Source organism: Phaenicophaeus curvirostris, chromosome 6 (genome assembly GCF_032191515.1).
Source record: "Phaenicophaeus curvirostris isolate KB17595 chromosome 6, BPBGC_Pcur_1.0, whole genome shotgun sequence".
Classification (NCBI taxonomy): domain Eukaryota; kingdom Metazoa; phylum Chordata; class Aves; order Cuculiformes; family Cuculidae; genus Phaenicophaeus; species Phaenicophaeus curvirostris.
The window spans coordinates 41,587,001-41,823,306 of record NC_091397.1 but is presented as its reverse complement, the minus strand read 5'-3'; the positions used below and the strand labels follow the sequence as shown (position 1 = coordinate 41,823,306).

At 39.3% G+C, this 236,306-nt stretch overlaps 2 protein-coding genes across 43 annotated transcripts; both read right to left on the bottom strand.

Moving 5' to 3' along the window:
• Nucleotides 1–1,563: 1,563 nt before the first annotated feature.
• UBP1 (upstream binding protein 1) lies at nt 1,564–46,929 on the bottom strand. 3 transcript variants are annotated; one of them, XM_069859943.1, is made up of 16 exons: nt 46,800–46,929; nt 28,791–28,942; nt 24,214–24,290; nt 21,558–21,663; nt 20,882–20,988; nt 19,331–19,483; nt 19,067–19,177; nt 18,439–18,546; nt 11,199–11,302; nt 10,317–10,371; nt 10,032–10,125; nt 8,329–8,419; nt 7,540–7,649; nt 6,085–6,227; nt 5,215–5,266; nt 1,564–3,399 (listed from the first exon to the last, which is right to left on the bottom strand). In XM_069859943.1, exons 1-16 carry the CDS (start codon nt 46,871–46,873, stop codon nt 3,362–3,364), a joined length of 1,575 nt encoding a protein of 524 aa, XP_069716044.1. In that variant the 5' UTR covers nt 46,874–46,929; the 3' UTR covers nt 1,564–3,361. The 3 variants fall into 3 exon arrangements, with proteins under 3 accessions (XP_069716044.1, XP_069716043.1, XP_069716045.1); XM_069859942.1 differs by lacking the exon at nt 46,800–46,929 and adding an exon at nt 39,382–40,172; XM_069859944.1 differs by lacking the exons at nt 18,439–18,546; nt 46,800–46,929 and adding an exon at nt 39,382–40,168.
• An 11,180-nt stretch (nt 46,930–58,109) lies between these two features.
• CLASP2 (cytoplasmic linker associated protein 2) lies at nt 58,110–212,105 on the bottom strand. Of its 40 annotated transcripts, XM_069859899.1 has the most exons (43): nt 211,860–212,105; nt 196,502–196,580; nt 182,410–182,513; nt 178,152–178,243; nt 177,738–177,813; nt 176,188–176,285; nt 167,890–167,960; nt 146,214–146,360; nt 129,413–129,492; nt 125,134–125,226; nt 124,336–124,481; nt 123,043–123,178; nt 119,828–119,898; nt 117,769–117,828; nt 116,505–116,582; nt 115,735–115,902; nt 112,783–112,838; nt 111,484–111,651; nt 108,434–108,457; nt 105,572–105,589; nt 103,553–103,654; nt 103,394–103,420; nt 100,410–100,436; nt 98,293–98,463; nt 97,244–97,351; nt 92,976–93,038; nt 92,200–92,306; nt 89,837–89,860; nt 89,127–89,371; nt 88,443–88,506; nt 83,371–83,534; nt 82,673–82,751; nt 82,467–82,517; nt 77,231–77,374; nt 72,883–73,026; nt 72,339–72,445; nt 71,525–71,678; nt 69,942–70,170; nt 66,292–66,485; nt 65,393–65,521; nt 63,476–63,682; nt 62,263–62,379; nt 58,110–61,203 (listed from the first exon to the last, which is right to left on the bottom strand). In XM_069859899.1, exons 1-43 carry the CDS (start codon nt 212,052–212,054, stop codon nt 61,117–61,119), a joined length of 4,704 nt encoding a protein of 1,567 aa, XP_069716000.1. In that variant the 5' UTR covers nt 212,055–212,105; the 3' UTR covers nt 58,110–61,116. The 40 variants fall into 40 exon arrangements, with proteins under 40 accessions (XP_069716000.1, XP_069716006.1, XP_069716002.1 ...); XM_069859905.1 differs by lacking the exon at nt 82,467–82,517 and having other exon boundaries at nt 211,860–212,104; XM_069859901.1 differs by lacking the exon at nt 89,837–89,860 and having other exon boundaries at nt 211,860–212,104.
• Between the last annotated feature and the right edge of the window lie 24,201 nt (nt 212,106–236,306).

Below are 236,306 nucleotides of genomic sequence, written 5' to 3'. Positions count from 1 at the left end.
GTAATATATGCGACAGATTAAATACCAGGTTTAAGGACAAATCAGCTTTAGCAGATGTTGACCAAAAATACGCAAGGTACTCATGAGCTCTTATAGCAAAAATGGCTTATACTTTTTCATGATTCAGCTTCATCTTTAATTACGTAAGAGGAATCAATAGGTAATGTTAAAAGGTAAGGTAGTACCTCAAGATAACTATAGGAATACAATACTTTCCAAGTTTTTGAACCGGGTTCAGTCGAGCTACGTGTCAGCATGAGGCTTGCCCGTCACTGAAGCACGTTTCATGCCTGATGCCATCAGCCTTTAAACGGGGTAAGAAATCCACTGTGGTCGAGCTTGTGCGCTCCCCTGTACCCGGCTGCCACACTCCTCCTGTGTGTCCAAGGTCACCTCCGCAGCTGGGAAGGAAGGGATGGGGCCTGTCTAGGAAGAGGGGTGCATTGTTCCTGCTTTTCTGCAGATGAAGAATGGAATCCAGATTCAGTTACAGGAATGACGCTGGAGCAAGGAACTCAATTCAAGCCCTTTGTCTCACCCTTCTTAGGGACGCAGCGAGTACATGGGCAAATAAATCTGCAGGCGGGAGTTGAACCAAACCAATCCTGTGGTTTTCAGATGTAGAAAGCCTGACTCTGCATTTGGGTTATTTAAGAAGCTGTCAACTTCTGAATGATAACAATAAAATCTATGTATTAACTCTTCAGGCCATGCTTTCATCCTTAGTTTTTCAGTGCTAGAGGGTTAGATAAGCTTTTTTCTATTAAGCAACTTAATTATCTGAGATAAACTACTCAACAGTTCAGAAGGCTTTTTTGTGTAAGATTGGTTGTGTGTGTGGGTGTGTATTCTAAGAGTTCAGGGTCTGTGTGTTTACTGAAAATGGAAATACTGGCTTAAAAAGCTACTGCTGGAGAGGACTCTGCTGTTCCCCCCGCCAACGGTTAACCTACTTTTTAAAAGGCGTGTGAACACTGCAAGACTTCCCTGGACAACAGCAGCTGTGTTGCATTTGTGCTTCACAGTCACAGGCACTGGGGACAGTAAATGAAGATCTCAACCTAGAGTGTAAGTGAAAGTAACTTGAGAGATGAGAGCGCAGTCCCTGGCTTCCTTTACTATTACAAACAAGCCAGGCAGGGCTTGTTTAGTACAGCAGTGGAGGAGCACAGCTGCAATCAGAGTTCCACTCAGACACTGCTGCAAAGGAGAGTTTCAACCAGATTTCAAGCAGTCCCTGGTCCTGCTGTGCCAAGACATGTTGCCTTTTGTTGGCTCTTTTTTTTTTTTTAGAACATAATGAACCCTGTAAGTCGATTGCATTAAAAATGTATAAACCCAGGTGAACTCACACTGGTGTAGGACACTTAAATAAACAATCAGATGACGTCAAATGGGAATTTGTTTCTTCAATTATTTCAAATTTAACCAAGTTTTCTATCAAAAGCAGAAGATTTGTGTGTGCGGTGAGTGCAGGGTAACCCGCAGAACTGGCAGTTACTCTGGAGCAGAAAAGCAGGAGGATCGCCAAGAGGAAGCAAAAAGAAAAGCACATTTACAAAATTATTGAAAAACATTTATTATACTTAAATTGAAATGTGTACATCTTATTAAAAAACAAAAGCAATTTGCTGGTGCCATAATTTAATTCCAATTTCAAGTGAGCTGGACAAACTACTGTACAACTTTCAATATTCTTTAAAATTAGGTATTTGGATACTTCCCAATCAAGGATTTTTTCCACTTTTTATAAAACATCTGGATTTGAATACGGTGTGAGCTGTTCAAGAAAATACTAGGACCAAACAATACCCAAAGATGAAAAAACTTATAGGCAGAAATGCTTAAGTACATAAAATTTTACTTTCAGTGCAGAAAAAAAAAATAGGAAAGAAACTCTACCTTTGATGAATTTAAGTTTTCAAACTGCTACAGCTTTAAGAAGCTTTTCTCTAAGCACTCGAACCAGTTATGAAAGAGGGAAAGAAAAAAATCCAAGTTGCTTTCGTACATGCTGTAACAGTTGTTTACATTGAACCCTGCAGCATAAAAAGCAAACCAGTCCCAAGCTTTTAAGCCAAGAGATTAAGGTGAAACTTTTCAAAGGCACAAAATGACAGCTCTGCAACTGTCACTTAATACCCTTTGAACTATTCCCCTCCAAGTACCTAAACCAGCTGAAACATGTTAACATAGGAAATGCCGTGCCCTGTCTTAACAAGAAATACTCAAACTATCAAAAAAGCAGATTGCCCACTTCAAAGAAAAGTAAGTATTTGGTCATATGGAAGAGGCACTGTAACAGCCGTACAGCACAGAGCGGAGGGCGAGGAAGGGTCAACAGAAAAGGTAAGATACTTGTCCACAACAGCAACTACAGCGAGGCATTTACCTGCTGGGAAGGAGACTTAAACAGTGCATATTTAGTGTTTCTCAAGCAATTAATTCGCTGTTGCTGAAAGCTACGGCAGCCCTGTGGGGCCAGTGGGTCTTCCCTCATCAGCGCAATCCCACTAAGTCTTCTAAAAACCCACCTCTCGTTGCTAGTATTTTTAAACCCACAACTTTACAAGCAAAGAGTTAAACTGCAGCAGTGCTCCGCAGAGAACCTAGGAAACTAAACATAAAGGATGCATAGGCAATTCTTTTCATTAGATTTGTTAAAGCAAAACACAATTACTTGGTACCCCATAGGATTTATATTAATCCCTCCAGTAAGGTACTATTGATAATGCAGTTTGCTGCATGCATATATTGCATCTGTCTAGGGCTTCTCATGAGCCCTTCCGGCATTTACACTTCTTACATACACTCTTATACACAATTTACACGGGAAGCTGTTTCGACAGCTTCACTCTCGAAGACCTGACAACCTCATCACGATCAGCTGAACTACTCGTCTCCACACGGATTAGTCTGTGCTCTGCTAACATCAAAAAATAAAACCAGCATAAGGTACAAGCAAGTAACAGACAAACTGGCACAGAAAGGTAAATGCCCCAAAGTGAGTTTTACATTCATCTCCAACTGGATACAGGTGATAGAAAAGCAACAGCGCTTCACACTGTACCTACTGGCCATAATTCGCCTTGTTTCAGTGAAGGGCAAGCACCTTTGCTCACACTGTGTTCCGTGCCTGTACGAAAGCTGTCATGGCATTTATACCTCTCATGAGGACACTTGGCTATGGCAGTGATAAGAAAGTTCACCTATCAAACAGCTCATTAGAAAGGTCATCTTGTGTTTTCAATATGAAACATCTTATATGGTGAAGTTAGATCCTAAGGTTCTGGATGATCTTCATAATCTTTAGGCAGGACTTCATTCTGTGTTGCAGTATCCGTCTAGCAATTCTGGGACGTCACTTCAAAATTATATGGAAGCCTTCACCATTTTCAGCTGAAAGAGGAAAACGGTGTCAGTTGCTGTGTCAGTTCATCAACTGAACTGTAAATACACAAGCCAGTGCACTGAAAGAACGGAGCACCGACTTGGGTTTTACTGGGTAGAAGTGGTTCTTTACCACTATGAAAGATTAAATCTTCTAACCTGTGAAATAGCAGTAACCTGGTAACGCTTGAAGAATAACGAGCTGCTTAAAATCTATTTGTATGCCACTATTTCTGACTTCTCCCAATTATGAATTAAAGCCCCCTCATTTGGCACTGACAGGCAATATCATAGAACAGACATTAACTTTGGCACAATCAATAAATATCCTTGGCATATGCTTTTAATCACGTTTTGTGATGCTCAGCCTTAACACTAAAAAGCCAAATGGAAACACTGTTAGAAAAAAAAAACAGTCGATTTTATGTTTAGAAGCCAGGAGTCCCACCAAAAGGCTTGAGAGACACAAACAGGTCTGTAACAATCTGGGGAGGGACTGTTTACAAAGGCTTGTAGTGACAGGGCTAAGGGCAACGGGTATAAAATGGAGAGGGGCAGATTTAGACTAGACATAAGGAGGAATTTCTTCACTATGAGTGGTGAGGCACTGGAACAGGTTGCCTAGGGATGTTGTTGATGCCCCGTCCCTGGAGGTGTTCAAGGCCAGGCTGGATGGGGCCTTGGAGAGCCTGGCCTGGTGGGAGGTGTCCCTGCCCATGGCAGGGGGGTTGGAACTGGATGATCATTTAGGTCCCTTCCAACCAAAACTATTCTGTGATTTTGTGAATGGAGTTTATCCTCACCAGAACAGTCAGTTTCAAGTTGAGATGCTGATAAAGTGAAGCAGGCTTCAAAACTACATCTTGTCTACAGCCACACTACAGCTTTTAACAACTTCCCGCTTGTGCTCAACAAAAATGTTTGTGCAATTTGAAATTAGATCTTCAAAGCCAGGACAGTTTCTGTAGGTAAAATTTGCACAGAGTCACTGATGCTAGCCAGTTCCTGGCACCTTCTCCTAGAAATAAACTGGACCCCTAAGAAAGCGTTGGATTCATCTGAAGCTCCCAGATTTAAAAGGGAGACTTGCAAAACACATTGAGGAAACCTGAACGGCAGTGATCGTGGGCCAAGGCCGGCCCTGCCCCGGTTTAGCTGCATGCACACAAGTAAAATGGTTCCTGTGACTCGACAGCGCCGGGGAGGGGGGCAGCTTGTTCTGTGAATGTTCCCAGTCAAGTCCACTAGCTGACACTAAACAGCAGAGCTACAAGGTGCTGGCAGCAGAGGAAACGCACTGGAACATTCCCAGCTAAACGGCCACGTCCCGTCCACAGCCAACAGCCTTCTCAAGGTGATTATTTACCTTGAAGAAGGTGAGCAATGGAAGAACAGGATTATATACTCAGTTCTGCCAGCCAGCAGGGCTTGGCCAACATTTGGTTTCTGAACTTCAGAGGGACTAGTGCCAGGATAGGATAGGATTTCCTTTCATTTCCATTTTAAAATCACCATTCTCAGCAATTATTAACAGCGAGCACAGTTCAGTGATGATGCTTGACTGAATTTTTAGTGAGGTTTGTTAGCGAGTGCTGCACTGGTTCGGAACAGAAAGCTTGGAGAACAGACTGAGGTGCCACACAGGCTGAACAGTCTTACTAAGAAAAGAGGAACTCGTGGATCTTTTCTGCCGCTGCTGTATGCTGATGGTTTTCTTTTGCAAGTCCGCCTTTACAGGCTCTGCTGTTACACTTTGCTTGGGAAAATTTTACTAGAACAATATTCTGCCTTAAAGAAGGCTTCCTGGTAGAAAGGGCACTGTACCTTTAATTGTGGTGAATAAGAAACAACTCTCATCCTGAAAGTTTTGAACCATCTACAAAGGAAGAAAAAAACAAAGTTTTAAAACCCTCCTGAGTATGACCAGTGCAAAAAATAAATACATCATATATTAAACACAGCCTTCTACAAGCAATTGTGTATTTTGGGTTTAATCAGCAAGTGACAAGCACACACCACACTGCATTAAAATACAGCCCTGTGTTTTTAGGACTATTTTTTTACATTTTATTGTACATTTAGGACATGGGGAAACGGCCTCGAGTTCCGCCAGGGGAGGTTCAGATCTGCTATCAGGAAAAACTTCACCATCCGTGGAGATATTTAAAAGACAGGTAAAAAAGGTGCTCAGGGATATGGTTTAGTAGTGTACAGGTAAGGTTGGACTCCAGGATCTCAAAGGTCTTTTCCAACCCAACAACTCTATGATTCTGTCAATGTACTGTTTGTTAATGAGGGAGAACCAGTTGGGAGCCCATTTACTGGAGCCAGTGGTTTTGGAACTCTATATACATCTAGCAGATGCTTGAATAAGCAGAGTTCAGCAGTGTTTAAATGCTCCCTGCCTTTGGGCGTGTTCAAAATAAAGACACACTAAGCAATTAGTGCAGCATCCCAGAATTACATAGACCAGTTGTCCTTTTCTTATACTTTGAGTTTATTCAGGTAGGGGACAAGTGACATTTAAAGGATCCTTCTGCTGCTTCTGACATAAAGGAAGAAATACTCTAAATGTCAGACAACACTAGGCTGCATTATCAATCAGGAAAAAACAGTAATAAAGAAGCACGCATAAGAAAATCATCTGCTTAACGCATAAATAAAATTTTTCAAGAAAATAAAAGTTTCCATTACCTGATCACTAACAAGAATGTGGATACCTGTGGGACCCTGTCTGTAAACCTGGTTGATCTGATGCAAAGGAATATTAAATGCCAAAGCAAGCTTGCGTGTGACTTCTGAGGCTGCCATTTCTTCTAAGTAGATTGCATGATAAACTACAAGAAAAACAATTACAAATAAGCATATGGTACTGTAACGGTATGGAACAAATAAATCATAATTTGTTTGTAACCTGGCTTTGAAAATTTTAAAAGCTGGAAGCCTTTACTTTACTCTCCCCTTGTTGTCACTAAGAAGCAGGAACTGCCATGACTTTACTTGCAAGATCAAGTCATAAATGCATTTCTCTGACAAGGAGGCGGCTTCTACTTTTTTTGATGCTGAAAGCAAAATTCCCCATTTTTCCTGTATCCTGCACAAAACGGCACAGTCCTGTCAAACTGGATCTTCAGAGTCACATAAAAATGACTTTGGAAGTACTGTTGGACCATCTCAGAAGAAGCAGGCAATACATCTGACTTGCACTACTCCACTGTTGCCTTAAATAGGGATGTGGAATTTTGATTTTGGTAAAGAAAGCCTTTTTCAACTGTCTGAACATTTCCTATGGATCATCTCAGAGCTGAAGGGGCGGGGGGGGCGGTGTGTGAAATACAAGACAGCAAACAAACAAAACAGTAAGACAAAGTAGCTATTGAGTTTGACGCCGCATTTGCGGCACCATGTTTGTATGTCCCCTGTCCCAAACCAAAGACTGAAGATACTCAGAGGGAAAATAGGGATTTGATAGACAGTATCCTATTTACAGATCCTCCTCCACCTCAGTTCTTGCATGGATAGCACACAACTACTATTGCAGCAGCAGCCTCAGCAGATTTCAGTTAGCTAGGGAAGGAGGTCTCTTCACTCAAAGCCAAGAGCAAGAAAAGAATAATTTCACATAGGTCTATTCTCTTAATTCTAAGGCTGACTGAATTTACAATTAAATATTAAGTTCCTACCTGTGCTGAAACAACAGCTCTCTCTCAGGAAAATAATACTAAAATCATGAGGCCCATATGCTGCTTGGCTGCTTTTCCTTGTCTCTACCTGTTTTAGCTGAGCTGCACAGAAAATGACAGCTAAGCCTAACTGAAAATGGGAAAGAATCTACATGTTTTATGCGCATGTAGCTTTTCTTTCATTTATCTGGTTAATGCCTTGCCTGAAACAACACAGCACAGCTAATGTGAGCTTCTTAATTAATTACGACGTGACTACAGTTAGTTTTTATCAACGGTCTGAAATAAACACTCTAACCCTGAGAAGTTTTAAGGTTGTTTATCATGTGTAGTGTCAAAACAACAGTGTTGTTCTGAATACAACTTCCTCCACTTTCTCTGTAAACCAGAAACAGAAATTCAGCCTCTTCACTACTCTTTTTAAGACTGAGAACTGGTGTGCTAAGAGACCCTCTATGCACCGTACCGTATATTGCACCATTGCTGCTGTCACCGTTGCCTGCATCTTGTCTTTCCAGTTGTACGCTCCTCAATGGCTCCTGACAGACGTAGATTGTTAAACGGGGCCTAACAGACCTGTGATTCGAACAAATCACACATCAGACAAAAGGGTATTTGTGCCCTGGAAATCAGGAAACTGATATGCCACAAATGTAGATTTGTTGTGCTTAATAGTGGACTTGAAACATTTTCTGTCACTGACCAAACAAAATAAAAATTAGTATAATGGTAAGGGGTCTTCAGATGCTACTGCATTTTAACAGAATATCTATCAATTCCGAGTTCACCAACACGCTGTTTGTTGGAATCCTGGAACACAACTGCCAAGTAACACCAACAATTCTTATAAAGGTCAACAGTAACAGATGCCTGTTTCAGTCAGGATCAAAACCATCAGCTGGGATGCTGTCTATGTTAGCACGCAACACTCATAACCTCAAAACGCCTCAGGTCATTCTTAGTTCCCCTGAATGAGAAGTTTTGTGTCTTGGCAACAAATCTCACCTGTTTTCAAGGCACCACAGGCACCAAGGGTCATCCTGACACTGACTGCCCAGACTGTGGGTGCCCCGTCCCTGCAAGTGTTCCAAGGCCAGGCTGGATGAGGCTTTGAGCCCATGGTAGGGGGGTTGAAACCGGATGATCTTTAAGGTCCCTTCCAACCCAAACCATTGTATGATTTCCCAATTCTAAGGACAGGGATTCTTGTGAATGACAGAACAAAACCCACTCAGCCTCACGTTCAACGTGTTACCTGGATTTCAGTGCATTATATAGCCGAATTCCATCGGCTGGACCACAGATTTGTACCAGATCTTCTCTTGTCAGCTTTAATAAATCAGCACCTGGAAAACACAAGAGGATTTTACGAACATTATTTTAGAACACTTACGCATTCTAAAACACATTGTATGCTCATTTAAACCAGGAATAACAAACTCCACCGTTATAAAAACCAAATCCTGCAGACATGAACAAGCCAGTAAAACATAGAATAGGCACGAGCTAGCTCTAAGGAAAAATGACCAGTTTTTCCAGAGGCTTCCACTTGGTGGTGTTCACATCTTTGAAAAAGCACAAGGCCTGCAAGGCACAGTTTCTGTAGAGATAAACAACTGTTCTATATCCAGACAATGGCTTAAATGACTCTTAGGTGTTAACTGACACCCAGGTCAGTGTATTTTAAACACACGCAAAATTAAGAGCAAAGCTATTTGATGGTTTCTCACTCCCAGGCATTCAGCTGATACATCATATCCTCTGCGCACTGAAGTTATTACAATGCACACTGCTAAAGGCTGGCACAACTAAATCCGAGTGCTCAGATCAGTACGTCAGCAGCCTATGAGGTGAATGCAGACTGTGGGATGCTCCCATTCAAAAGCAGTTCGGTTGGTTCTTTGGTTGGTTTGGTTTTTTTTAAAAATGATCCTGGGAATAAGCAATCTGTGAAGACAACTGCTTCCCAAAACATTTTCTTTAGAAAAAGAGGCTTCAATAAAAGATACTAAGCAGGTCTAAACATGAAATGGAAGGAACCATATTTCTTAGAAGCAGCTTGAGTGTCAGCAAAGAAAACAACAGTCTGAAAAATCAGTCGCTGCAAGAGATCAGTGGGAGAACAGGAAAATACTTAATATGTGGAAATCACAGATAATCTAGGAATGTATTGGGAAAAGCTGGCAAAAACAATTTCTGATCATAACCTTTAAGTACTATAACAAAAAAATAGCCCACTGCACCTGAAGAAGTACAATAAAAGCTACACTACACCTCTTGCTTCAAAGAAAAGCTATCATCCAGTTAGAATTTGACTTCTATAATCATATAAAAATAGTATTTAAAAGGAACAACTGCTTTAAGTTTTCCAAGGATCTTTGTCAGAAATTTGATACTAAAGTTTACTGAGAAAGCTTAGCAATTGCAATATAAGAAATGTGGCAAAAACCACCCAGCAGCAGCAGAAGAAATGGTCACATTCCAACACTGCAAGGGCAGACTATGAAATACTGTACTTGCTGACCATTAGGTCCATGGTATTTAAAATAAAAGCATCATCTCACTAATTAACTAAGGACACTTTATGTGTTAGTCTTGATGAGCTGGGAGATGCTGTTGGTTCAAGGGAAGCTTGTGGCAGTCGTAACAGCACAGCTAATGAGACGGCCTGCTGGTCTGACTGAGCGAAGTCATTCACTTTTCTCAAAGGAATCATGACTGTTAAAAAGATTTCGTGAACTATCATCAGGAAAAACGAATCTAGCTTCACTTTTGGGTGTTGGGGTGAATTTGTTCAAAACAAAACTAGAAAAAAATGCCTTCCAACACAAACTGAAAAATTAATAAGCACATTAGTTAATTTACAATAAATACCAATGCATATTGTGTGAACTATTTTCCCACACAAAACTTGCTCGCTAAAACAGACTTGAAATAAAAGAAGTAAACTACGGATACCTGAGAAATTTGAAAAAAGCCTTGTATAGGTAGAGAACCTATTCTTGAGCAACCACTGCTGCGTTTCCTGGATTGTGGATGAAGGATGAAGTTGCTGTAAGAAACAAGAGGGAATATGGTAATTCGGCTATTATAAATAAAAAAAAACCCAAACCATTAAAAAACCTCCCTCAGTTAAACACTTTCCTCTGTACCTATTAATATAAAGGTATGTATAATAAATCAAATGTTCTGACACAAATATACAATTAAAGCTGTTATCAATACCAGAAAGCAAGCACTCACATCTCCAGACCCTTGAGAGGTTCCATCTCCTTGATGATTTGGGGAGGAAGAATTGCTACAAATTTTTAAAAAAAGGGAAAAAGAAGTATTACTAGACATTTATTAAGCAAAATTTTTAAGCACTGCTGAAATATAACTTGAAATTCCCAAAACCATAAATATCACTGTCAAATTAAACACTGCACAGACAGAAACTTAAGTTAAACTCAAGACAAAGTTCATCACACTTCTACATGCAAGTTGTCTGGTTCCTATTTTGTGTATTCTGTATCAGCTGGAGAAGTAGCTTTACCAATGCTCACAGGATGTTACAGGGCCACTGATCTGTCTTAAAGGGCAACTGAGGAAGAGGTAAATTACAAGGCAGATAAAACAAAAGTATAAGGACCAGATAATACCACTGTATTGCGGGTCATCATGCCGTGATCACCTAAGTTTGATTGCAATAGTTTAATTAATGCCTCGGTAAAACATGTTTTCACCAATATGATGCCTGTTGAAAAGCTTGTAAAGATTATTGTTGGGTTTTTTCCTTGAAAATTACATTAACTGTGTATGAGGGGAACAAAGACTGTTCTTACTGAAAAAAAGGTAAATCATTGCCATAGGCAAAGAATAAATGAGAACAGTTAAAAGTATTTGCTAAATGACAAAAGAAAAGAAGTTTCCAACAACGTATAGTAAAAAAGAAAAATGCTGAAGCAAAAGTAATTCCATTATAATTGAATCACATGATCCAAACTCTAAAGCAAATATATAGGTCAAAACAGTCTCTCCTTCGGTAGTGGAACCAGAAACAGTTGGATTTACTCAGAAAACATTTTTTTAATAAAAGTGATTTTGAAATGTTATCTTTAATTAGAGTACAGAAAAGAAACCTACCTGTCTGGGACACTGTAGGTATTATGTTGAGCAGAGGTAAAAGTTGGAGCAGGAGTAGGACTGTTGTTTACAAATGTTGTAGGAGTATCAGGCCATGGTGAACACTGAAGATCAAGAGTTAAAACTTAAATTCCTCTTGACAATACCTTTTTTAATCTAATGCACAGTTCATTTATTTAAAGCCAGGTTTTTTTTCCACAGAGAATTTTGTTCCTAAGTCCACATAAAGATTCCCTCCATCCCACACATTACACACAGCTACTCCAGGTAAAAATCAGTTTTCTTTTATCTTGTTCTTTGAAGAAGACTCCTATATATACTGTCCGCTGTTAACAAAGTGAAGGTATTAGTGGTGGAACTGACAGAAGACCTGTACAGATTCCTCAGTTTAAAATCAACCAACCAATCCACCCCATCTGCTGTAAAAGCCTCTTTCACCTACAGGGGATGAAGGGGCTGTTTAAACTGCAGGTTTCATGACTTGAAAATAGGTGTTCAGCAATAGTAAGTAAAACCATGAAGCTAGATTTCTCCTTGTGTAGAACTCTAATGTATCTGCCCTGACAGCAATTAAATATAACTGGAATTTTCAGTAGAAATTTTGTAAAGTGAAAATTTTTACTGATTTACTTCAGGACTAAAATGGTTCTTACATGTACTGCTTTTTCTCTGAACTGCCTGCTCGAATACTTATATGCAAATATAAGTCATCACAAGGCTATTATGAGCCAGCTCTCCAATTTAGTCAGTCTTTTTTGGATAGGTTTTAAACCACCATAACAGAAGCCCTTCAAAATAAGACCACCTTTTAGTGTTTCCAATACCATTGCGAATTCAGTATTTTAAAGAAAAATAAAAACCAAACATTTTGCTACGTTTAAAGACAGACAGGTTTAAAACAAACAAGGTGTCAGAGAGAAAGTTAGCTAAGACCATGCCTGTTAAAATGACAAAGGTTTCCAACATACTTATCATGTACCAGCCAAATACCCCATAAGGAAATTTCCAGAGCTATATCATAGACTCATGGCGGGGAGGAGGAGGAAGGAGAGCAATTACAACCTAATATTAACAGAAACGCATTTCAACAATTTTGTGTTGAGAGACCCTTTCACTATCCAGGGGAAACAGAACATGAGCACAAAACCAGCCACAATCTTCTGTAAAACAGCTAACAAAATTTCTGTACTGGACTGCAGTCTTCATTCGCCAGAGCAAGACTGTAAGTTTCCCAGGATGACGCACACATTTAAAAGAAATTAATCTTGCTTCCCAGGAGCTTAAAAACTAGGAAATTCTCCATCTCTCCAAGATCTGATTCAAATCAGTACTTTTGCCAGCCACTGCATACATGCTGCCTTTGATTACAGAGTCAAAGACACCCTTCAGACTACAAACAGTGCCATCTACACAAAGTATGCTCTTCTGTGCCCTTCTAGTGTTACGCACTCTTCCTCCTATTCTGTGTGTTCCCACTTGTTGCTTCTCTTCTCAAGCTCATTTTAACATTAATCTCAAAGATGTCATAATAGAACAGGGAGTTAAAATAGTCCTTCATAGCCTAATTATGTGGTCAAAAGCCATATTTTTAATATAAAAGCTCAACATATTAACGTTAGCTTTGTTCTTTTCAAATATTTTGGAAGTGCAATTAAATTTCTTTAATTGTCTGACATTCTCTCCCCAAATTTTAATGCAAGACACTTATTCGGACACAGAAACACAAGCTGTATATCCTTAGCCACTACCCCTTCACAAGATTCTGTCCCAGCATACACTTAAATTCAGGGGTAGGGAAGGATGCACTGGTGTCACAGACCAGCTTTTGAGCCATTCCCAAGGCCCATAATGCAGTTAATGTTTGTTTCCTTCGAAGCCAGTTGAAGTTGTTTACAACAAAACTCTGAGTTAAAACACAGGGAGATGCACAACTGAAATATTTAGAAAAAGAAAATCCCAACCCAAACCAATCAGCCTCTCTTCTGCTATAACACATTTTTTCTTCCAGCAAATATCTTACTAACAACCACTGAGAGTGAATCAACTGGTTAAGAAAAGCAGTAGTAATTGTAATACTACTGTGACATGCCCATTAGCTCAATTCTCCTTTCTTCTGTCTGGTAGGCTGTGGAAGGAAAACGAGTATCTGCGCACTGAGATACTAAATTCTGAAAGTTTCAAGGAATAAAGCAGCCTAGCATACAAAAATAAATGGCTACAGTGTACATTCTTCAATCTTCTTCTAGCAATTAACTGAATCTGCTTATGCTCTCAGTATCACTCATGCACAACTGCCCCATACTGCACAAACTGATCATGTTCAGAACCAGAATCAGACAAATTCCTGGGCAGAGTCATTAACATAAAAAAGACTGAGAAGGGATGTGCTTTCTAACATCCTGCATGATAATTCCAAACACTGTGGGGTAATGCAAGGAAGGAATCACAGAAAGAGGCAAGTTTCCCAGCTGCAGCCTTCCTTGAAACGGCATCTGCAGTCGCCACTGGCAGGGACAGAGCACTGGACGCTACAGACTCATGGTCTCACCAGTCAGGTTATTTCTTATATTCTTAAGCTCAAAACTGAGGTAACCAAAGGACATTCAGCAAGCTCATGATACTAGAACAGAAGTCCCTCACCACTGGATGTAAACTTAAAAGAAAAATATCACTCTGTCACAAGAAAGAATCCACCTCTGCAAAAAGCCATCACAGAACATAAAGATTGGCATTATATCTTTACCTGTAATGAAACTGAACATGTACTGGTAAATATTCAAATAAATTGTTTTTGATGTCTCAAGACTAACTGCCCTCTATTACTAGCACCCTGATACAAAGCTACTCATGGAACTGTAGTCTGAAAATTATGCCTTTATTTCCAGACACCGATTAATTCTTGAAAAGGAGAAAATAATTTCAGTTTCAAATCTTTTAACATTCTTCTGTAGAGGACATGAATGAAATTATAGTGTTGACCAATAGCTTAGCTGAGTTATAAAGGAAGACAGGAAATCTTTCTAAGTATGATTTTCAAGCTCAGGATATGTAGCATTTAAACTCAGAATGTTCCCGGTGTGTAAAGAATTGCAAAAACTCCAGTTATTCTAAGGCACTGTTTAAATGTCTTCTCCCTTTCTAGTTCCAATCTACCTGGATCTGCCCAAATTCGTGCTTTACAGGAGGGTAGAACTGTACTTTGGCAAAGAACTCCACACTATTTTAAAATACCAAATCAACACAAAAACTAGAAGTTTGCTCTCCAAATTAGGCTTATTATGCTTGGGCACAGGAATAATTTTATTATACATGGGACACAGCTTTTTCAAGGAACCTGTAAAACAGAGGGTTCTTACCCCTAAAACCCACAACTGTTGTTGGCAAAAGCAAAGAATGTCTGTTCATATAGGCTTAATCACTCTGAATGCAAAGTTATTCCCAAAACATGATGTCACACAACATCACGTATCCTTTATGCTATTGATAGTGTTATAAGAACAGACAGATGTAAAGAGAAACAAATGGAAGAAATAATATATTCTTCGGCTACTAAATTAGTTTTACTCTGGCTCCACTTTCTGACTCTCATAGCCCCTAGAAAGTTTGATATTCTAAATTTCAGTCACTTCCAGAGAGTATTTCCCTTCTTCACCAACCTTGCACATCCAAAACTTAACGTTCCAATTTATTTCAAGGTCTACACCTGGTAATCTTCTACCTCCCACTTGCCCTGTAATAAGCTCTATCTGCAAAAAAAGAACACTCAACCAAGTTTATTCAACTTATAGCTTTATATATCCTAGCTTGTGACACATAGCATAGTATGTACTAACATAAAAAACAACTAAGACACTGCAGACAGAAAAAAAGTGCCAAGATCTAACCATCACAGCACAAATTTGCCTGCTTTTTGAAATTCAAAGCAGGGATAAGAATCCAGAGTGGGAGTTTTTTTTTTTTTCTTCTGCCTGAGACGAGCTCTAGCTTCTATATATTTGGAAGATGGGAAAAAAATTAACTGCCTTCTTCATAAAATGGCCCCTGGATGTAGGTCAGCTGTGCATAAACATCAACTGTGAGTTCCAGAAGGCAGGGTTAAGTTTGTGGCCTTTTAAATCTACAGGAAAAAAAAAAAAAAAAAAAAATCAATGTTCCATACCTCGAGAGAGCATTTTAACAAGTAGCTAACTCCACAACTGTCTGTTTGGAAAATACTGAGATAAACGCTGCAGAAATTGCAGTAAATGCACTGAATTCTGAAACATCAGATGACTAAAAAGGAGCAATGGAAAAGCGTATCTAGATGGCATTCTTACAAAAATGGATGAGAAGGAAAAGATGGGTGACAGTAATCAGGGAAAAAAAAATCCCCATTTTTTAGGAAAACACAGAAGAGCAGAGCAGAATAACCATTCAGAAAGGAAGCTTCACCAAATTCTTTGTACTGTGTTAGAATCCCATGCAGATTAAATTGGAAAGAAAAGATATTATATTCAATGCTTCCTGAAGGAAGCACTGTAAGAAACCATTCTGTCCAAATCAGATAATCAGATTGTGGTTGAGCTGGAAGAAATATTACAAGACAAGATAAAAAACAAAAAAAAGAAAAGAGAGAAAGAAAAAGGAATAAGATTAGGAATATCCAGCAAACAGAACAGCAAAATCTTGAAGGGGCAAACTAAAAAAGCCAACATACAAAATGAGATGCAAAAAAGAAAGGAACAAAAAAAGATAGCCTATATAATGAGTTAGGTGTAGGAGGAAGATAATAATACCCAACTTTAAAAAGGACAAGAACTATAGATTGGATCAACCTAAACTTCTAGAACTCAAGAAAAGATGACAAAAACTATTTCTGGGCATTTAGGAATCAGTATTGGCGGAGTAACAGCCAACACTCTCAGCTTCCTCAAGAAAAATACACTCTAAACAATCCTCTTTTCCTTTTGTAATGCAACCACAGTTCCTAGAACACATGAAGATCCATCACACATACAGATATAAGCAATATAGTGTCAATTCTCATACTTAAAAGTAGGTCTTCAGGTTTTGCGTCTAAGCCCCTCTGGGATGGCTGTGCTGCACCTGTGGTATGTTTGATGTGCACACATGAAGTAAGTCTGGTACCAGCCAAACTTTCTGATTGCTGTACTTGGGGAGACAGACTCACATGGACAGAATTTGCCTAAGTAGAAACATGCATCACCCCCTGTCCATATTTACAAGACCCACGTGAATAAGCCTGTCTGATGGCAAGAGAAAAAGGCTGATGAGTTTGCCTTCAAGCTGTAGGTCAGACATTCCTCTTGTAGATCAAGCAAAAAGGTTGTACACTCAATGTATCTAGCTAAAAACAGTACTTAATGTGTATATAGCGATTACCAAGGTTTCACTACAAATACATCAAAAAAGTGTTTCATAGTATTTCTATGGGCTTGATTTCTAATAATTTTGCTGATAGTTAAAAACCACTGTCATGATGGAACAGGTTATGTATTCAATCTGCTAATTATGCCAAGTTAGCAAGACTGAAAACATTTCATCCTAGAGGGATAAAATTCAAAATGGTCTCAACAAACGGACCAAACGATCCCAAGACAGAATTGTATTAAGGGCAAATGCAAACCAGGAATAGTCAGCTGCACAATTAAGAGAACTGAAAAGCTGCACACAGCTGTTAGTCCAAAACAGCCTGTGGGTCATTCTTCATCTCAAGCAAAAACTGAAGAAATAAACAGACACACACACTATCTTTTGTGGGTTTTAGAAAAAGGATTAGAAGTCCAGTACTACCTACCCTACCTCAATTTTTCTTTACTATAATTAAGGTAACACTCCCATTTATAGGAGCCTAGCATTCCAAGAGATGTTAAGAACAGGTTAGACAACTTCCAGGTATTATTTGGCTACAGTTTGTCCCTTTCTGGACAAGGGATCTGTTATATATTTTAAAAATAACTTTTTCTATTATTATCCTTCCCATGAGCAACAGTCATTCAACGAAGTATTAAAAACAACAGAAAGAGAAGAGTACATGGGGAAAAAAAAAAAAAAGAACTACTCCTCCACGGAACAACTTCCAAAGATGCTTCAGAGGTGCTTCTACAAGTAAGAGAGATAAAATCCCATTTTCTCCTGCCTTTCCTTGCTCCTGGCCATTTGGAACAAATAAAAGATCGCCTGCATTGCCAAAGAATGCTAAGGGTGCATCTTAAAATAAAGAAAAAAAAACAACCCAACCACCAAGAAAAGTAAAAGGTAAATTTAGACAGCTCAGTGCTTGCAATACTGTCAGGGTCCAAAAAACTCAACAAAGAACACATCTTATTTAACATTGCTTGTTCCCTTCCACCCAGTTACACAATTTATAAACAAGAAGAGGCACATGCTTAAGTATTTTATAACCTAAACTTTATGTATCACTTTCACAGATCATAGAGACAAACTAAGCAATGTCTGAAGGACAACAGTCCAGATAGTCACTGCCTAAGCACTACTGGGAAAGCACTGTCAACACAAACGTGACTGTTTTTTGAACAGGCATGAATTGTCTTCCACGGTCACGTTATTAACTGACATTTAAACATGCCAAATGGTTGTTTCGTATCTGAAAAATGTACAGTCTCCATTGACATTCACTGTAAGAAACAGCATTTAAGAAATCTAAAACACTAACCTATGACAGGAAGAGGGCACAGGATGTATATAAAACTAATTTTGGGGGTCACATACAGGGTTAGCATACACGTGTCATGAAGACATGCTGGCTCTTCTGAACTGCATTAAACCTGCTTGGAGCACAATATGTAGTTGGCTAAAGGAAAAATCAGTAACTAACGATCAACTATCTGCAACACTACATGGCGTTTTAAAAATACTCATGTACATGGAAAGTTATATTGAATACAAGTACAAATACAGAACAAAACACTAAATTTCTCTGTTCTTACTTCCACTAATAACACACATAATTAAAAAAAAAAGCTATTTCATTTCAAGTCGCATAAACGGAAAAGCTCTTGACTTTTGGAAGTTACACACTCCCTCTGCAACAGTTTAAGTGTTAGATTTAGGAAGGATTCCTTTGCTGAAAACAAACATGGAGCAATTGGTATGCATAGAAGTGAATAAAATTAAGACACAGCAATCAAAATATTTTTACTTTATATATTGGAAGTTTCTCCTATATCTAACACTGCACAAGGTATCTTGCACAATGAAAAGGTAAGAAGTCCCTTACACTGCCTCGCTTTGCCAGAGAATCACCGTAGTCTGCTGGCAAAGTCCGCTTGCTGGACTTTTTCTGCTCATGTTCAACTGCATCTTCAATTATAGGCTCAAGCCTCATCTGGACAAACACCAAAGATTTGGATCAATTTCTTTTCATTATACAGTGAGGAAAGATCTAAAAGGCTTCTAAAAACTTCTGAGAACTTTAGAAAATTACATAGAACTCACTGATGTTTACATCAAAGAAAATGCAAAAACCCACTGAGGCTCTGGCCTTAAATTCAGCAATCTCCAAAAAATACACTTTGAAGCTCAAATTTGGCAGACAATTAAATTCTAGATTCCCCCCTTTTACTTTTTTTTTATCTGTACCAAAAGACTGTTCTAGGGTTCAGTACAGCCAAACACTGTTTGATCTTAGTGTGTTCAATACAAGCATCTATAGAGTATCTAAATGAAAGTTTACTAAACAAAATCTTAAAATTTAATGTTGCTGTTCACTGGACAAGTTTGTCAAATAAAAATTTTATCTTTGTGTAGAACTAATTGTTCCCCAACCCTTCCAAGACTGCAGCTAAGTTATGTACTGTATCTATGTCTTTTCTCCTCAGTAAGCAAATGAAATCTTATTTTGTTACCTCTGTAAGAACTGTGGTGTCATATGAAGGCTGATACTTTTCTTTTTCATGTGCGGTTCTCTTTTCCATCTTTTCTCTGTCGGTTTTCTGTTTCCTGTCTGCTCCTTTTGGCTAAAAAAGAACAGTTACATGAACAAGAAAGCAGGTGTAAAACAGTTTTATAACTGAAATCTGATCTCAAAAGTGAGGCAGTAATATAAAGACGTCCCCCATCTTTATAAGTGTTTCTGAGAGACTTATTAAGGACATGTTCTTTAACGTTACCTTAAAAACTTTGATTTGACAGCTGGCTGAATGCAGATGATCTGTATATTCTCCATTTTCAGTCTGTTTAAAAGTGTCAACCTGAATCCTAAAAGGAACTCCTTTCTCTCCTCCATGTTTACGAGGGGTAAATTCAGTGCTAATACAATGCACCTGGAAAAAAAATAAAATTCATGTCTAGAATACTTCTGAGGGTCCCTTTTATTTGGTGGGGTTTTTTATGTTACAAACATAAGATACATTTCCTAAGGACATGTACCAAATTACCCAGCCTATCTGAGGACCAAGCTGCGTAACTAGCATTTCGTTCCTTTTCTTGCCCACATGCAAATGAAAAAACCCGTTATATTTGAGCTGACAGGGAAGAGGGGAAACAAACAAGTGTGTCACTAAAATCTCTCCAAAAAGCAGAAGTCATTGTAGTTTCTTAATAAATGAGAACTTGCTGGATCTGAAGAAAAATATATGTGGATGACAACTATATCTATAATGAATATAACAACAACTTTTTCAATGTATTATTGCCGAATGCACCATAGCTAGAATAAACTTCAGAGTCACTCGTAATAAATATTACCAAGGCCACTGACTGGAAGAGTTTTTCATCTCATGTGAAATCAGTGTATTTTCAAATGCACACAATTTCCTGTAGAAGTCAGCAGACTTTTTAATCAGTATGTAATTGCTTCAAGTGCTGTATCAGCCTGAAGACTGAGTTTATAAGCTAGAAATACCCCTAAAAGATAACTAAGGAGAACAGCAATGTAACAGAAAGAATTGTGATTAATCTCACTGGTCAGCTACGTTTTAGCAATCCTTGCTAGAAAAGATGTCTTCAACTGTACCAGATCAAAGTCAATTTACTGACAATGTAGAATTTAACCTATTTTGGTAGCCCCAGTAAGAAACACTGCTTCTTCAAATGTTATACTTTCTCTCCGTAATAAAAATGGATCTGAGAAAAGAAGTTATCTAAGAATTCCAATGCAAAACTGAACTTTCTATGTAAATAATTTCCAGAGAAAGCATGTCCAATTGCCTTGGATATCAAATATACAACTAATAAAAATCATACAAGGAAGCTTACTGACACAGTAAGAAACTACTTTGAATGTCCGATTTAAAACTCTTTGTAGCACACTGATTGTCGGCTGGTGTCCTCAAGCCAAGCCTCTGCTAAAGCTCACCACCTGGCAAGTGGGCCTTTCAACTAAAAACAAATAGTAGTGAGAGTATTTAGAGTGGTATAAATTAATGCTAATACTCCATATAAGTAAATACTTTACCCACAGCAGCTTTCTGCAAAGAAATTTTTGAAAGCCTTTTACTGAAACTGTTTTAGAAGATGCTTTTATAAACTCAAATCAAATTGAAAAACCCACTAGGAAACTTTATGGAACTATCAGTTTCTATGAACTGGTTCTTTACAAAGCCAGTATTTGCTAACTGTCCCACATATAAGAAACCGAGAAGCTTCACAGTGCAAATACACTATTGTGTGTGACCTGATAGGCATGAAACACAAACAACCAGTCAAGTGAAGTCTCAAACCTGAATAAAAGCAGATGTACATTTTGTTGGATCCCACAAAAATTCAACTGCATTGAGCTGGCTTGGATTTGTCTTGATATCAATGACTCCAACAGACATTGGAATATCTATATTAAAACAAGTAGCATATGTTTTAAAATAATCATATTCCAAGAAAACACTATGAATACAGTTTAACATAGGCTTCCCATCAGCAAACACGGGTAGGGTTAAAAAAGATAGGGTTTGGTGGCTTGACCATAAGTCCATAAACATTTTCTCAGGAATCCCAAAACTGTATTGATTCAACATAGAAAAGTGCTCTGGGTTTGGGGGTGTTTTCTCCCACTCCCCCAGCATATGCAACAATTAAGTGTTATTTCTACAATCTACTGAAGTTACTTCTGAATGTGTTCTCCCAATCATTGTAAGCTTTAGTAATCAAAATTAGAAAGATGATTAACAGTATAAGGTTACAGAGTTGCTATTTTACTTGTGCGATGCTTAAAAGGTTTGAAAGGAATGTGAAAGTGGTAAGAATGCTTATATTCAAAATACACGCTACACACTATGAAAAAGCAGCACACAGAAAACTGGTCTGTGTTCTTTTCACCAGCTCTACCATAAATGTGGCCATGATCAATTTAAAATTGGAAATCTAATTTCATACAATAGCAAGAGATACAAACAATTATACCTAAGTCGAGAAGTCTGTCTCCAGGGCGGTTCCACTTCCAGCCTTCTAGCTGCTGGTGTTCTGTATATTGCAACCTCCTGTCATGGAACACAACTCTTATAATACTCTAAAAAAGAAGAAAACAAGTATCTGATGAGCCACAAAGTTACTATATCTTTAGAAACAGCCTGAAGATAAAGTAACAGAACATTCCAAAATAGCTACAGAGCTGATAAAAACATATTTACAGCAAAAAATCTGGCAACCACCAGTCTCCCAAAATATTCCAGAACACAGAAATAGAACTGAGCAGCAGGAGATATATGAAAATGTGGTAAAAATGCAAAAGAGAATTATATCTGATTGCATATTCTAAAGGTCACCATAAATTATATGCAGTGAACTGAGCAACACTGACAGCAAAGTATCAACGCTGTGTAGGCAACACAAGCTTGGTTTAGAAAACAAACACAAAAGACCATTTATTCTGAAAAGCGGTGAATATAGTTTGTCCTTTTTGTCATTGGGAATTCTGGGAATTTTTGTAGAAGATTTTAAGACATAAAACTAATAGAAAAATCCCTTCCTTATAAGCATACTTACAACAGATTTATTACTTTAATTAACAGTAATGCACAACTAGCTGAAAAAATTAACCTAAAAATCCTACAATATAATTAACTTTATTCAGCTAGAAGCAATTAGCCAGTAATACCTATTTTTGTGACCAGTTCTGCTACAACTGTGCTCTCAGTTGTAAGGAAAGGTCTCTATTCTGCTGCATGAATGCACATACAAAGCGATTTGTTACACAGAGGGAGGGGAACTACGCACACGCATTGCTACTGAACAAGCAAAACAGACAAACGTTTAAACTCCCATTTTTCCCACTAGCCTGCAGTCTTACTTGTATTAATAGTGGATACAAGTGTATGAAGTGCCTCCTCCAGATACATTGCATTTGCTTGGATTTAGTTCACAGATAACAGAAATTGCATGCGCGTACGTATCACATCGCTCATACAGACGTATCACTCCTTTTTAACTGCAAACTGGCAAGTTTGAAACTCGGAAATAGCTGCAGCCACCTTCACTAATATGAAACATCTTCTTTGTTCAAGTCCTGAGATTCCAGTATTTAAGTGTCAGATTTTGATATATACCTTGCTAGGGTAAAATTTACTGTTTTAGACTTTTAGACTGCTTTTTAGACTGCTTTTTCTATTTCACCTACCAAATGTCCACCAATATAGACACTGATAAAATTACAGGAGAGAGAGCCCCCAAAGCTACAAGGAAATAGCACCTAATGGCACAAAAGAGTCAACGTGCTTATTAAAGCAGGTCTATATGCCAGGTTGTAAAAGGTCTGATTACAGAACTCACAAATCCTGGTTTTACACTTGGGCTTAACACCTCCTGAATTTCTCTCCTGAAATTATCATCCAACAGACAAATAAGAACAAGGATGTAGGACTATACAAGCCAGCCAAAGCTCACAAACTATACAGCCCAAGGCTGACAGGTAAAGACTTTGCCTCCCACAGGCACGCTATTCTGGTGTACTTATCACTACCAGTGACAGAGTGACTTCTTCTTCCCAACACAAGTAAGATTTTTCAGAAAATTTAGTAAAACTGACAGGCGCTTGTAAAAAAAGTCCACCTCCCCAGCCTCCAGCAGTTCTTTTAATAATTTGTACCATGAACTGGACATTTTTCAGGCCACCTCATTCTTATTCTCCATGTATTGCCTCAGATAAACAGTACCTTCTGCTAATATTGAAGTGTAAGGAGACAAACCTGGAATTAGGAACAGAAGCTCAGCTATGGAACAACCTGCTCAAGAAGCAGCACTATTACAGATCTGTTGTCCTATAGATACATCTCCTATGTGCCAATATTCAACTGTTGCATAAAAACAAGCTGGCACAACAGGTCTTCCATAACTGTTAAGAAATACACTCATAACGCCTCTCCGCTTCTTTCTAAATGATCCTCTGGCTTCCTTCCACATCTCCTTATCACTTGAATAGGAAAATGAAATGGCTCAGAAAATGCAGAATCCAAATCTATCGACAATCAGGTATCTTAAGCTTTGCCTAAAATAACTGAATCTTCACTACACACAAGGACTCTATGTATCGGGTATTCCTAGTCTTCATATTCATACTTTTTTGTTTTTTAAGTATCATTGGTGAACAGTCATTCTAGTGAGAGCAGAAAAAAAAACACACATCAAATCTTCAGCCTCCAGATGGTATTTCTCTCAACTAACTCTAGATATCTGAATTTGAGACCACTGTTACCACAGCTTCCTTTTACTCAGCAGAAAGACATGCACATTTAGAGGGGATTCATTTAACCCCGAAACAGATCTAGATCAGACCCCAGACCTCATAAAGGGTACATGAAGTGATTAGCTCACCTTTAGTTATCTAAAATTACGTGAAAACAACATAAGCAGGGAAATGCATACATGTATATTCTTTTAATTTGTAGTAAACCTGAAATAAAACAACAAAATTAGGTTCCACTGTGCCTCTTTTCTTCATTAGTCAGATCAGCAGGTCCACCTCCCTCTGTGAATCAGAGTACAATAAAAGGTTAAAACCTACTCTTTTCATATGCAACCAGCAGAGGTTTGTCAATAAGCTATCTAGAGAACTTCAGCTCACCTTCACCAGTTTTCCATTGATCTCTGGTATGTCTCCAGCTTTCCGATTATCTAGCATCCGTATTTCATAGGACTGACCTTTAAAGAGAAAAGGTTTGTATCAGCAGAACAACCAGAGTAGAAAGCTATTTTGCATTCAGTGTACCTGAATCAGCTTTTGGTCCGTAATAGTACACAAGAATCAGTACCTGAAACTTCTGCTTAGGTAATTTTTACAAGGTTCACTTCACAACACAGGAATTAGTGGAACAAAATGAAACTTTTTGGTCTCTTTAGAACTACAGAAACTTTCAGAGTTTAAGTTTTTCATGTTATGTGTGCTATAAGTACTTATTTCTCTTTTTTTCCTTAAAGAAAAGCTTTTCAAAGCTGAATTCCTGCTTTGTTTTTAAACTGATGAAAGCCAACACATTGAGAACGACAGACTGGTCTTCCAAAACAACCTCTTGAAAAGAATTTACATATTCTTCATACAACATACATACTACTCCTCCATATTTAATTCTACCCAGGTACCTGCTTTTGTACGCTCTGCAGTATTTCAGACATAACCCTTTAAAAGAGCTGGTTGCTGGTTATTTCAAGTAGGTATGAGTGAACCTATCTTTCTAGGGAATTTGATGAACTGTTATGCTTCAAAGGAGAGAAAGTTAGAAGTAATTTATTTCAACTACAGAGATTTTTTTTCTTCCAAAGTTATCAGCACATATTCATCTGCAAAAGTGAATTTTTAAAATACAGGACAAAATAGATTTCAAGACATTCACTAAGATCAACTACAGTAAATTCATTATCTTCTACGTTACCCTTTAAACTACCTTCACAATCTAGTGTTTACTACATTTAAAAGACATTCATTGGCTTGTGGTACAAGGTAAAGGTTCAGCTGTCATACCCTTGTGAACAGGGCAACGATTTCTTCAACTACTGTCACTGCTCCACAGACTGACATTACCACCAACTATGAACTGGTTTGGGTTTTTTTGCTCTAACACAATTAGCACATTATTTACATACTCTACATGTGTACAGGCTTTCTTTACCACAGCAGCATTTTATCAGTGATGACATCAATCTATACAAAAATTAAATGTACCTGGAGCAACTGAGGAAAGCAACATATCTCTCCTCCCTACCTCCTAGGAGGGAACCTTTTTTCCTGTTAATGAGATCTGTTGAACTACCAGTGTTATTTTGCTCATACAGAGATATAACACACTTACGTCCATCTGAGTTAACAGAGAACATCAAGGTGGGTTTTCTTTAATCTAGTACTATCAATGAAAATGTTGCAAATATTTCTGTTTTCTTTCACTGTTATTTGGAAAGGCAGGGGAGGAGAACAAAACATTTTGATTGCTTGCTCAACAAGTGTTGCTAACCTTTTACAGATACAAAGTAATACTAAGACTGAAGATCTCACAGAAGTAAAAAAATCAAGGAATGCCAGACTCCAAAATGTAAAAATAGCATAGGAAGTCTTTGAAACAAAGCGATAGGTAAGTTTTATACTGGATTTCTGGACAAGAGGCTGCTCTGAAAGTCTAAGAAGCATCACAGCATTGACTGTAGTCACACTTCCAAGAAGTACCCCACTGTGCCGATTTCCCATAAAGGGGTTTGCAGTTTCACCATAATGGTGTTTTCTAGACACTTCCTTGCTTAAATCCAAATGTTGGAGATGACCCTGTTTAAGACCCCTTTTGTTGATTCTGTGTTCCCCTTCAGGCACTTCACCCCAGGCCCTTTGCTCTCTCAGTGCTACTGGTAACTCCCACCCCTTCCTACTTCAAGACACTCCTTATCAGGTCAGTCATCCTGCTGGCAAGGCTACCTCTGCCCCCCACCCCATGACTGCAGTGGAATCCATCACTCCCAAGCAGTTCTTTGCATTCACAGAACTACAAGCCTAGCTGCATTGTGTAAATCCGACTAAAGAATGCTTTCCTTCAAAAGCAATTCCTGTCCATTCCACTTCTGCTATTCCACATACATCCAGATGAATAGCAGCCAACTCAAAACACCGTCCTACAACTCGGACACACATTCTCAATCACCAACCATCACCACTCCAAGATCTGAACTTCTAGAATCAACTTCAGCTGAAAATCTAATCACTTCAAATACACCATGAGCTCACAGAATTATAAAAGATGCCAAATTGGAAGGGACACATAAAGACCAAGTCCAATTCCCTGCTTGCAGGAATACCTAAAACTAAATTGTATGACTAATAGCATCATCCAGATGCTCCTTGAACACTGAACAATGCTTTTAGCTATTCCAGTTAAAGTACTTACTGACAGAGGGTAAAGTCAGGGCTTGTTTAAGTATTGCCTTAGGAAACGTCACCATAGCTTAACAGACAGGGCAAATATTCCTGTTGCTTCTGGTATTCCCAACGCTGTAAACTAAGACAACTGTTAATGAAATTAAAGAGGGTATTTGCTCCCTATGGTTCTCCCTACAAACAATCCTCTTGAAAATTATTTAAGGCAAGACACTGCCTGGTAACCAGGCCAAACTAGAAACTAAATAGCTGAAGTGACCAGGATTAAAATTACTCTTTTTCTAGAGGAATTAATCCAACTCATTACACAAACATATGTATCAGTAAAACACAGTGTTGCAAACTAGATTCTTATTTTAAGCTGGCTCCAGTATAAAAGATACAATCTCTCAAAACTAACCCAAGATTTTTTTTTCCTATGTGTACACATGTATACTAACATATAATAGAGAAATTTTTAAGAAAAAGTCTTAACCTAGGCAGCAGGTGTATTGCCTTACACTGTGAAGTATTAGCACAGAAGGGAAGTTGGCCAATTGTTTTAAGTTTATAAACATTTGAAGGTTTTCAAATAGTGCAAAACATCTTGCTAGTCCAGCACACTGCTGTAACTGTATCACTTTCTGCTGAAGAGATACCCAGGGTACAAAAAGTGATAACAAATAAAGTAAACCTGACAGAGCAAATGGCTGAACTATGTGATCATGTGTTTATAAGAAACTACAAATCACCTAAAAAACTTCCATTGTTCTCCTTAGTGGAAGAGTGAAATAATGTTTAAAGCATATTTAGAAAGACTGGATACTGCAAAATGAAACACTTAGCAACTTTATTCACACAGAAAACTGAAAATTATGCTTTGTCATCATGTCAGTATCAAATTAGATACAACCTGCTCTCACAGATTTGAGGGCCTGAGTACAGTTAAACACTTCCAGGTGTGATGTGCCACCAGGAATTCACACTACCAGAACCATTTCAACTTGAGCAAAAAGGATATTTGACCAAGAAAACACACATGTAAAACAGACCAATAACCTAGTAAAGCAATTACTAAGTTAAATAGCTCACACAGACTAAGGAAGATTCACCCACATGTATTTCAAATTGTGTCCTCTTAAATGCACACTAAAGTGGAACACTGCTCAGAGAAGGACAGGAGCAGACAAGACTAATTGTACCAAAACATGGTAGGATATGGAAAATGAATGGTGAACGTATTTTTTAAATTGTTTTTGTTTTTCATACAAGCTGTGCTGCAGGACTGTGTCTTCTAGTTACAGTGCTGTCTATTGAGAGATTTTGAGTTGAAGTCCACTGAAGAAAAGAAAAAGCAAATTTAAATCCGGGAACAGCAATCCTAGAGCTTTAGAGTCAGGAAGGGCAGGAGTGTACAAAGCCATTGATACAGCCCAAAGCAAATGATAAATGGTTTGATTTGAGTTCAGAATACTAGCTGACTAAACTTAGGATACCAAGGTATCAGAGGTGAGGGAGGTCTTATCACATGACAATTAATTCATTCAGATTATTTTACACAGCAGTCAGTACCTTCTGTGGAAGGAAAACCAAAGTTTCATGCAAAGCAACCAGTTTATGAAGTATGTATTTAATTCATTTCTGATAAATGCAGACAAACAATAGCGAAATACACACAAACTCCAAAGGTAACTAGAAAGGTAGCTGCACTTGTGTTTGTTTCAAACATAATTATTGTCAAACTATCTATATGTATCTGCCCAGAACATAAGTGTCCTCTGTTGTGCAAGACTTTTTGTTCAGGGATTGACATTTTAACATTTATTATGACTTTTGGGGGGTGTTTTTGTGTACCTTATGCAAATATCATCCAATTAACTTGCTATTACTCATGGATTGTAAACAGGAATGCAAAAATAATCTTGTATTTTAAGCTACTACTACCTGAAGTTTGTCTCCTAAAAGTCTGATTTTATTGGGGGTGAGGTGAGGGGTGGAGTTGGGACACAGAGGAGAAAAGAACACAGAGCAGAAAAGAAAGAACACAGAGCAAGGGAAAAAAAAAACCAAAACAAAAAAAACACCCAGAAAAAAAACCCCAAACCAAACAAACCACCCAGACTATAAAGGGGAAGTAATGACAATTTATAGTTAGGAGTCTGTGAATTGGACAAATCAAGACTACCTCAGTTTTGACATGCATTTCTTTTGGCTGCATCCACACAGATCAAAAGATGAAATACAATTCCAGTTTCAGACAGGACAAGGAGCATTCACTATAATCATGCCTGCAACATATGTATACCAACCTTGATTCAGGTACGTAAGAGTTTCATCATATAATTTTACTGCTGGAGATGTTGCAGCACACATAACATACTGGAAGGGTGGATGTTTGGCCTCATTTTCCTGTGGAAGGCTGGAATCTTCCTGTTTGAAAATAGGCAGTGCCAAAACATCACTGAAAAGAAGAAACAAATAACATTGTGAGAATGTTGGCCTCCACCTGCCTGAAGTTAAAGGAAAAAAAAAAAAAAAGTTACTCACGACTTAAAAAAACCCACAGTGGAATACACACAGAATTGTGTCATACTCAGTTTATTAGTGAAACCAATGTGAGCAGGTTCCAAAACATTCTCCAGTAAAATTTTAGGCTAGAATACATAAGCAATGTCCTGAAACCTAAGCAGATACTAAAGTTGTGTTGATCCTCTGAAAGTTTAATCTTCAGTTCTTGTCTCCACTGAAAAATATCAGTTTACTCTTAATTATTCACCTGTCAACATAGGCAAGCCACCTAATACACATGCAGCTGAGAGCAATACACTTACTTTCCTCTTCAAAATAACATATTCCCCACAGTAAGTTACTTACCTGGTGAAAGTCTTTCTCCCCTTTTAGTATAATTACACCTAATCTATTTTTTTCCGTCTTTTTTTTATGTTTTAGCACACTGAATAGCACAAAACTCATTATGCAGATTCACAAAACATATGTTAACAAAGCACAGCCAAGACACACTTTGCTTGTAGACATAAGACTACCAGAAAAAAATTTGAAACTGCCAAGTTTGAGGAGCCAAGAGTAATCCATGCTGTCCACAGGTAGCGGTAAGAGACAGATTCACCACAACTGACAAACAAATCTGCTTAAACTAAGAGAATTCAGAACTAAATAATCTGTGTTAGCAACATATTAGTTTTCCTTATATACTGTAATACTTCATAAATAAAACTTCAAAGTGATTAATGAGTTCTGTTCTAAGACAGCGTTTTTCTGGTGCTGAATTTCACAATGAAATTCTTACCAGCAGATCTATGAAGCTTTCTTTTTGAAAGCTATTTTCTAAACTGAAGTAGGATTTCTCATACTACTTCCACCTGTTGATTCAGTTTTTAATCTACATGTATCTTAGTTCTCTTGCACTGATCATAATCATAGATTTAGTATATTTTGTAAAGATTTATAAATACCTTATCTGTTGTACTGCACTATTACTTATACTTTCCACCCAAAAATTTGTTAAGAGAAATTAGGTTTTGCTATTCGTCATTTCTGGAGAGCCTGCTTTATTTAAAGAGAGCTATGCAATTCCTCCTGAATTCCAGCTCATATCCGGGGTATTAGAAAGTATCAGTGCCACAATCAATTTAAAAAGTGAAATTACAGCAAATATTTTTGTGTCATGGAAGGTTACAGTATAGACTTGCTCTATTTATGTGTTGGGTATGAGGAGTGCAGCTGGGGTACCCCAACTTTTCTTTCAGAGCATTCAGAACATACAGTAAGTTAAAGGCCAGCCACATCATATTCTGTTTCCCTGGCTACCTGGAAGAAGCCACCTGAGAAAGTAAATACACATGAACAATGAACAAGTCTAAGACGCCTGTCTATACCTTGCAGAGATGGTACAGTCTCTCCCAAAAATAAGAATTAGAATTAGAAAAAGACCAAGAAGAGACACCCACACAGGTTCATTCCCACCAGAAAAATGCTACAAATAGGCATGAAAACAGAACAAGGCAGGAAACTGTCTGAAAAAACAGTACAAGTCTGCTGAACCATATCTTAGCTACTTCTGATGTCAGCTCCTCAAACCAAAGTCCAGAGGAAGGGCTATTTCCTTAACTAGTTACAAAGGAAGACAAGTTTCTTGTCTTACAAAGGAAGGAAGTTTCAGAGAAGCAGATGCTCTCAAAACACTTGATGTGCAAAAGGAGCATCATATCTAGACGGGCCAGAAAACGCCATAGATCTGTGGACTGCTGCTTGAGGATGACTCAGAAGAAAGACCTAAATGCCTCATGTCATCAGTCAAGAGGGCAGCATGAGTAGAGGGCTGCCCAACACAAGAGGGAGCACTGCGACAAGCAGAGAGAAGCATTGTCCCAAGACAGAACATCCACGCTAGGAACCCCTGGAAGCCATGCTCATCACACACTTTGGCACATAGAGCACGAGCCAGTGTATTTATGAACAGGAACTTTAAACCAGAAAGAACACAGAAACAATGACAATATTCCAAATACGCACATAAGTGTCAAGGCACAACAAAGAAAGCACACAAATTATCTCACCAAACAAATAACCTGTAATTCACAATAAGTTCTACAGCACTTGCTTTCACATAACACATAAGGTTAAATATAGAAGTCTTTTGTGTATTTATGAAAAATATCTTTCAAGCCGTCGTTTTCCACCCACACTTTAAAGAGAAAAATGTATCTGGTCTGGCTTAAGAATACGTGCTGCGGTTAATGAACAATTTACATTAACAAGGCACTGCAAGCCAACCAATACAAACGGAAGACAAATTTAGCCAGCTTTAAACTCACTTTTGTTAATACTTACAAAGTGCTAATGACTAACTGCCACTGCGGAAGCAAGGGGCGAAAAGACATCCAACTCCTCAAATATACAATTTAATTGTAAGGAAAGCATAATGCGCATTCTTAAATGCCACCATGCCAGAGAAAACACCCCAGCAAACGGCACAAGGCAAATAAGAATCTTCACTTATTTTCCCAGATAAAAACATACATTTCCCATAAAAGAAAGTCTTCTGAGTACTGGTACCTTTCAAAGGAAAAGTGAAGCCAATGCAATTTATAACTCCTTCCTAGACCATGCTTAAACAAAAACTATTTAAATAACACTTTGTTTATTCATGAAGAATGAAATATCAGTGCTTTCATGTCTAAACATACACCTGTGCCCATCTAAAAACAGGTAAAAGCTGCAGGCAACTAATAATAATCAATAAGGTATGATTAAAGTATTTCCCATTAAGATTTTAATGTCTTGGGGAGCCCACTATGAAGCGACTGGTCTATCCTCCAGCATAGCAACAGAGGTTGACCAGTTTTGATACCCATGCACTTATGGTTCAGTAACACAAAAGGTCTCACTGGGATAAAGAATTTCTGCCACGTGATCCCTACCATCTCCCTCTACATAATATTGTTCGGGGCTATGCTGGGATCTCTATCAGTTCACAGCAGAGCCCAACCCACATCTACAGAACTGCAGGTGGTAACAGCAGGTGATAAAAAGCTCACCATACAGAAACGCCTATCCTACCAACCACAACCTGAAGTCAGGCATAAGGAGGTAAGCCCATTCCCCTCCTCATGACTCGTGGTAGCAAGGATATAGGGGAGAAATTTCTAATGTCTATGTTTACCTAGGAAATCATTAGGAACATGCAGCTTTGGGAAACATAAGAATACAAAAAGTATTCCCCCGAGTTCTGAAGCCAGACTCGGGACTCCCCTGATGTTTATCCTTATAATAGCTCAAACAGGGATCATCTGAATTTCACAGTGACAAGCATCATCTGCAAAATAAAACTCGCTGGTCACACAGCAAAGGTGAAGAGAATGTGCCACCAGGTGTACGCAAGAGCAGAAAACCAACAGGAAATGGACGTTTCGTATTTTTAATAGTCCTCTTACACCAAAGAACAGTATCTCATAAGTAAGCGATAAACCACACAACATATGCTATTATCTAGTTCATGTTCATTAAAACTACGGAGATCCTCAGTTATAGTCTTTTTACTACCTCTGTAATTTTATACTGATTCTATTATAAGAGCCAATAAAAAAAAAAACACAGGAGAGCAGGTCAGCCTTCTCAGTTCTTTCCTTCCTCAGACCCCAGATACAATTTCTGCATTTATAATAGGACGATGACCTAACAGCACCAATTATCTGCCTGCCAGTAAATCACTGGCAGTCTCCGTGCTTACACATACTTCAGCATCCTCCAGTCCTCTTCCTACTCACCTAGTGAAATTTGATTTGTGCTGGCTCAATGCAGAATCGTGACATGCACTTTTACTGCCAGCTTTGCTCTGTGCTGTGCTATTTAACACAGCAAAGAACCTCTTCCCTAAACTGAAGCACTCACTGGCAGAGATGTCCACATGGAGGAAAAATAAGTTTTAGCTGTTTTAAAATTATTTCAGGCTACTGAAGAAAAAAAAAGGAGCTTTTAAAGGTGGATCCTGTCCTTTTTCTGCCACTGATAACTTCTGGTTTTGTGAAGTAAAAGGCTAATTTACTTCACTTCCCTTATCTAAGTGAATTTTTTACTATTAGAAGCAAGCTGAGGTTTAAAAAAATAGCAGTGTTTCAAAGGAGAAGCTGCATGTTTTGTCAGACTTCTTGATATCATATGAAAAAGTGTATCCATTGAGGTTTACTCTCCTGACGGAGGGAACTCAGACATTAAATTTTTGAAGTTATTAGCTCCTGTAAGAAAAGTCTTATCTCAGTGCATCACAATTTGTTATCTAAAGCACACACACACTGAAAGCATTCTTTCTTCCTAAAGGGAGGAGAATATTTTCCCAGAAAAACAAACAGAAACAGTCTTTGTGACACACCAAAAGCAGGCTCTAAACACATCCCCAATACCAGATCTTCGCTAGCGATGCTACAGAAGTGCACAAACTAAACTTCACCATAAAAAAAGAATGCTAGAAGAGGAAGCAAAGTGCATGTTAACACTTGAACCAAAGCACCCAGTGGGATGGATCACATGTGATAAGCTATCCTGTTTTATGTAGCTTACATGAGCAGGGTACAAAAAGACCAAGAAAAATTTAAGTTTGCGTTCTCCATGCTTGTGAAATGGGTTTGATAGCCACAAAAACACCTTCGCTTCCAAATTTAAAACCCTCTTTTCAATACACCCTCTGAAGCATTAAAAAAAAAAAAAAGAACACGCCTCATAATAATAGGGTCACAAAATAAATTAAGATCTTCTGACCTTGACCTTACAAGAACAGGAACTAGCATGTCATCAAAAGCCACATCAACCATCCGCCTTATCTGTCTTCTGGATTGTAGACTTTTGGGTGTGAGTACTGAAGCATCCAAGAACATGCAGTTTAAAACACGGTTTATGAGGACAAATACCTTGAGAAAAATGTTCCTCAAGCAGTATTTGAATTACAGTTATGATCTCAAAGCCAAGTTCTGCACTGTTAAAGAGGCCTGAACAAGCCATAGGAAAATGTAAGGAAATGGGAGAGCTGACACTCCCTAACACCTTCCCAGTGGCCACAACAGCAAGTCTGATTTGAGACAAGTCCTTTGGAAGGTGTTGCTGGGAAACAACTTTCTCTGAAGCAGTTGTCAAGAAACGCAACATGAACGAGAAACGTGCAAATGTAATGCTGTTCCTGGGAATCCTACAATCCAACACACAGAAATTCAACTGGTTAAAGGCATCTGCTTACAGGGAGTATGGCACAAACCCCAAAAAAGAACAAACACTAAGAAAGAACAAAAATCCCACTGACAAAACCAGTGTCTTCCTCAGCTCTTGAAGGCACCAAGGAAAAGCTGTAAGAACAGAATTTGTTCACAGTTCCAAATCTCTAGTTCTCCACACACCCCTCCAACTCAAGGGGGCCAGGCAGCTGCTCTAATACACAGCAGCTGTAATATGGACTGCTGCTAAGCAGGAGTAATGCAAAAAGGATAAATGAGGTAAATCTGCTGCCCTGCTCTCAATCCTGCACATCCATTCACCATCAGAGGTGACAAGGGACACAGAAGTTACATCACTCAACCAGAAGAGTCTTTTACCTTAAGAATTAAATTGGTCCCCTTGACATTTTGAAATGTATTCATGCATTCAACAAGGAAGAAAATAGAACAAAACAGAAAAAACAACGTCAGTGATCTGGAATATGAGGTTTACATTTTCAACATGTTTTATGTGCGGTTACACAAAGCCAGCAGGTTTAGATTTGTGGGTTTGGGTTTCCCCCCTCCAAATGTCTTATTTCCTGATAAGAATTTACATATTTGTGTGCCTGCATAGCAAATCAAGCTCCAGTTCTAAGCGGTACATAAAAAGTTATTTTACAGAGTCTACATATCAGTGGAAACCATTTTTACTACAGTGCAACACAAACATAGAAAAAACCACTGCAACAACTTTTTAATTTATTCTCTAGAAAATACCATGTACATCTTAAGAACAAAACAACAACAAAAACGAACTCCAAAAGAACTCTTCCAAACTTTTCAGGATATCTTGAGTAACCACTCCTCTTAAAAAAAAAAACAAAAAAACCCCAATCATAACCTGCAGGAAAGTCTCAAAAAGTAGGAGGCGTTAGGGGAAGCACTAACAGTCACTATGTCTGTCAGAAACTAACAGCAGCCACCACAAGGAAAATGGGGCCTGAATTGTGTTTTTTCCTTTTTGCACAGTGAATATAAAAGTTAAGACAGAAACTGTCATAACGCAATCATGTTAATCAGAGGCCAAAAAAGGCCATCAGGGTCCCAAAAGCAGAAGGAAGGCAACACTTTCCCTCTGTTTTGGAAACAAAGCTGTAAGTTGAAGGAGAAATCCTAACAGACTACCCTAATGACTACTTTAGCCTAAGCCTTGGAGGACAGTCGATACACAAAGTTCCCTCGACATCCAAGGTTCTCCACAGCACAGTAAGGAAACAACACTGACTGCAGAAGTTTTCTGCTCTTTCCATCAAGGCAGCAGCCAGCTCCCTTCTCCAAAGACACTCCAAGTGTGCAGAAGATGCAGAGTCAAAATGACTTGATGCTCTAAAAATGGAAGCCTGTCTGGATGTATTTTTGGTACAGTCTTTTGTACAGACTTCCCTGTTTCAGAACTAAAAATCATCGTTTTCAAATAATTTTTTAAAAACTCCAGGTTTTAACCTAGAAATATATACCAAAATAGCTACTCCCAAAATAACTGTGAAGCTTCAATTTCAGCACTACAAATACCATTGGAACTGCAGGCATTTAAATAAATCCATATACAAAGCTTCCAAATTACACAGAAAAAATCGGTCATTAATACTAATGTACTTGTCCTTATATTAATGCTCATTTAAGTTAATTTAAATCAATTCATTGATTAAATAATTCATTACATGAAAAATGGGAATTCTGCTAAACAAATAGCAGGCAGTTCCTCAAACTTATCTTCTCAGTGAAAGAGAATATGCTATGATAGATCATAGCAATATCAGTGGTTCCCAAAATTAAACAATTCTTGCTGTGCTACAATGCATACTGTGACTGTAAGAAATCATTATGAGAGTCTTAGCTTTACACAACAGCATCATTATCAACTGAAGTTAACAGCAATACTCAAAACTATGTTTTAGATGAGTTTCCAAAAGGAAGGGGGTGGTGGGTTTTATTTGACACATCTGACAATAACTGTTAGCAAGTAAATTGAATTTAGTGTTTATAGGCAGTTTCTCATTGCATAAGATGTTAGAACAGGAATCAGAAAAACTGGGTTTCAAGATCTTAAGAAAATTTTCAGAACTATTTAAAACCATGTGGATCTGCAGAGAAAGTCTTTCCAGTTAGCGTCCTTTTAAAAAACAGTCACTGGTCAATGGACATGCGCAGTTTTTATAATACAAATAATCAGAGAAGCGATGTCAAATACTCTGCTCCAGGACACTGATTGATTGTCAGCTCAAGGAAGCATCAACTAAACTACCTACAACCCTAATACAGGTGAAGGGCCCGCATGCAGGTGGTCGTTACAAAATGGAGGGGCATATAGCTTGGGGAGCTCTCCCAGCATCTTCTCCAGACATTTCCTCCTCTTCCATCATCTTTTTTGCAAGGAAGTGACAAATAATTAGCTTCTACTGGCGCACAGAACAGCAACAGAGTAATAACTTCACTCTTCACACTGTGCCATTTCTCTTCGTTTTCCACTTACATGTTACCATCAACCTAGCAGGCAAAGATTTCCTAGAAGTAAAAATCTAAGTAATAACCTCGCTGAAATCACTCTTAAGCCAGCAAATAATAATTGCCATTAGATGATCCCTTTAACTACACATTCAGGGATTAAAGCTACAAACTGTGTTAGTACACGCTCCAAAAAATGCTTGGGACTCATCAAAAGCGTGCAGCACCAAATGTAAGGGTAGCGTACAAGACAGCTTGCACAGCATTACTTTTAAGAGCTGGTTTTAACTGCTACAGCTTTTTCTGTGGTAATTCAAAATATCCTAACAGGCAGATACAGACAACTGTAAATAGCTTAGGATTGCTGTCCACTAGGAAAGAACAACAGGAGCAGAACAAACAGCCTACGTGCCGGCAGTAAAGGTGAAAATTGCTGAAGTTTCAAAAAACAAACCAGTGTGCATTACTTGAAGGACAAATGAAGCCTACAAAAAGATAGGGAAATCTTTAAGAAACCACTGCAGTCAAAACTAACTTCTAATCATACCTCTAATCCTAGAAAGGACTGGATCGTGACAAAGAAGAACAACTCTTTAACAGGAGCCTATGCATTATCAATTGGCGCTTACACAAGCAGAAGATAAACCAGAAACCTAACGCTGAGAAGCCACCCAGGCAACTGTCACACAGGCGTCCACAAAAATGGGCACATCACTTCGTGGGATTAATGTTCGCTTGACAAAGACAGAAATGGGACAGAAGGGAAATTAAATCCAGGTGAAATTAAATCAGGCGTATTTTCATTAAGAGAGAGGTGAATCATCTTTTTCTCTGACCCGGCAAGTTTTAGAAGTTATTTTTAATTTTAAAAACAACACGAAACAAAAATACCATCAAATACGTAACTGACCTCAAACCTGCTGAGCCCACAATCACAAATGCTACCAAAAGGGTCCTCATTTCTACTCAGCTGAAACCTTTATTCATAACTTTGAAAGACGACAATGCAGTTCAAACACTTCGCCTCAGGAGTGCCGCTTAAAATACACAGAACAGCTGAAACTTGTGATGGCCAAGTTTCAGGTGACCCCAAGACAGAGCGTGTCTTCCATACAAACTAGTCTATGAAGAATATCAAAAGTGCAAGTATTTTACTTCCCTAGACTCTCAATTATTGACTAATCCTGACAAAAAACTTGGACTAAAATCACTTTCAGCATCCTCAAAGCATTTTCCCTTTTTCAGGCTAATAAATCACTCTGGAATCATTAAGGTTGGGAAGGAACTCTAAGATTGTCTAGTCCAATTATCAGTCCAACACCACCGTGCCTACTAAACCATGTCCACACACTCTTCTCATAACTGAAATAAAACATGGTTATTTCAAAAAAGCACAGTTTTATCTTAACTTTGACAAAGTACACCCAAACACTATTTAAATAGAATTACTGTGGAACCTGGAAAACAATCAAAAGGTAAAGAAACTGCCAAATTAATTAAGAAATGAAAGAGTTATGTGACAAGAGAAAAAAAATAAAAGGAAAGCATCATGGAAAACATACTATAGAGGAATATGAAAAAAATAAAGGGACTAAGTAAAGCACAGCCATAATGCTACCATATTAACTACCCCAATGTTTACTTGTGTGGGAATCACCATCTATTAAATTTTAAAGAAAAGAACTATTGTTTGTTATGAACCAGAATCATGCAATGGCTTGGGTTGGAAAGGACCTTAAAGACCACCCAGTTCCAAACCCCCTCCACAGGGAGGGACACTTTCCCCTACGTCAGGTTGCTCATAGCCTCATCCAGGATGACACTGGACAAGAAGTAGTGGATAATCCTGCTAGATGGGACCCAGTTCCACAGCCTAGGGACAGATCCATGCTGTATTTCAGCAGAGCTCACACACACCAGGCAAGATCCCACCAGCCCAGGTGCCAGCACCAGCCTGTCCTTTGGGAACAGGGTGGGGGGAGCAGGGGAGCGGCACCAAATGGGGGACACTGGGGAGGGTCAGGTCTCCTCTACGTCCTCAGTCCTCAGAAAGAGCCGCAAAGACAGGGAAAAGAAAGCGGTGGTGATACAAAAACTAGTTACTATTACAACAAATGGAATACTTTGACTTAAACTAAAGTGAATTTCATCCAAATAGATGTATTTTTCGAAAGTTAGACAGAAAGTCCCTCCGACAGCATCGGGCTTTTAAAGCACGTTTTTTCAAACCATCCATTTCCAGGCATTGTTACATCTTTTGTCGAGCATAATCTGTGCTAAACTGTTGTCTTTTTCTATAAACACCTCTGTTTGCAGTCTCTCCCAATCTCAAATACCAAGTCACACAGAGCTGGAATCAATTCCAAATTTGCAAGAGATTTCACTGTTGTGAAGTTCATAACAGCATTAAAATCAGTCCTTGGAAAGTAAAAGAATATGCGCAAGATGCTCAGAAATTTTATACGCATCCACGTAAGTGGGAAACACATTCTGCCCCACCTCTCCTCTCGCTGCACGTGACAGAGGGAGATCGCTCCCTCGTGTTGCTCAGGCCTGATAAAGAGCATTTGCTTTCTAGAACTCCAAAACGAGTCTTAAAGAGAGTTTTTTCATCGGTGTTTTCGGCCTCAGTGGCAGCACAAGGCAGCTGGTTGGCCACAGCACCCACCGCTCCCCCAAGCCCCGGAGTTACCTCATGCTGTAGGCACCGGCTCCCAGCTCCTGCCCGATGCCGGAGAGGCTGGAGTCGAAGTCGTGCACCAGCCCCGACTCGATCACTTCATCCATCTTCAGCACCCACGCCATCTTCTGCAGCGATCCCACGGGAAGAGCCCGGGCGGGGAGGGATCACTCGGACCCGCACGCCGGGAGGGAGCGGGAGGCAGAAGGAAGCGGGAACGACGCCAGGAAGGAGCGACGGGCAGGAGGATGCGGGAAGGAGCGAGGGACGGGAGCAGGGGAGCAAGAGGAAGCGGGGAGGCCGCCGGGAAGGAGGGGTGAACAGGAGGAAGCGGGAATGAGCGAGGGACAGAAGGATGCGGGAAAGGGGCTGGGAAGGAGCGAGGGGCAGGAAGATGCTAGGAAGGAGCTCGGAAGGAGCGAGGGGAGGGAGCAGGAGGCGAAAGGAAGCGGGAGAGGCACTGGGACAGAGTGAAGGACAGGAGGAAACGGATAAGGAAGGGGAAGAAGGAAGGGGGAGAAGGAAGCGGGAAGCGCAGAGGGAAGAAGTAAGGAGCGGGAGGAGATGGGAAAGGCGCTAGGAAGGACCGAGGGGCAAGAGGAAACGGGAAGGACACGAGGAGGGAGCAGGGGGCAAAGGGAAACAGGAAAAGCGCTGTAAAGGAGCAAAGGGCAGGGAGAAGCGGGAAGGGCGCCGGGAAGGTGCGAGGGGCAGGAGGAAGCGGGGCGGGAGGCGCGACCCCGCGGCTCAGCCCCGGGGGGGCCCTTTCCCTGCAGCGAGAGGAAGGCGCGGGGCCGCTCTCAGCATCCTGCGCTGCCCCGGCCGCCGCGCGGGGCTGGGGACCGGGGGGAGGCGGCCGCCGCCACCACCACCACCACCACCTCCTCCTCCTCCGCCGCTTCCTCCTCCTCCCGGACCCGGCCCAGCGGCGCCTCCCGCCGCATCATTCGCGGGGAGGGACCGGAGGAGGCGGGGAGGGGTGGAAGGCGCCGCCGCCGCGCGCGGAGGGGGAGGAGCTTCCGGCTGCCTCGCGCCCGCCCCGGGGGAAGGAGGGGGGTAGAGGGGTAGTTCCGGTCGCCGCCTCGCGCCGCCCCCGCGGGAGCCGCGCGCCGCCCCGGCGTGGCCCCGCTCGCCCGCCGCGCCGCTGCTCACGCCAACATGGCGGCCACTTCCCCCCCCGCCTCCAGTGCACACACGGCGAGGAGGGGGCGGGGCGGGGCCCGGGCGCGGCCGCCCATTGGCTGGGCGCGGCCAAGGGGACCAATCAGAAGGAAGAAGGGCGGGAGAGACGGGGAGGCGACTAATCAGCAGGTACTTCCGCACTCCCGTCGGGCACCGCGGCAGTCCGGAAGCGGATGACAGAAAGTGACGTCACCGTCCTCCACCCCCTCGCCCGCTTGAGCGGGGAGGTGCTCGGACGGGGTGAGGCTGTCGCGGTAGGGAGGGAACCGACACGGGCGTCCAGCGCCGAGCACAGCCCCAGCGTCCACACCGTGTGTGTGAGCAGCATCTCCCTGTGCTGCGTGTCGGGGTTGGCACCATCACTGCTCCCCTAGGGAGCTCAGGCCGTTGTTCCTACACCCTCCGCGTGAATCGTAGAGTAACAGAATAGTTTGGGTTGGAAGGGAATTTAAAGATCATCTAATCCAACCCCCGCTGCCACGGGCAGGGATACATCCCGCTAGGTTAGGCTGCCCAATGTCCCATCTAACCTGGCCTTGAACACCTCCAGGGATGGAGCATCCACATTTTCCCTCGGCAACCTGTGCCAGTGCCTCACAGCCCTCACAGTCAAAAATGTGTTCTAAATAATTAATCCAAGTCTTCCCTCTTTCAGCTTCAAACCGTTCCCTCTTGTGTTATTGCTGTGCTCCCTGATGAAGAACCACTCCCCACCTTTCCTGTATAAGTGCTGGCAGGCTGCAAAAAGGTTTTTCTCACAGCTGAAAAACCCCAACTCTTGTCATCTTCACCTTAAATTATGTGCACCTGTGCTAAGGTGGAGAGTGCACTACCATAAATAATTTTATTTGCTTAGCATTAATCTCTGTTTCTTTTTGGCCTTTCACTTGTTTCTTGGCCCATCGTATAGCAACTTAAGCCCATTTTGTAGGTTTTGAGATTAATTAAGACTGCCTTTCTCTCCTTTAACAGGCCAAACCAAGTTAAATCCAGATGTATTCAAGTAACATCAAATTTGTCTTTCAGGAATATGAGTTTGTATTATGCAAAAAATCATTGAAGTAGCTTGATTTTGTGCTGTAATTAAAATACATTATGTTTTCCAATGACAGGATTCAGGAGGCAGCTAAGCTTTTAAGAAATAATTCACACCTAATATAATGGTCTGGCAGTTGGAGAAGCCTAGGAGGGGTGCAAGGAAGTACAGGAGCTGCCAGTGGTTTAAATGTTAATCCCCTCCCCTCTCGTCATAAAATATCTAGTCCAATGAGGGGGTGCTCACAGGGACAGGGCAAGTAGCCCATGGCTTCATGTAAAGAAGGGTTCCCAAAAAAACTCAAGTGTTAATAATTCAGAGGATTGTCAGGTAATTTTATGAAAAAGAGTCATTAAAATGGTACACCCAGTTACAGGCATGGAGTGAGTGATAGGACTACGGGGGATGACTGTAAACTGGAAAGGGGCACATTTAGACTGGACATAAGGAGGAATTTCTTCACAATGAGAGTGGTGAGGCACTGGCACAGGTTGCCCAGGGAAGCTGTGGCTGCCCCATGCCTGGAGGTGTTCAGAGCCAGGTTGGATGGGGCCTTGCACCGCCTGGTCTGGTGGGAGATGTCCCTGCCCATGGCAGGGGGGTTGGAGCTGGATGATCTTTTAAGGTCCCTTCCAACCCAAACTATCCCATGATTCTATAAAAGTGTTGAGACTGTGGAATGCTATTTTGATAGTATAATTACATGCTTTAAGTACTATTTAAGTAGAAAACAAAAGATACAAGATACAAGAAGGCTCTAAGTTCATTAATGATGAACAAAATACTAGTTGTCATTCAAAGTGTACATACAACATCCTCAAAACTGAAGAGAGGCACATGGACTTACTTATGATTTTTAAAAGCAACTTGTAAGTTAAGATTTGACTGCCAGCTTCTCCAGAAAACTGTACTGGTATCTTTGCTGCTGTAGTTGATGTAAGAGTTCTCTGTCCGTCTGTGGACAGATGAACAATCCATTTGCATGGTTGAGGAAGCTTAAAAAAGGGAACTTTATGAAGAGAGCATGGACTTACGGGCAAGTTACAAGCACAGGCACTAGTTACCAAGTTAGAGCTTTCAGTGAGAAGAACTTAAATTACCACAGGCAAAATACCTCTTTTAAGCCTGACAAGATGACAACAATACCCTAAATTCATTAGTTTATTATTATGAAGGAAATATTTGTTAGCACTTCTGAAGATTGAGAACAACCCCGATAATGGCATTTATTTCAGTGACTGTTATGGGATGCATATAGTCCAGTTAATAAATTAGCAGGCATTATTCCACAGACAACAGTAATGGCTAAAAAGTCAGCTTAAACTCCTGTCATTGTAGAATTAAAGAGTTTTAACTGAGAACTCAAACCTTACCCTAAACGGACATTTTTAGACTTCAAGTGGACTTCGTACAAACAAAGGAGAATAAGGAACACTAACCTCCCACCCCAACTTTTGTAAGTGACACAAAAGGAAGTGATGGTTTGAGGAAAACTAAAATGCGTGCACTTTCTGCTTCTGACAGAGATGAGACAGGATCCAAGACCAGAGAAGCCAGATGCAGTTTGTTTTATGCATAGCAAAACTGGTTTATCTGCTTATTCTATTTACATTAACATAGCTACATAGCAGTTTACAAGATCATAAATTGGTGGTTTTTATACTGGGAAGCGTTCTGACATAAATTCCAACCTCTGCTGAGGGCATCTTGAGTGGATACAGTACAACAAATCCTCTTGCAGTTCAATCTTTAAAAGCTGGGTAAAGCTTGTTCGTGATAAGCAAACTGACTGTTAGCATTTCTGAAGATGTTATCTTTAGCTATTTTAGGACAAGAAGTGTATTTTTCTATTAAATTACAAAGATAATCATTAAATCATTAAGATAGGGAAAGATCTCTGAGATAATCCAGTCCAACGGTCAGCCCAACACCACCATGCCTACTAAACCATGTCCCTAAGTGCCACGTCTGCATGTTTTTTGAACATCTCCAAGGATGGTGACTCCACCACTTCCCTGGGCAACCTGCTCCAATGCTTCACCACTTCCAGTAAAGAATGTTTTCCTAATATCTAATCTGAGCCTCCCCTGACACAACTTGAGGCTATTCCCTCTTGTCCTATCACTTGTCACCTGGGAAATGAGACCAATACTCACCTTGCTACAGCCTCCCTTCAGGTACTTGTAGAGCAATAAGGTCTCCCCTCAGCCTCCTCCAAACGAAGAAACCCCAATTCCCTCAGCCACTCCCCATAAGACTTGTGCTCCAGCCCCTTCACCAGCTTCATTGCTCTTCTCTGGACTCACTCCAGCAGCTCAATAACTTTCTTCTACAGAAGGACCCAAAACTGAATATAGTATTCAAGGTGCAGCCTCACCAGTGCTGAGTACAGGTGCACAAGCACTTCCCTGGACCTGCTGGTCATGCTGTTTCCTATACAAGCCAAGATGCCATTGGCCTTCTTGGCCACCTGGGCACACTGCTGGCTCATGTTCAGTCGCTGTCAACCAACACACCCAGGTCCCTCTCCTCCAGGCAGCTTTCCAGCCAGACTTCTCCTAGTCTGTAGCACTGCTTGTTCTTAGACTGATATTTTCTTTTACTGATGAGTCTAAATATTTCCAAGCATGAGGCTGGATTTACAGGCCAGTAGTATTCCAGGTTATCTCTTCGGTGTTGCTGGAGTCTAAAAGTTACAGTGGCTTTTGTGAGTACCTTCCTGTTGCATTGAAAATTAAAAGTTTGGAACATGGTATAGACCTTATTGCTCTCTACAAATACCTGAAAGGAGGTTGTGGAGAGCAGGGTGCTGGCCTCTTCTCCCATGTGACAAGGGACAGGATGAGAGGAAATGGCCTCAAGCTCCGCCAGGGGAGGTTCAGGCTGGACATCAGGAAAAAAATTTTCACAGAAAGGGTCATTGGGCACTGGAACAGGCTGCCCAGGGAGGGGGTTGAGTCACCTTCCCTGGAGGGGTTTAAGGGAGGGGTGGACAAGGCGCTGAGGGACATAGGAATGGTTGGACTTGATGATCCGGTGGGTCTTTTCCAACCTAGTGATTCTATGATTCTATGATTCTAAGTGCAGGACCCGGCACTTGGCCTTGTTAAACCTCATGCCATTGGACTCTGCCCAGTGGTCCAGCCTGTTCAGATCCCTTTGCAGAGCCTCCCTCCCCTCCAGCAGATCGACACTTCCACCCAGCCTAGTGTCATCCGCAAACTTGCTCAGGGTGCGCTCGATGCCTTCATCCAGGTCATTGATAAAGACACTGAACAGGGCTGGACCCAGCACTGAGCCCTGGGGAACCCCGCTTGTTACTGGAATCCAGCTGGAGTCAACTCCATCTACCACCACTCTCTGGGCCCGGCCATCCAACCAGTTTTCCACCCAGGAGAGTGTTCCCAGGATGAAAGCACTGGGGACAGAGCCAGCAGTTTGCTGATTATGCCAGGACTGAAACCTAGTTAGATTAGACATTAGGAAGGAATTCTGCACAATGATGCTGGTGAGGCACTGGCACGTGTTGCCCAGGGAAGCTGTGGCTGCCCCATCCCTGGAGGTGTTCAAGACCAGTTTGGATGGAGCCTTGGGCAGCCTGGTCTGGTGGGATGTGTCCCTGCCCATGGCAGGGGGTGTGGAATTATATGATCTTTAAGGTCCCTTCCTACCCAAACTCTTCTATGATTCTAGTACCTGCACTGGTTTGTGTGCTTTCTGCTTGTGGTAATCAGCCTTAAGGGCTGATCTTGTCAGTTCCTGTACATAGCCCTGTATTTATCAAAGTGTCTCCCCTACATTGTATTTCAAAGCCAAAACACAGCTGCACGCTGCCATCCAGACCTAAAGACAGGTGCTCAAGTGTGTGTTGGAAGAGTAACTTCAGAGGGACTCAAATGGCAGATTTGTGGATAAGGGTGGGGAAACAGAAGCAAATACAGAGAGGTAACGACGAAAGACAAGTAGATGGTGAGAACAGGTCCTTAGAAAAGCCGGGAGGGGACACACCTCCTCAAGGTTGAACGGAGGCTGAAGAAGGATGGACATCCTCGCTTTGCCGTGCTGTTTGGTTCCTTTTGCCTTGGAAACTGAGCACATCACCTGTAAACAGTATTGCATCGGGGTACTCCAAAACCTGTTCTTTATTTCTGATTTACTGCACCAGTGGACAGAAATAGGGCTGTGCTTGCTACAAGCTTGCTTTAGCCAATCTGGATTTCAAATCACTCTGACCTCTGTATTGAAATAGATTGATTTTATAAAACTCCACTGCAGTTTCATACTTTGGAACTCAAATATAGCCTCAGTTCCTTTGCTTTTTTTAAATGTAAAACTTAACACATGGCTACTAAAAACATGCTACTCAACAAGTCTACAAGAGCAGAAGTAAGGTTGTGATACACTAACTGGTGTGAGACTAGCAACATACAGAAAAGCCATATCAAGGTAGGTCATTAAACGCTATCATGTTTAAATACACTGTATTTTGCCAAAATGTCATAAGCTAAAGTTTAATGCAGAGGGTGAACCACATTATGAATTGGAACTCAGTTCTAACATCAAGATTATCTGGAATCTGTGAGCTTAGCTCTTGCCAAAGCATAAGGATTTTTAATTATGGGAAAAAATTGAACACTGTGTACAAATAATGCATTACTAATAAAGAGGTAAAGCCAGTTTGTAGCTCACAGGCATGTGCTGTTGCAAAAAGCTACATATTGCATCAGAATTCCAATACAAAGTGTTTAGCCAGGGTACTCGGACTGATACAACAAGCAGCCCACAGTTCTGATCCTGCAGGTCAGCAGAGCTTCAGCAGCCAATCAAAGCAAACGTGAAACATCAAGATATTTATAAGGCTGTACTGCTTCATATAAGCAGAGTTTTATCTACAGACCGCGAATGTCATTTGAAAAAGAAACAAAAAATTAACACATCTGTGAATATCATCTTAGGCAGTAAAACATTCCCAGCAGCCGCCGTTCCTGGCACACCCCCACGGTGGCACAGTTTGCAAAAATCGCAGAGCTATCGTAAAGTAAATCTCCACTGTGTGGACTGTGCTGAGCAAACTGTCAAAGGGTCTGCAATCACCAGCTCTTTTTGACAGCTTGAACTTGTGGATTAGCAAAGGCTCTGCAGTCTATGTTCTTGCGTGTCATTGCCTTATAATTATTATTACTATTTAAACCTGCCCCCATTGTTTTCTTACCGCAGGTAGCTGCTGTTGCTGGTGGGATACTGGTGATGGTGATAATGTTCAGGCTGACTGTGCCAGAAGAGCATTTTGGAATGAGTTGAAGCGTTGTGCTCAGCTAAGAGATGGTCACTGCAGTGATGGGAGAGAGGAAAGAGAAAACAAATACACACATTGAGAATAAAGTTGCAGTTGGGTTCCTCTCACACCTTTATATTTAGCTGCTGCCAGCAAGTTTGTTGGTGTCACTCCCTCCAGGAGAGGCAGGTAACTGAAGTCTTGGCTGGTCCCCACCTCCTTTCCTGCTCCCCAGCGTGGCTGCGCTGTCAGCTGCTGACCAGCTGCAAGGATTTATTCCCAGCTGATGTGGCATCAAGTGCAGCCCAGACCTCATCATCACCCCCTCGTCAATCTCCTCCCCTCCCTCCGCGCTGTCGGAGCGTCACTGAGCAGAGATGCCTGTTACAGAGCCAGGGGAAGAGCAATTTCATAGCCCTTCTGCCTCAGAGAGGCATACAGCTCCCTCTTTATGTCGCACGCTCAGTACCTGAACACTATAACCTGCATAGAGGTGGCTGACTGAAGAGGAAAAAGGAGAAAGGTGGAATCTACAATGCTGTCTTTAAGGCAAGCAAGGTCCTTCCCGGTAGTGTTTGGGCTGTATCCCTTTTGCCTGTTCCTCCTGTACAAGTTCAAGTAGCAGGCTACAACAGAGTAGAGCTTTATAGTTACCTTCTTGCCATTAACAAAGATATTACACCTCCTGCCCTCTCCAATGAAAATACTGTCAAATTGCAGGGAAAATATTTATTGCAACAACTTCTCCCCCCCCCATCACATACGCAGTTTGGAGAAAAAAAATCATATTGGGATGCAAACGAGGTGCTTGGTGCACCCATGTCTCAATGCTGTTTGCTTGGTTTGTAGACAGGGTTGTAATACTGAGTTTAAAACACCTAAAATAGTACCGGTCAATCCCAGTAACACCTTGACTCTGAAAAATAAAAGGGGGCACACGTCCAAAAAACTCATCGGAAAATATTTACCTGCAGAGGGCATCCATTCTGCTTGAAAAAGGGGAGGACTACTGACAGGCAGCAGCAGTTTGCTGGGTTATATCGGGTTTGCTTTGGTTTTGTTTTTAAAATACCACCTCCCCCCAAGCAGGCATTGCTTGTTCCTTACAGTTATTCTATAAAAAGACACTTTTAAAAGGCATTGTAATATTGTGACTCAGGCTATGCAAAACACAATATCAAAGTGCAAGCTTCTGGCAAACAAAAAGGAATGATGTCTTATTAGAGTGATAGTAATAGGCAGCAGTCAAAAATAATTAAAATTAACAACGTTGTTGGTTGGTTTTTTTTTCACGGCATGCAGTAGTTTGCCTTTAGCTTACCATTCTTGCTGAACATCAAACAGCATAAACAAAAAGAAAAGGCCAGAATAACAATGGAAGAGGAACTGTAAATGTGGGAAGATAAAGAAACATCCACATGTGACGCCATCCAGAAAAGCAGACGAGAACTGGGACTGCTGGCTGAGTGATTCTAAGAGGTTATTCTCTTCCAAGAGGCACCTGTGTGCCTCAAGGAGGGCTGCCACCACAAAGACCTGCTTGCATACACAACTTGATCTTTGCCTCAGCAAGGATGAGAGCTGGAGGAGCCTTTTCAAGGTTATTTTTTCCACTTATAGCTCTGTATCGTAGAATTATAGAAACAACATGTTGGAAAAGATCTCTGAAATCATTGAGTCTGACTGTACCCATCTACCACTAAACCATAATCCTTAAGTACCTCATCTACCCGTCTTTTAAATACTTTCAGGGATGGTGACTCAATCACCTCCCTGGGCAGCCTCTGCCAGTGCTGGATGACCCTTTGAGTGATTTTTTATTTCCTAATGTTCAATCTGAACCACCCCAGATGCAGCTTGAGGCCATTGCCCCTTTCCTGTCCCCTGTCACTTGGGAGAAGAAGCCAGCACCCTCCTCTCCACAACTTCCTTTTAGGTAGATGTAGAGAGCAATGAGGTCTCCCCTCAGCCTCCTCTTCTCCAGGCTAAACAACCCCAGCTCTCTCAGCCGTTCCTCATAAGGCCTGTTCTCCAGCCCCCTCACCAGCTTTGTTGCTCTTCTCTGGACTCGCTCCAGAGCCTCAACATCCTTCTTGTGGTGAGGGGCCCAGAACTGAACACAGGATTTGAGGAGGGGTCTCACCAGTGCTGAGTACAGAGGGAGAATAACCTCCCTGGTCCTGCTGGTCACGCCGTTTCTGATACAAGCCAAGATGCCATTGGCCTTCTTGGCCACCTGGGCACACTGCTACTAAGCACCCTCCTAGCAGATGTGACGGGCTGCATCATTCCCATTGATCACTTCTGCAGGTTTTTAACAATGTGATTTCAGTAACTGTAGAAAAAGAACATCTATTCCACTATCCAGTTTGCTCCATCTACTGGCAAATTGTAAAACAAAATCATCATCTCCAGACTTAGACTTAGGCAAAGGTGTTAAATGTGTGCAGCGCATTGCATTTGGAAGCCCCATTTCCCTTTGCCCTGACTGATCTCAAGAAAATGACTACACATCCCACAAACCACTTCCACAACCTTTCCTTGAGGCTGACAGGACCTTCCCCCAAACAGATTAGGGATCCGTTTTGTTCTGTGACATGCGTTTCTATTTCATTACAAAGAGTAAAACCACAGATTCCCCTTCACTTGAAGAGCTTTCAGTCCCTAGCGCAGAATGGCTCCCACCTCTGTGCATATCCCACAGAGCTCAGGGGGCTTCACATTATCTGGCACTTCTCCCTTCCTGCTAAGTAGCCCCTTGCTTCTGACAACTCCTGAGTTGTCAAAATGCAGGTGGGAAAGCTGCAGTTCTGATCAGTCTCTCTATTCGTAAGTCCAGGAGAGAATATGTGAGCAAAAGCAATGAAGATTCCCTGACTAATCAGTAACCTATTGCATTTTTATATTTGCATGTATGTATGGGACACAACAACCCCGTATAGCACAACAGGCTTGGGGAAAAGTGGCTGGAAAGCTGCCTGGCATAACAGGACCTGGAGGTGTTGGTGGACAGGCGGCTGAACATGAGCCAGCAGTGTGCCCAGGTGGCCAAGAAAGTCAACAGCATCTGGGCTTGTATCAGAAACAGTGGCCAGCAGGACTAGGACTAGGGAGTGATTCTGCCCCTGTACTCGGCCCTGGTGAGGCTGCACCTTGAATACCGTGTTCAGTTCTGGGCCTCTCACCACAAGAAGGATGTTGAGGTCCTGGAGCACAACCACAGAGGAGCAACGAAGCTGGTAAAGGGGCTGGAGAACAAGTCTTACGAGGAGTGGCTGAGAGAGCTGGGGATGTTTAGCCTGGAGAAGAGGAAGCTGAGGGGAGACCTTATCACTGTCTACAACTGCCTGAAAGGAGGTTGTGGAGAGGAAGGTGTTGGTCTCTTCTCCCAAGTGATGGGTGATTGGAGAAGAGGGAATGGTCTCAAGTTGTGCCAGGGGAGGTTCAGATTGGACTTTATGAAAAATATCTTGACCAAAAGGGTTGTCAAGCACCGGAACAGGTTGCCTAGGGAGGTGGTTGAGTCACCATCCTTGGAGGTGTTTAAAAGGCAGGTAGATGAAGCACTTAGGGACATGATTTAGTAGGGGAAAGGTATGGTTGAACTTGATCTCAAAGGTCTTTTCCAACCTAATGATTCTATGTATATACAAACGTACATCTGTTTATATATACTAAAAACCTGCATGCCTATTTTTAACCTTTAGCACAGTAGTCTTTCTTACCAGCCCTTTTAGAATTCATTTTGATATATTTAATAGCACAAACACAAAATATCCAAAGTCCCAGATTTGTTCTTAGGTCAAGACAGGCAACTTGCAGTCATTAAATACAAGCCCTCCAGGGGATCCCAGGCAAGCAGCTGCAGCTCAGGTTACTGCTCTGGCTTTCCCCTGTATGTTTTGAATGTGAGGAGTGAGGCAGAGCCATCAGGCCCAGGCACTTCAGGGCTCTGATTGCAGTCCCATTACTAGCTTGCCCAGCTGTTAACAAACCTTTGACTCTACTGGCTACACGAGTGGACCATGATAAAACACAGGAGCATCCCAACACATGTGCTCATTCCATCTCTTGCCTTCACTTGATTTTTCAAGTATCATGCCAAAGCAGATTAAAAATACTCGAGTCATTGGTTATGTCCAAAAAGCTACTGCCTCGAGAAGATGAGGTGTTTATTAGTAGAGGAGGGTGAAACGATGAAGGTTATTCTGATCCCAGTTTCTAACTTCCACACAAAGTCACAGTGGAAGAGGAAAATTTGCCTCTCCTTTCATCCCTCCAAGGATTGACAAGATGCTTGACTTACAGCTCATAGAAGCTTTGAGTTCCTTGTACAGGAAGCACTAGAACATGTAAGGACGATGTTATTAGCAACCTTCTGGTACCTGAAGGGGCTACAAGAAAGCTGGGGAGCGACTGTTTACAAAGGCTTGTAGTGACAGGACTAGGGGCAATGGGTATAAAATGGAGAGGGGCAGATTTAGACTAGACATAAGGAGGAATTTCTTCACTACAAGAGTGGTGAGGCACTGGCACAGGTTGCCCAAGGAAGCTGTGGCTGCCCCATCCCTGGAGGTGTTCAAGGCAAGGCTGGATGGGGCCTTGGGCAGCCTGATCTAGTGGGATGTCCCTGCCCATGGCAGGGGGGTTGGAACTGGATGATCTTTTAAGGTCCTTTCTAACCCAAACTATTCCATGATTTACACTGAAATGAAACACCACAAAAAAAGAAAATCAGTATTTTTCTTTCTCTTTACAGTCTCATGTTTCGACCAATCTTTGTTGCAAAGAACATATGGGTAAACCTTCCAAGTACAGGATAGCTTGAGTTGGTAAATCAGGAGAAACTTCCCAGATTATATTTAATTCTGGTATTTTGGCTGGCGAAGGAGTGCTGTATAATCCCCACACCCACCCCTGCTGCCCTTGACTAACCTCTAGACATAAAGGTATGCGGTTACACCGTCTTGCAAGTTTGGGGACAAATAAGGTGAGATTTTTACCTTGTACTGTTTATTGTTAAGGGTCTGTTTCTGTTTCTTGCTTTAGAACCTGCCCAGTAAGCACTAAACCAGATCTCAGCAAAGGAGCATTGTATACACAAACAACAAGACATTATTTATTTATAACATCTCTTGCTTCAGGGCTTGCGTATGGCACGCAGAGTCCAACCTGACATTTAAGGTGGAGAGGCTAATGTTTTGCTCACAGGTGGATCTGCACTGAAGTGAAGTGCCTGAGCATATGGTGCCTTGAAATTTGAATTACTGGATATTTCCATAAGCAGCATCCAAATGATGAGGTCTTCTAAGGCATCAATTTGCTAATCTTTTTTATAGCGATCAGAATCCTTGCTTAATTTTCTGATTGTCTTTCTGAGAACTACAGCAAGTTGCATTAAATATTGGTGTTATAACTAGTTTTATACACAGACTGTCATCATTGCTCTTTGTTTTTAGCAATTAAAAATTATTCTACAGACAACGCCACATAGAAAAACTTAATCAGGTACCGAATAAGACATTGTAAATTCAGTATATAGTCCAAGAAACTTATTTAAAGCAATTTTTTTGCAGTCCAGTGATGATTTTTAGTTGTGATTAAAATGCTAGGTCAGTTAAAAATCAGAAGATAGGTTTACATGTGTGCAGGAGCAATCCCTACATATTTCAGCCTCCAAACAGAGTATAGAGGAGGACCTACTTCTAGTTTGGTATGTCCTGTTTGGTCTTTGGACCCTTCTTTGTTTTGTTACAGTTACTGCCAAAGGCAGGGTAACTTGGGAATAAAAATATCCATCAAACCAGAGATGGGTGATGGTTCACCTACATCACTACATAACAGTGAGATATGCACATCAGCATTGTGTTCCCTGCTTGGATGGGCTGTGAATCCACCATACATACATATGAAAGGGGCTGAGACATATTTCTAGCCCTTCCTTGCATGCACTTCCAAATACAGAACCTCTCTGTCTTTCCTACCTATGTTGGTAGTGGGACTGTATTCGTACCATTAATTTAATGAACTTAAGCACTGACAGGTTAACAATCAGAACCAAGAAAACCCTCTGCTTGTTATCCATCGCTGCACTGAGTTGCAGTTCTCACCACACATCTCCTGATGCATTAAGACTTGACCCAACCCAGTCCTATTGCTATGTCTGATCATCTGAAGGTGGTAAGTATGTAATCCCTGCTAACAGGCAGTGTGCAAACAGCAATGTACTGTGTCTGTTCAGCGCAATAAACTGTAAGCAGCAATACCCACATATTCTCCATGTCCACCTGCCACCTTTTTTCAGTATTGTTGGGTGTTTTAGACCTCCCAGTTTGGACCTGCTTAATGCTGAAGCGCTGCAAGAACTGCTGCGTTTACCAGTCCTTTCTCTGTGATACAGAATCATGACTGGGAAAGACCGTTGAGATCATCAACTCCAAACGTACCAGCCCACTACTAAATCATATCCCTAAGCACCTCATCTATCCATCTTTTAAACACCTCCAAGAATGGGGATGGTGATTAAATCACCTCCCTGGGCAGCCTGTGCCAGTGCTTGATAACCTTTCCAGTGAAGAAATTTTTCTTAATGTCCAATCTGAACCATTCCCTCTCACCCTATCACTTATCACCTGGGAGAAGAGACCAACACCCACCTCTCTACAACCTCGTTTCAGGTAGTTACAGATGGTGATAAGGTCTCCCCTCAGCCTCTTCTCCTGGCTAAACAGCCTCAGTTCCCTCAGCTGCTCCTCACAGGACTTGTTCTCCAGACCCTTCACCAGATTGGTCACTCTTCTCTGGACGCACTCCAGAACCTCAATGTCCTTCTTGTAGTGAGGGGCCCCAAAGTGAATGAAGTGCCGCCTCACCAGTGCTGAGCATAGTGGCGGAATTACTTCCCTGCTTCTGCTGGCCACACTGTTTCTTATACAAGCCAAGATGTTATTGTTCTTCTTGGCCACCTGGGCACGCTGCTGGCTTACTTTCAGTTAGATGTCGACCAAGACCCCCAGGTCTTTCTCTGCAAAGCAGCTTTCCAGCCTTGGAAAGCAGAGCTGCCACCAAAAAGAAATGGAAAATGGGAAACCCCATGAATAACATTTTTCGTAGGCCCTCTAAATTCTAGTAGAAACCTTAGGATACCAGGAGCACAGAGACAAGGCAGCAGAGCACAGAGCATCTGACCAGAATAGCATGCACGATAGCGCTGAGCATGCTAAATATTTCAGCAGCTCCTTCTGATCATTTTGGTGAGGTACACCAGATGGGCCGCAGCCTGTGCTTGAACTTCCTTCAGTCTCTCCTTGGTATGAGGCACTTGGTGAACCAACTTCAGATGTAAAAGAGAAGTATAGGTTGCTTCCAGTGCCTTGAGTGCCAGTTTACAGAAAACACAGGCTTGGCTTTTGCTGAAGAACGCAGGGTATGATCTCTCCTTCATGGAATCTGTCCCGTTTTTAAAAACAGTCTGAAAGGCTCCCTCACAGGGCATTGCTGCTCTGAAATTTATTTCTCTGTGGTCATTTTCCTCACATAGCCTACTCTGAATCTAAGAGAATGTGATTAAGCTGCTGAGGAATAAATAACTTACTGGCTTCCCATCTTATGAGAGGGAGGCATGGCAGGTTTTATCTTTGCTTTCTTCTGTTTCTTCTGCTGCCTGTTAGGAAGACATCAAGGCCTGCAGAGGAACTTGTCACATGGAGATAATTTGTTGGCATAGAAAGATACAGATAGCAACATGGCCCAAAGGAAACTGTGATTTAACCCCTCACATCATACCCCAATCAAAACCTAAGCAAGGAAGCTTTTATGGCTGTGAAAAAGGATGGCGTTGGTTTTTTTTGTAGAAGATTCATGTCTGTAAAGGTGGACAAGTTCAAATGTTTGTTATTCTGCTACTCTATGCTTGCTGTGTGCCTAACTTTGTAGCCTAAAAATCTCCCAGTATTTGGACTTGCAAACTGCTGCAGCAATGCAGGATTCCTGCATGTTCTGGTACAGAAAAGACAGCTCAGTTCTCATTCCTGATGGATAAAACTCCTTTTTCCTGAGGGCCTAAGGCTGCTTTGGTACTCTGCCAGGTCTAACATTTTCTAGCATTGTGCTGTCTTGGCTTTGTGGACAAGATCCTCCAACATCAGTGTTTCCCTCTCAATTCTGAATGCAGAAGGCAAGATGTTCTGTACTCCAAGAAACTACCCTTCCTACAAATATTACAAACCTCACGGGGTGTTTAAGGCCTTAAGAACAAGAGCTGCAACTTATGGAGGGTTAAATAAAATATCTATACCACATCTTTCTCCCCATATTCTGCAACAACCCTGTGGCTTTCCACTTCCTAACAGGGCAGGGACCTCCCTTCTTACACGGTTAGAGAAGTGATGGCTCATTACCAGCCTTCTGAGAAAGGGCAGCCTCTGAGAACACCAGCAGTTGCTCCTGAGTAAGATTTTTAAGTTTCATCTGACAATTTCGAAACAATCAGAAAATAACAAATTAAGATTTCTCTTCCCAAGCAACTACAGGCTACACAAATGGCGATACCCACAAACTCCTTAGGGAAAACAGCCGATTTCACCTGGGTAAAACAGTTGACTGGTTGGCCAACACGGCCACAGCTGGCATCTGGAAGATCAAAAACCTAATCAAACACCTCAGGATTTCTTTATGTAAAATACAACCACCTACAATGACATTTAGTATGACATAAAAATGTTTTATCCATGTCATTTGAAATCCTGCTGGAAGGACAAAACAGAACAGGCCAGAAATTACTATTTTACCAAATTTTAGGCTTTTTGCACTTGTATACCATTAATTACATTTCCAGCATATCATTTCAGATTAGCAGATATAATTAAGCATTTTAAAACATGTCGATTTGCAATTTTAACTGAAACAGACACATCCAACTCCCCTAACAGGCTTGCACTTCTACTGAAATTGAAATCAGTTTCCTCATCTTCCCTGGCATTTCAACAGCAACTACAAACAATTCAGGCTGAACAAACTGGGCTAATGAATGTTTTTTGTTATTCTATTTCCCCTAATCTAGGCAGACCCTTGAAGCCCAGAGTGGATGTTTCCCTTCGCCAGCATCTCTGGCAGAAATTTCTGATCCCAGAGTGGTGCAGGAGGACCCATCTGAGACTGCTCCCCAATAGCATTTGCCAGGAACAGATTAAGGGAACTCCCACAAGCTACTCCCTTGGCTCTGCCACAGGCAAAGATGAACTGATGGTGAGGGAATAACTAACAAGTCCAGCTGAATTTTAAGCATGTCTAACTTAAATCTCCATGTTTGTTCCTACTGGCACAAATCTTCCCTGCACAGACAAGCACTGCCTTTGAATCTAGCCTGACACATAGGTAACAGAACTGACTCTGCAACTGATATCAGGACAAGCTTATAGAGGTTAACAGAGTTATATGCAGGTATACTGTTTTTTTCCACTGCAGAAATACATTTTGTGTTTTGCTACCCATAGTCTTTTCCAAAATTACTCCCTCAAAATATGCCTAATTATGATCACTTGCATCTACCTAAAATACATCAAGAGATAGAGAAATTTTGATAGAAATCATACAGCATTCAAAATCGTTTGCAGAATAAGAGCAAGGGCTGATCTCTTCTCTCTGGTGACCAATGATCAGGCCCAAGAGAATAGCAAGATGTGCCCGGGAAGGTTTAGGTTGGCTCTTAGTGAAAGGTTCTCCATGCAGAGGGTCAAGGGACACTGGACCAGGCTCCTTAGGGAAGCAGCAATAGCACCAAGCCTGACAATATTCCAGCAGCATTTGGGTAACGCCCTCAGACACATGGAGTGAATGCTGGGGTTGTCCTATGCAGGCAGGGGCATCTGACTCTTAGGATCCCTGTAGGTCCCTTCCAACTCAGAACGTTCTATGATTCTACCATTTCAAAGTTTCTGAGTTACTGTTAAACAGCTGTGATTCTGTCCTGGCAGAAATTACCTATCAGCAAATAAAGAAACTTCTTTAACTGGGATAATCCAAGCTGCAGAGCTTGGGAGCCCCAAGGTCTTAAAAAATACTTCAACATAAAAACATATACATCACACAGAAAAAGAATAAATGAAGTTTGATTTTTTTTTTCCCCCCACTAGCTGGACTAGCACAATTAGTCCCTCGAAGTTCCTGTGTTACTGAAAGGAGCCAGGAAACTTAACTACAAACTGAAGGGGGAAAATATAAGAAGTTTTCTTTAGAAAATGTAATATAAATACTGACTTTTATCATACCTGGAAGTAGACTGCAACTGTAAAACTGATCTGTTTACTCTTTTAATTGGGAGAAAACATGAGTTTTCTTCCTCCAGATAATCCTCCAATTCTCAAACTGCCCATTTATCCCCACCATATTTATGTTTATCATGTTCTATATGTTTGTGTTTGCCCAGCCTGGCACAGTGGAAGTTACCACAACCGGCTGGACCATTCTCACTGGAATGTAATTCAACATATTTATTGTGATTGTTCTCAGAGGGACAATGGTCATATTCAGAATTTGAATTCTTTCACTGAAAGCTGAACTGTGAGCAGTTCATGCCTGCAATAGCAACAGGCTTTTTTTACATGGGTAGGTTTTTGAATGTACTCACATTTCATAGAAACTACTAAGAATATGGAATTGTTTCAGGGTACAAATGTTCTTATTGCTCTGAGAGTCAGACCGCAAATAATAAAGACAACTCAGTCTGTTCCAACCTTTATCTTCAAACACAAACAAGCAACCCAACTCAGGAAAATTTACACGATCAGCTCTCCTTTCGATTTACATTTACTATCCCAACTTCTGGAAAGAAGCTGAGACTCCAGCTGCACAAAATATGTTACTGAAAATTCTTTAAAGCAAGCAACATCCAAGTTTGAGACATCCAAGACATGCATTTCCTCTCCTCATTCTGCATGTAGCTCTTTCCTTCTTCCTCTTTTTTAAGCCCAAACCCAACCTTTACGGATTGCATTTCAGTATTCAAACCATTGCAATGACCTATCTTTAGAGAATATTAGAAAGAACGTAAAGAAATCCTTTCTGAAAGAACAGCGACTTATAATTGTCCTAATTTTTTTCCCAGATCTTTCTGTTAATCCATTAGAGAAATCACATCCAGCAGGAACATAAGGCATGACTAATCATTGCTCAAATTTAACTGAGCTAATATCCATTTATAATACAGGAAAGAAGGCAAGAAGCAATGCAGTGAATCTGACAACCGGCTGCAGGGGAAATAATTATCTTGCAAATACTTATATTCTAATGGCTCCATATTACATAAACAGATTCTATCACTAAAGCAGCTCCATCTTTGTAGGAAACAGAACTAAAATATTCACTGAAATACATTGCATTTAGATTTTTAATACATGGGATATCCACACTTAGAACATTTAAGGATGGCTTAGAGCAAAACTGATAGATAAACTCTGTGTAAATATCTTCCCCCCCCTACTTGGAGCAAAATTTTTCAGTCATGTAGACAATAATAACCATTTCTTTCTTACCAACTTTTGTTTACACATAAAAAAATTTGGTTCATCCAGAATATATACTGCATCTTTCAATAACTTATTTTTTCAGTATGAAATAGCATCTTCAAAAAGATGACAAACCGTTGTCATCTTGAAACGATCCTCTGAAAATAAATATTACCTGTATAAAAAGCAGGGATAACATATGGGACTAGGAAGCTTAGACTTTGTGCAATTTTACTTTAAGTGACCTTTTGCATAATCAAAATGTAAACAAGATTGTAGACGGAAAAACATTTTTTAAATACTAAAAAAAAAGCTAACTATGTATAATGTACAAATAAATGAAACAGTAAACAAGAAACCTGCCTAGATGAAGGAAACTGCATGTTCATAAGAATTCTACTCCATTTCCAAAACACATTTTTGTCTAGCATGTTCACAGCATGTTCTCAAATGCCAAGTCAGACCTAGTAACAAAAAGTATATAAAGAAACATCATTTGGACACACAAAACGAAGATTTTTTTTTTTAAACCAATGTTGTATCAATCACATTTATAATTTTTCTCATAGCATGTGATCAAATAAAACAGAAAACCAGAATGTATACATTGCAAATTTTTAAGTAATGTTATGTACATTTTATTGCCAGTATATGCACAATGGTAAGCATAGAACTATAAATACACAATGTAATTAAACAGTAGAAAACAACAAGGATGTTACACGGAACAAAAGGAAAGAAAAAGGATACTATTTTCTTGATGTAGCTGCTAAAAAGGGCGAACGATGAGTTATGACAGTCTTGGGTTTAAATCTTTACATATATTTCTACAACTTCTCCTTCCAATAAATCTCTGCAATGGCATTGCTTCTTTAATAACCACATCTTCACACTTTCTATTGCATTCACTTCAAACCGAAGTGAAAACAACCTTTCATGTAACTACAAGCATCTGACATTTTTACCCAGTTTTGCTTTTCAGGGTTCCTAGCAAGCGTGTAAGTAGTTTCTTATGATATTTGGTTGCAACTATGAAGAGTGGAGTTTTGAACACACATTAAGTGATAATCAGGGGAAAAAAAACCAAGTTAAGATTTCTGTAGATGGTTCTTCCATCGGGTGCTATTGGCAGCAGCTCAGTCAAAAATTAGTCACCCTGAAGAGGTAGAGAGAATTTTCGCCTAGCACAGATCATCATCCTTGGCACTGCTATTTTCTCTCTTATCAGGACACACTTCCTACAACTAGACAACATCACAGTCAAAGGGAAAAAAAGTCAGGGGGAAAAAGAAACAAAGGTCCACCATTCCTGGGAAGGGCACTGTTTCATCCCAGTTCTCAGTTAATCAGCTGGCTGCTTATATCCAAGACCAAAGAAAAAGAGAAAAGAAAAAAAAAAAGAAAAAGACAACATTCAGGGACACATTTACTTGATCTTTGTTCTCTTTCCATTATCAAGTTTATAAATACAAAGAACCATTATTCACAATAAACTAATTTTTTTTTCAAAAATGGAAAAAAAAAAACCTCTGGAAACATTTCCACACCTTAAATCCAGATGGGTCTTGAGGATGCTATTCAAGAAAACCATGCAAATAATTTGGTGCAGCTTTCCCAACTCATCCAAAATATATATTTCTTTTAAATTAAAAGGTGGCAAGATCCATAGCATTTGTGTCTCTTTCCCCACAACCCCCGGCACCCCCCTTTAAATTCAATGCAGAAAATCTTGGTGCTTTTAGGAAGGTAACGAATAAATATTTTTCTGCACTGTTGTCATAAAATCCCATGTGAGTTACAATACAAGTCTACTTGTTCCAGCAATTAGGTTGAGAGGAAACATTCTAGTGATAAAGATAAATACATACTGAGCATGCTTGGGCAGAGCACTCCATTCTGAAGCATCCTGCTTGAAGAACGGAAGGTGATAAGGATGGTTCACGTCCATCAAGTGACCATTAACTCTGCTGCTAAAAAGCAGACTGCCACACTATCACCAGGTTGGCAATGCTACCCTGAAAGGGCTGTCTTCCACATTAAAAGGTACTGGTTGCACCAGTCCTCTACTGCGCACACTAAATTCTTATTTATGCAACAAACATACAACCAATGAACAATATCACTTTTACAGAACTGGATCAATCCAGCTTTTTTTATAGGCGTATTTCTCAATCTCCAGAATACCCCAAACAAGCTGTAAATAAGATGATGAACCACCAACAGTGAAGGAGGCTCACTGCAGTTCAGACTAGTTCAACCTTGCTTCACATCACTTCTTGTTTCTAGCGAAGGACATGATACTCAAACAAAATAGCAATAAAAAAGTAATGTTACCTGCAGCTGAATAAAAGCAACAGAATTTATATTTTAACTTCTGAAGCTTAAAGCATACCTTTTTAATTAGCATTTAAAAAAAACATCTTTTTTTCATACAGTAACACTGGCAAAAGTTAATGGGAAGACATAGAGGACTGTGAACAGGATAACTGATGGATTAGATTACTTTTAGATTTTATTCTGCTTTGATCAACTGATGTTAATACTGTTTTTCCTTGGATTTGGAATAATTCTATTGCAACAGTCACATGCAGGCTGAGGACAGCCATTGGTTAAAGGGGAAAAAAAAAAAACAACAACAAAAGAAAAGGGGAAAAAAAAAAGGTTCCAGAAATTGTATGTAAGAATTTTCCTTTCACTGAAGAGGGCCTTGCCCTTGCTTTAGGAGACCTGGTTAACTCTTGTCAGCTTCATTAGCTTTGTCCAGACAAATCTGCTGTTGAGTCCCCTCCTCCAGAGCCTGTTTGTGCACGTTTGATGTAAAGGTTCAATAATTTCATCTGCAGATTTAAGCCAGAAATTCACTTGATTTAGTAATCTGCAAACAGTATGGGCTACAGGAATGGTACAACAGAGACACTGAACAATTTTCTTTTCCCCAAAAGCAAATTTATATTTTACATAGTTAATTCAAAGGTAACAGACTTGCTAGTGAAAACAGAAAAATTTGTCACAACCTTCTTTTATGAGTGTAAAGAAGACAATGATCTAAGGTAGCGAGATTAAGATAGATAGAACATTCTCTTCAAATTACAATACTGTTCTAAATAAGGTAGGTCAGGTGTTTTAAGTTAACATTGAGGTTTTAAGCCTCCAGTTGGAGCTGTTGATGCTGGTACTTACTAAAGCTGCCAATATCATACAGAATCACATTCAACATAAAAACTGCCAGACAGTATTTTTAAAATACAGCTATCTTATCCAAAGATATACGAAATTAATTGTCCTGCTTTACTTCCAGGGACAAAGAGATTTGCAATTGACATTCAGCTGTTTGCATGCAAAAATTGTATGTAAAAGTTGTCAATAAAATCATAAATATCCTGAGCCAGAAAGGATGACCGACTGATTACTATTATTATTATTTCAAATCAGAAGTACAGAAAGGGATGAAAGCAAAATAACAAGGAGGGAGAATAAGTAGAACTGCTAAATGAAACATTTAGCAGTAATACATTTATTAATAAATTATTACTAAATACTATATTTAGTCAGAACTTGCATGAAAAAACAGACAAGAAACTGACCAGAAAAGCCATGCTGAATAAAGACAGCCATTATCACTACCTCAGGGGCAACACCCAGTAACTACATTGATTAAGCAGCAGCAAGAAACATAATTTAGTATTTATCTTAATGCTCAAGTTCAAACACTTGCATAAATAAAGATCTACAGATTTTCACGATGAAGTTGTCTTAAACCCCAGAGGGTTTCAGTAGCCCCAACGTTCTCATTCAAGTGTATACTTTTATGAAACCTTCTGCAATTCCAACCAAAACGCCAATGCAAATATGCAAACTACAAAACAAGATTTCTTTAAATGGTATCTTTTACTTACTTTACTGCCAGTGAGTTGACTGAGATGTGGTTTTAGTTCATCACCAATTACTGCATGAATGGCTACAAGGCAGAAAACACATGCCTTACGAACACTGCTCTCTGAATTATCATAACCCTGGAAAGCAATAAAATTAACATTAATACCTTATCAGTTAATGATTAAAAACCTCAGAAAGCTATTTACTTATTTACTACAATAAATACATTGAAGTCTACAGCAAATTAATGCTAGTGTTGACCAATGAAGCATTCCAACAAAAGAAACAAACATGCAAATACAAAACATGCACTCAAGAAGCAGGCTGCTTATTAATCACCACTGATGATAATTTTCCAGACCAAAATGAAAGCCCACACAATCCTGTTCATAAGTTACACTGAAAACAGAGCTCCTGTCATGCAGCAGGGGAGTACATAGAAAAAGTGTTCTTATTTTACAGGCATTTATTTAAAGCAGAGGACCACTCAGTTTAGAGCTTCCTTCCTCTGAAAGGAGTATTCTCTTAACATCTGAAGATTCTTTTGCTAACTCCCATCTCATTCCTTCATGATTTTTCTTTTGTCACTTTGCTAGTACCCCATGCCTGCCTGTCCCACTTCTCAGAGGGCCACTTCTCTGCCTCTGCCATCCTGCAGATGCACTATTGGGCCACTCCCACTAAAGACAGCAACCTGCAGAACGCAGCTGTCAGACTCTGAGAAGTCTTTATTCATCACATGCAAATTAACATATCTTGGCTTTTGATAAGGTGGGGAAGAATTTACTTCTAAAGGCAAAAGGAAGAGAAACCTCTAATATCCTTCTCATTTTATTAAACTTTCCCCAACCAACTGCTTCTTTCCCCTGTCTCCCCCAAGCAATAAAAACCTACAATTAAACAAAAAAACAACATAGACAATCTCAGATCAAATCACTCCGAGTTTGAAAAAGATACAAACAACAAAAAACTATCTTATAAATAAGCTTATCTACCATGCTAAACTGTAACTGGTACTTAATATACTACCAAGATTTCCTTTGAGTACTAAACCATGGTTAGAATTTTGCTACCTGCCAATCAAAGAGTTTGTTCCCACTACCTGAATTCTTTTGGGTCAAAGCAGCCAACAGCTATCACACAAATTCCTTCAAGAGAGCTAAGGGGTACTCTTTTTCAAAAGTCTTTGCAATACATACAGATTTCTTGCTTGGTTGGTTTTTCTTTCCTTACCTGTATTAGACCTGGCACAATCTCTGGTAAAAGCTGGGTAAGGGTTTCTTTAGATACTCTTTCTATGACTTTCGTTTGCATTTTGATCGCAGCGAGATTAATGGGGTAATCTGCAGTTTGAATAATTGGACAAAGAACTTTGATGCACTGATCTGGGCTAATGGAAGTGGCCAGCATGGAAGCAGCTTCTTCAGCAGATCTCACCACCTATCAAAAGCATAAGGAAAAGACATGGAAAAATTATTTACAAGAGGCTGCTACTGTAGTCTGTTACCTGGCAGTAATGATCTGGAGCACAAAAAGTTCCTACTAAGATCTCTACAATACTGTAGCAATGCATGAATTAAAAGGCCATTGAAAACCTGTTTACAAGGTTCCCAACTGTTGGACTTACTTTTCTATATCTAGGACTCTTCCCAGTATTCTGTGGCTAATCTGTGTTCTCAGCAATATACACACCAGATTTTCAAACCTGCCTTTTGAACTGGATCTGAAATTTCTCTCTTCTGCAATATGCTCCAACTATGTATTGAAATTATTTTTCTAAATCTGTAATTCCTTGTGTGGTCATTTGTTATTGCTTGTGAGGTCAACAATCACCGCAAGACATTTTCACACTGATCTCAAAAACCTCTTCAATGATGTGCCTGAATTGCTACTTCTAGAAGTCAATCTGGCTGGTTTTCTTCCTCCCTAGAGTTAGAAAGAAACTATGGGAAGAAAGTACTTTAAGCCTGAATACACAGCAGAACAAGAGTAATTATGTAGGAAGTCAATAAGTACAGAAGTTTGGATACAACATCGGCACAATACAGAAAATTCACTTCTGATCTTTGTATTAGAGCAGCCCTGGTGCTTCCATCTAACAAGACAAAGTGCTGCACAAAACATCAGTGTTTTGTACATCAATCAAAGATGTACAAAACTCCCCATAACTGGTTCTCTTCTTCCTTGTCCCCTCTACTCTCTCACTCATATACCTGAAACCAAGAAAGAAAGAAAGCACAGTAAGAGAGAAGGAAAGAAGGGGACAAGGTGCTGTAACAAAGAAAGTATATTAAACAAATCAAGAGGGTGCAGGGAAAAGAAAAATAAGCATCAGATGATTGACAACAGTTTTTGTTATGGGAGGAGCTTCAGTCATACTTCAAAATCTGGAACTCCACAGCAAGTTCCATATAGAGTAAGTGCCCTTGAATGGGGAGAGCAGGGAGATGTACTAGTCAAATAACAAACCTGGATTCTTTCCACAGCATCAGTGACGCTGATGTGAACTATTTAATATTGTCGTGGTTACTGTATTTGTGTTTATCTGCATGCATTATCCCTCAACGCGTATGCATGCACTACAAACGCTTCTGAGCAAGATCACAGTTATCTTTCAACATCTGAAGTCCCTCACTGTGCTCAGCCTTGACCAGCTTCTCCCTTTGATGTGTTCCTGTGCGTTCTGCCCTAACAACATTGACAGCCATGCCCTCGAATGGAGCAGAGCTGGCTAAAAATGGAAAGAGCTGACAATTCCTTGCCACGTTCAACCCCATCTCTCAACCAGAAACCTTAATGAAAACCAAAAGCTTGTTGCAGAGATCCAAGACACCTTTAACTTGGCTTAAGATGTCATACAAGGAAAAAAACGCCCTCAGTTACTCCTTGAAAAGCTATAATTACACATTGACTACTCTTGGACAGGAGACAAGGACATTGTTATCACGGCTGGTACTAAGCATCAGAGCACATAAAACTGCGGGTGTTTTTTTTCTGGCATATCCATGTTAACTCATAACAGCTGAATGATTATTAAGCACTTTACTTCCTCAGTAAGATCCGACTAATTTCTCAAACAACTGTTTGACAGCTATTTCATTTCACAATTATTTGTCATAACCTCAAACACCAGAATAAATGATTACTAACCTCCTTATGAGGATCCTTATGTGCTTCTAATGTCTTCATGATTGTGAGCTCTGCGTAATTCTTAAACCTTGCTGGCTGGTTTCTTAAAATTTCTCTTAGAACTTTCAATGCCAAAGCTCTAATTGCATGCTAAAGATTCAATATTAAAATAAAGGAGTTAAGTATCTTTAAACAGACGTGTTAACATTTGTTCAGCAGCTGGAAGAGTCTTTAACAGTGAAAAAATACCAATATGCAACTATACAGTACGAACCCTAGTGTTAACAAATACAGCTGGGGAAAAAAACCTTCAGTTCCTCACTCTTCTCCATCTCTCTTTTTGCAGATAATTCAGGTGGCACATCACAAATACATCGCTCACCTGAATTATCTGCTCTACCCAGAAGTTAAGTCGCAAACAATTTTACTCTTTACAAGTGCCGATAAAACTTTTAGTGTCACAGAATGCAAATATGTTTTTGGAATTCCTTTTACAAATCATTATTTTCTTTAAATCCAAAGCAAGTACTGGTGTCTAAAAACATGGCCCTTGCATAGAATAATTACAGTAATGAGCGAAGAGACTGAATTATGTGTATTTTAGAAATACATTTTTAAATCCTTTGCCACACATGATGTTTTGACACTCAATTCCACCAAGGGCTGTTAACAGATGAGTTTTGGATAGCAGTGAAAAACGTTTCATTTAATCTACTGTGTGAGAAGCAACAAAAAACAATACTGGAGAAGATAAGAATTACCAATGCCCTTTTCACCATCAGAGCATTCAGACTCCATGACATTTTTTATTTCCACAAGTTTCTGTTTTTCAAGACTATCAGCGCCCTTCCTACGACCCAAAGTTCAAAGATACTGAAAGCAAACCATGTGATTTGTTGACATTCTTAATCTGAATTCACCTCTTTATCTCCAAGTGTTTCAAGCAGCAGAAGTAGTATTGTTTTGAAGTGTTCATCCCAAACACCAAAAGACTCTTCTTGAGTTAACTTCATAAGCTCATACAGGGCAGCTTTTCTTTCCTCCACTCTCTCATTATGGTTGGATAACTCTTTCAGTAACTCCGCAACCAGATCAGAATGGTCCATAGGAGGCTCTGTCAAAAAGTAATAGAAACACAGTTCTCAGATGATTGCAAACAAATATCAGTACCTGCTGTACAAGTGCAGGCTGTTTTCTAGGACAGCTACCTGGCTTTTTAGCATGCTTGTATTTTTGCCCAACACTGCTGAACAACTTTACAGCCACTAAGAAAACCCTACAATGATACTGCGAACGGCCCTCCTTGCCCCCAACAGCCAGTTTACTGCAAGAGTTTTTATGCTTGCAATACCCAAAGTGATAACCACTCTGAATCCTTTTCAATCTGATCTACACACAGAGTGCTATCTTTACCATAAGACCCTTCCATCCATGATGGTAAATCACAACAATGCTTAGACTTTTGTAAGCCCTGGTTCCAAAGCAATAGCTGGGCTGATAACATGATCAGGAAACAAAGAAAGAATCATGCTTCGTACAAAATAACTGATAACAGAAGCAAACCAAGGCTGTTAGTTCCACAGATATTCCCAACAGTAGTCACTAAGAGATTGTTCTGGATTTTAATTTTGATTAGAGAGGATGATTGCTTCACTAGCAACCTCTCTTCCCTGACTTCTTAAGGGGATGGGTTGCAAGACACGGACTGGCAGAGCCTGGAACACCTTCCCTATGAAGAAAGGTTGACAGAGTTGGGGTTGTTCAGCTTGGAGAAGAGAAGGCTCCAAGGAGACCTTATTGCTGCCTTTCCATACTTAAAGGGACTTAGAGAAATTTTTCACGCTGAGGGTGGTGAAACACAGGAACAGGTTGCCCAAAGAAGTGGTCAATACCACACCCCTGGAAACATTTAAGGTCAGGCTGCACAGGGCTCTGAGAAACCTGTTCTAGCGGAAAGTGTCCCTGTCCACGGCAGGGGGGATGAAGTAGATGACCTTCATGGTCCCTTCCAACCCAAACCATTCTATGATTCTATGATGGAAAAGCACATCATTTAACACAACCCATATTTGTAAACACTAGAGTGCAAATGGAGAGATTTGCAAATGGTCAAAAAACTTAAAAATGGTCTTAATGAAAATTAAATATTGTTATTGCCTCTATTTCATCATCAAGACCCACCTGACCTTCCAGAAAGAAAAGCATACAGCCTCCATCTTTGCACTGAGACTTTCAGATAAATTAAGAAAAATACACATTTTTTTCTGGAATAAAGTTGAAAGTACTAGCATAAAATGCAAACACTCCCACACTGCATCCTTCCTAAATTTATTCCATTTATTAAGACATTAAATACATTCTCTGTAACTATTTTATTAGGTCATATGTTGAGAAACCACAGCCCTCGAACACCTCATATTGCTGTATTGACTATTGTAACTTACAAACGCTGTACAAAGCAACACCAGTACAGAGAAACAAGTAAAATCCAAAAATTACATACCAAGTATCTTAAGATCACACATCAGTTAGCTTAAAAATCACAGGTTTTGTACCCAATGCTCCTATTTGCATTCTGTTTTGCACAAATAAACAGGTACATGAGCACCTGAAAGCAAAATCTTTTTTTTCTGCAAGCATGTCTACTACCTCTGTATTAATGCATGCTTTGCAGGCTCTCTAAATGGATCATTAATGTTTGCCCACAGGACAGGCTGAAATTGCATTAGGCAGGTTATTAATCAGTACAGATGCGCAGAGTGGACAATCACTTTTACAGAAACAAGATCAAGACTTTTATTACCAGCACCATTACACTTGTTCTACGAAACCACGAGGATTACAGTAAATCCTATGGAGAACGCATATTGACACAATCAACAAAACTACTCATATTTGTTAGAAGTGGCAAATGGAACATATGGAGGGAAGGGGTAAAGAGAGGAGAAGGTAGGAGCCACGTCCACACAGGAAATAAGGGGAGGAAAAAAGCTCCATTAGTGGAGGAAATAGCTGGAAATTAATGAAAACACCAAAACAACCAAGAGGGATGTGCCTTTACAGCTGGCATTTTCCATTCCTCTCTATGACTTAGCACCCAGTGTTTCCTTCCAAACATCTACCAGATAAGAATGGAAAAGTGTAAAAGAAGTCATGTCCAAAGTCTACTCTCAAAATTTATTTTTCAGAAAGAAAAGAGAAAAGCATGAACAAGGAGGAGCATATGCAACTCCCTCACCTAAATGAAGTAAAATATGCACTACACGTAAGTATTTGATTAGGAACAGCTCTTCTCTAACCAATCAAATAATATCCTTTTGATAGAGAAGAGCATCACCAGCAGAGATAAAGAAGTCATTATTCCACCCTACTCAGCGCTTCTCAAGCTGCACTTGGGAGTACTGTGTCTAGTTTTGGTGCCTGCTATACAAAAAAGATGCAGACAGGCTGGAGATGGTCCAGAGAAGGGCCGCTAAGATGATCACAGGACTGGGAAACTTTCCATATGAAGTAAGGCTGAGAGAAATGGGTTTGCTCAGTCCTGAGAAAAGAAAGCTTAAGGGAGACCTTATTACCATGCACCAGTACATAAAGGGTGTCTACCAAGAGAACGGAGCCTCCCTTTTTACGAGGTGTCACATGAAAAACACAAGAGGTAATGCATATAAGTTGCTTCTGGGGCGATTCTGATTGGATTCCAGAAGAAAATTTTTCACCATAAGAACAGTTAAACACTGGAATTGTCTCCCCAGGGAAGTGGTGGATTCCTCTACACTGGACACTTTCAAGGCTCAGCTTGACAGGGTGCTGGACCTCCTCATTTAAACTACAGATTACCTATACAGTTGGACCAGATGATCCCTCAGGTCCCTTCCAACCTGGCATTCTGTGATTCTGTGAAAATCACCACCTAGTTTTTAAAATACTGATACAGTGACACTCTGGAGCCATCCCAACCTTTAGATACAAAGAAATTATACAAAGATACACTGAGAAATAATGAAAAGACACTCTAGAAGCCTATGAAACAACAGCCCAAGTTCCTAGATTCACACAGGCCAAATAAACTGACTACCTTCCTGGCAAAGCTTTTTGGTTTTTTTTTTTTTTAAACTGTTTAGTCAACAGAAAATGCCAATGCAATGTTTAAAATACAAATATATTACTAACAAAACACTTATCTTTCACCTAATTCCCTATTTGGTTTAATCCAGTTTTCCTTCCTTGTTGTAAATCCCTCCCACCAACCCTTTAAATTTCAATCATAAAGCAATCTGATAAGTAAATTCATACTGATAATACCACTACAGGATGGGCTACCAGAATTACATGATATAGTGCAATATTTATCTCATTTTTACCCTTAATCTCTACAAATACCAAGTAATCCAACAAAAGGATTACTAAAAATAAACTAAATCTAAATACAACATTTGCAAATACCTCTCAAGGAAGCGGCACTGATGATAAATATATATAGACACACATTGGTGGTAAATTCAGAAACTGAACTAAAAGATTGAAAACTTGACCATTTTACCACTAGCACATAATGCAATCTGACACTTACCATCAGGAAACTGCTCTGCATCATCATCAAACATGGCTTCTTTCAAAGCAGATTTATTAAATGAGCTGATACCATCAGAATAATTGTATGGGTTATAATCCCGTGAACGTGGTGAAGAGTGGGGAGGCATTGTGTTGAGTAATGACGTTTTGTTATCAAGAGCTGTTCGGCCTGTATCACTCACACCACTTCCTGCTCGTAGATCCACTATTCCAGAAGCACTGCAAATCTGCAGGAAACATCAGATGGACATATATTAAATATACACTTACACTTCGTAATTAACTACATTACTAATTCATCTATGTAGTAAAAACTTTCAAATGGCAAAACATTCAAATTAGTCTTTCAAATAAAGAAGTCTTAGAAACTTGCTTTCCTTCAAGAACGCCTACATAGCCCATAAAAATGTTGTGAACTAGAAAGAGCTGTCAGGAAGGTGGATTCTCTCCCTCTACTCTGCTCCCATGAGACCCCACCTCGAGTGTTGTGTCCAGTTCTGGAATTCCCAGCGTAAGAAGGATATGGAGCTGTTGGAACAGGTCCAGAGGGCCATGAAGACGATTCAAGGGCTGAAGCATCTCCTATATGAGGACAGGCTGAGAGAGTTGGGGTTGTTCAGCCTGGAGAAGGCTCCAAGGAGACCTTAGAGCAGCCCTCCTGAAGGGGGCCTATAAGAAAGCTGGGAAGGGACTTTTTACAAGGGCCTGTAGTGATAGGGCAAGGGAGCACAGCTTTAAATTGGAAGGGGAAAGATTTAGATTAGACACTAGGAAGACAGACAGACAGACAGATAGAAATGGTTGGACTCGATGATACTGGGGGACCTTTCCAACCTATTGATTTTGTGAAATTCTTCACCATGAGAGTGGTGAGGCACTGGAGCAGGTTGCCCAGGGAAGGTGGGGCTGCCTCATCCCTGGAGGTGTTCCAAGGCCAGGCTGGATTGGGCCTTGAGCCACCTCATAAGGCGGGAGGTGTCCCTGTCCATGGCAGGGGGGGTGGAACTGGATAATTTTTAAGGTCCCTTCCAACCCAAATCATTCTATGATTCTATGACCTCACAAGTTTGATGCTAAGGAGTTAAAAACATACTTAAACATGTAGGTATTTTAAAAGCTCTGATCTGAAAGCCAAAGTTTCATAGGAAAACAAGTTTCAAACAGTGCACGTAGCACTGGGAAACCCCCAGTTTTGTATGGAATAAAATAAATCCTTTGGAAAATCAACTATTATGGTGCAGACGTCTCAAAAACTGAACTCCAGCTGTTCTGCAAGACAATCCGTTTTTACGATTGGACTCGATGATCCCAAAGGTCTTTTCCAACCAAACGATTCTATGATTCTAAATGGCTAACATTTTAAGACAAACAGCTACCATTCAGACTTAGCACTTACATTTCCAACATGTGATTCAAGACCAGGAATGTTTATTTCTAAAGCTCTGAAGTGATTTAGGAGAAACAGCCCACTTCAGAAGTCCTAACATACAAATCTATTGAAAAAGTTGCTTTATCATCTGTAATATATCAGTCATTGGCTTGGTTTGCTGATACCAAGATGCAGTAAGTTTAAATACTCACCGAATCGCCATCTTCTTTTTTGGAATCTCGTTTTACAGGCTCATTCATATCTTCCTGGCTACGAAAACTGAAATTCTGAATGGCTTCAGTGACTCCACGGAGAGAGCTGTAAATATCTTCAGAATTCATGTTTTCAGTGTCATAGTCAAATGCACTGTGGACCACAGAGAAAGACATAGGAATTAAGACAGATTTATTTTGTGACCTTATATTTTTAAATACCTTCAGCAGCTGGCTAAGGGAAGGGCTATGTTTTGCAGCTGGAACAAACTTCTGCTCTGTTTTATGAGTATGAAACTGCTACGATTTTTACAACATTCTTCCCTCTCTCTGAAAGAGTTCCAAAGTGAGGAAGACTTACAACACTCAACAGCTTTCACAGTAAACTCGCTGCTAAAAGCAAAATGACAAAATTCACTTTGTTGGCAACACTGGTACCAGAAACTTAAAGACCAGAATATTTATCAACTACTATTATTTTAGCCTCCCCAGTATTAACCCTAGTGTGATGACCTAGGTGCCCTACTCTAACATTGGCCAGGTGAACACTTCTGTTCCATCTCTTGCTAATCCATTTGCACTCCATGGTGCGCAGCCCCTTCCCACCTCATGGCAGCCCTGGCACATGTCAGCCCCTTGCGGGAGGCTGAGCACTTTGCTGTACTGCTAAGCTGTAGAGGGAAGAGGGATGACTTCTCAGCATATGTTACTTGGTATAAAATTTGCTCCATGCTTTCACTATTGTGGCTGCAATTTTGGATAGACTGTAATGAAGTCTTAGATGCAGAACTGTAGCAACACCATCCTATGTTACCTTGGTGACAAAGTGTTCTGTGATGTATTGGTGGGGGAAGTGAGAGGACTTGACCAACTTGCTGGGGAGCGTGGAGTAGGTCTTGTTAAAGGACTTCCCATGGATCCCTGGAAGAGGAGAGATGAGAAGAGATACTCCAGCAGGACTTCAGCTTTCTTTTTAACTTACAGTTGTATTTATTTTCTAACGCCCAAAAGCATTTAAAGAGCTTCTACTTAAGTTCTTAGACTGGCTAACCTATTACCAGTAACTTTAATTAGGTATAACTTTGAGTAAAGTAGAAGATAAACTACTCTTAAAAACCACATTCAAACTTAAGCCACTTGGAGGCAATATAGACTTGGCAAGTATCATTCTTTTGAGGAAAAAGAAACGGCATTTTCTATTAAGCATTATCTGCTACTAAGACAGAATTCTACATTGGATTTGGGTTGCCTCCCCTCCTCTGCCAACCTTCTTGCTCTTACAAGTAACTCTGCTAAAAACAGTCTTATGTTCAAAACATCAGTAACTCCAGAAAGAATAATAAGAGAGGTGTGGATACCTGACCACTGTTGCCTGTATTCCGGAGATGGTTATGGAGCAGCTTTGTGGCTCCATCCTGAAATGTTTTTGGTAAAGCACCCAACAGCATTGTAAACTCTGGAGTGTTGAGTTCAAAAAGGGAAATCAGCACGGACTGTGCAGCCTAGAAAAAGAAAATAGGTTGAAGACACTAGAACTTCTAAAGCAACTTTATCGGTAAGAGATGCTACGATGAGTGGTAATCACAAAATGCAACTTAAGCCTCCACCAGGTTTGAATAAAAACATTAACTTATGTGAGCAAAGCAATTCATACTTGCTGGTAAGCTGGACGTTCAGATATTGATAAATGCAGATACACAATCATGAGCTCACACTTTGTACAATCATTCTAACAAGCAGTCTTTCAGAAACATGCTTCTCAACCCCTCCCCAGTCCCCGATCCCTAAATATTGAAAGAATTACTGAAAATATATAAATATTGAAAGAATTCGCAAAATGGCTTTTAAAAGGTTTGGCAAGTTGAACAAATTCAAAGAGAAGAATGGAATACAGCACTCAGGAACAAGCCTGCAATTCCTTCTCCTGAGTTCTGCAAGTGGTAATTAAAGATGACTGATAATCAACAAGCTAGCGTGAAAAGGAACAGTTATCACTTTAATTTAAATTTTAAATATTAAAAAAACTCACCCAGATACCCTAGTTTGAACTGCGCTTACAGCACTTTATGTTGTTTATAAATTACCCTACAGCCGAACTAGTATCCTTTCGTTCCTCCTGCCCTTCAACCCTCACCCTTTTTCTTTTTGAAAGACAAGTAAACATCAAGAGGAATAATTTAGCTGACAACATATTCTAAAGGTGAAAACTGTTATGTATCAGAGTGTAGTCTACTTGATGTCACCTCCCACACCCTCAATTTTAATAGTTCATCTTTAATGTCATCTTCATCCTACACTATGGTTTACTACATATTTTTTTTCACCTGAATCAGAAGTCAGAGCTCTTTACTGAAAACGCCACACAGCAAGTCACACAACGGTTGGGTTCCCTCTAGTACAGGAATATTCACTGCATGACTCGGTAATATTTGTGCAGTTTGATGTTCACTAGATCTGCTAAACAAACCTGTCAACATTGCAACTAAACAAACACATGGAATAAAGAGCTAGACATTAAGTACTCCAGAACTGTTTAATAGTTTCTTTATAGTACGGAACTCTGATCCTAAGATTAACCAACTCTAACTACTTTATACAGCTCACCATCAAGGTCTGCCATACGCTGGAGAGAACCAGTGCCTCGCGCCACACAGAATGATAGGCAGGTTGCTTAAGCAGCAGTATACTTCAAGCAAGTAGTTTAGAAAATTCTTTTAGATATTTATTTTCCTCCCTTTGCTTCCAGAGCAATGAACTGTAGCGTTTCTTAATTAAAAGTGGAAAGCCAAGGTATGAGCACACATACCAACACACATCTTAGTATTAAGTTTAATGACAAAAATATTAACATGTTTGATGGCCACAAATTATTTTTGCACACTCGTGACTGGCTCTTTTCTTTAACTTTTATTCCCTTCTCTCTCTGACAGCCTTCCGTTCAGGTGAACACCCTGAATGCCCTCTACAATCTCTCTTTAATGTTTCTCTTTTCCTCGTAATTTCATATGTCTTTTAATAGAAACTGATACAAAGCAAACCCAAAATCCAGCAACTGAACAAAGGCTTGGGAATTACCACTTTTCTTTATCTGTCCTGTTATCCATGTCTCTACTCCCTAACACCATGTCTATTAAAGTTGCCAAGAATATAACACAATAGACAGTCCAGGTCATAATAGGAAAGAAAGTGGTATCATCAAGTCTCCCCAAAATGAAGCTCAAAATAAAGTATAAACATTGATACAGACTCACAGAAGGCTTTCAACCATACAACTCTCTGTTTTCTCTCTCTCTTCCTTGAGAAAAAAAAGCATTTTAGATTCTTTGGAGGTTTTTCTTCTCCTCACCATAAGCTCTCTCTCTCTCTTCAGTCCCATCATACAGACAATATTTTTAGATGTCTGCAGTAAGGGTTAGAAATACTTTTTAATTTTTCTTATATTCTTAGAAGAAAAGTAACAAGATTCTAATTCTTTCCAGAAGAACTCTAATCTTATAAAATTTTATGTTTCGGAAAGAAGCCCCGTGTTACTGAAATGCATTAAGAGAGCCCAACGTCAGACTAACAAAATAAAAAAGGATTTCTGATAATGTCGACTGGAAATGTTTTTACCAAGGAAAAAAACCACCCCAAACTTCTCAATTACACTTAGTAAAAATTTTTACTTTGAAGAAATCATACTAAATGCTACAAGCTTATCAAAATGAATCAAATGAAAAAGCCTGTGATAGCAGCCTCTGAACCTGTTAAAGGAACGAAACATTTCATACCAGCAGAATAACTCTTTTGAGTGGTGAAATTTTATTTTCAAGAGTTACTGAAGGCTTTTGGCAGTCAGTTGCCTATAACAGCTGTGTTATGGAAAGAAAAAATAAAATGAGAAAACTTCATACAATTAAGGTGTTCCAGATGATTAAACTCACTGGCAATTCTTTCCACGATTCGGTTACTTATTGACATAAAAATGCTTATTAGAGATATGAACCATCAGATAAGACAACTCGCCACGTGTCTTAGTACTAAAACTTTACTGATATAGAAGATAGCGCTGCTTCAATTCTCCTCCGGTTTTATGGTCTTACATGTGTCACTAGAACATGGTACTAGGCAAGAAATGTCACAGAATCACCAGGTTGGAAAAGACCTCTTGGATCATCGAGTCCAACCATTCCTATCTGCCACTAAATCATGTCCTTGAGTACCTCATCCACTCGTCTTTTAAACACGTCCAGGAATGGTGACTCAACCACCTCCCTGGGCAGCCTATGCCAGTGCCTGATGACCCCTTCTATGAAAATTTTTTTTCTGATATCCAGTCTGAACCTCCCCTGGCGCAGCTTGAGACCTTTCCCACTTGTCCTGTCCCCTGTCACTTGGGAGAAGAGGCCAGCTCCCTCCTCTCCACAACCTCCTTTCAGGTAGCTGTAGAGAGCAATAAGATCTCCCCTCAGCCTCCTCTTCTCCAGGCTAAACAACCCCAGCTCCCTCAGGCGCTCCTTGTAAGACTCGCTCTCCAGCTTCATTGCTCTCCCTCTGGACTCGCTCCAGAGCCTCAACATCCTTCTTGTGGTGAGGGGCCCAGAAATGAATACAGGATTCAAGGAGCAGTCTCACCAGTGTCAAGTACAGAGGGAGAATAACCTCCCTAGACCTGCTGGTCACACCATTTCTGATACAAGCCAAGATGCCATTGGCCTTCTTGGCCACCTGGGCACACTGCTGGCTCATGTTCAGTCTCTGTCAATCAACACCCCCAGGTCCTTCTCCTCCAGGCAGCTTTTTAGCCACTCTTCTCCTAGTCTGTAGCACTGCATAGGGTTGTTGTGTCCCAAGTGCAGGACGCGGCATTTATTGAAACACATGCCATTGGTCTCAGCCCAGCAGTCCAGCCTGTTCAGATCCCTATTCAATCTCTATTCAATAAAACTGCAAACAAAATTAAAAGACTTTTGTTTCCTTTAATTGGAAGAACTATTTGGAAATCCTTTCCCAAGACTGCATTAGTAAGTTTCTGATGGTTATTCTCTATTCCTGATCTATCTACATAGCTCACGAACATTAATTTTCACCTCATGACAGTTATGTGCAAAACGGAGTTTTGCACTGGGACCGCAGCATGACAAGAACAAACCTCTGATACTACCTTATTAAAACACAAACTTTCTTTTGTCAATGGGTCACCAGATATTTAACGACCTTTTGTTATATACAAAGGATTTGAGAAAATCCACGAGTTGAACCGCGTTTGTCACCAATTACCATTCCTGTTATGGAACGTGCCGTTGGTATCACAGAGGGCAGTCTCTGAAGTAATATTAGAACTGTATAGAAAATGCCCACTGAAGAGATTTTAATACCGGACAGTGCTTGAAACAAAGTTATTCCTTGTACTATGAAATACAATCTCAACATATTGACATCCATACAAGTACAACCTTAATGGAGAGTTTCAAGATTTATTACTTCTAAATTTTTATTTACATATTCTTAAACATAATTTTTGGCAAATTTTTGCTTTGTCACTTCTGACACTTTATACAGAAAAATTACATACTAACACAGATACTAGAAGTATCTTTTCTCTATGAAAGAGTAAGTTCATTTATAAAGAAAAATAATTTTTTTGTTTAGGCAAGTATTAGATTCTCTTATTTACCAAGATACCTGGAATACACTACAATTCTAAGCTCATGTTAACAAACATACCTTCCTAACATCTGAGCTTTTAGGTTCTGTGGTCCAGGTGATGATTCGAGACACTGCTAACCTAGTTTCACTTGAATTTACAAAATCTCCTGGATCCATCTGTTGCGCGAGAGTCTCTATGTATTTAAGGATTGCAACTTTGACCTGCAAAGAGAAAGAGAGTCAGGTGGACAATACAAATGGTGCGCTGCGAGAGCAAGTGTCCTCACAGAGTAATGTTCATTTCCTAAAATAAAGATGATTTTCTTTGCCGACTAAACTAAACATCTTTTCAGTACTGATACAAAAGTCTATACAATAAATCAATTTACAAATGGATACAACACTTCAAGAAGGAAGTTATTCTTCAGAAATTAAAATATTAACAGAAATCTTAGATTTCATTGGTAGCAACTAAATGATACACAAATCATTTCATATGCAGAAGCTTATGTTTAACAAAGAGAAAAGTACTCAGAATATTTAAGAATAACCAGGATTTTAAAGAATTATTAAGAACTTTTTTCAAGTACTAAAATGAAAAATGAACATTATCTGATGAACCAATAACCAGCTCCTATTAGATCTTACTACGTAGTTAACACTCAGCACTCTTATCAGAATTGAGTAGTCCCTACACCTTTGAGAATGAGCCACACCAACCTTTCCATTGAATACTAAAAAGGTATGGAAAAAGTGTGGTTTGAGCTAAACCATGACAGGAATAAAATTTCTACAAAAGACTTAATAGGACATCATGTGCACTCTTTTCCTTTAAAGATATTTAGAGAACAGAGAGGTGGTTTTACCAGGAGGACAGAAAAGCTGCTTTACTCCCTCATTTATCTGAGCATTGTTTTCCTACTCTATTCTCTCTACTCCTTAGGCAGAATCTGCTTTATACATCCCAGGCTGCAGCCTCTCTCTAGTTTTGTCAAAATTGCACCATCACACAGCTCTGGGCTCAGGGCTGTTATGCCTGTATGTCCCTTAAATATTTATCACCTCAACTCCTGCTGCCCCAGACATTTGGCACACAACCAATCAACAAAAGCGGTGAACATTTAGGCTACCTGCTTGAGTTAGCTGCTTTCATTTCCACTAATTATTATAGGGAAGCAGAAATACCTACCGGGGACACACACCTATGCTCATCACTATCAGAAAGAAATAGTTCTGGGTGTATTTTCAGTTTTTCATTGCTCATAGCACAACTGTTCTGATCACAGCCATTTAGAAATTTCTCTTGGTCATGAAAACTTGTAAGCTATTAAAAACTCAAGATACGCTAAGTGATAACACATTAGTAATAGCTGATCTGTGTAGATTAATAATGAATACATTTTCACAGCAGCTGTTAAAGCTCAACTTCTTCAAAGTTATACAACAAGCAACAGCTGGAGGCTTTCATCTTATGCAGATCAATATCAACAAATGCAGTACAAACCACACTGCTAGATTATCTCCAAGGAAACACACCCCACAACTGTCTTCAGAGCAAAAAAACTTAGGCTACATCTATTCAAAAATAAAAAGTAATAGTTAAAATTTCTAGATCACTAAGTGAAACAATCGTGACAGCACCATGTGACACTGTTCACTGTTTAAACGTATATATTAATACACCTTAAAAAACAAAATTATTGTTAGGAACTGTAACACCCAAAACATCCAGAGAAATTTCTCCAAATGAAAAAATTTCTGGAGCACTGTACATAAGAACACAGTATTAGAGTTTAAACCACTCTCACAAGAGTAAATCACACAGACTTCTGGAAAGATAGAGGCTCTTGTAATTCAGAGTTCAGGGTTCACACTAATAGAGCTTTTTCCAGTGAGATACATATCCAAAGCCAGGTTTGACAGCTACTTTCAAAGAAAGTGTTTTTCACTAATTGCTTTTGAGGGAAGGAATTCTGGAAGGGGAACCTCTCTATGCTCGAATACATGACAGTACTATTATGGATGAAAAAACCACCCTGAAGTAAACTCTAACAGCAGCAAATCTACTTATGATGCATTTTTGTCACTACTTCCAGTAAGTATGTACAGAGTTGAGATTTAGAAAGGAAACGTCTAACATAGCCCTCTTCAACAAGTCACTTAATCTCTCCGAGAGAGGAGATAAAGAATTTTTGACTGCAATGAAAGCAGCTCCAGGAATTCTTATAATTAATATTTGCCATAAATCTGAAAACACTTGTCTATGAATTTATTGTGCTATAAAGACTGAGACATTTTTCCTGTAGAGAATGTAACAGAAACAGGCATTTTGTTTAAGAATAGCACTGCTCTAGTAAGTGAGCTGAAATATAGATCAAACCACAATTAACACTATTACACTCAAACACACAAAAATTATTAGACATAAACGGAATTAAAGTGCTTCATAGAAATCTTAAGCAGATAATTAAATGACAAGTTCTGGCACAAAAATACGTGCAACTACCTCAGGTGATTCAGGAAATACTGTAAGGATGCTACATAGTCAGTGCCAGAAGGAAAACTGCTTCCCTGCCTGTGAAAAATTAGGGATTTACAGTTTACTTTGTTGCATAAGGGCAAGACAGAAGAAATATTTCATGGAAAAAAAGAAAAAAAGGAGAGAGGGATGTAGAGAAGCTGTTTTACTTAAAGCAGAAGAAAGTCCACCTCTTATAGTGCTTTCCCGGGACACAAGAGACTCGACTCCGCCTAACTCCGACTGAATACAAGCAATCACGCAAAGTGACTTCCAAACTGCCACATCCCAGGCGTCTGTCCCTAAATTATTGGATACTTGGGAGTGACTACCTCTGCCATTATTAAATCAAATGACTAAAATATAAAACTAAAGCTTAATTTTGAAGGGTGGTCTCTGTGCATGTGTCACTGGTTAGATGACAGGTTGCTTTATTTTTTTTTTTTAAATCCAGAACGTTTAATACAGATTTGGAAAAAAAAAATCTTGTGATCAACTGTGTCAAAAACCTTTGTCAGCAAATCAGTATTTTAAAAGGAAAGAGGGTTCAGGAACTTGTAATGAGCTGCAGTCACAAATGCTTAAGTCAATTCCTCACTGAAAGTGAGCCATTTGATATTCAACATGAGAAAAATCAAAGTGATAAACTGAAGTATATTTCAGGACAATAACCTTCCTTTTGAAAACCTATGCTCAAGCCTATGAAAATAAGCTTAATAGATTATATCCTGTCTAGGAAATTTATGCCCATCCATACATTTGATCAAAATAAATACATGCATCTGGCACCTCAAAACTTCGGAAGTTCACCACATCTACCTGTAAAACGATAGCAGAAGAAAGTAAGATAGATACTGCACAACACATTGTGCTGCATCCTCCATGGATTAAGCCAATATAATTGTATCTTCTCTATGTTTAGCCCTCTTACTGGCCAGCTATCCCAAGCCACTTCTGTTGCCACTCTGAAAGTCTGACTTTTGTTTTCCAAGTCTTAACTGTGTTCTTAGGCATAAGGACAACAAAGACAGTTTACTCTGAAGGATCATGATTATTTACTACTACCACGTGAAAACCAGGGAGGAAAGTAATTTGTAGAAGGGAATCCTTCCATGGAGCAAATTTCTGATCTATTATCCCTTCTTATCTCTGACCATCTTTAAGGATGCTGAAAATTCATTCTTGGACTTTTCTTGTTGCAGTGAAGTTTCTCAGTATATCTAGCTCAAAGGCACTTTCTGCAACAACACAATTTATCAGGGTAAGAATAAAAGCTGAAGATTTCAAGAAATGGAGCAGTGCCCTATGATTATCGATTCATCTGTTAGACACCTGGGCGCAATGAGAATGGGATTTAGACAAAATGTTCAAGAACGTGGCTATTAAACAGATACTTCTACAGTTTATGTTCAATAACTTTACTGTCTGGTTCCTGAAGCGGTAGTTACCATCATAAAGATGAGGTAACTTTCTCTGAAATAAAGCTTACCTTCTCTTAGACAGTTACATACTGTACTGTCCCAAAAAACCATTTTAAATACTCTAGATTTTATTTCAAACTAACTGGTGTCCTTCAATGGAGGTAATTTTTACTAATATCTTCAATTCACAAGACTCTCTTCAATACTGGAAATTATTTCCACAATGTCTTCCCGCTAAGTGATTCAGAATTCTTAATTCCTTCTAGGTCACACAGTTGAATATTCTTGAACTCAGCCCCACCTGAGCCTAGTCTATGTCTCATTCCAAATTTACACTTTCATATACACCTTTATACTTGTTTACCAGCTATACTATTGCATGGAAAAAAAGAACATCTCAACCATCAAATTCACCTTCCTGGGGAGGAAAATCAAGTAAAACAAAACCAAGCCCAATTTGTTCCAAGGATTTATTTAAACAACAAACCGATTTTTACTACCTCATTTGCTGTCTTCAATAAATGACAGCTGTCCCTTTTTAACACAGCTCTACGAAGCAACAGTGGTCAACGTAATCAACTGTCCTCAAAAGCTTAAAAATGTAAGCTTTACTGTATTGTAGACAAAAAAAGGCATATTCACATGACTAAGTTCAACATCACTTGGGAAAAGTCATATTCTTGTGCAGTATCAAACTATGCAAAAATATTTCGTGCAGGATAGAGCAGAAAATGCCAGTTGTTATATGCTTGTTATTTCCCCGTTTACATCACTTGTAAACCTTCTTATGGTTTGATACATTTATCCTAAAATAAACTCTCTTTGGAACCGTAAACATACTACAGAAAACATTTTTACTTTCCAGTTATACTGATATGGCCACGCACCACAGTCTTATGGAAAAATGTGTGTAACTATAAAGCTACACACTGCTTTCAGAAAAGTAAGCGTACCTGAAAGGGAGCTGCTTTTCAATAGAGTAACCCAAGTTCACATTGATATTAAAATAATTTAAATTTATTCAAGACCTATCAGGCTGAACACAGAAAGAAAATATATATGATCTAGGAAAACACGATTGGGAAATTACAAACATAAAATTAGAAAAGACTTGATAGAGTGAGTTTGCATAACCAGCTTGATGTTAGGCGGCCACATTATTGTTGCTCATTTTTACCATACTGTGGTTTTATTAGATCTCTCTTGTAGCAAACATTTTCATACTAGTGTAACTTTTAAAACTGAACATCTGCATGCTTCAAGTTTCTTGCAAAGGTTAGTAGCAGCATAGGAATGCATTCAAATAAAAATTGTTTGAAACACTGTAAGAGTTTAACATAGTGTTAAGAATAAAGACAATAATTCAGACAAAAACCTTTGAGCTCCAAAAAGAGCGAAGCTGGTCCTGTAGTGCTGGCTTGACTGTCTGAAAGTTTACAAAAACAAAATCCACTAATTGAAAACCTTTACTTTTTTCTTTTTTTAAACAAAACAAAAGTAACAATCCAAATTCAAATATTAAGACAAGTAAATGTCTATCAACATATATTTTATTTGCAATGCAAGCCTGAAAATTCTTACCTTCAGACTAGGTGTCTGGGTCTGGTCAACAGTAAATCTCATTAAAATACTGAACTGGAGGTCATTTGGAAAAGATTCCCTGTAAAACAAACAAATCAAATCTTGTTAAATTATATCAAATTTTCTTTTAATACCTGCTGAGAGGCAATAAATAAGCCCTCATTCTTTCCAGTAAAGAAAAGCTTTAGTACTTCTAAAAGAAAAAAAACATCTACCAGTTTTGCTGGTATTTTATCTGACTTCAGACACATCTGCCTAGAATGTGAACGACAAAATTTAAGACATCTATGCTTTGAAGCAACTGCAACTAGCAAAGATAATGCAAGTAATAAGGAACGATATAATAACGATATGCCAATATTCTGATTCTAAATCTACGCAATCCTGAAGCGAACGTGCAGCAGAACAATATTTTTGTATCAAAATAAAGAAGTTCAAACACAAGCACTGCATCGCTGAACACAAGGCAAGACAACAAACACACATGGCTCAGATGCACATTTTGGAATCAGATGACCAAAATGCTTAAGCAGGTCCAGAATCTATTATTAGCTCTGTATTTTTCCAATAATCTCATCACACATGTAAAAAAAAACACCAAAAAAACCCCAACAACAAAAACTAGAAGCGGCATGAGGGTCTAGATTTTCTTTTTTTAGTGTTGGGTTGTTTTTATTACTTTTGAAAGAACTCATTACCTTGTGACATCAAGTGCCTTCTGAACTTTTGCTTGTACTGACCCAAGCAAATCAGCACCCATTTTTTTCAACAGCTGTGTCAGCAGTACAAACAGCCAGTCCTGCAAATCTTCTTTATGGACCTGGATGAAGTCCACCAGTGTCTCCAAAAACATACTGAACACCTAGAAGGCAGAAGAAGATGGAAAGAGGGTAGGATGGGGCAAAAGAGGAAACGACACTGACGTATGCTGAACTTACAAACAAAGAAGAAAGCAGTAAGGGAATCAAAGGCAGAGAAAGGCAGTGTTTTGCAGCCAAGCAGGAAAAAAAATAAAAGAAAAAAAAGAAATCTATCTTGCTTTTTCATTGGATTTTGATACAAGAGTACATTGGAAATGTTAGCCGACTCCTGTAGAAGTTTTACAATTAGGTATTCCATGCAGTTTCGTCAAGAAAAGAAATGCTTACTGTGATGGCTGGCGCAACCTCAATTTTTTCAGTAAAACTTATTTGTTTATACCCTTTCAAGCTTTATCATTAGGTTGATTTGACATATTCCTCGCAGACTACAAAAACTACTTTCTCTCTAAAACCAAATAAGCTGCTATAATTTCTTAGCAAAATGTTCATTGTAAATATCTGCATTACTCAACACTGCAAAATCATGAAAGCTGGCCAATTCCTTTATATAAAATCTTTGTGGATCAAGAGCAAGATTCTCCTGCTACTGCATGTAACCAAACATTATTCGCCCAAGCAGAGAAAAAAGCCAGGATAAATTTCAGATATGCAGGTGTTTAAAATACAGATGTACTTCTGTCTTTTCAAAAAAAGTCATCGATTGTGTTCTTTTAAATAAATAAAGTTGGATATAATACGTACAAATAATGTCGAAAATACTATGTTCAGTAAAAACAAAAAATAATATACAAAAGTATATTATTGTAGTTATAGTAGCCTCAGCACCCAGACCAGGAAGAAGGGCTTTTAAGAGAGAAGAGGTAAAGCAGGGCATGACAAATAGGTAACTTTGTTTAAACACCCTTTTTAGTATTGCATCAATTTTATGTTTTTGAAGACTTAAAGCATAATTAGCATGTATGTGCTCTATACCAGTGTGGCCCACGGGTTTCCCATTTCTCTGACAAGCAGATAGGCCTTTGGCTGAAAATGCTGCCTTCACAACCGTTAGGCGCTCCAGTTCCAGTGCACAGCTGCCTGCAGAAGCAGAAGAACTACTATGGTGCAAAGAGAGCTGGAGGGAGATTGCCTCCAGCTGATTGTTTATCACATGGGTACGGGGTTAGGAATAGCTGCTGCAGAGGAAGGGCTGGAACCCCACATCCTCCTTTGGCTGACCTGTCTTGCCATAAGGCCAAATTAAACCTCCTGCTGTCAATGAGACCAGGTGAAAAAATCCATACAGGTATCTTTAAAAGAAGTGCTTCAAAATTTGCATTAGAAATAAAAGATAAATTCAGAATCTTCCAAGATCTAAGAGTGACCAGGGAGAATATCTTATTAGACATCTTAAATACTGAAAAGTTGTGTTAGAAACACAACAATATAAATCCAACTCAACATAAAGTCCATCGGGATGAGCTACTTCAATTAACTTTCCTTTTGGGGCAAATGACATTGAAAACTAAAAAGAAAAAAAAAAAGAAAATTGCTAATTCCTCTGCTATCTGCCTATATTTTTATTCAAGTCTGAGGTTTAATAATTACCTTCCCAGCAGTGGGAAGAAATTTTTATGCCTGGAATTGGAAATACCTTTTGTATTTGGCTGAACTGAAACAATATACCCCTCTGTATATTACCACAACTACAAGACCTAAGCAAACCCAAACCCGAAAGTACTTTCTATATTGTAATATGACCATCACAGGATTTCACAGCTATAAAATAAGTAGAAAATATATTTGACTTAGGCAAAACCCCAAATATCTGCTGCTACAAAGATTACAGTGCAGGAGTGGGGTGTTTACAATTGGATTACAACTCCTTCATATTAAACCATACAGCTTAGCAGAATTTAACACCCAAACCTGTTTCTTGGAGTTTTCAGACACTGACATGCACATTTATTCATTAAAATGAGCAAGCTGAACAAACTGGTTACAACCTCTGATTTGATGCAGTAATGTGGACTTCTCATGATACTTTAAACATGTGATGTGGTTTAAATTTAAATAATTCTGAAGTGAATTATGAATCACTATGGCAAAAGTACTCTAAAGATCCTGTGCCAGTGTTTCAGCTGTTAAAAATACACATAACTGAGGACTGAAATTTGTTTTCAAGCTCTGTCTGATTTTTAGGTTTACCACAGTGAACGTCTCGAGAAAACTCAAATGAGCTGAGTCACTCTGTTGTACTTAAAAAAACAACAACAACAAACAAACCATACATTTTGTCTTAGGCCAAAGCATAAAGAATTTAAGAAGGCTGTAAGGGTGTTTAAGGTAACAGATGAATTTGGAATGGAAAATGGAACTTGACCACATTGAACAATGTATGTGGGTAATGTGATTTTTGCAGTTTCCACTTCTATGACGTAAATTAAAATTCTGAATTCAAGCATCTAAAGTTGAAGTTTTTAAGAATTTGACAGTGGAAAAAATAAACATGAAGATAATTACGAGTGATCTACCTCTAAAATGAATTATCTCAGATGTGCCAACCACCACAATATAAAGCAGGAATGCATAACCAAACAATGTCAGGTAATTAGTAGATAAAGCACATCTCGAAACTTTACCACACAGTTTACATAATTGTATATAGCATTTTATGATTGCAAAAGGCTTGACACTGCATGAACTCTTTCGGGAAGAAAAATAGAGAACAAGGGTTAATTGCACATTCATGCAAGTAAGGTTAGGCTTCCGACAAATATTGAACCAACTTACTCTCTAAAGAGAGTTCCAACACAGGGGACAGCATGCAAAATGAAACGGAAAAACAAAACAAAACAAAAAACAAAAGAACAAAAAAGGGAAAAAGATAAAAACACACAAATTAGTGGCCATCAATACAAAGTTCCTGTATGGAATATAAATCAAAAGAAAACAAAAAAGGTATTTCAAAACTTTTATGATAAATGTAATAAATTTATTGGGATATCCAATGTATTTTAAAAGTAAGCACTTGGCATGTCCTTCAAGTTATTCTGCCATTTTCTCCTCCAAATATTACTCTCTTTTTCTAAGCAATTCTCCTTAAAAAACAAAAGCGATGACAAGACAATTCCTACAGACAATTTAAGACTCTAACATGAGATTTATGTAGCCGTAAGTGTGTGATAAAGTCACAGTTCATAAACTCTTATACTTAAAGGAACCTCCTGGTAATACAGTGATAACAATTAATACTTTTGCAACACCGAAAAGCAGGCAAGGTTTCAGTGACTGGAACAGATGTACCACGTGCTGGAACACAGGCCACATATTCAAAATCACAGCAACAGTATTTTATGTCAGAATGCCCAGTAAACCAAACAATAAAATCAACTGGAATAATTCAAGGTAACATTCCTAAAGGCATGATAAAAAGATAAAATGCTCTTCTAACACATACAACTAAATTTTGCGACATTTTCATTTTCCCTCCCTGATTCTCCCAGTACAAAACATTCTCCAGTGTAGTTCCAATACGTACATGGCTGCCATATTAATTACCACAAGAACAAGCAAAATTTCAGCAAGCTGCTATTCATAATTTTGCTATTACTTCATTCAGAAACCAGAAGACTTTCAACATTTACTTTTCTTCACTGTCCCCTGACTTAACTGTTCTTTTTTTTGGAATGCTTTCTTCAGTTTCTCTTTAACTGCTTTGCTTTACTCTTTTCTTCTGGATTTCTGCAGTGTGTGAGCAATTTTAATGTGATGCTGCTGTGTGCAATGCAAATTTCTTCCAAAATACATAATGCCATGGAGAGCAGCTAAGTCACTTTTTCCAGCGGGAAAAATAAGGACAGATGAACACTAACTTAACCCATCTAGACTTCTCATCACTTCGGGTTTAATTTTTCATTGCAACAAAGAGAAAGACTTAAAATTATGTAAAATGCATTGCAAAATCGAAGTAGATTTTCAGATTTCTGCTGGGAAAAGCCAATAGTTCTGAAATAACTGCTCTGTTCTGATTTTTTCTAGGTTATCATTTTATCAAATCTGAAGCATGGACAGAGTGAGACATATTACACTCAACATAAAAGGTGGGGTTTTTTTCCAACCAAGCCTATAGTTCAAACAAAATATGAAGTTATGTGTTTTTAACACGATACCGATATAACTTCATTCAGCTCCTTATCTACCTGCAGACCTTCTGCTATGGGAAATTTCTGCATAGATGAAGCAGTACCAGTAACTCAGCTCCCACAAGAATTGTGAAAATATTATCAAGAGTAGCTCAGTTAAAAAGATTATTCTGTTGGTTGTACCATCCATGTCTTTACCTATGTAAAAGTGAAGAAAACACTTTTTTTTTTTCCTACTAATTTACAGTCTCCACCTTACTTACTGAATACTAACGATGTTGTAAGAATTATTCAACAGTCTGAGCTGCCAGCCCTACCCTTCCTCAAATTTCATTGAGGAAGACATCATAAACTACAGTAACACAAAATACACTGGAAAAGTACACACTTGGTATAGTTCATCTATGAGCAAATAGACTCATCTGGTACAATATAGTCAGATCACTTCCTTTAGGACTTGAATTACTGCACCAAAACCTGTTGTTTCTAATTGAGAGAAAAAACACTACTCATGTTGAAGCAGCCTCTATAAACAACCTGACTTCTTAAAAATACTTTAATTTTTTTTTCGCAAACTGTTAGAAGTACTGCAATGCATTTTAGACAAAACTAACCTTTACTTCAGCTAAGTAAAAAAAGTGGAAAATTATCTTGTTCAAAATTGCAAATTGAATGGCTTGAAATCTGATACCATTAACTCCTTACACAATTCAGTTTGTGAAATTTTTACCTGTGCAAATACCACTGACGTGTTTTATGGCAACTGACTTTCTATTAATGTATGCTTTCAAAAGTTTACTGCAAGTAAGAAAAACCTAAACATACCTTACTGTGAGGGTCAGCAAACATTCTTGTGAAGATTTCACACAACCTTTTCAACTCAACACGACTGTCAAAGTGACAACAATACATTAGTCAACTTCCCTGCTGGTACTACCAGAACACTAATGCATCACGATTAGTGAAACCAACTGTAAAAACTGAATCAATTAGCCTAATAAACAAAATAGAAAAAAGCATTTTCTTTTAAGACATGGGAAAAAATGTAATGGATTTTGTCTAAAACAAGACTTAAAAGCAAGGAATGTCTTTTTAAACTAACATATGTGAAACCATTACTATTTTAACAGAGCAAGTAATCAAGAAGGTAATGGATAGTAAAAGGTTTCTCCTGAATAAATGCCCAATAAATAAAAACTGTAATAATAAATTATAAGATACATAAATAACAATAAAGGCCTTCCATGAATACTAGATACTTTTGTATTGCAAGAATTCTCTTGATTTTAAATTCAGTTTCTTCAACTAAGCTTTTTAAATAGATCTTATACATGAACTGCCAGAAGTGAGACTAAGCTCCCTCATTCCATCCCCATCTTACTCTCGCAGACACATACCCGCTTTCCCTCTCCCCAGCTTTCTATATCCTTTAGAACATTATCCTCCTACTTCCCTTGCCTCATTTCAAAGCCAGAAATAAAGTGTTTTTCTGCTAACGTATCTTCTTACCTTAAAGTTCTCTGGTTCTTCAATAAGTTCTGCAGGCCTAGAAGGCCTTCTTTTCTCTCTGACCAGTTGGTGCTGGCACAGCGATTTAGGACTTCAGCCACATCTTCTGTCTGCCTCATATAAGTTGGTATGCTCCCATTCCTAGAACTATAAGACCTTTCTGAACAGGCACTTGATGCATCACTGTTGGCATCATCATCTGAGTACATCCCATAGGACTCATATCTTCTTCGCACAGGCTTCTTCTGTTGCACAGAAACACCCACATTAGCACTAATTTTCAAACAGACAGTGCACATAACCATAATCACTAGAAAGGCCAACAGTTCAAATAATCGGTGTGATCCCTAGTCCCTGCAGTGACAAATGGCTCCAACTGTTGCAACAGGTCAAACTGAGTTAATAAAAACACCTTAAAGTAGTATTGGCTTGCACAGTATTCCAAATATAAAAGCAATGCAAACGCAGAGAAGACATACGTTTGATGAAACGTTCACCTTAAAGTTTACTTGTAAAAATCCATTAAATTGCATTAGGTGGTCGTATAAAGACTATATTGAAAGTTAGTTATTTCATTTAAAAACTTTATATAAGTTACACACATAAGAATCAGGTCTAAACCCATATATTCTGTCATTTTAACTTACTTTGTACCAAACATGTTAATAGAAAAACATTAAACTATTGAAGAAGTAAAATAGTTTCTATACCTTAGTCCGTATGTCTCCTAAGAGCTGTTAGCAGTGAATTATTGAAAAGAAACAGAAATTGAGAACAGGAGGGTAAGGCATTAGCGGCATCGTGACTATTAAACTACCTGCCACTGGAAAACACACACTCTTATAAATTTTGCTCTTAGCTCTCTGTATCATATCAGCATATCATGCACTGCTGAGAAGTAGTTGGCTAAGCTTTCACTTCCAGGGAAATATTACATTTCATCTGTTGGTTGTCACAATGTGTCAAAATCTGTGTGTCTTATGCAGGAATATTTGAGCATGGAAACTTAACACTTGCTGTCAATTGCTATCTAAGTATGAAACATTCATTTAAACTTTATTTTTCCATCAACTTCTCCATCTCTTTGTTTGACTTATTTCAATATTGAAATTTCACCATTGCAACCACTACTACAGCAATGTCCTACAAAAAAATTACATACTGCAAAATCTGAGACCCTGTAAAAACAAACACAAGCCAACAAAACTCAATATGCAAATGGCCAGAGAAAAAAACCCCTGCTATTTAACCTAAAAGGAAAACCACGCATCTGCAAAATAACTCCGTCATTCAAATTTGGAGGTGAATACTTAAGGAAGCAGTAGAGTCAGTGATTGTTTTCCCCTTATTTACTGTCATCAGTTGCACAGGGTTTTTATTTTTGACTGCAGAATAACTTAAAGAATATCTACTCAATACTACTCAATACACCACGTGATAAGCAAGCTTAATGCCAGCAAAACAAGCAAACACACACGTATAAAACAATAAAAGAAGTGGAAAAAACACAAAGACACAAGCATTTTGAAAAGGGTCACCGTAAGCATAAATGTTTTTTTTTTAAAAGAAAAGAGAATCTGAAATGCCAAGGACTGCGCTAAAGTAGAAGGTATAAAAAGATGTAAAGATCACCATATCACTGCATTTCATGTGTCTTCTATTCAAACCAGATCTCAGCCAGAAAGCTGGCGTCCCTTTGGCTTGAGCAGTATTATAACTGGCTCATTATTTTTCATACCATAAACCCAGTAAAACAATCCAGAATAATTTTGGTATTACATCTGTCAGGACTCTACATACTGCTGAAAAAGTACTGCTAAAAGTACTAAAGATACCTTTTCAAGTAGTGCCGGTGTGGATAAATCTATACCTCAGCCTTTCAAACTAGAGCCAGAAACTTTTCATGTTCCACAGACTGTTTTTCTATTGCTCCCTATTCCAAAATCCAGACTGACTTCCAGTTAACAAACTAGTGTTCCCCATCAATGTTGAAAACTTCTGTGCAAGTTTTTCCCTTTCTGATGTTGTAAACCACACGAGCTCATCATGAACTCTTGGGCAAGACTTCACAGATACCCTGAATCTCTATGCCAGCGAGGTCACACGAATTTTAAAGTAATGTGCCAAGAATAGAGTATTAACCAAGAAATTGATAGATTGCCAGACTAAGAATATGACAAGAGTTCTTCAGATTTTTCTCCTTTGGAACTTTGTTTTTCTCTATCCAATCATATCTGACTGTAAGACTTTTTTCAGAGCCTAATTTGTAGGTTTTTACTAAGTTACCAAATAGTCTCTTTGTTAAAACAGAATGCTATCTGAATGCTTTAAAGAATTAGTTAAACTAGGTAACAGGTACCCATAAGCATTTAATTATATGCAAATAATATGCAATATCTAAAAGCATAAATAAAAATTTATCTGACTCAGTGTCAGTATTTTAAATTAACTGAAGATTTCAGAGAGTGAAACGCAGGATGAGTTCAGTTTGGCTAACTGGGGCACAAGGGCTAGAGGAGTCAAGCCCACCCTTCTAGAAAACAGTAAAGGTTAAGAAAAAGAATGGCAGAACTAGTTTTAAATTTAAAGTAACATTTTGAAAACACCCAACCCCCTCCAAAAAAAACTTAACCTTATGAAATGCTGCCTGTCAAGTCACTGGTTTGTCTCTTCAGCACTGATCTCTCAGACAGAACAACTTTAAATGGAACCCAGCCTTATGCTAAGCAGAGTGCTAAATTAGTTATCATCATTCCCAGCTTTGACAAGCCTTCAGCATATCCTGAAGTTTGTCTGGCTGTTGTGGGCAGCTGTTGGTTAGTGTTTGGGCCATTCCAAGAGAACAGTCTGGGAGTATTTCCTGTCTGCCATGAAAAAATGTATATTTCTCAAAATCTAAGACTTGTGCGGGGAATAAAAATTCCAGTACTTTGCAGCCCTAGCAATTCAGTTTCTCTTTTTATCCCTCCTACAATGCAATAATGAATGACAAATTCTTTTTCATACTTTAACGTATAGATACCAAACATTTCAAGAGTGTCTACCCTACAAAAATTAAGTGTGAGATTCTTACCAAAGCATCTGCTACTGCCTCTTCCACGTCAGAACCTGTGTTCAAAACTCGCATAGCACTAACTGATGACGACAATCTACTTGACTGACTAATGCCAAAGCTGGTACCTGTTTTAACAAGAACAAAAATGTATACAAAGAATTCAGTCAGCATAGCAATGGGGGACATCAATAGTGTGCTCATTTGAAAAAAAACCCAAGCAGAAGAAAAGCATTTGCCTAACATTTCTCATAAATTGGCTTAAATAATGGTTATTTTCATACTCTTTAGTGGTACAGCAAAAAAAGAAATGAAATAAGAAACCAGAATCGTACAGACGTTCTAGTCCAGTATCACAGAGGGAAAAACCCAGAAAACAATGGCTTTAACGGAAAGAACTTTTTCTTTTTCAAAATTAATGTCTTCTTCAATTTGGGTTTTTGTTTTAATTTAGAAAGAAAGCAAATACAATAGGAAGACTATTGAGAGCGCTGATTAGAAAACTACATGCACAAATAATGGTCTACAAATACTGAAAAAGGGAAAACTAAAAAAGGTCTTCTGCAAGTAAAAACAAAATTATTTTTGTTAAGGAAGAACAGAATTAACACTGGAGGGTGGGGATGGAGACAAAAATCTAGCAACATAAACACATCTATCTGGACTATTAAAACCACAAAACTCAAATTAACATAAATAATGCTTTTTAAAACTGAACTATGAAAATAGCCAAGTGGGTGGAAAAAAAAAATCCAGGATGACTGCACAGATGACAGCAAAGTGTACTCATCCTTCACCTGTAACCCCATAAACATCAGGAGTGTAGAGGGCACCAGTGGATCTGGAGTGATGTCTGGAAGCTGTAATAACAGGATCATACAAACCCTATCTATTACCATGGAATTGAAGTGCTGCAATAGTTGCTTAGATGAATGAAAGAATATTTATCAAAAGGTTCAGCTTTAGCACAAGAAACTGAGTATTACACAGGTGTAAAAAGCTTAAGAGAACTTCTTCAACTACACAGAATATGATTATATAGAATTATATAGGTTTATGTACACTGGACATTTCATGCATATTTTTTTTAATTTAAAAGTTAAGAGCAGATTAAAAGTAAGGATGTTTAAGTTCAAAGAAGAAATAAAGCGCGGAACACATGCACGCACACACACAAACAGAATCCTCAGAAATATATTAACAAGTTCCACTGGTACCAGTCTTCCCTTGCAGAGTCAACTCAACTCTACATGCTCAAGTTAAAGTCAGAGCTCACTTACCAAACATGATCTGCAAACCATGACTACTGCATTGAACTTACTGTGTCAACAGCTGACAATGTGTATAAACTTGAGTTCCTGCCTATGCGCAGATAAATCAGCCACACCTAAAACTCACCACTACGTAGATGAAAATTTTAATTGCAATTATTTTCAATTTTAAATAATTTAAAGCAACTAACATTCACATCAGTATTGTTTTCTTTAAAGAAACAAAATGGGAAATTGTAACATTTATGTTAGTTACTACAGCTCATCAAGATTCTTTAAAGTTAAGGAAAGTGGGAACCAAAGATCTTTAAGGACTTCTGAATAAAACTGAGTACACTTCTCCTTCTGGCACTCGTATAAAACTGGTCTTCTAGAGATTCTGAAGAAGCTGACTCACCGTTCCCAATATTTTCTTTCTTAGACCAAGAAATTTTAAATTTAATGTGTTTTTAAACAATTAATCATCTTGTTTTCAGTTAATTTAAGTTAGAATTTCATAGGCACATAAACCCCAGATGTAATCTTATAATTTAATAAGTAACTGTAGATATAAATATTTTACATCTTTTGAATACATCAAGTAGTACAAATCAAAACAAAGAATCCAACGAATCATCTTCTATTTGGATTAACACAGTCAATCTAAGAATCTGATCAGTATCAAAATACCTCACAGGGACCAAATCCCATCTGGTGAATTACACCTCTTTTAACCTAAGTGAACTCCAAAATGATCCTAAGTCCTGGAAACAACATTGTGCTTATTCCATGTAAAGCTCCTTACATAAGGTACAGCAAGGTAGTTTGTTTCAACCTAAACCTGCATGAAGCTGTTTCGCTAGGGAATTTTATTTTGCAAACAGTGCTTTGGTTCTTCAGAAAGTTAAGTCTCATCACGGAAACAGAGACAGGACAGAGGAAGTGAAAACACAGGCATCAAGGCTGATACAGCTTTAAGTACAAGCAGTAAATGGGATAAACCCTCTATTGCTTTCCATCAACAAGCCCAGAAAAAGAGGTACACTTAAAAATTAAAACTTTAGACATAAAACTCTAAATGATCCTGTCCTCAAATACTTTTGAAATATGCTGGACAATCTTTTAGGAAAGTGAAAGGAATATATATATTTCACTATACTGGATCAAACATACCTCAATGCCAAATGATATTTTCAAGAATATTCTTTGTACCCTTCAATTGCAGAAACTGTGCAAGTATTCCCTTTCGTTGTTTCATATTTTTAGAAGTATGAATCAAAATAAGAATTATTTTAAACAGACAGAAAATTAACGTAATTTCTTGACTAAAAAATGGACATTATATTAGTCTGGTATTTGATATTAACTATATGTAATAGAAAAGTAGGCTCTTCCATATAAATTACAAATCACTTGCTTTTCATCATGGCTGTTGTCTCGCAGCTTATAATCTTATACCGAGATGCGAGATTACATAAATTCATACCAATACATACAGAGAAGCAATTATGTAGTATTAGCATTAGTTTATGCCTCAAAGAGCTTTACATTTGTAAGCAGAAATTTCTGTGCTGAGTATCAGATGCAATACAAATTACATTCCCCCCTCCAGCTCCATGTAAAACTGTCTCTAGCTGCATACCCTGAGTTGAATTTGCCTTATGTAATCTTTCACCTTTGAAAATGATTAAATTTAGTATTTTTGATAAAAGTTCACAGCATCTCATAAAAAGAGACTGGTCCAACTAACACTGAATGACATTCAAAATCATTCAAATAAGCAGTCAAACTAGAAGGAATTCTAGGAACCCTCATTTACTCCAGGTATAGCTGCCTTTTAACACTGGATTCTTACACACGCTTCTTTTGAATTATTCAAATACAAAAATTAAACCCCATCAACAAAAATAAAATCTCAGGTAGCATCTGCCCCAATAATCCATCTTACGGTACCAGTTTAAAACAGGATTTCTTCAGATTGCAAGCATTTGACCAAATCTAAAATGTAAATAAGATCTTGCATGCATGCAATTGAAATCGAACTGTAAGGCTGCAAAAGAACAACTGGAAAATACCCTTGTTTGAAGGTAGGTCTGTACCAGAACACAGCCTGCCAGATGGGTTTTAATAAAAGATACAAGTTTACTAATGGATCCTGTATTATGTCTACTTTCAATTTAATTTCCCAATGAACAGCATCCGGGCAAATTAGCACCAGTTACTGAAACAGGTTTCAGTTAATTAGTCTGTACTTTCCCAATAAAACCATGGCCAATGGCAAGCATGCTGCCTTAACAGATGCCAACAGGCTTCCAGTGCTAATTGGCAGCACAGTCAGGTGCCTCCATTTGAGATAGTTTGAAAGTAGTAAATCTCTAGTTCCTATGTTTAACAGCTACTATTGCAAAGTCCTTAACTGTAAGCTACTCTTGAACAAACAGAAGAGGGACACATACTGAAGACTTAGACAAAAGAGAACACTGAGGAAGATCACAGAATCATAGAATCGTTTGGTTGGAAAAGGTCTTCAAGATCATTGAGTCTCACCATACCTGTTCACTACTAATCCATATACCCATAGCACTTAATCTACCTGTCTTTTCTATACCTCCAGGGATGGTGACTTGATCACCACACTGGGCAGCCTCTTCCAGTGCCTGAGAAACTTTTCAGTGAAGAAATTTTTCCTCACGTCCAATCTGAGGCTCCCCTGGTGCAAGTTGAGGCCATTCCCTCTCATACTACCACCTGTTGCTTGGGAGAAGAAACCAACACCACCTCACAGGTTGTAACCTCCCTTCACGTAGTTGTAGACAGTGATAAAGTCTCCTCCTCAGCCTCCTTTTATCCAGGCTAAATAGCCCCACTTCCCTCAGCCACTCCTCGTAAGATTTGTTCTCCAGGTCCTTCACCAGCTTCTTTTCCGTCCTCTGAACACGCTCCAGTGCCTCAATGTCCTTCTTGCAGTGAGGGCCCAAAGCTGAATAGTACTCCAGGTGCTGCCTCACCAATGCCAAGAACAGAGGCACAATCAGTTTCAGATACAACCTTACAGATGCTTCCACATGACCAAACAAGGAAAAAAATCCCCAACATCAACCTTTACTAGTAACTTTGTAGTAACTTTGGCAAGCATATAGGGAGATGAGAAGCTTACCAAAAAATGGAAAGCTGTCTCAGAATCCATTTCTGCTTCTGTAAATTGGTCTCTTATCTACCCCATCATGTTTACTTGCTTTAATAGCAAGAAGTTAAAACTGTTATTATTGCTTCACGTAATACAGTGGTGATAGTATAGCAAAGGAAACAAAATGAAGTGTATTTTCTTCTTACACACTAAAATGATTCCTTGACTAGGGAGCAATTTTGACTACTGGCAGGGTCTAGCTGTTGACACTGAGAAAGGCAGAAGATGAAAGCCAGACAGTAATTTTTGCTCTAGCTGGTCACTGGGAAATGGATACTTTAACTGCATCCAAGCAACGAGTGCTGTAATAAAAAGAGAATACAACTTCAAAAAACTTTCCAAAAGCAGAATTGCCCTTTCAAAAAAAGTATCTACGCACTGTGTATCATGCACCTTTCCAGCCTTGGTTATTAAAGATAAGACTAACTCTAGCAAAGAGTTCATTTTTCAGCTGTGCAACTCATTCACACACTGGTCAAATCTCCATTGAAGTAAGTGGTAAGCAAGCCAGAGGAAGGGAAAATAACAGTGGCCAGCTACAAGCTAAATGAGGGAGGCACGGATTCGTTAGGTGCAAATTATGAAGAGCACAGACAGCCATGCACAACAAAAGGCTCCAAGTACTTACCAAGGGGCTGAAAAGAACGGACAGGGCTTGTGTCCCTGCTACTTTCACGGCTGGCCTCCCGACTGCACCCCTGACTCACACTAGGCCGAGGAATGCGGCTGCCTCGTGCTAGTATGATTCAGGGTACAGGCAAACAGCAGCACAGAAGGGAGAAGACATAAGAAAAGTTGCAGTTTTAATGCAATTCTGTTTTGCAGTAAGAGCAAAGATGTATTTCTAAGAAAAAACACTGATGATCACGTTGTATCAAAAGCCATAACTGCTTCCACACACCATCTTGATCGTGCTGGCTTACACTACCCTGTAGCCAGTTCTGTGATATTATTTCTTTGCCCAGCTAAAAATGGAGATTTACCAACTCTTGACAGAATTTACCAACTCTTGAAAAAGATGAAGAGGAAACAAGCAACAAAAAATTGGAAGAGAATTGATTCTGAATTTGTGCTCAAGATCATGTTAATCAACAGTAACGCAAATGAAAAATCCTGTAGGTTTCTCAAGGAGGGAAACAAAGGTAACACAGCTGAAGTAAATATCATAATACAAAACAAAGAACACCAGCAACACCATTAAAATCAACTGATATTTTTCATTCATTGTTCGTAAAGAAGTGTAATCAGCTTACATTGTGAGGTTTAAGAAGCAGGACATTCATTTTTGTATCACAGAAGTATACACATGCACACATACGCAGAAGAAAGTAATGAAAAAAATCTTTTCAGAATGGTATCACAGTTTCATTCAATGGATATGGGCATTTTGAGGGTGGGGATAAGAAGCGAAGAAAAGCGAAAGAGAAAGAAGAAAAAGAGATGAGGAAAAGAACAAGTACTGCATTCTGACAGGAAAAAAAACCCAACTTTCAGCTTCATGGTCTCATATATCAAAGACCAGCCTCAGAAAAAAGGCCCATAAGGCCCGTTTTTAGATTTTTATCAATATGTATCCTAATTTTATTATCCACCTGCAACTAAGTGCAAGCAGCACACATCTAACACTTAAAGAAAGAAGAGCTATAAAGAAACCAAGAGTTACTCAGTGGTGCTTACCTACTGACAGTCTAGAAGGACTGGCTTCTCTACTGCATCCCTGACTTCGTGGGATTTTGCTTCGTTTCTGTGCAGTTGCAGGATTGACTAACACTCTCTGAACTCCTGTGTTCATAGTGGAAAGTGTGGTTGTTGTCAAAACTCTTCCAGGAGACCCAGATCTACTGCCAGCTGAATGCAAAATGAATAAATGTAAGTAACATCACAGAAGATAAACGACCATGGTTAAAAAGAAAAAAATGCTCAAAGTTAGTAGGAACATGGTGGTAGTTTGAAATGGTCCAGAAAAAATTACAAGGTAAAACATGAAACAGAAAACCCTGGTACAGGTTCTCATAGTGCTACGTAGAGGGACATAAAATTATCAATGCAAGGAAGCACTTGTCATGGTGTTTAGTACTAGATATGTGCAAGGAACCATAATTAATGTTTCTAGTCTTCATCAACAGTTCCAATGTCCCTGACATGAATATTTGTGTTCATATTTTAAGCTACACAGTCTCACTAATTGCATTTTCAATTAAAAAAGAAAAGAACTGCTGGAAAGCTAAAAGAGACAACTTTAAAGTACTGATTTCATAATTATACCAGCTCTCCCAAAGCAACAAACATTATAATAGAATACAATTTTCCTAACTTTTAAACTCTTCTCCTTTGCTTCTGAAAGCATGGGGTCTCAAAGTGCTACTGTATGAGAAGTTACATAAAATGTCTCTGAAGACACTTAAAATATTCACATTCATTTCTGTGGATGTTAGCCCACAAGTTCTAGAAAAATCTTCAACTTGTTTAGAACAAGCCAGAAAATTGACCAAGACATGGTATGGATCAATGAAGAACACTTATATTTAAGTTACATACTGCTGTAACTGTTAAAATTAACACACTATACCCATTACCAGAAACTGGTCAGTGATCCCTAATTGTTATTTAACTTACAAAAAACTTAAGTTCTAAGCTTTAACAAAGAATCCACTCTTCTCTAGTTATAAATAATTAAGACCATCAGTTGACATATTGCTTCCAGCTGCAGAATTCAAGAAGTCTGACGAAATAAAAAGCAAACCACAATTTTAACCAAAGATTGATTACATACCAATACAAACCTTTTGTTAATCTTTCAAAAATAATCAGGTAAACAGTATGACCACAGCTATGCTGACAGATCTATAGACTTAACATGCAACATGTGAGTTTCATGGATTAGTTCTTATGAGACATTTTACAGAGATACAAGTTGATTAAAGCTTGATCATATGCGAAAAGAAAGAAAATCCCAAATGAAATAAAATATATGCTGAGTTGAAAAAATATATGCTGGGAGAAAACTAGAACAAAGTACCATGCATATACTTCCAGATTCATTGTTTGAATTCAAACTTGAAATGATTATTTAGCAAAATCCCTTTTCCAAACTATGGACCTATTCAGCAGAAATGATAAAGAAAATGGTACACAGCCAGGAAAAAACAAGCATAATTTCTATAGCAAAAAAAAAGAATAGGCAAATCTATAAAACTAATGTGGTCTGCAAAAATTAGGGGTTTGGCAGTTCCCTCATATCATGGCATTTCAGCTCAGACTTGATATAACCATGGCTTCTTCCTAGCCTCCAGTATTTAATCTCATTTTAAAACAATGCAACTATTGCCAAAACTTTTGCTGCGCAGGAGACTTCTAGGAGATTTGCTTTAACAGGTCAGAAACCTGAAAAAACATACCCTTCTCAGAATATGCAGAAGAAAGGCAACCACTCATTCTAACACTTTATTTATCATTCCACTGCCTGACCTGCAAAGCTTACCACTATAGCGTAAATAAATAAACCAAGTGAAGCTCAATACCCTGAAATATCATGCTAATAACAGCACTGGTAGACTGTTGTCAGTGCTACCAGCAGAAGCAAACAGAATGATGATGGGATCACTAAAACAGTATTCCAAAATGACAAAACCTCCCATCTCTACTACCTCGGAGTAAGAACTACATCCAATTAGGTAACTGCAGCACATGGAAAAAAAGCAAGCCAGAATTTCTGCTGAATAGGGTCCTTAAATGAGATATGTCAAAACAGGTGATCAAACAATGATGTATACACAAATTCTGTAGACTCTTACCACCAATGGGGTTAGCAGACTGTGATCCTGAACAAGTGTAAAGGCAGGATTAGGGTAGGGGTTTATAATCCATGAAGAGGGAGTGAGCAGAGCAGATTAAAAAATGGATGGCAAATGGAAATAAGAAAGCTTTAGTCATTTCATACAGGAAAAAAAAGCCACAAAGGGGTTATACTAAAGCAGTGCTTTTAAGTAGCTTCCACAGTTGAAGAATTAAACTTAGATGCTATGCACAAAGCAGATGAAGCAAAGCTGCACAAGCAAGTTACAATTCTTCAGCTTTCTAATCAATAACTGGATAATGCTGAAGAATTACATTTCAATTAAATATGAAACTGTAGCCTTCATATTACTTCAAAAGAATATTACATTGCCAAAAAAAGTTCAAGAAGTTCAACAGCTGAACAAAAATTACACACAAGGCCAAAACTTTTTTTTTTGACAGACAGCAAAGGAACTGAGCTGCAGGTGCAGTGGATGGCAAACAAAAAAAAAAAAAAACGAACTCACAATGGCACAACTGAAAAGACTTGCATAGAATTTCAGGTTTTCCTCTTTAAAATCAATCTAAAGTATAAAAGTAAGAATTTGTTTCCATTCAGAAATTGAATTCTTTTTGTCTGAATGAAGATTGCAATGTGATTTCAGCACACCTTGCGGAATTAGCTGACAACCAAACAAGAAGGGAGAGGATAAAAGCAGAACAACTTTTTCCCATAGACAGGAATAAAATAACGAGCAATAGATTGGATATGAATTTATGTCACAATTTAAAAATATAAGAGGAAGAGTAAAGGGCTAAAAAAGCGTTTTTTGTAAAAGCATTCAAATTTGCAAGTCTTTCATAAAATGATCTTTGAACAAAAGTGCTAAATAGTTGTAACCCTAAATTTACAAAGCGTCTGTGTTACTGTGGTTTTTAAAAAATAAAAGCTTATGTCTAATATGAAGCTATTCTCCCACTGTAGGCTGGAGAACTAAAACAGCTCCCAGTAAATATCATGCACTTTGCTTCCCACAATTCTGTGAACACTTTCATTCAAACAAAAGAAACCTTGTCCAAACAGCTGGCATACGGTGTCTGACAATTCTCCTTTGCCCTCTTTATCTTCCTTAAAACATCTCAGAATTCTTGTTCTCCCCCACTGACAGGTTTTAACAAGCTATATGAGCCATAAGTTCTGAGCTGAGGTAGTAATAAAAGGCTGTGAAGATTCATTCATGCATTTAATTTTCACACATCATCACACGCAGACAAATCTAGTTATCTCAATATCTACTCGACTTATTTCTTCAAATATTAATATTGTGCAAAAATGAATTCTCTTGGAAAAAACCCTGTCATTATTAGTAAAAAGAAACTGAAAAGGCTTCAGTTTGTCATACAATATTAATCAAACTGCCACTATATTCAGGGAAACGCTGTTCATCCAGAAGCCTTATAATGCTACCTAACCCCTCCTCTAAATAGTTTATCAATTACCTTAACTTATTAAGAATTCAACAAATCTATTCAAAGTGCAAAGGTATTTTCAAAAAGCTTATACCAGAACTTTCCTAATACTAACGAAGAGTCTTACAGATACTGCTTAACACTTTCATAATGGGAAAAAATGATGTGATGGGACTCTTGTCTCCCCTTTAAATAATTTACCCAAATATTCTTAGCTTATGGTATAGTATAGTCAACTTAACACTGAGAACATAGAAGGAGTTTTGCAAAACTTTTGTCACAGCCAATAACTAGACTTGATTTTCAAGCTCTTACCCCTCAAACACTTGTGGGATTAGAGCACTATCAAAGTAAAAAATTACTGAAGAGAATTTCTGTTGCTGGACTTTGTATTTAGCTGTTCAGATTTTTTAAAAGTTCTATTTCTCAAAACTTGCAAGCATTGGATCAGGTTTGTTTGCTGGAAAATGAAGTAATGCAAAACTGTACTCTAACAGGAAAAAAAACCAAAACCCAAACTGTTCTATCTGCTTTTGTAAGTCTGTCATGCTATTTATGATAACTGCAGTCACTGCAACGAAAATAAATGTTTCTGCCAGGAGAAAAATTAGGACTTTTATTAAGATGAAGTGGGTATAGTTACAGAAAGCAAAATTGTACTGGAAAATTCAAAACCTGGATGATTTACTGGCTTGAAAATATTAGAGCTGACAAACTATAGACAGGTTAGTTTACTTCAATTTTATTGTCAAGCTGTCTTCCTTTCATTAATTTCACTGAACTTCACTTAATTGACTAAGATAAGAATCTGAAAGCACTACAGAGCTTAGTCAAAAGATGACTGTTGCAGATGTGATATGCAAACAAACTCCTGTAGGACAGCCAACGCAAAAGCATGTGTGGAAATCAGGTCTTTTTAATTAACAACAGAGTGCTCACCTAGATCAGGAATTTTGCACTAGATTTGGTTTCTAAACACACACAGAAAATTACTGTGGATTAGCTGATATAAATAAATTACTTCGTTTAGCCCTGTGATTCACTATAAGCTAACTGATTATAAAGCTAAGGTTTAGTGGTTTTACTCCAAAGAAGAGTAACCTGTACAAAACAGCTGCAATACAGAAAAAGGAGTATATACCCAAGGGTTACAGCTGTGCCTTGCTTAAAATGAAAACAGGCATTTATGGCAGTAAAAAGAAAACTTTTTGAAAAATGAAAAATTAGGTTTTGCAGGTAACATGTAGGACACCATCCGGTCTACCCACTCTTCTGTATTACTGGTCCATGAGTCACACGGAACTGACAGAGAAGTCTACCGGTGTTTTGTGTTGGGGAGGTCAGGAAGGGGGGGAAAAGAATGTTGAGAAGTTATAATTGAAGACAGGATTTAAGGGTAGATTTCATTTTCTGTTATAATATCTAATTTAATTGGCAAACTAAGTCCTAACCTAGTGTTTTGTCCAGAGAAAAACAACATGAATTAGAAAAGCATGCAAATACCACTGACCCAAAACACTGAAAAAAATACCTTCATTGCTGTCTGGCGATGATGAACCTAAGGCACAGAACAACAACTCAGTATGTAGAGGTCTTTTAAAATTAACTTTGACTGTAGCCGTTGGTCAATGAACATATGCTTAAGCATTTCGCCTCTGTATCAGGTATAACCGACAAACAGAATACATACGCTGAGACTGTGACACCACTTTGGTTCTACTCCGTCCTCTGGAATCTGTTTTAGAATTTCCAATACCAACAGAAGGCGTTGAAAGCTTTGTTCGTACACGACCTACAAAAGAAAAGTGGCATTAAATCAGTTTTTGACAGCAAAATAGAGAGCAAATCATCAGTATAATTTAATAATATTTTCCTAAGTTTCTGTAGACAAAAAGCAGCATAACAAAACTCAATCGATGAAAATTCACTTGGGATAATTAGTAGAAATTTGGACACCTTGAGGATTTAATAGTTGAAGAATCAAAATACTTCCCTAATGCTACATTTTTCAGCAAACAATTTACACATCACAATTTAAACAACCTGAACTAGTTAGCTAGTTCTTGTTTCCTACATAAATAGGTTGATTATATTAAAAATGGGGAAGCCATTAGATATAATAGGCAAAGCATATGCTAATATTGCTGTACCAGGTACACTCTTGTCATGATTACTTCTGGCAGTAATTCTAGTTCTGCTGTCACAAAACTACGAAAATTATGTTGATGATTTTTTGCACAGGGTTCTGAGTTTTCTTCTTAAGTTCAGTTCTCTTTTTAGAAGTCTAAATACTAGCCTCTCTGTTACTGAGGATCATATAGTTTTCCTGGCCACAATGATGCAGACTTCAACAGGATTTCCCAAGCCTATTACAGCACTCTGCAATGACTACATGCACTTCTGTACTTCAGTGACAACGTGATATAAGGGAATACTACGCTCCTCAAGAGACAGAATAAACTGAGTATCTACAACTAAAATCAGTCACTTCTCTCTAGAACGCCAAACTGCCTTAATTTTGGCTTAAAACTTCGTTAGCCATGTTCCTCGTAACATCCAGAGTATACAACAGAATTACAAAAGAAAGACAGACCCCAAACTGGATGAATTATACATAATAGAGATTATTTGTAAAAGGAAAGAGTAGAGTTGTGTACTACATTTCCTAAGCCAACCTCCCAATTAACAGAAAAATAAAACAAAAAGCCAAACATGCTAACCATGATTCTTTTAAGTTGCAAGAACAAAACCCCAAAAGTTTGCTCAGGATGGATCTAACTCAACACTTTTAAAAACAGCACAATTAAAATATTTTCTAGACACATAGAGTCAATAGTTGACTCAGAAAAATTAAATGCACAGACTGTTATTTAGTTCTAGCCTCTTTAGGCTTTCCACAGCAGAATGTGGTGACCAGCCAAGTTAATATTATTCATCCAAGTAGAAGGAATAGCCATAGATGAGAGTCTACAAGAAGAGAATCAGGATAAAGGAGGTTATTCACTGAACGATTAGAAAACAATATGCTGGCAAGAACGGTTAGATTAACTAGTCCAAACTCTACTAGTTATCCCCGTGCAATGGCAATGTTTTCCCACTGAGAAACATTGTGAGACTGCAAGGCATGTCGCTGCGCTCAGAGTTTGGCCCAACAAGGGAGGAATACAGAGTGCCACTATTTTGATCCTATGTTAAATTATCACTTGAAACCTGGTTCAAAATTATCAAAGTAAAAAAATCCAGTTTGTATTTGTGAGACAAATGAACTTGTTAACTCCTCGGAGTCTCCACATCCACTCACTGATACCAGGTTTAAATGTCAATAGTGTGTTGAAAATGAATTCTCAGGTCTCAGAGTGATGAGTAATAGCAGCACCTGCTTCCCACAGCATGAACATATTTGATGAAATATTCTGTGATGAGATTAATTTAAAAAGCAAATGCAAAAATCATAAAGCTCCTATATTTTCGCACTAAGAATGTTAAGCAATGAAACTTCTACTGCAGATGAGCAATTGAGAATTAAAATAAAAGCAAAAGAACTTAAAAAATACTACATGACAACCAAGTATTAGATGCATAAGCTATCTGGAGTTACGAACCTCCACAAAGCCCCAGAAAGACCATAATCTTAGCTTTAAAGCTTAATTTGTATCAATGAAAATATGAAGCTGAACATATTAGCTATTCTGACAAAATATTTTCTTACCATCTTCAGAAGCTGTTCCTAAACAGGAAAAACAATAAAATACATGATATTCCAAACAATACTGCGTGTCTCCAATTCCTTTTTGAGATTAAACTTATGAATGGTGACAGATTTTATCAAGTCAAGGGGTCTAAAGCTTTTGTGTTGCAATTCCATTACAGAACTGAAGCGAAATTGCCAAGAAGCATCCATACTACACTGTTAGTGATTTACAAGGAAACAACGAATAGCACTGCCTTCCAAAGTTGTTACAAAACCAATAAACACATCAGTAGAAAAAAAAAAAAATCTGAGATAAGTCAACCAAATGACATGTATAGATCAAAACGGACATTAAAAATATTTTTGAAAGCTCTTCTGAAAATATAAAATATTATGCTTAAATATAAAATATAAAAAGTGTCTCAGAGAATAACACAAGGATGTTGTTTCCCACACTGGACAGCAATAACCAGATAGAACTGCCAGCAAGGAGGACTTCCCTGAATTAAGTCCGTGATTACCCTGAAGATCTACACATGTAAGGATCAAGTTTTATTCAGAGAACTGGGAGTAATATCAGCTTGCTGAAACCACATCACACTTGAGCAAGTATGCCAAGCTTAACAGGACTTGATTATGAAAAAATGAGAGTTGGACAAATCTTTTAACTGACATCAGTACCTAGGAATCGATGGGGAGCTACCTAAACTGCAATCCTTTCACTCTTTAAGTTCATTTGAAACAAATTTGGTTACTGAAAAAAATTATATATTAGTAGCTATATAAATGCCTCAAAATACCAAAGAGTATTTCTATTTTGGTTTTACTCCATGCTGTTCCTGCCTTGTAAAAGAAATACAATGACTAAAATATCTGTAAAGTGTCTTTGGATAATCTGAACTTAACTTCCTCAGCCAATGTGGCTTCAGCTTTCTCATATTATACTATATTCAAGCCACTATTATTAAAAACTCCTTCTAAAAATGAATTCAGTGTAAATGCCAATGCTTCTTCACAAATTCAGTTACAGTAATATGTATGTAGGAGCACCTCACATTTCTCCTGATCAGATTTGCCAGTTTGTATAAAGCCCTCAAACCTTTAACTACCTTCTGAAATCCAACAATATTCCAGACCTAGATCTTGGAAAGCAGGTTCTTTGCAACACCTAAGCCAGGCTAACAGCTAACTGCTCCTCAAAAAGGTGGCTCTACTTCTCCTTCTTCCCCCTCCTTGTGCTGCCACATGGTTTGGATTGAAAAAGGCTCATATCTGCTCCAAAAGCTAGACAACAGGCTACTACTCACTTTTGGTTTATGAAATCAGTTTTCCAAAGTTTGTTAACCTACAGTGATTGATAATAGAGTGCTACACGTAAAAGAAGTGGTGGCCAAGATTAGTGGGAAAAGGAAAAATAATTAGTTCCTCCTTGTGGCAGCTAGATCAGAGCAACTATATCATAAACTATAGCTGGAGAGCTAAGCTGTTTTCATTCTGTCTTACATGTTATCCCTACAGATATCCTCTAGAAAAAACATCCTGTTATTCTGATCAATTATATAGCACTTCCCCTACTGTTTTTAAACAGATGTGTGAGATACAGTTAGTTGTGACTACTGGTCTGAATAGAAGAAAAAGCCTTGTATGCATGGTGATAACGCTGGTGACAATGTGCAAAAGCTCAAAATCAAGTGTTTAGAACAGACAGCTATGAATAAACCTAATGATGTGCAACAGAAGGAAATCTGATACACAGATAAGAGAGACAGACACTCCTATCCTATATAAACACCCCTCATTTTATTAAAGCAGGCTTGCCATCTGCAACACCCAAAAATGTCTCCACTTCTTCCAAAAATGTACCTCTCAGGAAACTGATTATCTGTGCTTTAAAATAATTCAGTGTTCCAAGTTTTAGAGATCCACCTTCTTACTGTCTTAATTTCGATGAAAAATATCACCTGCCTCGCTTCCAGTTAACTAGTCATCCTTCAAAACATGCACTGTTAATAAACACATATGACCATATGACGAGAATTATTAAGTAAGCAGTAAACGTAAGCGATTTGTAAAATGCTCCTCGGCAATAAATTAGACACAGAATCACCAGGCACCAAGCTAGGACTCTGTCACTTTATCATATGGAAAGCACTATTTACACACACCTGAAACAGACAATTGCTATGAAAAGCCCGAGTCTCAACTGTCTTGCAGATAGGATAAAAGCATATGATAGCTCCTTCCATGTGTTTTATACCGTGAATTAAAAAAAAAAAAAGCAAGCACTAAAACTTAGCTGGAATACTTCATAAGTAGTTTTAACAGGTATGTCTTCCTAACAAACTATTCTTCAATAGATGTACATCTTATTACAGCGTTTACAGGCACCTAAAATTACGTAGCCAGACTAGAATTTGACAGAGTACCTTTGAAGAGAAGATTTTAGGTTTATTTTTTTAAGAATCCTTAATCATGTGGTCATGCATCTTCTGCTCTCTCATCGCTGTTCTGGCAAGAAGTCAAAAAATTTGACTTTACAGCTAAAACTAGGAAAACGCGACGGAATCAGAGCTACCTAAAAAAGAGCATGTACTGCTTACAGAATTACTCTGTAATTAATACATCTTTTTAAATGAACAGGAGTAACACCCAATTTCTGATAAAGTTTCTGTCGTTGATACAGACCAATCATCAAAAACATTGACAAATACAACAATAACATAACACACACATTAAGACATCAAGGTTACGTAGAAGTTAATGAAAATAACATAGTATTTTGTTAATGAACATACAAATATATTAAACATCAATAATTTTACATAAAAGACTTGATTAAATATTTAATAGAATTACAGGATAGATGAAACAATTTCTTACCATCCATCTTGTCAGAAGTATCCTCTTTGTTGAAAAAGCAGGCAAAGAAACATGGAAAACTTAGTGTGTTAGAATAAGGGTGTTCACAGCAGAGTCATAAAACATTCATTAAGGAAAATACATTAATATTAAATACAGCAGACATGTTTATCTAATTCATGCATGTATAAGCTACCTTAAGTAAAGTTGGTTTCTCTCAGCCAAAGGTACAAAATTACAGAACAGGGTACAAATGCCCTGCATGGAGATATTCAATTTCTCCCCATTACTTAGATTTTGACAAACTCTTGCAGTGAAGTATTTAAAAACTGTTTCATGCTTGGTGTCAAAAGTTACTGAAGCATCAGTGCACATTAATATCATTACTGAACTGCAATATTTCCATTTCTTATGAAATTTGCTACTAAGCACAAAGACCCAGCTGGTGTAAGGGACAGAGGGCAAAAAAAACATAACAATGAAGACAGAGGACAAATGGGAAAAAGTTCTACTCTGGTTTAAAAGCATAAAAGATTTACCAGTTCTGCTGGAAGGTACTGCATACTTATTCTGACAGTAATGATCAAAATATTTAGAACGAGACCTATATAATTACAGCTCATGTATCCTCATAAAGGACATTAATACTTAAAGATGTTAAAAATAGTCAACAATTAGAATAACTAAAGTAGAAAACATCCTCCTGTCTCTCGAACAGTCTTTAAAAAAATTATAAATAAGCAAGGGATTTTATAATAACAAAAAAGGAAGAGACAGGTGGAGACAACTATAGATTACTATGCTTGTGAATTTGGGGCCCTTTGAGGCTCTACATTTGGCAGCTGTTTAAGCAAAAAGTAAATGTTTTTCTTTAAGCAAGGGTTAAAATTAATTCAAGCTCCAAGAGACAATGTTATTTATTTTGATACCGACTGCGACACCTAAGATGATGTGAAAACCATTCTGAAACTTACTAGCATTTTCTAAGCATTTTAGTACCCTGGTCAGCTTTATCTTAAGTACTCTGTCATTTAAGTTGTAATATTTTTATTAAGTATTACCGACCCCCTTACTATGGACAGACGGAAGACGTTTACAAAGTAGCCCATTTTGTGAGAGATGGCACTTGCTTGTATTCACACTCCAGTAATTTTAAGGTTACCTTTTGAAAACCAAGAGCCAACAATATTTTGAGGCAGATTCCATGGTTAATCCATGGCCAAACACAAGTCACGCTCTCTACACAGATACGAGCAGACAGGTTATGTGTCACTTAAATTATCTTGCCACTGTTCAAAAACTGCTAGGAGAATGAGTTAAGATCAATCAAGTGCTACTTCTTTCCTGTTACTGTAAACAAAGTTGGTCTCCTTGACTGTGACCACTGCCCTTGTAGCATATGTAATAGGATCTGATTGTCTTATTGTTAATATTGCATCATTTTGCCATGTCCAACCACCACTGTATTCTTCTCCACATGTGATTGCACCTGCTAGCCAGGCAAAGCTGTCTAGCTATTCAAATCCTTCAAAAGAACATGACCTGGACTTACTGCCTAGTTATTCCTCTTCCCGCCTCACTCATCAAATCTATAAGAATAAGCTATTTCTTTATTTCTGTTATTTTCCTGCACAAAGTCACCAATATTTGCTTCTCTAAAATCCTCTGTGCCCTTCTCAACCCTTGCTTAGAAAATTCTGGACATGAATCATATATGGCTTACAATGTTCTGAAAGGAAGTCTATACTACAATCAAGAGCTAATTTTCTGTGAGTAGCACAGACATAATTCAATCTTTGTTTTCCATGCAGCCTTTTTTCCCTTCCGCCACCACTTCTACTTCTCACAAAAGCTGAACTCCAGCTTATCTGAGATGCAGATTGCACACAAAAACAGACCAAGCAATATTCTGATATTGGAGAATAATCCTACCTACTTCAGGCTTTTAGGCATGAAGTTCAGAGGAACTGACAATTCCTCAAGTCATAACCACAAGCAAATCTACTTACACCGAACAAACTGAGCAGCTGAACTTCAGTGTGGTCCTGCCACCCAGCAGGTTCTTGGATTCCCTTGCTGTGGGCGCTAGGGGGAGCCCACATCCAAAATTAAGGTAATATTTCTAGTAGCATTCAGTATTTAGTCAGCACTGGTCACACTCATAAACTTAATCCTAAAAACCAACGGTGTTCAAGCCATTTCAAGCAGGCCCCGATGACAAAAGAATCACCTCAAAGTAAACCAGAAGAACTATACAGTCTCTCTCCCTGTCTTGTTATCACCTTCAGCAATACTGATGTTAGGACCAGCCTCCCTGCTCATCCAACCGGCACACAAGCAAAGAAGAAATAACTCTTGTGAACACTGAACCTCACTTCCCCATTGCTACTCCTACAGTATGAATAATGTAAAAGGAACAAAAGCGTGCCTGTATTTCTTTACCCTTCCCAACTAGTGGAGGTTCTAGCATCTACTACCACCACCATCAAATAATTCTCTGCACTCTTCTCATTTGCAGCAGTTACGTCTAACAACAATGAAGACTCCCTTACATAAAAACATTCACATAGTTACACCAACATGCTTAGGAAGAAATCTATGAAATCAATGTTGCTACTATTGTGTAAAACACTTCTGTGTTATGTGAAGAAGCCACCAGTTACTGCTAGAATGTCTTGTTAGCGTTGTTGTAAAATAGTCTGCTAAAAAGCTCAGGAAAAAGGAAAACAGAGTCCTAACACTCACTTCCCTATCAGTTCTAGATACAAAACAGCTGTGATCACCATCTGCTGTAAAGAGAAGGTACAGCTCTTTCCAATATTTAACTCCAGATTAAAACCTTTCGAAGAGCATAGTATTGATACATTCTTTGCATTGGCATTCTTCCAGCACAAGAAAACTAAACATCTAGTAAAGTTTGTATGTTACTTCAGAACACCTGTTCTTTTACAGTACTTCAATACTACTAAATATTATGAGAATTTTTCAAATGTAGAAGCGTTTTCCTGTAAAGTTTTTGATCAAAAACCTCAAAGAAATATTTCACAGTATTGTAAAGATGTTTTCCTTACCTAGCGAAGCATAAGATCCCGGAGGCAGACCGGCTGCTGACAAGCGCCCAGCTCCAGCTGACTGTCCAGCAGCATGGCGGGCCTTGGCGCCTGCGGCAGCATTGACATCGATGTCACTGCGAGACCTTTGCAGAGTTCCTGGGCTTGGAGCACTCTTGCTGCCTGGAACTAGCAATAAGAAAAAAAAAAAAATAAAAAAATTAATGATATTTGAAAGGTTAACATTTTCTACTACTGCAGCATACCTGCAAAAATACAGAAAGCAATATAAAATAGTGCTAAGTCAAGTTAATGTTAGACAAATTATTACTGAGGTCAAGAAGCAAACCAGACCTGGTGTTGTCATGCAATTCAGATAAAGAACATTTTACCTTACAGTAGTATTTATCTTCATTCAGCATGAAATTTTACCATTATTTAATACCAGCTATGCGCTCCCACCCTAGTGCAAATTACACAACGTGTGATCTATCACATTACTGAATGCTTCACAAAAGTAAGGAAATTCACAGCATCCCTTGTGATACCAAGACAAAATATTCACACGCTTCAGCTAAGAGAAAGCCACAGGCAAGCTGAATGAATACCTTGAATTGCTTTAGGGTCTAATCTTCTAAAAAGTATTTTTATATTCATCTCCTATTATGTACTGAGTATTAACTCAGTAAATCATTTGATTTTAACAACAGGTTTAAGTTGAAACTTGACTCCAGCTTAACAGTTTCAGTATCCAGAAAGAAGCACTCTCAATCATTGGTCATTTGTAAAAACGACTTCAATGATTTACTCCACAAGAGTTACGAATATAGTATTTGAAAAGAGAATGAAGACATTAAATTCTGAAAACTCAAGACAAAACTAAACTCTTTAATTACAAGTCTGTGGTTTTGGGTTTTTTTTTTTTCATAAAGAGCAGCAGCTACATGGGAAAAAATGAAAAGTACAAGTCCTTTATTTCTACCTGCTGTAAGCCTAATAATCACGAATAGATCATAGAACTATGTTTTCCTTCTTTGAGAGTAACTATTCTACGATAAAACTGCATGAGAGATGATCAATTAATAGTACCAATGCACAGTAAATCAGGTTTTAACTCTTTCAACAACCGAAAATACATAAAACGTGAAGCAAGTATGAGGTTATGTCAGCTCCAGATGCGGTTAGTAGTGACACCATTATTCAACCTGAAAAAAGGGTAAATGCTTAAGATGGGAAGATTTTAAGCTGCATTTGAAAGTTCGAATTCAAAGAAGATAAAGAGCAGTTCTTGTTCACAGCACTACATAGCAACCACCTTACCTCTGCCTGCAAAGCTTGCTGGGCTGGCTGCAGACCATTTAGAAGATAGAGGCCGACTGAAAAAAAAAAGAGTGAGGAAAGGCAGAATAAGTCTCACGTATCAGATTCGAAAAACAACCACAAAGGACAGGGAAAAAAAAACCTTTTATTATTTTCTCCCCTTCAGTTTTCTCAGTGTATTTTAGATAAATACATTAAATACAGAATGATAAGAAAAACACAATCATCTAATTTTTTGTATTTTATAAAATTACATCTTCATCATGAAGCATTAACCATTAGGTTACCAACAGGCACGCCTTGCTAACACAAAGTTCAGAAGTTTCAGAAGCGGTCACCGAAACACTGAAGGCAGTCAGTATGAGGATTTTAACCACAGGGCTGGTCTTCTAAATCAGCAGTTGAACAAAAGCAGCAGGAGCTACACAAAAAGCCTGACTTATCATAGAAATTATGTGAAGCGGTGTCTGCAGTAACAAGTAAAGCAGGTGCACAATTCATACGCCTCCTCCACTCCTTATCTCCCAAGAACCGAGTTACAAATCAGAAAGGAAAATGCAAGAACTTCCAAGCAGATTGCATTTTCCATTTCAGTGTTAGAGGGTCCCACAATTTATAAAAGAAGAAAACCCCCTTTTCCTCTGTTTCCTCTCCATTTCCTTTTACTCTTACTGCAAAAACGAGTAGTTGCTGAAGCAGATTCTTTTATCTACTCTAGTTTAACTGTGATGCCTTCCTCCTGCCTGGTTCAGAAAGGTAAAATGCATTCAGAGGTGCCAGGAAAAGCAAAAAACTAGTACAAGAAAGCATGATACTTGATTCCTTGATTCATATCTAGCATCTAAATATTTATCTGACTGGGACATTTTGTATTTACTGAAATAGTTGACTCATCAATATTTAAATTACAGCCTGAGTCTAGAGTCTCAGCTTCAGTAAAAACAATTCCTCTCTAAATTTAAACCTTAAAGTGGAGAGAAAAGAGATGAATGATAGTGTATTTATCCAGGTTACTAACTCAGGTGCTCAGTGATAATATAGAGGGCAGCACAGTTACCTAACTCCTCAGAGAAGATCATGTATTTGCAACTTATTATGAATAATACCTGCTTTTCTGACATTACTAATTGGTGACTTGGAGGTATTTTACTCTAAGTGAGTCAAGAAGACCCAGGCAGGGCTCCTTGGGCACATCCTTACAAGTTGCTCCAAGCAGAAAGCCCAGACTGTTCACAAAAGCTTGTAACGATATGACAAGGGGGAACGGCTATAAACTGGAAAGGGGCAGATTTAGGCTTGACACAAAGAAGAATTTCTTCAGCGTGGGAGTAGTGAGGCACTGGAACACGTTGCCCAGAGAAGCTGTGGATGCCCCATCCCTGGAGGTGTTCAAGGTCAGGTTGGATGGGGCCTTGGGCAGCCTGATCTAGTGGGAGGTGTCCCTGCCCATGGCAGGGGGCTGGAGCTGGATGATCTTTAAGGTCCCTTCCAACCCAAACTGTTCTATGACAACTATCACAGTTTCAGCACTCGCATCATCTATTGCTATTGACATTTCCTTTAAGCTGTTTCATACAGGTAGGCACAAGTCACCACAGTCCTCTCATTCCCCATCCTCTTTAAAACCATCTTTGATCAGTGATCTGTAAGAGTCGTAAGTTTAGAGTGTCAAAAATCACAGAGGATCAGACATCTAGGAAAACCGTACCCAAATTTTTAAGTTAGTCTCTACAGGGAGAACTCAGCATCCATACTGGAAGCGAGAAATATTATTTTGGGTAGCACAGGGAAAACAACATGGATCCAAGAGGAAAATTACTGAAAAATCAAATAACTTCTGTCTGTCTTTTATTTTACTCTTACCTTTCTATACTGCAGTACTTACATATCTTACAATAGAGGAAGTAAGACTTACTTGAGAATTTAAGACTATTTTAAGATTCTAATTTCTCTGTAATTTAGTTTTTAACATTTTATTACTAGCAACTCATTAACAGCACTTTGGTTTTCAGGCAGGCAATATAGATTAATTTAAATAGAGTAATTAATCTTTAAATAAACATCTGTGGAAAATGAAGTGCTAGCAATAGCTTACGTTACAGACAATTATTTTTAAAATGTCTTTTATAACTACAACTCTCACAGGAAAGATAAGATTGGACAGAGAAGGAGGAAAGCCTCTCATACTTAAGACAGCAGCCAAAAAAGGAGAAAAACATTAACTTCCAATATGCTGGAAGCAGTCTTTGCTTTCAAACCAAAAGTTTGAAAGCAGACAAGTTCCCTGGCTCTGGAAACGAAGCATGTGAATTGAAATCTTTACAGGTTTAAACATTTTGAAGAAGCTTTCTAGAAATTAAAGGTAAAGGTTACCACAAGTTACTATTTTACATTGCTAAAAAGCCAGTAGATTTCTTCTGCTACTGGTACCCAAGCCAGCTTATCTAATCAGCTCAAGACTGCCTATACATTTTAATACACACCTGACTGCAGCACAGATTCACCGTCTAGTAATTGGCATAGCTGCAAAATACTGCTAATACATATTGAATATGGTGAAGACAGGAAAAGAAACTCTCTCTCCTCTGAGTGAATCTCACTGTCAACATCTGTTTTTCATACTTACCGCTGAAGAGGGATGAAAAAGGAGTAACGCCATTATTTCTTTCCTACACTTATTCATTGTATCACAATGCTGGACATCAATATGTGAACTGTGATATTTTGGTGTAAAAGAGGCTGCTAAAATCCAGCTAATGACTGCCTTAATTTTTAACTGCCATACAGCAAAACATGATAAAATGCTTTTATATTAAAAAAGAAATTAAAAGTGACAGGACACAACTGCAGCTTTTTTTGTACACCACAGACGCCTGGCTCATTTGCTTCTAGGAGACAGTTTTTATTTTATTTTTAACTGTTTTGACTCACAAACAGTTAAGAGACCCTTACTTGAGGCTCTCCTGGGAGCTGGAGGATGACCTGTCAGACTGTGGGAGAGATGCTATACTGCCAGAATTCTTCAAGTAGGTCTGGAGGCTTCTTTGATAGGGTGGCTCAAGAGAATTGTACAGCGTCTCAGCTTCACTAGGAAAGTGATTTCTAAGCCCCAGATAAGCCCTGCAAAACAAGAGAATAACCACATGTAATCGCTCTTTTTCTTCTTCAATGAGTGGAGTCAGGAAGTAAACACTACAGAATGAACTAGGGGTGGGAGGGAAAGGAACTCAGACTGAAAGTATGTAACACATACAATCCTACACTCATTAAGTCATAAAAGAAACCAGCTACAATAACTGAATTTATCTTCTCAAAAATTGAAGTTCATCCTCTGAAATTCTGACATTTGCTTACATTTCTGTGGGGAAGCAAGAAAAGTTCTTTTCTGGCCTACCCACTACTGAAAGTGCTGCAGCTGTTTTAATTACTTACTTAGTAGGGGGAGCAGAAGGGGAGGACAATTATGCAGCAATATCAACCTTTAGAATATTCTACCGAAATAGGAATCCAAATGCTTCATGACAGTTTTAACTGCCTCAATTTTACACTGTCTTTTGCAAAAGAAACTAGGTATTAATTTACGACTCCGAGAATAAAAACATCAATCTTCAACCTAAGTTTTGTACTCTTCCTCAGCCACATCAGCCGCTCACCACCAATTAGAGCCTTCAATCACTCATATAAAATAGAATTTTTCAGATCAAAACGTAGTCAAAACTCACTTTCTTGCCTCCACTCTTGCTTCTGCATCAGCATCATGAATGCCCTTCTTGATTGTTTCAACCAAGACTGCTGCATGCCTAGAAGAAAGACATTTTTCATTCTATTTTCCTCCAAATTATATCTTAAGTAGTAAATTTTTACACTTCAATTCACATTATTTTAAGTAAAAAAACAGCTGAGATAGTAGTTTTTTCTAAGATATGAAGAAATAAACATAAACTAATGCTTAAGTACTCTGATGACAGAACTGCACCTTCTGTAAAGCTTTAGGTAAGCTTCCTCATTCAATCTACAAGAATTATAATCACCCACCTATCATACTTTAAGTTAATTAAAAATACTTTTTTAAAGATACCTACTTTCCTGAAATGGAAAATCTATTTCACCTTCTACACTGATAGTAAGAAAATAGAGAAAGTTGAGATTAGTAAGTTCTGAAAACTTTTGGCGTATGAGTTCTAAACCTCAACACAGGCTCAAAGAGCAGCAAAGTGCCCACTGCCCATCAGAACAACCAAAAACTGTTATGATAAACAGATTTGTATTCAAGGTATGTTTGGATTTTTGGGGGATGCTGTAGGGTTTTTTTGGGTTGGATTTTTGAGGCGGTGGGTACACACTCTGACATAAAGAAAGTAATCTTCCAATTGATCCCTTTCTCAGGAGCATCAGTAGGCATTGAAAGGTAGCTATAGATCTGAATGAATTCTTCAGAGCCTTCTCTGGAGTTCCTGCAGCTCTTTTGCTCTCAGTTCATACTCACAGTAGAGCTGCACGCTGTATATATCTATTGCATGCAGAGCTGAAGCACATACTATTTTCCTATCTACCCGAAGAAACTACAGTGTGCTCTTAATCATGACCAGAACAAGTCCACCTGCCTAATCTCATCTGCCCTCTTTTATGATGAACACACAGCTTTCCTCTGCTCAGGAGAAAGGACAGATGCTTACACGTGCACCTTTGCTGTACAGGATACATGATATTATGTGAAACACTGATATAGCACAGTATGCACTGGTCACATGCAGTACAGGACAAGAGCAGGAAGACAAGGAGAAGAGGTAACACAAAGTCAAGTCTGGCACACACAGACCTCCTTCTCTAATGAGCCACATGACCTGCTGTGCTAGAAAGGCTGTCCATGCTAGAAAGGTTGGCCAACACTGAATGACATAATCCAATAAAAGGATTCAATTAAAAGATTTCTGTCTTAAAATTCATTAGCAGCTTACTCTGAGGAAAAAGTATACTGGTCCATACCTTTCCAATGAGTGCGTTTGCCACTCTTGTAACAACAGGTCTAAAAATTCAAAGGAGCGCCTAAAGAAAGAGAACAGAAAGTTTTAATTAATACTCATTTCTCTAATATGCTTGTGGAACAAATAACTTTAATTTTTCCCCCTGAGGGAAACAAATACATAAGACTGAAGTGAGTTTACCTTCAAATGATGACACTGGTCACCTTATTGCAAAGTTAAAATGTTTTGTATACAAAGCAAACATGCAGGCTAACTAATCCAAAATCCCTCCAGAAACAGATGTGGTTCAATTAACCATCTGCTGCTCAAGTCACTTCATTGCAGATACACTATGTTAGTTTTATTAGCTCCAAAATAACAGACAAAAATCAATGAAGTTGAAAAACTGTACAATGATAAGATCTTAAAATTAAAAAAAAAAAATCAATACTTTAACAATTCAGCTATTAAGTCACAACATAATGTTTCTACAGCAGTATACTTCTGTCCCAAACACTACTCCTATCCTTTCACCTGTCATTACTGAGGATGTAGCATAAAGGAAAATGCAAGACCAGTAACACAGGGCCCTGAATACAGAAAGAACTCCTAAAGATTTGCTACCATTATACAAACTGAGTTATGTAACCTTATTCATTATTAATTCAGAATTCTTGACAATTTAGCAGACAGCCATTAGCAAAAAGCATACTTCAAAATATGTCTGAAGCTAGATCCTGGTGAAGAAATCAAAGTGAAACTGATTAGGAAGGTGCAGATGAGAAGTCTTCAAAATGGTAGTGGGTTCTACTGTCTGGAACTATTATTTTTTCTGGTTATGTTGCATCTTTGACCTGTTCTAGAGAAGCAGATTTCATTTCTATTCTGACTAAATCCATAGGACACCTACGAGACGTGGCAAGAAACCCTGAAAGGCTTTTCACTACTATAACCAGCCTAGTTTTCCTTTTTTGGCCACCTCCACTGATGCTCACTGGATTTTGAACTGCAGTACTAAAGCCACCAATAGTCTAATGTTCCTCAGCCAAGTCACAGTAAGTGGAGGCACTGAAGTCCTCTGAATTGTTTTGCAGTCAAACCAGAAGTTATGACAGGTCAGTATAACCCGGGCTGAGATAATACTTGCTTTGGATGCAACAACAACTTTGACTTAGAGCAAATACTTTAGATGCTCAAGCTATTTCTTGCATACACATAGCTATATCGCTTTCAGGGCTAGCATGGACCCAGAAACAGCTTTAAGTGCTTTCATAAGAATCTTGTGCAGAAAATTACACACTGTCAGAAATGAACTAATTTTGTCAAGAGCCAATCCAAATGTTCAAGTATCATGTTCCTGGAAAAAGCAACATACTGAAGATGCACCCCTGTTGTTAAACCTGCTAACACACCAACCTACCACAACCTAAGGCAGCTGTCTCCATCCCACAGTCCCCAGTACAGTGGGTTTATTATTTCTGGGTGCAGTATCAGACACCAGACACCCTAGCTCCATGTGTTCACACCACACGCAACAAAAGTTTTTAAGTCCTCCTGGCATCAGGAGAGCAAGATGCTGGCAAACATTGCATGCAGTGCACTGCAGTTGTTCAACAAGAGCTAACCTTGCTACACCTGTCAGGTCTGGCCTTAACTATAAGCAAAAGGCTCAGGCTGGTTCTTCGCTAAGACATGTGTACCTGTTTCATACTCTCCCAATACTTCTCAATACCTGTGTTGTTTATTCTCACTAAAGGGAGCTACATAGACTCAACTACAGCTCTTTTTTCCTTCTGGTTTCAAATCAGATGGTACTTTTTTCAACAAAAGTTAAGAACATTTTAAATTAGAATAAATCGTGCAGAATGTACAGTGTACGTCCTCCAATATGGCAAAGCGTACCATTCCTCAACATCACCTGATGTAAATTCACTGAAATTCATTTTAGTTTCCTTGATAACATAGCCTTGCGCATTCACAGTTAACAGCCACAAACCTTTAAATCTGTTTATTTTCAACATATGATCATTGTATTTTAAAAAGCAACATCTTTAGTGATTTGCAACTTATAAGGCACTCACCTCCTAACTGCAACTGATTTTGAGGTACAGTTGCTTGTTATTAAAGGTATGAGTCGTGGCACATGGGTATGCTGACAGATAAAAAAAAAGCAATTAATGACAAAAGCATTTCTGAATTTGCACTGCAGTAATTAAGTCAAACAGTATCAGAAACATAATAAAAACTGCAATCGTTTAAAATGCATAGTGAAACTAAATGTAGAATACTACTAAATAAGAGACCGCTACTACTATGTGAATCGATTAAACCTATTTTCTTCCAAAAGGTCAAGCAGAAACCATGTCCAATGCCATCAGCAATCACATCATTACATGCAATATTCAGCTGCCAGAAATCATATTAAGGCACAAATATAAGCGTCTTCTCAAAGTAGCTGATGTTATTTTAATTTTGCCAAGGGAAAAAAGCAACAGACATAGCAGTCTTAAAAATCAGAGTTATGGACCAAAAGGCAAATCAATCAATATGAAACTATGGGCACCCTTTCAAGGATCAATCAACAAAATCAGTGCTAAAAAGATCAAGTTCCTTATAACACAAAATACGTGAACAAAACAACAAAAGCATAACACGTCATATAAGCAAGCTTATGTATATAATCTATATGGAAATACCTATCATCCTCATGGGAAAAGTAACCCCTGAACTCACATTTAAAGCAGCCAAGATAAAACTACAGTAAATCCAAACGCAATACTTAAAATAAGAATTAAAGCAGTCTGGTTTCAGCTTATCTTAATTGTAGACAAAGTATTAACATTTTAATTCCAAGTAAGAGTAACATGGTTCAACAATTCAATTTTCATTTCATTATTGTATTCCTTTCTTCATTAAACACAACTTCTATAGCAGCCCCCAATACAGTGTGAAAAAGTAGCCTGTAAAAAAACTGCTTAAAAAATACAGTATTGAAAAACTTAGCATGTCACAAATCATAATCTCTCCTTAGGTTATTGTTGCATGATCTAAACAGGTTAATCACTCAGAAAGTAGAGAGATAATTACCAGGTCTCAGAGTGCTGACTTTAGAATTAGGAGGGAATGAATCAAAAAATCCAGAAGAGCCTTGCAGTTGCATTTGTTCATACTGATATAAACAGTGTTTTAGGGGATTTATTTGTGTTTTGCATCATTATCAAACTGAAAAGTGGCACAACACTGCCAGAAAGGGAACAATAACCAGTATCAGGGGAAAGAATAAAGCATTTTTACAGATGGAGAAACCTGTATGTTCCAAGCCTTTGGAGCTATTGACATGGTAGTTTTTTCTAGAAAGTGCTCTGCAAAGGAATCAAAGCCTCAGGCTTGCTTTCATTCAGCTTTAAGATTGCACATTTCATCTTTACCCTTCTGAAGCTGTAATGATGCATGCTTCCTCCCAAACCACTTTATAGCTCAACTGCCCAAACTGAAATCCACCTCCCCTTGGAAAAGATTCTCTGCCATCACTCCCATCTCATCATGACGCGTCCTCCCCTGACTCATATTGGTTTTTTTACACTGGTTTCCTGATTTACTAGCAGTGAAGAAAGAGAAATCACACTACAGTGTTAAGAACTATCTGAAGAATAAATATGAAATCAGAGAAACCAAAGATAAGATGAAGCTCTTCAAGAACACTGGCTCCCTCTCTTTATGTACACTCACTCCCATAGCACTTAGTCAAGCACCAGGATCTCAGCTGGCTGGCAGTGGCTTCTGGTAGGAGTTTCTGAGCAAAACACTGACTCTAAAAGCTGTAATGGCTTGGGCTCTATGGATTCAACTGATCACACACTCCCTGACCAACTCTCATTTAGTTCAAAGCACAGAAGTCCCAAGCAGAGTGTGGGGCTGCGTTTTGTTTGACTTGATATTTCCTTCTTTGTTTTTCCACTGAAACCTGAATTGTCAGAACACCTTGCATAAGCCATTTATTGCGTAGGATTTTCTTGCACCTGTGCCTCCAAACTACTACGTTAAATTACAGCTGAGAATAACAGACATAAACAAATCAGGGCAGCTGACATGTAGGCTTCTCTCCAATTGAACTGAAGCAATGAAGCCAGTTTAATATAATCAGTGAATCTTTATTTCATGTTGCTTTTCTGGTGCTTGATTTGGCTCCTGCAATCAACACGACAGGGTTGCCTTCTTAAACGCCCAAGCTTGTCTAATACTACTGCAAATTGTACTCTTCTCTCACAACTTCAATATCCTGCGTAAGGTGTATTCCTTCTCCACTCTCAACTCCATGCCATTATTCATCTCACAGTACACTGTAAGAGTTTGTGGAAAAAATGCCAGTGGTTCTTAACCCTAGTGCTAAGGCAAAGGTAATGCAGAATTCTCAGAACGCATTCTCAGAGGTAGGGTTAGACAGAGTAAGTACAGATTCCAAAACATTTTGAGGACAGCAATAATAAATGTCAGTGATTATGCCGCTTAGGTTTCCAACAACTTACAATATTAAAACCACAGGTGAAATCATTGCAGTGAGTGCCTAGCACTAAGAACACCACAGATTTAATGCTGAAACTACAGGCAACTCCCACTTCTATCTGAAACACAGAAGTATCAGTAGACATCCCCAAAATCTATCTAGGCTATATTACACCTTAGACACCAGTGAGTGGCAGATGCTTAAGGAAAATTGAAAAAAAACTAGTATACAGCATTCCTCTCTTCTATGCACTACAGTTTTAAGGACTGAGCATACAAAGCTCTTAAACTGAAGGATTAAAATCTCTAGTAGGCCTTTCTTCCATGAACATGACCTTCCTGAACTGATCCATGAACGTCTTGCCTCTTCAATTTTTTATCAGAAACTCCACGGTTCCAATTTTTTTTTATTTTTTATTTTTCCTGTAAAATGAAATGTTTTGTTGTTTGTTTGGTTTGGTTTTTTTTTAAAAAAAAACTTAATAGCTTCTTAACTAGTAGCTTCACTTTGTCCTTTTCAAAACAGCAGTTAAAAACAGCTACCTCTGAAATACACGTGCCTTTTCACAATTAGCACATGACAAAAACCACCACGAAAACAGACATGCTCCATCTTTACTACAGTGACTTGGCCAGCTGGTTTCAATGATAAATAACATTTGTCCATCTGTGAGAAAAATTACTTCTCCTTTAAAGAAAAATTTATAATCCTGTGTTTCAGAATTGTTATTAACTCTGCTGAGAGCCACTACCTGAATATTCCTGGCAAGCAAAGTGAGAGAGGTACACCTACCCGAATAATGAATCTAATGGCTGCACACCCCGAAGTTGCCATCACTTTGGCGCTATTGGGAACCAGGTTAAAAAGAGTAGGCACAATAGCTTCAGCGCCATGATCAAACTTGTTTCCCAGAACAGTTGAAAGATGGCTATTTAGGAAAAAGAAATAAAACTTGTTACAAAAAGTAATTTCTTTGTCTTTAAATAGAGAAGTTCACTGTACATGTAAAAGATTTATCTTTCCCAACATAACGTAATATAATGCAGGATTCATGGAATGTTTTTGTTACCTAGCAGACTAGATTAAGAGGCTGAATACTAATAACATTTATTTTGTAATGAAAAATACCAATATCACAATTGGAAAAACTAACATTCTCATGTTCACCTAAAATATCGTAGTATTTCTACTTTTTAACAAAGAACTTGCAGTCAGCAGAACATGACACATCAAATACATCTAACTTTTAGGTAATGAAGACAGATTCCAGGCTTTCAGGCACTTTTATATAGCACTTCCACACTGCTCTTGACTTCATGTTCAGAAAGGTTAGCATTATTTTCTCAAAGCTTCAACTTCCCTGGCAAGGACAGCTGCATGCTTCAACAGGTCCCCATGGTTTGTTCAGCAAGGAGATCAGAAGAGTAAGGGTCTGGGCTGTGCCTGTTGCAGACAGCCACTGAAAATCAGTGGTTACATTAATGACTTTCACAAGGAAAAAAGCCATGCAAAACACGGAAGTGAAAAAGACTGCTGTGGTGTAAAAATAAGGCTTTTCCCCTTGCACTTGAAAGTAATTAAAGTCCCCAAGATGGTAAGGGCGAAGTTCTTATTTCTGTTCAGCCACAGATTCTAAAATTATCATGGACACGAAAGGTACTACCTCACTAAAATGCCCAGTGCTCAAAACACTACAAGGCAGCTCACTTTGTTATCACAAGTAGACACAGTGAAGTGCCATGCCAGTTACCCAAGCATAAGCACTCCCAAAACTAGCCACAACAGTACAGTAGTACTCCCAGCAGTTCATATTAACTTATACTAAATACTGAGTGTAACAATGGTTACTTGTTCTTCAAATACAATCTGTTATAACATTAGTGACCACGTATATACCGCCTAAAAGAACAAACTCCTCTAAATGTTTCTTTATCTCTATGGCTTCAGAAGCTGACTTGACTCTTTATCAGTCAGTGTACAGCAGTCCAATAAGATAATCTTTCCTGTAACACTCAAAAAGCACCTTTAAGTCAAATTCATGCTAAGAACTAACAATGTACACAAATGCACATAAATCGTACTTACGCTACAGTAATGCAAGCCTCTCTAACCACCTGGGATCTGAGATCCTTGGCCGACAGCTTGAAAGCACCATCCAACAACCGTAAATGCTGGAAGAATCCATCATACTGTGCAGCTCCAGCAACAAGCAAGGACCGAACTTTTTTCAGCTGAAAAAAATTAAGACATTTAGTTTAGGACATTACTAAAATGCATTTCAAAATAAAAAAAAGTAACAACTTCATTGCAAAAATGTACATAGGCATATCTTTAAAGCAAAGCAGGTTTTGGAAATATATGGCAGTAATTAAAAAAACTGTAAAAAAAATCAATCACTTAAATTCTATATCTAAAAAGTCTTATAAATAAATATATAAATCTTCTATATAAACACATAATTCAGTTCACATACCTGTTTCCAAACAATAACATGCCATAAATATGACCAAAAAAAATGCTATATACACAAAAACATTTTAATCCTTTGAGTGAAACTTATCATAGACACACATAAGAGGGTTGCTAACAATTTACCTGCAGAATATGTGATTTTGCATAAATGCCAACTGAAACATACATGATGGCTTTTGGAAAAGCTTCCACTTAATTGTCAGCAAAAATGTATTTCGGCCTTTTTAAAACACTTGCCCAAACTTAACTGGTGTACAGAAATTCAATGTCTAAAAATTAAAATGAGAATTTCTTTGATTATCTGAAATGTAATTACTTAAAAAAACCCAAAACATAAACATTTAAAAATATCCAGCTGCTGTGCTTTATGAAATACACCCACCCACACATGAAACCAGATAAAAAGTTTACCGCATTAGTTCGTTGATCCCAATCATGTTTGTCATCTGAGAGAATTTCCCTGATTTTGTTCAACGTTTCTTCAAGTTCTCGACTAGAATAGATCTGGAATATTTAAAAAAAGAAAGAAGATTTATATTGTTAATATCTCGGGTAACCTGATAAAGGAAAAAGAGCTTAAGATGACTAACAATACAATGATACCTCTAAAAATCTTGCCCCAAAAGTTCCAGACATCTGAATAGGAGGTATAAAAGGGCGTTTTAAGGTAAATCTTCAAGAATATCACTGAGAAATGGATATTCAGTAAAACAAATAAAAAACCTGAAGAATCAACATTTTCCTCAAGATTTCACCTCTGTGATGATGTAATTATGTCTAGAATTTCATTAACTCAATTTAAGAAATATTACTCAATACATGCAGAGGTTTTAGATGATCTGCTCAAAGAATACTGCAATTCAGTTTCATTTTAACACTCGCTGTGCAGTTTCCTGAGCACATCAAATGAACTTAACTTACAGTAAATATGGGACCTTGACTCTGTTGAGAGCTATTTTTGTTCCAAGGGCTTTAAATGGAACATGGCTATGGAGGCCTCTATATTTCATTCTGGAATATCAAGGAGGTGGAAGACAACCACGCTGTAAAACGCATAGGCATCTGGATTGTAAGATAAACAGGGTAGGAAGCACTTCAAGAAACAGACAAATTAGTACGTTCAGGGCAGTTTCACTATCATGTGGAAAATGACTTCTGAATATGCTTTACCAACAAAGTGATTTTTTTTATTTCCATAGAGGTGTGGAAGCTTTTCCAGGGTAGACTGCGGAGGCAGCTTTGCGGTTCTATACAGGGGACATGATTACCTCCACAAAAAACCAAAAAACCTATTCCTCGTGATCACTGTTTTCTTCTTCATTACAAGTCAATAAACAACCAATGCATAACTTACATGAGGAAATGATTTAATGAAAACAGTGCACCTGAACACAACAGACTTCCTACTCCATTGCCCATAAAACTGAACATGAGTTTTGTATCACCATTTTATATACTTGCATATAACACTTGCTGCATAACACTAATGCACTCTAACACTAATTACTATTATGAGTAAATATAACCTGTGCCTTGGTAAGCATTTTTATTAAATTAAACTTCCATTACCAATGGAAATTCTTATTTCCTTTTAAAAGGGGCAGAGAGTAGTCACTGGGTAAGTAAGACAGAATTTCGCATTATGATGACCCTAATGCCATGAGGATACATGACATGATTCAACTTCCTCAGGCTCCCCCTTTACCATCACACACCTTGCCCTGTCTCCTTCCAAACTGAAGGTTTTGACATACAACAAACTAACCCTACAAGAGGAAAGGCAAAAAAACTATCTGCCAGCTCAGCAGCCTCTGCCAGCTCATCAAAGAATTGCAACAATAAGGGAAGCAGGATCACACCTTCTGATGGCAGCTAACTTACATTTGTTCAGTGTGCAGCTGAAACTTTGTTTAATGTTTGAGTCAAGGTACAAATACGTTTTGTAAGCTGCCTCATTGACTAGATCCTCAGAAACAGGACATTTTCTGTTGCCAGTCTCTATATTATCAGCGACCACGGGCTGTAGTAACTGCCACAGGATTAAACCATGCCAGGCAACAGACAAGCACAGAAGTAACATGTACAATGGGTTTCTGTCTGCCCTATATGCATTCCTAAGCAAAGAATTTATGTTTTACTTTAGTTACCTGGCACAAACAGAAACGGATCTATGCAAGTTCTGCTACTAAAACTGGCACTGTAATGAGGAATTTAGAAAAATGGCATAAATTTATCATCATGAAATTAAAAGACTAGCTCTGCTGAAAAATCCCTAATTGGTAAGGTTGTCCATAACCGTATTAGTTCCACAGGAATGAAAGGTAATATTTTAATAATTTATTTTCTCCCTGCCCTTGATAAATGACGCTTTTAAAAGGCAAAGACAGAATTGTGGTCAATGACTTACTACATTTTTTGTTTATAAGTTCCCACATCAGACTTATATAAAAGCAATTAAATTTGTTTTGAAAAAAATTTTAGGTAGTACTCCTAGTAACCTGAACACAGAATTTACTTCAATCTAAGCAAAAAAAACCAAACCAACCAAGAGCTGTATAAGCATTATGGTTATTATCTTAAACATGAAGGCACAATCCTCTCACCACAGTACTTCTCTTTTTGGCACACAGATCCATCAACCTCTATCTCAAAATTACCCATATTCTTCATAAACTGCTGTTATCCATTACAGGGCAACACTCACACACATCATTAAAGGCAATTGCAACATCAAATACAAAAAATGAAAAGCTCAAACACAAATAAGAGGAATAACTATATGGATGGAAAGTATTTCCAGTGCGAAATTACAAAATAGATATGAGTAAACAATATGATATTACTAAAAAATTCATCATGAGCAGTCATTGGAATAGGGTACTAGAAAGGTAGATTCACCACTGGGGGCCTTTATGAATGAGTTCAACATATACACACCGTAAACAACCTCAATTTACTTTGTTAATCCAATTGCACTTCATCTTGATTCAGAATTGGATCTGTTTTCCCATAATACAGTTTCCCTCCTAACACTCATTGAAGCCGCTACTAAAACCCATGGAAGACGCAGAAATGGGCCTAATAATGTACAAACAGTTCCCTCTCCCCATTCTAACAAGTTTCCTTTGCTTTTAGGATAAGCTGGCAAGCTCTAAGTCATAAACATTCTTTCTTCACAGCGCCTGGTAAAGAAACTTCTCTCTATCCTTTAGGAATTGACATGGTCTTAGAATGTGGGACCTGCCCCTTGGAAAGACTGGAGACTGCCCAAAATCAGAAGCATGAAGTTGGACAGTAAGGAGTCGTTATTTCTAAGGATACCAAAAAACATTCCCACTGGCCCCCTTCTGGTTTTTTTGTCTTTGTCAGCAGGTCTTTCTTACATTTGCATCCATGAAAAAAAAGTAAGTTAATTTGGTGTCAGTTAGACATTTTTTCCCCTGCATCCTCAAGTGAAGTGGAGAAAGTGAGTCTTTCTCCTCCACCTCTTGCAATTTAGGTATGAACACCGTTTTAGGTCATCCAAGAGTCAGACATAAAATCACATACAGTGGTCAATGACACAGTTACCCCTCTTTTGTTCTTGCAAGGTTATTAACCAACTTAAGTGATTAGAGAACTCTGGGACTGCAAATATTAAGGCATTGAACTACAGGCAGCACAATTTCTGTGCTGCGTAGTATGGCTCTGTTCAACATAAGTGGGTATAAATAATATTAAGAGCTGCATTTTTCTGCCCTCTAAAGAATTCGTAACTCAGTTTGAAGAGGCAAAGAAACAAAGTTCTTCCAGAGCTAGACAAAGATTTCCTCCATGTGACGAACTATGGAGACAAAGCGTCTTTATAAAAGCAGACACTATTTCTGCCTACAGAAGATCTAACAAGTAACTACACCATCATCCTGGGAAATAAAGACAGAACAAAAATACGTATCAAGAGGAGGGAATCATACAAAATCCTTCTGCGATTTGGGGACTCTGGCTGACAGCTTTGGGTTGTGAACCACACTTCAGCTGCTCAAGGAAAAATTACTCAAAATAGGCCTAGGAAGACACAAGCATGTGAAATGAATCACTACATGAAATACCAAGTACGTGCAATTCCCACACTTAAAGAACAGAAATTAAAAACTGATCTTTCAAATAAGCACGCAACAAGCTCATTAGTGTTCAAATATGGCACTAGATTTTAGGGGCTTTTTATGTATTGCTAGAGATGAGGACACGTGTGCCAGACAAGCATCATGACAATTCAGGCACTCATATTTGAAAATAAAATTCTTGCTTTTTAAATTATTTCCCTTTATTATTATTACTTGATTATCCCATGAAATTGCCATCCTAAATTTTCCAAATAACATGGATTTTTTTTCTTATCAAAATAAAACCAAACAACTGTTTTCAGTAGCTCCCTGGAAAAGATTAAGAAAAGTAATAACGGATTTTAGCTGCAATACATTGTGATTATAATTAGTAGGACAGTAAAAAAGGTGGCTTTTTGGTAACTAAACATCTGGAAAAAGTAAAGAGCTTTCCATGGACGCTGCCAATAATGTATACCAGAAGAAAAAAAAAGTACCAACACTTGGTTATAAGACTATAAAGTTACAGAAATTTTACAAGTAAACTGATGTACAGCATTGCAAATGCATATTTCTGAAAACAAACATGAATATACACAGCATCTTACCTGTACAGTAGGAACATCTGTAAATGCCTTAATGAAGTCATCCTCATCCACAGCTCCAGCTCCCCCCTCTTTAGAGGAACCTACATAAATATAAAATAACTGTTAAGCAGTATGTAATGCACATCAAGGTTTTCAAACTGACATAAGCATCTTTCACAATGGCCATTTTCAAAAATTTAATATAACTTACACAAATCCTGAGCATTCATCCTGTATAAAATTGCAAGACCTTGAACTCTGATTTCTCCATGAATGAGAAAAAAGTTAAACTAATGTTTTTCAAAAAGGAACAATTGTGAGCAGTTTCCAATTTGACAAAATTAATGTCTTCATTTTATTGTTTTTAATTTTATGTATAACACATTTAGTACAACAACCTTCTAGTAGCTGCCTGTATAGAATTCTGGTACTTGCACCCTGACAATACAAGCATGCCCCCAAAAAGCATGTAATTTCACATTATTTACCAAAGCAAGAGTTATTTATCATTACGTTAAAATCCTCAAGACAGATTTTCACATTAACACATGTGCCACAAGCAATCAGTCCTTTTCAATTAACCCAGTCTCGGGTTGATTTTTTTGTTTGAAATCTTGCAAAGTAGCCCTACATTTACATTGTGCTTTCCAGTATTCTCCCGAGAAACTAAAAAGCATGAAGCGTGTTTCCCAACCTCAAAGCTCCAAGAATTTCAACGAAGAATGCAATGACACAGTGAAGGGAATGTAGTCTTGGAGCAAAATCTTCTCACAGTGCTCATCCCCATGTACGTTTCACAGAAGGGCTCCAGAATTGTATTGTCTCAAGAAAACCCAAGAGCCTTCCGGACAAGTTACTGGAAAACCACTGTACCAAAAATGTTCTCTCTCCAAAAGCTTCCATGAGGGCTACACAAGTAGTAGGGCAGTTACTTCTTCACAAGATAAATGACGGGACTGTTTTCACAGGACAGGCAAAGATGCTCCAAATTCCAGAACAATCAGGAAGAATGCAAACTTACTGATCTCACACTCGCACACAGTTGCTAAATTTCATGATACTAAGGTGTAATTAAGGCAATTAAGAAATTACAGGAACTTAAAATCAGCCTCTGTGTTTCCCTTTCCTGCAAATACTATGGTTACCAAGAAAGTAAATGGAACAGAATGGAATGGAATGTAAAAGAATGAACTTAAGTTTACTATCGAATCAAAACCCAAGCTTATCAGATCCAGGCTACATTACAAGCTTAGAACTCCAAAGCATAAGGTACAGCATAGCAGAATCCTTGGGCTTATTCAATAATTAAGACAGGCAGATAACAGAACAAAACAAGTTAGCTGCATGGATCAGTCCAGTAGAACATTTCCTGTAGAGAAGGGGAGGATGGGGGGCAACGAAAGACTCTTACAGGAAATGAACTCTTTTAGACAGGCCAACAGAATAAATGGCACCATGTCCTACCTAAATTACACCACCTGCTGGCGCAATTACTGAACACAGCTGAAGAGATGTGTTTTACCAACTACAGGATAAATAAAAGTCATCAGGAAAAAATAAGAGGTCAACTAAAATAAAAAGCTAGGACTTGAAACTCTTGGTAGCTTCACTTTTCCAAAGCATTTCATCATTTACAGTCCCTGATCTCCCGTTTATAGTGCAGGGAATTATGCCTGCTATGGTTGTATAGTTGTGTAGTTTGAAACATGAGGGACAACTACCACTACAGATTTGATGGCACACTTATTAGATCTGAACATCTCTATGCAAAACAAGATTGCTCAAAAAGATTTCTCAGGACAGTAGAGAGAAAAAGTCCTTCCACAAAGTGAATGAGCACCTGACTGGATAAGAAAAGGAAGGGGGCTTACACCCAGAACACATCCTTCTGCCACACAAACATGCACAGCTCTGCTCCTAAAAGGAAGGATGACTTGGTCAGGACAGAATTCTGCAGGGTGGAACCTCGACAAAAAATAATTTGGCAATGGAGCATCATGTGAAACTACATAGTACAAACAGCCATCTGAATACTCAATTCATAACCCCAGTTTCCCCCTCTGAAAATACTCCAATATTTAAGCAAGTCTTAAAGTACTGAAATAATCACAATCAATACACAGTAGTCAAGAAAAGGAAATGGAAAAGAAAGCTTGACTAGCCAGAAGGATACCTGATTTTTAAAGGTTAAAATACAGATTTCACATGGTTAAAGAACTTACTCTTTCTTAAAATATTTAAAGTTATAACCAGTTCATAAAAAGTTTCTGTTCTTATCATCAAATTTGTTTTAATTAAAGCTGACTCACTGTCTGAGTCACAAAACAGTAAACCCCATGAATTCCATACTACATGTTTCTTGACAACCTGTTAAAACGTATTACAGCAATCCCGTGACAATGGAAGCCAAAAAAACTCAGCAGTTAACAGTTTATAGAAGTCTTGTAGTATTATTCAGATACATAAATACCCAAATACTACAGCTGAAGTGGGAGGAGAACAAAGATATTTTGCATTCCCATTGAATACTTACAAATTTTCTGCCAAGAGATTAAACTCACAGAAATCAAACATTAAAAATTGACACATACAGGCCATGAACATAAAACCCAGTAAAGTCTGGATTTCAAGCATTCATTGTGCACTCCTGTACACTATGAAGCAGAGATTAAAAGGGGATGAAGTCACCTTTGTTAAATAAGCAGATGATGTCCTCTGTTAAGTCTGCCTACAACTATCATACAGCTTCTAAAATGAGAAAAGAGCATGGACTATGTAACAGATTTTCCATCACCTCAACATAATCCAGTAATACATCCTGAGGGATAACAGAATATCCCTTTATCTAAGGAATAACAATGTATTACTTGAAACAGACAAAAGAAATACGAAGGACAGACTACTATTAAAAGTCCATTTGACATAGTCCAGGCACACGATATTTCCCACCTTCCCTAGTCTCAAACAGCTAGTTCACTTCTGCAAAGGTTATGTGTTTCTCTTGGTAGCTGACAATTTTTTTTTTTTAAGGCTATCTCTAAAACCACATTCAATTCTATTTCATTAATCATTCTTGACCTTTACTGCATGATCACATATGGTACTAAAATGTGTGAAGTAACTGTCTTCTCTTTATATGGTACCCAAGTCAAAAGTCTACATTGCATCAGGAGGAAAAATACTGCTCAACCCTTCTCCTCCTCCTCCCGATCTCTTCATCGATATAGTATTTGTTTATTCACTTGTTCACTGTTTCTGTAGACACTAAAAAAAAATAAATGACAGAATGCAACCCCCCGTTTCCCAGTCCAGGAGAGTCTTTTTACTATGCTAACGAAATATTTAGTCACACATGTAGGTGCCTCAAAAGAACTTCTCACGCTTTTGTATGGCTCAGTTTCTCCTCCACAAAAGCAACAGCAGAACTTTACAAAATCTTCATTTCAGACAGTACTGCCTACAGACTCAAAATTGATGTGTCTGATATGTCAGAGAAAACATATTTTGATAAGCTGTTTTGCTGTTGTTGTTGCTTACCTCCTCAGACCAAGCTGTCATTGTAAATTTCTTAGAAGTATCTCTCGAGTGCTTATGCCTTTCACTGAATAATGTATGTTCTTAACCTTCCCCACAGAACATAAAATTCGTTGACTAAGTACAGAGAAGTTCAATTACTGCATTCCTAATGGCAAGGACACTATAAACAAGTCTAAGGGGTTGTAACCCCACTGCATTTTGACTCTTTAAGCACTCAGCAGGCAACTAAAATCCAGGCCCCCACCAAGTGGCTTTTTCTTAAGTGTGTGCACATAATATACCTGTACCTTGGGTCTCGGCTTATGGAATCAGACTGGGTCTACCTCGGCTGAGACCTCAAAACAAAAAGCATCTGAAGGAGAGGGAGAACAATCCACACAAAACATTGATCTATATTAGTTGTTAGTTTCTATTCATGACCTTCAAAACAAAAAGCATCTGAAGGAGAGGGAGAACAATCCACACAAAACATTGATCTATATTACTTGTTAGTTTCTATTCATGACCTTCATTTGTTCTTATCATTCAAGCACCCTGGTCAGAGAGACTCAGAAAGACACCTGCAAGCCGAAGTTATATTTACTAAGCCAGTGAGATTCTACCAAATATAACAAACGGGCTTGACAGAGAAGTAAAACGCAGCACCTGAAGCACCTCTGAGTTTTACAGCGGGTTTGTGGTTTGGATATTTTTTTAAAGCAAGTTCAATAAGTCTGGGCATAGAGGCAAAGGAAACAAATCTCTTACTTCCTGCAGACTACTAAAGAGAGAGGACACCTTCCTAAATTAAATGTAAGGACTTCTAAAATTTTATGAGGCCCTAGGAGTCTTTTTTTTTTTTTTTTGAAGTAAGTTTCTTACAGACACAAGGCTTTGAGTTCAGCATTGTGAAGAGTTCAACACCAGAAAGGGTACCATATGCAAGCAAAGGAATTATTCAGTCTCCCACATAATCAGTTTTCTCATCCAGGAATTAATTCCTGCTGCTGAGTTCCTCCCCTCTTCCAAGTGAATTCTTTGAAATTTTTCCATCATATCATGACTTTGGAATGCTCACTTGCTCTACCACCTTGACACTCCCCTCTCTAGAAAATTATGTATGATAGGATGAAGAAACAACATGACAACACTATACAGGAGAAGACAGATACCATGAGAGTGGTATTGGACTGGTATTTTTGTTTTGAAATGGAGAACTGTTAATTCAAAGCATGTTTAACAGTTTAATAAAGAAGTATAAAAGCATTGGTCTAACAATTAAAAAATGGTCAACTTGTATTTGGCAACTACTCTTCACTAGCCTGATTTGGCTTTTCTCTGCTTCTGTGGCTCTTTGACTAAAATTTCAGAAAAAAAATTTCCCTGTGAAAAGAGGGAATTTCCACATCAGTACAAAAACTTAGGACTGGACTAACACAAACTCTGAAATGCTGTTTCACTTTTTGTTCTTAAATGCTTTTCTCACACTTCCATTTCAAAAAATTGTAACTATTTTCTGATAAAACGTGCATTACAAATTATTAGCAAACTTTGAAAAAGGTATTCTTATACAAATGTCTTACTTCCAAATTCTCTAACTGTACACAGTAACTGTACCTTACCGATCAGCACATCTAGAGTAAAATGAGGCGGATTACAATTTTTTTCTGAAAGAAAAACAACCCCAAACCCTAAACCTACACTCACATCTCAACTAATTCAAAACTTTCACTGTTTATCTACCAGACGCTGAAGCAGAAGTGAAACAAGCAGGTAATTCTGAGGTTGGTTTCGTGTGTTTAAGTACTGTTAACTCTTCTGGTTTTATAGGACAATAAATAATAACCTGTAAATTAGGACCTGACAGCAGCTTCAGCTCAGCATAGGATCAGAGGACAGGATAAGCTCAAGTACTTACTTAGCTTTCCATATAATAGGTTGAGTGGCAACTCCCACTCACTCCTACAGACCTCTGTCATCCTAGCACCAGCCCAGCTGAATCACAATGGTAAGTGGCTAAATTGAGAACAAAGTGGGCAAGAAGAATGGTTTTAAGGAGGGGAGTTCCCTGGGCTGCTTCACTGGAGAGCCATATAAAAACCGTGCTAGCACAATTCATTTGATGACTCAGGATAAAACCAAGTTAGTGGAGATAGGGAAGGAAATTACTCCCCACAGCTTAAACAGTACAGGTGCTGAAAGCCTAAGTACCAGAGGAAGAGAGTAGAGCAACACTCAAAGTGAACTCTTGCAAGGACAAGTGCAAAAAACATCTCCTGAAATTGACAGCCCATCTCATTAAACACCGGGGGGGGGGTGGGGTGGGGTGGGGTGGGGTGGGGTAGAGTCACAAATAAGCAGGTTACAGAAATCAGATGGTGCTTTCTATAAATTACAGCAAACAATTTCTTGATAACCCTTTCAAACACAGTAACATAAAACTTAATTGTGAACAGAGTTCTTTAGCATGATACTTGCAAAGGACCGGACAGTGCTCAATAACTATATTCCATTCCCAGTCCTAACGGACAGACATTGCAAAGGCCATATTTAATGCTTTCTTTTAATATACGTTCTGCTGTTTAAGTCTCCGAAACTCAGATTTTTCCTGAATTTTCTACAGCTTTTAAGTAGTCTTTCCAAACTCTACTTATTTATCATCCTTAGGTCATCCCTTATTACTATTTGATAAAACTGGCAGCTTGCTTTTAAATAGATATCTGTTGCAGGGCAGGGGAGGATGCTACCAGTGCTCCATGATCTGAATTATTACCTGTGAGATGGCAAGGGTGAATTTTAAGATGATGATACTGATAAAACCCTGTGTATAGACTGAATTTCAGTAGCTTAGTAAGGAATACTTTTTTATCTTTCCAGGTATCATAAGATTACTACTACAGTTAATAAAACAGACCAGAATAATATCTTTAAAACAGTCCAGAATAATATCTTTTCACAATTCTGCTTCTGTAGAACATGAACCAAAAAGTAGCTAAAGCTTGAGAATCTCCAAAAATTGCCTTCACATTTGAAACTATTTGGTCACCTAAAGCAATTTCATATACTTTATACACACGCCCTGACACATTAACAGAAACTGGTGGTCTTACTTGAACTCTTATCAGTGTTCTACATATTCTTATTTCCATGTTGGAAAGACTGATGTTTGAATTTCTATTGACAAACTTGAACAAAAACCTCACATAAGACAAGCAAAGCACTATTCTTCCATCTCAAGTAGCTGAATAAAGCACAGGGGTGTTCTTACATCAGGTCACCAAGAGTCACTGAGCACAGATGCCTTCAAGTTGTCTGCTTAAGTTAGGAAAAGATTTGAGAGCAACAAAGAAGTAGCACTTGCTCAGGTAAAAAATACTTTGATAAACATTAGACAAAGTGTTTTTTTGTAAACAAGCCAGGTTTACTTTTAGATAGTTACACTGGTAATTCCTCTGGGATGGATATAATTAGACTAATTTAAATAAAATTACATTAGCGTAATAATTTGTACCAAATCATGCTCCCAGCATGATCTGTACCAACACCAATGTATAATTTTTCTGGTGTAACTGTTAGCATCACTTATTGGCTTTGCTATACAAGCCAAGAAACAGATCACACTGCCAATTGCCACAGTTCTGCTGATAAAACTTAGGGGAAGAAAAACTCATGAAAAGCTGTAGTGAACTTGGGTTAGAAAAAAATTTTCATCAGCAGAATTCCAGCTGACTAGTGTCCATTTTCTGAGGGAAAAAACAAATGCATCTGGAAGCAAATAACTCCTCATTCTCAAAAAATTCTCTGTTCCTCCAAACCCGTCTATATTCCTAGTGCTTTTGCAAACACACACCTTGTCTACTAGAGAAACCTCACAAGCAGAACTTGGGAAACTATTGGGGGGATTACCTTATGTGGTGGCTCAACATATACGTCTGATGTAGTTATTATCCCTGCATAGATGGAAGAGAGGAGGAAGGAGAGGAAGAGCAGAAAGAACACGTACCGACCTCTTACGCCACTCCAGTTCGTGATTTATTACCTTAAGGTACAATGCCTTTGACTTAGGTTGAACTGCCTTAGACAACAACTCCGGGCAGAAAATTAGGATCAGCAAACCTGTTCAGTTGTTCCAAAACAAGTCACTGGAATTTCAGAAATAACATGTATTTTTAAATCATCAGGTACAGCACTAAACCCAAATAAGCTTTTTTTTTTCCTTTGGCAGAACCTTAACTGACAAAGCCTTCACATTGTTTTAAACCAGATTAGAAGACAATTCAAGTTATAACCAAATGACTTAGCAGAGCAGAAAAGCCTTCACTTGAAGTCCACTTCAAGGAACTGACAGATGAATTCTGTCATGTGCAGCCCTAGTCACTGACATTCATTCTGAACTGACTTGTCCATCTCAGCTCCTCCAAAGCCAAAAGCCGTTGTCCCTGAGGCACTCAAAGTCATTCAAGCTGAAACAGCTGCACAAACCAAACAAAATATCAAAATATCTTCCAATATCTTCATAGTACCTTCTATTTCTTAATTTATTTGCCTACATTAAAAACTCTGTCGACATGGTTAAAGAACGTCCCCAGAGATCCTACCTGTATCACAGCTCCTTCATTAAAACATTCCTCCTACATGGCTGAGACAACTGCTCACGAGCAGAAGTTTCCACCCAGCAACAGAGTGTGCTCTCCCTGAGGACTGAGATGCTAAGCAGATCTCTGCATGCAATTACTCACCCCAGGAAAGAATGGGAGCAGAAGAAACAAGAACTTAGTAGTGAGCTATGCTTATAAGGAAGAAAGCAGTGCAAGGTGTTCAACTATTAGGCTAGCACATCTCACTCCCTGACGTGTGTCACATTAGTCAAAAGCAAACACAAGACTGTACAAAGATGAGGCACAAAATAATTCTTACACGGACTGGAGATGCGTGCACTAGCACGCATACCTTAAAATTTGGAGACACTCTTGAGACGGAAAATTCCTTTAGAACCTTGTATTGAACATTACATTCTCTAAGAAATTTAGTCAGTGGTATTTGAAGCTGATTCCTAACACTGAACGCACAGTTTCAATAACTTCAGCCTCAATTCCTATGTAGCACAGATTTATGGGTATGAAAGATTAATTATAGTACGTCTTATTTTCACAATATGCTATGGAGATCAATCCAATTCACAAGCACTTGTGAAGCATGTAGAAAATATGACAACTATAAAACATCATTAATTTATTTATTATATTTACTACAAGGTTTGGACAAGCACACATTAGGTAAGACCAAACACTGAGCACAGAGAAAAAGACAGCAGCTCCATGAGAGCAGTAAGAATATAGAAACTCGATTTCTTTTAGGCTTATCTCACCGTTGATTAATGTCCATTTCTACCCAACTGGAAGCTCATACAGTCATCTTTCAACTCAGGTACAATGTCCATGCTCACACAGTCATATTTCAAAGCACTCATGTATTTCTTTACTCTACTGGCATTCACTTTCCGCGAATACTTAGAATAACAAATATTTGTGACCCTGGCTCGCTCATCCAGTTTCAACAGGTGAGCTTTAAAGTTATGTTAATTTTATGAGTATGACAGCATTAGTCTGATTTTCATTTTTTAATATTGCTTTCTAATAACCTAATATTTACATTTTACTTTAATGTGTTCCTAGTTTTACACCTCAATAGGGAAAATTGCTCTAATTATTTTACATTACAGAAATTACTGAGAACAACCAGGAATACAAACAGTTCATTTGTATCATCTACAGATTGTGTTGTAAAATAGATTGGTTTGGAATACTGTGATTTTGTGAAGTTGTTGTGGTGTAACAGTTCTAGAAAAAAACAGTATTTTCATTAATGTTGTCAGTTCTCTTAAGTTTGCATTCTGTTCTGAAACAATTTTAAAAGGTACTTACTGTATTAAGAACAATTAGAACTAAAATTGCCTGTCAGGGCAAGTTATACAATTACGGTTTTTAACATGTTTTAGACAATACATTTTTATCTTTCACTTCTAGAAGTTCACTAGTGTAAGACAGAAGGTCAAATTTATTTTATTTTAATATACTGTTTTCTCTTATATTTTAATAACATTCCATTTATTTGTTGCAAGTGCTATTTGCACCTCTGCTGAAAATTCCCTACAGAAATAATAAAAATAATTTGCATCTTATGCTTCTACATTCCCCACTTCTCTATTTGAGAGCACATACAATTGTCTAAAGAAATGAAACAGGTTTGGTTTTTTTTAAGACATTTCCCTCCTCCCAGGGGAATCACATCTGCTAGTTGTCCACAGCCACAGTTCATAAGGACACAAAGTGGTAGGGTCAGCTGACTTCAGCTCAGCTTTCTCCTCCCTCCCTCCTCTTTTTCCTTCTGGAGTCACCCATATGAAAACATAAACAAATTTCACATGACTTGCTCCCCCTTCTTACTGCTAGAAAAAAAATAATCAGTATTTAATGTCAGCAAACTAAACAAGGGGTGGGTTGTCCTCCTCACTCTAATCACTTGCCTGGTACCACCTGCTAGTAGGACATTTGGGACTACAACACAGCAAAGAGATGTCAATAGAGGGTTAGACAGTGTGGTGAGTTCTTATCTCCTGACCTCTTCTCCATTGCTACTGTCTCCCTATTTCATCCATTTGTAAGCTGCCTTCTCGACTATGAGCCTTTTAAGAGAAGACTATCAGATATAGCATAGTGCTTATAACAACATAAATCCTACAACCTAATTGAAGCTTCTAGAAATCAATACCAAGTAAAGTGAAGTAGTATGAATGATATGCTACTTGTCCTCAGGTGACACAAAGGGAGGCTAACTAACACACAACTCTCTGGAGGCATAAGTGTAAGTGTGTGTGCATGTAGATCGTTACAACTTAGCATATTCATTTATTTATTTTTATTCAGCTTCCTCGCTAGGGTTGATTTTTCCAATCCATCGGCAAAGCAAAGTATCTGTTAGAGGAATGGAAATCCCACCAAGTGGAGAAGCATTTATAATAATGGCCAAAGGGAACTGACCACTGATGCCATACAAGGAAACCCTGTTCTGAAGTGCTGTTCAGAGGAGTAAACAACAACAACCATCACCATAAAATTCAACAACTCTCAGAGCGCCTAGAATATTGGAAGTCCTCTACTTCCCTAAATTTTGGACTATATTAAAACAGCAGCAGCTTACAACTGCAGAATTCCAGCAATTCCATGGGCAAGGATCTTTCACGTAGGAAGTTAATGGACATTCCTTGTGGGGACAAGGATGCAAACAGGCATTTTAAAATAAATCCTCTGCCTCAGACTCCGCTACCCTAAGCTGATCTCAAAGGCTGCTCAGTAGGACGAAAAGACTGATTTCAGGTGGGATATTGCAGAAAAAGTCTTAAGTTTCAAAATAACTTGGAAACCAAAAAGGGAAGCCAGTGCCACAGAATGTCAGGAATGCTTTCCTGGCCAAGATTATCTCAGAGCAGTTTTATGTCATACAAAGGAGCCAATACAGAACAATGATGGGGGGGAGGGGAGGAAATCCTAGTTTATTTTATATGACAAATACAGCATTTAGGAAATCATTTAATGAGGGCTAAACAATTAATAGAAGAAAAGCTTCTGAACTTATTTTCTATAAAAAACCATTGGCACGGATTACTATGAAGCTTTTTTTTTGTGCAAGTAAACACAGAACTGTCTTCATGAGTCTTAAGACAATCAATACAGCAAGCATGAGTTCCCCCTGTTTTAAGTCCATCCACTAATAATCTGTTATTTGCAGTTCCATAACTATTGAAGTCCTCTTAACAAAAATGTTTAACTACAGTGTGCAGTTTTAATGAGGTTAACATCACCTGGCTATAATTTCAGAAGACAAACATCCATTTTTCAGTATCACATTTGTTTTATGCAGAGTCTTTCCATTTAAACTGTTTCCTACTGAAGCCTCTAACCACTTTGTAATATCAGTGCCATTTTAATACATCTCAGCAAAGAGCTGTGTTGCTGAGAAGAAAAAAAGTATTATGATGCTGATAGAACATACTATAGACAGATAAACAAACTAAACTTAAATTTCCTTAAGTTGGGAAGAGCTTCCTACAATTAAAAACGTGTTCCTGTAGTTAAGAAAAACGACGTGCTGTGTTATTATAGTTCTCAGACATCCTTTGCCAAAACTATTCATTTGGTTCACTCAACTTTTACAACTACTTGATACCTACCTAAAGGGAGACATTTTCAATGTTTTTTGAGCAATCAGACTTAAGGAGGTCTTTTTTAAGAATCAAAACCATCCTAAAACTGAGGGTTATTTCAAATAATTGCAGCATCAAACCTCAGACCGGCACACTGCAGTCTTCATTGGAGACCAGATCCTTCAAACAGTTTAAGAAAAAAGGTTACATCACAATCTTTATGTGGGGAAAAAAAATGCTTTTTGCATGCACATATTTTTTAACAGAAATAAATAAAACGCTGTGTCCTTGGAGGTTTCACTTCATATTCTTCACACTTGGCATCAACAACATTCTTAGTCCAAAATATCTTTTTAAACAGCACTTATATTAATTCTGATAATTGCATTAACAACATCCCCTTTGCTGTTTTGTCATTGGATAAATCATTCTAAAGCAACGTAGGTTGTTTCAAAAAGTGTAACGTTATTTATGTAAGCAATGTGCAATAATGCTAGTAGGTCAATACACTACAGATGAGAAAAAGCCAATAAACCATAGGTAAAACCACATGATGTAGCATCTTCCTTATGAAGACAACTACAAAACATAGTAAGTCCACTTTCTTTCAAATCAGAACATTAAGAATGATGTTGTAGCCCTACAAAGCTTCTCATAAAACACACAACAGAAAGTTAATACCAACTTTTGTCATGACTGGGTTTCACCAGCAAGCTTTCCTTCCAAATGCCACGTGTCTCTATCGAAGCACCACCATTCCTATATTTAATCAATTTTAAATACTACTGACTTAAACCGACATCTTGGGAAAAGAAACAAGACCGGTTTTCTTGTTGAGGTACAGACAGAGGATTCCTACTTACGCCTAGACTACACAAAGCTTCTAAACAGTATACAAGCGAGCAAATCCCTAGAAGACTTGGAACAGGACGCTCACATTTGCAAGACAACCTGCCAAAGCCCTGTAGAATCATAGAATAATCAGGTTGGAAGAGACCCACCGGATCATCGAGTCCAACCATTCCTATCAAACTCTAAACCATGCCCCTTAGCACCTCGTCCACCCATGCCTTAAACACCTCCAAGTGTATTGACCATGGAATAAGAACTATGCCAAACAAAGTGCTGGGCCATCACAAGCAAGAAGGTCAATGACTGAACACCTCCCAGCAGCAAAGACAGATGAGAAACCGACTGTCAGATTTCTTACTCTAAAGACCGCAACTGCTCTGATACTTTTCTGGCGAGCTGTCTTCTACAGACTTAATCACACCTGTCAGCAAACGCACAAGTTCTACAGGCTCTACCAGGCCCACAGCCAACAGGAAAAGATCTTGCACAGTCATTCCCAGCACAAGGAGAGAGAATTCCAGCCCAAGGAGGACACAGCTATTGCTAATGTACATAGCTGTTTCACCTGCCTTCCTGGACAACTATTTTGTATTTCCAGAGCCATTAAAGCGTATTTCCTACATTACATGGGAAGTGCCCAGCAGTGCATGAAATCTCTCTTTGTGTATCGGATGGGTGCTTTCACTTGAATAAAGGATCTGGTCACTGGTGGAATTATCCATTTCTTCAATAAGAAACATCTTCATGGAGTATATAATGAAAAGCCAAGCACACATGCAACCAAGGTATAATTCAGCAGATAACAGCATAAAAGAAAGCGAGCAGCATGATTAAGAGGTTTTGATTTTCTTAGCCTTAAGACAGGACAGCCTCCACTCCCTTTTGGAACCAGGAAAAAGCTGTACTTTCTTTATTAGCATCTACAGCTGATAGGAAATGACATTGTTCTAAAGCAATATCCTAGGAAAAGGATCTCTGGCATATAAAAGGTTCAGTTTAAATGAATGGAACTTGCAGTAATCTCAGCCTACGCTCAACACAACTTCTACCTGCACTAGCAGTTCTGCCTGGTCATAGAAGCCTTGCAAGAAGAAACCATTAGCAAAGGACTCTTTCAGCTGTGCATCAGTGACATGACTTTGTGAAAGGAAATTTTTGTGATTTTGTGATTTTTGGGAAAAGGAAAGAAAAACCGACACAGTAGCCACTGCTACTTCTTCCTCCAGGGCTGAACCACAACTTCTTAGTATGTATACACATAAATATGGAAGAGTCACGAGAAAACTTGGGCAAGCAGGACCAACAGGTGGCAGAACTACAAGGTGAGCAGTTATGAGCCTGAAATACGTGTAACCAGTGCTTAGGAGCGAAAGGTGAAAAGTAACACTCCTTTTGATTACAGGCTTGGAATGCAGTGAGCAGAAGGATTTGGGACTGCAGGATATAGCAGAGCCTTAATAAAAGAGCAAGAGCAGACAACTTGCAGAACCATAGATTTACTCCATAAAGATGGCAGTTTTGAGGCTGGAGAAAAGTCTCAGGTGCCCTTTAGGCACCTGCAAAGCTGACCCTACAGAAAATGGATGTGAAAGAGCATCAAGGTTTGTTTGTAGCCATAAAGATGCATGAAGTCTCAAGAAAAGGAGAACATGGTGCCCTACCTGGACTCTTCAAAGACCGTGGTTGTCTGTGGAATAAAACTCTCTAAACCTAACATTTTGTCCAGTAATGACAGAATACTTATAGACACCTGCCCTGTTCACATACATTTCTCCGGTAGCCATTTCTGATACTGTCAGATAGGACAGATCTGTCGTCTGACCTCATATGATTGTCACATGAATAACATTACAGGAAACTCCTCACTTCTGACTGGCTGGCTTATTTAAGAAATACATTTGGCATCTAGACTAGTATTCTCTATTAGACTAAAAGATACAGGGTTTGTAAATACTATGCAGAAAGGTAAGGCTCTTGGCACAGATGTTTAACTTGTCTGTCTGCTAGCAAGCTTGTTACTAGACAGAATTAGTTTAAACGCTGGTGACCTAAAAAAACAGTATGGAGAAAAACATTGAAAGATAAAAATAATGAACAACAGGAGTAATGTGAAGACAAATACTAGCTGCTAAAAAAGAAAACAACAATATTCTTGATGATCAATGGCGACAAGTGGAAAATACTAAAGAGAAGAGACTGAGGGTCCACTCAAGGAAAACTTGAAGAAAAAAAAAAAACAAACCACAAACTGAAGAAAAATTAAACTAAGTAGCATATAGTTTATACATAGTCAAAGAAATAAGCGCACAAGCAGACAACAAGGCCTGTAAAAGTTTCTCCCTGGCAGACATCAAGAAAAAAAAAAAAGTAGAGGCAGTTGAGAACAACCGAAGACTGGAAGACAAATTTCCACCTTCTAGCCATTTGGCGAAGAATACAATGCATAACATCTTTCCTACAAAATATTAAGGTGAAAATGCACCATGGTCAAGCACCTCAGCAGTCTGCGCAACCACACCACAGATGTGCATACAGACAAGCACTGTAAGAAAAATTTAATCAACATTAGAAAGGCCAGCAAACATTTAATAATAAAATTTCAAAATTCTGACTACAGGCATACTGACAGAATAAAAAAGAGGGGGAAAAGATACACATGTGAGCACTCTTCAGTAATTTCCAGACTTGAAAGACTGTATAGAGCAAAGAATGACCAAAAGGCTCTTCTTGGTTTTGGCATGCTTAGATTTTAACCTTATTCCACGTATTTTTTCATTTTAATTTTTTGAGGTTTGGCGGTAGAGGAGGAGGATTTACAATAATTTTTGTGGTTTTTAATCTCCTTTACTACTGAATTTTCAGATAAACTGAAAAATCAGGCAAAGTGATTATTCTGTTCTTACTTCTCCTCCTCTCCAATTTCCATGTTTTTACTGCAGAGCATGTAAATTGAAAGTCGACATGTAAAAACAATTTTGGATTAAAAAGCATCTATATTTAATAAAACACTATCCAAAGAAGCACGTATTGAAAGAAACAGGAATCAGCATTGCATTCTGGTACTAGGTATGTTAGTCCTGTGTGCAAACCACCATGATCCAGACTGAAGGAGATGACATTATTATTTGTGTAATAACAATAAATACAAATAGTCAATTTCAAGACATAACTTCCTTTTGGAAGTCTTTTACATGGTACTTCGATTCATAATGCCATCAATTTTGAGTTACACCATGTCAGTGTTAGTCCCGCCCTATGGGAATCTTTTCAATTTATCAGGAATTCTGAAGATAGTATTAGAAATACAACACATTTTCAAAACATTATCTATATGTTATGAAAATTAAAATACTTAAGGCAGCTTGTCTGGCATGTGTATCTGTTTTTAAAATTTATTTGCAGTTTATTAATTTATTTGCAAAAGGGGATCTTACATCAGTAAGAACATGAAAAAATTACTTACTCAAAAATCCATTATTGAAAGCATCCATTATTAATAAAACCCCCATACCTAAAGCATGGTATATTTCCACTTAATTATGTATTTTTCTGAACGTGTACCATAAAAAACCTGTCACTTCTGTAGCAGTAAGCACTTGCTTTTGTTAGATCACCCCCCGCCCTAAAAAAATGTGGATTTCCATGTTCAAAGATTACAATTAGCAAGCATCATCATTACACTGCTTTGAAGTCTACCATGCCAAAAAAATCCTGGCCAGGGTTTTGGCCCTCAGTTTTTCTCATTCACAACCACTTTCACAATACTCTGACAGCTTAGGGAACATTAACACAAGTCATTCATGTGCAATACACACCTCTGTTGAGGTACAAGGTTGATGGCAAGTCCTTTCTAGCCATGTGAAACAGTGCAGACCGGCAGTAAAGATTTCATATACAGAGACCTACTACAGGATGTCACACTGTATTTATATATACAGTACAGGGTGTGTGGATTCCATCACAGAGGCACCTATATAATCATTCTGACAACACAACTGCTACCTCCAGATATTAATTTTATTCATAACATGAGAGGCCTTTGTAAGCTAAATGTACACTCAGAAAAACAGACAGACACTCGAACACCTTCACATATGAATAATTACGTAAAACAGGGTCCCTTACTGTTTTCAGCTCTGCAAGAATGCTGCAGTCATGAATTAAACATCACCATCCAAAGTTCTCCGTTTTGTGCCTGCTCTGGCAAGGTTTCTGGGAACACCCATTAGAATCTGAATAGCTTTACTTTACCTCCAACCTTAGGCCCACCAGCTGATCCTGGCTTTCTTGCACTGTTTGAAGGATTTCCTGGCTTTTTAGGTGCAGGAACCTTGAAGGCTGAAGCAGCTGATGATGGCCTATTTCCATCCACCGACTCTTCATCATCAAAGCTTTTGTCTAGAAAAGGATACATTAAATAAAAATACAACTATTAGAATGGATGTATATTTATTTCCTAACCAACTATTCTGCTTCACATTTCACAGGATTTCACAAAACGTGTAAATAAAAACAAGTATTTATCACTTTGTCCTCTGTCTCTGACCTAGGAATAAAATGATAATGAGAAATAAACAGCATTTTCTTTGTCTTAAGTAATTATAAAATATTTTGGTTTTATAATCAACCACGGTAAAACTGAAAATAAAAATGAACCCTACAAATTCATTCCCAACAAAGGGAAAATATCTTTGCAGAGACTGCAAATTTTTGCCCATTTCTGAATATTCTGCCCAAAGGAAAGCCTTTAACATATTTTTTATCATTCCAGTCCACCAAAGATAAATGCCTCTCCCTTTTCTTCTTTTACTCATGCATGCATTTTCTGCTACACATCCTCCCACAATGTGTCTAACCAGCACTCCCTGTCTTCTTCCTTCCACCCAGATTTTTCAACTTACAATCACAGATCCTCTTGCAGATCAGCCGCCTCATTCCTCTGACGGCTCTTCAATCCCCTCACCCTAGGACGGACCCAACACCTCACATGGCCACATGCAGTAAATTCTCAATACTAATCAAAGATTCTATCAAAAACTGCTGGCAGACACCCTAGATCCACCACTGAGATTTGTGCCGGCATCTTTCTCTCCCTTCCCTGCACTAGGTGCCGCACAACCAATGAGCTGCAAGGTGACATCATCTTCTGGGAGCCACCGCCAGAGGAAAAGGTGAAAATTCTCCATGCAAATAAATTCATTCCCACACACAGTATTTACCACTATTCCAATCCTTCATTTAAAAAATTAGACAGACAGACAATACTCTGGGGTTTGCCCTCCTCTTTCCTATAATTTCAGGTTTGTGTATTTTTAATCAAGAAATTAATCATAAGTGACTAAATAGAAGTCTCAATATGAAATATTCAGCCTTAAAAAAAAAAACAACCCCAACGTATTCCAACTGCAGAATTTAACACTTTCTCAATCCACTTAGGGATGAAGGATTTATCTATAAGCTTGAGCATGGAAAACATATCAGCCTATGGCTCCTATCATAAATAGGATGGGCGAGGCCGAGACACAGCTGCACTACAGTAACGAAAAACCAATTTAGCATATTACCTGCTCTAAAACTGCTGTCTCTAAAAAAATCCAGAATTCATTGTGAAGCTCTGTTATCTCTGGAATGGTGACTGTTTACCCTATGCTTATTCAGAACTTGCTCCCAGGGAAATGTCAACTATATTTAATAATACCTTCCCAAAGGAATCTTCGTAGCTTTCATTAAAGGGGTAAAGCAAGGTTTCGTCCAACACCATTTGCAGCACCATCAAACAACAGAACACCCCGCATTTAACCTGAGACCGCTGCTGCTATAGTTAGTACATTTTTCTAGCATTAACGAAAAGCTGTGTGTTGGGCTAACAGATCGCCGTGATTAGAGAAGAAACAAAACCACCACAAGAAACATCTGGCTGCATATTGATAATTTTCACTAACATTATTTCCTTCTCTCCTAGAAACACTGATTTTTAAGAGCATCTTGCTAAGAATAATCACGTTAGGATACATAAACTCTCAGAATTGGGGAAAAGGCATCAGCCCCCCCACTCTCCTGATCGTTGCCATGGAAACAGCATTCCTGCTCAGCACACGGGCTGAGGCAGAATACATTTTGATTCCTGCTGCTTTTACTCTTAGTATCTTAAATAGAATCAGACATCAAGATTTTTGCCAGGTTAAGTGCAATGAACAACACACTGCGATAGAAGTGTAAATAGTAATGGTTAATTATCTAGGATACCTGCAACATTACAGGTAATTTTAAAATAGCATTAAGAAACACCTAGTATATTTTTAAAGGGTATGAACTGATCAACACGGATAAATGAATACACTATTATAAGCACTGATTAAAAATGAAGATATCCTTTTAAAATAAAAATGGCTTTGTTGTTGTAGTTTTAAGTTTGCTAATACAACAGACAAGACTTTCATGTCACTCTCTGGCAGCACTACAATGCAGCACTGATATGCAAATATGGCACAAGAAGCCTTAGAAAAAATAAAACTATTTGCAGTACAATCTTAAGAATAGTAGGTGAGCATTTGCTCCTTTATGCAAAACCTTATAATCAAGAAAAACCTAAACAATCACGTACTCTGGGAACCAAAGGCTCATATAAATTAATTTTGTTACCAAGCTATCAATTACAAAGGAGTATAGAAGATGGAGAATTGCAGAAGTTACTGCTCCACCCCAAAGTGCAGAAACCGAATTTCAGAAAAACGCCAAGGGAAACATTCCCAGGTGCCCACAAGTTGCGTAAATTACAGGACAATATATTAAACAATACTCTTAATTACTTTGTGTAGTTAATAATATTTTTATTCACCTAAAACATTGTTAGCACTGGATTAAAAGCCTACACTATGGAATAGCTTCATACAGTTTCTTAGTCCACATAAACCCTAGCTTTTGAACTATATTTTTTTTTGTTTATAATGTATATGTATTTTTAAGAGAGGTAAAACTGATCTTTAACACCGATATGTGGGCGTTCTTAACTGAATTTACCGTGATTTATGTTAAAATATATTTTAATTTAAAATACAGTCAATGAAAGTGTTCCAAAATTATACCACAGTACCGTAAATGTATCAAATTTATGGGTGAAAAGGATCTGTTTAAATTCTATTAAGGCTACAGTAATAATGCAGCTGAGTTTCTTTTGTTGTGGGTTGGTTTGTTTTTAAACAAACACAATCAGAAAAATTTGGTACCACCTTTTACAGAAACCCCAGGTTTTCTCCACCCTTTCGGGCCTTTATGCTTTTATTTGCTGAGGCTTTAACAGCAACGTAGCCCCAAGTGATCTTTAGGAACATTCTATTTTCAGAAAGACACTTAACTGTATTTGTGAAGATCTGAAACCTGGTCTGCATTTATAGCAGTTAACAAAACAAAAAGCATATTTGCTTCAAGTACATCTGCTTTCCACGTGCTCTCAATCATGTGCAAAAACACACTTGTTTGGATCTCTTATAAAAGCATTTCCAGATACTCCAGCACAAAGAACCCCCTGGCTCAAAGTACAACTGCTACTCCGCAGGGTATAATCAAGGTGCAGTCCTGCTCAAGCCAGCTGAGCCAAACTTGTTTACTCTGTGCTTTCATTTTGCCCGTGAACCAGGGCTGGAGCTCCTGACTGTCAACGTGCAGAACATTATGATAGTTCTACTGTCAGTATCAGTCCACTAACATAATTATTTTTGTAACAGAAGTCATAAAATCCTAAATATAATTGATATTTTAAAAAAAATCTATTGGAAGAACGCAAACACTTCTACTCTAAAATGGCTAGATAATTTTCATTCTGCATAATTTTAAAGGCCAAACACTTGCAGTGTGTCGAATTTTACATATGCAAATAACACCTGACAGCTGAGAAAGCTACTCAAACAGCATTTTGCAACAAATCTCTAAGCTACTTTGTAGCTTTTTGAATTCCTAGCAACGTCCAGAACATCCTACACAAAGAACACAATTCATGAAAGACACTGAACCTCAATTCAAACCAATCTCACAACACTGTTCTTGTACTCAATATCTTCATTTAAAATCACAACGGGCAAGAAGAGCTTTGGAGGTAAGCACATTCCACAAAGAAGAACCTGGAATCTAGTATTGCTAAAAGGTCCTGAAGAAAGCTGATGAATAGAAGTGTTCTCGCTCTGATACAAGTTCTCTTCCAGATAAACAACTTCATAGCATTTAAAAAAAAAAAAAAAAAGATATTTTGAGAAAAGGTGGTTCTTCTACTTAAAAAGATACAATGACATGATTCAATTTTCAAGCACAAGAAGTTTTCCCTTCAACAGAGCAGAGTGGCCTGTACCACAGGAGTGTCCTGCATGCAGGTATGCGCAGCAAGTTCATCGGTATCAATGAACCACTGTGCATTTCTACAAAACATTTTCAAAGGAGGATTCAAATGAATGGTTTAGTGAAAAAAACCCACCAAAACAACCAGCATCAGACCCTAGAGTCTACCATACTTTCAAAACCTGGCATTTACCAAAGTTATTCCAAGATTAAATTCAGACACACCTGTTCAATTATAAACACAGACCAAAACCTGAATCATCACAGAGATTTAAATACTAAAACTCTGTAAGAAATAAACTATGCAATTTGAACTAAAAATAACTAAGAGATGCAATATCTTTGGGCCTTGTAGCGTTACTCTTTGGGGCCAGATTCCAAATATGTAGTATCTGTTTTTTAAAGTATTCAGAGATATCAAAGGATAAGCATTTACAATGAAACTTGATGCTCAAGAAACATCCTAGTACTCCCAGTGCTAAAAGCTTCTGAACAAGCTATTTACTGTGATTTGGCTAAAGAGCAATATGACTGACTACAAACATATCCAAAGACAAAGGAGAACCTAAAACTTTCAATATCTAGTGAGAAAAATATTTTATTTTTGAAGAAAATTAAATTAAAATACATGCATTGTTACTGCAACTCAAGCCATTCCCTTAGCTGGTCTTAAGATTCACAGCATACATGTGAAATCTAATAACTTAACATTTTGTAAGTCACAGTCAACAAAAGAAGAATAAAACACAGTATCATCTACACGGCTGCAGACAGAGAAGTTCTATATTCTACTCATGCTATTCCGCAGCAGCCAATCTCAAGTTAACTGATCTTAAAGCATATCCCCAAGGAACACCACAGGGAGGAAAAACCCTGATCCTCTGCAGCAGCATTGAACTAAAGCTGGCCATAAGGCAAATCCCCGTACTAGACCACTACTGACATCTTACATACCTAACACCACTAGGGTCATAAATACCAACTTGCAGTATTTTACAATAGATCAAAACCAGTCAAACCAGAGAACACATAAGTTTAATAAAACTGCTTTTCAACTTCGACTTTAGTGAAAAACATGCCCTTCCTATACCAAGTTTCTTTCAAGTACTGCTAGCAGATACCAAATGCTTTTGAACTACTGCAAACAGCTCCTCTTTCACACCACAAACTGTTTATAATGACATGATTGCAAAATCATTCCCAAGCAAAACAATGAGTAGATGAACTTGTTACATTTCTCAAGTAACTTCTATAACTTGCACCTACCAAGATTCCCAACTTGCCAGTCTTCCTTCAGTGATTGACAATTATAGACTGCATCAATTACTCGTAACATCTGGGTCTGGATCATTAGCTCAATTCCAGATGAACTGGTACAGCTTACAACAATTCCTGTCAAGCATGAAAATGAAGCCACAAGCACTACAGATGCATCAGGTTAGTTGATCCTGCTAATCCATACTTCAAGCCAATGCCCCACATTATTTAGTGAGCACTTTATCCCTTACACATCAGGCATTCCATACAGCCAGAATCTGTTTGTCCTGACACAAAGGACAGGATTCATTTGCCTAAGCACAGTCATCTAAAACCAGTTTAGACAGTCCTGGGTATCCCGTTTGGCAGCCAGATGACATTCCAGAAGGGCACAGATCTCTTGCAGGTCCCCTGTCACGCCTGTTTGCTCCCTGCGGCTACTCCAAGGCACATCAAGTGGCACTAGAAGACTATGTCTGGGCAGCTGATTCACACCTAAGATGCTTTAGATCTACCATAAACGCATAATTCCCAGGCATTCTCCCTGTGCCACAGCAGGTAGATGATTTTTGAACAATTACGAAACAAATTATCTCGCAAAGACAAAATTCTGCTTCCCACAACGATGAAGGTGTGTTTCCTCAGAAGATAACAAGAGTATAGTGACATAAGTAACATGAAGCTACTTGCTGATGGATTTAACTTTACTTCATGATATTGGCTCTGTTTCTCCTTGCATTCCTCAAAGAGGCAACTGTACCTGCGATTCAGTGCTGGCAAACGGTACTTACATTCTGTGCAACACATTCTGATGCTCTTCAGCACAATCTCAAACTCTTAACAAAGAGACTGCTTTTTCCACTGTAACCTCACAGGGGAAGGGAGGGTGGTGGTAAAGAAAAAACTATTAATGGTAGAACTTGATTCAAAATAACCCCAGTGTACTAAGGCCATTTGTGAAGTCCAACATATTGCTTCACATGTCAGTTTTCTGGTAGTTCCAGTGGTCTAGTGTCAGCAAAAAAAAAAGAAAAAAAGAAAAATAAAAGGCAGTAAGCATGGGGAGGAGTTAGCTTTCAGTTACAGGAATGAGGCAAATATTTATCAGTTAAATTTACACTGCTGATACAAACTCAAATTCTGACAAAGGTCCCCTAACTTTTCAACAAGCAAAGCCCACTGAAAGCGCTACCGATCAGCTACAGCACAGAGGCTCATGCCAGATATACTTTTTTTTGGTCTGGTTTGCTTTTTTAAGTGCATCTGAGTGAATAGGGCAAAAGAGAAGGGAAAACCGGACCCAACAGAGATATTTAGAAAAGTAATATTTAAGAGTGATGATGACATTTGCCATGGTACTTATCCACATTTCTTACAGGTCTATCCTAATGATACTAATAACCATTTCCCTCCACGGCTCATGAAGGAATATGTTCAGAAAAGATTTAATTCAGGGGAAAAAAAAACAACCACATTGCAGTATTATTTTTCTGACCCCAAAGAAAAGCTAGTCTTACAGTTCATCTCACTATTATATGGCTGAAAGATAAGATTTAAATACAGGTTTCAAACAAAGTGACAACAAGCCAAAATAAGCAACTGAGCTAATTTCTCTCCCGCAACGCTTTATCCCATTTCTAGTTTTGGAATATCTCCTTTAAACCTAACTTATTTTCTCATTTTTACCTATAAAGTTGAAGACAGTTTCTTCAAGGTTTGCTATATTTTTTACCTTTGCAGCATCTGTAAAATTATTTCCACCATGCAGTTAAATACCTAAATAAATAAACTATTCCTTTAACCAGTTATAAATTCTTGCAATTGACCTCTCCTTTGTTATACATTTCCCAAGTGCTTCTCATAGCAACTTACTGAAAAAGAGAGATGCAGTCAATATTACTGTACTTTAAAACTCATCAATTTTACTTTATTTACAGCTTTCCTCAGGCATGTTCAACACCCTTCTGAATCAACACCTAATAGACTGTAACCTATTAGTAACCAAAGCACAATTTTATTAGTTAAGGGGGAAGAGAAAGATAGCTAGGGACTCAAGAATTCATGACAAGGTAACACCTAAAATAGGATTCAACATTAAATAGCAAGATAAATAAACAGTACTTAGCTAGTATTATTGTTCTTCAAAATCTGCAATATGTTAGTGCTTTAGGCCACATTGTTTGTGCCATACTGCACTATGCCCAGCGCTAAAAAGTTAAAAAGTAAAGCATCTTTCGAGCAGAGGGAAGGAAAAAAGTTTAGAAAGGAAACACACATGCCTTGCAGAACAAATTAAAGGCTGATAATTACTAAGAATTTAAACCCATTGCAGGTTGACTCAGTAGCTGTAACACAGAGGAATACTCTGCTGTTTTAGCACAAAGCAAAACATGTCTACGTCAGCACAGGTGTTTTGCTCTCCGATGAAATATCAGAAGTAAAGCTGAGAAGGGCAGTAACTTCTGAAGAAATCAAGACCTCTGGTAAATTAGTATGAGTACTGCTGTAGCAAGTCTCTGTCGAGACAGTAATTAAAATAAAATTAGGTAGTTCATATAGAATAGTAGTAACTAAAAAATAAATTAAAGGCTTGAAGAGAATTTTTACTTGATGTTCGGTAAATCTGTGAGCTACAAAAAAGACTCTTAATTTGTATCAAAAGTTACGGTTTATTTAACTGTTGTAACCTGTCTCAGTTCAGGCTTTATTTTTGGCCTAACGCTTCACTCTGTTGCTTAAGTCACCTTATTGAAGAGCTACCACTTCAAATATGTTCAAGTACAAACCTTGCTATTCATCTTTAAAATACTCTGTAACTCAACAGGTAGGTTTTGCTCTGTAGGTCTGGTTTCATTCCTAACTGTCCATAAATTGCAATAATATCATGAGCATTATCAAAGTATTTAAATTCAGAAATGTGAAAAAAAAAGGCCCATCACTTTACTACGTGTAACCAAATCAATCAAATGACTGATATCCATTGAGGAAGAAATTGTGGTACTTCCAATACTTAATTCATTCACACAGAAACAAAGCATTTAACGATTTGATATTTTCAAACTATCAGTTACATCATCACAAAGATAAAAGAAGCAGACATTAGGATCATGTTCATTCACCTTTAACATACATCACATGTATGTGATACCGAAGGGCCAGGGGATACCTATCACATAACATCAATAGGCTTGCAATCTGTGAGCTTAAATTGTGATTTACTGTTAGAGGCTGACATTCACAAATTTACATCTATCAAAGACATTATTTTTAAAAAGTAATGGAAAAGTTTGCAACTAGTGTGGACTATTACTATGTGTTAAACTAAATTTGTACATCGAAAAACTAAAAGAGCAAGGGAGATTCACAAATAAAACATAGGTCCTAGAAGCAGAAACTGTCACTCTAATATGAACCTACAGCACGTAAGATGTAGAGAGAGAGTGGATTTTTTTTTAGTTTACTTTAAAACCCTGTAGTTCAGGAATTAGAAAATAATCTTCATCTCAGAACATGAAAACATGCACACCACAGCACAGAGAAAAAGGGGCTGTTGAGGGCATTTGAGTTCACTTACTAGCCTGTTATCTACCTCACATATTCAGAAGAGGAGATTAAGAAATTACAGCAAATATGCCTGGTATATAGTTAGGTGGTTTTAGTAGCTGGCATTACTCCTCTTCTTTTGTAATAACATCATCCAATCCCAGAATAATACATACTGCCTGCTTCTCTCAGTGTTTCTAAAAAGCTGGCAAAAAACAGCTCAACGCTGCAAACAGAGTTTAGACAAAATCCATCCACACAGAAGTGCTTTTGATCTTCAAGTTCAATAGCAAACCCCATATTGCATAAGTTGATCGACCATACAACTTTCATCAGGTCAACACACAATACAATCCGTAACAACAAAAGGTTACTTCAGCAAAAATTTAATCTACTGATGTTAATTGTTTAGGTGACCGTAGAACATCATCATGGATCTCTTGACATTTGATGAAAGCAAAAATACCTAATTTGAAGAAAGCGAAGTTCTACAGGCTGTTATGAGCTTTGTTGGACAGATTTATCCATTCTCCTCACCTTTCCTCAGGCTCAAACCATTGAAAGTTTGAGGGCCTTTAAGTCTCTCAGCTGAAGAGAAGAATTTTCACATGAATTAAATACACGTGAAGCTGTACTGAAGAAATTTTATACCAGTAGCCATGAAAATCTTGTTGTCTATACTCAACCTGAAACTCAACTTGGAGTTTTAAATTGTAGTTACTTCTGATAAGAATCTATAGGTGTAGTTGGTTTTCAAAAGGCTCTTTCAAGTTAAGCACTGCTTCTTCCTTAGTCACTACAAATCTGTGTTTTGATGAAGGAGTTGGGAAAGGAAGAAACCACAAATCCAAACCCGCAACTCTTCAAGATAGTTCTATATATACAGAGTGGAATTTCTCCTTCAGGTGAATACTACAGGAGACCTTTCACTTCTGAATGCATTTCAGACACCTGAAATGATCCAATTACAGCTCACCTGTTCATCAGTATTTACTACATTAAGACATCGTTAAAAGCTCATTAAAAGTAACATATAACAGTATGGAAAAAACTAATATTCAATAGATAACAAAGATGGAAATTAACCCTGCAAAGCAAATAACCAATTTAGTCAGTTGAAACAGTCTTGCAATATCTGTCAAAGAAAGTCCTTATTAGACTTCAAATTTCTCTTTGGGCCATTGACAATTCTAATGCTTATTTCAAAATGTACCTTTTTTAAAAAAAAGAAAACCCTCATAATATTAAAAATAGTTTGGAATAATCAAGGATGTTTCAAAACAAATAAGGAAACCAACTGAAATATGAAAGGATTTTTTTCTTACATAACTTGTTCTTAAAAATAAACTATAACAGATTCCAAAAGCAGCCAACACTTTCAGAAGCCAGTTTAAACCTACCTGGAAATCTTTTTAGGGGACTGGTGTTTCACTTGTAACGAACATCACCCTCAAATTCACCAGAACTGAACACTAAAAATCCCTTGACACTTTAAAAGTGTCATTTAGAAATAGGAAGACTTGTAGTTACTATTCTAGAATATATTAAAAAAATAATCAAGTGCAGTTACCATTCCAGGATCCACGCTGGTTTTGAGAAAATAACTGTGTTGATCAGTTGTTTGCAGCTTTGTTTTTAAGTAAGAAACATTCCCAGTTGCATCTTTTCTCCCTGAATTATTTTTTTTTTAATCCACATCAATGTTGAACCTCACTGCATTCACCCATTTTCTGAGTAGAAACTGTCTTTTCATATAGCCTTTGGCTTGTTTACACACTTCCTCCCTCCCCCACACAGTTGTTTCACTGTCTCACTGTTCTTTTACCGCTATTAGCAACGGTATGTGCACTTCATACACAAAACACTGTTCAGAAACTATGTTAATCACCGAGAGTAGCATATGACCATACTGTGAAAATCTTTGCACTAGTCTGGTTCAGAACCACAATCGAATTCCAGTTCCAAGTACGTGTCCTTGCCTTCTCAGGCACAGCGAGCAAAGCCATTTCCCAAACACACAGTGCCCACCAATTGCTGACAACGGAAGAGGAGCAGTGCAGAGCAACTACAGGGAAAGAAGCCAATGCAGGCGCAATAAAGCACATTAAAAAACCAGGCCCAAAGAAAAACAGAAAAGGGAACAAGAAATGCTTTTCTATTCCCCAGAAGAAACTTCTGCTGCTACTTCCCCACACCCCCACCCCACCCCAGGAAATGGCTCTGGATGGTACAAAGCAGCACAGTTATATCCCACCCAATTTCTAGGTCAATGAAGTAATTGCTTCATTACCGTCATTGACAAGACTGTTGGTTTTAAAAGCAAAAATCAGACACATGCGTTAGAAATGCCTATGCAGAATTTTATATATATAAATATATATATATCTCAAATCAAACTAATGCCTCAAATATCACTACAGTCTCTGGACTTTTACTATGTCCAATCTTTTTTTCAGTTAAAAGTAAAAATATTAAAGCTGTACAGCACCCACATTCTACAGAAACTACTAATCATATTAAAGACTTAGGAAGACAGCTTTCCCTCAGAAAACCATCAGGAAATAGAAGATAATTGTTCTTGTGCTATAGAACCATGCACACAATGCTGAAGTATTCTGAAAAAAGACAAAGTCCATAATTCAATATGCATATGTAGTAATATATAAAGATAATTTCTATTCATAAGCCAGTCACATATGCTTTATCATCTGAAATCTGACAAGTGCTTAAAGTCATGCAACATCAATACATTGTATGCCAGTTAAATAAATTGACTTTATTAATGGGTTTTTACCTTATTCTATGATTCAAAATAGCATACTTAATATGTTATTTTGCAACTAACGTGTGCACCAAATACATCCTCTTACAAAGCTGATTATATGCTTTTAGATAGCCCTCAAATACCTTATGTCTGGTACTGCAGTATGTTTAGTACATCTTAAAAGAACCCATGTCTAATCTTCCCTTCGTGGCCCCTTATAGTTTTAGGCACATAATTTTGTCCTTACTCTGATCACCTTGTTGGACTGGGAGCAAGACAGTCCCTGACCTATGAAATAACAAAGTAGCATACCACAGACTAACAAGATGTGAAACCACTGACAGAAGCCAGTGATCACAAACCCTGAAGAAAATGCACAACGCGATATGCTGAGTACCTCTGTTAGCAACCTCCTAAACACCCTAATCTGGTTATCAACGGATAAGGGCAGAAATGCATTATCCTCTCCAAGGAATAAGAAATCCAGAGTGAGGAAGGGTTCCTGACTGGTTTTCCTCAGCCTCAGAACACAATTTGCAGGTCAAACACAGTCCTACATCCACACAAGTATGTGAAATGCCTTTAAAACTGAGCTAGTGCATGCTTTCCCACTGGCACGCATTCAGTTCAGTAGAAGGAGCAGTCCAATTGTTTGCTGGGCCACAAACACAGTATTGTGTTTTTATCCTCTACATTCTTCCAGCAAAAAGACTGGAGAGATTGAGATAGTTCACATGGGAGCAAACAGAAAATCTAGTTCTTCCCTTTAATCTTTACTTGAGAAATCAGATTAAGATTCAACAGTTAAGCACCATGCTTTATTTACATTTCTGCTTGTGTTCAAGAAAACTGCAGAAAATTCCAAAGGGTTACAATAAACCACTGTCCTGCATTCAAAAAAACACTGGAATTACCACCTCTATATAGAATTTCCATACATACTCTGTGCAATTTTGTAACGTATCTAGGCTGCTTAAGTAAGCAAACCAAAAAAAATCTGTCCTTTGAAGTATCTACATGACAGCATCCATCGAATCAGTATAGTCTTGCAAATAACAAGTTAAGCATACATATTGGCCACAACAGTGACATTTTGTCAAGAAAAGGCATTTTTCAAAGGCTAGAGAATCACTAAACTTGAAACAGATTGTTTCTTTTATATTGCATATATTAGGAAGAGGCACAGGATATTTGCAAAACAAAAGACCATGGCAAAACCTACCCTTAAATTCAGAAAGAGAGACCAGAAAGTTTTCTCAATAGTAACCAAGGTTTTGTTTTCCCTAGCAGTTTCATAACACAACGTCAGAAGACTGAATTCCTTGCAAATGTGGTAAGCAGTAGTTTTAAGAGAGACCAACAGCTACATAATCATCCTACACACTGTTAATTGTATCTGGCATTATTGCTCAAAGCTCCTACAGAGAACGTCAGCTGACTGCCTGAACAGTACTTTGTTCTCAGTGCCTTTGTTAATGACGAATTAAATTATACAGAAGAGAGCTCTACAGCCACCCTCACTTTATAAACCTCGACCATTAGAGAACCACAAAAGTCCTATGGCTTTGCCTAGGGAATACAGTCATTAACATGCTACAACTTGCATCCTTAATCAGCACGCTACCACAATCCATGTTTACAACACAGAGAACTGTGTTGCTTCCCAGGAGGGAAACAAAGATGAAGAAAAACATTCCTAGCAAAAAATCTCAAGAAGAAAGAGCTTACTACATGTTCAGTTCTACAAAGCCCATGACCTCCCTTGCATCTTGCAGATCATTTGACAAACAAAAATACAAATGTCGGAGAACTGCCTGATTTTTTTCTAAAACTATGCAGTCCAGGCATAATTTCACTGCTTTGGCAGCAGTGATCATCCCTTTCAGCCTCTAACATATCAAAGAAAGAAGTGAAAAACATACAGTTCACGATGCCTTAAGGAAAAGTCTTTCTCAGGATTCCAACTGCCGGGTTTTTTCAGTGAATTCAAATAAGAGTCTTAATCTAAACATGTGATCTTTATATGACCATCTTCCTTAATTTTATCCAAACCCACATATATAATTATTCATAAAAGCACAACCCTCCTACTGGATTCCTAAACTTGCTGCAAGTCAAATGAACACTTCTCAAATTTCTCTGAAAATAATACGGCATACATAGAAAGCCATCAAGTTATTAAGCTCAAAAAGCCTCCTGTCACGCAAAACCACGTGATAAAAACAAAACACGTGCCCAGTTTCTAATCAAAAAGCAGCAATATAGCCTGTATGGCTTTACTGACCTACTTTCCATTTGGTTTGTGTAACAGTACACTGTGCTGTGAAGGAAACGTAGTAATAAAGACACGGGATGTTAAACATGTATTCCTAGCCCTAGAAGTAAGGCACTTCTATGAATATACTGAACAACTATAACTTCCTCCCCAGAACAGAGTAGATGAACACACACTTGTTTACAACGCACTGTGGTAAATCCAGCCTTCCCTTGCAGAGCTGGCAAACACAGCCAACACCGACACAATGGGGGGGTATGCAGAATGCCAGTGTCAGGACGCAGCAGCAACTGCCCGCATTGTAAATAATTCAGATACACGGGCCATCCCAGAGATCCACGCATGGCTAAGATTTAAAGATAGCCTGGGGCTAATGAGCTCTAGTGCCAAGGCAGGCCCTGCACGTACAGCCCGTGAGCGGTGGGCTCCAGAGGCACCTAACTGCATCAGGATAAGATGTCAACCTGCCACACAGAGGACTTAGCATGCTTAATACGGTCAAATCTCGCTTTGGCAGGCGGAAGACGCGTATGGGAACTCGGCAAACCCGCCTTTTTCCCCTCACTGAGGAGAGCCCCGGCAGCTCGCCTTTCCCCCTCACTGGAGGGAATCGCCTGGCATCCATCTTTCCTCACCCCTACACTGAAGGGGAACCTGGCACCTGCCTTCCCCCCTCACTGGAGCAGAGCCTGCCTTCCCTTTCACAGAGAGAAATTCGGGACTCGTCTTACCCCCTTACAGATGACATTACCTGGCACCCACGTTCTCCCCTCGCTGGAGGGGAACCCGGCACCCACCTTGCGCCCTTACAGAGCCCTCCCTCCTTCTCCCTCACAGAGGGGAGACCCGCAAACCTACCTTACCTTCCTCACAGAGCAGAGCCTGCCACCTGCCTTCCCCCCTCACTGGAGGGGAACCTCGCAACTGCCTTCTCCCTCTTACAGAGCGCAAGCCTGCAGTCGCATTCCCCTTCACCACAGGACACGGCCTGGCACCCTCCTTCCCTCCCTCATGGAGCAGAGCCCGACATCTGCTTTCAGCCTCACAGAGCCCCCCCTTCTCTTGACAGAGGGGAGCCAAGCACCCCCTTTCCCTCTCTCAGGGAACAGAGTTTGACATCTGCCTTCCCCCTCGCTGGAAGGCATAACTTGGCAGTCCCCCTCCTCTCCCTCACGGAGCAGAGCCCCACACCAGCCTTCCCACCTCACAGAGCCCCCCTTCCCTTGACGGAGGGGAGCATGGCACCTTCCTCCCCCAGCGCAGCCCCCAAAACTGTTTTCCCCGCTCACCAGAGGGCATCGCCTGGCACCTGCCTTCCCCCCTCATTGGAGGGCATCGCCTGGCTACCCCTTTTCCCTCCCTCAGGGAGGACAGCCCCACACCCGCCTTTCCCCCCACACCGCAGGGCATCGCTTGGGCGCCCACCTTCCCTCCCTCCCGGAGCCCCTCAACCCCGCACGCGCCTTTCCCCCCTTCACCGCAGCGCATCGCCTGGTGCTCCCCTCTCCCCCTGGGGGCGCGGAGCCCCGCAGCCCCTTCCCCTCACGCAGCCCCGGCGGCGCGCACCCACCGTCCCCGACAGCCATCATAGCGCGGCGGCCGCCGGCTCCCTGCCGCAACAGCCGCCGCCGACCGCCTCGCTTCAAAATAGCAGTCCCGCCTCGCGCCTTCGCAGCCCTGACCCGGCCCCCCGGGCCCGTCCCGTCCCCTACTGGGGGACTTTTACTTTGCGGCTCCGCCCGCTCGCCCCTCCCCTGCCGCCGCCGTCACGTGCGCCGCCAGGGAAGCGCGCGGTGCTTCCCGCCCCGGGAGCCCTCAGGGCGGGGAGGGGGGACCCGGCGGCTGCCACAAAAACAGCGGAATTGCTTTCATGGCAGCTAAAGCTTCATCTAAGCAACTGTATTTTTTGAAAGTCAAACAGGAAATCCCTCTGACAGCGTGTTCCCTTCCAGTGTTTTTTTTTTCCAGACACTGTACATGATTTGGGGATGGAAACACCTTGTGTGTGGCGTGATCTGTGCTAAGCAGGTGCGGCTTCGTTAACCAGCTCTGCTTGCAGCCCTCCCCTACCTCAAAGGCAACGTCAGGCAGAGCCAGCTCCAAACTAGCAAGAGTTTTGACTGCTGTGAAGTTTGTAACAACGTTAAAATCAGTCCTTGGAAAGTAATAACCATAGAATCACAGAATCACCAGGTTGGAAAAGACCCACCGGATCATCGAGTCCAACCATTCCTATCAAACACTAAACCATGCCCCTCAGCACCTCGTCCACCCATGCCTTAAACACCTCCAGGGAAGGTGACTCAACCACCACCTCCCTGGGCAGCCTGTTCCAGTGCCCAATGACCCTTTCTGTGAATATTTTTTTTCCTAATGTCCAGCCTAAATCTCCCCTGGCAGAGCTTGAGGCCATTCCCTCTTGTCCTGTCCCCTGTCACTTGGGAGAAGAGGCCAGCTCCCTCCTCTCTACAACCTCCTTTCAGGTAGTTATAGAGAGCAATGAGGTCTCCCCTCAGCCTCCTCTTCTCCAGGCTAAACAACCCCAGCTCTCTCAGCCGCTCCTCGTAAGACTTGTTCTCCAGCCCCCTCACCAGCTTTGTTGCTCTTCTCTGGACTCGCTCCAGAGCCTCAACATCTTTCTTGTGGTGAGGTGCCCAGAAAAAATATTCTATTACATAAGATTTCTGTCCCAGCACTCACCTCACTGTGCACGATGGATGGAGAGCACTCCTTCATGCTGCCCAGCCCTGACACAGGGCACTCCTGGCAGCAACACCAAGTATACGGGAGATTAATTGGGACTAAGATAAAGCATGAAGCTGGTACCAGCTTCATGGTTAGACTCGATGATCCAGTGCGTCCTTTCCAACCTAGTGATTCTATGATTCTATACCAAGCATATTAGAATAAACATTACTAAAAAGACCAGGTGTTCTGAGCTTGACACACAGGATGACAAATCTTGAATGTGTGAGAAGGCCAGGCTGGAAAAAAACTGCCTGGGAATAAATCAGAGGTACAGCTGAGAAAAGTCATGAGAGCGTGGAATAGACAAAACCAAAACCATCCTGTTTGTCTGAAGGTTGGAAAACCCCAAGAGCTGTATAAAGATCTGCCTGAATGAAAGAAGCCAGTAGTAGAAGTAGCAATAGTAGTCCTTTCTTAATGTGATTCTGTATGCCATGCTGATTAAAAGAATATACAGAAAACTGCGAAGTCTGCATCTCCTTCATCACCATAAGTGCTTGCTTTCTAAAACTCCAAAATAAGTGTTACAGAGTTTATTTTACTGGTGTTTTTGGTTAAAACCAGAGTTGGGGTTGTTCAGCTTGGAGAAGAGAAGGCTCTGAGGAGACCTTATTGCAGCCTTTCCAAACTTGAAAGGGGACTTTAAGACAGATGGGTGAAAACTTTTTAGCAGGGCTTGTAGCCATAGGACAAGGGGTAATGGTTTTACACTAAAAGAGGAGAAGTTTAGACTAGGTATCAGGAAGAAATTTTTCATGCTGAGGGTGGTGAAAATGGAACAGGTTGCCTAGAGAAGTGGTAGATGCCCTGGAAACATTGAAGGCCAGGTTGGATGGGGCTCTGAGCAACATAATCTAGTGGAAGATGTCCCTGCTCACTGCAAGAGGGTTGGAATAGAAGGCTCTCATGGTCCCTTCCAATCCAAACCAATCTTTGATTCCATAAAACAATAAAAAATAGGGAAAAAATTTAAAATCCCACAGAAAGCAAAAGAGAGCTTGTTGAAGGAAGGTGCTCTTTGACAGGACTTTTTGACATCACCTCAAAACCTCCATTTCTGTTTACAGTTTATGCCCAAATTGATGCTTTGAAGTGACACACTGAAGTCAGAAAGGGTGTAATCCCATAAATTGATTAAAAAAAGAAAAAAAAAAAAGTACTACTTCCAGTTCACTTCCTCTTGCCTAAGGGAAAGTTTAAAATGCAAACAGATGGACACACAACCGTAACACACACCGAGCACTCAGAAACGACACACTTGCAGGAGCCGAGGCACAGTGCTCCATAGCAATGATTCAAAAAACTCATGCAAGTTACTTAAAGACCGGTGGGAATAGCAGCCAGCTGAGGCCCTTTGATTTCAAACAGGCTCAAACCAACCGCTACGCTTCATTGGTCAGTAGATTCTCCTATTTAAAATCATAAACCAGCAGGAATATCAGATGAAATTTAAAATAACGGGGCTACATTCTAACCATTCACACTGAGCAAGTAAAAGCAATACATCTAACTCAAACCCCTATAAAATAATAATGGCAGCTATCACCAGTTTCCGTAATTCCTGAACCATAGACATTCACACTGTGCCACACTGGTGAGCTCTGTCAGAGTATGTCGTCATTGTCTCCATAGTAACTGTATTTCCAAAAGGAAAACAGCAAAGGGAAATAAAAAACAAGAGCGTAATGTGGAAAAACAGATACACATTTGTGCTATGGATTTGTGTGTGTGTGTGTGTCCCTTTTTTTTTTCTTAGAACACTCAACTGTTTATCACCCATAACACAGCTCAACCCCAGCTGTGATAGCAGCATCACTGTATGCTACCTGTCACATTTTGTATTTAGAAAGCTCAATGCTATGAGGCATACTATTAAAATGGGAAAATTGTATAGGTTGAACACATGCAATTTATATTCAGCTCAAATCATCCTGTCTGCTGAATGAGGCAAAGTAGAGCGCTCAGTATTATTGTTTTCCCTACTTTTAATTTCCTGTCTCAAAATTTACACACTACTACATGACATAGGAGTCTGTTTAAATTATCTTAGAGAAAACAGTATTTACAAATCTCAGGCAGCAGAAACAAGTCCTTTTGCAGCTTTGAGATTGGCTGCCAGTTCTGTTTCCATAGAAATGAACATTCATTTGCTGGCAAATGGGGAGGTGCTTTAAAGAACCTTCTCCGGTTTGCAGGGATACATGCATTTCTGGTGGACTGGAAGGGCAAAACTAGCAGCACACACATAAGATTTTGCTTAACAGGCAAAAATCCGCACATGATTCTCTTAATATAAAACATCATTATAAATGTAAATAAATGCAAAGGTTGTAGCAGCTCATTCATTAACATAATTCACAGTAAAGAAATTATGTCTGTTTTTACTGCCCACTGCTGAGGGCAAGGGAGGATGGGGGAGGAAATAAGTAAAAAATAAATCATTAAAGGTCAGTTGTAGAGGTAAGTTTGCAGTGTGATATTACTTAATCCTTTAAGTCACCCTCATCAAGCAAAAGTGCTAAGACTCTTGCCCAGTGCCCTTGTGCCTTCTCATCTGTTGGCTTTTGAAACTCCTTGCTACATCCTGCCCCAATTATTTCATCCATAATTGTTTCAATATGATTTCCACCTCATCTACAGAGAGACCAGTCAGTCTCTAATGATAATTCATTGCCCTCCTCCTCTTTACATTCCCACTAGGGATCAGAGTCAATAAAGGAAGGCGATAACAGAACACTAAAGGGACCGTTTGTACCAGGTCCGCTCTAACACAGTCACAGGTCTGAAAAGCGATTAGGTCCACCAGCGTGTATAAGTCTGCAGGTACAGTGTCTTTTTCTCTCCACTCTGTGTTTCTCCCACATACCAAGACAATCACAGAATCGTAGAATAGTTTAGGTTGGAAGGGACCTCAAAGATCATCCAATTCCAACCCCCTGCCATGTGCAGGGACATCTCCCACTAGATCAGACTGTGCAAGTCCCCATCCAACCTGGCCTTGAACACCTCCAGGGATGGGGCAGCTGCAGCTTCCCTGGGCAACCTGTGCCAGTGCCTCACCACTCTCATCATTAAGAAATTCCTCCTTAGGTTTCTATAACCTGTCATGTGTTTAATAAAAGTACAAACTGTTGAACAGGTTTTTTACCCCTTGCAGCCCCCTTAGGAAACATATCCCTATACCTCCCTACGTCCCAAACGCTACTCCAAACTATCCAAAGAACTAAAAAAAAATCCTCAACGCTGTAACAGGTATATATATACATTAAAATTTGGCCTTTATCCAGAGATGTTTGTTAGAAGTTGGTACAAGGCTTCAGGAACTCAACAATAACTTCCAATTTACATATGCAAGCAGTAAATACAAATTGTCTTTCATAGAATAATGAAGGACAAAACCGAGATAAAGCACTAACAATGGAAAAATATCTTTTCAATAGCATCAAAAAACTGTTCATCAACAGCTAAACTAACTCCAAGCAAAAATATGGAAACAAACGTTTTAGAGGGATTCCGTCTCTATGGCACCAAAACAGAATTGTAGTAACTTTAGCATAAGAATTGCCACCTACAAGACAGAATAACTGGTTTATACTGCTGTAGATCAGCATTAGTATCTACTTTTTACAGATCACATAAAAATGGCTTGAAGAAAACTAAACTTAATCAAGTCTTAAAACAGAAACAAAAAGCCCAAAATTGCTACATAGAATAGTCCAGCAACACTGTATTTATATTTTCATATATATTTGAATTATTTCAATGCACTTATATTGTCTTTATCCATTCTCCTGAGAACTACCAACAGAAAAAAACATGTAAAATGCATGTTTAAACATCTCAAACCTCTGCAGCAATACTAACTTTAAATGCAAGAGCTTAGTTTACCCTTCCACAATGAGATTTACAATCAAATAGAATCTTTATGCACAACATTCTTCCTCCAAATTAGCATGGTTTCTTTTGATATTTTTTTAAAATTAAACCTTGCAAATCTATTTCTGTATTCTTAGCGTTCAAGAATAGCCATGTATTATTTCAAAGCAGAATGTAGCATATAAAGTTGTAAAAACACATTCCTTTGAGCCTGCAGTCTCTTGTTTCCACACCAACAGGAAAAGAGTGAGAATGTTTAATAGGGAAAGGTGTATTTGAGTACATTAACAAATCATATGCGCTCCTCAAAATACTTATACTCTTGCATAGTACCACTTCTTGGATCTAGCAGAGCCTCATTTTCAGTCAGCATAGTTGCTTTGAAAGGAAAATAAACATCAGCACACCCTACCCTATAAAACAAGATTGACTGATGCCTTGCAGAAGACACACAATGAAGCTTTCAAAACCAACAATATTAAAGTCTCTTCCACAACACCTCCTTTGTTTTTCTGTTATGCAACAGGTTTCTTAAAAAAAATTAGTTTTCAGTAAGAATGATGGGTTTGCTCTTTCATACTATAAAATGCCATATCAAGAATCCAATAGGATGCAATAAGGATTCTCTGCACATTTTTTTTTCGTGAAATATGCCAGAAATAAAGAGCTCAAACTCAATTTCTTTGAATGCTGCAGTCACCTATTTTTATAATCTAGAATTCCACGTATTAGAGCCATTAGTCATCATTTTAACCAAGAAGAAAAACACATCCATCACCAAATTACAATTTTCTTTTAGAAACTTACAGTAAGATAGGATAAAGGTTAATCTAAACTTTTTTCCCCCATGCATGAATACTTTGCAGCATTATTGTATCCTCTGCTGAGCACAACTGTAACTTGTTAAAAATTCACTCTTTGCTTCCAGGCTATTTCAACACCTTTTCCCAACTGTATTCTAACTGCAATCCAGCAAATACTTTTAGTAATACAGTGTAAGTTCACTTCACTAAGCATTTAATTTTCTTAGTATTTACATATGTTTCTAGTCATCCATCTCACACTGATAATGCCATTATTTAGTTATCTTGCATTAATCTTAAGCTGATTATAAATAAACAATCTTTCATACTCACCACCGATGCTACTTAAAATCATATTTCCAGAGTTTCTTACTTCATCAAATTTTGTGAAGATTGTTTGCAACCTGTAAACAACAACAAAACATCTTCACATCTCTGAAATTCCCCAGGTTACTAGTAAAACCAGAAATCAGTTTATGATCATATATAAAGCAGTAATGTGGAATACACAAGCGATTAAGAGTATCTAGAAACAATTCCTAAAGGACTCCTCTTAAATCAGTTGTGCACACAGAAGCACAGAAAACTAAGCCAACCTAGCAAAGAACAAAACTGAGCACTGTTATTAGCATAGCTAATATTCTAAAGATCAGGTTCAGTAATAGTATATGTTGCGTTCAGATGACTGTGATATTACTCTATTTATATACAGCACTAAAAGGCAAGAGTTTGGCAACAGTAGGCAACTACAGGATGTTCATGTGGGGAAAACAAAAAGAGGGATTACTATTTAATTTCTTCAGAGACAATTACTAATTTTCCTCAAAATTTTTGTTCCTCAAAATCTCCTCTTTGTTATGGAAATGCTTCCGCTGTAGTTGGCACTTCCAGAGGATTAAAAAAGAAGGAAATACTTTTTTCTAAACTTAAGGTATACTAAACATTTTAGTTACGTTCAACATAACCACCAATGACTTAAACTCTCACAACAGAAAACACACTGCAAGTGCTTAGCTCCACATAAATAGCAAAACCAAAAAACCCTACAAAACCCAAAAACCTGTATTTGCAATCTAGTCCCACAAGGCAGAAAATGCTATTCAAGCAAGAAAGCTGGCAAAACTCTTGAACAGCCATTGCTTATCACATCTGCAGAAAACTCAATAAAAAACAGTATAAGTATCCCACAGAAAAAAAAGGTGACCCCCACACCAGCAATGGGTTTGTATGGACGTTAATACAGCTGCAAACAATTGAGAACATTTTCTTACATTTCTCCAAAAACTTTTCGCATAGTAGACTACACAGAATACAGTAATATCTAACATGCACATGCATTTTTAGCTACGAGACCAGCAGGACTGAATCCTGACCTTAGATGCAAAGTTGTGAACTACAAATTACATGATAGCTTGCAACTCTCCGCACAGGTACAGTTCAGCTCCCTCACCAGTACTGGAGACTCTTACCCAACTGACAATCTGCTAAAAGAGGAAATACTGAAAGGCTCTGTTTACAACTCACAATCTGAAATATTTTAAGACGAAATAAGAAAAATGGATAAGAACAGCGCTTGGGTACGAAAAGACTCATCAAATGTAAAGGAGCAAAATCAAAGATTTAACCTCAACGTTTCTTTGTGCATGCATCACTTTCACTCAGTGATCCGTGCCGAGAGGCTGTGCACTCTCGACTGCGCATAGTCCACCTCCTCCGACACGCTGCATACCCCTTTCATTCACGAGCACCTCATTTATCTAATAATAAATCACAGAATAACACAATCATAGAATGGTTTGGGTTGGGAGGGACCTTAAAGATCATTTAGTTCCAACCCCCCTTCCACTAGATGAAGAATGCAATAAAATCATGAAACAAGCCAGACAACAATATATAAAGCCTGAGCCTTTCCCAACACTTCCCAGTATTTCAGGGCTCTCACAATGCATTATTTTTACCTTCTAAATACTTCAAAGCCATCTGCTACAGAGAAAATTTGTCCTGTATTTAACAGGCCTACAACAAGAAAAACCTGGGTTTAGCTGAGAATTCCACAAAAAGGCCTATCCTACTGCAAGCATCTAAAAAAACAAACTCCGAAACCTCCTTAATCATGTAAGTCAATAACCCATAACACAAACCAGCAGTTATTCTACCATCTAAACTTATCTCAGAACTCCATGTAGCTCAGCAGTAGTTTGCATAACCTCCCCCTAACATACTTGCCAGGCTTCTCTCTGGAACCTATTACCCCCTCCCTTTTGCGCCACCACTGCAGCCACAGCCAAATGTCTGAAATGGCAGCAATTCACACATGTCAGACTACATCACTTTAATATTAAGCCTCACTCAGTCTTCTAATGAAAAGGTCAATTTGTAAATCAAAGGCATTTTTTTGCACTTAAGCTTGAAAAAGTACAACTCCAGTTATTATATTAAAGGCTTTTTGGGCAGTTGCATTTACTAATGACACATGGAATCCCATTAACGTGTTATGTGCTTTCAAACATACAAAGTGAAAAGTTCTCACAAGGATCAATACATGTAGAAATGCATGATGGCATCTTGCTTTCATGAAAGGACGTTAATGCATTTGCTTAGTAGGAACCATAGGAAGCATTTTTACTGTTTATCAGACTGTGACTTCCCCTCAACACTGCTGGATTCTGTATTAAATACTGCATTAACGGTACATGTAGTTAATGAGGAGAACTTCATGCTAAATCTGAAAGGCTGAAACTGTTACCCTGACAGAAATTGAACATGACGACTAGAGAGATTAACATATTTCCTTGAAAATGTCACTTTAATTTTTATATCCCGTTAGGCTGATGTTATGCATTTGGCACACACATTTTAGGGAAAGCAAAAGAAAATTTAAAAATCCTGCTGTTTTGAACTTTCTTTTTCAAAAATGTTTTCCTGAGCTTTTTAAATAAAAGAAAAAAATGAAATGCTTCCTTATAAATGCTTTATAATAACAACACACACATTGCCTCTCGCTTTGGGCAAAACATCTGAAAAAGTACTAATTACCAACATGAAAAAATGTGTTTGTCAGCACTGGATGCTATGTAGTCAGTGGTGCAGGCTGGAGAACAACACAGCACTGCCACTCCTAAAGCTTTCAAAGTCTGTCTTTATGACCAGAGGCACACTGTGTAGGACTTTGTCATAATTGCATAAAAAAAAAAAATGCAGTAAAACCACAGTCAAGCACTACTGTAAATCCAACCCTTTCTTTAGTACAGCTTACAGGAACTCTAACTACTACTTTACAAAGACTCTTACAACAAGTTTCTTCTTCCCACCCAGTTCTTGATGCTACCATTTTCTCATATTTCTTCACACAGCTACGGGCAGCAAGGTAGCATGGGCTAAGGTCTCTGAAATTACTGCCACCATGGTGAGCTGGGGTTGTTTAGCCTGGAGAGGAGGAAGCTGAGGGGAGACTTCATTGCTCTCTATAACTACCTGAAAGGAGGTTGTAGAGAGGAGGGTGCTGGCCTCTTCTCCCAAGTGATGGGGGACAGGACAAGAGGGAATGGCCTCAAGCTCCGCCAGGGGAGATTTAGGCTGAACATTAGGAAAAAAATATTCACAGAAAGGGTCATTGGGCACTGGAACAGGCTTCCCAGAGAGGTGGTTGAGTCACCTTCCCTGGAGGTGTTTAAGGCACGGGTGGACGAGGTGCTGAGGGGCATGGTTTAGTGTTTGATAGGAATGGTTGGACTTGACGATCCGGTGGGTCTTTTCCGACCTGGTGATTCTGTGATTCTATGATGGTCAATTTAAGAATGTTCACATGAGTTCACCTTCTGGCAAAAGAGCCTGGCCAAGAGGAATCCAAGAAATTTACAGGGCTGGGTGAAGGCTGGTTCCACTGTCATCAGCAACAAGGAACTTCTTTGAGAAGAGCAGCATTGTTACTTTATCTCATATCTGCAAGCCCAAGTCTGGACATGACATGCATAACCCATCACTGAAGTCATCAGTCAACAGAAACACTATGTCACCACTGAAAAGAAACATGATATTCTTTCTCCAAAAAGGCGCAGGCAGGTCTTCTGCAACTTCACATCTGGAAGTAAAAATCCCCATTGACGAAAAACACATGTTGAGGACAGAAGGCCACTTCTGCATGGGCTGGATGATTGTTGCGCTCTCAATGAATGAACGAATGAATGTATGAGGCTGTAGCACTTCAAATGGGGGCTCCTGGCAACATGCTAAATGCTCTTCTATGACAGGTGACAGGTCTCTATCAAGGATTAACATATTATGGCGATCACATTCAATGACAGGAATATGTACCCTTCTAAGACACAGCCTGGGCTGACAGGCATGCACATGGAAATGCAGATGCTAGCAAAGAATATGCACTAAACTTCTAGACTTGAAAATCCATTGTTTATGACCATGCCAGATAGAGTTCAACTGTTCGCATGACTGGCAGAGTACCTAAAACTTTGGACCTTGTGATGAAAAAAAGCACCACTCCCCTGTCAACAGCAGGAGGTTAAAGAAGAAGAAAGGGTGGCAACTAGTCTGTTCTTCATGTCCAAATCGAGCCTAAAGCAGGAAATGGCCCATATGAGACCGTGCACTTATTCCTCCTTACTTCCTCCTTCCAGAAAAAGAAAAAGGGATCTTGCACAAACATGTGTCCACATCTGGACATACAGATGGACCTAATCCACAATGTCAACTAGGACAGACAAGTAGGATGCGCACACCACATAAAATGTGGTATTCAGAAATGCACAATGCAAAATGCTTTAAACATTTCAGGATATGAAGTTGCAGCCCTTGATATAAGAACTAGACAAATTAGTTTTATGCATTTGTGTTTCTCAAGTAACAGCAGAAAAGCTGTCAGATGACTTCCTCAAAGATCTTAAAAAGCTTTTAAAGCTCAGACTAAGCAACTGCTATCCAGAGTCATATACGCTATTTCCAGTCAGGGAAGATGAGCCACGCAGATTCCATACTGTAACAAATTGAGTTTGGCCCATATATAACAGAACAAAACCCGTTCACTATTCTTGGCTTACAGAACAAGAACTACAACATCCACTTCCAGTATTCACATGGATTAATACTAATACTTTAAGGCGCAATACCAAAGACTGTCAAACCTCTTTGGCAGCAACTGTAACAAAAGGGAAAACAACATCCAAATTTCCAACCGCTGACTTACATACTGATTTTTCTAAAAAAGGAATCTGCTTCAGGCAAAAAAGCATGATACTCTGAGATTTGTCAGTTGAAAAATAACAAACAGAAAGAGGAACTCACTGGTTTTATTTTAAACAAACTCACAAAACAGTCTCTGTAAAGAGTAAAAATGCACTGAAGAAAATACAGTTGTAGCAAGTAGAGCTGAACTACAAAAGTAAGATCCCATCTTCTTTTATTGACTACCTAGACTTCAATAGGTCCAATAACTTTCTCTAAAAAATCCAGTATTTTCCACAAAGGCAAATCTACCAGGAGTAGACTACAAAAACTTCTAAGCCTACTATTATTAAAATTACTAACTCCATTTGGCTTTATATAGACACAACATGTACATACCATTTGCATATTTAAGGAAGTTGAACAATTTCCAAAGACAATGCTTGATTAACTTTCCTGCCTTCCTTTCAGCAGACATGAGCTCTTATTTTCGGTGCTGTAGGGCAGAGTGCATTCAAGCAGCAACACACAGATCTCTGATGTGTAATTTGTTACATAAGCTAAACAAGCCTGCATTCTATTAAATCACGTGTGCACCAAATAATGAAGTAATGGGGTTTTCCACTAATATTTATGTTTACACACAATTTTTTTAATGCAATTTTAAATACAGTGGAGGAACTGCAGTACCGTTCTTTCAGACTGAAGTCAATGACTGAAAACAGCTGTGTCTGAACTACAGATTATCCGTAATACTTAAAACCCTTAAAACCTACCCAGACACACGAATATGAACACAGACTCTCCTCGAAACAATGATAAGATGATACTCTACATCAAAGGTTTTTTCACACAGATCATAGCTCCTGCACAACCACATGAAAATTTTAATGCACCTAAGCAAAGGGAAAACTTCTGACAGGCACTGGGGAAGAAACATCTTAAATTAGGTCTGCTTCTGAAGGAACAACAATCTGAGCTACCACAGAGCTAATCTGTCTTTCCTGAGCTTTGTCAATCACCTTGTCACTTGTGTGAAGGAGTAAATAGAAACTGCAGGAACTCTGCTAGCTGTCAAGGATGGTTGGGACAGACACTAGTAGCCCCACGCTTAACGTTCAAGTAAATCCTAACTCCTCCCTCCATCCCAACCTGGAAACTACTGAGGACACAGCACTGAGACTCAGCTCAGTATTATTTGGCTTTGACTATCAGGTACAAAACTGTTGAGATGAAGTGGCAACAACCCATTTAACATGCACCAAGTAGAGCCTTGCTTCTGTATTTAAATGCAAATGGTAGAACTACACTTGCTTTCAGATCAGGGACAATTTTGTATTCAAATGATTCACACAGTAAAAATAACAATTTGGCACCTACTTCAAGTAAATTAGAAGCTGTTGACTGCCCTAAGGATACAAAGCTCCTCTGGTGTTTAATCCTATTTGGATCCCGAGATTTACTCAGTTTGTATCACATGGAAATGTGAACAGGATGAATGCTGAACCTAAACTTATGTTCAGATGCAACATTCACAGTACAAACAAAGGCTGTTGTTATCTGTACTCTTTTGCTCTTATTTCTGTCTCAGAAGACGTCCAGGACTCTATCTTAATGCAAGAAGGATCTTCTCTGGTATGTTCCAATTATCTTCTATGAAACTCAATTTTTGGAATAGGCAGGGTAAGCTTTTGTCCAAACAGCCGGAACTCTGCCTGGAATGTGAAACAATAAATTCAACACTATTCTCCTGTAATATTTTGATACCCTATAAATCATCATTCAAAATTAGGACTAATAGTTTTCTAGAAGGGTCCGATTAAACACAGCATCCATTCTGATATTCTCTGTGACACCATGTAGTAGATACATTCAAGTTTATCAAAATCAGGATGTGAGATGAAGACTCAGAATAAAGTAGTATGTTAATTGATAATGGGTTAACATATTAAAACAACCTACACTTTTTTAAAAGGAATTTTAAAGATTTCATCCTATAAACAGTCTTTCCACTGAGCACAACTTCAAGCTCTGTCTACCTTTCCTAATTAAACAAATCCTTACCAAGGTTGCAACAAAACAACAGCTACTTCTATTTCATACAAACTAATCTACACATAGGACAGATCAGCCTTTGAAAACTCGAACTGCTTATCAGAAACAAAAAGGACCTATGAAGTACATATTTTCAAAACTTCCTTGCGTCTTTTGCAAGAAGTGCAAAGTGCCCAGTTCTGGAATCCTCAACGTGAGAAGGAGATGGAATTATTGGAACGGGTCCAGAGGAGGGCTACAAAGATGATCAGAGGGCTGGAGCACCTTCCATACGAGGACAGGCTGAGAGATTTTGGGTTGTTCAGCCTGGAGAAGAGAAGGCTCCAAGGAGACGTTATAGCGACCTTCCAGTACCTGAAGAGGCTACAAGAAAGCTGGGGACGGACTTTTTACAAAAGCTTGTAGTGATAGGATGAGTGGCAATGGCTATAAACTGGAAAGGGGCACATTTAGACTAGACATAAGAAGGAATTTATTCACAAGAGTGGTGAGGCACTGGCACAGGTTGCCCAGGGAAGCTGTGGCTGCCCCATCCCTGGAGGTGTTCAAGGCCAGGTTGGATGGGGACTTGGGCAGCCTGGTCTGGTGGGAGGTGTCCCTGCCGCCCATGGCAGGGGGGTTGGAACTGGATGATCTTTAAGGTCCCTTCCAGCCTGAACTATTCTGTGACTCTGTGTGATCGTATGTGTAACAGTCAGACCTATTAACACTCCTTCTGAACACTCCTTTCTCACTGAACCCCAGAACCGCAACTTCAGAATTGGAAGCACCTCTCTCTCATCTGACTCTAGCCCATACACAAACATCTAGTGTGGAAAGGACTGATCAGAAGTAATCAGCAAGAAGCAAGGAAGGACATTTTTTTCCATTATAACTATCTTCCAAGAAAGTAGCAGCTTGTTGATTTGCCGCACTTTTGCTGCACGCTCCCACACAGGCACATACACTTGTCCTCTCTCACACACGCACAACACACAAGAAACACTGATTTAAGTGCTTAAGTTGAGACTCCTCTACATTGAGGCTGAACAGCAACTCTAAGAATAAGATGAATATATTCAAGTATTTTCTTATTATTTCCAACCTGTGCTCAGTATATATTTGCTTGATTTTGAAACATTTTTCTGCTGCTTTCCAGTTCTCAGCTTCTCTAAGTCAGGGCATTTTAACCGGTGCTTTAACTGTGAGACTGCTTTTCATCACACTCCTGCATGCCTCTTGTAAGCAGGAGATAACAGCAAAAGAAAGTCAGGAACACTAGTAACATCAAAACTAACTAGACGATAAAATAAAAATTGTAATAATTTTTAAAGAAGGGTCTTAGTGAGTTTTAAAGTTCTAATAGAAAACAGTAACACATAATGGCTCAGGATTACAAAATCAAAACAGCTAACTCACCTTCCAGGAGGAATTCCTCTCTTCGTAAGATCTATTCGTACTTTCTCTCCCACATGTCTATAAACCTCTACAATGGCTAGTATGGCAGCATCTCTCACCTGTGAACATGGTTTAAATTGTTAATTTCAGGGCTACAGAAACCAGAATGTTTGCTTTGCAATCACTAATCTTCCAGTTTCTATGTATCTGCATGCCAACTCATTTCACAAAACAGTTGTAACAGTGAGGATGGAAGAGAAAGGAAATACAACTATTAATTCAGGATGGCGTTTCTTCCAAGTTACAGCACCTCCAGATGGCAAATGAAAAATCCTAGGAAGATATCTCTAAAGGGAACTTCTGGTACTGACACAAGAATATTATTTGTGGAAAAATGTGCTATACTTAAGACTCTACAACACGAAGCAAGACTTCCAAAAGTCAGCCCCTTCACTCAGTCTTGACACTTCATCTGTTTCTACACGCAACAAAGCCCTTCTGGAAAACTAAGGACTTGCCTGCCCACAAGAGTGGGTCAAAGTGATCAGTGTTTTCTTTACCATCTTCAACAGGAATCACATGGCACCACATAAGCACAACAAAGGCAATACAAGACAGAGGAAGGGGAAAGAACAGTTATAGCAAGGAGATGGAAGGCCTTTTTAAAAAATTTAAACAACAGTCAAAAATGCATGTTAGTAAATACCATTACTCTCTAAAGAATTACTGGAATGACTTTAGTACTGTTCTTTACAACAGTTTGAACTAAACCCACAATTGCTTTATCAAGATATCAACTACATCTTTACTAGTGATCAACAAACAAGACAAATTCTTAATGGATTTTCTCTAGAATAATGCTACACTGTTCAGAGGCCACAAGGACTTTGCTGCACCCAGAAAATAAGGATAAAGACCTATCCTGTTTATATGCCTATCTCCTAACAATGCTACCTCCTTCCTCACTGTACTCTTAAGTCTTTTCTCGCAGACACAACTTAAAATAAATCAAGAGGGAACTTACCCATTTCCATTGAATTTTTTCTGAAGTTCAGATGTCACCATTTTGAACTACATCTGGATTTTCACTGCAGATATTTTTGCTTAATTAACTGATTTTAACTACAGTGCTTGCATGTGCTCAAATGCCATATGGGTTCTGTTCAGGAAATTATTACACATGACAATGCTCTCTCTAGCAGATTTGGCAGACTATTACAGGTCTCATGTAGGGGGTCCTTCTGGAGACAATTCTTCCTGTCAATATATTTTTTTTTTCCTTTTCTTTCAGCATGCTCTGTAGGAAACAACTATTTTCAGTAATGACTAGTTTTGGCCTCTGAAGACAAGACTAAAAGGGCTAGTATATTGCTGCGTTTGCAACTCTACTTTCATCTTCCTGATGGACTGATTCAGAAGAAAATGGATTTGTTGTTGCTCATGGTGGAAAACAATGATCCATTGTACGCAAGCAAGTCCGTCAGCTTTTCTTAAATGCCTACATTTATTTTGCTTGTATTCCTCTGTCAAAACATAGTTGCTGAAGCATCAGTAGGTAAAGAAATCCTTACCTGACTATTCGAGTCACCAAATGCTGTGCACAGATGTGGTACCAACTTGCTGAGGATTAGTGGTTGTGCACCATAACTAAAAATAAAATAAAATAGGTTAAATGTGTTTTTTTACAATAAAAAAAAGATACTTTATGCAGAAGTGAACTTTTAGCTTAAATAAATACAATATAAACAAATACAAACTTATATCCATCAAGATCTGTCTCTCTCCTACTAGTCCTTCGCCTACTTTTAAATAAGACAAAAAACCTATACCTTTAGTCTTTCTTTCAGAAAGGCCACAAGTTAAGTGGTTTGATCTTTTGCATTTACTAATTTCATTGAATCAGACTTCCTAATGTATCAGTTTCACAGAAAAATGACATTCAGAAGGACAGACCCATTACATCTCCATAGAAACAAAAAGCTTACATGTTTAAGGTAGCAATAAGACACAAACACACTCCTTCTCGGGATCGGTAATTCTTGTGTTTAAAACCAACAGCAAGGCGTTCCCAAATGTACTATAAAAACAGAAACAATTGTCTTTGATTACCAGGAGCACAATACAATGTAATTATAAAATATGGATAGGATTAAATTTGTAACAGTTGGGGGAAAAAATAACAGGAGACAGGTCCACTGGAAAAGTAAAGGCACTTCTCAGATAAAATTAAGTTCTAAAACGCACAGTATGGAACACAACACAAAATATTTCTATGCCAGAAACAATTTCTAAAAAAAATCCTTCAGAAATCTGAGTATTTTTATTGAGAAACACAACACGCAGAACACAGAGAATTGTTACAGTGAATGCAGACAAAACACTGACGCTACAAACTACTGACTCAAGCAGAAGTTGCTGTATTCTTTTTGCTCCATATTCTGTTTCCGTGCCAGAATTTCCTCTCATCCATTTTAGCTCATCCTTACCCATACTCCTGCTGCCCACTTCTCCCCTAGTCTTACTTTAACTGAAAAATGAAGAAACAAACGTACTTTTTGCCCATTCATTTCAACTCCTTTGCTTCCATTTTTGTTCTGCTTTCTCTTCTCCTTTTGTGCCGGTGCCCTTCCCGCAGGACCATTCCCTGGCTCCCCAAACCGCAATTTACCTCTCTGCACGCTCCTTATTCACCGCCTCCGTTCTGCCTTTCCCTCTCTGCTCTCTCTCTTTACCTTTCCATCTCCCGGCTCTCCTCTAGCTGTGCGTTAGGCTGTAAAAGGCGTCCACAGGGAGCTTGGGATTCCCAGCGGGATCTGGGAGCAGACGCGGGGGCTCCCACCGCATCCCCCTCCTCCACGCCGCAGCGTTGCCTGGCGATGGCTGCGCAGCCCCAGCAGCTGGGGCACCACCACCCCCTTCCCCACCCATTTGGTGGGGACACCCCAGCACCTAACGGTTCCACGAGAACCTGTTCAAATGGATTAGATAAGAAATTATTCCAAACACATTCGGCTTCCCGAAAGAAAACAGCCCTCACAAACAGCTACTGATCAACAAAACCAGAGAGCGTTAAGAGCAGGGAATGCCGCATCCTCTTTATTAATGAGGTAGCAGACGGAAAATTTTCCAATTAGAGCCTTGCTTGATGATTTTGTCCCATCTGTGGTTTCTTGTTTGTTTGTTTGTTTAACACTTCATTACATTTAGGGAAAAAAACCCCAAAACCTTAGACAAGCAGGATATGGCTTGTCAAAGCTGCACAGCTTTAACAACAAAGAACAGGATTTTATGGAAGAAAACATCCTTCCAATCAACCCATTGTCCTGGAAAAACATGGAAAAAAGGAAATATCCTTGCTAGGTGAACAAAAACACAGGTAGAAAGGTAACTGTAGAGTACTGAAACTAACAAAGCAGACCAAAGAGAAATCTAGTCTTTCCTTAAATTAACCCTACTTTAAGAACTAAGTAATTCTAAGCAGACAAATTCAAACAACTGCTTAGAAATTTCAACTTTCATGATTTGCAACCAACAGCTGGCATCAACCTCCCTTTGTCCCATTCATGCATTTATGCTACCTATATCCCTTCTTTTTTTCCTGCCCATAATCACCTACATCTAGTTCCCATGTATTAAAAAATAAAAACAGAAAACAGAAAACACAAACAACAGAACTCAAACACATTTAAAACAAGAAAAGGGAACTGACAACAGGACAAATTAAGTATTATTCAACAGCACACTAGAACAAGTCAGATGAGTTGGATTGGAAAGAAACTTACAGGTCTTATTCCCAAAAAATTATTCCAACCAGCTCTTCTAAAGGGATTTTTCTCTGTGCCAAAGTGAACCTAAAACACTGTATTTCAGTGTTGGAGGGACAGGACAGACTTCTCTGTTTTGGTCCCTGCTGTGAGAATGATTGATGCTTTTCATCCAAATTTTTAATGATACATAAACTGTCTTGAGTGCAGACAAGTGAAACCAGGTTTCTCCCATGCTAGGGGAGTTACACCTTCTCTTACACTCACTGTTCCTCGGAACCCACGAATCTTGTATTCTTGCTGACACTGCGAGCAAGCTTCAAAGGGGCACAGTGCACAGCCTAACAACTCTTCAGAAACTTTAAAATGGACTAGTCATCTGAAACTCTTTCAGGATGAGGGCTTAGCACAAAGCAACTGTCACCACATTCCCTTAGCAAGTTTGCGGACGACACTACGCTGGGTGGAAGTGTGGATCTGCTGGAGGGTAGGGAGGCTCTGCAAAGGGATCTGAACAGGCTGGACCGCTGGGCTGAGTCCAATGGCATGAGGTTTAACAAGGCCAAATGCCGCGTCCTGCACTTGGGGCACAACAACCCTGTGCAGTGCTACAGACTGGGAGAAGTCTGTCTAGAAAGCTGCCTGGAGGAGAAAGACCTGGGAGCGTTGGTTGACAGCGACTGAACATGAGCCAGCAGTGTGCCCAGGTGGCCAAGAAGGCCAATGGCATCTTGGCTTGGATCAGAAACTGTGTGACCAGCAGGCCCAGGGAGGTTATTCTCCCTCTGTACTCGGCACTGCTGAGACCGCTCCTCAAATCCTGTGTTCAGTACTGGGCCCCTCACCACAAGAAGGATGTTGAGGCTCTGGAGTGAGTCCAGAGAAGAGCAACAAAGCTGGTGAAGGGGCTGGAGAACAGGCCTTATGAGGAGCGGCTGAGAGAGCTGGGGTTGTTTAGCCTGGAGAAGAGGAGGCTGAGGGGTGACCTCATTGCTCTCTACAACTACCTGAAAGGAGGTTGTAGAGAGGAGGGAGCTGGCCTCTTCTCCCAAGTGACAGGGGACAGGACAAGAGGGAATGGCCTCAAGCTCCACCAGGGGAGATTTAGGCTGGACATTAGGAAAAAATTCTTCACAGAAAGGGTCATTGGGCACTGGAACAGGCTGCCCAGGGAGGTGGTTGATTCACCTTCCCTGGACGTGTTTAAGGCACGGGTGGACGAGGTGCTAAGGGGCATGGTTTAGTGTTTGATAGGAATGGTTGGACTCGATGATCCGGTGGGTGTCTTCCTACCTGGTTATTCTATGATTCTATGATTCTTATCAGCAATTGTTCAAATGAAGGTGTCTCCAAGATGCTCTGCTGTGCTCTTACCCAAATGCTACTACTGTAAAGGTAGGTGTACCATCAGGTCTGCATGCCAGGTACTCAGGAGTACCCTGAGCATAGGAACATGTCACTCATGAACTACTGGCACTTAGGCATGAAAAAAATCCTGCAATGTTGTCAGTGAATATCATCAAAACTAGATCTCATGAAAAGGTAAAGGCACATCTTTGTGAATGACACTACTACACTTTGATGCCTAAATCCCAGCCAGATCTGTGACCAAATCACGTGAGAAAATGCCTCATGTTGGAAGGGAGAGAAATATGTTTCTGTAGTTGCCCAACATGCTACCTGCTTTTCCCATTAGGCAAAAAAAGCAATCGCAAACAGATTTCTCATTACAGATCACGTCTGCAAAATTTTAGTTTCTGTGTGCAAACACTCAAACCTATATCCATGAAACAGATTTTCTTCAGAAGTTAAAAGCTCACTAAGTTCCTACTGGCAACCATGGTCCCCAGAGTTCCAATTAACATCATTGTTCAAACAATACAATCCTGTTAAATAATCCTAAATTTTTAAGACTTACAGAGTAAAAATATAAGATCTAGCAATTAGAAACCACATAATGCTAAGAGTTGTAAAAAGATTTGCTTAACTCAAACTTCAACCTAAGATGATAAGTCAGAGGGCAACTTATCCCGACCTCAGTTTGTCCAAGGTCCACACAGCATGTTTGTCATACATCTAGAAAGCCAGATTTTGTAAGCTGAAACTCACCATCTCAACTGCATGACTACTCCTACGTGTTCAAATACAAAGCTGATTTTAAAATAAATTCACAGCGAAATAAACTTATTCCCGTAACGCAAGCTCAAACCCAGGAGGATGCTTCAAACGTGCTTTAATTAGTCCTGCCACATGACATGAAAGCGTCTACTTGGAATTTAGCTACAACATGTAAAAACTGCAGAACTGCAGATTTTTATCTTTCGCTGAACAATGCATCAGTGTCACTTCATTAAAAATATCTTTAACGTTTATACCATTAACAGTCGCCATAACATTGTGACATATTCAAAGTCAAGCTCATGCATAAGTCAAAAGCTCACTGGAGGCCCTCATCTGAATCTACATTAAGTAATCATACCATAGGCGGTGCTGCTTCGTACATCAATTTCAATATAAGATTCTGTGCTTGCTCTCGAACTTGGTCTTTGGCATCTCCCATACGATCTATCAAAGGCGGGAGAACTACAGGAGAGGAAAGAAAAAAAAAAAGAAACAAGATTAAACACCCAATGAAGATTTTCTAACACTTAAAGATGCATCCTGAATACATGCCATTGAAAAATAAGAGCTGATTTTAAGTTGGTCAAAATATGTATTTCTCAATATATTACAAGATTAAAATGCATTGGACTGAAGTTCAAGAAAACAGTATCTTCCAACAGGCTAAGCAGAAAGCAAGCTTCCTGTCTTAAGAACTGTATAAATGACTCCAGCTTAATCTTTGAAAAGTATGCCAGCAGCTTCTGAATGCCTGGCTTTTCTGAAAAATAATGCTAGGTCTGGTGAGTGTGGAAGAACTGGGATAGGGAAAATGGACTACTTTAAAATCAGTGGGATTTTGCTGTTTAATTACAAAAAAATTAAAAGCTTTAAATTCTCATGTTCACACAGTGCATTTTCTGGAAATGCTGTCTTACTTCAGGAAAAGTATCAGTAAAAGTCACTATTTTAAAACAAGTGTCCTTAAATACTATTTAACTAAAATCACATGATAGCTGATGATTTCACATCCTAAAAATCAGAACACATTCAGAACAAAAGGACTTGCCAATTCTTTTTGCTTGCTTATTGGCGAGAAGTTTATAATTACACCTGATGAACAAATTAATGGTACAATACTTAGGAAAGTTATCTGAATGAACGCTTATATCATCACTTTGCAAGACATCCTGCCATACTGGTTCCCAGGCCCCCACCCAGGCCCTACACACATGCTTTGTGAGACTCTCCTCCTCAGCACTTACAGCACTAGTCCTTCAAAACGAGGGGTGACAACACGGAGCATGCTGTCATCCCTCAGGATGACATGGAAATGAGATCAGATGTCACCTCCCACTGGACAGTGCTTTTAAAGTTAGTATAAGCATGCAAAGCACCACCTAGAAAAACCTGTGTCACATGCTGACATAATATTTACCTGTCAACAGCTCAACTTTCCCCATTAACTTTTGTTTCTGACCCGCTCCATGGTTTTCTAAGAGCTGCAGGTATCAGTCGCACAGTTTTAGCTGAACTTATTATTGAACTTATTATTGTTGAACTTATTCAACACAGACCACAACACTCACCCAACTCATCCTTCTGCACTCTAGGTAAACTGGGGCTAAGTTCGCAATTACCGTGTTATTTATTCCAAGCTTCCAAAACTTGCATAATGTTTATCTTGATTCTTTTGGAGACTTGCTCATATTCCAACAAAAAGAAGTTAGAGTAGCAGCTAAAATCCCCTTTTGCTGCATTTGGTGTTACATCTCGGAACACCTGAGAGTATTTCACAGTTGCTGCCTGATCTCTCTCAGCTGCCGACTATAGAAATAATTTTCGTAGTCTACTCACAGAAGAAATAATTCTATTTTTTGAAAGGGAGAAAGATCTGAAAGGTTTTTAACAGCACTTAATGATTTCACAGTAATAACTGAACAACAGTGTTATCAGCAAAAGAAAGGGAACAGAATCACTACTCAGGAGGTCTTTTCAATCCTCTGTTCCTACATTAAAACCAGCAGCCATTTCAGTACTATAATTATTAAAGGGCAAATACATTGCTGAAGTTTGTATTTTCCCTCCTGCCGTATCTGAATACTTCCTAATTGTCCTAATATTTAATTCTGCTGGCTCTGAATAATTCACTCACATCTTTAGCCACCATTATCAAGTTTTTGCATTTTTCATCTATCTTCTCTTCCCTTTCTGAATAAATCACAGCTACGTTTGTTCTACAGTTTGAAGAGAAGAGTTTGGCTTTTTGTTTTGTTTTGTTTTGCTCTGGATGTTTTGTTGTTGTGGGCTGGGTTTTTTCATTTTGCTTTGGCTTGGGTTTTCTTGTTTTGTTTTGGTACATTTTTTTCCATTTTGTGAAGAAGAAACATTGAGAACCGGAGAATTAAATTTTGGGAGAATACAGCGGACCTGTCCTCTTACTTTCCAGCGATTCTCACATTATTAATTACATTTTTCTTCCCAACAGTATTTTTCATTACTGTTTACAGCACTTCTAGACTGTCCTTTTACACATACCATACGTTACTGGTGAGCTCTGCTATACGTTAACCTGACTGCTGGGCAGCTGAAGGCAACTCTTTCTTTCCAGAGAGGGAAACAAACACAGCCACTGAGAAGATGTTCCAGCAGAGAGAAACACAGCAAGTGCCAGTCTTGCAGGAACACAGCTCCTTTGTGACTAATTAGCATGCTGAGTCAGTTGACGGAGCTGCAGATACCAGGGCTCCGCTCGAATCACCAAGATGAGCACAGAGAACAGCTACTAGAAGCTGCTGAACAGAGGTGAGGTCATCGAGTCAAACTAAGCTTTGACACAGCCTGTAGATTTCAGTGCGCGGAGCTACAGAACACATCAGCCTTTGTCACTCCTGGAGCTCTGACAGAGGGACAATCTGCTGCAGGAGCTCTGCTAAAAGGGCCCTCATGTCTGCAGGTTTGACTTTTTCCCCCCCCCTAAATCTCCAGTTTCTGTAAGAAGGCACAATACTTTGTTTGCTTAAGACAAATGAAATGAGGCTGTCAAATGCTGGCAACCACCAGCTGGTTTTCAGTTTAGTCGTTCATCTTCTCTGTCAGAATAAGCTCCAACAGGAAATTATTTGAAGTTGGTTGCCTACTGATGAAGTCTCAGAACACTCAACCAGAAGAGGACCTCCACTAAACTTATTTCAATTTGGATTCCTAATGCCTTCATCACTTTTTCCAAAATGTTAGGCATGTCTAGGGAGAGCTGTAGTGAAACACAGCTGAATTGTGTCAGCTGCCCTTTCTATGAAAGAATGGGAAACACATCTCCCTAACTATAAAACTTCTGACATTTGAGACCCTCGGGTCCATCCCAGCATCCTGTTTTACTGAATGAGCCTTCCCTTTTCCCTGCTCCAAGCCTCCTGGCCTCTCCTTGCTCCTCTCTAGTCCTGCCCAGACAAAATCACAGAGCACAAGAAACTTCAGGTTCTCATAGAAACCTCACCTAGGTCCAAAGCAGGAATTACAGCTGAGCATCAGAGATGACAGTACAACATGGGCATTTGCTCTGCATCAGGACAAGCCAATGCTGTCACCAGAAAGAGCAGCTTTGCCTAATCACTGCCTGAACCACTGTTTCCCCTGACAGCCCATACCACTAGCACCAGTATTTGTCTGATTACAAGGTGAACAGAGAATATACTCAAACATTCAAGGTAAAACACATCTGTCAATCAAAAAAAAAAAAGCACAAGCCAAGAGGTATATTGGAACTGAGTCAACAGGAACAGCCTGTGGAGGTTTTGACACCTTAGAAGTATCTACTGTGTGTTTGTGCACTAAGATTTTATTAAAAGATTTTTTACGTTGGCTTCTATCTCCACCAGGAGCAGCTGAAGTCATATTCACAATACAAGAGCACCGTTTGCCAAAAATCAAGTCTCTGCTTCCAAGGATTAGAGCACCACTACATCCCAAAGATGACCAGAACAGATATCACTAAGTGCAATGTGGTTATTTTTTTTCCCCTCTAATTTCATTTCAAATACAACTGAACAATCCTTTTGCCTGCTACTTTTCCTTTAAGTTTCATATGCCTTCTCATCAGCATTATCAAATTGGCATCCATCTTTATGCTGCAGTGCAAATATATGTATCGGGTTGTTTCTGTCATCGGCCTGCAAACTAAACAATCTCAAATAGAGTAACAGAATGCTTTGGGTTGGAAAGGACCTTAAAGATCATCTAATTCCAACCCCCTTGCCATGGGCAGAGACACCTCCCACTACATGTTGAGGTTTAAAGAAAGGTAAGGAAGGAGAAGTAGGGCTATAGGAGAAGTAGGGCTATACACGAAGGCAGTATTCAAAGCGGTAGTTTCCTAACAAGTTACTCAGTAAAATATGTAATTTATCACATTCAGTATGGATTCATGCATTCCTACTGCTTTACATTAACCTTATCCATCTTACTTCTTCTGTGTCTTCAATTATTTTGAATGGATTTTGGACAACCCAATAACATATGACAACTTTCTTCCTTTTATTTATTTCTGCAAATCTGCAGAGGAACATCACACTAAATTTAGGAGACACTGATTCCCTTTGCAGTTGCTGGTTATTTTTTGCAGAGCCAAGAAGCACTGTATCTCATTTGATGTGCCTTTTTGCCACATTTTAGCAGATTGTCTAAGTTTCCTATCACTGCCAGCCACACCTGAGTTTTTCCTGTTCAGATTTCTGCATCATTACAGCACAATTTTACAGGTTTTGATTACTGAAGAAAACTTAGTAGCGTTAGTAACAATAATCTACAACATACATTCTACCAGATCTACTTCAATCTGACCTATTTACATCTGAGTTGCTATTCCTTTTTCCTTTCTAACTGCATAATAGTTGCCTTTCTGTTATATCCCTAACAGAGTTTATTATCCCATCAGTTTCTTTTGCACTGTTTGTATTTCTTCTCTTAGCCCAGTAAATCTGAATAGATTTTCAGTTATACAAATTCATATAATTATTTTATTGGCACTACTTGGTCAACAGATGCAAGAGTTAAGGCCAAAATCAGCCTGGAAAGCTAAGAGTACAGCCTTGAGAGATTAAATATTTATTTCCTCTACCAGAACTAAAGATGATCAAGAAGTAAATCACAGAAGTCAGTGCGCAGAATGGAACCCAAAGTATTTTTTAAAAATCCTGAGCAGCTTAGCTGTCCGGAGCCCTGGAGCAGCAAATGCCACAGGTAGCACAAACAATTTCCTTTTGTTAAACTTCAACAAGAGTTCCTTCTGTTATGACACAAACATGGAGCTTTTCAGTTTGTATTATTGCTCACAGCTCACCCCCCCTATTCCTTCTCCCTTGATGATGTGTATCTGCTCTTTCTAAGTGCCTGTTTTCTGGACACCCTTTAGATCCTACCCATTTCTATGAACCAACCACAGTCCACATCTGCTGCAAAGACTTACAAAACAGAAAAAAAAAGAAAAAAAACAAACAGGCTTTGGGAATAGAAACAGATTATATCTAGGTAGCAATATCTTCCTAGTCTACTCGGAAACCTTGCCAGCTCAGGCAGCAGCATTAAACATCTGCCATTAGAGAGGAGGGAGGGATACAGCTGCCTCTGCAGTTACAGCAGTCTCTGTTCTTCTGGGTAAGACACACAGGAGAGAAAGGAACCCCACAGAGGCTCCTGCAGGGCCAGCAAAAGGGCAGGTCTGACAGACCCACACGGCCAAGGGCTTCTTCTAAGCAAAGCACCATTAGAAGGCTCTCAGAGACAGCCTCACTGAAGAAATTTTTTCCTGTGAGGGTGGTGAGGCACTGAAGAGGTTGTCCAGAGAAGTTCTGGGTGCCCCATCCCTGGAGGTGCTCAAGGCCAGGCTGGATGAGGATTTGAACAACCTGATCTGGTGGAAGGTGTCCCCTGCCTGTGGCAGGGGTGATGAAAGTGGATGATCTTTAAGGTCCCTTCCAACCCATCAGTACTGGAGGGGAAAAAAAAAACCAAACTTTTTTTTTTTTTTTAATCAGCCATCCATGAATCCATTAGTACCTCAGTCTCAGGAAACATGAGAAGAGAGCCTTCAATTCCAAACTGTTTCAAGACGTTTATTAGACCAGAAAGAGGACTAGAATGTTGAGAAATGTTCATGTCATCTTCTGAAATTTTTCAGCTCTAGGCCAGGTTTTTAAAGAACTAGGATTAATTAGAACCAAATAGAAACACCAAGGAAGGCTGGGACTTCTTTATTGCTATTGAATGGCACTGCATTTCTAGGCGTCATACAATGAAGTGCTCGCAGACAATGAGCAGATGGTACTCCAAATCACAGCCTATCACTCAACCATGAAGCACATCAAGAAAAATTAATTCCTACTCCTAATGAATTCCAGTGCCAGCCAGCCAGGACATAAAAAGAATTAAAAGGCTGCACAGATTTTTAATTTGTTTTTCACTAAAGCTTTAAAGAATCTCTTGCCAAGATGAAAAAAAAAGTCATGGCTTAGATCAGCTATGATCATTATCTATGATCACTAACTATAGAGGGAACCAAAGAAAATGTAAGGATTTTCTGAGATGCTTCAGGACGTTAACCTTTTTGTTAAATTTTAAAATACGAAAGCAATTCCACATGTCTGCTCTGGAGAATGAAAGCACAAATAACGAAGACTCATTTAAAAGCCTTTAATAAAAAAAAAAAAAAACCTGAAAAAAATTATTGTTTAAAGAAATCCTACAACAAATCCAACACAGCTTTTCCCAAGGTCAGTCAGCAATAAAATGAAAAGGCAATATCAGAAAAAACACTGAGTTGCATTAGATGCAGCAAGGTATCTTTGAGACAAGATTTCTCTCACATAAGTAGAAAAAACTTGCTTTACGTTATCTGAGCAATTCAATTTCTTGAATAATTTCATTTAATTTCATAGTTTTCTCTAACATCTGAGGTTGGAAAGACATGGGTCAGATGGTCTTGAAGGTGCCTTCCAACCTAAATAATTCCAGTTTTGTATACATGTTCTGCAATTATTTGTAATCTGCAATCCTACAACAGATTGTGCCATTAGTCTCAACATTCAATCAATAAAAACAAAAAAGAAGAATAAACATCAGCCAGACCCTAATACCTGAAGATCCAATGTTTCTCTACATGCTACATATCCATGGTAGCTCATGATAAAACAGTTGGTTTTCACGGAGTTGACAAAAGCATTTCTCTATGCATCATTACAACCATTTATTGAAGAGTCTCATCTTGATTAAACTGCACACTTCACTCATTTCCATCCAAAAATTTCAATCATTAAGCAGAAGAAAGAGCAAAAATTAAGAACTTAAGTGTCACTATATGCAGTCTTACTCAAACAAATATTTCCAAATTCTTGTGCCAAGTGTTTTTAATCCAATTTCACTCAAAAAATGAATGCACATTGCAAGCCCTTACAACCGCTTTAAAATACATCTGGCAACATACTTGTCTGCTTAATTACAAAACCAAATTTTAAAGAGCATTTAAATTATTCTGAAGAGTCTAATTTAAAGGTTCTTCTATTACTTCTAGATGCCCCCTGGGAAAGAATTTAAATACTTCAAATTGGTTTCCCATCTTAGTATACAGCCCTACAACTCTCTTACGAAAGTATTTTTACCTTTTACTGGTTTCTTCTCACGTAAGAAGAATTTGAAACTGCTATTACACATCTACACACATTTACATATGGGGGTTTTGTGTGTAAAATGCATTATCTATATTCAGACTTATACATATATGTACATAAACAAACATAACCTTTATCTGTGCTTGGTCTTTAGGGGTCAAGTTTCTTTCCTTCAGTTTGTGGATAACTAAAATATGTTTTACAATATCTTGTAAGGTCATATGCAAAAGTGAATGACAATGTAACTATATGCTAATGGACAGCTCAGTATATGCAGAATATGTCATAGCACCACATTAAAGGTAAAACAGATTCCATATAGCTTTATCATATTTTTTTCTTTTCCCATTCCTTTGACAATTGCAAGAGGGAAAAATAACACTCGCTCCATTTATAAAAAGAAACTACAAGTATCACTAGAGACTCTTCCCAGAACCTCTATCATCCAGTCACATTTGCCCATAGTTCTGATATTCTCTTTTATTTCCGATACATAATATTTTAATAATTAATGACATCACCTGGGAAAAGGGATTGTGACACTGTAATTATGTTCTCTTACATAATCTCTTTTAACCACAGAACAATCTGCAGTTTTAAATACTCGATCTTTACACTGCCTAATCTTTTCCGGAATATTACCACCTAGTTTTATGAACTAACACAAACCCTGATATTTATTACTTGCAAAGTATTTTGAAGCTGGTGAAGGGGCTGGAGAACAGGCCTTATGAGGAGCGGCTGAGAGAGCTGGGGTTGTTTAGCCTGGAGAAGAGGAGGCTGAGGGGAGACCTCATTGCTCTCTACAACTACCTGAAAGGAGGTTGTAGAGAGGAGGGTGCTGGCCTCTTCTCCCAAGTGACAGGGGACAGGACAAGAGGGAATGGCCTCAAGCTCTGCCAGGGGAGATTTAGGCTGGACATTAGGAAAAAATTTTTCACAGAAGGGGTCACTGGGCACTGGAACAGGCTGCCCAGGGAGGTGGTTGATTCACCTGCCCTGGAGGTGTTTAAGGCACGGGTGGACGAGGTGCTAAGGGGCATGGTTTAGTGTTTGATAGGAATGGTTGGACTTGACGATCCGGTGGGTCTCTTCCAACCTGGTTATTCTATGATTTTCACTAGAAGAAATAAAGAAAGATAATCTAAATTTGTGTGCCTAGTTTCCCATAACATTGATGCCAGCTGCAGGGAGCATGCAGTGTGGTTAATCATAAAAGGATAACACCTTGGAAGAAAGTTACTGCAACATTAAATTGTTGCCTAGGAAACTGAATTAAGTCTCTTATCAGGCATTATACTTCAGTACGAAGATCACTAACGTGCTCTTCAGAATACTGGAAAGCATCTGTCCTACAACTATTGCATTAATTTTGCCCACATCTAATTTACAGCATAGATGTAGACTGTGAAGATTGAAATAATAATAAAGCATTTGTGGTTTTTTTTTCTTAGCAAAAAGCCTGTAATGATTATGAGGGTGAATATTCAGTCACATCAGTTATTTTTCTCTGCACTTAAAGAAATCTATCCCCATCATAACTGAACAGGAAATTAAATGGGGGGGAGTTGAAGACATTTTGCCACGTTATAGCTGGGTAATGTGCTATCATATTTCCATCGTTTTGAGTTCCAAATCACAAATAAAAACATCTCACGGCCACTAAACTAACGCTCTTTATTAAGACAAAATACATTTAAGGTTCCAGGTACGACAGAAACACAGCTATAAAAGTGAAACTTCACCTGGGAAATAGGATTCACTGTGTTTTAAAAAAGGCAGAAAACAGTAGGTATTATTTTACATGTACATCTTCCTTAGCTGTATTCATAGTGCAATCCTGATTTTCAGTGAGAATGCAAGTATCTACAATAACCCGACACAATAAATAGCAAGCTTGCTATATTTTTAATATTTCAAAGTAATAATTAATTTGGCTGGAAAAAATCTATTATGCTTAACTTAAGAAAAATAATATACTCACATGTATTTGATCAAAATAGAAGAAAGTAAATGCCTACCATATAAAATACTACTAAGATTTCCCGTGGGGCTATAAGAACTATATTACTTAGTTTAAATATTTTTCTTCCAAACTTCCCAACACTTTCAGGCTGGATACCATGATCTTTATTTTCTCCTCATACCACCGAATGCGAATTTGCAATACATTATTACCCATCTCATTAACTATGTTCACATCAAACAACAACCTAACTGGACATAACGAAGATTAAAAAAACCACTCTAAAATGGCAGTTTGCATAGAGCAGTCAGTTCTTCTGAACTGCATGACTATGGAAACTTCATAGAAGTTTCAGGGGGAGGGGTGAAAACTTTTTTTTCCTACTTCTAAGCAATTTTCATCATCCAGAAGTAATGAGGAGGTTACATGTAAAACCTGAACTAAAAGCATCCTCACAGTATTCTCCTGGACAAACTGGTTGCTCATGGCTTGGATGGTGATACTCTTCAGTAGGTAAACAAAATGTCTAGACGATCAGGCTCAAAGACTTGTGGTGAATCGAGTTAAATCCAGTTGGCAGCTGGTCAAAAGTGGTGTTCCCCAGGGCTCAGTGTTGGGGCCAGTCATGTTTAATAACTTTATTAATGACATGGATCAAATGCACCCTCAGAAACTCTGCAGATGACACCAAGTTGGGCAGCAGCGTTGATCTGCTTGAGGGAAAGAAGGCTCTGCAGAGGAAGAGGACAGGCTGGACTGATGGGCCAAGGTCACTGTAGAGTGTTCAACAAGGCTAAGGGCTGGCTCCAGCACTTGAGCCACAACAACCTCATGCAACATTACAGCTTTGGGGAAGAGCAGCTGGAAAGATGCCTGGTGGAAAAGTATCTGAGGGTGATGGCCAATAACTGGCTGAACAGGAGTCAGCCATGTGCCCAGGTGGTCAGGAAAGCCAAGAGCTCCCTGGCTTATATCAGAAAGGAGTGTGGCCAACAGTAAGGCAATTATTGTCCTTCCTGTACTCCACACTGGCAAGTCTGCACCTCACATACTGTGTTCAGTTTTGGGCCCCTCACTACATGAAGGACACTAAGCTGCTGGAGCTTATCCAGAGAAGGGTAATGAAGCTGGTGAAGGATCTGGAGTATAAGTCTTATGAGGGACTGAGGAAACTAAGGTTGTTTAGTCTGGAATAACAGAGGCTGAAGAGAGACCGTATCACTCTCAATATCCACCTGAAAGGAGGGTGTAGAAAGGTGAGTGTCAGTCTCTTTTTCCCAAGTGACAAGTGATAGGATGAAAGGAAACTGCCTCAGTTTGCTCCAGGGTAGGTTCAGAGTTGATATTAGAAAGAATATTTCCTCACCAAAAAGAATTTCCTCAGCAAAAAGAATTTCCTCACCAAAAAGAATTTCCTCACCAAAAAGGTTATCAGGCACTGGAACAAGCTGCCCAGGGAAGTGGTTAAGTTACTGTCCCTGGAGGTAGATGTGGTGCTCAGGGACATGGTTTAGTGATGGAGTTGGCAGTGTTAGGTTAACAGTTGGACTCAATGATCTTAAGTTTTTTTTTTCAACCTAAACGATTCTATGATTCTACTTTCTTCTGGCATCTGTAAAGAACTCACTACAGTCACAGTTAATACACAAGAAGTTAGCTATAGCATAGAAGAGACAATTCAGCTTTTTATAAAAAGAAGTGGCATCTCACAGCCTTGTAAGAGCTGTGTAGAAGGTAACTCAGCTAACAGAGTACAGTTGGATTTTCACATAGTTCTCAAGAACAGGTCCTTACAGGAAGGAATGTACCTTAATGATAAAGGCATGGAGGAAGAGACACCACCCTGGACAGTGGAGCCTAAATTCACCGTCACTGCACAGGCTGCTATAGTAGACAGCCTCATGAATATTTTAGTTAAATTTTTGGGAAATAGCAACGTAACAAAGAAACAGTAATTATTAAAGCAATAGATGACACAATAAACCCAAACAGGATTATGCCAGAACAAACATATGCTACATCTGTGCTGTTATGGCTTCCTCAGCTTAAAAGCATTACAACAGAAAGGCACTGAAAGAGGAAAAAAAGAACAAAAACTATGGAACCATGTGAATACAAACAACAATTAGACTGGGACTCCTACCCAGGATAACAGAGGAAAGACACAGAAGAGATCCATAAAATGAAGACTGCCAGTCAAGAAAATAAATGATGGCTCAATGCCTCTAGCACAACATCTAGCAGGCATCAAGTTATCAGACAACCAGTACAAAACAAGAGTTGTGTGATTAAGCATTACCACAGAAGACTGTAGAAGACAAAAGTCTATATGGGTTCAGAAACCAACCATATAAAGCTGCAGGAAAACAAGGTGACAGAGGAGACACTGAAGATTCAATCTACCTCAGCTGGCGCTGAACTGCAAGACTGCTGACGGCTGAGCGTTCATACTGGAGTTATCACTACATGTTTCTCCTGTCCTTACTTTCTTCTCAGGCGTCCGCAAATGGATTAGTGTCAGACATGAGTCTGTGGTTTGACTTACTGGAGTCATTGTCAGATTATATTAGAAGCCAGATCTGCAGAGTCAACACAAAACATCACTTGGGAAACTGCTGGTTCCTTATGTTTTGTTGAAGGAAGCAGTTCTTTTGCTTACCAGCATGCTTTTAATTATTCTCATAAACCCAGACTATCCACACTCCCAGACAATTAGAATAAAGTTTTTGTATTACTACTTCACTGATGAAAACAGAAAATGATCCAAATGTTGTTATAAGACTTGCAGCGACAGCAAACAACTGAAGAGAATTCATACAACAAATCATGCTTTTAAAAAGTCATCTAAAATAAAGATAGTTTTCTCTCTTTACTGAGACTAACATTTCAGTGTCTGTTAAGCTTATACAAACATACATACTTTACAAACAGTTACTTGCATATTCAGCATAATGCACTCAATAGGTCTCGATTCTGGAGACACTCAGAAGACCAATTTCAGTTGAAGGCACTGCTACTTAGCTTTTCTAGAAAGTACTTCTGGAATACACGGTTTCAGATGTCTACTGATGTTACACGTGTTTGATGATCACTCCATGCCAGTACTCTTTTTTTTTTTTAGAAAAATAAAAATAAAAATGCTACTGAGTTACTGAAACTTAAATCTTTAATAGGCTCAGAATCTCCAACTACTCAAATACTGGGACAAAAAAATAGTGTTTTCAAGCTATTTCCAAATACCTCACACTTAAAAATAAACGAACCAGAAGGAATGACGAAAGCTTTCCAATAAAGTTGCTGTAATTTGAAATTCTACACATCACTAAGATATAAATCAAAACAGAATAAAACTCTGAAGCCTAGCACTGTTTGTAGCTACAAATGCTGATTATTGAGAAATCAATATTCTGCATAGCACAATAAGCCTCAAGTTGTCTTACACCGCTCTGATACAAAACTAATCAGCCAAAGAAAAACTTCCTCCAACGAAAGGTAGGGAGGCACTACAGAGTGATCTGGACAGGCTGGACCCAATAGGCTGTGACCAACGGAATGAGGTTCAACAAGGCCAAGTGCACTTGGGACACCACAACCCCATGCAGTGCTACAGGCTTGGAGAAGAGTGACTGGAAAGCTGCCTGGCAGAGAAGGACCTGGGGCTGTTGGTCAACAGCCCACTGAACATAAGCCAGCAGTGGCCAAGGTGGTCAAGAGGGCCACCAGCATCCTGGCTGGTAGTCAGGGATACCATTTTGAAGTGGACAGGCATGGTTGGGCTGTATGATCTCAAAGCTCTCTTCCAACCGAACAATTCTATGATTTTATGAAAATAGATTTAAAGTCCGTAGCAGTGCACTGCAGTAGTTTTGCAGCATCCTGAAATGTGCTTACAATGGATTTCATTAGCAACTCGTCATATTGTATTCCTTGTATTCCTAAGTTTTCAAATTTTGCCTATTTCTTAACTATTAGATAGAAAAGCAGACGTGTACAGAAGAGGAAGCTCAACAGTTTGACAATCTGGGATAGCTGGGGATGTGGGAACAATATGCGAGATAATTCACACAAACAGGACATTAAGCTAGAAACTTCTGTTAAAAACAGTCAGTGATGCAACATCGATGCCCTAGCATCACTATCTCAAGGACAGCAGCAAAATGAGTTGAGCAGCATAGTTTGCTTGTATCTCCCAGAACAATTGCTTCATACTCAGGCACATGTAGTCATTAATTTGAAATATTTAAAATGAACTCTAGTAAATGCTTCACACAAGAATAACAGTTAGTACTTATCTTTTTCCCAGAAAAAAGTTTAGACTACTAAAAGGTACAGTCCAGTTATCTAACAGGAGGAGGACCACATAGTCCTCTGAGACCACAGGCTTCAGTAGACATAAGGCTCCAATTAAAGTGACCTACAAATAAAACCTTCAATCTTTAACATAAATTGAATGTAACACTTAAGTTCCAATGTGATTTTTAGATGACTGTCTCAGGGAGTGGTAAGTGAGTATATAATGTGGGAATGGTGAGCAAGTACAGAGCATGAAACTAATTACTTGAAAGATATTCCTGTAACCTCTAAAATATCCCAACCACCATCTAGAAATCAGTGATTGCCTGAGAAATGAATATTTACAAGGTAATATAAAATAATTTAAAGATTCCAATAACAGCAGTAAGATGCCTACCAATATATTACAATTAGCTCAGAAAGCTTTCAACGTGCTCGACTTCAGCTTCTAGGAGCAGGGGGATTAAAAATTAATAAAAAAACCCCCGAACCAATACCCCCCTGTCTTTTACTTTTTGGTGTTAATAAAAATAAAGTTAGATTTCACTTACCAGTTCCTACATAGGGTTTAAAGCGTCCCGATAGTCTGTCGACAAAGGCACCTAAAACATCTAGCCCCAGTAGTGCTACCTGTTGAAACAAAAGCATTAGATATACAAAACAGATCACTAAAGAATTCTTTAGATTTTAAATAAATTAGCCATACCTATGCAAGTATGCTGAAAGACAATATCTTAACCTAAAGATAAACTAAAGTTCCAGTTAGAGAGCTGGTAATTCCTGGAAGGCTTTCACTAAGACAAAGTTATCAGAATATGTTTGGAGGGGATCAAATATATTTACGTATACCAGAGTAGTTCAAATTTTTTCAGTATTTGTCTTCAAACAAAGAAAAAGTACATATTCAAGATCCAATGTTTTAGTATTTACAACTATAAATTATTAAAATTCAAATTAGCAATTATGTTGACTGAAGAGTTGGAAGAAGCTTTTATTCTTTTTCCCTGTCTGGATCATATATTAGGACTGCAGTTCTGTCCCTCATTTTCTTTAAAACATGACTCCAGAGGTCTAACTCAGTATTAACTAAAAATAAAAATCCCTTCAAAACAGGTTTCAGCAAGACTTTAGTAACCTGGTAGATGCTGTAATGCCTAAGCTGCTGAAAGAACAAAACAGAAAGCCGTAACTACCACTACCCAAAACCAAAAAAATAAGGGGGCAAGAGGTGCAGACTGGACTTGGAAAAAGCAAACAACTTAAAACACCCCCAAACATAAGTACTAATACAGATTGGGGGGGAGAAAAATCATCTTAAACAGCTCCCCAGATGCTAAGAGCTTACTTCAATCTGGCTACTTAGCTCATCCACTAAGGTCATTACATCATTTTCCAATCTCCCAAAAGGAAACGACTGACAGAAGTTAATACCGTCTTCCCTTGTAGTTCAGACCACACTATTTGGCCATCTGCTTGTTAAGCTGGGGGAGTTTTGTTTCTCTTACTTTAAAATTTAATTAAAAAAACCCCATAAAATAAAGGAAGTTGAAAACACTGCCAGGATTATGAGGAATTCCTGCCTGTGAACAGAAACTAGATGAGATGATAATATCCACCAAAACAAAAGAAAACCGGGATCAGAAGCTATGTGTTAAACCACATTATTTTATGAGGGCAGAACACTTTTTTTTCCACCCTTAACTATCCCGCATACTGTTCCAAGACTTCATTCTTGATTTCCTATGATAGTTCACTATGAACACCAGAACCTGCATTTTCACATCTTGTCGGTACTTCGTTTTGCTGCTTCCAAAGATGCAAATGCCAAAAGGACCTCCTGAAGCTTGGGTATTTTTAAGGGTTTTTCTTCCTCTTTGTTTTCCAGTAAGTCACACACCGCAAAATTTTCCCCACAAAGACAAGAGCAGAATTATTCCCTTCTATGAGCTAATTATTTTCATAAAACTTGGAACCACATTTCTTTGGACAGCTCTGAGCCTTATCTGTCACAACTGTCCACACTAGACAACAGGTCAAAACCAATTTGACTGGAGAGGGATGCGAATACACACGGCCACCGCACACAGGATCATGTGAGCCTTGGTTCCACAGGAAACAAGACAAATAAAGCCCACATAAAATCTAGGATCTGAATTGATTGCATAATAAAGCAAATTTTAATAAATTCAGTAGTAGTACAATAGATGTCCTTTTAAACAGGAGATACAAAACATGCAAGTAAGTACAACTAACTTGGAAATGTACACAGTTTATTACATACTATAACAAAATAGCAAATTAAGTGGATGGCATCACTGGCTTCAATTAATACATTGACAACAAGTGACTGCATCTATGAGAAGACATAATGCTACAAATGATAACTAATCTAGACAAAATACATAAGTCGGCTTTTATGTTAATGTCAAGGCTTCTCAAAGACTCTTTCCTTTAATGTTCTTTTCCAGATTGTCAAACTGTGAGACTTGAGATAAAAATCTCAACCTAAAAAGTAAAGTCTGAAAGAAATACAAAATTAATTCTTGATATACATTGTTTTCCTCTGTTTCTGTTTCCTGACCACAAGCCCCACCTTAAACTTGTCTTCTAGTGACAATTTAAGATACTTTTCCCATGCAAGTACTTTGGGGTCTATTAATGCACAAACTGCAGCCTTTCCCTCTGTAAAGGTACTGACAGAGAGTCTCTCTCTTCTCCACAGATTTGTCTTTACAAAATCTCTCTTCAACACTTCCAGACAACAGTGCCTCCTAGATTTAAAAAAAGTAAAGCACACATGGTTGGGGTTTTTTACTACAGATGCACTATTTACTAAATCCCAAAGAAGAGTTCTGAGTAAGATGGAGAGTATTTCTTCATTAGTTCCCCCGGTGCTTAGCCTCTAGGGTCTGGAGCGGGGTTTGGGCTTGCTTGGGTTTTTTTGTTTGTTTGGGGTTTTTTTTTTCTTTTTTTTCTGGTTGGTTGGGTTTGCCTAGCAGGGATTGTTTGTTTTTCTAAATTTCACATGAGTTGAAACAGCCACTTATCCAAGATTTGAACCTCTATATACCTAGGCATCAGAGGCTTGACAACTACCAAAGAAATGACTACGCATCCTACTATGACATTACAGCCAATAAAGAATCTGATTACATTTGTGTAAAAGTATTTTATTTTGATCGGGAGCACCCACTGAGATAATGGCTGCATATTCCATGGTTTTGTATCCTTCCCTGTGAATGGGTAAAGTTGAATCACTGTTTTAGGATCCAAGACGCATTTATGTGGATCAACCATTCAAGCAGTTGTCTATATGGTGTTGGCTCGTTGTGACTATCAAAGATTAGCTTAATGAACGTAGCTGGTGTTCAATAACTAGCATACAAAAGACACTTTGATAAATACTGTCAATTTAAATATCTTGGTGAGTAGTTCTGTCTTGTGATGTCCTTACAGTATGAAAATATATGCAGTTCAGACTGCATGGGACAAAACAAAGCTTTCAAGTCATCTTTGTATGTCAGAGTGAGATATAAAACTAACCCTGGTATTAAGAAATGCAGAAGTAATATAAAGGGGAATTAAATTCTTTAACAGCTCCTCAACAGCTACTAAACAAGAACCTTTACAGAGAAGAGGTAAGTGAACAGGTTACCACATTCTTAAAGGAGCAATCCTCTACCTACAACATGATGGTTACTCTTTAGCTCACAGAGCTCTCTATGGTCTGCAGTTTTGAAAAGATAACAGGTATGAAATGTCACCGTATCTGCAGAGTGAGAATGTATGACATGATCTCAGGCTGGATGTAATGGGAAACTGCTCTAGCTACAAAATTGGCTCTCATTCAACATTTCAAAACAAGTCAGCTGCAGCATAACACTGTAGAGTAGACCAAATAAACTACTCCTCAGTGGTTTTGTAAACCGGTCTTAACATACACAACATTCTAAATTTTAGCTTCTTCTAGTAGGGTAGGTATCACACGTGCAGTATGCAAGCAGCCCTGTGGAAGAAGTCTGTAACAACACCCAAGCAGCATTCAAAAACAAGGAAAAAAAAAAAAGAAGAAAACCCCAAGGGTCAAGGCAAAGCTGAATGCAGGGAAAGGGGTACCAAGCTCTCAGACACTGCGAGGGACCACATACCAACACAGGCTGTCCACTATTAACAGAACAAAAGTCTCAACAGCATCATGGCTCTTTCCCCAAAAGCTTCAATAAACGATGTATTTCTTCTGGTATTAAAATCATTGGATCTTTTTCTTACTCTGCATTCATTAAGCCTTTCGCCTGCTGCCTAGAAAGAGCCTTTGTATGTTGAGTCTGATTCATCAGCTCACTATTGTTCAATGCACTTAAATACTGCTTTTGAGGTTCAAAGTAGAAGAGCAATATAGGCTTATTTGAACTGAAGTCAGTTAGTTTTTCAGCTACTCTTTAACATGTCAGTGTTCAGGACCATCCCTGACTTTTCAGCTCACAACAAAACTGCCAACCCAACTGAGAAATATTTCCTCTATTCTGGAAAGGACTAGACTCTTCAGTGAAATCAAGATGTTCCAACCAAAATGTGACTACAAATTGTGCCAGTGACTAGGAATTAAGCTTATTTCTTTCTCTATAGCTTGTTCCTTTGCTGGCTCTCCTTCTACAAGCTCTTCCCAGCGCTGCCACTGCTCTGTGGGTAACTGTGGGTAACTTCCAGTCATTTAAGTCTTTGCTAGGAAAAAAAACCACTATTCTTCAGACTGTACCTGATTAACCATGCGTAGTTTCTATCACTCTCACTGTGAGAACTGATTCTCATCATGTCCCAACCCTGAGGGGGGTACATCTGGGGGGCACAACACTGCCAGGAAACCATCTCTAGTTACAGAATTTACCAAATGACATTAATACGAAAGTGCTCGGATTTGGTCATAGGATCTCTGAACAGCGTATGGAAATTGAGTGCACTGAGTGCACCCTTAATATGTTTGTAGATGACACTAAGCTGGGAGGTATTATCAATCTGCTGGAGGGTTGGGATGCTCTGCAAAGGGATCTGAACAGGCTGGACTGCTGGGCTGAGATCAATGGCATGAGGTTTAACAAGGCCAAATGCCGCGTCCTGCACTTGGGGCACAACAACCCTGTGCAGTGCTACAGACTGGGAGAAGTATGTCTAGAAAGCTGCCTGGAGGAGAAAGACCTGGGAGTGTTGGTTGACAGCAACTGAACATGAGCCAGCAGTGTGACCAGGTGGCCAAGAAGGCCAATGGCATCTTGGCTTGTATCAGAAACGGTGTGACCGGTAGGTCCAGGGAGGTTATTCTCCCTCTGTATTCGGCACTGGTGAGACCGCCCCTCAAATCCTGTGTTCAGTTCTGGGCCCCTCACCACAAGAAGGATGTTGAGGCTCTGGAGCGAGTCCAGAGAAGAGCAACAAAGCTGGTGAAGGGGCTGGAGAACAAGTCTTACGAGGAGCGGCTGAGGAAGCTGGGGTTGTTTAGCCTGGAGAAGAGGAGGCTGAGGGGAGACCTCATTGCTTTCTACAACTACCTGAAAGGAGGTTGTGGAGAGGAGGGAGCTGGCCTTCTCCCAAGTGACGGGGGACAGGACAAGGGGGAATGGCCTTAAGCTGTGCCAGGGGAGGTGCGGACTATATATCAGAAAAAAATTTCACAGAAAGGGTGCTTGGGCACTGGAACAGGCTGCCCAGGGAGGTGGCTGAGTCTCCATCCCTGGAGGTGTTTAAAAGATGGGTACACGAGGCGCTTCAGGCACATGGTTTAGTGGTTGATAAGAATAATTAGACTTGATGATCCAAAAGGTGTTTTCCAGCCTGGTGATTCTATGATGCTATGAAATACAGGTTCTGCAGATCACAATCTGTGAACTAGTCATGAAAAGCTAATAGTGGAATTACAGAGGTCACCGTCTGCAGCTCCAAAAGAATGAAGTTAAGGAATTGGACTTCCTGTCACCACAGGGACAGCTGTGGTATCACTAACAATCAACTGGCAAACACAAACCAGCATGCTAAACAATTAAGCCGGGCAGGAACAAGCATTGTTCTAGCACTGCAACACTAGAACATGACATGAGCAAGAAAATAATGAGATTCTTTTAAGTCTCGTCACCCAAGCTTAAAGGCATACTTTCTCAATTCTCAAACAATCTTTGGCATTTTTCGAGTAGCGAAACATGAGATATATACAGGTACGCAAGTGTTCTTTCTTCTTCTTCACTTCTTTAAGTTTCTTATTCTTAGTTCTCTTTAATCATCTCTCTGAAAACACATCTCTCACGTTTCATAGGACACTCAATCACTTACTGTTCCCTTTACTGTTTACCATTCCAATTCTGTCCACATCACCCACTTTACTGAGATCTACCCATATTCCACTCCCTCCTTTAACCTAAAAGCTTGTACAGATATCAAATCTGCACTGGCTGCATGGGCAGTAGGAACCTTCTATTTTACTGGGTGGTTTCTTCAGCTTAGGTGGTTCTTCAGCCTCAGCCAGGTCAACTTCAGACTCCATTCTCCCTTGTACAAGAAATCGCATTGCTATAATCTTCCCACTCGGCATGAGCTGGGCAGCTGCCTCTGCTGACAGCAGCCAAATTGCTGTCCCAGCTGTTGAACCTACCATACACGTCATCTATATTTTAGATATTTTAGCTGCCAGGAAAGCACTGTTTCCATGCTCTTGGTTCTTTCATCTTCAAGGGTACAAATTACACACTTCAAAGATCTGTACTATCTTGTTTTTTGGTCTTTTTTTTTTAAATGTCTATAACATCACTTCACATTGCAATGACAGAGGGGTTGCTGCTAGTCTAACATGGTCTTCAAGCTCACCAATTTGAGTCACAAGTCCTTTAACAAATGCAGAGCTGCCTCTGTCTGAAAATGCAAGTTTACTGACTTCAAAGCAATGTTTTGCAACTATAATTTAGACTACAAGCTGAGATTCCCCTGAGAGTATCAAATCTTTGCTAAGGCTAAAGCTACACATAAGCTGCATCCCTCACTGTCACAGAAGTTGCATAGACTACCAAAACTCTTATGATAGTCTTCCTTTCATAATCCTTCTCTGACGGCTGACCACAAATCATTTCAGTATCACAGCAGAAGCAACCACACTACCAGAGGATTACTGAATCCATCACCCATATTTATCCAGAGAGTGAGTGAAGACTGTAGCCCAGCACTGAAAACAGTGAAGCTTGGTTTCTTCAGAGATCCTTCAACAGGCACAGATCTGGGAGGTCCTTGCTACTTTGACCTCTCTCAAATAGCAGCCAAAATAAGCAAGCATAGAGCCATCATAAAAATTTTAAAGCTTAGAAAAAAAAGATCTGTTTTACTGCCCTTTCCCCATGATGGGAACTGTAACATTCCTCTCCCTCCCACATTCAGAAACATTTACTCAGTTTTCAAGAACAAATCAGTGTAACATTCAAAATGGTTAAAGGAAAAATGTTCACAACTTTCTATTATTTCCAAATCTCTAATGATCCTCAAACTGACTTTAGTTCAGACTAAAAGTGTGGATCTCCAAATCTTTTCTGTATTCTGTTGACAATATGGTGATCAGAACTCTAAAATGTGTCCTGTACTGCCTCCAGCTTGATCCATCACAGGAATATCTACAGATTGCCTCATACGTATGTTAAATGTTCCTCCCTTGAACACTGCCATAAGTTTTGTCACAGACATTCTTCCAAGGACAGTGAGCATAAAACAACTACAAGATATAGCAACACCTGACATTTTAAGCCATTTTCTTTTTGAGACCGTTCAGCTTAAACTTTATGTGTTGCAGTGAAGGAATTTTTAAGACAGAACCTCTTTAAATGCAGGGCTCAGTAGGAAGGCAATGAGATGTACGGTATTTCTCCCTAGAATACACAATTTACTTAAAAAAAAAAAGCAGCTTTTTTTTTACTCCCAAAGAAAAATGCACTTGAAAGCCTTCCTAAACACGTTGATGGAGCAAAACAAAGAAACAGTTTATTTTAGGACTTAGTACTTCCAAAAGAATGTCATTCTTTTCATGCCCAAGGTCTCCTATTTTCTTTCCTATTTCCTCTTATTTCAATTGTATTAAACATACAGGGATTCCCATTCTCTGCTACTTACTCCTAGCCCTGCACCAGCTCCTCTGTTCTGCAGAGAAAAGCCTTCACGCAGCTGAACAGTAACCGGCTTTAGGAAACCAGTCCAACAAATGGACTCCCTTCCCTGAGCCCATTTACTGTGCAGCCTCACGAGCACTCTGATCAGAGCAGCGAAGGCACAAGGCAGCATCGCAATTCAGCAGCCAGGGAAAGAAGTGCTTAGGTCAGCAATGCTGTTAAAAACGGACACTGAACTATATATGGCTTACGTTCTTTGACTGCTGTGAAGTCTATTCTGACCGATGCACCTCTCTGGCACACTGCACAGAGCCTGGAGAAGGTCACTATTCATACCCAAACCAGTCCAACCGCAGGCTAAAAGGGATAGCCCCCTTTTCCCTCCTGACTTGCACGCGTATTTGATCTGGTGCACTTAAACCTCCCATAGCATCAGTCAAAAACAGCTTGTTGAAATACTGGAAAAAGAATTCAACATCAACAGAAAGTGAACAGCCTCAAGAATGAGAGAGAATGCCCGGTCACAGGAGAAGCAAAGCTGCTATTTCAACAGCTACCACAGTTGAGCCAGATGACACAAACTGAAGCTGCAGAACATTTGAGAACTGTCCATTCCAGCTCTGGTGGAGATGCTGAGAGTTTGAGACTATATACTCCACATTCCTAATTAAAGGACGGACAAAATTAGTTTTAATTAAACTTAAAATAATTAAAACTTCTTGTAAGTCTGTCTTCTGCAGCTCTGCTTATTATTTGGCTAACATTCAATAGTTTAACATTCTATAAACAGAACATAAATAATACATGAAAAAATAATTATTATTGTTCAAGAAAAAGAAGCAAATCATTGAGTTTGAAAACTAAGACTGGATTCATACATCAACAGGTCGAACCACGCTGTCATTACATAGAAACAAGGCAAGTAGTTCCCACATAGCCAAGATGAAACAACCAGCTTGAAGAAAGCAATAATGACCTTCATCAAAGAACTCAAAGTCAAACTTTTCTCCCCGACAAAGACATTTAAATTACCACTAGTTGCTAACAAAGACTAAGGAAATTCCAGGATCTCCACAGTAACTGAAAAATAAAGGTTGAGGTGGGTCCTCTTTCATTCCATTTTACTGTCAGGGGGTTACAGTCCTACAAGTCACTACAGCACTTGACTTTTGAGTAGCATCTCTTGGCTCGTGTTCAACTTCAGACCCAGAATAACCCACACAATTTCTTCCTGATCACGACTCCTCAACCACATGCCCCACGTTCTGCATTTGTGTGTTCAGCTATTCTTACTGAAATGTAGGACTTGAGTTTTTTGTTTCTGAACTTTTCTTTTTATTTCTTATTATTTCTTTTTATTCAGATCTCAGCATCTGCGTTTTTCTTCAAATAATTTTGAATTCTAGCTTCCATCTCACACACTTCCATGCAGTCAATGAAGATATAACTGCTGCTTTCTCTCTGCAAGGGCTTCACTTGTCTTAACTATCAGCAAAATTACAGTTCAAATCTTCCCTTCCTTTCTGGACACTGAAAGCTCCTCCTGCTGGCCTTCTGTTGAACTAAAGACAAACCAAAACAAATACTTGCCAAACCAAGAAAACACAACAAAACATTACTGGTATTTAATATCTTTCAGCATCTGGTGTTGAGACAAACAGCACTAAGAAAAATCTCACTCTGCAGGGAGCATAGAATAAGAGATAAATCCAAGGAATTGCCACAAAGAAACAGATTATCCACACTATCACAGAAACAGCGTGAAATATGATTTTTTTTTCTTTGCCTGGCAAACAATCTGCTGCACTGAAATAAAACCAGAGATTATTAATTATTTTCCTACTGGAGTTGAGAAATAAAGCAAGCCAAAAAAATCAACTACAGAGGTAAGAAATCCAAAGATGATTCACAGTCACATTACCCTTCTCATTTAAATTTATCGTGACAAACTACCAGAATTTTAATCATAGCTTTTTACTACTTCTGATCACATGTGATTTGCATAAAGAATGGAAAAAAGGCTTTATTGCTCAAAAAAAATTTAAGTTTTATGAGGGCAACTATTCAGTTTTGGTGTGCTTTAAAAAAGCCACACACCATGCTTAAAGCCAAGTGTGGACTTGCAAAGCTCTACTTGAAAAGTAGTTTTCTCCATCCCACTTGTCTTCAGCAGAAGTTCAAAGCAGGTTTTCAGATCACTTATTTGAACCAGACACAATGCAGTTTGAGCCACCAGACTGTACAAAGTTCCATAATCTCGTAATTATTTCAAGTGACTACTGAGTATGAGCTAGGTAAGAGATACATAAGAGATACATCCAGGTTAACCCAGTAAAGGCAGCAAATATCTATCAGCAGTGATATCCTCAGAACAAGGATTTACTGCTTGAAGTTCACCTGGGAGTTGGAACACAAATCTTAGCACAGTTCCAGTTTTCTGAGATGGCCAAATCTTACAGAGTTTGAGAAGAAAAGAATTTTTTTTCCTCACAGCCTTGCAAAACCAGTCATTTTAGGCAAAAAAACCAAACCACCAAAACCAAACCACAAAACAACACCCCCAAACCAAAGCTCTGCATTTGTAGGAAGAGAGGTCAGTCTCAACCAATGTGAAACAAACTGGATCAAAGAGGGAACCAAGCAAACCATTTTCAGTTCAGTGAGCAATGCTTTCATTCTAATGAGATCGAAAATAAAAGCTTGAATTATTCACATCTTCTAGGTACTCCCTGGTGTTACAAAGCTTCCAACAGCCTTTGGAAACTAATTTATCACTGACTGCACAGACATCCTAAATGAAATCCTCATTGAAGTCAGCCTTTAAAAATGACTCATCTCTCTAGGTCACTCCTGGTGTTCTGCAACCAACTTTCACTAGAACTCCCTGCCATTTGCAAGTGAGTCAACACATTCTTAATCCCACCTTTTTGATTTATCAGTAACTCAAACTGGTGATTGTGTTTTCCACTTCAATGAGCTAGATGAACTCAGATTTTCTCATCTACTTTCTTACTTTTGAACTACCAAATTTTTTATTAAACCACTATAAACAGCCGCAAAACTCAGAAAAGCAAAAGATGGTCAAAATCTTTTTGAGACAAGTTAATTCAACCTTGCCAATAACAAGTCCATAGTCGTTAACTGAACACCTATTCTCTTTTCCCCACTCATTACCGAGTCTGCCAAAACAATCCTCCTATTCCCTCCAGAACCTTTCCCCGCTGGTTATGTGAGGCCAAAAGTTCCCAGGGTGGCATTTCATTTTTCACTTCTTATGCATAGCATAGAGTTGAGCCTTGAGCTCCCAAGATCATGCACCTTTTCCTTCTGTACGCTCAGCAGACTACGCAATGTGCGAGAACAGAGTTTTCACCTGAAAGGAAAGATACAGCGCATCCAGGGAAAGTTACATTAGTTCCCTCATTAATTCTCTCATTATCCATACTAGTCATCTACAGTGGAAATAATGCTCCTCCTCAAAACCTCCTCCAGTCTTCCCTACTCGTCACTCCAATTCCATGTAGCTCAGCAGTTCTGATAAATAAGCCAGTCACTGGCCATTATCACTGCTCAATTAAACAGCCATGCCAATAAGGAGGCTCTACTTACTTCGGGACTTTGAAAACCTGAAAGACCTTTAGCAACATGTAAGAAGAAAGAGGCGATATGCAGAATTGACCAAGTGCTCTACGTATCTGTTCCTCAGCAGAGGAAAAGGTAGCGAACAGGTTATTAAAATTAGAGTAAACAAAAATAAAGATGACTTTAATTTTTTTTTTTGCAAAATACACATTATTCTGTGATACTCATTATTTCATGATATCATTCTAGCCCTGAGTTCAATAACAAATGCAGTTCTAACATTTAAATGTGTAACATCTATGTTTACATAAGATGCAAATACAGAAATAAGAGGCAGACCACAGTCTTCAAGAATATGTTTAATTCTTTTTGAAGTAGCAGATGCTGGTGGTCACCACCACAGCCAGGAACACTGGAAATGATCACGAGCAAAACATCTAAGATCTTGTGCTGCTGTGGTTAATATTATGTATGCAACACGCTTTGAACTGCAATGTTGTATGTACAAAGAGCCACCAATAAGCAGACGTAAAGAGGTAAGAAAATAAAATTCTTTGTGATTATTATGCAAGCAAATTTTAAAACTCTTGGAATATGTAAGACTCTTAACCTCGTCTCATATGACTGGAGTATTACATATCCCCCATCTCTCCTACGGTTTTACAGCCAAGTCCTGCCACCCTACATCATCAGCAAGCACAAAGTCTTGCATAATGAAAAATACAACTTGAAAAGCAAATTTCAAGTATTAACATCCAATTTTTCCAATTGAAAAGTGCAAGGAAAAAAATCTTTTACATCAGCCTGTCAGCAATAAGTCAGTATCTAGTGCTCGTTACACAAAAGGGTACGTTTAAAGGCTTGTCTAGGTTTCACAGTAATCAATTATCACCCAAACTAGGACTTTAAGAAGAAACACATTATATTTGTCCAACGTAACGATATTTCCTCAAGCTAACCTGACCCTTAATGACAAATACACTTCCAAAAGAAATAAATCAGACGCGTAAATAGAGTTAAGCCTTATTAGTTTCAGCCCTCACGCTCAGAAGGGTGATGTGCAAACACCGGGGAGCGCACAGCGCCGTGAACTCAACGGGGAGGGGAGAAAAAACGCCCTCGCGAGTTACTCCTGAGCCTGAGCAAACAGGGAAAAGCGGCAGCACCCGCCACACCGAGTTCCAAGGGCCGAAGGGAAGGGAGGGAGGGAGAAGGCGCAGAGGGAACGACGGGGCGGGGCGCGCCGAGCCAACACAGCGCGACAGCGCCCCCCACCGGCCAGCGGGGACACGACGGGGACGGCAGCTACAGACAGACAGACACAGAGTCACACACACACACGGAGTCACACACAGGCCGACACCAACAGACACACACAGTCACAGACAGACCCCGACAGACCCACACACAGAGTCACAGACAGACAGACTGACAGGCAGACCCACACATATGCAGACAAACTGACACACAGACACAGTCACACACACAGAGTCACAGACAGACAGACTGACAGGCAGACCCACACACCCATGCAGACAAACTGACACAGACAGTCACACACACACAGAGTCACAGACAGACCCCGACAGACCCACACACAGTGTCACAGACAGGCTGACAGGCAGACCCACACACACGCAGACAAACTGACACACAGACATAGTCACACACACACCCCCCAACACACACACACAGTCACAGACAGACTGACAGGCAGACCCACACACGCATACAGACAGACTGACAGACAGACATAGTCACACACAGTCACAGACAGACTGACAGGCAGACCCACACCCACATGCAGACAGACTGACACACAGACAGTCACACACACACACAGCATCACAGACAGGCCGACAGACGCACACAGAGTCACAGACAGGCAGACCAACAGACAGACCCTTGGAATCACAGACAGAGACAAAGGGACACACACACACACAGATGGTCACACACAGTCACAGCCAGACACACAGACAAGAGTCACGCACAGAGTCACACACACAGAGCCACCGACACACACACCCTCCAAAACACACCACAAAAAATTGCTAGCATGCTATCCTCGCTGATAAAATTGTGCGGTCAAGCGCACTATTGGCTGACCAAATGTACAGACACAGCCATAGGTGTGTGGAGGAGGAATCCCTGCTTTCACGCAGATCCACCTAAAACGCATCATTAAATAAATAAAAAAAAGCCAGAGATGAGTCATCACTGGGCCGTGAGGAAGGCATTGTAACTTCCCATCGACAGCAACATCACCTAAAGATGGGATGAACAACTTTAAACTTGCAATGGGAACCCCCAGAGGCACGTTATTCATTATGGTGTGTAAGGGAAGGACATGCGCACACTTCACAGAACCGTGGAAGACACACAGAGACACACACTCACTTCATTAGGCCATGTAAGACACAGACACACACACTTCATGAACCCGCATAAGACAGAGACACACTCGTACACCATTAAATCATGCAGGACAGACACACTTACACACACACACTTCAATAGACCGTGTATGACAGAGACACATACACACACTCACTTCATTAAACAGTGGAAAACACACACACAGACAGACACTCACTTCATTAAACCATGTAAGACACACACATAATTCATTAAACCATGTAAGATTCACAGAGAGACACACTCACTTCACTAAACCGTGAAAGACACACAGAGACAGACAATCACTTCATTAAACCATGTAAGACACCGACAAACACACATTGAGACACACTCACACACGCTCACTTCATTAAGCCATGAGACACATACAGGCACACTCATACACACAGAGACACTTGACTAAACCGTGTAAGACACACACAGACATATATACACACAGAGACACACGCACTTCATTAAACCAGAGTCCAATGGCATGAGGTTTAACAAGGCCAGATGCCGGGTCCTGCACTTGGGACACAACAACCCTGTGCAGTGCTACAGACTGGGAGAAGTCTGTCTAGAAAGCTGCCTGGAGGAGAAAGACCTGGGAGCGTTGGTTGACAGCGACTGAACATGAGCCAGCAGTGTGACCAGGTGGCCAAGAAAGCCAATGGCATCTTGGCTTGTATCAGAAACGGCGTGACCAGCAGGTCCAGGGAGGTTATTCTCCCTCTGTACTCGGCACTGGTGAGACCGCTCCTCGAATACTGTGTTCAGTTCTGGGCCCCTCACCACAAGAAGGATGTTGAGGCTCTGGAGCGAGTCCAGAGAAGAGCAACAAAGCTGGTGAAGGGGCTGGAGAACAGGCCTTATGAGGAGCGGCTGAGAGAGCTGGGGTTGTTTAGCCTGGAGAAGAGGAGGCTGAGGGGAGACCTCATTGCTCTCTATAACTACCTGAAAGGAGGTTGTAGAGAGGAGGGTGCTGGCCTCTTCTCCCAAGTGACAGGGGACAGGACAAGAGGGAATGGCCTCAAGCTCCACCAGGGGAGATTTAGGCTGGACATTAGGAAAAAATTCTTCACAGAAAGGGTCATTGGGCACTGGAACAGGCTGCCCAGGGAGGTGGTGGAGTCACCTTCCCTGGAGGTGTTTAAGGCCCGGGTGGACGAGGTGCTAAGGGGCATGGTTTAGTGTTTGATAGCAATGGTTGGACTCGATGATCCGGTGGGTGTCTTCCTACCTGGTTATTCTATGATTCTATGAAACCGTGTAAGATTCAGGGACACACTCACACAGGGCCACGCTCACTTCACAAGACTGTGGAAGACGCACACAGAGACACTCACTTTATTAAACCAGGTAACACACACACACAGACACACACGAGTGGAGCAGGGAAAGCAGAAAGGAAAAAAAAAAATCCCCACTTCACTTGTTCCATTATAAAAGACACAGGCCTGCTGTGTAATATAGTTACAAGAGAGGGTTTTTGTCCTTGAATTACACGCAAAAACCCCCTTTAGCCAACCACAAAAGCAAAACCAAAAGCTCCATCGCTGCTTCTATCAGGGCAGAAGAATCTAAACAGGAAAACGATAACCGACCCTCCCCAGATTTCTGGATTTCCCCTTCCGAGAAGGGAGGATAAAAACTGGATTCAACGTAGTTTTCTACCTCAAAGGAGTTCGATTCCTTGCTCGCATCCGATTAAGAAGTGATGCGGAGCTCCGCACCTCCCTGCATGATGAATCATGGTCTCCCTCGCGCCCAGCCTCGCCGAGCCGAGCAGCCTCACCTTAAAATTGCTGGAGTTGACCCATCCTGTTAACTCGTCGATGACTTTGTCCAGGCGCTGCTGGTCCTGCTCCAGGTCGGGGCTCCTCGCCGGGTCGCTCAGGTATTCCAGCAGCTCCTGGCCGACCTGCATCCTGCGGCCCACGTCCTTCTGCTGGACCTGCTCGCAGAAATAATCCATCCCGGCGGGCTCCATCCTCGCCCGAGGCGGAAAAGTTCCGAAGCGACCTTTCCCCCGGCTCTCCTCGGGGCCGGGAAGCGCGGGCGGGGCGGGACCGGGAAAGGAGAAGCCCCCGCGGGGAAACGGCGGCGATCACCGAGCCCCTCCGAGCCCGCTCCGCCCTGGCCCCTCCGTGCGCGCCCCCCGCATGGGTGAGGGGCGCGGGGAGCTCGGGGAGCCGCGGGACCGGGGGCTCGCCGTCCCGGGAGGGCTCCGCGCCGCCGCCTCTCCTCCTCCTCCTCCTCCCGCACCGGGGGAAGGGAAACGGGGAAAGCGTGGGCGGAGAGGTGGGCTCGCGGCCGGTCCCCGCCGCCTCTCGCTCTTCGCCGCCCCTCTCACCGCCGCGGGCACCGGCGGGGCCGGGGCGGACCGTTCATGCTCCCGACGCCTCCCTGCTCTCCCGCGGGGCAGCTCCCAAACTTCGGCGCCGCGCAGCGCCCCGCCGGCAGTGAGCGAGCGGGCGGACCGGCCCCTCCCGCCGCGAACCCGCCCCCGGCCCTGCGGCGCCCGCCCGCCCGTCCCGTGGAAGTTGCGTCCCGCGTCCGTCCGGCCCCGCCCCGCGGGCGCAGCCACACCGGGCGTGGCGCGCCAAAACCCCGCCCCCCTCCGCGGCGACCGCGCCCCGTTCCTGCCAGCCACGCCCCCCCGCCCCGTCAATACCGTCGTTCTCTATGGTCACGCCCCCTTCACAGAGACCACGCCTACTCAAAGGCTCATTCACACTGACCACGCCCCCTTTCAGATCGGCATAGGCTCGCGGTGGCCACGCCCCTACCCCTGTGGCCACGCCCCCGCCCCCCGCCGCGCGCGCGGCCGCGTGGCCGTTCCCGCCCCTCCCCGCGCTGCGGCGGGCGCGCTCCCTCCTGCGGCGGGTTGCAGGCGGCGGCCGCGCGCGCATGCGCTCCGCCTCCCTCACCCCCCCCCTCCCGCGGGCAGGGAGGGAGGAGGAGGAGGAGGAGGAGGAGGAGGAGAGGTGGAGGGGAGGCGGGGAGGAGCTGCTGCGGAGGAGCGTCTCGTCCGGTTCTGGGATCTCCAACATGAGAAGGAGACGTAGCTGCTGGAACGGGTCCAGAGGAAGTATGCGAAGATGATCAGAAGGCTGGAGCACTATGAGGACAGGCTGAGAGAGCTGGGGTTGTTCAGCCTGGAGAAGAGAAGGCTCTAAGGAGACCTTAGAGCAGCTTCCAGTATCTGAAGGGGCCACAAGAAGGCGGGGGAGGGACTGTTCACAAGGGCACGGAGTGATGGGATGAGTGGGAATGGCTTTAAATTGGAGGGGAGAAGGTTTAGACTAGACGTAAGGAGGGAATTCTTCACAGTGAGGGTGGCGAGGCACAGGCTGCCCTATCCCTGTGGATGCCCCATCCCTGGACATCAAAGAATCGCAGAATGACCTGAGTCAGACAGGACCTGCAAGGATCATCAAATCCATCTCCTACCTCTCTGTAGGACAACTTCAACATTCACACCACGGGCCCGAGGGTTTTGCCCGAGGTGATCAAAGCCAGGCTGGATGAGGCTTTGAGCAGCCTGGTCTAGTGGAAGGTGTCCCTGCCCATTGCAGGGGGATTGGAAGTGGATGATCTTTACAGTCCCATCCAACCCAATCCATTCCATGATTCTGTGATCCCAGGCTGGCAGTGGTACCTTGCTGTGTTTTCCCCTTTGTCAGGGGTGCCTCAGTGTGGCTGCTGCCTGCCCTTACCGTGGCAGAGGGAAGCTGTAGGAAAACTGGATATTAGGAAAAATCTCTTTACTGAAAGAGTGGTGAAACATGGGAGCAGGCTGCGCAGGGAAGTGGTGGAGTCACCGTCCCTGGAGGTGTTCAATATATGTGTAGATGTGTTGCTTCGGGACATGGTTTAATAGGTGTGGTGGTGGTGTGTTGATGGTTGGACCTGGTGATCTTAGAGGTCTTTTCCAACCTGAACAATTCTGTGGCTCCATGAATGAGCAGTGTGGACAGCAGAGCTCTGTGGGATGGTAAAGCGCAGAGAGACACACTGCGGAAAGGGAAGGGAAAGGAAGGGAAGCTGCTGTCTTTCCATTGCTGCCTTGACTTGGTTGAGTGGTGTCCTGCAACCCCCTTCACCCTGTGCTTTGCCCTGGTTTAAGGTGGCTGGACCCCAGGGTGCCAGGTTTGTGGGCAGGTTGCTATTAAACTCTGCAGCACATCTGAGCCATCCACAGGCTGCTAGGAGCTGGCTTTAGTAAAACAGAGACCCTTTAGTGCAGAGGCTGTGACTTGAGGTGTTGTTTCAGGGTCAGTTTAAACTGGTCCAAGTCCCCTTGTTGTTAGAAAGGAGAGAAGCAGTCCTGTCCCACTCCCTCCCTCCACCTTGTCCTAGCAGCATGTTCACCTGGCCTCTCCGGCCTCCAAAAGTATGTCTGCAGTTTCACATGCAGGGAAAGGAAAGGAGAATAATTCGCTTTCCCCCTCTTTGTGCCAGGGCTGCTGTGCTTGGCCCCACTTTTCTCCCCTGGGGTGGGTCCTGCACTCCCAGACTGCTTTGGATTGTTTTAATGGGTTGATGAGAGAGTTGGTATTGGTGAACTGGGCTGGCTCACAGGTCCTGAGGGCAGAAGCGTAGGATGAGAGGAAATGGCCTCAAGTTGCACATGGGGAGGTTCACATTAGGCATCAGGAAAGATTTCTTCGCTGAAAGGGTTGCCAGGCACTGGAAGGGGCTGCCCAGTTTGGTGGTTGAGTCACCATCCCTGGAGGTATAGAAAAGACAGATGAGGCGCTCAGGGATCTGGGTTAGTAGTGGACAGGTACAGTTGAACTCAATGTTCTCAAGGGTCTTTTCCAACCATATGGTTCTATAAGTGTAACATCCCCTGTCAACAGCAACTAGCATTTCGTTGATTCACACTCCTAAATTGCCCTTCTCTTTAGTTAAGCAAGTGACAAAATTGGTGCGGGTTAAGTAAAAAGAGACAGCCAGAAGCTAGATGGGAGCAGATGAGGGCTGGTGGGACCTCTAACAGTGACAGCCGTTGTGTCATGAACACTTAGCTCGGTTTGAAGATGGCACAATCTGTCTGTCTCTTTTGCCTCATTAGTCCTAGCACTGAGGAAGGGTGAAACTGCAGGCAAGCAAGATGCTTCCTCAGGTGTAAACTGACTGAGGAACCACGCCTGGAAATTGGAGTTTCACAGCAGTGTAAACCAAACTAAATTGGTGCTACAGCGGTCCCACTTGCCTGCTTCTCACAAATCCCACTTTCAGGAATTCTGCACTTCTTTTCTGTCCCCTGCAGTGACATCTGTGTGACCTTGCAGGGGGGCTAGCTCAGGGAACTGATCTGGCAGAAAAAGAGAGATCTATGTCCACAGGCATAGCAGAAGGCAAGGCTACAAGGAGCCTTTTGTTGGTTTTGGTGTGATGTGGCAAGTTTGGGATCCCATGCTCAATAGGGCCCTAAGCATTACAATAATGAAGATACTTAAAAAGTTTCTAGATGCCTTTAAAACAGAAATGTATTGTATTTGAAGCTTATTGTAATCTCACAAAAATATTATGAACTGCTTATTGTGTTTCCTCAGTGAATTTCCCTGTGCACATATAAAACCCCATCATTTTGGATGGAGCTGATTAGTTCTTGTCCTGTGTGTTCAATGCCAGTTACAAAGATGGTTTACTAATCTGTCCATACGAAGATGGGATTACTAATTGTTTTTATTGGAAATGGGACTCAAGAAAATAGCTAAAAATGGAAAAAATAAGTATAAGAAAAAGTAAAACTGCAGTCTCTTTTTTTTTTACCATGATCTAGAATTTGATTCACTGTTCTGAGTTTAAAAAGTAAAAATGAAAGTTTTAAAAGTAACCTGATGACTTAGTAAGATTGGCTGAACACAAAAGAACTGATCAAGAACTGCAAACAGTTTCAGTCCACCAAACTTTCTGAAAAAAACCCAGGTCATTTAAAATTCATTTTTCATTATAGTCCAAGTTAATCTCCATCTCTTGAAACAGAAAATTGTAAGCAAGAAGAGGGGGTAAAGCTCGTGGCACTAGATTTTTAGAGTCTCTCGTGGTTTGAAGCACGCATACTGATTAGATAATCTGATTGCTGCGAATAGTATTGAAGCTGAGGAGAAGGGTGAAGTGTAACAAGAGACACACTTGAAATGCTGAAACTGTTTTGTCAACCCAAAGACGATATCACAAAACTATGTTAAGGGCAAAAAGCCATGCTGATACAAGTGGCTTCCCTCCTCATTTCACATACCAAGTGTTTTCTTAGAAAACACAGAAGAAAATTATTGCCTTACTGTAAAATCAGAGGATTAAGCTACTGTATTTCATCCTGTTACTGCCCACCAGCACTAGTGCCTTCACTATGGACTTCAACAGAACATTAGGAAATTGATAGCATTTTATCACTGAGGTGTTCTGATAAGATCAAGGCAATTTCCTTTGATATCCTAGTACTGAAAAGAACTATCTTTATGTGGGATCAATAAATGTTGGTTGATTTTTTTTTCTCTGCAAACAAATAGCATTTTGAATTGGCAAACAGAGCTTCTGGATACTCATTTTATTTTATTTTTTTCAAGCAAGGCAGGAGCAGCACTCTAACATTGAATCTAGAGCAGTCCTCCAGCTTCGACAAAGGACACAGGTTTGTTGTTAGATGTTCTCACAAAGTCCTAGTGGACTTTATACCTAGGGATGTGGGCTAGGCTCCAAAAAGAAGGCATTTTCATTCAAGCCAAAGATCTTTTAAAGCTTCTTATTCTCAGTTAAGGAGATTGCTTCCTTTGGAATGCAATCTTCTTTTTGATATACAAGCATGTGAGCATAAATCCACTATTCTTGTGTATTTGTACAATGCACAATATTTTGTAAAGCAATTAAGCCCTGTAATTGAATGCAGAATCAAAATTTCCTTTGGTCTTCTCCATATGACTTGCTAGCAACCAGAGCAATTACAGCAGGAGCTGAGGTAAATTATACTAATCCAGTGAGGCGCATTTCCGACCTGAATTGCACACCAAACCTGTTTCTACGCCCCCATCCAGTACAAGTGTGCTGAACAGTTCTTATGTGTAATGTGCTGTTCTGGAAAAGACAAGAATCATACAGGGAAATGGGCTAGGGAGGGGGAATGCCATGTTCTTCATTCTTTTGGCTGATAAGAAAGTGTGTACTGTGTTTCAGCTTCTGTTCCCACCCACTTTCCTTTCCTAACAGTAGCTTTAACAGGCTGAGACCTCATGCAACCCTGTTATCGAACTCCTGTAGTGGGCCTGTCAGTCATTCCAGCCAAAAAGCTATTTCTCCTTCTGAAAAATCCTTTCTATATGGAAGATGATGTCCCATGACTGAAAGAACCATAAAAAATCCCTTAAAACCCCTCTGATTAAAAGGTCTCTTTATCACAAATAGCAAGTGCAGGCCATAATAATAAAACTAGAGTGAATTTAAACATGAGTCACTCAGAAAATTTCCGTAGGTTACACTTGACGTAGACAAATTTGACACTGAGGAAATCTATGAGAAAGTTGTCCTTACATTCCTGTTGGATTCCTCAGCAGCTGGGACAGCATTCCTATACCATGTTCCACCCCGTTGGCTTGAAGTGAATGTTCAGATTGTGCCTTGGATGTGGTGTCCTTCAATCATGTACAGCTTCCTTTTAATGTATTCTGGAATAACCATATGCTTTTGTTTGTTTATAGGTTGGAGATCAGTATATCCACATTTTCCTTAATCCAATCAGTAGGTAAAATAGCGTCATATTGTGCTATTTTAAGCAGAAATGTGGCATTTTTTTGTTATCCATGCCATGTCATAGGGTATTTATTTTGCATCTTTTCTTGCATTAATTGTAAAAGGATGATTTGTAACTTTTTTTAGCTGAATTTATCACTGTTCTGAACTGCTCCCTCCAAAGAAGAATATCAGAGTGATGGAATAATAAGTATCTTCTGAGTATTAATCAATTAATTCACTAAGGAAATTTCTTTTGATGATGTTGCAATACATCTACCAAACTGGTTAAATTCTTGCCAATTTTTCTCACAAGGCCTTGAAGATGAAATTAAATGCAACTGTACTAAAAATTGACCAGGTGAACTGTGCTACGTTTTAGCTTCTGTCATGAATGTTCTTGAAGTTACATACTTAATATAGTTCACTTTCATACGGCTATTTATAAAGCAGTCATAACTTGAAACAAGTAATCTGGTATTGGTTTTGTACATACTAACTCAATTTGATTACAGAAATGGTGGGGGGTGTCAGACTGATGTCAGATTACTGGATTACTTCAAGGCATTAATTTGTTCCTTATTGTCAAATATGTTTTAACATGTAGGTACTGCAATTAAATAATTCATCTTCATAAATCTTTTATGATTCGTTTGCTAATTTTCTTGATATATGTGATACAGAGAAGGAAGAACAAATGAAAAACTGTGGGTAATGAAGAATAGTAATAATAGATCAAGAGAATAATGTCAGAATTAATATGTAAGTGGCCACTTCTTTTTTATCATATTAATCTATCATGTCTTTAGCTACTTAAAGCACTGATATATAACTTAGTATCCTGCCACTAAGCAGAGTGGCAGAAATATTTGTCTCTTCCAGTAGAGCTGTTCGGCTGTGGTTTGTCAAGAGAATGATTTCATCTGTTTTGTGCAGCAGGTTAGTTCACTAGGCCTTGATCAATTATGCTTTTCTATCTTTAAATTTCTGTGATGGAATATGATACACTTGTGCTTAGTGCAATACCTTTGTATAATGTTGCTGTGTAATAATGTTGTGTCATGCTGGGAAAATGCTGTGATGCAATAGCTCAACAGAATAGTCCAGCAGTCCAAAATTCTTTAAGTTATTAAAGATAAGCAATTAATTACACTTTTAGTCAAAATACTTACAAGTAATTTCTCAATATTGATGCAATATCTGTGCGTTGTTATGCTACTGTTTGTAACACCAGTATAAAAGAACTAGAAAAGGATGCAAAATGCTTGATTCAGCTGACCTGAAAAGTAAAAAACTAGTAAGCAGGCAGTGTACTGCACAGCAGTATCAAAGGATGTGTAGATGGGTGTATTTTGACCTTGGACTGGCAAAATCTCTATTCTTGCAAAACAAGTCACGGCATTTTTATTATCTGCGGGAAGCTTGCAGGGCAGAGAATGCACTGAGCAGTATATAAAACCGTGCAGAATGGTATCCTTCTTGTCACATTAAAAAACCCCTTTCAAAAGTGTGTTGATACTCTTCTTAGTAACACCATTACAGTGGCAGAGTGTGCCCACATTTACACAAACCAACCCCTTTCTCCTTGTGTGGGAATTAGTAGGGAAAGGGAAAAACTTACATGATCTGATTTGTTTGTCTCTGGTCTGGCTTTCTTTTTTTTTCAGTAATGCAAGCCATGCTATAAATAGGACCAGATTCAGCAGCCATTTACCACTTGAGTAACTCCTACATTACCAGTATTGATCAAGAAAGGTTTTATCAGGGAAGTAGAGCCCGCAGGGTTTTTCCTCAAAAAGAGAGAAAGTCTTCCTTATATGCATGTAGTTTAATGCATACATCAATTCACAAACATATAATTTAAAAATTTTTTTTCATAAAAATGCATTTACATTCTTTAATTAATTTGAGTTGATTTTACCCGATTTTAAGATGCTTTTCCTCTGCAGGTTGAAAAAAACCCAAGCCCTTGTCTGGCTGCTTGAGAGCTCCCTCTCGTGGTAAACTTCCCTGGAAGCTCTTCCCAAGTATTCCCGTCCCAGAGGCATGTGGTTGAAACTTTTACCTACCGGGTCGATTACTGATAACTCTGTGCAGCAAAAGCAAGAAGCCAAGCTAGCAGTTGTTACAGATCATATTTTCGCTTGGCTGTCCACCCTTCTCACATGGAAATCTACTGATCTGGCATGGATCCAAATATCAGTTGGTATTTTGGGGGAATTTCTGTAAATGAGTAAGCATATGAAAAAAAAAGTATTCGTGTTCAAGGAAAAAAAAATAGATTATTTTATTTTTTACCTTAAAAAGAAGGAATTATTGTGCTTATCTAGAACAGTTCAGAGTCTGTTGTTCTCATATCTGAGTTGGTGCTGCTAGACATGCAGTTTAAAGCAGACTGTACTTACTACAGCCTTCAGTTTTAACCAAAGCCCCACTATTAGGAGCCTGAGCTGTACCAGAGCGTGGTTTCCCTGAACTGCTTTGAAGTTCAGTTCTCCTATTCTGTCTAGGACAAATACCAAGGGTTTGGAAAAAGAGGTTCAGCCGTTCTTCCCTTCCTCCCAGGGCCCTAAGTCTTGACTTTCTGTGCCTCAGCTGGGAAAAGATCTGGATCTGCAGTGTCAGGGACTAAAGCAGCAGCCACAAACCGTTTGCGTAACACAGTGTGGTGGAGTCATTGCAACTGGCTTTTTGTGTCTCCTGTGAGAGAGGCTGAGTCATGCTTCTTGGTACGTCTGCAGCAGCCGATGCGAGGGACCGTGAAGGTTGCTTCTAAGGATACAGAGGGTGCACCAGTTCTCCCTGTTTTCCTACAGTTAAAGTGAAGACCTGTCCAGATCTTCTGAGCTAGGGTGAATTATACCATTTTAGAATAAAAATTGAAATGAGATAATAGTCATAAATACAGCTTTGAAAATAATAGCACTGGAAATGAAGTAAAATAGTGGGGGAAGTAAGGTAGATTATGGGGAAAGACTGTAAGGTTAATTTTCTGTATTTGTGGGTTCTGAAGTGGACTGTTTAATTAAAAGTAGTTGGATTCATAGTGTTTTCAGAATCAACAGATAGTTCAATCTGTCAAGAAAATGCAGTATTTAGTCACATATAAGTTATCTAACTGGGAAACAAGTAACAAAACCACACAAATCTAAGCAGGTGAATTTTTAAAAGTAAAGTTGCATTCATATCCTATGGCTCTGACCAGGTTCAGGGATTGGGCTTGCTGTTTTTCTCTTTTTTGTTTGCAGAAAGAGTCTGGGGTAATGGAGTGCTGTATAATGACAGAATCTTTTAAAGGAAGCATATGGAAATAATAATTTATTGAAGTACTAGAATTAGTAAATGTGTATTATAATTAAAATGTAATATAAGTGTCAGAACTGAAATGACAATTTCTTATTTAAACATATACGCACAAACCTTTTCAAAGAATTCTTTAGAACAGCTTCTAGCTTTTCTTTGGTATTTATTGAACCCTTCTAGATCTTCAGTTTACTTCCCAACAGACTCTACAGCCAGTAATTTATTTGATGTTTGCAGATGCCTTTTGATACATATATATAGAATTTAATAGTCATTTACGCTAATCTATAAACTTGCAGGTAAGAGCTTCATAAGACAATATTTAGATGCCAATTTAGTAGTATTATGATTTAAAAAAAAAGTATTTCATGTCTACATTCTGGAATGGAAAAGGTTAAAGAAGTGAATGTACAGATTTGATACACAGGCACTTTGAACAGGCAAAACTTCTTAGAGTCAAATTATGAATGGGGGGTTTGTTCCCCTTTTAGAGCCTCTATCTTTCCACTGAGAGAACACACATATCCAAATTGCACGTCTGGGGGACTATTTCACTACAGGCAAATCAAAGAAAATAGGTTGTAATATAGGCAACAGTACAATATTATGTTTTTATATGAAATGCCAAGTAATATACAAATTTGTGGCTACAGAAGTGGAATCTTTTCGATCTTCTTTAAACTGAATAACCATAGTGTCTGTGGAGTCTCAATTATGAATTCGCTTTTTTTAATATTGTATGACTCATAGCAGAAACATTCTCGTATTCATTGCCTTTGCCAGCATTTAAAGACAACAAGTGGCCTTTTTAGAAGTAAATTCCTATTGAAATAAAAAATTCTGCATACAGGTATTTCTGCATACAAACATATGCTGTGCTATGGATATTCAAGAACCTCTGCCCAACGCATATGTGAGCAAGTGTGTCAGTGCTTAAAGTGATGACAGATGCACATCCCAACCCCCAGCATGGTACATGCCTGTCTTTGCAGTGCCTGAACCTTCGCCTGCATTCATTCTAATGGATGTCGCACCAGACCCTCCTAGGAAATTGGGATTATATAAAAGCAAGAGTGACTAGCCAAACCCTATCTGTGATCAGACTTCATTCAGTTTAGTTACCTGCTTATGTTAAACACGATTATAAGCTAGTTTAAAAACCAGTCTAGAGCCTGATCCTTTTGGAAGGAATAGACTGCATAACCTCAGCTAAAATAGTATCAATTCAGCATCCAGTAGCTTGTTTTGTTTAGTAAAACAGCACTGTTCTTTCTTAGGTCTTGACAATGTAACTTTTATTCAAGGATACTCCTGTCAAGCAGATGTTCTTCTAGGATCGCATCGGGTCCTGTGAACTGTCTGGAGATCACTGCAGCGAGGGCAGCAGCCGGGACTCACTGTGCCCCATGCGTGCAGGAGCCAGGCGAGTGGAGTGGTCCCCTGGCAGTGTGCAGGGTCAGTCAGCAGCCTGGTGGCTGCCAGACAGGTCTGCAGTCACAAGGCAAGTCCTAGGTCAAGCCAGGTGTCTGACTCGGTGAAGTGCATAACTGGGGCTCAGGCACAGCCACACCTCACGCAGGGGCCCAGGGCGAGAGCTCAAGCTTAAATGCAGCTCCCAAGCCAAGTGGGGAGGCCTCCAGTGAGGCTCCTCTCAGCTGTTCCTCACCCACCAGGTTTTCACAGCCATCTGATCCCAGGTTACACAGCTACACCACATCAGTGCTGGCCTCCAGCACATGCAGTCAAACCTCTGCTGGGGGACTGTGTCTAGGGTCTTCAAGCTGTGGATTTAATGGTTTATTTGGAGCCTATGATTTGTTGGTTGCAGTTAAAATAAACTGATTTCTCCCTTCTGTATACATTCTCTCATTTTCTAAGTGTAAAAATACATGGGGTTTTATGTATACAAGAACGTCAGTGTTGCTTTGTGCTGGTTTTGGCTGGGATGGAGTTTATTTTCTTCATAGTAGCTAGCATGTGGCTATGTTTTGGATTTCTGCTGGGAACGGTGTTGATAAATGAGGGATGTTTTCATTACTGCTGAGCAGTGCTTACACAGAGTCAAGGCCTTTTCTGCTTCTCACATCACCCCGCCAGTGAGTAGGCTGAGGATGCACAAAAAGCTGGGAGGGGCTCAACCAGATCAGCTCACCCCAACGGACCAACTGAGCAAAGAGATATCCCACACCATATGATGTTACGCTCAGGAATAAAAGCTCAGATTAAAAGGAGGAAGAAGCAGATGTTTGGACTCACGGCGTTTATCTTGCCAAGTGACCACTATACATGATGGAACCCTGCTTTCCTAGTTTCCTCACTTCTACTCTTCTAATTCTCTCCCCTATCCTGCTGTGGGGAAGTGAGCAAGAAACTATGTGGGGCTTAGTTGCTGGCTGGGTTTAAACCACATTTTTCTTAAATGCTTTAAGTATCTGGTACTGAACATGGAACTTGTATCCCAATTCTGTCACAAAGCTACAGGGTAAAGGAGGAGTAGGAGCAGTAAAACCGGTCCATCTGAAGTGCAGATTTAAATTTGAGGTGGACCTAAATGACAACATCTAAAATTTCAACAGAGTTTTATTTTCCACCCACAGTTCACATATATTAACCTCTGTGGTTTTCCTGGGAACAATTATAAATCCAAGGACTAGTTTAAAACCCTCAGATGTAGACTTGGGCTGAGATTCAGAAATCCAGAAAATCCTGTTATGATGAGGCTCAGTGTCAGTCTTTACCTAAGCACAACTTCCCATGAGAGTATTGAGTGTTGCTTAAGAATTAACTTCTGAAGTATGCCCAAAAATAGGAATAAAGCACATCTTGGCAATGGCTACAATTCCTCATATTTATGAAAGCAATCTTGGGGCGTGATGACATTTTCAAAACTAGAATCCAGTTATATGTATTTTTGGAAAAAAAAAAAAGAAACATACTTCAACAGAGGATAAGAATGTATTATTCTCCCAATCTCATTTTCCTAAAGTATGTGCGATGAAAGGAAAGTGCTTCCTGATCATCCACTTTGTTTCTTCAAGCAAACTCTTCACGTGATCAGATTTTTCTAACTGAGAAGACTTTTAGAGAAGCTACAACATTCCTGGCACTTTTGTAGCTCTACTTTCTTTTCCCTGGGATCCTGGAAGTTTCACCAGGACTATGCTCTCTGGGTTTTGCTGGGACAGATAAGACCAGCAACATTTTGTTGGTTTGATGCCATGTAATCGATACCTTGATGCCATTTCAAGAAATGCTAACTTGAGCCTAGAGAATGAAGCAGATATGCTGGCTATGTTTACGCTGCATCTGAGGTTACTCGATCCACGTTCACACCGCAGACTACAGGGTGCTTCCAGACTATTACAGGGATGTCCATACATAGGGATACACTACAGTTATGTCAGAAAAAGAAATCAGACCTTTTGGCTTTGAGTGCACATTTGTGCAACTTTATGTGTGTAAAGATGTGGTTTTGTGCAACCCAAAATCTGCCTCCGAGGCACCATTTCAGGAAGCATGGTATTTGTATGGTTATGTGACCATATTCCAGGCCAGGCCAGAAATTTTATTCAAGGAGTATTATTCAAGATAAAGCATTTTTGCTGTCCTTCTTAGCACAAGTTGTAGCCAAACAGAGTCTGCCAAGGCTGCAGAGTGTCTTGCTAGGCAGTGCTTGGCATGCCAGGGTCTGGTGTTCAGCTGGCGTTGCTGGAGGAAAGTCTGCAGGTGAAAGCCAAAGTAAAAACAGAGTTGTAGCTGCTGTGTCTGTGCTCCTCTACTGCCAACACTTCTTTTGCCTTGTCATTGTAAGCACGAGGCAGACCCTGGCTCTGACAGTCACCAAGCGCTTAGCTCTTGTAGAGCTGGAGATTGATAGGAGGCCTTCTCTCGTATCTTCTCAGTGTGACTGATGGTGTTACCAGCCCAGCAAACCGAATGTATCACTTGTGCTGCAGAATAACTGCAGAAGCTTGTCGCAGGTGAAGGGAAGCGCTGGTGGTGCAGGCTGTGGTGTGACCTTATAGGTTAGATTGTCCCAGCAGCAGGGCTGAGACCAGCCCAGCCCTCCTCCTTGCACGTATTGGTGGACATGTAAGGAGGATCCTCTGCTAGCTCAACTAGGTTACTCTCGCAGAGCCTTGGAGTGCGTATAAATAATTGACAGTGGACAGTCAGGGTTTCTGTCCTCAGGCAGCGTTCAGCTTAGTGAGGTGACACAGTGGAGATCTCAGAATCTGTATCACAAACTCCAGTTTCAAGTATACTCTGTATCTTCCATGCTAAGACATGATCATTACATGAAAATCCAAGAACACTGCTATCACAGAATGTTTTCACGGGCCATAATTGCTTCCAGTAGTCCATGTAAATGAATATTTAATGCAAACAATATTTTTCCACTAAGAGGCACACCCCATCAAAAGCTAATGCAAACTGTATCTCACAGAACTGGGCAATGGCTATGTAATTGCTTTCAAATGTATCTGTAATCTCTTCTTACATGCATATAGATCTCAGCAGGTGTTTTGCCTGAAGGGTCGTACAGCAGTGGGCCTTTCTGAGAGTAATCAAGCCAAAACTCATCATATGGTTTCAGTATAAAACTGTTACAGATATTTTACATCTTTCCAGCTGTAATTAAGTTTATCTGCCGTTACTCACTCCTATTTTAAGTACCACCATCATAGTTCAATTGCAGATTTACTTTCTTCCCATGACCACTAACTAGCAGTTGGTTTTATGAGCCCTGTTTTTTTCCCCACTCTGACTAAACTCCATTATACAATAAAATCTGACTTAGTTTCAAATGCATTCTGGTCACTGTGCTTTATAACATATGCCAGCAGTCATAAAGTAGAGAGCTGATCCTGCAAGAAGGAGAAAATATAATATCAAATTAATACATAATAGCTTTGTACAGTGCAATCTTTTGACAGTAAGAGATGAATTTTGTCAGGACGGCATTGGCAGTTGGTAGTAGATTCATAAGACACACTACTCCTCTCAGTAAAAAAGCCAAAAGCATGGCATGAATATTATTGCTTTTAGCTTTATCTTGTGGATAGAAAAAAAAATGAGGTCTCTATCACTTCTATCAGTATTCCTTATTTATTTAGGCAGTGCTGAGTATGAGGGTGGCAACATGACTTACATGCTAATTGGTTTTAAAAGTTTTTTCATTCTTCTCTGTAAGTGAATTTTTCAGATAGAAGGGAAAACACACATTTTGTTCCTTGATGGTAACAATGTTGTGAGTTGTACAGCACAACATGACAGCTACCTCTGCGCTGAAATATGGAGCTAATTGGCTTGGGGCAGTGCTTTTAGAGGCTTCTGCTCTGAGAAGACGTTCTGATGGTGGCTGAATCAGGAATCTCTGCACTGTGCATTAGATTAAGTAATGTTGTGCTTTTCCATCTGCCTTCATCTGCTAGCTCTTTCCAGTTGTGTGTTGCTTTAGACAGCAGTTTTTATTTGCTTCTACAACAACTCCTGCAGTTGTGTTCTTCCTCTGCAGCACAGTAGCATTGACAACGCCAGAAAATGTCAGAGAGCTTAGTTCCTTTCAGGTGTAGTACAGAGCAGAAAGCAAATGCAAAAATATGTACTTATCTCCATTCTGAAGCTGCCACAGCCCAGTTTGGTCCCTGGAAAAATTCCAGCTACCTTAAGAGTTGCCCTAACTTGTACCATAATTGCTATGTTTCCCATAGGACTTTTCAGCACTGTACATGGCAAGTACTAAAGAATATCTCAGCCACGCCTCAGACTGCTTTCATGCTGGCTTGCACACAGAAGGATCTTTACCAAATACTCCTAGTCTAGTCATTTTGCCTTTTTTTTTTTTTTTAAAGACGTCTTCTAGTATAGATGTTCTTGGGAATGTGAAGAGAAGTAAAAGGGGAGAGACAAAAACAGTTAATGGCCACAATATGTTAACGAATTATACTAAAACAGAAAACCCTGGCTCTTCTCCACAGACTGGCATGAGAGTTCTTCTGACAAACAGATTCTCTGGTACATTTAAGATCGGTCTATTAATATATAATTGCTTCAATTATTGTCTAGCCTAGATAATATTTACAAAATATTCCTAAATCTTTGCAAAGACCCTTGCATCCACCTATCATTATTTAGTAGGTATTGTGGCAAATAAAACCACATTCCCTGTGTTCTTCATTGAACATGTAAAAGCACTGAAAAATTTGCACTCAACTTCATAGGGCACCCTGAGCTTGATGCTTTTTTGCAAGAAGTAGTCTAAGTCATCACCTCAGCTTGCAATAATTGCCTACAGTCCTCCATTCCTTACAGCATTTCCATTTCCTAAAGAGTCGACATTCTTAATTCCTCTGTTTCCCTGCATATAATCTAGCTAATATCTAATATGCCATTCTCAAACATTGTTTATTATTCCATATGAGCACATGAGAAAACAGGGGGGAAAATGAATTGGAGCAAACTCATCATTTGCCTGTGATGAGGTATGGTGCTGGCACGCTGTCACAACCCAAGAGTGCAAATTAGTGGGTACGACTTTAGCCCTTCTGAAAAAAAATTCTGGTGAGCCTTACGTTTTCATCTGTAATTTTTATCTTTGCTTGCAACAAATAATACATCATAAAGAAACTTGAACTGAACTGGTTTTTGGGTGCATACTTTGATGTGCATATATTTAGACATTATATGAATCTTATACAAATGGAGATGGTTACCATTGAATCACTGCATACATTTCTGGCCAATAAAACAGAACATGCAAATAATTAGCACATAAGCACTAGGTAGATTGAATGAAAATTCATATGGAATCATCTACATATTAAAGAAAAAAATACTTAATTGCTTCATCCCTGAAAATTGGTACCTCATTCGTCACTGATAAACTGCCATGCCAAGCAGGTAATACTGGTAAGATCCAGATGGAAAAAATGACAGTCACGAGGTGGAACGAAACACGCCATGGGAAAATGAATTGACCTGCTATGATGACTCACATCTAGCTAACCAATCTGAAGCATATTCTTTGAACCTTGTGAAAAGTGGAGGAAGCCGATGCTAGGAACAAATGTAGATATGGGGGTTCAGAAAGGATACACAAAAACATGATCCTGAAAGCAGACAGACACACGCACATCTGATGTTATCAGACCTACAGAAGCATGAAGGAGCCTATCAGTAAGGAGGTCTTTGCTTTTTACTTTGCAAAATTCGCTTGCTGTCCTAGAGTAATTCCAAGGACAATTTAATGTCAATTATGCCTAGTCATTGTCCAACTCCTAGCCAAGTAGTTTGCAGGTAGTGCCAGCTGATTGCAAAAGTGACTGCTGATAAGCCTGTCAGTGCTTGCACGGAGAATGGGTAGTATTTAATCATTCATTTGAACATAATATTTGAAGCAGGAATATACTGTCTCGTGTCCCTTGAAATATCTTATTTGTATATGTCAACATCTCTACATCTGAAAAGAGAGGAAACGGTGCTAAGTTGCCAGGTAGGCTTACTAGTTTGAAAGGAACACGGCATTAAAGTTTATACCAGTCAGTGTGAATGGAAGAAATGTTGTATGTATAAATCAGCTGAATGTCTGAATCCGCAGAAGAAAAGATCAGTTAAGAAAATGGTTCCCACGCCCCCAAGAAATGACTGATTACAAAAATTTCAGTCTGTGTGTACAACAGTAAGAACTTCCTGCAACTTCAGAAGGAATTTCAGGCAGAGCAACCTGAGAATTCATGAAGTAAGTATTAGGAATAACCTCTTGAGTTTGCAGGACATAATTTGCATGCAAAATCCCTTATGGTAACATCTTAGGTACCGGCATCAGTCAAGCCATATCCAGATACTTCATGCCAGGATGAATCAGATATGACAAATACTGAACTGAAATCTGCCAATATTTATATAGGATTTGCAAAGGTGTTGACTGTAGTGCAGTCTCATAACACAAACTGGCTCATCCAGTGTCTCTCAGACTCTCCCCCTTAATGTCTCAGTGAGACTCTGTGATGTCCTAGGGATGTCCCACCACAATTAGAAGCAACTTGAACCACAGTTACCTTCTTTGATGAAAAAAATTAGAAAAAGGCATGCTTTGTAAAAATGCCCTTGATCAAGTCATCCCGTCCTTCCCTTTTTGTGCAAAACCACACTGCTAATGCTGGATTTTGTTGCCTGCTTGCACCACATACGTTTGTATGCAGACAGGAGAATAATGAATATTTTTTTTGCAAACTGTGCCAGTGCAAGTTTGTCTGTCATTTCTCCTTTGAACATTGCAATGCAAGCTTTTTTAGGAGAAATCCTCTAGCAGTGTTGTCAGCAAATCCTGTCACCATTTCTTTATCCCCAAATTTTTGTGGTTGGACCAAACTTTGCAAAAGAGCTGCCTGTACTGGCGTTTGTTACATTATGTAAGAGAGAAACTTTGTTCTGATTCATTAGGTTTGGAATGCGTAAGATATAAACCTCATATTATACACAAGTTTAACAGCAGGACATAAGGATCTTCACTGCTTTCAGAAGTGGATTGCCTATGTTGTGATTAGAGGTGGCTCTTTGTAGGGCCTCTAGTACATGTATTAAGGAGATGTTTTGAACTGGGAAAAGTCATAAACCCCTCCCTGTATGGACCATGGAACAACCTTGATCTCAGTGTCTTCGGTCTTTTCTTTGATCTTTCTTTTTTTTTTGTAAGGTCTCAAGTTATTCTGCACCCAAGCAGGTTGTTTCCAGAGAATAAGGACCACAGCTGTTCTTCCTGGACAGTGCTCCTGAGGAACGATTAATTCAACTCCTACATTAGAATTAGAAACCTCGAATTCATAGTTTTTAAATCAGGTCCTTGCTTTATTCCTTACATGCCTGTCATTCTCCTTGGAACTAAAGTCAGGCCTTGGCCCTTGCTGTCATCTCCTAATACAACTCCAGCAGTGAGATTCTGCTCCATCCAGCACAAAATGGCAAATTCTTCCCCGACTGTAAGATGCTTTTACGTAACAGATTCCATCTACATAGTGACAACAGCAATATGCACAGATGGGAATATGAAAGACTGACCCATACGAACATGCTCAAAAGGATGTCTGGCTTTTGATTTGTCTTGGTTTAAAACCCATCAATGTCACTTTACTGAGTCGGCAGAGCACAGTTTCTCATTGTTTATCCGAAACAGTGAGTAGGTGGCAGTGAGCAAAGAGCTGAATTGCATGTTTGGGCAGCCACTGGCACAAGAGTAGAGGCACATGCCCCCAACCTAAGGATGATGCTTCTATTCTCACACATGAGCAATGAGCTTGTCTCTGTTGGGGCACATGTCCACAGCCCACAAAAGGGACAAAGTTTATTATCATCTTCTCAAAAAACAAGACTGCTTTGTGCAGTAAAAGAGTTCTAGATATCTGAACTGTGACTTGCTACAGGCTCTTCTCCACCTAAAATGCTGAAAACAAAATACTTTACTGTCAACGGAGAGGCTTGTTTAGTGGTGTAAACCTCTGACTTGCTATAAAAAGAGTCTTCAATGACAGAACTAAACTTCAGCAGTGTTTTTAGTGAAAGTTACCAAGTGAAGATATTTCTATTGGGATCTTATTTACCTTCCCATATATTCCACGCAGCAATAAGTGATGCCTCTATACTAGCAAGCATTATGCTGTATAACGACTGACTGTGTAATTCCCTACCTCCATTCAGACCTATTTCAAGCTGTGTAAAAATATCTCTATTTGAATATTTTATAAGATATTTTCCAAATAGAAAATACCGTTGAAATAATTGCTAAGTCAACAATGACTTAGAAAGGATTTTCCTCAGTTAATTAGATTGAATTTCTTTCAAACCTTCAATGTAATAAACCTTGTAGTCTTCAATTTATACATGGAGTTTTCTAGTCAAGCCTTGCAATTTTAATGTAATAAACAGAAAAAGGTATTTTTCTAGCATTGAATATATGGGCAAAACCAATATAAAACTTAATTTCATAATGTAAAATACCAACAAAGGACAAATATTAATTTCTGCTTCTTTGAAGGCTACTCAGTCCTTTGGTGTAAAAAATATTTAGATTGAATTGATGACATGTTTAGACAAAATATTTTTATGAAATGTGAAATACAACACTTTACATAAAGCAAGCATCTTTTAAAGTGAATAAAATAAAGCGATCACTGTAGGTATACTCCATCCTGCAATAATTAAGAGATTCAAAGTCACCCAGTTACCTTACATCTATTTTGTTATTTCCTATTACTGATATATTTGCATTATTTTGTAATACAGTATTTAAGTGAGAACTTTCTGACTTAATTAGCCAAGGTTTTAAGAGCAATTTGTAAAATAAAAAGCCTTTCTTTTTTCTGGAATGAATAAATTATCACATACTTAAAGTTGCAGTTGTTTATTTAAAAAATTAGAAGCAGTGAAACCACAGCATAGTTATGGAAGTTGCAAAACACCCATGTTTCCAGGTCATTAATCCTTTTTTCTTTTAACTTTTCATTAAAGATGTAATAACATTAGAATACTACCCATCTCCTGTTGGGGCTTCTAAAGTCCTATGACAGTTCAAGGGAATGTTTATAGCAAGAGTAAGTGCAGTGCAAGGCAAAATTCAGTCCATTATCACCAAAAAGCAGACGTTTGATTTTTCGTCTGCTTTTAATGCAATGTGACAGGTACTTTGTTTTCCATTCCCAAGGGCAAAAATTATTTAAAACTCAATAATTTATATATGTAAAGTAGAATTAATGATTTACTAAGTAACATCAACGGTTCAACACTGAACAAAGGTAGGACAAACCTTTTTCATTCTTTCAACAAACTTTCAGAAGGCAGCTCTGAACTTTTTTCAAGCTGCATATCACATTGTACCAAAATGTGCCAATTACAGAGTTTTCATGCCAAAATCTAAGTCAAATACGCCTGCATGACTTTTGGATTTTTCAGAAACCTGTACGCAAGGCTGGGTTCAGTAAATAGCTTTGCAATCTGCCTGGGATTAAATGACAATGATACTCTCTATTACATCCACCTCTTATGCATAGTTGCCCCATAACCAATAGATGGGAAATGGGGTGTAAATACATATCCCTGCAAACACAGTCTGTTCAGAGTAGAAGTGGCTATTTGAGGGGCTACTGGTCACCTGGCTTGTATCAGTATAACTATAGAAGTGCACATTTATGCTTTTCTTTGTATCAGGATAATTACCTCTGTAAACATTGCCTCTTTTTAAGTAGAGAGTGAGTATCTGGAGGCAGAATGTGATTGTACCTTGATGTACCATATATAGGACTATGGTAATGCAGCTAAATAGCAAGCAGTTTTATTCAATGCATTGCAAAGAAGCATTTTGTATGTTTGTACTTTTACAACTTGCTTGAATCCTAACCTTCAGCTTTTGGCAAAAATGTTTTAATATCCTCTCATGTATTTCTTACTGAACTAAAAGTTGCTGCTGGCTTCTAGAAGCTTTTCTGCTTTGTATATCTTGTAAAACAGTGGTATGAATAGTACAGGCAGTAAAAATACTAACAGTTAAAAAAAAAATCTTATAAATCCTTCTGAGTGGGACATAATTTTACCACAGATTAGGATATATGAAAGTACTTTAGCAATGCTTTTGGTGCTTATTATGAAGACCCACTACTACAAACCATGAAGAGTTGTTCCTTCCTGTTTATGTGATGCTTTTGAGTAACAAACATGGCACTATCATTATGTGATCAGTAATATGACACATTTCTGAAGCCCGCTGAAGCTTGAGGAAAAATCTAGGCTCCGCTCTGATTGGCCCAATAGCTAATATTCTTGTAACCATTTCTGGAAAATATTGCACTAATGCTGGCTGGGTTGCCTGTTTGCTCTGACCCAGTCTATCTACAATGCAGCAGGGAAAATTATTCACCTAGGTCAACAATTTCCCAGCCTCGCATAATCTCTCTCTCTTTCATCTCTCATCTAAGTTTGTATTACTTCGCTTCTGTCTTCTCTTTAGCCTTCTTTGACTCCTGCTTCTGCTCCTTCTTGGCATTCATTTAATCTACAAGGTTCTTTTCTGTGCCACTAGCTATGCATGTGGTGCTCTTCTTATTCTAGAACACACTACCAGCACTCTCTCCTCAAGCTAAAATCAGATATAGTCACAATTTTTATTTAGCTTGTGGTAGAAAGGCAACTTTGTTGTAATTACCATTATACACAAGTGTCTACCCTAAGCAAATACACCAACAGTATTGATTTAGACCTGTTTTCACCCTTCTCCAGCCCTTCATTTCTTCATCCTGACCCGTATCACACCTGGAATTTAGACTGAAGAAGCACTTTTCTTATTCAGCATTAAAACAACAGGAAGATGGTATAATATATTGCGTACTGTGAATGCAGCTCTACAAGCACAAAGGTAAGCATGGCTCCTGTCCATCTGAGTTGTTATCAATCTATCAGGTCCCTCCTCACCTATGCAATATATAAAAATCTGATAAATACAAATTAAAATTAAAAAAAATAAGCTCAATAGTTCCTCTAAATTTTGAAACAAAAGGTAAAGGAGTGTCAAATTTGAAAGAAACGGTACAAATTCTTGTGCTTTTCATTATGGGCTGTTAAAGAGAAATACAATTCATAGGTCATGAAAATTTTAGACTTTCTTCTAAATGGGCAGTACAACTAGATGCGTTATTTGGATCCAATCAGAGTTTCTTCTGACATACAACTTGTTATCCACATTCCCACATATCCACATTTGGTAACTGAATGTAATCACTCTTGAAACTCACGGCCAAAAGATAACGGTGATGTACGATCTGGTCTTACCCTGTCACCAAAAGATTATGTTAGGAGTATCAAAATGAGGTTGGATCTGAGTGATTAAATAAAGCTTTAGGCAAGAGGACCATTGGATTTAATGAAATGAACAATTAGGTCCCTTATCACTTCCTTTCGCTGATTTTTGATTTGCTATAGCATCTGTTTGCCAATTAGTGCTGTTCCTACAGGGTATCTCTTTCACTATGAATAAAGCAGGGTGATCAAAATCTACATAATAAAATAGGGCAAATGCAGAATAAGATCTTACATCAATGAAATATCTACACAGAATTTGTGAACAGAATGCAAGCGTAAAAGAGAACATGAGAGTTGAGTAAGAAATTTTCTGTCTAAAAATTGTAGACAAAACCCAGGAAGCATGCGGAAAAACGAGTTTGCAAGCTGAAAGCAAATCTAACTTTGAGAATTGCTTTTGCAAAACTGAGGTGTTCTACATATACATGGTGGTTGTTTAGGAAAGAGGAAAACTGGAGACATCTAATGATCTCTGTGTAGTAAAGTTAAATTTATGAGTGGCCTTGGTAACGCTTAAATACAGATATAACTTGTTTATGCATGTTACTTAAAACATATTAGGGAAAAATATTTTAAAGTGGTTTCCTTAGATACCATGGTAAATTTGTTGAAGAAGGAAGTAGTTTGTTGTTTAGAGCACAAGATTCTGAGTCAGAAGATGTAGATTATGCCCCCTGCACTGATAACTATTGACTATGCGGCTTCCTCATCTCTGAATTGGGAAGTAGTACTTAAATAGTCAGAGGTAACAAGGAGACAAGTCATTACTGTGAAGGCTTTGCTCTAATTATTACTATTATAATATCTTGTAATATTATAATAGTAATAATTAGAGCAAAGCCTTCACAGTAATGATTTATTGAGAGATCTGTGGAAAAGAAGCAAATCACCTGTATGTTTGAAATTCTGGTAACTTGCTCTAAGACAGAGAGAAATTTCTGTGCTGTGTTAGTGGACTGTTTAGGAATGCAAAGTATCAGTCCTTGCATTTGTTAAGCGACAGCCATCTAAAGGTCACCATAGCTCCAAAGTAGAAGTATGATCTCATAGCTGCAGTTCTTGCCCTTCCCTGTTCACACCCTTTCTGTGTTTATGACTGTTACGCTGGATGGTATTGATGGCTTCCACCCTCCATATATAGTCACCCCCATGTGGTAACGGTGTGTAGGCTAACTCTACCCCATAAGGTCTTGATGTTGGAAACAAAGGGAGGCAACTGCCTAGCTGGCTGGATCTTAAGACTGCTCAGAATCTAAGCCTGTGAGGGTGGAGGTTTTCCCTGGAACTGGAAAGTGCAGTCAGTGCAAGGCTGACTCGGGCTAAGAGACCAAATGCTTACAAATGTATGCAGGCAACAAAACCTGGAGGATAAAAAAAAGCAATGAGGAACTCCTGTGCTCAGCTATAAGGCAAGACACCTTGCTTTCTGTATTCATTGTATGATCACACGATAAAAATCCTTTTTTTTTTTTTTTCCAATGTAAAATTAAGTCAACCTCTATTTGGTTTTGATTGAACTATGAAACATTGAGCTGGGTGTTTTACTCGGTGCAGGGAGGCCTGAGTGCACCAAGGACCTGTTTATATATATATATATATATATATATATATTCACTTCCTGTGAATATAGCAAAAGTTTGTAAGAGAAGCAGACCAGCAAGGCTCTGGAGGCTTGAGCCCCACCGAAGGTGATTAGAAGCAGCAGAATGAGGACAAGTCCATTACCTCCTTCCTGTGCCTATGCCCAAGAGAGCCCGGCTGTTGTTGCAACACATCATTTCTGGATTGTATACAGGAACGTTTAATCCTGGAGGAGCTGCCCCTCCCAGTGGCGACGACTGATTTCCCAGGCTCTAGCCTTCTCTTAAACCACCACTTCAGATGTTTATCAGATGTCTACTTAATATAGCACACTTTAAGTAGGAGGGGATCATCAGCTTTACTTCACAGCAAAACTCATGGTCTGCTACAATATGAGACCAAACCCTTCGGCATAATTTTAAAAGCACTTTTACCACTCCTTTTTACGGTATGATCCCCTTGGGGCTTATGTAATAAGAAAACAGCAGGCTTACAATCTTGGCTGTCTGGAACAAACAGCAGAAGAAAGGGGGAAATGAGAACATGGGTTGAATATCCCTTTTCAGTCCTCAGAGAACTCAGCCTCGCAGAGTGCTTGTTTTGTCCATTTGAGCTACGCCGGGCTGAGTCAGCAGAAATCAAGTGTGATGTGGGTGACAGATCTGTAATTACAGCAACACATGAAACTGTGCCTTCTGCTGCCAACAGAGACATTTCAACACTTGTTACGGAGAAGATAAGTTTCACTTCATTGAAAAGATTGATTCTTAGGGTG

Excerpts from the sequence above, each read along its gene's own strand:
- UBP1 (XM_069859942.1), bottom strand. The coding sequence starts at position 39,494 with ATGGCGTGGGTGCTGAAGATGGATGAAGTGATCGAGTCGGGGCTGGTG. Across the intron at positions 10,372-11,198 it reads ACCTACAGTGTCCCAGACAG|CAATTCTTCCTCCCCAAATC; the intron begins GTAGGTTTCTTT and ends AAAAATTTGTAG. Across the intron at positions 6,228-7,539 it reads CAGCAATGGTGCAATATACG|TTTATCATGCAATCTACTTA; the intron begins GTACGGTGCATA and ends TTTTTCTTGTAG.
- CLASP2 (XM_069859899.1), bottom strand. The coding sequence starts at position 212,054 with ATGGAGCCCGCCGGGATGGATTATTTCTGCGAGCAGGTCCAGCAGAAG. Across the intron at positions 89,861-92,199 it reads AGGCAGTAGCAGATGCTTTG|CTCTTAGGAGACATACGGAC; the intron begins GTAAGAATCTCA and ends CACTGCTAACAG. Across the intron at positions 63,683-65,392 it reads ATAAGGATCCTCATAAGGAG|GTGGTGAGATCTGCTGAAGA; the intron begins GTTAGTAATCAT and ends TGCTTTTGATAG.